General features: G+C 46.0%; 1 protein-coding gene and 1 long non-coding RNA gene across 3 annotated transcripts; both read right to left on the reverse strand.

Annotated features, from left to right (window-relative positions):
* Positions 1 to 25,215: 25,215 nt before the first annotated feature.
* Positions 25,216 to 189,854, reverse strand: PCYT2 (phosphate cytidylyltransferase 2, ethanolamine). The gene is made up of 12 exons (XM_086931174.1): positions 189,683 to 189,854; positions 102,677 to 102,765; positions 102,128 to 102,289; positions 87,449 to 87,515; positions 77,092 to 77,176; positions 76,961 to 76,999; positions 44,107 to 44,245; positions 39,286 to 39,446; positions 35,047 to 35,112; positions 32,831 to 32,896; positions 29,112 to 29,200; positions 25,216 to 28,733 (listed from the first exon to the last, which is right to left on the reverse strand). Exons 1-12 carry the CDS (start codon positions 189,772 to 189,774, stop codon positions 28,622 to 28,624), a joined length of 1,167 nt encoding a protein of 388 aa, XP_086787300.1. The 5' UTR covers positions 189,775 to 189,854; the 3' UTR covers positions 25,216 to 28,621.
* Positions 189,855 to 209,910: 20,056 nt separating this feature from the next.
* Positions 209,911 to 243,376, reverse strand: LOC147702508 (uncharacterized). Of its 2 annotated transcripts, XR_015297534.1 has the most exons (3): positions 243,174 to 243,376; positions 212,641 to 212,828; positions 209,911 to 209,981 (listed from the first exon to the last, which is right to left on the reverse strand). It is a non-coding gene; the product is annotated as an uncharacterized LOC147702508 (long non-coding RNA). The 2 variants fall into 2 exon arrangements; XR_015297533.1 differs by lacking the exon at positions 209,911 to 209,981 and having other exon boundaries at positions 210,012 to 212,828.
* Positions 243,377 to 288,358: the final 44,982 nt, after the last annotated feature.

Here is a 288,358-nt window from a genome sequence, read left to right on the forward strand (position 1 = left end):
GGGCCCAGGGTGGCTCCTCGATGGGCACTGCACATATCACTTTCGACGCGAAGCTATCCAATGCAACTTACCGGAGCGCAGAGGCACTGCTCAAGATTTTCTGGATCCAGTCTGACGCCTGGTGGATATACTACGGTGAGGAATCTGCGGTTAACAGTCTCTATCAGAAACATTGTTTTAGTTGCTTGTAAACCTCTATCACATCTCAGATAACAGCTCCCTGGTTCAGCCCACGATCGTCTTGGTAGAGCTAAATGTGCTAACCTTAAAGTTTGCAATGCAGCAATCACTCCTGATGTGAATTCACATGCCCACTATATACTAAGGGTATTTATTACAATCTACATTTATAGATTATATCACACTGGTGGATCTATGAACGTTCCTACTAAAAGGCCCTGCTGCATCATCCGTTTCCATTTCAAGCCATGAATAGCCATCTTTTTGCTAAATAAAAGGTCAACTACAACCAGTAGTGTGATTTTGCCCCTGTTAATGGGAATCAGTTTGCTGCCAAATGGGCAATAAAGGCAAGGCACACATTCTCAGGAATGTGCACATTGTTACTTCACCCTATCCAGCCATCTTACAAAGAATGCATTATTGGTACCAACAAGATGAGAATATCTTTTGTACCCTTTAAACACTTAACACTCTTCAGCTGGACATGGAAACACCTTTCCTAATTCTGAGAAAGATGTTAAAATACCTCCATCCTCCAGTTTAATTTGTATCTGCAACACATTTTTCGTGTATCAGGTCAAAAGGAACGACGCACCATGCTGGGCACCATGCAATGTTGCCCACACACCGAGGAGATTTCCTAACTCCCAAAAAGAAACTGCAACCTTCTTGGAGAATAAGAAAACTGGCAACGACTCACCTCTCCTACTGAGTGGTGCTCATGTGAGGAAGGGTGTAGAGTCAGACAAGCCTGTCAGAATCCCTCATCTGCAGGTAAAATTACAGAGCAGTGCACTGATAAACAAAACAGTACACAAACACCCATGTTATCAGTATTTCACAGTGCTGGACTTGACCCTCTATGCAGGGCGCACTGAAAACTTTTTACCTTCACCCCTCTTGTTTTCTGAAACTATTTTCTTTGGCTTTAGTGACTTTGTGCACTTTACCACTGCTAAGAAGTGCTTGTGCTCACGCCTAAAACCATGGTAAAATAGGCACATGTAATCTATAGTAAACTGGTACTACATGTACCCTGGGCCTGTAAATGTAAAGCTACTAATGGGCCTGCAGCACTTACTGTGCTACCCATTTATGTAGGCCTTTAAAAAATGCCTCAAGCCTGCCATTGCAGCCTGTGTGCAGTTTAAAACTGCCAATTCGATCTGGCAAAATAAACCTTTTGTCAGACCTAAACCTCCTGTTTTCTTTTTAATGCATGTAAGTCAGCCCTAGCGTAGACCCTAAACAGCCCATAGGGCAGGGTGCTCTGTATTGAAAACTTTGGACAAGTACTTCTACATGTCCTGGTAGTAAAAAACTTCTAAATTCGTTATTCACTACTGTGAGGCCTACCTCTCCCTTAGGATATCATTGGGTTACCTTATTACATTTAATATGTGCTAAGTTTTGATTGGAACCCGGAAGAAATGTCATGACTGGACTCAAATTAATTGTAATTTAAAATCCTCTGCAATGGTAAAGTCGAATTTTAGATTACAGTTTAGAAAATGACCCTTTTAGAAAGTTGTAATTTTCCTGCCCTGATGCTTAATGCCTGCCTTCTTCTTCAGAGTGCTGCCCTGATTCTGGAGGCCGGTCTTGCTGCTTGAAGACGAGAGGACCATCTCCTTGAACCCAGGACTACAAGACTGACTCCAAGGGTCAATTGGCTGACCTCCTGTTCTGAGCTACAGGAACACAACAAGCTCCAGAAACCTCCTTGCAACAGCCCAGCTGACCTGCTGCAACTGCACCTGCATGACCCCTGCTGCGGTTAGTTTCTGATCCCCAAGAGATGCCTCCCCATGTCTTGAACCCTTGGCTGTCATCTGGGACCCTACTACACACTTTGAACACTCGATTATGGGTAACATGTTAAACCAACTACTGCATGATTGGGACTTGGGGTTTGCCAATGAACTATGTGAGCCTTCTGTAGCTTTTCAGACAACCTTCTTTGGTCGAGGGTTGGGCACTGTAATTGACTATATCCTAGTGTCCAATAGGAACCGGGGCTGTCTGGAGGAGTTTAATACGGAAGACCTGGCAATAAGTGATCATTTCCTGATTAGCACCACTATTGCCGTTAAGAAGCCCGAGAGTCCTGCAACAAGCATACCTAGTATTCTACATGGTCACTCAGTATCACTGGCAAGAAAGAATGGATATGCCATAAAATGGGCAAAAATCGATTCCACAAAATTCGTGAAGGAGTTAGTCCAGAAAGAACTGGAACAATTCTCGACCTGCCTAGAATTTAACTCTAACCCCCAGCTAATTGTAGAGGCTTATGGAAGAATAACTACCACAATAAATGATAAGCTAACCAAAAAACTAAAAATAGGGGCAGCAAAGAGACTATACGGCTGGTTTAATTCCGCCTGTTCTAAAGCCCATAAAGACCTATTACAGGCATTAAAGTCAGTCCCTAAAGATACCAGTTTGATTAAAGACGCTAGGCGAGCCTACAAACAGACCTTACGCGAGAGACAAGATGAATTGAAAAATCAGGCCTGGGAAGCCCTACTAAAGGCAAGTGCCCTGAGGGATAATATTTCTTTTTGGAAAGAAATCAATGCCCCCTTTTTTCCAAGGACAGCAAGGCTGATTCGATGGAGATAGCCATAACGGAAGACGTCTGGGTTGATTATTTTACCTCCCTATACAAAAAAGATCAAACAAAAAAGATCAAACAAAAAAGATCAAACAATTATGTCCTCACAATATGACTTTACTAACAGCCAGGTGGAACAGGCAGTAATGCAAGAGACCTTCCCTTTAAATATAGCTTTTACCCCCTCAGAGCTCGAGCTAGCAATTTCACAGAGTGCTAATTTAAAGGCCCCTGGCCCAGATGGAGTTCCTATCGATATATTTAAAGAAAATGCAGATCTCTGGGCTCCTCTATTAGCTAATGTATTAAACGCGTATAGCAAGAGGGGTTTTCCTGATACATGGCACAAAGCCATAGTAATTCCAATATTTAAAAAAGGGGATAGACAGGACCCAAAATGCTACCGCCCTATTTCCTTGCTAGACACCCTGATGAAAGTTGCAGGCAGAGTATTGTTAACCAAACTGCAAACCTGGTCTAAGAGCAAAGGGATATTATCAAAATTTCAGTATGGTTTCAAAACTGGTCTAGGTACCGTAGAGCAGGGTTTAAACCTGGCCTTAATAACTAGTAAATACATTGGAAGGGAAAAAGGGAATTTGTTTTTAACATTCGTCGACCTAACCTCGGCTTTTGATTGTCTGGACCATAGCATGTTATGGAAAACCCTGGTCAAACTGGGGATAGATAAAAACATTCTACTCTTTATTCAAGAACTCTATAGAGACGCTGGCGCCTCAGTCAGATATGGAAAAAATGGTGAGCAAACCAGGAAATTCCCTATAGCAAAGGGGGTCCGACAGGGTTGCATCCTTGCACCATTCCTTTTTAATCTATATATTAATGAGATAGCAGACTTTTTAAAAGACTTTGAAGTGGACTATCCTAAAATAAACGGCATCTCAGTACCACTACTACTATATGCTGATGATGCAGTGATCATGGCTCGCACCCAGTTGGGCCTTCAGAAAGCGCTAACAGGATTCTCAACCTTCATGACCATGAGAGGATTAAAAATAAACGAGGGAAAAACATTCACAATGTCATGCACAACTAGGAAAATTATACCAGAGTGTAAAACCTTCGTTAATAATACTAAGATTGCTATGACCAAAACCTTTTCCTATCTAGGTATCATATTTAACAATAGGGGCACATGGTCAACAGCAATAACCTCTCGGAATATGGCCTTCTCTCGCACGATAGGTGCCCTCAAACAATTTGCGAAAAGACTGGGTAGGAAACCTGTAGACATACTACTTAAGATTTATGCTGCGAAATGTGTCTCCACGGCTGTTTACGGGGCGGGCATCTGGGGTCTGGCAGACTGTGCACAAATCCAAACAGTGGAAAATGCTTTCCTGAGATATCTATTATCAGTCCCCTGCTCCACGTCCACCACAATCTGCCACAACGAACTGAATAGAGTCCATATCACCGACCTGATAAAAATAGCGCCAGTGATGTTGTGGTTCAAGATCTGGACATGTGATGATACAAGTTTTAACAGGGAAGTAATCCAAGACTGTCTGAATCATCTCGCTTCTAGTAAGCAGCCATGGTTGGCCTATGTGAAAAAGTTTTTGTTTTCCATTGGCAAACCAGATCTCTACCTGAATCCCATATCATGCTCACAAATAGAAAAAAAAGCCCTAAAAGTGGCATGTCTTGATCTACTGGAGGAACGGAGATGGTACTTAGATGGGCATAAGTCTACAATAGTTGCCCATCGCAATATCCTAGATGGTACAGGCCTTCATGCTTACCTAGCCCCAATCTATTCTTGCTATCATAGAATGCTCCTGACTCGAATGAGGACGGAGTCATTCTATAGGTTAATATCATTTCCTGCCCCGAACGATTGGTCTGCTAACTTGGCAAAATGTCCATGTGACGACCAGTCTAAGCAGTCAAACATACACTGCATTTTCTTCTGCAAATTTTATCAATGGGGGAGAAAAAGATACCTGTTACCACTGTTAAAAACATGGGGATTGAGAACCTGTAAAACTGCACTGGTCAGATTGTACATGATGCAAGATGAAATCACCATAGTGACAGCAATAAAATTTTTGACCTTCATTGTAAAGTGCAGAGGGACCATGGGTAATGATTAGGACTGTATGGATAAAACAAAAAAATATTGTATTACTTTGTTCCTTATTACATCAAATAATACGCAATACAGGACACTGTATGAACTCCATGAGTCCTTAATGAATTTTAGAATTTTGTACGCATTTTAATGATTCTCACTTGTTTTGTATTCATGACATGTATCTTGTAAGAAGTTTTTTAACGAGGAAAGTTATTTAGTCTGCTAATGTTTTTATTTTTGTATCCTGTATGCTTTTATGGTTTTTTGTCAAACACCGAATAAAGCTAATTTTGAATTGAATTGAATTGGCTGCCATCAGTGGAGCGTATCCCGGAACTCCTGAAGTTTGGAAGTCTTGTGCACTGGACTTTGTGAAGGTAACATTTTCAGCAGGACTAACCTGGTCCCTGTATCTAGTCCACACTTCATTGCGAACGGCCTGATCTTTTGTCTTTGTCCCAGTCTAGCATGACCCCCCACAGTTAGTGCATTCTACTTCATGCCACTATTTTTACTTAAACCTTTAAAAATGCATATCTCAGAGTCGCTTTGGTCTCATTTATTAAATTTAATTTGACTATATTTCTAAATGAGTGTGGGATACTTCTAGTGTTGTTTTTTCACTTTTTTACTGTTTGCATGCTGCATAAATACTTAACTTGGTTCCTCTAAATTAAGCCCCTCTGCTTTTGTGCCAAGTTACTAGAAGGTTAAGCACATGTTAATTTAGTAACTTGTGTTGGTAACCCTCACAAGGTTTGTGGTTGTTGATTGAGAAGGGTTTTCACCCCAATCAAAAACCCAATTTCTCACACACAAACTAATGTTCCTTACGAGCTATTATCCTACAGATAAAGTAAGAATTATAGCCATGACTAAGTGAACAGAATAAATGAAAGGGTGAACCCTAATTGCACCCATATCATATTTCATCAGCCTTCCATACCCATACTGTTAAAATATAATCGACAGACGTGAACATCGCCGGCGCCATCTTGCCTAACAAGAGCCATCGTATGGACGTAAGCGGCACCCATTTTAGATACCGCGGTCATTTCACGCGTTGACGATCACCAGCGCATCACCCTGACCTCGCTGTCATCCCCCGCGCTCTGACAACCCCCAAGTACACATGCTAGAGTCATAAAGCATCCTCAGCGCTACCTAGCCCCAGAGCCACTTCCCGTGCCTAACGCCCATGCCCTTTCACCCCCCTCGCACGAACAGGCCCATCGATAACCTCCTCCCCTGCACCTGGCTGTTCGATCCGGTCCCAGGCAATAAACAGCCCATGCGGATACAGTTTATTACCCCCCTACAGTAGGAACTCGTTCCCCATCAAAGGGGTCGGAATTAATCAATGACACAACCCTCTTAGATCTAACCGATTCCGCATACTACAGACCCTTCCGGAATGCCCAGCTGCACGATAACAATCACCTGCTGAGACCGGGGTGGGAGACATTTGCTGGTGGGTATGTGTGGGAACAAGTTGGAAGCGGGGATTCCGAGAATGTAATAAACTACTGTCAGGAATGTGTTACCCTGCAATAAAAAGTCAAGGTTGTGTATAAAAGGCTATGCCACAGAGGTACAGTTCGAGCACCTCGAGAAGACATTTTGTTTGTCCGAATTGACGTGTTCTCCTCCAGAGAAATAAACCTGTTCATCGCTTTCCAGTTTCCCAGCGCCTGCCTCTTTATTTGATTAGCTAATAATCGAGTGGATTAGAGGTGATTAACGCAAAGCAGTGATTGATGATAACTAGAGAAAATCAGCTTTTCTACAATTGGCGTCCCAACGCGGGGCCCATCAGCGACACGTGGGTCTGGTAGAGAGGTCCTAACGATGGAGTGAACGACTGCAACGATAGGGAAAGTGCACCTGCCTGAAAGAGATCCTCGTCTGGCAGCCGATCATCCGAACTTCACCGGTTCCGAACGAACCTCTCTCGAGTGACCTATGGTCCTGACTGGGATCCTACAGGAGTGCCGCGGCAAAAACGGAGAACAGAGGACGATCGGGCACTGGAAGTGGAAGACTAAGAACTATCCAAACTGTCCGGGTACGGTCGAGTAGGACGTTTATACGTCTGATTGGTACGATGTTTATACGTCTGATTGGTAGGATGGTTTATCCGTCTGATTGATTGATTATATTGGAATTGTTTGATTTCAAAATACTAGTATTACGTTCTTTGGTTCTTAGGATATTTGGTTCTTTTTGAGATATTCCCTGCTTGCAAACAACGAAGAATAGGAACGTTCTCTCTCTTTGCAGACAGCGAAGGATAGGTAGTGCCGACCTTTGTCCACAATTGTTTGAGATCTTCATTTGTCCGATTATACGTCATGCCCATCTTCTCCCCACTGATTGGTAATTGGTTCTGCCCGGACCGCTTATTAGAGGTCAGTCATCCGGCTCCACCGGAAGGCAACCCTAATAAGGACATGTATGTAAAATATGGATTAGTCGCTGTAGCTTACAGTAAACTATGGCATAAAAGCACTAAAAAAGATCGAGAAAATCAGTGGCCACTGATGGGATCTTTTGACCGCGATAAAATAGAAACACTAGAGAAAGCTCTACACAAAAAGAAAACTACGCCAACTATGCTGGACAGTCTCCGCATGTGGCGAAAAGAAACGATTCAACAAAAGAAGAAAGATGAAGCAAGAATAGATAAGGAACTACGGAAATCAGCTCACCTAGCTGGTAAAAAGTAAGAAGAGGAGATTAAGGAAAGAGAAAACGCTAGGAAGGAGCGAGAATCAGAGATCTCAGGACAATGCCCTTTCAGAGCGCCCTCGGCTCTTTACCCCGAGTTACAATCGAAACAAAAGATAGACGACGATTTACTCTTAGATCCAATTATCTACATGCCACCTCCTTATGCCCCTACTCATCCTCTAATACAACACCAAGGTTCTCAGAACGTAACCGAAGGTAGCACCAGGGCCTCGGTACACACGGCCTCTGCGCCAACCGAGCCTCTCGTGCCGGATACCTCGTCAAACGGCACACCAGTAAGAACCGAAACAACAGAGAAAGGGCCGGTAAGAATCCCGCGGTTGAGTAAGAGTGAGCGAGCAGGTATTGAGAAAATCATTAAAACCCTAGTAGACAGGAAGGAAACTGAAGAATATATAACAGATATATGTAACTCCTACGTCGACAATCACAAGCGACACTTTGTCGTGCGTTTTTGTTATTACACCCTCACGGCTTATGAGGAAAAGTACAAGAAAATAGGGCCTGACCGACTCATGACTCTATACAGGAAGGTAGATACAGGAGACGAGAATGACTGATGTGGCAGAACTTTTCTCCTATACCCTAGAAGTCTTCCGCCACCTCATAGAACAAGGACGGGTAGTCAAAAACACGACATCGGAAATGAAGGAGCCTCCGATGGAGAGGCTAGACAATATGATGCCCATTAAAGAAGCTGCCCCCTAGAGGACAGGGAACTCATGATGACATAAATCACCAGGACGCCAAAGAAAGAGTGGTTTATAATTGGGTATATCAGCCTTGGGATAGACAGGACATCCTGACTTTCCGCAAATCCTTGCCGGACTTGCGAAAGAATCCCACTGCGTTTTACACAGAATTAGGTACCGCTCTAGGATCGACAATTATGACGACTTGTTCTTTGGGCTATGCCTACCAGCCAATGTATGGAAACAGATCAGGAAAATAGAACACTCTGACCTGTTCGGTCATACCTGGGAACAACTCGATGTACTAGACAAACAACGAAACCCTGGACAGAAACCTGTGAAAGCCATATTAGACCTCATAGATAGTACAAAAAGTAAAATCCCTGATTCCTGAGAAAAAGATAGATTGGTCCATAGTAACCGCTTGCTGTCAGAAACCCCAAGAAGATGTCTCAGAATAATTCTCCCGGTTCGAAACAGTGTTCTCCGATTATAGTGGACAAGACATGTCCAATGCGACCGGACATCACTTGTTCGTACAGAACTATGTTAAGGGTTTGTTACCGGAGGTATCTCAGAAGCTACAGACCAGCGAAAGCAGTTGGGCGGCCTCTAAACCAGCGGCCATCCTCCAGATGGCCCAGTACTATGAGCACCAGAAAAACGAAAACGATAGGGCCACCGAAAAGAAAAAAAAGGATTTAAAAGAACGAGTTATGATAGCGCAGTTACAAGGGGTGAACATAGGTAAAGAACAGTACAAGGGAGGATATCAGCAAAGTATCCCTCGAACACTACCACCCAGAAATAATATCTCCACACCCTACGCTGGACGTCGGGACTTAGGAGAGGATCAGTGCGCATTTTGTAGAGGGTACGGACACTGGAAATCCCAATGCCCGATCCTGTTCGGAATGAATAAGGAAAAAGGGGAGAGAGAATTGACAAAAGGACCGAGAGGAAGAGGACGTGGGAGAGGGTACGCAAACGACGCCAGTGAAGAAAGACTTGGTAGAGTAAATACATTTGACCATCCCCGACAGAATCAATACCAACAATCTGACTACGACAACACGTATGACTTTGCATAGGACTGCCTAGGGCAGAGGCCTTCAAACTTTTTGATGCCGAGACCCCCTTGTAAAACCTTTTTAGGCGTAAGGACCCCCTTCCGACAAAAGTTTCTAGAAGCTGGTACTCCTCGTCATCAACTTTTGACAACCATAAATGCGCCTGTTAAACCTCATCACATCCATCCATCTTTCATCCACCCACACTTTCACACATCCATCCATCCTTTCATCCTTCCATCCTTCCATCCATCCTTCAACCATCCACCCTTTCATCCTTCCATCCATACATCCATCCTTTACCCATCCACCCTTCCATCCATCCACCCATCATTCATCCACCCACCTTTTCACACATCCATCCATCATTCATCCATGCAACCTTTTATCCATCCATACATCCATCCACCCTTTCATCCGTCCACCCTTTCATCCTTCCATCCATCCACCCTTTCATCCATTCATCCACCCTTTCATCCATCCATCCTTCCATCCATACATCCATCCATCAACCATTCACCCTTTCATCCTTCCATCCATACATCCTTTACCCATCCACCCTTCCATCCATCCACCCATCATTCATCCACCCACCTTTTCACACATCCATCCATCCATGCAACCTTTTATCCATCCACCCTTTCATCCTCCCATCCATACATCTATCCTTCATCCATTCACCCTTTCATCCATCCACCCACCCTTTCATCCATCCATCCACCCATCATTCATCCCCCCCACCTTTTCACACATCCATCCATGCATCATTCATGCAACCTTTTATCCATCCATATATCCATCCACCCTTCATACGTCCACCTTTTCATCCTTCCTTCCACCTTTTCATCCATTCATCCACCCTTTCATCCATCCATCCTTCATCCGTCCAGCCTTTCATCCTTACATCCATACATCTATCCTTCATCCATCTATCCTTCACCCACCCACCCTTTCATCCATACATCCATACTTCATCCATCCACCCTTGCATCCTTCCATCCATACATCCATCCTTTACCCATCCACCCTTCCATCCATCCACCCACCATTCATCCACCCACCTTTTCACACATCCATCCATCATTCATCCATGCAACCTTTTATCCATCCATACATCCCATCCACCCTTTCATCCTTCCATCCATACATCTATCCTTCATCCATCCACCCTTCCATCCAACTATCCACCCACCCTTTCATCCATCCACCCATCATTCATCACCCCCACCTCTCATGGGGGGGGTCAGTATCTCTGCGTCTCCTTCCTTCTTTCCCGCTCATGGGAGGGCATCTCTGTGCCTCCCTGCTGGGGCGAGAGGGGGGGGTGTCACGGGACCCACAGCTCCAGGCGCACAACATCCATTATACTCAAAGGGCTACACTACAGCCTGCTCCCCCAGACCCAGACCCCACCCCCACCCCCACCCCCATCCACTTTCCCCCCTCCCCCAGCTCGTGTGTGTGAGCCCGGCTGAAACCGCTTCAGGGACACACACACAGCCACACCTGAGTACTTGACAGGTCTTTAAAAGACCTTCTACTTGTTAATGAGCCTTTGATGTTTTTCAAACCTCGGTGTGAATTAGGCCTCCGCCGTGAGCACCCTTGATCAGCTCAACGCGAGGAATTGCATGCCCCTGACAGAATCTGCGACCCCCTTCCAAGGACTCAACGACCCCCCCCTGGGGGTCACGCCCCACAGATTGAAGACCTCTGGCCTAGGGCAAGGAAGGGATCCAGTTGAGCTCTATGTTGACCAGCAAGGCCCTTATGTTACTGTAAAGATCCTGGGCATGAAGTCACCTTTTCTGATAGACACGGGAGCAACACGTAGTGCATTATCTAAGCGACTGATTCCAAGGGCACCCTTGTTTGGCTCACACGTCACATCAATAGGATTTGATGGTACGTCCTCCACTAACCCCTTGTCCAAACCGATCCCTTTTGATCTTGGAGATAATATCATTGACACCACATTTCTCCTCTCCTCCAATACCCCAGACGCCATTATGGGTCTCGATCTGCTGACGCATTTTCGAGCAACCATCAGATGCTCGCCCGACTGAGTCCGAGTCATCTTATATGACAACTACCACCATCTAAGACCTCACCCATCCCAACACATGTACCCCATTACCGAAACAGACGTGTCCCTACTGGACACTTTGCCATCCCACTTGTGGGCCAAGGCTGACTCAGACGTAGGACGAATGATGATAGACCCAGTGCATGTGACGATACAACAGGACGCAACCTTACCTTAAGTACCCCAGTACAAGATGTTATCAGAGGGCGAGAAAGCATTGATTGAAATAATAGTCACTAGTAGAAGCAGGAGTGGTAGAGGAGGTAGTGAGCAATGTCAGTAACAGTCCGATCTTACCGATCATCAAGAGACACGGAGAGGGAGATGGGAAAGCATACCACTTCATCACTGACCTACGAGAGATCAACAAGATAGTTGTGCCACAATACCCTGTAGTCTCTGACATCACCACCATCCTGACCCTAATCCCGTCCACTGCCACCACGTTCACCGTAATTGACCTCAAGAATGCCTTCTTCTCCATACCCATTCACCAAGACAGCCGCTATCTCTTCGGATTTACCCTAAGATCCCGCTCGTATAGATTTTGTCGAGCACCCCAGGGGTACACCGAGAGCCCGAGCATCTACAGCCAGGCACTCAAAAGACAGCTAGATGAAGTGCAGTTACCAGACGGGGTGGCGTTGATACAGTATGTAGACAATATCCTTTTAGCAGCAGACACCACCTCACTAGCAGTCACAGCCACCATCCAGCTCCTACACTTCCTTGCAGAGAATGGCCACAAAGTTTCCCGAAAGAAGTTACAGTTTTGCAAACCCCAAGTAACATATCTAGGACACCTCTTATCAAAGGAAGGGAGGAAGCTCACGCCTGACAGAATCCAGACTATTCTAGACACTCCCGTCCCTAAGACCCAGAAGCAAGTCAGCTCCTTGGTAGGCCTCACCTCATTCTGTCGACAGTGGTTGCCAAACTTTAGTCTCATAGTCAAACCCCTACTTTCCGTTCTAGCCAAAGACATTCCATTACCATTCCCTTGGACCCCCACATGCCAGACAGCGTTCAAAGAACTACGAGACGCCCTTTGTTCAGCACCCGTTCTAGGAACCCCAGACTATTCCAAGCCATTTTACCTCTATACGCACAAAAGAGAGGGATGTGCCTTATCTGTCCTAACACAATCGATTGGTCCTACGCAGCGCCCTTGTGCCTATTTCTCAGCCACCCTCGACCCAGTAGCCAGAGCGCTACCGGCGTGCTTACGCAGCAGCTGCAGCAGTTTCCATACGCCAGACTGAGGGAATAGTACTCTCCAACTCCCTTACAGTGTTAGTACCCCATGCAGTTGACACGCTTCTGAATCAGACCAAAACTCAGCACGACTGACAGGATACAATTTGACCTTGCTAGCGCCACACATTACTCTGAAGCGATGCACCACTCTAAATCCAGCTACGTTGTTACCTCTGCCCGAAAACGACCCCAGCGTGACTACCCTAAATGACTGTGTGACCCTCACTGACGAACAGACAAGGAGCAGGGTAGATCTCCGAGACACTGCTTTTCCAGAGCCTGACGGGGAACTATGGGTAGATGGCTCGTGCATCAAACTCCCGGATGGCACAACCACAGCTGCATACGCCGTCACCACTGCCCAAACCATTATAGAAACAGCCCGTATTGCCCAACGATCCGCGCCGGCGGCAGAACTGATTGCCCTCAGACGAGCATGCATCTTAGCAGCAGTGAAGACAGTAAACATATACACGGACAGCCAGTACCCTTTCGGGGTGGTTCACCATTTCGGGCTGCTGTGGAGGGAAAGAGGATTACTGACCTCGCACGGCACATCCATCCTACACGGAGATCTAGTTTCCACCTTGACTGAAGCAGTCCTCCTCCCCAAGCAGCTAGCAGTAATTAAATGCCAAGCACATAAGAAAGTGACAGACATTATTGGACAGGGAAATGCACTAGCTGACGTTACTGCCCGAGCCACAGCCGAAGACAGAACTACAACACGAATGTATGTGACTAGGTCACTGAAGGAAGGTAGATACCTGACTATGGTTACCCCCGAATGTTTGCCTGGTGTTTTGCTGGTTTTCCGACTTAGTTGACCTGGGGCCCTGCCAATCAGGACCCCAGGCCTACTGCTCTCTCTCTAAAATGGATTCCATGTACCTTAGGTACATTTCCAATTGGTACTGGGCCACCTTGTCAGATCCTGTAACTCAGGGCATCGGTGTACCCAGGGCCTACCAGGGGCTGAAGCATGTATTATGCCACCCCTGGCTGGCCATCTAAATCTGACACAACTGGCTGCACGACAGCTGGGGCAACGTGGCGTACTCGCCCGTTGCTGTAGGTATAGTATCCCTATATCTAAACTCAAAATGGACACCCGAGTTCCTATCAGTCACTCCTATGGCAGGCCTTAACAATCCTGAAGGCAGAGTGCGTGGAATCGTGTGAACTGGGCTCTGGCACGAGCCGAGCCCGGTTGCGGCTTGCGGAACCAAGACCCAATGGCTGTTCCATGATAACGCGTATCATATCGGTAACTTCGGTATAGCGTTATCAAGACATGTCGAGTAAGGTGTCATACGAATCGGGATGCTGCCCCCTCACCAATTCTGGCGACGAGGTTAGCATTCCACCCTTCTAGAGGGACACGACATGTACGTAACTGTGAACCCCGGTTAAAGTTAACTGAAGCCTCAGCTCCACAAAATGGATGCTGCCACCACAGACACGAGTCTGACCTCCTGCTGCTGGGAGTCCTTCCAGCGAGGAGAGCTTGGACAAAGGGTTTCCTGTCAGGGGCGGTGTTCGCACCGTCCCAGACAGGGTTTGTGTATTCTGGGTAGGTAGGGCTTTGCAGGAAGGTGACTGCGGAGTGGCACCCCGGTGCTCACTAAGCATCTGCCGGCTAGAACCAGTCCCAGGTGCGCGCAGCCCCTGACCTGGGGAAAGTCCAGCAGGGGAGAGGGGTGTAACTACCCCCCTTCCTGGGCCCACCCCTAGGGCAGGACCTAGTCATGTACCCACCCCTTTCTTTAGGATAAAGGCCAGAGCGGGACCCTTCCAAATTAGATCATCTTTGAATCAAGAATACTTTCTACGAAAGGACTTCGAGACTCTTCTCAAGATTTCTCCCTTGTGGCTAAGGAGTAGTCACCCTGCACCAGCGGGCACCATCTAAGAACTCTGCGGTTTGCTGCAAGTCCTTCCTCAGGAATCCGACGACCCAGCTCGACGAGAACCGACTCCCTGGCACCTCTGACCTCTACCCACATCGTCAGCTCAGCTGAGATCTGTGGGTGCGACGAGACCTCGAGGGACCGGCCATCATCAAAACCTGCACGCTTTCTTAAATCAGCACGACCACCGAAGGAATTCTCTGGTGAGTGCTCTGGGGTCCGAGAAGCCCCGACCCTGAGCAGCTCCAGCACCGAAGTGCAGTCTCCCAGCATCTCCACGATCTGCGTGGGGCCCTTCTGCCGCTGCTCAACACGTTGTCCGATCACTAGCCGCTGGCTTGTGACCCTTTGACGACGAACGACAACCAACGCTGCTGGTCTGGTTGCTCCAGACTAGCCTTCTGCTCCTTTTTACGAGAGGAGCACCGCGGACCCTCCTGGTCCACTCAAGACGCCATTTTAGGCCCACCACGTGGCCCTGAAATCTGCCAAGGCTTGTTGCCCCAATCCTGGGCCCAGCGACGCCGACAGCATCAACCTTCGTGGGACAGCTCGCACCTCCATCCTGGTCGCCGACAACGCCTCCTGGTCCGTGAGACTGCAGAGCCTAGCGTCGCCCACTCACCTAGTCGAGGTGACGGCCATCCGGTGCCTTCCTGGTACCCTCTGACTACTGGCTAGTAGTACGAACTTGGTCCCCTCTGCTTTCAGGCATCATCGATCACTGATCCAGGCTTGGATCTCTACGAACTATTCATCACTGGTCGCCGGCCAGCAACTCCTTCCTTCCGGCTCCTGGCTCGTCAGCGAAGACCCCCGACGCCTGTAAGACTTGTGCAGCCGCAGCCCTCGTGGCTAGGTAACTCCGACACTACGGTGTCCGCATAGCCTCCTTACTTAAGGGTCCCGAGTCCCTCGCTTCCGACTTGCCTTATCGGGTCCACCCGAGACCACTAGAACTTTCCGTGCCCTCGGGCACTTGTTTTAATTGTGCACTTGAAGTATTTTCCTAAGAGTTTTGTTCTGTGCTTAGTACCCTGTCCTCATAAAGAGTACAGGGCTGTTGTGATTCTAATAAATATACTGTTTATTTTCATAACACTTGTGTGGTGTCCTTTCACTTGGTGTTCAAGGGGTATGTGATGGTATAACAGCTGGCTTAACACGCCCTCTAGAGTTTAGCCCGAAGACTGCTCGTATCCACGCTACTAGGATAGCTGGTCTAAGGTTGACTTACAACATATCACCATAAGGGTCGTTTGGACCGATGCATAGTGGTCGCTAGAATAGCGAACGCTGCATATCGGCCAAACTTCTCACATTGGTGAGCAGCGGTTGGGATTTGAGCTTGCTGTTTTACCACGCGTTTCCTAAGAATATCTTGTGAAAGATCACATAAGTACTCCAGGTACATATAACTTAGCTTAGAATACTCTGAGTTCTACTGAATCAGCTGTTGTAGCTCCTCAAGGCTTAGCACACCTTGGCTACAACTCTTAGCAAGGGATCAGTCACAAGCTGAGAAATGAACAGACGCTAGGGACACTATAAGAGACATCCAAGTGACGAGTACACCACACAAACTGACTGAATGGGCTTGGGTGGGACTGAAAGACGATGAAGGCTGCTGGAGGACAAAAGACAGAGACAAATGGCTGCTACCTAACGCCTATCTGATCCCCATATTGACCATGGCACACCTACCTGCACACATAGGATCCGCTCCCATGACCGAACTGATTGCTAGGGTATGGCATAACGGCAAGATAGCAGACTCAACAAAACGCCTAGTACAACAATGCATGGTATGCCTACAACACAACCCAGGGAAAGGGACAGTAGTACCACAGGGAGGGTTTGGAGTCCCCGACCATCCCTTTGAAATCCTCCAAATGGATTACATTTAACTAGAAAGGTGCTATGGTCTGAAATACGTTCTAGTTATTGTGTGCGCCTTCAGCAAATGGGTGGAAGCGTACCCCACTCGTGACAATACCGCCACTGCAACTGCAAAGGTATTGCTGAAGGAATTCTTCCCCCGATACGGCCTTTGTAGAGTTTTCTGGAGCGACAATGGCCCCCATTTCATAGCCGAGGTCATCCAACACATACTGAAGGGGCTGGGAGTAAACCAAAAGTTCCATGCTATTTTCCATCCCCAGTCAGCGGGCCTGGTAGAAAGGCACAATGCCACGCTGAAATTGAAACTAGCCAAAATAGTCGCCACCACTGGGTTGAAATGGCCCGATGCCCTTCCACTGGCATTCCTATCCATGCGCTCCACCCCAACCAGACAACAATTGTCCCCGTACGAGGTTGTTTTCGGCAGGCCGATGAATAATTGGGCGGCCTGAAACCAACAACCGTTAACGATGTCCCGGACATACTCATGTCTGACTATTTGTATAAATTGATGAGCAAACTAACTGTTATCCACCAACAGGTGCAGCAAGCCATACCAGATGTATCCAGGGGCCCTGGACACGATATCAAACCTGGGGATTTTGTCCTGATTCGTAACTTCCAGAAGTCGAAGAGTTTGGAACCCCGGTGGACGGGCCCATGGCAAGTCTTAATCACCACCCGAACTGCACTTCGAGTGGAAGGAAAGAAAAACTGGCTTCACGCTCACCACTGCAAACGATTAGCACCGACACTGGCAACAAAAGAAGACGTGGACACCCAAGAAGAGCTCCTGACCAAAGATCGACCAGCCCTGAGTTTTTACCCTGAAACAGAGACACTCGAAGTAGCAGAATTTCCAGATCCCACAGATCCCAAAGAAGGGTAAAACTTACGACGAAAGGAGAGTGCTCCGACGAAGCAGGCCACTAACTAAGTCAAAAGTCTCAGAGCGGTAGCCAACACTACAAAGGCTACCAGGAGAAACGCTAGACGAAAGTATGTGGTCCTGTCAGTCACCGAGCCTCTTGAAGGTGATGGAAGCTCCCGGACAACCGAAGAACAGCCGCAACGACACCAAGACTGCCAAAATCCACAGCATAAAGACAATCATACTCCTAACAGCATCTCTTGCCAGTCTCTTGCTAATGGTCACAGTCTGGATCATTGAAGAGAGTGCTCCTGCTTACCCAACACTGATACCGACTGTGCAACCCACCACTGAAAAAGAACACTATCTGGTTTCACAGGCACCACAACTCCGAGAACGGCGCAAAGAGTTTTGGAACAATTCTTTTGTAAAGTTGTTGCACCAACACAATCTTGCCGCAAATGCCACCAACTGTTGGATCTGTGGGCTGCTACCACATGCCACTGAACATTCCATTCCTTTCATCCCTTCACCCTTCTCTGTTCATGGGTCCTGCCTCGCCTGGTTAATGCTCCTGAAAGAGAGCTACAAAGACAATGCCACATGGGACAATGAAACAATTCTATAACGAGTTCTGGCTGAACAAAACTGGAAGAACGACTGCTCCCTTTTGTCCTCTCACTTCAAACGCAACTTTCCCAATGAACATTCCTGCAAACGAACGAGTAGAAATGCAAATACTGAATAACCCAGCCAGACCAACGTTCTCCTTTCTAAAGAAAAGAACAGCTGCAACCACAACTGTAGCCCTATCTGTAGTGAGCGTCCCAGGTCTTGTCTGCATCGAAGGCCATGGAACTGAAATCGTGGGCCACAGCACTTGCCAGATAACCAGAACACTGAACACTGCCGACCCCCCATCATTTGTTGCATCACCCAACATGTACTTCATCTGTGGCTCCCAAAAGGCTGGGGGGGGGGGGCACATGCTACATCGCTTTTGTTCTGCTACCGACCTACACTGCACCTGTTGGACACCACAGAGAAAGGCGATCCGGAGAAACGGACCAAGCGGACTCTGCTGCATCCCAGTTTCTTGATGCAGCCAAAGGCCTTGTCCCGCTTTGGGGTCCGATGACTAACAGCCGGGCCATTCGACACCTAACTCAAGCAGTAGAGACAGCTCTGAACGTCACAGCCGGCATCCTCACCAACAACACCGCCGAGCTTCAAGCGGTCTGCCTGTTGGCTTTGCAGAATCGCCTTGTTTTAGATGTAGTACTGGCAGACCGTGGAGGAGCATGCCGCATCACCGGTGCCAGCTGTTGCACTTTTGTCCCTGATGGCTCGCCTTCTGTCTATAAGGCAATTGAACACCTTCACAGGCTGGCATCAGAGATCCATCAAGAACAAGAGACTTGGACACTTGGAAGCTGGTTTTGGGGCATATTAAAAGATTGGGGTTGGAAACTGTTGATAATCATCTTGGTGCCAGTTTTCATAATATGTGGCTGCTGTTTGGGGATACAATGCATACCGCCCTTGTGTTCTCAATGTCTGAACTCTTTGTGTTCAAAGACTGTAGATACTCGCATAGAACGAATTAATGCAATGTATGACACAGAGATACAGCATATCATGGGGATTGAAATAGATTAGCAATATGTCTTGGAATGTTCAAAGGGGCGACTGTTAAAATATAATGGACAGACGTGAACATCGCCGGCGCCATCATGCCTAACAAGAGCCATCGTATGCACGTAAGCGGTACCCATTTTAGATACCGTGGCCATTTCACGCGTTGCCGATCACCAGCGCGTCACCCTGACCTCGCTGTCATCCCCCGCGCTCTGACAACCCCCAAGCACACATGCTAGAGTCATAAGGCATCCTCAGTGCGACACAGCCCCGGAGCCACTTCCCGTGCCTAACGCCCATGCCCTTTCATCCCCCTCGCACGAACAGGCCCATCGATAACCTCCTCCCCTGCACCTGGCTGTTCGATCCGATCCCAGGCAATAACCAGCCCCTGCGGATACAGTTTGTTACCCCCGTACAGTAGGAACTCCTTCCCCATCAAAGGGGTCGGAATTAATCAATGACACAACCCTCTTAGATCTAACCGATTCTGCATACTTCAGACCCTGCCGGAATGCCCAGCTGCGCGATAACAATCACCTGCTGAGACCGGGGTCGAGGACATTTGCTGGTGGGAACAAGTTGGAAGCGGGGATTCCGAGGATGTAATAAACTACTGTCAGGAATGTGTTACCCTGCAATAAAAAGTCAAGTTGTGTATTAAAGGCTATGCCACAGAGATACAGTTAGAGCACCTCGAGAAGACATTTAGTTTGTCTGAATTGACGTGTTCTCCTCTGGAGAAATAAACCTGTTAATCGCTCTCCAGTTTTCCAGCGCCTGCCGCTTTATTCGATTAGCTAATAATCGAGTGGATTAGAGGCGATTAACGCCGAGCAGCGATTGTTGATAACTAGAGAAAATCTGCTTTTCTACAATATAATCTACTCTGATAGGGTTATAATTAGCCGATATACAGAGTAGTTTATTTTAGAATTTCTATACCAAGTTGTGTTCAGCTTAGCATATCTTAAGGAGGTTCGTCTGGCAGCTTTACTCTAGCAACCGGACCATCTTCTTTGCCCCACCACAATTACCAGTATCCGTCACTCTTCTTTTTTTTAGTGAAGTGGTGTCTGCTCAAGCTCGACCCCTGTTTTCTGTACACTAAGCTGTAAACAATGCTTTTGTTCGGATTTTAGGATGCATGCAGACCATGCAGCTGGTGTATTTATTAGTTACCTTGATAGGAACCATGCAGGACCGTTTACATTTGCGGAGCTCCTCTACAGATAGTGTAAAATCAAGAAGCTGCTTCCCTTCCCTCCCTCATTAATGCGAGCAACACAAAATGAATATACGACCTAACTCCGCATACAAACACCACGCATTTTTCTCAATGAAAATGCAATGACCCGAAGCAAATACAACGAATTTTGTATTAAAAGTACATTTACAATGCATTTTTAAACAATGAATGCCAGTACAACGAGAAAAAAAATGTGTTAATATGTTTAATTTTATAAATTAGTCTCTTACCTACTGGCACGGTATGCCAGTGAAACGGGTTTTTGGGTGGGTAAGTAATTTAAAAATTACGGTATTTAAATTAATCTTTTTTTTATTAATACTTTAGTATTAATTTAAGTGTATATCTCATTTTTTAAATGTTACTTATCCACTGGGACGGGATAGCATGAAAACAGGTGTTTTGGTTGGGTAAGTAGTTTAAAAATAATGTAATTTTAACTAATTCTCGAGTATTAATTTAAAACTGTACATTTCTTAATACACTACCCTAAAGCACTACCCTACACAAACACCACAATACTACCCCCAACCCTAATACACTACCCCCTGCACGACCCTGCCCCTACCACCAGTCCCATACCTACACTGAAACACTACCCTGCACGACCCCCCAACACCACACTTTACCTTAAAACACTACCCTACACTACACCCACAACACAACACAACCCTAAACCCTAATACACTACCCCCTGCACGACCCTGCCCCTACCCCCGTACCGTCCCTACACTGAAACACTACCCTACACTACACCAACACCACCGTAAACCCTAAACACTAGCCCCAGCTCGACCCTCCCCCGACCCCCGCTCTGCTCCCTACACTGAAACACAACCCTGCACGACCCCGACACTACCCTAAACCCTAAAAGACTACCCAACACTACCCCCAGCACCAGGGGCGGATTGGCAAGGCGGGCATTCGGGAATGGGCCGAAGGGCCGGTGCCTCAGTGCCCTCTGTGGGCCGTTTTTTTTCTCCCCTGTCCCAGTCCACAGAGAGTGGACTAGGAAAGGGGAGAAAAAAGCCGGCCCACAGAGTGCACGGAGACAGAGACTGAGAAAATGAAAGCAGCCTCGCTGTGCGGCCAGACACCGATTGTCAGCTGTGGGCTCTCCTTCACCCCTACCCTGCCAAGCAATCAAGCTGAGGCTGGGCTGGGAAGGGGTGATTGTTTGCAATAATCGGCCTCCCTGGGGGCCAGGTGTTTCTCAGGCCTTTGAGCCATTTGCACCTCGGCCCCCTGGCGCCCATGCAGCCCAGAAACGGTGTTAGTCTTAACACCTCGCCCACAGCCCTTCACATTCAGGGCATAGTGGGCGAGGAAGAATGGGTCTTGCTGTGGGGGCCTGGTGATGTTTGGAATTTTTTTGTTTTATTTATTTATTTATGCGATTTTATATGGCGCGGACTTTACCCGAAGATGTCAGAGCGCTTCACACTAGGAACAGCAATAATACATGAGGAGAAAATTATAAGTGGACAAATTACAAAAGCAAACGTTAAGTTACATGAATCAAAAGTGACAACAGTGAGCAACCAAAATACAAGAGGAGCAAATGATACATTACAGGAGGAAAAAGAGATATGTGTGCAGGTTACAAAAGCGTGCAAAATACAAGTAGAGGTATAATACTGCAATGAATGGCAGACACTCCAGCACAAGAACAAACGTTAAGTAGGCAATGGTGGCACTTGTGCAAGTATCTAAAGAAAACAAAAGTGAGAGGTAGCAAACAGTGTGTTACAAGAGAAAAGTGACTTGTGCAAGTTACAAAAGGGTACCACACACAGGTACAAGGATAATACTGCAATAAATGGTAAATACTCAAACTGCCAGAACACACTGGGAAGGCACTTCCCATGCACCAGCTTCACCTCAGCCTCCCCCTGGCTACCTGGCTACCTTGGATGACCCAGAAAGCTGTGTTTTGTGCTCCCTTGCCAGGACATTTTCCCAAGGCCGGGAGGGTTGATTAATTTACTAATTGCAGGGGCCTTACCTCTGTTCATGTGCTCCTGAGCTGAAGGTCTGGGGAGGGCTGAGTAGGTTAGTAATAGCAGGGGCTTTGCTGCTTTTCAGGTGCTCCTGTGCTGGAGGGCTGGAATAATTTTGTGACAAAAAGGGGCCTTGCTATTTTTTTTAATTGCTCAGCATGTAGGCCATTGTCACCTTGGCCCTGTGTCGTGTGCAAGAACAGTATCCTCCCACTTTCATTCCTTGTCTGTGCAAATTGTGTTTCATGAAAGGGCACGCCCCTTGAATGTGGGCCACGCCCCTTAAATATGTGCCACGCCTCTTGAATGTGGGCCACTTTTTTCGTCAGTGCCCGGGCCGAATTGTGATCCCAATCCGACCCTGCCCAGCACGATCCTCCCCTGACCCCCACTCTGCTCCCTACACTGACACACTACCCTGCACGCCCCCCCATAAACCCTTACAATGTAACCCCCACTCCAGGTCCAATCCCCCTTACCTCGCTCTCCTCGTGGTTCCTCTCTCCTTGTTCCTGCTTCGTCTGAGGGACGGTGCACGTCGTTGTGAGAAAACGGAAGCGCCTCAGTTTCCTCACAACGAGGTGGATCGTCATTACATCGCATGCGTTGTAAATCCGTATGCGATGTAATGACATGCGGAGTCATTGTATGCGGGTTAAGTGCATCATGCGGAGTGGGGGTATGCGGGGTGAAAGTATTTGGTGTAAAGGATTCGTTGTTAAGGATATTTACCACAAAAAATCGTGACAGTGAAGTATATTTTTTTTTCAAATTCAACAAAGCATGTTAGGTATGAGTACATCTGTCATCTATGCTTCAAATGTGTGCCATAAACTTCATTGCATTCTTGCACAGATTGACATGTTAACATGCAGAAAGGCATGCACTATATGTAACTTTACAAAAACATTCAATATAAGTTGTGCAATACTTGTCAACATTATGTTGGGCAATAGCTGGACACCTGCACCTCAGAATATAGCCTTCTTTAATTGTACCATTTGATAGCCCTGATGCTGGCCTGGCTACCTCTGGTTTTGGATGCTAAGAAGGCAGCAGCTGTAACAGAAAGTAAGCTGGGTCCCATTTACTTTCTGTAAGTCTATGCCCTTATCGTACACACTTTTAAGGAAATAGAATAATGTTGAGGATCCATGGGCAGGAAAAAGGGGCAACCGCGTAATATCACTGCGGGCCAGCCAGTACGAGATGACAAGTGATAACCCTGACATTTTGGCGAACCTACGTCCCTGGCTGACTGTGTTGCACACAGGTGGGTGACTGTCACCTAGTGATCTACAGGAACTATAAACTCAAACACAACAGAGCAGCTCAATTCCTTCCTATAGCTAAACCACGACACCAGCAGAATTGCTGCTTATTTAATCTATTTTCATTAGTGCCTTCCATCGCTGGCCAGGATTTGCATTTCTCCGGCGTTTTACACTTTCCAAAACAACGTTTGTATTCCAGGCAGAGACCGGGCACCAGTAGGCGGCGCTTAGGAGAGGTGCTTCAAAAACCACATTCACCAGTGGAGGTCTGGGAGCCACTGAAAGCTCGAGCCTGGCGCTGGCTCAACTCGTGTTCCTGTTGAAACATCGAGCCCATAAAGAGCCGAGCTTTCTGTGGCTTTTGCCTGCCACCATTTCGGCTTACAGACCGAGCTGCCGACTTCAGACCTGGGCAACCAGGTTAGAGGCTCCGTGATGGCTCAACATCCTGTAATTGTGGCAAAATCACTTATACCCGTGTCTATAAAAAAATGCATGCGAGATTGTGCAGTGTAAGTGGTACTCAGTGTGAGCGCTCCAACGCTATTTAAAAACTGCAACAGAAAATGTACAGAGGTAAAAAAAAAAGCGTTAACATAAAAACAAAAGACAAATAGATACCCATTTAGAGGCTAATTTGTACAAAGAGAAAGAAGTAAACCAGTATAAATTGTGTGATGTGGGGCAAATACTTGATAATATGCGAGTTAGACTATCAGTTATACAAAACCTATTGTGAATGATTTAATAGATTATAAAATTGCCCTATATTAATCGGAGCCACGTACATGACACTGACTTAAGGTTCATGTTTAAAAACGGCCACTTATAATAAGTATTTCTCAGTGCGATGATATAATGTGAAGTACTAATGTCAAAGCTTCCACATGTATAAGAAATTCACTTTTTTTTTAAATTTAGAAGAGTCTTTTTCATACTTAAACTGGTGTTGTATGTTTTACATAACAAACATTTGAACAGCTCAGCTCGAGCACGGCCTCTAAGAGCCGAGCCACACACATGGCTCGGCTCTCCTTGTTATTTGGTTGGCTCGCCCACCTCTAGTCACCGTCAAACCAGGTGGATTTCATTCCTTGGTGTCAGCAAACGTTGTCTTGCAACTCTCGGCTGTTAATCCAAGGTGCATCTTTCTTTCTTAACATTTTGAGCCCCTGGCCATTGAGTCCCGTCAGCCTTCTTGCCTATTGCATTAACGCGCAGGCACAACAGCCCTCCAGAATAGGCTAGTGCCTCTTCAAACTTTTTTACGTTTCTTTTCGTTTTTATCTCCCACTTAGGAGATCGATGTACGGCGATTGCCTGCGTCAGTCTGAACTCAAGCCGCAGCAGTGCACAGTACCGTTCGGTAATAAATATAGGTAGGGCTAGGCCTACTTCAACTCAGCATCTTTTATCTGCAAGTGTCAACAGGAGACGACGGCAGCAGTGACGGTTCAAGTGTAGGGCATGTTCCTGCAGCCAGACTGCCCTGAGAAAGTGCACGTGGGAACTGTGTGTAAGTCAAGCACAGCAGTGTTGGTGCGGATGATACCCCATCTGAGAAGCAGCAGACCCCAAAGAGATGACGACTGCAAGAAAGAGCAGACACACAGGTCGTTTGTTCAGCACAATTTATTAGGTTTAAGTATCGTTTAAAGGAACAGGAAGGTGCACTGGTGAAACATCGGCAGCATTGAAAACACCAACATCTTCTAATCTGGAGACAGCTACAGAGAGGCCCCATTCGCCTACGAGTAGGACGCCTGGATGAAGACTGGGATATTGACAGGGGCTTCGTTCTCGTATGAGGCACAGATGTGGCCTATGAAGTTACCTCTCTCTTGCTCCTCCTCGCAATCGCCTTCACACTAACCCCCTATCTGGCAGGGTCCAGGCTCAGCGCAGTGCTTTAAGTAAAACAAAAGCCCTTGCTATAAGTCTCATTAGATGTGGCTACTTGGATAGTGTTGCACCTTAAGGTAAAATCAAACCCATGTATTTACAATCAAACTTGTCTAAAATATTATAAATAGAAAACAGGTTAGTAAAAAAATTAGTTCTTCACATCGTTAGGCAAAGAAACCAATTCCCCAGGCTGGTCATGTTCTCAAACTTGTTCATAAACACATCACCCTGGTCAAGAATCAAGACGTCATTTCGAAAGCAACATGCATGTGTGTATGCATGTGTGTGTGTGTGTGTATATATATTTTTTTTTTCCCTTCTAGTCACCACAGTAGTGGCCCCTAGTTAACAGGCTGCTCACTACAAAGATGGCCTCTAATAAAGATGGTCAATATACAGTTCACCTCTTGTTAAAAAGGATGGTGTCAGTAGAGATCCCTTCTGGATAAGGCTCTCCACCCCCTCTAAAATGCTAACATTTACACCCACTCCCAGCTGAAAATCCCTCTGCATGTTACTGGTAGTCAGACTATGCCAAGGAAACTGGTGCACGGCTGAGCAGTGTGCCATGGCTTTCTTCTCAATAGCTGTGGAGATGCAAGTGAGAACATACACACTGCAAAGATTTACAACCACTTAAGGCTCTTTAGACCCAAATCCTTGCAGTTCCAGTCTGTGAACACAGTTTCCACTATTAGGGAGTTACTGTGTATGTACATTAGTGTAGAGCTGGAAACCTTGGCTTTGTTAGGCTAATCAGGAGATGCCCAGTTGGCGAGTCGTTTGTAGATGGTTAGCAGAGTCACAACTGACTGGTCTGAAGTTTCCTCTTGAAATACCTGCTTTATTTGCTGGGGGTTGTGGGTGAAGACCACCCCCATAACACCTAGAAAGGACTAGATGACTCCAGCAGTGGATTGGTTCGAGTTATGGAGCCGCTAGGATCTGCATCTTGTATGAATGCTGCTATTTAAAACAGTGGTACTAGCTACCTAGGGTATTTGCTATGAACTGCTCTGTATACAAGCCTGAGGAGCCCACAGGTCACTACCATGGCCAAGCAGTCCTGCCTGTCCACCTAAGCCACCGCAGTCCAAACTTGTCGCCCTACCTGAGAGCAGCCTGTGGCCGTCATCCTACAGCTGACCTGCCACAACTGTATCCTCCCAACAGCTTTAGTAACCTTCTACGCTGCAGTCACGATTGCACCTTCTTTTGTCAGTTGCAAGAGTGATGACATAAAAAAAGTAAGGAAAAGAAAACATTTCATGACTTATTAATACTAATGATAGTGAGTCACTCCAACTCAAAAATCAAATCACAAAACGAAAAGGCTATTAAAATGTGATGAGCTCTGACAGGTCGGGCCTGGATTAGTGGAATTACTGGCTTTGCTTATTGATTGGAAGGATTCCTCGGTTCCCCGGCGGCGGGAAGCATCTTATCTCGTCCACACCAGAACGACACCTCGATCATCTTCCCACGCTAGCCACTGTGCGAAGAAGTCACAGGTTGGCAGCTGCCATAATGTGTCTCGTCCTCACAGAGTGTAACCCTGCCTTCCTCTTTCTACATCCGTACCCAAAACATTTACCCTTCGGTATAATGTCTTACGCACACCTACTACTAGCGGTGTACATCGTTCTCAAAGCACAACCCTTCTCGCTGCACAGTGGCCACTGTATTCACAAGTAAACCTCCCTCCCTGAAGCACTTACATTGTGGTTCCGCCTTTCTCTGCAGTATGCCTTGCGTTCCCTCCTTTTGTAGTGTACATCATAGAGGCAGCATCTCCCTTTGTAGTGTGCATTAAAATGAGCGCTCTGCCCCTACTGCAGTGCGTGCTGCATTGAAAGCCTGACTACCTCCCTCTACCCTGTGGAGTCTACTTTTCCAGCCTGGAGACACTGGCCCTACAGCGTAGAAGCATATCCACACCGCTGCCTACTCTTTCTACAATGTCCATAGCGCTCACAGCAAGGGCCAGACTGATGGACAGTGGAGAGGAAAGTGTCCTATGGACTGCCACAATCTGGGTCCGTTTTTTTGCTGCGGCAGAGAACGGGTGCTCCTGGGTACCCTAACATGCCCTTAAGAATAAATTCACTGTTTGGCCTACTTTGTTAACAATGTGCTTATGAGGGGAGAACCTCTCTTCAAATATTTACATAGGATCGGGTTTGCTAACTTGGCTGACATTAAAAACATTTAGGAGCTGCCCCGTCAAAGCCTTTTCTACCCCCAGCCCCCTGAAAAGGATAACAGCCCTGCCCCTTCTCTTTGCATGTGCATCGCACTCCACCTGTGCTGTGTACACCCCTCTCAGTTGTCTCCCTCAACCCCTTCCTCTCCAGCTTACAGATGCACTGTATTCATCACAGTGCCACCCCTCTGCGCTGTACACGCTATTCACAGTCCAGCTCAGTTTCTCGGGAGGATACACCCATGCACACACATCATGGCGCATGAGCACCACCATGCAGGGACAAGAAAGCACGTGGAATCCACCCACCATGCATAGGCAAAGTCACACACAGGGGCTGCGGTACGTGTTTGAAGCTACTTTTGTTTCTAAGGTGGTGTAGGCTTCCCCTTGGCTACCCCACCCAAGGAATTTGAGATGTTAACACGTCATTGCCAGCGCTTCGAATTAAAGAACGTAATTCCTGGCACCATTAGGATTTATCGCTCAACCTGAGGAGGGCACACTATCGTGGAGGATACCAGACTAGCCCTCGTACCAATCAATTGGTCAATTCCAAATGCACTTTCCTTGTTGAGCTTTCAACAAGTATCCAATCAGAAAGAGGTTGAGGTTTATAAAAACTCAATTTGAGCTGAAGAGATGCTTTTCTGGGGTTAAAATTGCAAAGGGCGCACAGTGCCATCCTTCCTACCGTGGGCTGACAGTGCATTAAACATTTCTGAATGTAGGGAAGCCCATGGTGAGAAGATGGGCCTCCAAGTGCATGGGCCTCTAAGTGCAACAAACTGATATTATAGATAATGGGGACTAGGATTCTGCGGTCTGTGGTCCGCATTGCAAAGATTGGGTAAAGTGCTCTAGCCAGTTGGCTCCACTGCTGACCAGATGGACCCTGCCATACATGTACAACACTCAGTGCTCCTGCAGTAACTCTGTGCCTTGCTCATGTTCACGCTTCTGCATCGCTTCCAGCACCGCCAGCTCCTTGGCTTCTTTCTTTTGGTTCCGGGCTTCAAACTGCAACCTGCAAGAAAGCAATTGTAAACATTGAAGCAGATCCTGGTTATGCACAGGAGGCCGCCTACTCCACGAGAGAGCACTATGAACCTGGCCAGGTCTCTCCCACCACGCGGCCATATAAGTAATCCATGGCAAACACCCAATATCTGATTCCAGGTACTTCTCTGGTATGTACTCTCCAAGCATACAACTCAGTCTCATTCAGATTGCACGCCTCATTTTACAAATGTAGCAGTATGTGAGTCTGTCACTAATATTCCCACAGTACACATCTGAGGTAGCACCTTACCATACATGTACTGAAAGTGCACAACAGCCTATACAGCACTCCTGAAGATTTCCCTTCATCCCCCTCTTAACGAGCCCAGGTGTGGAAACGCACCTGTTTTTGATGATTCTTTGGACTATGTCATCTGTGGTCAAGCTGCTGCCGCTGTCAATGGTCTGGAAGATACCTCGTTTTTTTGGCTCCTGCAAGAGGAATACAAAATCTGTGAGGACTGAGGGAGCCACCCTATCTTCCATACAGCACATCTCTAATAGCAACCCCTGAGGCCCTGTTCATTGCCTTTAGCTTGCCAAAGCATGCCACCCTATTATATATTCAAATCAAGTTTCTTGTAAAGCGCGACTACTCGCCCGTTAGGTTTCAGGGCGCTGGGTGGGGGGGGGGGGGGGGGGAAGGGGGGAATAGGAGGGGGCACTGCTGTTCAGTCGAAGAGCCTGGTCGTGAGGTCCTTCCTGAATTGCTGCAGCTTTGGTGATTGCCTGAGGTGCAGAGGCAAGGAGTTCCAGGTCTTCGCAACCTGGTAGGAGAAGGATTTTCCTTCAGCTGTGGGCTTGCAGATCCGTGGGATGGTGGCCAGGGCAGATTGTGAGGAGCGGAGATGTCTGGTGGGAGTGTAGAAGGAGAGGTGGTGGTTGAGGTATGCTGGTCTGGCATTGAGGAGGGCTTTGTAGGCATGCGTGAGGAGTTTGAAGGCAATTCTTTTGTTGAGAGGAAGCCAGTGAAATTCCCTCAGGTGGTGGGGGAGGTGGCTGCAGCGTGGGATGTTCAGGGCAAGTATGGGGGGAGGCATTCTGGATGTTCTGTAGTTTCTTTAGGAGTTTCTGGGTGGTGCCAGCATAGAGTACGTTGCTGTAGTCGAGTCTGCTGCTGACTAGCACATGGATGACCGTTTACCTGGACTTGGTAGGAATCCACTTGAAGATCAGGCAAAGCGTGTGGAAGCAGGAGTACAAGACAGATTCATAGCGCCCAGGCATGCAGTATACCACTTAATTTTACTATTATTATGTCCTCCTTAAATTAGCTTTATTGTTATCACTCTCTCTCTCTCCTGTAACCCGTACCATCGTGTAAAGCACTGTGTCAACCGCTGGGCCTAGTCCACGCCCAGAAACTTGTTGATAAACCTTGCAGGCCCACCTCACACATCTCCATCTTTGTACACGTGAACCGAGGAGAACAATACCCTCAATGTAGCTCTTAAGGTTTAGTCTCTGCAGGAGAAAGCAAACTCGCAGGAATAGGCCTCACGAAGCAACCAACATAGGCAATACAGGGAAAGAGTCTTAACAAAAAAAATGCCACGTGCACGTAAATATGAGGTGTAATAACGTTTGCCCCATTTAACGAATCTGAAAAATAAAATGTCTAGAAAGTGCATTTGTCCATCTTAGGATTTGAATGCCAGGTTTTGTGAAGGCATTAGTAACAAAAGTTGCATTTCCTCATTATAGTTACTTATGCTCACAGACCCAGCAAAAACTGCTGGACAGAATTACACCACATTTGGCAGTAAAGGAGATTCTAACTTAGTATGCTGAGCACCGATTAGTAGTTTCTAAAGTGTCAAAAGGACCAACACGTGCTCGAAAGTGTTAACTTTAGCACGATCTGTAAGATTAGGTACACAGTTTCGAAAACTGGATTTTTCCAAACTCAATTTAAACCTGATCGACAAAGAGCTATAGGGATTCCTGAACTGGCAAAACCAGTTCAAAAATCACAAACAACTTGACAGGCTGAGCGGAATACAATATTTAACTGTGCTGCCATTACGTTGTTCTAACACTGGTAAAAACTAAACAAGGAATGAAAGTGATGGGCGTTTTTAACTCCTTAGTGGCCCTCCGTAGCTACCATTTGGATTGCCTGGGCACAGCTTTCTGGGTGTCATCTTTGGTCACTCCGATGCTCAGTTCCAAGGTGTTTATTGGCATAGCTGAAGTTCACGTCGTCTAGCATAGTGTGGCCTTGTGCCATTCACTATTCTGTGTACCTCGCCGCATGTGAATGCTAGGCATGACTTAGGTCACACCCAGATAACTGGGAGGATCCATGGTGTGACTTCTGACTGTGAATAGTGCCCACTCCCACCACACCCTCGTATCTGCTCAGTATGGTCTTCAGTTTTACCCTATTTCTTTTTTTTTTTACTTATTAAAGCCCGCTGATCCATTGAGAGTCCATAAAATAGCAAACAGAACAAAATGGTAGCTTCCAACAACCAGTTACAAAAACTACAGTACAGTTTTACACCAAATTTGAATACGTACACAGATGAAACTAGGTTATTTTAGAAAACCTTAAAGGTTTGAACTATTTTGAAAACGTGTACAGTTACAGCACTCAGATTCCCATCTTAGGATCAATACTAGAATGAGTCAGTGCAACTGTTATCCTCGGACCCAGTCAGACTTTTTAAGCGTTCAAGGCAGGCTAGCCTCTGCCTTTACGTGTCCGCGGAGTAACATTTCTGAATAGAGATCTAGGATTGACATTTCTGGATAACAAACAGGGCTCAATGGCTGTAGAATCCTGATGTAGTGAAGGCTATACAATGAATATTCTTATCAACGGAGAGCAACTGTAGCAAAAGAGAAACATGGTACACGCTGTAGAATGTGGAGGGCAGCTGAGATGTTCTCTCTTTGTAAAGGATCACATTACCAGTAAATGTCCAGAGTAGTGCCCTGGGGCGTTTTTACCTTAACTGTATAAAATTCTATTCTCAAGTTATTAGAGGGCTTTGCATAACACCCACACTGCTTTGCAGCAGCTTCAGAGCGTAAACACGGCGAGCACAAAGAGTACTCGTCATTCCATTTGAATTTTTCCTTGCTAGGTCCCTTGTAGGTCTGATTTCTCAAGTGGTCCGTCTGTTATGCATATTTTTTCTAAATTATCTTTTGTTCCTCTGTCACTCTGGAAAGGAAATCCATCTTAGCGCAAAAATTATAAAGATAACTATCCTCTGTAACTCAAAACGTGTAGAGGACCAACATTTAGAAAGTAGCTAGGGTGTCCGGAGTGCTCGGACTTTCTTTGTGGCTGAATATGAGAGTTCTCCTTAGTAAGGGCTTCGGGGAACATGGTCACCACAAGTGGGTAGCTGTGGCCAGGTAGGGATCCCACCCTTCATATTTCATCTTCAGAATGATCCCAGTTCTGCAACAGTACCTACCTGCACCAGCCAATACTGAAATGGGAGATGAAAACCCGTGTATTATTGACTCCATCACTAGCAAGAACTCCAAGCTTTTAACTGTCTCCAGCCCCGGAGGCATCCCACCCCTTGCAAGCTCCACGAACCGGGACCCCTCCCCTCCCAACCCCCCACCCCGGCATTCCTTGGAGTTATATACCTTTTTATTTATTTAACTGGTCATTTTTCACACTGTGGGGTGGGCGGGGCATTTCTCAGGGGCGCAGTCCTCCCTCTTCTTTACTGGCTTTGCTCTCCAAGCAGTGGAGGAAAACTAAATACACTTGCATGGTCTTGAATACTAACCAAAACAATCAGTATGAACTCAATAACGCGCATGAGAAAGCGAGGAGAAACTTTAAATGATCTGAAGAGAGTGCAGCAGTTGAAGAATGAGGGATTCCTGGAAGGGCTCAGCCTGCGAGGGAGAGAGGTGCCTAAAGCAGTGGACATCCCACATCTGGTGACTTGCATTGCTTGCTTTACCAAAAGAACAGAGTAATTGGCAAGGGTCTGGAATGGGAGGCATGGTGTGTTATTTCCACCCACCTTGCTAAATTACAACCCCTGCTTCGTGTATGGAAGAGTTTTCCTTCCTTATGGTATTTACCTGGTAGGGATCGGTGCTGTCCTGATCTGGAATCACTTCAGTCTTGCCATGACACACCAGGGTAACCTAGGGCAAAAGAAACGGTCAGACTGTACAACACTTCTACTTCCAAGCTGAGATGAAGCCTAATTTACTCGCCGTAGTGACTCTATAAGTCTAGTCTTGCTTCTGCTGCACCATTGAAAATGTTCACAGTATTGGACCGCACCACACTTGCACAGTACAGGTCTAGCTCTCTAAATGTGTAAAGCATGTCAACCATCAGCCCCACCACTAGATCTGTAAATGTGTAATACATGTCAGCAAATACATCCTTGCCCCCTACACTCTGTCCTCTACAAGTCTCCTTACTCAATATCCCCTAAAGGCAAAAACCTAGAGGGTTGGCTTGTGGTTCGTATGAATTAATGGTCACTACAGTGGGAACTTGGTCCTTACTCCTCCAACCTGTCTCTGTTATGCCATAGTAACTGAAATATCACTAAGTATTCTTTGGCAGGTGTGGAAAAGCATGGAACATCTGTACAAGAGTTTGCGTCAAATACATGTTTACAAAAAAAGTGTTAATTAACTGAACAAGAGGCCTCAAGGATGACATCCAAAATGGTAGGGTACTAAAACTCGGCAGACACCGTCTTGGCCGTAACAGCTTGTACATCAATCCCCCAAGGATGGGAAAACATTACAGAATGTCTCATGCAATGAAAGGCCCACTCCAGTGGGCTGTGGATCTCTTTGGAAGTGTCTGGATAATGGTGGGATGGAGAGTAATGAACACCTGAAGGATGGAAGGAGAGTTTGAAACTCCCACCTGATGACTGACAAAAAAAACAGAGACTTTGTAGTTTAGCTGCTAGAGCAAAAAATGCCTTCATTGTCCTAGTTGAATGTTAAATATCAAACAAGTGTGAAGGTGGTGCTCCACAATCACACACACCAAGCAGCACTTGGTCACTTAGGGCCAAATGTATGACTGTTTTTTGCGGTCGCAAACAAAAGCTCAGCCTGTTTGTGACCGCAAAAAAGGGTCCTGGCATGTACAAATGGTATTTTGCGAGTCACTGATGCGCAAACTAGCTTTTGCGACTTTCGCTGTTAGGAAGGGGGAGTACCTTACTAATAGATAACCTCATTAATGTACTATTGTTTTGCGACCGCATTAGCGGCCGCAAAACACTCGCAGTTTAGCACCTACTTCAAGTAGTGTTTGAGGCACTGTTATACATTAACTTTCGCGAGGGGCAAATTGCGAGTCGCAAAAGTGAATCTCGTACATCTGGCCCTCATCTCCTGATGAATGGGAGTGTCAAGATCCACATTTCTTGCAGAAGAAATCAGGGTCCTGGGAGAAACGGACACCGAAAGGGAACAAAAGCTGTCCCATCCCAACATATTAGTTCAATATCATAAGATTCAGAAATGTACATGAAGTGTGAAATGGGCAAAGATCCGTGTCCCGTCAATCAAAAATAAGGGACTGGAGTTCTGATAGCTGGCAGAAGTGCTAGTGGATGCAATGTAATCCAGAAGAAGGCAGGATTATGCCTGTGCCCATTCAAAGTATGGACCTGTGCTGAACACCTGATGTACTAGGTGGTAAAAATACTAATAATAATTTATGTTCATCAATACACCGAGAGTATCACAGTGTTTGTTATTTCTAAGCAACAGCAGTTGCCGGCATTGGTATTACTGAATTTAAGTTGACTCAGATTCGAGACTTTGGAAGAATTCAAAGCCAACTCAATCTTAAAGGAATACACACTCGAGATTGCAGGTCACATCAGATGTCAAGAAGTTCAGGAAGAAGCATGCAAGCCACTGAGCCATCTTACTGGTGGTGCTTTAGGAGGGGGGATGAGCTGTAGTACCGACATTCCACAATTGCATCTCCGTACTAGAGTAAACATTACTTTCGCTTTTATCATCATCACTCCCACCGTGAACACTACCACTGTACAACCATAACTGCCCCTTCATACACCTACACTTCCTAACATTGATTTTTAATTATGCACACCTGCACCTTCTAGCGAACAGTCCCGCCCCTTCACTTCCAACGCACCCACCGAGTAACCATTCCCACCACACCATCCATTTGCAAATCCTGTGCACTTGTTAGAGCCACCCTCCCTCTCGAGGTCATGGATGTAAAAGGGAGGACTGGGGCAGGGAGTGGAAAGTGACCTGGTTTAGTCTACCATTACAATTCTCACCTTGAAATGATCCAGCAGGTCTGCAGTCACTGAGTACGGCGCACCGATCACCACTTCTGAAACGTACTGTAAACGTAAGAAATAAATCATAATTTATAAAGCACTGCTAACTTCAGCACAAAATGAGACGCAAAACTAGCAAATAGGAACCAGGAGCCCAAAAAACAGGACGGGCCCAAGGAAGTGGAAATAAAGCCTCAATAACCAGAACTAACCACTTGGAGCTCAACACTCAAATATACATTTATGTAACACAGATCAGGGCAGCCCAATAACCGCTGGGAAGCAGGGTCTATATTCATACAATACTATGCTTCCAAAGGAACCTCAGTCATCAAATAAGTATTACTGACAATCAGTATATAAGAAAATAGGTATTTGCCTTCAGGAGTGGTTTTGCAGCTTGAACATTTTTCTGGATTCACATGCTGTGGATTAGTCTGCCATCTAGGGGCTACATCCGGAATTGTCTTTGTAGTTTGTAGTTCCATTTATGCATGCAGGTAGGTAAATATGTATACCTGGGCATAGTCAACCATTTGGTGTACTGCCCATCCCTGTGTTACGTTAAGTGGCCCTCACCGGAAGCTCTTTTGTTTGGTTGCCATCTTCAGAATCTTTGGCGACGCTGGTTTTTGCAGGAGCTTCCAGGTTTTCTATATTATCATTAGGCCTTCATGTTCTTCAGTCTCCTCATTGCACGTGAATCCACAAAATGTCCTCAAACTGCAAACTATTCCTACAGGACATTCATTTTGTAACCGCATTCTCTTCTTATGAGAGGCCTGGTTGAAATGAGTTTGTGAATGTAATCAGGTCTTTTAATAACTTCTGTGCCACCTGCCCTTTCTGCTTGCCTGGACATTCACACAATGGATTTTTGTGAAGGTGTGTACAGAAGCCATACAGATGACGTTTATGGCTATCAATCAGTATAGATGTGTAGAGCGCAGCTACTCACCTGTGAGGGTAACAAGGCACTGGGGTCTCGTGGGCTCATTCGAAAAGCCAGGTCTTGATTCCCTTTCTGAATTCTGTGAGAATGGGTGAAGTTCGAAGGTGAAAAGGGAACGTCCTTCTAGGCTTTGGCAGCACGGTAGAAGAAGGGACGACATCTAGGGTGGCTTCGGTGGATGCAGGGTGTGAGGGTGAGGGAGGCGGAGCGCAGGTGTCTAGCAGGTTGCTGGAATTTCAGGCGGTGATTGTTGTATGCTGGTGCCTGGTAGTGGAGGGCTTTCTGTAGGTGTGTGTCAGGATCTTGAAACTGCATCTTTTCTAGCTGACGAACCAGTGAGGGTTCCTGAGGTGGGGGTGATGTGGGTCCACTTTGGGAGGTCGAGGATGAGTCTGTCTACTGAGTTCTGTATTGTTTGGAGTCTCTTCAGGAGTTGTGAGGTGATTCCAGCATAGAGTGCATTTCTGTAGTCCAAGCAGCTGGTGACAAGGGCTTGAATAATGGTTTTCCTAGTGCAGACGGGGATCCATCCTTTCAGAGCATGCGGAGTGTGTAGGAGAAGGTGGAAGAGACAGCTTTGATCTGACATTTCATGGTGAGTTTTTAGTCCAGGGTGATGCAGAGGTTGCAGGTGTGGTCTTAAGGGAGGAAGTGGGTCTGAGTTCGGTGGGCCACCACATGTCATCCCACGTGGAAGTTTTATTCCCAAAAATCAGCACTTCGGTCTTGTTCGTGTTGAGCTTCAGGCAATTGGTCTTCATCCAGTCGATGATATTAGTTATGGCGATGTGGAAGTTAGTTCTGGTGTTGGGGGTGTCTTCCATGAGCGAGAGGTTGAGCTAGCTGTCGTCTGTGTTGGATATGCAGTTGAGGCCTGGGTTCTGACTATGTCGGCAAAGGGTGTCATGTAGGTCTTGAATAGGATCTGACTGAGGGATGAGTTTTGATGGACGCTACAGTTGATGTTCTTGGGGTCCAAGGTGAAGAGTGGTAGTAGGGTTTTCTGGGTGCATGCTATGAGGAATGATGTGATCCATTTGAGGGCGTCTCTCTGAATCTCGATGTGGTGGAGTCTCTTGATGAAAGTGTGGTGGGACACGGTGTTGAACGCTGCTGAGAGCTCAAGGAGGATCAGGTCTGCTGTTTCACCCTGGTCGAGGAGGGTTCTGATGTCATCGGTGGCAACAATCAGGGTGGTCTCGGTGCTGTGGTTGGTGCGGAAGCTGAACTGGGAGGCCTCCAGAAGATTGTTTCTCTACAGGTGTTCAGTGAGCTGGCGGTTGATTGCCTTCTTGAGTACCTTGGCGGGGAACAACAGCAGTGAGATAGGGTGGACGTTTTTGAGTTCACTGGGGCTGGCAGAGCGATTTTTGAACAGGAGCCTGACTTCTAAGTGTTTCTGTTCATTGGGGATGTGTTGAGGATGTAGGTGTGTGCCACACTGATTTCTTTGCTCCTGTGGTTAAAGAGGCAGTGAGGGCAGGGGTCTGAGTGTGCCCGCAAGTGGCTGTGGTTTCTTGGGTGGTGAGCTGTTCCCATGTGGTTAGCAGGTAGGTGGTGTCCAAAGGTGTGATGAGGCTGTAGAGCTCGGTAGGTTGGGGTTCTAAGTTTTTGTAGATGGTGGATATCTTGTTGTGGAAGTAGTTCACCAGTGTGTCACAGAGGTCCTGGAAAGGGAGATAGAGTTCTTGGTGGCGAACAGGCAGAAGAATTCTTTAATTATGCAGAGGAGTTCCTTGCTGTGGTAGGGGCTTGCTTTGATGCGGTCTGCAAAGGCGTGTCTTTTTGTGTCCTTGAGGTGTTGGTGGAATCTGTTGAGGGCTTACTTGAAGGTGGCTCGGTCTATGGGGTTTCTGCTGGTGCGCCATCTTTCCATTTGTTTGCAGTTGCGTTTAAGGGTTGTACGAGCTGGTCCGCTTGGTGCTCTGGCAGTCTTGGCTGGCTTAAAGGAGGAGACTCTGGCAGGGCAGCTGGTAATTCAAGTTGTGAAGTTCTGAACAGCTTGTCCCAGGTTGGTAGTCAAGTCAGGTTGGGTGGTGTTGAGGGCGTTGGTCCATTGGGTCTCAGTCACTTTGATCCAGCTGTGGTGGGTGGAGCAGAGGGGCTTGGTGGTGGTGCCCCCTATGGTGGTGCTATCTATACTAGTGTGTCCACCTTTTTTTATTTTTGCACGCGCTCAGTCCTAATGCTATGGCAGCTGTTTTTTAAGCATGTCTGGTATGTTTGGATTATCCACCTTGCAATGGTCCCTTTGCTAACGGGTGATCCTTTGTTTGCTGGTGCGGAGAAAATGACGAGTTTGTTTGCTTTCCTGATTTGCCTTGTTTTTTGTAAGTAATACAGGACTACCCTTCTTACATGCAACATGTGTAGAGCTTTTCTGCCCGCATTTCTGGATCTTGGAAAAAGGCTGGTAGTTATATCACTTGATTAACATAGAAATGTGAGATTTTTTTTTGCAGAAATTATGGATTTGTATGTAGGGTGCTTCTGTTAGTCCTTGCAGGTCACTAACTCTCTGTAAGGACATGACGGCTGTTTTGAGTGTTAGGCATCTGAGGCCTGCTTAATGCATCGGCTTGAACAGGGACTTCATGAGTTGCATTAGCACTCCAAGTTCCATATCGGTGTGGATACTGACTTTGGTGCAGCTGCCCTCTTGACCCCTTCTAGAAATCTCTTGATTACTAGAATATTGAAGAAAGTGCTTCCTATGACCCCTCCAGAGTAAGCTACTATGGCAGAGAGGTGAACCTTAACAGACGTGTATGCTAAACACTGATCTAACAGTAAGATGTTCATGACCACCATGGTGTCTTGTGACCAACTATCTTGGAGTTTTTGTCTGTCACACTAGTGTATGAGTCTGCTCCACTTTGCCATGAATCACCTCCCTCTCTTCATGCTTCTTTAAAGACCTCCATGGTGCTCTGGGGGACCGCTATGCGAATATAGTATGTATTCTAGTCTTCATAACCAGTTGCCTAATCAAAAACACAGAAACCAGAACCCCAGGTTTGGCACTTCAGGAGGAGACCCAGCAGCCCAACTGCAACAGTCAGAACAAGATACCGAAATCCAAGACTACAATCACTGATGAGATCCAAGAGTCGGAATCAGAGCCCAGTGTACAGTACTAGAAATTCACAACCTGAATACCCATCATGTGTATGTGAGCACTCCCTTTGCACACACAGAAAGCAATGCATGCCAGAACAGTCCAGTTTCTCACTAGGATGTTCCATCTAAGGTACGTAGACCACGTTCCCCCTGAGAACACTCACCCTGCACGCCAGAACGCTCAGAGTTCGTTCATGTACGTTCATGATGGGATAGTTCTTGCCTTTATAGCGATTGACTTCTTGGTCGAAATGGAGACCTACAATAATGTATGGATTCAGTGCCAAGCCATGAACCTTCTCCAGGAAGTCCACATGTCCAATGTCTGTGTCTGCGTTAAGGAATCCACTTGCATCTGCCTGTCCTTGGGAGCATACTTCGCACAGAGCACTATGCAAATATATGTATCAACACAAAGCATTGTGCAAAAAGAAGGCTCAGTCTCTGCCATGGCTCTCCGACTTATAGAGCCATTGTCCCCTGAATATCATTTACTTGGGAAATTTGCACACTCGACTGTTCATGGGTTTCCTTGAGCCCAGAAGGTCTTGCCCTACCTGACCCCATACCGTTTCAGTTTAAAAGGGGCTAGCTATACATTGCTAGCAATGGCTTGTAGTGTATATTACATTTCTCAAGTAATGGTAGTATGTCTGTTGGCACAGTGCAGAAAAAAGACATTCAAACACAAGAATAGCAGATAAAGTATTCTAAGTACAGTTATATCACGTATCCCCTACATATAAAGAATATTAAGCAGCATAATCCTCAAGTCTTTAAAATAGATCTTTGATCTGGATCAGGAAGCTATTTAAAACTTACCTGATATAAATTATAAGTTTGGACAAGAATTGGGAAAAATTAACAAAATGTTACTAAATAATCAGACTACACTTTGCGAATAAAATAACAAGTTACTTCCCTTTGGTAAAGGTCTTTCTGGCAGATGCTGTATCTAACTGCAGATTCCTCACCTTGTGAATACCCTCAGGTGCCAGAGGCGATACAGAGATTTTTCTCAGCATAGGGACCTTGCGCCACCTGGTTGCATCGTGCAGCTCTGCAAAGATTTCGTACTGCCCCAGAAGCAACACCAGTGCCACGTATATATGCCACCATGTGCCCTGACACAATTTTCTTTAACTATATAAACTCAAACCTCTCTTGGTGTCCAAGCGATTGAGCCTCTCCGCTTTCAAGGGGTGAGATAGAGAAAAGAATGAGGACGAGAAATAGATTGTTCTACATAAAATGGTGTCAATCTTCGGCAGGAATGCTGCCCTATCGCACAATACCATTTTGTCCAGACAACAGGTGTTGTATGGTAGATGAACGGATAGACTGTGTAGCTCGCTGACACGACAAGCTGATGTTATCACACTCTAAAGACTGTTCTGAGAGTGGTAATCACACTCAGGAAGACTCTATGGAGAGTCAGAAGGGGTACACATAAAAAAGTGAGAACCAAATTAAGGTCCCATTGTGGCTTTACAAAAGCTCTGGATAGAAGCGTTTGGACCAGACCTTTAAGAAAACAAACCCATGACAACATGTGATGTAAATAAGTGCAGCTGGTCTGGTAAACGCAAAAAATGCCGAAAGGGCTGACAAGTAACAACATTAACAAAGGCAAGTGCTTGCTGTGCTAAGGACAGCACAAAAAGCAAAACTTCTGACAACTTTGCCTGTATTGGGTCTATATGGTGGGAAGTATACTAGCCCACAAATGCATCCTAGCGTCTGGAATGAACAGTTTTTGTACAACCTCTGCCCACTAGAATTATTTCCACTACTTTGGGAGGGAGATAAAAATCCGTCAACTGTTTCCGCTCAATCTTCATATGTGTACTTTGTGCAGGCCCAGGTACGGTACATTCCCCTGCAGCTGCGACAGAAGATCGTCCTGAAATGGAGGACAGATGAAGATGCCCAGAATTTCTGGGTACTACATTCACCTGGCCCAATCCGGAATGACTGACGACCTGGGCCTTGATCTTTTTCAGAACAAGGGGTAGGACAGGTAGCGGCAGAAGGGGCATGCAAAAGTCCTCTACGTTCTCCACATTAAGCTGAATGTTTTTCTGGAAGAGAGCCTTCTTGGGAACTGCAGCACCCTGAAGTGCTGACACTGCACTTTCTCAGCTGTGGCAATAAGATCAAGCTGGGGTTCTCCCCTTTGATGGAAGAAGTGTTGCATCACCACCAGGCTGCCATTTGTGACCCACTAGGCATCGCTGGCTGAGTTTGTTCACCCAGTATGCAAGGATCCTGCTAGGTGGTTCATGACAAGAGATGCCCTGTCGTTTCAGCTACTTCCAGATGTAAGTCCCTGCCAGAGACTAGAGTCCTCTGAGCTCCACCTCACTGAGATGACCTCCCCAACTAAAACAGTGGTGTAGATCGGTCACCACCGTCAACTCTGACTAGGGAGAGGGGGTCTGCCGCTAGTTCAACTGAGGTCAAGGAGCCACCACTGCAGGGTTTTTTTACAGTCTCTCCCGAAACGTGGATCGAATCTGACATGTTCGTTTGATGCTAAAACATCAGGATCATAGTCTGAATGTCCTGGACTTTGTTCTTCCAGTGGAAGGATCTGAAAGTCAGTGGTGTCCAGCCCAGAGCAGATGACTTATTTTGCTGCGTCCTGACCATCTTGAATGAGTTGCACAAGATTGGCATGGAATTCATCAGGGTATGCTAGCAAAATCACACTGATCATATCCAATAACAAATGAGAGTATCATCCCGGGAAACAACTCACATTTACTAAGCAGAGAGCAAGACTTGCTGAGAAAAACATTCTACTCCTAAATACCTTCATGTGTTTTGGCTATCAGAAGGCGTAGTAGGGAATGTGTTAGGGGTCAGTCGACTCATGGATACCCAGACCACCAAGCTTTCAGGCATTGGGTAATGCATAAGAAAATGAAGGATCTCGAGGAGGAGGAGGTCTATGGCTTCTGACGACTTGTCTATTCAATGTGGGCAAGAGCAAGTTTTGGCCCATGTGCCCGTTAATGTGTCTGCAGCCTGTCTGATCACCAGAGCTAAAGAAGCCGATTCTTCAGTGGAAGACTCAGCGGGTAGGGGAAGTTCAACCCAGTGTCCAGGGAGGTGTCCAGTCCACTGTCATCCTACAGGTCCATAGACAGATTGTCCTGTTCATAATCATGGGATGCATAATCTCCAGTACCACCATGTTGACTGTCTTCTGATTCAAAAGGAATGTGCAGTTCCACGAGGACTTCACACCACCCTGGAAGCGATGAACCGGAGCTGCATGCAAGTGCCAACCCTGCGCAAGGACATCAGTTTCTTGTCTTTCCCATTTCTGCTCCCTTATAAATGGAGTGTTAACGATTGTTTGTATCAGTGTGCTGATACACAGAACAGGGAGGTAAATGGGCAGCAAAGAATCTGCAGCTAGATAGTGAATCCACCAGAAAGAGTTACCAAAATGACTATTTATAAGAGCAGAATCTTCACTTTAGAATAGATTCTAGAGTAGTCTGTTGGGTCGAGCCACACCAAAACGTCTTGGAGAACCAAGCGATCAAAATGTCCTTTATGCTGAACCTGGCTGTCATGGCAGTAGGGCTTCATGAACGTATGAACTGATGCCCACATTGCAGCCTGGCAGATGTCACCAACATTGGCAAAACCAAAGGGGATGATGGACTCAGGGTTGTACATTGCAAGCCCTCACCCCCAGTCAACTGATCTGGGTTTAATCCATCATCATTCTTTAGCTCACTCTGCTACCCCAGTTGAGACATGGCCATATGCAAATCAGTCTGACCCTGTGCCTCATGGGAACTGTCCAGGCCGAACTGCCAAGCCATCTCTTCCCTGGACCGGAAACAAGCATCCTGGGACCGGTTTCGGGTTCATATCCCTCATCAACCAGGCTATCTTCAATCCAGTAGCAAAGTGAGCAAGGGACCCACGTCTGGGCATACCCTGCCAACTTAGGGCGAACTTAGCAAAACCAAAGGGGATGATTGACAGATTGTTGTACATTGCAAGCACTCATGCCCAGTCAACTGATCTGGGTTTAATCCATCATCATTCTTTAGCTGACTCCGCCACCCTAGTTCAGACATGGCCATATGCTAATCAGTCTGACCCTGTGCCTCATGGGAACAGTCCAGCCCGAACTGCAAAGCCATGTCTTCTCTGCACCGGAAACAAGCATCATGGGACCGGTTTCGGGTTCATAACCCTCATCAGCCAGGCTATCTTGAATCCAGTAGCGAAGAGAGCAAGGGACCCACGTCTGGGCATACCCTGCCAACTTAGGGCGAAGTCACCAACAGTCACTCTGCATGCCAACGCACTGGTAGCAGCCTTAGCCCTGGTGGAATGATTGGATCTCCGGCCTTCCAAGTGCGTAGCAGATTTTAATGCAGGGCACTATCCACTTCTATAGAGTCTTCTCCTGCACAGCATTCTCTTTCTTTTCCGCTAGAAAACTTCCCACAAAAACGTGATTGTCCACCTAATGGTCCTTGATATAATCAATGTAGACAAAGCCCTTTTGGGGTCCAGGCAATGAAATCAGTCCTCTATCGAGGGGTGAAGGGGAGCAAAGAAACATGGTATAGTGATGGATTTCCTAACGTGGAAGGGATTAACAATTTTTGGCAAGAATATTGGCTGAATTCTCAGCACCATTATCTGGAAAAAAGTTGTTGGACGGTGGTTGCACTGAAAGTGCCTGAAGTTTGATCAGGTGATGAGATGACACAATCACACTGAGAGACAGTCTTGCACATAAAAAAGATTCTCCCTTGCAAGAATTTTCTTTATATAAAGTAGTTACACTCTTACCCCTCCACTACATTCCTCTACAGTAGGCCTTGCAAAGTACTGATCTATACCAGCCAGTGGGCTTTGCACACAGTCACAAGCCTTTCCTCTCTAATAAGCCTTATACACAGTCTACCAGCTTCTTTCCAGGAAGTACGACTTGCACAAAAGGATACGGAAAAGGTCAAATGCTCCAGCCACGTAGATGATGGTATCTGCTGGTCCTGGCTCCTTTCCTGAAGCAAACTGGATTATCTTCTGAGATGTCTGCAGAAACTGAGACACCCCTGTCCAAGGACTGCGCCCCGACACACCCTGCATAAATGAAAGACACCATGCATTACATTTAATTCACCCATTTGTGTCCATACTCAATAAAGTCAAAGTGTCCAGCATAGCAAGCAGCCATGTCTGTGAACTAGCGGCATACTATATGCTCAAAAGAGGATCTTAATAGTTGCCAACAATGCAATGCAACCCTCTGCTGATGCACTGCAGCACATTAGGACATTTGGCATAGACACCCACCCTCTTCCTCTTTCCACCATCAAGGTACAGGTGAACGCTACCATTGTAAGATGCTGACAGTGTTTGGCTGAGGTTAACTAACAACTGCTCCATCTCTAAGCACAGATGGAATACCTTCCATTTAATCTCAAAATTCACTTGACATTCTCACTGCAACTCAAACCTAGTTAGACATTTTTTCCAATCCATCTACTGCACTCGCAGTCCACTCTCTCCCGACCTGCAGATCTTTAGATTAGGTAGGCTTAGAAAAAGAATGTAGTGGGTTGCTATCGTGTTTTTTTTTTTAGAAGAGCTTGGTGTTCATCCTAATGACAGTTCCAGACATCTCTTCCCTAAAACACTGACACCTACACTTCTCCTCCGACTCCCAGTCTCTCACTATTGGGCTCCCCTATCTTTCACTGAATGCATATACAGACTTGGAGGGCTTCTTCCGTCATGCATGTCCCACAGCTTTGATCTCCTTAAGCTTTCTTACACTGAGGGATTTCAATCTGACCAGATGATCGCTCATATCTGCTCTACAGTAGGTTACTGGTTGACCTTAAAGTCATTGCTCTCATGCAATGAGTTAAAGAACCCACTCATTCTGTAAGCTATCTAGTCTTTGCTTCTCTTACATTCTGTTATGTCGGATCACTAGATTACCTACTATTAACCATCGCCCTATCCCTGCATTACTCTATGCTGACGACTCCGTCATTCTAGCCAGAACATTAGTTCAGCTGCAAAAACAACTGGACAAATATTGCCAGTTTATGCTCTCTTTGGGGCTAAAAGTGAACAAAAGCAAAACCTTTGTTACGTATACAGGACCAAAGGTAAAGAATCCTAAACCCCTTTATATTGAGCAAGCTAGATTAGAACGAGCTAGGGAATACCCTTACTTAGGTATTTTAATTGACGACCAATTATCTTGGAAAAGATAGACGGCAAGCAGGAAGCTGCTCTACCAGAGAGCGACCTCGACGCTTGTCTCTTTTTCTAGGAAATTGGGCAAACCTGCCCCATCTGAGTTGCTTAAAATTTATCATGCCAAATGCCACAGCATAGCAACTTATGGCGCAGGCGTCTGGGGCTATGTACCCACAGACGAATTGCAAAAAGTCCAAAACGGCTTCTTAAAATACCTACTGGCACTTCCACAGAGTGCTCCAATTTACGGCTGCCATATCGAGCTCGGCATTGACTATCTTTCAGATAACATCAAATGTCAGCCAATTCTCCTATGGCACCGTATCTGGGACAAACCACAATGCCACCTAACACGCTCCCTGATCTCTGACTGCTTAACTATGGTGTGCTGGAAGAAAATTCCATGGTTAACGTACGTCTTTAATTTCCTAGAGGACCTGAACCTTACACAATACTTCACCGAGCCTTCTTCGTTGGTTGATATAAGCAGAAGTGCTTTGAAAAACCAATGCCTTAACCACCTAAGGGAATTACGCCTTTCTCGTGAAGTAGTCAAGCAAACAAATGTGCAAGTACTGATGGTCCAAGTTTCCCCTGGTATCCAGCCTTGTCTTACCTTTTACCTATCCAACTACGAAAAATATTTACTAACTAGGTTTCGTTTTAATCTATTTTTTCGTCTTGTCACTTTCCCCACTGTGTCAAACTGGTCTCATTATCTAGCAAAATGTCCGTGTGACCAAGTCTCTCCCCAGTCGACTATTCATCTTACTTTGTTTTGTCGATACTATGACCAAGCGCGCAAGCGTTGGATTATCCCACTTTTGCGCCAAATGGGGTTGAGGACCTGTCGTCCAGCATTCTTGGCACTCCAGCTGTTAGATTCACAATATGTGGCAAAGAACGTAGCTCTTTTTCTAAAATCATGTTTAACGACTCGCAGTATAATGTGGATAATGTCTACTGAACCTATGTTCACCTGAATTAACTTGTATATAGATTTTATGTAAAGTCTTTTTATATATTATTTTGTAATGCAATAATGTGATTTTATGTAACTGTATTTAAATTGTATGATGTACTTTTTATGATTATCTAAACGTTAATCGAATAAAAGTTTTGAACTGAACTGAACACTAGATTAACTTCTGCTACAATGGACATATCACTAGCACAAAGCCTCAGATTTCCAACTCTAAGGACTGATACGAGTTGTGGTATAGATTTGACTTTGCCACCGCACAAGTCTACCTTGCACAATTTTCTCTCCCACCCTTAGACCCAGATGGAGCAACTAGCTTTTACTATTGATGACTGATGAACTAAGAACCATGGGGTAGATTTATACGTGCCTATTTCTAGATGATCTACATTATCCTCTAGGGTCAATTATTCTTCCTGCTGGTTTATTCTACAGTTCAAGTTGGAGCACTTATGCACTAATCAGTCAGGAAAGAAATGGTAGACAGACTGTTCCAATGAAGCTCACACCTTTTATAGGAGTCTCCCAAGCACCCACAAAACACACATTCATGCAACTAAAGCACATTTTTTATCTCTCAACTTGTATATTCAATAAATGCCTCGAGATCCTTTCTCAGTCATATGCTCATTCCTTTCTCCCTCCTGTTGTTCACGCAAGAAGTCTGGGACAAACTTGGTTCCTTTTTTAAAAAAGAAGGTCCCAGTGACATTTTTCAAGGGCAAATTGTTAAATGAGGAGGCAGTAGATTTGCAGGTTTTGAAGTGGGTTTATTCCAAGACACAGGCACCCACTGCAGGAGCCGTCCAGCTGCGGAGAATCCAACGCCAACACTGGCGTTGCTAGGGGATTAATTGATGCGTGAGACCAGAAGGATTCCGGTGTCATCCCTTATCAGCACACACTTATGTCGTGTCTCCTTAGTTGAAGAAAACTCTTTCAAACCATATTCATTGTGTTCATCATTTATTTCATGATTATCATTTTAGTTTCTATTGTTTCTTATCACATCTCTTCATGATTATCATCATTCATAAATCAGGCAATATCAAAAGCATATCCAATGCATTTCGGGCATTGAGGTGGCATGCCCTTCATCAGGGAATTGACACTAGGGAATAATGATATAAACTAACATTAGAATCAACGATTTTGCATGTTTTGTACATCGTTAACATGGTAAACAATATCGTATTAATGGTGCTCCCAGGATTACAATGTATTTATCACATGCGTGTCATGCAGTTTAGTGTAAATAATGATGTGGGGAAGTGGGTCAGGGATTGTGATCAAAGTAAAGCTCAAAAGGCTGAGTCTGGCGTTCACTTACATGCCTGTAGTGAAACGTTGATGGGATAATCTAAAAAGAGGTAAAAAAATCGTCAGCGGAATGCATTCGGTTTCGTGAGCGCCCGCAAGTAGCAGTACGCTGTGATTAGTTCCAAGGTGATCGTGGGGACTAACCTGGAGGTTATGTGACTCGCGTCTTGTCCGGTGCTCGTATCTTGATTACGCCGGTGAAGCAAAACCGCTTCCGGCGTTCTTTAAGATCAAAAAAAGTTCCCGCGGTCATGTGACCGGTCACATGGTAAAAGAACCGAAAAAAGACTTCCGTGTTGTGATCGTGCGCGATCTTGAGTTGCAAAAAGGTGAATGTGTTAAAAAGGGGTATATATATAACCTTTCATATTAAAGGGGTGAAAAAAGTCGAAAAGAAAAATGAAAATGCACAGTTTAAAATGAAATGAACTAAACGTGGGTGACAAAAACGTGTGATCCACAGGATCGAACTGCCTTTGGGGGGGATGTTGTGCTGTTTAATAATTGACGCTATCAGGATGATAACATCGGATGGCAAGTTGGATTGTTTAGTGTCAAGAGTGTTGGGAACATGCACATTAACAGTAAGATCGATTTACAGAGCAATTCATCATAGGTAACAAGAAAATTCTATTCTTTTGTTTAAACCTGTGGGTTTCTGGGTTGACAACTTATGGATCCAGTAATTCTCACGTCTTAACAATAATTTGTTATTGTTAACCCCTTCATATTTGGGAACAGTCTCTAGAACAATGAACTTGACTTGGGAAACATTATGTTGTAGTTCTGTGAAATGAGCCGAAAGGGCTGACTTCGAGTTCTTCAATCTGATGTTAGATTTATGTTCATTCAGGCGCACCTTGATGCGTCTCTCAGTTTTCCCAACATAAGTTTTTCCGCACGGGCATTTGATCCCGTATATTAAGTTGCTGGAGTCACAGGTGGCATTGACTCTAAGTTTTATTGGGTAACCCTTTGTTGGATGGTTGAAAATGTGTCCTCTGATAATGCTATTGCAATTGCCGCAATTTAAGCAGGGTCTTGTTCCAAGATATGTGATGGGATCATTGGACTTACTTTGTAGGATTTCACCTAGATTCTTGGCTCTGGTGTAGGCAAATAACGGAGGTTGGCTGAAGGCTCTATTGAAATCTGGTTCAAGGTTAAGGATAGTCCAATGTTTCATTATTATTTGTTTAAATTTTCTGCTGTTGGTTGAATATTTGGAAACCACTACTGTTTGGTTTTGTTCAGATTTCACAGTTGTTGTCATGAGTTTAGTTCTGTCCAAGTTCTCGATTCTCATTTTGGTTTCTTCCACTAGGTTCTTGGGATAACCTCTTTGTAAGAATTTGTTTGACATCTCTTCTAGTCTTAAGTTGAGAGTGGTCTGATCTGACACAATTCTTTTGACCCTTGCCATTTGTGAGTACGGTAAATTTCTGATCAGGTTTGGTTCGTGAAAGCTAGAGTGCAATAGCATGTTATTCCTGTCTGTAGGTTTAACGTAGAGGTTGGTGATGAATCCATTTTGTGTTATGGTGACTTTAACATCCAAAAAGTTAACTGCTGTGCTGGAGATCTCCCAAGTTAGTTGAATCCTTTGGTCAATGGAGTTGAATTTGTTTAGTTGTGATCTTAATTTCTCCTCGGAGTCTGTCCATATGATGAAGAAGTCATCAATGTATCTTGTTATCATTTTCAAATGATTTGTCCAGTTCGTATCATTTAGAATGTGCTGGGTCTCATACCAGTGCATGAAAGTATTAGCGTATACAGGCGCGGCTGAATTGCCCATTGCCATCCCGGTGAGCTGTTGGTACCATTTGTCATTTATTCTGAAGTAGCTGTGGTACAAGGTAAATTGCATAAGCTCCATCAAGAACAGTTGAAAGTCATGGTCTATATTTGTGTTGAGAATGGCTGATTCAATTGCTTCAATACCCATATTGTGTGGTATGTTTGTGTATAAACTGCTAACATCAGCAGTACATAGCAGTATTTTGTCGTTGGGGTTGAGTTGGATTTGTCGTAGTTTAAGCAAGAAATGCGACGTGTCCTTTATGTATGTTAGGGTAGATTGTACCCAAGGTTGGAGATACTTGTCAATGAGTTGTCCTATTGGTTGATGTATGCTGCCTCTGGTGGAGACAATTGGTCTCATAGGAGGGTTCCTGAGGTTTTTATGAATTTTGGGCACCATTCTTAATGTGGGACTCTTAGGGTTGCTAGTTGTGAGAAAGTTCTTGGTCTTTTCCGTGATAGTTCCCTGTTTGTGTGCCTGGTCAATGATGTTTTTTAACGTTTTGGCGTATTCCATAGTGGGGTTTGAATCGAACTTGTGGTATGTTAATCTGTCCATGACATGTTCAGTTACTTTGTCGTTATACATTGAAATGTTCATAATGACGATTGCTCCTCCCTTGTCGGCTTTGGTGAAGATTATTTGATCATTGGTCGCTATTCTTCTGATTGTATCCAAGTCTTTCTGTGTGATGTTTTTGTGTTTGGGTTTGGTGTTTTTGAGTTTATTCAGATCTTGTTTTACGAGGTTTTCGAACAGGTCCAAAGTCTTGTGACTTATGGGTGCTTGAAATGAACTTTGTGGACGTAGTCCCAATAGTTGGTCTTTGTCTTGTGCTGGACGTTCAGGTAAGGTGTTGTCAAAAAAATGCTTGAGTCTGAGCTTACGCATTAGCTTGAAAAAGCTTACTTCTTGCTCCAGAGGATCTGTCTGGGTGGTAGGTACAAATGACGTTCCTTTCTCCAGTAGTTTGAGCTCATATGTGCTCAGATGTTGGTCGCTGATGTTAATAACTAGATGTTCTGTAGTTAATTCTTCTTTGGTTTTTTCTCCATTATCTTGGTTATCGCTGAGGTGCTCCGGGTTGTCGGCGGGTCCCGTTCTTTCTCCTTTTCCTTTTCTTTTTCCTTTCCCTCTCCTGGGTCTCCTTTTTGAGCTTGGCCCTGGTCTAAAAAGGGCTACTATCATGCGTTTGGCTGGTGGTGGCTTCCACAGTTGGGGTTTGTTCTTGTGGTGTCCTTGTAGGTTGGCTTTTGCGAGGTCTTGCGGTGGATTCACTATCGGTCGAGGAAGTATCTGTATTAGAGTTGTAAGGGCGGTTTCTGCGTTTCTGTGCGTACACGTCGGCCCATGTATAGACCTCCCCCAGTTTGTAATCCAAGGTGTCCCGCTTGAACTTACGTATTTTACGTTCATTAATCTCCCTAGTGTGTCGGTCAATTTGAGTTTTGATGTCCTCAAGCGTAGTGTTCAACTCATCCTCAGTCATCATTTTTGATAGTTCCGTGGCTGTTTCTTGGATTTCAGCGGAGATTTCCTCCAAGATAGTGGATAGTTCTTGGATGATTAGAAGTATTAAATCTAATGAGCATTTGTCAAGTATCTCGTACCATCGTTCCTGGAATTTTTTAGAGTGTTTGCATAGAGATGGTTTCAGTGCAATTCTTAACCCACGGGGTATACGGTGGTTCCTGTGGTACTTGATGAGAGTACTCGCGTGTAGTTGTTGGTTTGTTTTCCTCTTGGATAGGTATAACAGTTGTTTTATATTTTGCTCTTTCGATCGACTTGTTGTTTCATGTGCTAGCTCCTCCCTGATTAGCGAGTAGATTTGATCCACATCCTTTTCCTCATATGCAAAGGTGGAGGCTCTGGCCTCTGTGCTCTTAGATATTTCCTCGTAATTTGACATAATTAGTTTCAGTTGCCAATGATTTTTAGGGGTGCGTGCTATCTATCCAGTGGGCGCTAGGAGGAACAAATTGATAAAGTGTAGGAAGATGCACAGCTTGGTTGATTGATTGAATTTATTCTCTGTTTTGTTGTGGTTAATTCAATTTGGTGGTGCTTAATGAGGAGGCGTCGAGAACCCACAACGTCTAAATAACTAATTGATGCGTGAGACCAGAAGGATTCCGGTGTCATCCCTTATCAGCACACACTTATGTCGTGTCTCCTTAGTTGAAGAAAACTCTTTCAAACCATATTCATTGTGTTCATCATTTATTTCATGATTATCATTTTAGTTTCTATTGTTTCTTATCACATCTCTTCATGATTATCATCATTCATAAATCAGGCAATATCAAAAGCATATCCAATGCATTTCGGGCATTGAGGTGGCATGCCCTTCATCAGGGAATTGACACTAGGGAATAATGATATAAACTAACATTAGAATCAACGATTTTGCATGTTTTGTACATCGTTAACATGGTAAACAATATCGTATTAATGGTGCTCCCAGGATTACAATGTATTTATCACATGCGTGTCATGCAGTTTAGTGTAAATAATGATGTGGGGAAGTGGGTCAGGGATTGTGATCAAAGTAAAGCTCAAAAGGCTGAGTCTGGCGTTCACTTACATGCCTGTAGTGAAACGTTGATGGGATAATCTAAAAGGAGGTAAAAAAATCGTCAGCGGAATGCATTCGGTTTCGTGAGCGCCCGCAAGTAGCAGTACGCTGTGATTAGTTCGAAGGTGATCGTGGGGACTAACCTGGAGGTTATGTGACTCGCGTCTTGTCCGGTGCTCGTATCTTGATTACGCCGGTGAAGCAAAACCGCTTCCGGCGTTCTTTAAGATCAAAAAAAGTTCCCGCGGTCATGTGACCGGTCACATGGTAAAAGAACCGAAAAAAGACTTCCGTGTTGTGATCGTGCGCGATCTTGAGTTGCAAAAAGGTGAATGTGTTAAAAAGGGGTATATATATATCACCTTTCATATTAAAGGGGTGAAAAAAGTCGAAAAGAAAAATGAAAATGCACAGTTTAAAATGAAATGAACTAAACGTGGGTGACAAACGTGTGATCCACAGGATCGAACTGCCTTTGGGGGGGATGTTGTGCTGTTTAATAATTGACGCTATCAGGATGATAACATCGGATGGCAAGTTGGATTGTTTAGTGTCAAGAGTGTTGGGAACATGCACATTAACAGTAAGATCGATTTACAGAGCAATTCATCATAGGTAACAAGAAAATTCTATTCTTTCGTTTAAACCTGTGGGTTTCTGGGTTGACAACTTATGGATCCAGTAATTCTCACGTCTTAACAATAATTTGTTATTGTTAACCCCTTCATATTTGGGAACAGTCTCTAGAACAATGAACTTGACTTGGGAAACATTATGTTGTAGTTCTGTGAAATGAGCCGAAAGGGCTGACTTCGAGTTCTTCAATCTGATGTTAGATTTATGTTCATTCAGGCGCACCTTGATGCGTCTCTGTTTTCCCAACATAAGTTTTTCCGCACGGGCATTTGATCCCGTATATTAAGTTGCTGGAGTCACAGGTGGCATTGACTCTAAGTTTTATTGGGTAACCTTTTTTTTGATGAACACAATGAATATGGTTTGAAAGAGTTTTCTTCAACTAAGGAGACACGACATAAGTGTGTGCTGATAAGGGATGACACCGGAATCCTTCTGGTCTCACGCATCAATTAGTTATTTAGACGTCGTGGGTTCTCGACGCCTCCTCATTAAGCACCACCAAATTGAATTAACCACAACAAAACAGAGAATAAATTCAATCAATCAACCAAGCTGTGCATCTTCCTACACTTTATCAATTTGTTCCTCCTAGCGCCCACTGGATAGATAGCACGCACCCCTAAAAATCATTGGCAATTGAAACTAATTATGTCAAATTACGAGGAAATATCTAAGAGCACAGAGGCCAGAGCCTCCACCTTTGCATATGAGGAAAAGGATGTGGATCAAATCTACTCGCTAATCAGGGAGGAGCTAGCACATGAAACAACAAGTCGATCGAAAGAGCAAAATATAAAACAACTGTTATACCTATCCAAGAGGAAAACAAACCAACAACTACACGCGAGTACTCTCATCAAGTACCACAGGAACCACCGTATACCCCGTGGGTTAAGAATTGCACTGAAACCATCTCTATGCAAACACTCTAAAAAATTCCAGGAACGATGGTACGAGATACTTGACAAATGCTCATTAGATTTAATACTTCTAATCATCCAAGAACTATCCACTATCTTGGAGGAAATCTCCGCTGAAATCCAAGAAACAGCCACGGAACTATCAAAAATGATGACTGAGGATGAGTTGAACACTACGCTTGAGGACATCAAAACTCAAATTGACCGACACACTAGGGAGATTAATGAACGTAAAATACGTAAGTTCAAGCGGGACACCTTGGATCACAAACTGGGGGAGGTCTATACATGGGCCGACGTGTACGCACAGAAACGCAGAAACCGCCCTTACAACTCTAATACAGATACTTCCTCGACCGATAGTGAATCCACCGCAAGACCTCGCAAATGCCAACCTACAAGGACACCACAAGAACAAACCCCAACTGTGGAAGCCACCACCAGCCAAACGCATGATAGTAGCCCTTTTTTAGACCAGGGCCAAGCTCAAAAAGGAGACCCAGGAGAGGGAAAGGAAAAAGAAAAGGAAAAGGAGAAAGAACGGGACCCGCCGACAACCCGGAGCACCTCAGCGATAACCAAGATAATGGAGAAAAAACCAAAGAAGAATTAACTACAGAACATCTAGTTATTAACATCAGCGACCAACATCTGAGCACATATGAGCTCAAACTACTGGAGAAAGGAACGTCATATGTACCTACCACCCAGACAGATCCTCTGGAGCAAGAAGTAAGCTTTTTCAAGCTAATGCGTAAGCTCAGACTCAGGCATTTTTTTGACAACACCTTACCTGAACGTCCAGCACAAGACAAAGACCAACTATTGGGACTACGTCCACAAAGTTCATTTCAAGCACCCATAAGTCACAAGACTTTGGACCTGTTCGAAAACCTCGTAAAACAAGATCTGAATAAACTCAAAAACACCAAACCCAAACACAAAAACATCACACAGAAAGACTTGGATACAATCAGAAGAATAGCGACCAATGATCAAATAATCTTCACCAAAGCCGACAAGGGAGGAGCAATCGTCATTATGAACATTTCAATGTATAACGACAAAGTAACTGAACATGTCATGGACAGATTAACATACCACGAATTCGATTCAAACCCCACTATGGAATACGCCAAAACGTTAAAAAACATCATTGACCAGGCACACAAACAGGGAACTATCACGGAAAAGACCAAGAACTTTCTCACAACTAGCAACCCTAAGAGTCCCACATTAAGAATGGTGCCCAAAATTCATAAAAACCTCAGGAACCCTCCTATGAGACCAATTGTCTCCACCAGAGGCAGCATACATCAACCAATAGGACAACTCATTGACAAGTATCTCCAACCTTCGGTACAATCTACCCTAACATATATAAAGGACACGTCGCATTTCTTGCTTAAACTACGACAAATCCAACTCAACCCCAACGACAAAATACTGCTATGTACTGCTGATGTTAGCAGTTTATACACAAACATACCACACAATATGGGTATTGAAGCAATTGAATCAGCCATTCTCAACACAAATATAGACCATGACTTTCAACTGTTCTTGATGGAGCTTATGCAATTTACCTTGTACCACAGCTACTTCAGAATAAATGACAAATGGTACCAACAGCTCACCGGGATGGCAATGGGCAATTCAGCCGCGCCTGTATACGCTAATACTTTCATGCACTGGTATGAGACCCAGCACATTCTAAATGATACGAACTGGACAAATCATTTGAAAATGATAACAAGATACATTGATGACTTCTTCATCATATGGACAGACTCCGAGGAGAAATTAAGATCACAACTAAACAAATTCAACTCCATTGACCAAAGGATTCAACTAACTTGGGAGATCTCCAGCACAGCAGTTAACTTTTTGGATGTTAAAGTCACCATAACACAAAATGGATTCATCACCGACCTCTACGTTAAACCTACAGACAGGAATAACATGCTATTGCACTCTAGCTTTCACGAACCAAACCTGATCAGAAATTTACCGTACTCACAAATGGCAAGGGTCAAAAGAATTGTGTCAGATCAGACCACTCTCAACTTAAGACTAGAAGAGATGTCAAACAAATTCTTACAAAGAGGTTATCCCAAGAACCTAGTGGAAGAAACCAAAATGAGAATCGAGAACTTGGACAGAACTAAACTCATGACACCAACTGTGAAATCTGAACAAAACCAAACAGTAGTGGTTTCCAAATATTCAACCAACAGCAGAAAATGTAAACAAATAATAATGAAACATTGGACTATCCTTAACCTTGAACCAGATTTTAATAGAGCCTTCAGCCAACCTCCGTTATTTGCCTACACCAGAGCCAAGAATCTAGGTGAAATCCTACAAAGTAAGTCCAATGATCCCATCACATATCTTGGAACAAGACCCTGCTTAAATTGCGGCAATTGCAATAGCATTATCAGAGGACACATTTTCAACCATCCAACAAAGGGTTACCCAATAAAACTTAGAGTCAATGCCACCTGTGACTCCAGCAACTTAATATACGGGATCAAATGCCCGTGCGGAAAAACTTATGTTGGGAAAACTGAGAGACGCATCAAGGTGCGCCTGAATGAACATAAATCTAACATCAGATTGAAGAACTCGAAGTCAGCCCTTTCGGCTCATTTCACAGAACTACAACATAATGTTTCCCAAGTCAAGTTCATTGTTCTAGAGACTGTTCCCAAATATGAAGGGGTTAACAATAACAAATTATTGTTAAGACGTGAGAATTACTGGATCCATAAGTTGTCAACCCAGAAACCCACAGGTTTAAACGAAAGAATAGAATTTTCTTGTTACCTATGATGAATTGCTCTGTAAATCGATCTTACTGTTAATGTGCATGTTCCCAACACTCTTGACACTAAACAATCCAACTTGCCATCCGATGTTATCATCCTGATAGCGTCAATTATTAAACAGCACAACATCCCCCCCAAAGGCAGTTCGATCCTGTGGATCACACGTTTGTCACCCACGTTTAGTTCATTTCATTTTAAACTGTGCATTTTCATTTTTCTTTTCGACTTTTTTCACCCCTTTAATATGAAAGGTGATATATATATACCCCTTTTTAACACATTCACCTTTTTGCAACTCAAGATCGCGCACGATCACAACACGGAAGTCTTTTTTCGGTTCTTTTACCATGTGACCGGTCACATGACCGCGGGAACTTTTTTTGATCTTAAAGAACGCCGGAAGCGGTTTTGCTTCACCGGCGTAATCAAGATACGAGCACCGGACAAGACGCGAGTCACATAACCTCCAGGTTAGTCCCCACGATCACCTTCGAACTAATCACAGCGTACTGCTACTTGCGGGCGCTCACGAAACCGAATGCATTCCGCTGACGATTTTTTTACCTCCTTTTAGATTATCCCATCAACGTTTCACTACAGGCATGTAAGTGAACGCCAGACTCAGCCTTTTGAGCTTTACTTTGATCACAATCCCTGACCCACTTCCCCACATCATTATTTACACTAAACTGCATGACACGCATGTGATAAATACATTGTAATCCTGGGAGCACCATTAATACGATATTGTTTACCATGTTAACGATGTACAAAACATGCAAAATCGTTGATTCTAATGTTAGTTTATATCATTATTCCCTAGTGTCAATTCCCTGATGAAGGGCATGCCACCTCAATGCCCGAAATGCATTGGATATGCTTTTGATATTGCCTGATTTATGAATGATGATAATCATGAAGAGATGTGATAAGAAACAATAGAAACTAAAATGATAATCATGAAATAAATGATGAACACAATGAATATGGTTTGAAAGAGTTTTCTTCAACTAAGGAGACACGACATAAGTGTGTGCTGATAAGGGATGACACCGGAATCCTTCTGGTCTCACGCATCAATTAGTTATTTAGACGTCGTGGGTTCTCGACGCCTCCTCATTAAGCACCACCAAATTGAATTAACCACAACAAAACAGAGAATAAATTCAATCAATCAACCAAGCTGTGCATCTTCCTACACTTTATCAAGTTGCTAGGGGATTCTCAACAACAGAGCAGCCGCACTCGAGAATGCACACCAAAGATGAGCAAGATGACAGTGAGCTGCGTGCTAGCACGCGGTTCACAGAACATTACAATCATTACACAAATGCTTCTTTCCTTCACAGGCGAGCTGTTCGCAAGGCAGGTCTCCAGGTTTAGGATGACATGCAGTAATCGGGAAAAGCACCATCCGGCACTAGTGATAATTCCATTGCAAGGCTGCTGTCACACACCATGCTTGACATGGGCACCCTTGTAGCAGCACCTTGCCGCCTGTGGTTCTTCTTTCCTTTTAAATAGAAACCCTGAACGTTGGTGGCACTTTCATTGTCCCAGGTTATAATCTGAGGGTGGGCCATGAACCTTCTCCTGAATGGGGCAGATAGTAACCAAATGTGTATTACAACCCAATATTATTGTAGATCATTGGGTTCATCCTACAGACTCCCATTCCATTCCATCATGGTGCATTGATGTCCTACGAATCGTTTCCACTTTCCACCTATTGAAGGAGTTCAGACTCTCAGTGCAGTGTATCCTTAATACTAAGGATATTTTTTTGTCAGCATGATGATCGTCCTTGCTGCTTCTGTCCCTGCATTTCTCAATTTTTGCCTCTATAAATATTTCAACAGAAGACCTATATAGAGGGTCAGATGCAGGTCCTCTTCTGGACCACTGGCAGCATAGCAGGTGTGTTCAGTTCCTGTCCAGCACTTCCGGCCTCTCTTTAAGTCGTCCATTATTTAACAATTTGTTTCTTGCCACGGTAAGGTTGTTTTTATTCCTTTTGAGGCCTTTCCTCTATGTAAGTGACTCTTCTTCCAGACACGTGTTTCTTCTATGCAGCCATCTATTGTGTTAAGTGCTACCACACAAAAGCCTCACACCTATCTTGGGCAGCAACACTTTTCACACATTCCAGTACGCTTTGGCAGCCATCACATGACTATTGTGAGACTCCACTATACACATTAGGACCCTGCAATGTGCATTGCCAATGGAGCTTAAGGAGTTTTCACTTCAGGCAAATGTGGTTGAACTGGACCAAGGAGTCCTCCTTTGAGCACAAATATGGGAAAAGAGACTTATGGAATAGAAAGAAGTTATGGGGCTGGATCGGTAGTTTAGGACCCAGACGTAAGTCGAACGAATCCAACAGCACTTTGAAGTGATTATTTTTTTTACGACTGTGAAGGGGACATTAGGTTGTGCTAATGAACCACTGCAGCAACATAATCTGATTTACATGTGAACTGTGTGGAAACACGGGGTCAGGAACTTTGGACCAGGAGGCAAGGGCTGCTTCAAAGGAGTTGCTATGAGATATTGGAAGGCTATCAATTTACTGACATCTTCCAGAAGATACAGAGTATGATTAACACTTTCCAAGAGCCCAGTAGTGAAATACTCAATAATGGAACTGAAAGAGATCAATCTGACCATTAACAAACAGAGGGTAAGAACTGAAGACAATGTGAAGCGAATCAGCGTCATACTATAGTTCACGATGAGCTGAATAAGGTGAGCTCTGATATCCACCACCTAGTAGCAAAGGTGCCAGGCCAAGAAAATATGTCTGCTGTTTGTGTTCCTGGGCAGAGGGGACATGGCCTGGGTGTTTAGGTTGGGCTGTGACTTTTGGAACGGGACCAAGACAGATTTGTAATTGGTTGATCCCTATCTGGATGGCACAGTGAGCAAAAAAAGCTGAAATTCAATGCAGGCCTGAGTAATTACCAGTGTCTGAGATCAGTTGAAATATCACGTATTTGTTTTTTTAAGTGGACGGAGAGAATATGTGATGGAGAAATAACACAATGGGTTGGCTCACCAAAAAATGGAGAAGCAAAATCTAGACAATTATCTTCTGGAATTCTTCTAGGTGACTGCAAGTCTCAGTCACCAAGGGTGTACTTACCAATATAGTCTACTGATCCACTAACCAAATAAGGAAAACAGACCTTAAGATGTCACTATTCGACTTCTCCAGTTACACCATAATAACAGGTGAGCCAGGAGGCATGCACAGCAAAGGCAAAGGTCTAGATGGAATAAGGCTACAATCTAATCTTTGATCTGCTGAAGGACACCAGTATCTGTTCCTACGTGGTTTGCCTCCAACGTTACATTTCTGGAATACCAAATGCAGCACTGATAGACAATGCCACAGGAGACTATGAGCTTACTCAAACAAAATTCGGCGTTTTGTTCCTGGTAGCTGCAATTCTGCAAAATCTGGAAGCCGCAGGACGAGTTCTGAAATGTAATGCTGCAGTCAAGAGGCTGGGGCTAGTTTTAATGGAGTTTCCCAGCCCTTGGCTACTGCTAGGGGATGCTGGCAGCCTTCCTGCAAGCATGAGTCCAATAAGACTATCACTTGCATGTCACTTTTAAGGGGCTCAGCAGGTAGTCCAATTTTCTGATTTCTTTTTCCTTTTCCTTTTTTTCGCTTTCCAATATGACTGTTTCTTTCTTTAACTTGTAGATTTCCAAATCCATCATGGGAATTGTCACAATGGGTGTTTAATCATCTCCTCTTCCTGTTTCTTTCATATATAAAAGGGGGCGTTTGGTTGGAGGGTGCATGGCAATACAGCCATGTTTATTTGCTCTCACCTCCTGCTGGCTCCTCTTTCTTCTGCTACAATAGGATGCTTTTGGGATTCGTGTCCTGTCCTTTGAAGTCTTGCCTTCTGGAGTTACTAATCCTGCAAGCATGCTTGTTATGCCTATGGCTTTTCCTGCTATGACAGCTTCCTTTGGGCACATGTTTATCACATTTTTCACTTGTGTGATTACATTGTGCTTTCAGGAAGTAGTCACCCTACTCCTAGGGCAGTCAAAGTTTCATTTCCGCAAATTAATTTGCATCTAGCTTCAACAGTGTCCTCCATGAGAAAAGGAAACAGGCAGTATACCTTTCACAAAGAGAGAAGAAACAATGGAAGGACATAAGGAAAATGTCAGAAACTGTGACGGAGATGGATGGGATGGCGGCAAATAACTGCCCTTCTAATATTGGTATGCAACTAGATGAAAGTAGTGAGAACGAGGTGATCAGAACAATGGCCAGCGGAAATGCTAGGTTGGGGAGTAGCGATACAGGTTTCACTCTTGACATATAATGCTAGGCAACTTTCTAGCACCACCTAGTGATGGCACTCATTCCACACTGTACATCAGGCAGCTTTGGTCTCGCTGACCCGCAGTCTATTTGCATCCAGCAACAATCTCCCATAGTGTTTGCTGCTGCTAGAGCAAATTACATATTGATCTGCTCTTTGGTGAAATCAAATGATGATGGCTGTTGAAAGGTGTATTGATGAGCTTATCTGAATTGTAAGATTGCCAAAAAATAAATATGCTTCGAAGATTTGGTTCTCCACACATCCCTTCTTCATGACGCAGAGCGATGTTACAGTCTCTTTCAACATTAGATAAATTAGCAGGGAGACGATTTTCTTTGCGTCTATGGGCCTGTTCAGGCCAAATAAAGCTTTTCTGTGATAACTTGTACCAAATGAGTGTCACACTTTAAACAAACAGCGCAGGTGTGGTGACAGACTTGTGGCAACCCAACTTCAACCTCCCAAAATTGCTATATCCGCAAACACCCTTAAAGTGTGATTAACCGAGAATTCTAACTTATGCACGAAATGTTGCGATTTCTTTTAATATTGCTCAGTGACAAATATAGGGATATTGAAGTAACATTTTTTACAATATTTCCAGTCATAATGGAGTACATTTACTGCGCACATAGATAATTCTCTAGTGTCACATATATCTTTGCCCATATACTTTAGCTTCCTTGGCTAGTGGTCTCATTGTACCGATCACTTCCCTGTTCCATACGCCTAACATCAGAAACTACTACATCTGCTGGGGTGACCTCTGCTGAAAAGGCACCTTTAATTGGGAATGTTCTACTTCTCATACAAACCGGAGTCAGAAAATAGGGTGTGACTGCATTTAATAGAGATTCAATTGTTGGAATAGCATCCAATGATAAAGTCAGTCAGAAAAATATGGTGCAGAATGTCTGTATGGATTAGTTACTTACCTGTAATCCTAGTTCTCATCCAGGGGTATACTCATCAAAGTCATAAGCTATGAATAATCCCCGCCTATGTGCGGGATCCCGGAGCATATAGAAAATACATATAAATATATATGTATAAATATGTGAAACATATAATTGCAGCCTAAAAAACATTTTCTAACTGGCAAAAGTGCCGCAAAATTACATAAATTAGTATACATACAGTAGTACTCTTCCAAACCCTAAGGAAGAAAGAGAGCAGAAAACATTTGTATACAACAATGCTTTATGGCCACAGGAAAACCTGTAATTGCAGGCATTTGCCAGTAGGCTGCAGTAGAGTATAAAGCAAACAGAGAAAACTGACACCTTGCCTTTAAGGCATTAGAGTAGGGGTACCGTGCCTTTAAGACCTGAAGGCAACCCCCTGCTCCCATGGTGCACCACAGGTGACAGTTGGGTCAGTTCTTTTTGGAGGTGAATAACACCTGAGGAGATCCATAATAAAACATCTCATAACTTTGTAATTCTGCTCGTCCGGGGAGGTGGGCGGGAGCTTATGACTTTGATAAGTATACCCCTGGATGAGAACTAGGATTACAGGTAAGTAACTAATCTTTCTCATCCAGGGGATACTCATCAATAGTCATAATCTATGAATAGATTAGCAAGCTCATACCCAAAGTCTCGCGGACGAGCAAGAAGTGTAAAAACTTCACAGAAAAGCTAAGACATATATTGACAATACATCTTAAGCAAACAAGTTCCTTAAAGAGGCCTGCCCTACCCTGGCATCGGCCTGAGTATCTGAGTCCAGGCAATAATGACGGTTAAATGTATGGACAGACCGCCAAGTTGCCGCTTTACAAATTTCAGAAATAGGAACATTACGAAGGAGAGCTGTAGTGGAAGCTTTCCCTCTGGTAGAATGTGCATGTGGTCTACCCTGCAAGGTTTTGTTAGCTAGTTGATAAGCAAAAGCTATACAGGAGACAATCCAGCGAGAAATTGACCGTTTGGAAGCTGACAGACCAGTATTATTACTGCCATAGTTAACAAAAAGCCGGTCAGACTTTCTCAGAGGCAGGGTTTTTGACAAGTAAAACTTCAGGACCCTCCGGAGATCAAGGGAGTGTAATGACCTCTCCGGGGGAGTGGAAGGATTAGGAAAAAAGGTAGGTAAGGTAATAGACTGGTTGATATGAAAGTCTGAAACCACCTTAGGCAGGAAACTTGGGTGTGTTCTTAAAACCAACCTATTGGCATGAAAAAATGTGTAAGGTTCCTTGCAACACAAGGCCTGGATTTCGCTGACCCTACGGGCAGAGGTAATCACCACTAAAAAAGCAGCTTTCCAGGTCAAGTGCTGCAAAGAGGCCTTATGGATAGGCTCGAAAGGTGCACTCATCAGCTTAGTCAGTACAATATTGAGCTCCCAGGGAGGAGAGGGAGACCTCACGGGTGGGAAGACTTTCTTCAGGCCTTCTAGGAAATCTTTATCTACGGGCATAAGGAAGAAAGATGTCTGACTGGGAGACTTCCTATATGCTGTGATGGCAGCTAAATGAACCTTGATGGAGGGGTATTTCAAGCCTGATTTCGCTAAATGCAGTAAATATGGAAGAATCACCTGCTCTTGGCCATGTACCGGGTCAAGAGAGTGCTCACAACACCATAAGAAGAACCTCTTCCACTTGAAAGCGTAGCACTTCCTAGTGGAGGGTCGCTTCGATTCCTTAAGAATATTCAGGCAGTCTGCTGGGAGGTCTAGATATCCATACTGGATGACCTCAGGAGCCATGCCGTCAAGCGAAGGGAAGGAAGGTTGGAGTACAGCACCTTCCCCTGGTCTTTGGTCAGCAAGTCTGGACGGCATGGTAGTCGCCGGTGAGGAACCTCCGACATCTGAAGAAGATCGGGGTACCACCACTGGCGTGGCCACTCTGGTGCTATCAGGATCATTCTGGTGTTGGTCCTGTAGAACTTCTGGATCACCGCCGGGATCAGAGGCAGGGGAGGAAAGGCGTAGAGTAACGTCTGAGACCAGTTGATCAAAAGGCCATTCCCCAGTGATCCCTGTTGGGGGAACCTGGAGGCGAAGACGGGGCATTTTGTGTTGGCCGCGTCTGCGAACAGGTCTACGTCCGGTACGCCCCAACACCGAAAAATCTCTTGAGCCACTTCCTTGTTGAGCACCCAATCGTGCGCTTCAACGAAGATTCTGCTGAGGCAGTCTGCTTGGACGTTTTGAATTCCTGGTAGATGAACTGCCACGATGGATAGGCCTCTTGCTAGGAGCCAATGCCAGATCGCTTGTGCTTCCAGAGACAAGACTCTTGACCTCGTGCCTCCCTGCTTGTTCAGATAGAACATAGTTGTTGTGTTGTCAGTCTGAACCTGGAGGTGGTTGGTGCGCAGAGCAGGATAAAGAGACTTGAGAGCAAGATGAACTGCTCGAAGCTCCAGGAAGTTGATATGGTAGCCTTGCTCTACCTCGGACCAAAGGCCTTGAACTTGGAGTTGGTCCATGTGAGCACCCCAGCCTTGAAGAGAGGCATCAGTGACAATTGACTGAGATGGAGGAGGACGATGGAATGGCACTCCTCGGAGAAGATTGGATCGTTTCAACCACCACCTGATCGAGTCCCTGGCCCCTTGAGGAAGCAAGACTCGGTCTTCCCACTGGTCCGATCTCTGAGACCACTGATCTTCCAGGGCTTGTTGTAGAGGTCTCATGTGAAGGCGAGCATTGGGCACAATGTAAATGCATGAAGCCATCGATCCCAGCAGAAAAGACACTTGTCTGGCTGTGGGGGCCCGATTGTCCAGAAGAAGGCGACCTTTCAGGAGCATAGATGACAACCTCTCTTCCGAAGGACACACACTTGCCTGAAGTGAGTCCAGAGAAGCACCCAGGTAGTGGATCCGCTGGGAAGGGTTGAGAACTGATTTCTTCAGATTGACATGAAGTCCCAACGACTCCATTAGTTTCTGAAGCAGCGACGGGGTGGAGCTCTTCAACAACCAATCGTCTAGATATGGATAGACGAAGATCTTTCTTTTGCGGAGAAAAGCAGCCACCACCGCCATGCATTTTGAGAATGTCCGAGGTGCAGATTTCAGGCCAAACGGCAGCACTCGATATTGGTAGTGACGACGTCCGATCTGAAACCTTAGAAACTTCCGGTGTTTGATTGACACTGGTATGTGGAAGTAGGCGTCCTGCAAGTCGATGGCGCACATCCAGTCTCCCTGATGAAGATGTGGGAAGATCTGGTGCAGGGCAAGCATACAGAACTTTTCTTTTCGTATGAACTTGTTTAGCCTTCGAAGGTCTAGAATGGGCCTGTATTCTTTGACAGATCCTCGTTTCTGAACCGGGAAATATCGGGAGTACACTCCTTAATTTCTTTGAGTTGCGGGAACCTCCTCTATAGCCCTTTTTTCTAGAAGGATGGAGACTTCTTCTCGTAGCAATTGAGTCTTGTAACGTGGAAGATGCTGCAATTGGGGGAATACCTGCGGAGGAGGAGACTTGAACCTCAGCAAGTAGCCATGCTGCACAATACTCAGCACCCATTTGTCTTTTGTAATGGATTCCCACTCTGTCAGATGTTGAAAAACACTCCCTCCCACCGGAGTGGTGAACAGACGTGGAGGAAGCAATGGCTCAGGGCTTAGGAGGTTGCTTTGAGGAAGACTGCTGCCTGTTATTGCCACCTCTTCCTCTTCCAGGACGACGCTGCTGGAACTGCGTCTTCTACTGAGACTGGGATTGCCACTGAGGGGTTTGAACCCTCTGTTGGAAGGCCTTCCTGTCTCCTTGACGAAAACGCTTCTTGAACTCCTTGCGTTTTTCCAATCCCACAGCTTTGACGGTGTCCATTTCTGCTTTCATTTTGGACATTTCGTCGTCTGTGTGTGGACCAAATAGAGATTTCCCATTGAAGGGCAAATTCAAAATCTTTTTCTGGGCGTCTGGTTTGAGTCCCGTCAGGCGGAGCCAGGCCAAACGGCGGGAACAAATACCGCTTGAGTAGCCATGAGCTGCAGGTCAGAGGCATCCACTGCGGAGCTAATAACTTGATTGGCTACCAAGCCTCCCTCCTGTAAAGTCTCCAGAAAATCTTGGCGATCTTCCTTGGGGAGCTTGTCAGTAAAGCAAGTCAGAGAATCCCAAAGGGACCTGTCGTACCTTCCAAGCAAGGCAGAGGCACTAGCCACCTTCATAAAGGAGGAGGAGGTGTTGCACACCTTCCTACCAAAAGAGTCCATAAGCTTGCTATCTTTTTCAGGTGGTACTGAGGAAGAAGTAGATCCTGCATGGGACTTCATGGCAGCCGCCACAATGATTAAGTCCGCAGGGGGATCCGATCTGAGGAACAAAGGATCCTCTGGAGGGGCCTTGTACTTCTTGGCTATTCGAGACGGAACAGATCCCACCACTGCTGGTGTGAGAAAAGTAGCCATAGCTGGTTCCAGGAGACCGGGAACCAGAGGTAGTAGAGGCCTGGGCGCTGTACGATGACGGAGGGTATCAAAAATCACAGAAGTGGGAGCCACTGGAGTGTTCAGCGTGATATTCAGCTTTTTTGCTCCCCTGACCAGTACATCGGAGAAAGTCGCGAGGTCATCAATCGGAGAGACTCGGGAAGGAGGCGTTGAGGAGTAGGTCGGAGAATAACCTCGGTAAGAGGACCTAGTTGAAGACTATCTTGTAGAGGATCTTGTACGCCGTCTCCTATGGGACCTGTCACGATGCCTGCTGTGACTGCCCCTGGACCTAGAACGGTGACTTGATGGAGACCTTGTCCTTGGCCGGATTGGAGATTTTGGTCTAACAGGAGTCCTTGACCGCACTGGGGAACGTGATCGGAATCTAGATCTAGGCCTGGGTGAAATCCTGGGATTCCGAGGAGATCTAGCTGGTCTGGCTGGAGTCTTTGCCTTCGAAGGGGAATAAGTACGGGAGTAATCCGAGCCCGGACTACTCTGTCCAGATACAGTCCCTTGAGGATGAGTCAAGCTACCCGCAGATCTGAGCGAAGATTCTGGGGAGACCTGTACAATATTCAAGCCAGGTGAAGATGATTTTCCTGAAGCCTTAGAACCAGGAGACTCCACTTCTGCTGTCACTTTATCCCTCGACGGCGAAATCCTCGACGTCGAAGAAGTCTGGGTGACCAGCGGCGTCGAGCAGTGCCTTGAAGCTCTCGACGGTGATCGACTACGTCGTGGAAAACTCGGCTGTGAACCTCGACGTCGATCCGGAGACCTCGACGTCGATCTTCCTCGACATCGATCAGGTGGAGGTGTATCATGACGTCGAGTCAACGACGATTCTTGACGTCGTCTCGACGCTGATCTTCCTCGACGTCGCGTTGACGCCGACCTTTCCTGGCGTCGCCTCGGCGTCGACCTCCTTGACGTCGAAGGATGGGATCTAGCAGACCCTCTCGACGGCGGCCCGCTAGCCAGCGGCGACCTAGATGCCGTCCTAGCTCTCGACGCCGATCCCTTCCGGGGTGGCGGAGAGTGTCTCGACGTCGACGGAAGCCTCGACGTCGACGGAGACTTAGATGCAGCAGCAGCCATGGACTTCGAGCCCGAAGCATGGTGCCTCGACGCCGACTTACTCGATTGCAGCGGAGTTCTTCGACGTCGTGAAGATGATCTGGGCCTTTTCGACGGCGACGTCGACGGAGTTCTTCGACCTTCATTCCTCTTTTTGGAGACAGGAGAGGTGGAATGACGCCGTTTTCGGCCGTGCTTGCTTGTAGGAGACGATCTAGGGGCTGTAGAAGCAACCACCTGGTGACTCTTGTCCATCTCCTGCATTGCATGAAGTCGAATCCTCTCCCTGTCGCGAAGAGTCCGACTTTTACATTTTTTACAATGATGGCACTGATCAGGAATGTGTGAAGATGGAAGGCACACAATACAAACAGAATGTGGGTCATTCAGAGCCATCTTCTTGTCACAGGAAGGACATTTCCGAAAAAGAGCAGGCATTCTGACAGGAAATTCTTGTGGGTTACCACAGAAAAATAAATCAGAAGCCTTAATTAATCAAAAAATGTTGAAATATTTGAGAAAACTCTCTCAAAAAACCAATTTCAGTTGAAAACTGAAGAGCTCAAGCTCCAGGATCCTCACAGAAGGAGCCGGAAAAAAGAACTGACCCAACTGTCACCTGTGGTGCACCATGGGAGCAGGGGGTTGCCTTCAGGTCTTAAAGGCACAGTACCCCTACTCTAATGCCTTAAAGGCAAGGTGTCAGTTTTCTCTGTTTGCTTTATACTCTACTGCAGCCTACTGGCAAATGCCTGCAATTACAGGTTTTCCTATGGCAATAAAGCATTGTTGTATACAAATGTTTTCTGCTCTCTTTCTTCCTTAGGGTTTGGAAGAGTACTACTGTATGTATACTAATTTATGTAATTTTGCGGCACTTTTGCCAGTTAGAAAATGTTTTTTAGGCTGCAATTATATGTTTCACATATTTATATGTATTTTCTATATGCTCCGGGATCCCGCACATAGGGGGGGATTATTCATAGATTAGGACTATTGATGAGTATCCCCTGGATGAGAACCGAGTATCACTCCATGAGTCCGACAAATGATGACAATAGAGTAAGAAAGGTTAGGAACAGTCAAATGATCATCCCCAAGAAACTGGGGCACACAAACCCTCCCATTTGCAGCTGTCCAGGGAGAGCTTCTCTCCAGGGACTTAAGTAAAATGTGTTCAGGCTTGATTGCATTATTCGATGGCCTTCCAACCAAATGAAGAGATTTTTGTATAAAGAGTAAATGAGCCCTGATCACACTGGGAAGGTGCTGGTTATGCTTGGTGTTCCAAGGATGGGAACATGACAAAGATCTGTGACGTAGCCTCTACAGTGGCCAAGAGACAGCCACTCTAGTTCAAGTTCAAATAACTTTATTCGATTGTAAACCTTACAATCATAAAAGCACAATTCATAAACATACAGTTAAAAACAATCCAACTATTTCATTTATACGACAACAATTTCCTTAAACAATAAAAAAGACAGAAGTAACAGGCAGAGTGAACATTTTAAAAATATAAATAGTTACAACACGATAAAAAATACCTAACGGAAATAGCAGCATAATTATCCCTCCATACTTTTCCTGAAGGTAATTGCTAGTTTAAAAAACTACAAACAAATAAAGTGCAATCGCATTTCAGAAGTTGCTGGTTTAATCTGTGCAAATTTCAGTTTTTGGAGGCAAGATTTTAGATATAGCCTCCGAGGTATTGTATAATAAGGGCAAATAAATAAAAAGTGTGCCAGATCTTGCGGAGACTTTCCGTCGCAGCCGCAAGCTGGCAACACCTGACCTCGATGGGCCCCATTTGGTATCGCCAGTAAGAGATGAAAAAGGTCAAAACGGAACCTTGTTAATAGATAACGTTCATAGCCAGTCATGGGCCATGATAGGTATGGTTCCATTTGTAGACAGGTTTTAAGTAGAACATGTTTCTTAACACTGTCCTTCTGCAACTCAACCTCCTCCCGGGTGGTATACCTGGTTGTCATAAATGTGTTTTTCACAAAAATGACATCTGATTTAGTAATAAGGTTTGGAGTTAAAAACAAATCAGGCAGTCATATTTCGGTAAGGCGATCATTTATATACTTCAGCCACGGGACCTTGAACCTACCATCCCATGTTAAAGCTTCTTGTAATATATCATGGGTGAGAGGTATGTTGTTGTTGAGCCAGCAATTCAACCAACACAATACGGGGTTAGCTGCTATTCTATCACTTAAGTAAGGTACACCTAGCTCCTCGTGTACTGAGAAATTTCCGGTTCCCCTTGGCAGCCTCAGTATTTTCTTCAGGAAATTATTTTCTACAACCTCCAAATCCCTCAACTTACTGTAGCCCCAGAGCTCACTTCCATAGCAAGCGACGGCAACACTCTTTGCCTGGTATAGTTTAAGTAAAGCAGCCACCGGGCTGTTGCCAATTTTTCTCGCGAAGCCAAGTATGGCTGCATTTACAGAGTTACCTCGCCCTTCTTCTTGAGAACAGCGGGGCCCCAAGATAATTGGTGATCAAGAAGGACCCCAAGGTATGAAAAGGTTTTGGTGTTTGGAATTTTTTCCCCATTTATGCAGAATAGATTAGATTTTCGTGATCCTAGGCCTATCTTCATAGCATAGGACTTAGAGTTATTAATACTTAGGCCTCGGGACTCCATAAAGTCAAAGAAGGAGTTTAAAAGTGTCTTGAGGCTGATTGCTGTCCTAGAAATAAGGACAGCGTCGTCCGCGTAGAGCAGAACAGGGACGCCTTTTCGGCCTACATAGGGGTAATCGGCTCCTGTTTTTAGCAGATGCTCCTCCAACTCGTTGATATACAAGTTGAAGAGGAATGGAGCCAAGATACACCCCGGTCGAACACCCCGATTGATTCTGATATCCCTCGCCACTTTCAGATCTTGAGTATATCGAACATTAGCTCTTGTATCGGAGTGCAGGTCAGCCAGAAAGTTAATTAGGTTCTTCTCTACACCCATCTTTAACAAGGTGTACCATAATTTGCCTCTGTCCACGCAATCAAATGCGGACGATAAGTCCATAAAGGTCATGTGGACAGTTCCCTGCCTGGCCAGGGTATATTTACCTAAGATCAAATATAGATTCAGACACTGGGTAACTGTCGAGTGACCAGGTCTGAAGCCATATTGTATTGGGGATATAACATTATTTTCATTTGCCCATGTGGTTAACCTGTTCAAGATTATACCACCTACCACTTTGGCTACAGAATTGATTAAGGCTATTGGCCTGTAGCATAACGGGCTGCTACGATCGCCCTTTTTAAACACGGGCACTATGTTCGATAACCCCCATGACCTTGGGCACCCCGAGATTGCAGCTGCGTTTACTACAGCAGTAAGGACAGGGGCCCATAATGAGGTACAAGATTTAAAAAGGTCCGGAGGCAAGCCATCCGGGCCTGGGGCCTTATTACTAGTTAACCCTTGGATACCCTTTTCTACTTCGTTAACTGAAAAGCACAAAGAATTCTCCATAGGAGTTGAAAAAACATTTTCTGCCTGTTGCTCATTGCTTTTAAAGATTGCACTAAAGTGAGTGACCCAGTCCTCCTCTGGGATATTAGTGCCAAGTGCTATGTTGCTGGGATTGTCAAACGGAGGTTTGTTAATAATTTGCCAGAATTTGCTGCTATTGCCCAGAACTGATGGGTCAAGTAGAGACTACCAGGTGCAAGCCTTAATTTCTTTTTTCCGTGTAGCTAGTGATTTCTTGTAAATCAGTCGCAAGTTTTTGATTTGACCTTGGTCTCTGGGTTTGATTTTTAACACCTTTCTCAAGTCTCTGCTTGCCTTAGAACCGGTATGGTCAAACCATTTGGGATTATTTCTAGTTTGACCCCTCACTGGAGCTGTTAACATAGAGCCTACTAATAATACCACTGCCTCAAAACCAGCTAAAGTTTTCTCTGGGGATGTAGATGGTGACACGCAGGCCGCAAGATCCTCGCCAACATGACTTATTTATTTCAGTGTACATGTTCTCTTGATTTACCATTGACCATTTCAATCGGCGTTTGCCATTAATACAACTTAACGTTCACCGGTCTTCACAGATCATTCGCTGTTCAAATAGTCCCCCACCCAGTCTAATGGTTAAGGGGTTGTGATCACTATAGATGGTCGTTTGAATGGTAAATCTCGAGACCCAGTTGACAAGGTCTGCAGATAGTAGTATGTGATCTATAAAAGACCCCTGGCCTAAACCTTTAAATGTGGGGGCATCAAAGACCTTGGACTCGGGAACCATGGACATGGCTACAGTTAGATTATTTTCATTCACCAGGTCGTTGAGATTAGCTCCACGCCTGGAATGAGCGAAATGAAAACCTTCCACACTATTACACCCCAGAGATCCCATAGGGGTAACTCCTGGGTTACCACATGGGTGTACATTAAAATCACCTACAATCAGTACCTTTCGTGACAGTGTACGTGCCCCCTTTCTCAGCATCTCATTCAAAGTCAAAATATTACATTCGCCTTTACTATTAATAGCATTATAAAAATTAATTAAAGTCAGGGCATGTTTGCCTCTCTTCAATTCGAGCACCTGAATGTTCCGATTTGCGTGGTAACAGTTACTTATTTTACAACAAAGTCCCAAATTAATGAAGGTAGCCAGGCCCCCCTTTGCTCTTCCACTAATTGAGGGAGCTGCAGGTGTTAAAAAGCTTTGATAACCCTCAATGAAGGCATTATAATCTTCCATCCATGTCTCTTGGAGGCATATAACTGCATATTTCTTAACAAATGCTAACCAAGCGGGATCACATATTTTATCAGCCAAACCTGCTATATTCCAGGACACTAAGCTCACCTTACAATCACCAGACTCTGTTCAAAGGACAGCTTCTCTAATTATAGGTTCTGGTAACTGATTGAGTTGTTCTACATATCTGTCTCCCGGAGTTTCTGTTCTAGAAGGGTTTAGTTCTGCGTGGATTGGAAGAAGATTAGGAGCCTCGGGCAGATCATGTAATATGCTATTGTCCTCGTATGATACAGAGCTATCCTTTAAGTAATCTGCATCTAGCTCTGTCTGGCTATTGTTATCTAGTTCAGCTGTCAGAGAGGGAACAGTTATTACTTGTGTATATGTAGCCCTAAGTTCCCCCTGTACATGTTTACTTTGCATAAGACCAGTAGGTATTGGTATAACTGGGACAGCATGAAGTCAGTCGACCCCCTCCAAGCCACTCTGGTCATAGAAGACATCAAACCTGTTTGAGATAGGTACATTGTAGTAGGTGTTTGGGTATGTTAATTGAGAATGGTCGCGGTGGTGATACGACCCGTGTGAAACCTCCCATCTCTCTTGATAGGTTACTGGGTGGTTAACTTGTCTAATCTCCCAGGGTATATCTCTCCTATACTGTCTTTGATCTTCTGCAGTATACGGACCACGATTCCTTGGGGTTACTCCATTATGATATGAATTGAAGTTATCTTGAGTTTTCTCCTGCTCTGGAATGGGATATGAGTACGCTTTATTTGAACTATAATCATTTGAGGGGTAAAAGTAACTTCGATCCATGGTACGGATCAAGCTACTAATCGGACTATCCTTCCAGCCAGTGATGTATCTTGCCACACGACTATCCTTAAAGTTGACAACGATGCAGTCGCCCTCAGTGGATTTAAATCTGTGACCCACCCAGTCGACCCTCCTAACATTTGTTATTTTACCACTAATGTGGGGAGGAATTGGTCTATGGGCGGTTAACCAATGACTCACTTTATTTTTCAAGTCCCCATAACTCTCTATCTTGCCCACTTCTAGTTGCGGTACACCAATCATTACTATGGTGTATAAGTGGGATTTCGGAGGGAGATTAATGTGAGGGACTTTTTTTGGTTGCGTCGGCTTAGGTGTTTGTGCTGGTCGTGTGTTTATGGCTGCACTTTGTATTGGTGTTGGCCTTTGAGACTCAGCCTGGTCATCGAGTGGGTCAGGGGGTAGACCTTCCGCAGCCCATTCACTCTCATCACTGCAAGTTATAGAACCGTCTGAGATAGTGGGGAGGGTCGAAACTACTGCTATGTTGGTATTTGCACAAATAGGCAAAATTGGGGTGTTATGAGCTGTAACACCCAAAGAGGGGATAGATGACGTGTTAGAGCTATCACTTTGAGTATTATTCTTAACACGTGTCTTTGTGATGTTAGATTGCTTTTGGTTACCTTTAGATGGTAGAGAGCTATCCTTCGGTGTGGGTGCGGTGAGAATCTTTAATATGCTCTTAGTATCCTTTTTTGGGGATTTTTCAAGCTTCACTAAGGTTTGCTCTATACTGATAATTCTATCGCTTAAAGGTTGCAAGAGAGATTTAACTAGATGTTCCAGTTCTGTCAGGTATATTTTATCTGGCGAACTTGCCCTTTCGGTCTGACTTGTCTGATCTATGTGAATTTTGGTGTACTCTGGCTGTGTTTCATTGGGCAGTGTTACGCCCTGGGTAGAAGACATGGTAATGGGATTAGATGTTCCGGTACGTGGTTTAGCCAGTCTAAAGTTTAACTATACATCCTTTGCTGAGGGCTTATGGATACCTAGTGGTCTGTATATTTTCCTCACTATAGATTTAGTTTTAGTTTTTTTCCCGTAACGCCGCTTTGTCTTTTTAGGGGATAGTGGTTTATCTGCTGATGTTACGTTTACAAGAGGCGAACTTTCAACAAATACGTCCCCTGGGGAATTTAGTGAAATAATTCCTGGTTGGGACAAGCACATATTACCCCCAGAATTGAAAGTAAAACAAGGGACTTCCTTCTATGCTATTTACTGGTATAGGTGAGGCTAAAGGTGCATTTTTCCTACTACTTTTTTGGCCACTGGGTAACCCTGTAAAGGATTGCATCAAAAGAGATTCCTCTAAATTAATAGAGGAATCCCCAGTGTTGTTATTAGCGGTAGTATGCATTGAAAGATTAGGAAAACACATATTTGGAGTCATTGAGAGACGCCTCTCCGTGTTTTGAATAGCATCTGCAACTACACCTATGGTCTTTTGTAACATTAAGTCAATGGCTGTAAGCGATGGTAAAGGTGTAGATGGAACACTCTTATTTCTGGTCGACGATCTTGTGGCCACAGGGGTCTTTCTTACTTTAGTCATCATATAGGAGATAACCGGGAGGCCAAATAAAATACTAGACTCTTGTAAAGAGCAACTTAACAGCTATAACAGGCCTCACATGCGATGAAGAAATCTGAAGAAACACTTTCACCTTGTGCTTTGTCCCAGGGTGCTGGCGATGAAAGGGGGGTGGCCCGTCCCGTCTCCTTCTGTCCCCTGAGGGCCACAGAGGGCCCGCCCTTTGCCCGGGCTTAGCCCCGGGCGCTCCCACGACGCGGGTAGTGACGTTATTTTTAAGCGCCTCCTGGCGCGTCCCTGGCGTGTCCTGCGCACTGCCCGCTGGGAAATGTAGTCTCCCACTCGGCGGCCGCTTGGTTGTACTCGCGGCGGCGGGGGGACTACAGGGCAGGGTCAGCAGCGGCGAGTCAGCGTTTCAGCAGCAGTCCTAGAGGGCGAGTAACAGGAGTCTTTATCAGCAAGCGTCCACTCCGACGCTCAGGTCAGCAAATGTCAGAGCACCCGCTCCCCCGGTGGTGACGTTATTTTTAAGCGCCTCCTGGCGCGTCCCTGGCATGTCCTGCACACTGCCCGCTGGGAAATGTAGTCCCCTTCTCGGCGGCCGCTTGGTTGTACTCGCGGCGGCGGGGGCGACTACAGGGCAGGGTCAGCAGCGGCGAGGCAGCGTTTCAGCAGCAGTCCTAGAGTGCGAGTAACAGGAGTCTTTATCAGCAAGCGTCCACTCCGACGCTCAGGTCAGCAAATGTCAGAGACAGCCACTCTAAATAAAGGATATTGACCTTTGTGCTGAATGACGTCACAACATTAATCTTCTACGTTTCAAAGACATACGTGGTAAGTGACTAGCGGTAGAGCAACTGAAGCTCAAGTACCCTTTCTTCTCAACACAGAGGGATGTGTACTTTGAGCACTTATTCGGAAAGCTGCTGCATGGCAATCTTGACTTGCAGCCCTTCCAAAGAGTAGCTACTAAACCTCGAGAAGAGGAGGTATCTGCTGTGTGAAAGGCTCTCCAGAGCACGCTGCAACTATCAGCAAGATTACAATCCCTGCAAATGGATAAACCTTATGGGGGTTCAAACGTACTTCTATGTAAAGTCTTTCGGCGTTTGCAGCGCAGGTACCAAAAAGGACCCTCGCCAGCAGAGGGACAAGTTATGAAGAGACTTTGGTCCCACTTTGCGGCGGCAGTAGCCATGACTTCTCCATCAGAGCTCAAAGAATCCGACACTAATGAAATGTACCGCTTCTGGCTGGCTAATGAGGGACAAGTAGACAGGAAGGGCATGAACATCTGAAAGCACAAGGAAACCTCTGCAGAGCGGGCACATCTTTCGAAAGAGCAGCTCATCCTACCTCCCTAATTAAGGAACGAGGTCAACGAAAGGTTACACAAGTCGGACAAAAAATAAGGAATGTACTTTTCTCAGAAAAAACGACTTCGAAAAACCGTACATGACATCAATAGGTTATCGGGAATATTGATGGCCCGTGAAAAGTAATTCAGGATGTGTTCTAAAAATCAGATGTAAGGTGTAAAATCAAACTCGAAGAAAGAGTAGTTGGTGCACGGTTTTTCGAAGTCCCTTCCTTCTATCGTTAGTGCTAAAATTGCAGAGGCCTGTGAATAAGGTGCTCCCAGTGCAACTACATTGGAAACAAATCAATTAAAGATACCAGTGATGAAAAATAGTTTTGGAGCGATTCCATGGTAAGGAAGAAATTTCATTTCAGTTTAAAACGTCCGTCTGTTGTGCTTTTTATGTTAAAACAGGACACAGATCCTGCAAAATGTCTGGAGACTTCAAACAGGTTTGTAATGGAGTAAACTAGGTGATGTGTCCATAAACGTGTGACATATGGGAACTATGCGAGGCTTGTGTTAATGTGGAGGGTCCTGCAAGATGGGGACCTTCAGCAACCACGCTACCATCTGTAGTCTTCAACTGCAAAAGAGTGCTCCGTTAATACCCCGACATGAAACGCCTGATTCACCGCTTCATTTCCAAGAAGTGACTGCAATACTTAACGAAGACATCTCCATTTATTCAAGTTGCAGCCAGTGCATTCATTGGTATAGCCAGCTTCGTGCATGATAGTTTGAAAAATTGTTAAAGAACAGGGACTACCATCTAACATGCATGCGGTACAAGGCATACATGAGCAAGCATCACCCACTGGAACACCCTACACTGAAAGATGTGAAGCACAGCAGGTTTCATGATCACATGCTCCACAAACCCACCCAAAACTAAGGCCCTCGCAGCCTAGGGTAAGATTCCCCACCCCATTCAGTCTCTGTGCAAAACTAATACAACTATTTACATTTCAGGTATGTTCCCCCAATCCATGCGAACACACCCTCCAACCCAAGCTAGGAAATACTTGCCATACGATCACCTCCCCAACCTTATTCCCTGGTATCACCAGCCTCCTGTTGCACATCAGTATGAGCCGAACAGGGAATACTGCAAGCCTCCATCCCATAACCATCCATACACAGTGATTCCATACTGCTGCATTAATGGGGAAAGTAAAAACTCACCTTGTTAAAGTTGTCTGTGTGCTGCTGGTAATCTTCGTACTGCAGGGGGAAAGGAAGATCATGTCACAAAACATCATTACATCTTCGTCACAACCAAAAGCAGACTGACTAGCTAAGGAGGCCACACTCACCATGTTACTGTGATGGGTTTTGGTCATAAGCAGCATCCTTCCTACTAAGTCTGTGGTGGAGACACCCTGTGTGCGTTGACACTCCCTGCAAGAGATGAGATAGATGAGGACAGGTCCTGGGTACCATAAAGGGATTCGAAGTACAAGAATAAAAGCCACATAACCTCGTTCACAGAAATAGGCCACAAGACTCAATGTGAATTAAACCAAGTGCAAGATCGCAGGAACCAGACAAGAACATCAAGAGTTACGAAGGAGTGATCTTTGAGCTTCTAAAACCTAAACGCGATACAAACAGCATTGGAGTGGTACCAATACTAGCTCAATAAAAGTCTTTGAGAATTCAATCACCTCTTATTGTTTTCCTGACTCAGATAAAAGATTCAGTAACAAGGAAAACATTTGTTTCAGTGAAAAAGCCAGAATTTGAAACCTCAAATAACTCCATCTCAACTACCTGTTACATGAAAGTAGCTGGCACAAGAAAAGGTCTTCCATCATGAACATGTTTCAGAATTACATAATTGCCACACTTGCAGCTCATGAGGTGGGGGTGGGCTAATGCCACAAGTACCTAGAATCAATCTGGGTCGACTTTCCAACTGGGGTGGGAGAATCAGGCAATGAAGCTAAACTACAGTTTGCTAACTGAATTCTGAATTCATGAACACTTCGTGCTCAGAAGTTCAATTCCTAGCAAATCTATTTCAATCACAATTTCATTACATCAGTCTTGTTAAGCAGTTGCCAACGGCATTATTCACAATTTTAGTGAAAATGTTGCAGAAATTCATGAGAACATCGAATTTTCCAAAATGGTACATCGGTTACTTAAGGTCTTCCCCTGGTGAAGGTCACAGAGATCACTGTAGTGACTGAAATAAGTTAGCAGATCTCTTTTATAACACAAGATCCACTGTACCAACAATACTGCTCTACAATAAATGTGTTGCTGATTTGCTGACAAATTAGATATTGGTCACTTACTTTCTTCACATCGGATGAAGACTTCGAGTGTACAACTCACCTTTCATTGCACAGTTCCATGAAATGTGGATGTTGGCCCTTTACACTGGAGGGTTTATATAATATATATTTTTCATACTGCATCCATTCCTATATTGCTCAACTAATAAAGTCTGTTGAAGCAATGTTGAAAAAATGGAAAAACAATAATTCACCTGTTCATAAAGAAAATATGTTTGCAGCTACAAAATATGAAATATGTAGACCTTACAAAAGAAGGCTGATTTAATCACATTTTGTAACAGCAAATTGTTTATATGTGATAACCTAATGGGTTTGTAGTGTTGGCGTATTTCCAGCAGAAGCTAGTAAGCAACTTGCTAGTAAGTAACTTGGCTGACTGTACCGTGGCTTGAAATATTGAATTATGGAGAAAAGAAAATATTTTCTGATTCTCTGCAGGCTCCAGTAACTCCTAAGACAAGCAGAATTGCCCGTAAACAGAAATTTACGAATTTGAAACAATAAAATATAAAATCAACCATGGAGCAAGGCAACAATTAAACAGTCTTGGAAAGAGCCCAAATACATTTTAAACTTTGGTCTAGAGAGTATATTTATGTTAATGTCTATAGGGGAGACAGCATTATTGCGCTGAGACTGTCACAGTGTTGCTGTGACAGGAGGGGCAGCTCTTAAGCCCACCTTCCCTACGCAAAGCTGCACAGGTGGGTTTTCAGTGCTCTTTATATGGTTAAGCTCAAGGCGTTACTTAAACGAATCCAGCAGTGTGAGGCTAGGAGGCCAGTAGAGCCCTTGTAAACTAAGTGGAAATCTAGCAGTGGAAAGGTTTGTGTGTCAGGCATAGGACATTAAAATCAATGCACTGTCTAGCTGGGAGCCACCATACAATAGTCATGAGTTGGAAGATGCAATCAGACTTATTGGAGAAGACAGTGATGCCTGCATCATAGTCTAGGGTTACTACGGATGGGTCAGCCCTTAGTCAAGGAACCCAGTATGTATACTTTTAGAGTGACGGAAAGTGATCATAGTCACAGAAAGTACAAGAGTGATTTATTGTGTTACTAGTAGAAAGGGCAGATTATCACCTGCAAGAACCTCAATAGTAGAATGCTGACTTAGTGGCAAAAGTTCTCACTGCAAGAGGAAGAGGTGAGCACTGTAACCAGCTGAATGGTCTTTAGGTTCTCCTCAAAAGAGAAATATGCTCATAAAATAATTTTTCAGGAACCAAGCTGTAAGCCTCAGAAACTTAGAATATGCAGAACATTATCTAAAATAGGAAATTTTCCTTTTACTAAAATTGAAGATCTAGTCCAAGTGGTAGGCTAAGACCTGTGACCTTGCAGGGACTGAAGGTCCTGCCTGAACCAAGTACTTATGGGAAATTCTCAACCTGGAAATGAGAAGAGTAGGAAAGAATAAGAAAATTAAATTGTTTCCCAATACAGTAAAAAAGTCTTTCAAGTAACCCCTCCCACATTTCAAATGAAAGTTCACCTCTGAACATCCCGCCAATGGATTTGGATCAAGGGTACCTCCTGGCGCAGCTCCCATTCCCGTGAAGTATGTGTGTGCTTAGTCTTTCTGTTGAACAATTCTAGACTGCTACTCGATGGGTCTCTACGTATTATACTCTTGTCCAACATCTACACCCATAGTGCCACTGTTCAACCATTTGTATTGATGAAGAATGTAGTAGTCATCTTCTCTGTAAAGGCATGTACCCACAACACCTCAACTGATGCATCGGAAGCAGAAGCGATACAAGCTTTAAGCTTCAGGACACTGACACTAACAATCTGTCCTACACCTAGGGTCAACTATATCTTGGGAGCGCATGGGTAGCTTTCTGTCAGGATTTCCAGTAATCCATTTCACATGCTATTTCTAGGGCTGAGGAGGGAAAATATTATCAGGGTCTTATGCACTACAACATCCTAGATTCTAGGGTCTGCGGCACCCCACTCTCCTGGATTCTTAAACTGTGCTTGGAAATAGGAATTAACCTGAATTGAAGATATGTTTCCTGATTCCCGTGCTGTGCTAGGTGGAACTGATTGCGATCTGACTAAAGAAATGCATTTAACCGGATATGAGGCCTAAGTCCATTAGAAATAATCAAACTGCGGTGGAAAGGGACAGCTGAAATGTGAGCAGGTGTACAGTTGTGAAAGGTTCCTGACCCAACGCGGAAGGATTGGCCTGATGCCATAAACAGAACAGCCCTTATTCACTGGGAGGAGAGATTACAGGACTGGTGTGAACAAGGCATCAGAGTCTGAGAGGTTCAGACTGAACAGTGCCCCTGACCAGCCATTCACTCAGTTGTCTCTGTATGCTTCCTGAATCAGCAGAAATCTCCCAACAGAGTTATGGCCTTCAGAAGATCCTAAGTACAGATTCTGAGTGAAGTTCAGCACCAACATACTGTTAAGAATTAACCCCTGCCACAAGCCTGGGTTATTTTCGGTGTGGGGCCTAGTCATTAGAAGGAATTAGGTATATTTGTTGCCCATCTTAGAGGCTGTCCCTTGTCCGTACAGCCAAGATTTAGGTCAAGGTGATGATATTAAAGATGGTGTGGACGAAAAAACAGGACACTGCACCCCTGTCCCGCAAACGCCAACATGATCCTACCATAGGCATGGCATACGGTGCTGAAAGACAGAGCAAAGGACAGTGATTGAGCTACCCGCATCGAATGAGGATCTGCAAAGCTGAATCGGTGAAATAACTGCAGTTCAAGGAGTGCCGGCTCCGTGGAGGTCCACTGGCAACTGTTTAGCTGCAGTGCACAAGATGGCGCCTTGCCCTCGAGTGACAGCTCCAGGAAAGAGGACAGCAGAAATTGAGGCAAGGGTGCGGTGAAGAAGCTCCCGGAAGCTGCTGATGTGCCCAGACATGACTCCTACCAGTGAGAAAAATGATAGAAACACACTTCAGTCTTGAATGGCACTGAGCGAAAACAACTAATAATTTGATTTGATTTTCCTGTCAGTAAAATGGAAAACAAGGGCAACGCCCGGGTATCACAGGGACTGAATACGAGCACTAAATAACTGCCAGTGAAGGGCAAGATAGTTAGGAGGTGAAGTGGTCTCTCTAAAAGGGGTAATTTCTGTTTTCAGCTACTAAACAGATACATTATTTTTTCTTCATAAAAGTCATGAGATATAGAACGTAGTGACAGAGGGAGCAGATTCCATTCACTTCCTGCTAAAACAATGAAGGACCGGCCTCCCCATCTAGCCGGTACAACCTTGGAACTCTAGCTAGTGAAGCAGCCATGCATCAAAGATTTCTAGTTGGATGATTTTGCTCTATCCTGTAGATAAGATACTTGTAAAAGGCTCGGAGAATGGCGACAAGGGCCTTAACATCCTTTTCTTGATAGGGAGCCAGTGCAAGTCCAAAGGTGTTATGAGATTTCCGGGACAAGACGGGCAGCTCCATTTTTAACCACTTGTAGTCTCCTGATCCATTCTTCTGCAAGGACAAGGTAGAGAATGTTCGCATAATCTAACGTGTAGGTTAATGCATGAACACCTGTCTTGCACGTTGCAAGTGAAAGAAGATCAATGAACTTTCTAAGGGTGCTTAACAAACACAAAACAGGTCCCAACTGTAGACCGGACCTGATAATAGTAGGAGAGTTTGAGTCAAACTGGGAGGAGAGATTACAGGACTGGTGTGAACAAGGCATCTGCTGCTGTTGTGGGAGCTGAAGGAAGGGGAAGGAGATTAGGCCAGCAGTTATCAAGACTGTGCTTTCTCACTTGATCAAAGAGAAGGATCTTCATTTTCTCTGCATTGCACTGCAGATGGCTTTTGTGCAACCAATGCAGGACATTGTTGAGACAGGCTCTGAAAGCTGCAGACCCGTCTGCAGATGAAAGGGTCCAAAGTGAGAAGTGGGTATTCTCAGCATATCAAAGTTTTAAAGCAATATTATTCTATCAATTTATCTAGGGGGACCACATAGATGTTAAGTAATGTAAGGCTAAATGAGGAGCTCTGTAGCACCCCAAAAGCCAGCTGTTCTTAATCACCTTGTTAACCTCAGGAGCAGCTGTCTCCGTACTATGGTGGGTACTGAAACTCTCCTGGGTCTGGTGTAGGACTTTGCTGGGTTCCAAGTAAGCAGACATCTGGATATTTACCAGCGTTTGAGGATGAAGGGTGCAACAACATTGGGCAAAAATGGGACAGGACTAAACGGTTGGCCGAAGGTTTCATTAGTAAAGGCAGGGGCGGCCCTAGGCTCATGGTGGCCCTGGGCAGGGAGGGTAGGTAGGGAGCCCCGGAAGAGGGAGTCCGGGCGGGGCAGAGCGCGGAGCCAGTGAAGAGGGGGGTCAGGGTGTTTGGAAATGGAACAGAGCCGGAGGCCGCCAAATCCTTGCCAGGGACCGCCACGCAAATATGTATCCATCCTCAGAGGATTATTATATTAAGGATATGTATTGGTGTGGTGGCCCCTGGGGTTTGGTGGCCCTGTGCAGGTGCACAGCTTGCACAAGCCTAAGGCCACCCCTGGTAAAGGAACCACTTTAAACCTTTTGCAACGAGTCGGGACCACTGCTAACTTCAGCGAGTTGCTAAGAAGCTGGTGATGGGTATGTCCCATGCCCTCTGAGGGCTTAGCAAGCAGGATGGGGGACAATGGTCACCAAGAGACCCTGAATTACACTGCAATAAGGCCTATAGAAATGGAGGCACACTTATTCAAAGAGCATGCACGTTATCGAGGGGTCAGATCGCCAATTGCTCAAGGTAAAATGTCTAGCATAACAGCAGGGTGCAGAAAGCCAGCTTGAATACTCAAAATCTTATTCTCAAAGAACGTAAAAAGGCTTTAACATAGTTCAGCTGAGGCTGGACTTCTAGGGCTACACGCTGTAGGGTTCAGATAGAATTTAGCGATGTTGAATATTTCACAAAGGATATTATCAGTTTCAGCAATGGGATGCGCCTAACAGGCAATCTGAGCTGTTTTAATGGCCTTGTGATACAGCATTAGGAGCCAGTTGTTAGACTCTTTATCATCCTCATACTTCAGCCGCCATTTGCATTCTAGTTGTTTACAGTCGTTAAGACCAGAGGTTCTGTCAAAAACCATGGTCCCAACGGGCATCTGTGCTTAGCTTTAACAATTGTATTAGTTGGAAGGGTGTCAACAGTCTCATGAGCCAGAGATTTACTAACTTGAGGTCAGAGTCCATGCACCAAAAGAATTGACTGCGATGCCGAATTGGATGAAATAATACAAGCAGCTTAACAAGGAGTACAGCCTTGCTGCTAACTAATATCACAGAGCTAATGAATTACAAACAAGCATTCAGAAATCACAGGCTAGAGATGGAGACAGACCAGAGAGCCAGATGTGGGCAGCATCTGTGTGCAATATTATCACACACTTTAATGAAGATGAATCACACTTCCTTAGCCAACGGATTAAGCAAAACACTACTTCAGAGAGATAGAAATGAAAGTAACAGATTTTCCAAAACTATGCAAAGAAGCAAAGATTCGAAACGCCCACGATGAAAACTGTAACCGTTCTAAAGCGTCAGTATATTTGACATCAAGCGACAACTAGAAAGAAATTTGCCCCAGCACATGTGCTTAAAATAAAGATCGAATAGTTCCATATGAGGATACCACATGCAAACCAGCATTGAAATTACTTGTATTTATTTGGTTATTGTAATAAAGCATGTTTGTATTGATTGTATTGAATAGAATGGTTGCTTTTCCTACAGCCCCCTCTAGTGTCTTCCAATAAAATGTCTACTCGAATGGTAGTAAGGCAATTACTTCATCCAGTAGGATGCCCCGCCCAACTTACAGTCCACCACCATGATGCAGTAACGTACACATCACTAGGGCTGCCACCTTTCCCATTGGGACATACCAACCATATCGGCACAATTTAGATTCCGCAAAGGTACGGACGGAACAGTGTAAAATAGAAGATTACGGGAAAACGTCTGAATTCATTTTTAGGCTTCGCCTGAGAAATCTGTTGTTTTTAATATAAACCTGGCTTCTACTTGGTTCCTGTTCGTGATTTTTACCTTTCCTCCATTTCTATTGAATATAGCATATTTTCCTGCATTTTACCAGTGCTTGTTCCTCGCCTACTTCTCTTATCAGTTGCTCGCTGCCGAAATACTGTGAACATCTGGTTTGGTGGAACAAGTTTTTTTTTATAATGTTTTGCCTTTTACTATTTCAGCATATTTATATTCCAATTTATCACCTAGAGTGATTAAGTGATTTGACTTCAGGATCCCCAGCTCTTGAGTCAGCAGTCTACTGTGCCACAAACTCTCCCCCCCCAGCGTTACCTGTCGGGAAACTCTTTCCTTCTTCCAGACAATGATTGATGAAAACAAGTCTTTAATCGTTACATAGGCCAAACCGATGCATTACCAATGCTTGTTAACATGGACGTTATGTCTTTGCTTACTTTAATTAACAATCCGGGACCATTAAGGTAGCTTCAGGATACATTACCATTTTTTTCTGTTTTCATTTACTGTTTAAAGCATGTAATTATACTCGGCTTTAGGTGGTTTTCCTAATTTATGTACCGACCAGGATATAAAAATACTGTGCATGCCAGTATAAATGGGCAGGTGGCAACGCTAGACATCACCCTTGTCCTTGCCACATGCCAAGAACAATCATCGGACTCAGATCAAGAGGAGCCCTTCTACGTCTTTCCTTCGGGAGCATTGATGCAAACTTTTAGTCCGCACTTGTGTGACACTCCTAGGTTTATAATGTGCCACCCTCTGACCTTTCCATGCCTCACGAGTGCACATTTGAGTGACTGAGCAATGGAACAAAAATGTTGATGCAATATGGAGATCTCCAAATCTATTTTGCACTCAATGTACCGTAGTTCAGTGCATATAAAGATAAACGCAATACTACAAATACCGCGTAGTTTGGAAAACAAGCACTGGTAAAGCCAATAATCTCACCTTAGGGACCTATTGGCTTTGCCGATGGTTTCTACTGGAGCATGGACGACTAAAGAGTGCAAAAAATTGAAACGCGCTTATTTTCTTTTCTAATTACCTATCCAATTTGGATTGGTAAATAAAAAATAAAGCAAAATAGTGCCCTCCCCCCCCCCGCCCAAAAAAGCTGTTGCGGACAAACAGAGGGCGAGTGTGGGGGAGAGGGGCAACGGGGGAACAACAACGAGTGAAGGGAAGTACAAAACACGGACTAGTGAGTAATGTGATGTGCGGACGAAAAAGCAGTGCACAGGCTGGAGAGAGGAATGTTGAGTGGGGGAGTAAAAGGACAAGAATGCAACGCAGGGATAAAGCACACAAGGGCAAGACTGAGGAGACAGGAATAACCACATGAGCAAGAGAGCAAAATAGACTGTGGTAGGGGGAAAATCGTTGTGCAAGATTGAGACAGCTGGAAACCACATGCAGTGTCATGGAGTGCTTAAGCAATATGAAACAAAAAGCAGTGCCTGGAAAGAAGGCAGTGCATGGACACAAGTAATGAGTCTCTGCTCCAGGAGAGGGACAAGATTACGGATAATGGGGCGACCCGGTGTCCCTCAGAACCTGGGTATTGGTAATATAGGAAACAATAGGTGCTGTTGGGTGATACAATGGCTGTGATCGCTGTATTCAATACAAGGGTAAACATATTTCACAATTCCTTATTCACAATACATGAAAACACGATTTTAGTTTAAGAACACACCAAGAAAAAAGTTTAAGAACACACCAAGAAAACTCATGTAGAGTTGATTTACTCTTATTATATGTTCAAAAAGTATTGAATATTAAATGGCTGTCACAGACAAATATTTTTCATTTATTGTGAATCAGGAATTGTGAAATATCTTTACCCTTGTATTGAATACAGTAATTACAGCAATTGTATCACCCAACAGAACCAATTGGTTCCTATATTACCAGGAGAGGGACAAACACAAAAAAGGACGTATGGGCCACACAAGCGAACAAATAAAAAGCAAGCAAATAAGTGACAGTAAAGCAATGAATGGGCTTTAACAAAACTGTGATCTGACAATAGGCCTTCTATAAACAGAAAGCCTGTGCTGTCTGGTAGGGGAGACCTAAAAATGGTCCTGTGGCCTAATCAATATATATTTGCATTCTGACAATTGCACCTTAGTTAGAACCACAAGTAATAGCAACGAGTAGTGGCAAACCCAATTGGTCTTGCCTACTGGCTTTGTCAATGTCAATGCTGTTCGCAGATGCTGTGCAGCATGGTCCAAAATAAAAATAAAGGCACTGATACATTGTCCAGTTTCAACTTAACCCCTTCCACGCTCATGACGAGCTAGGCTCGTCATGGCGTAGCCTCCTCGCACGCTGATGACGAGCCCAGCTCGTCACGTAAAGTGCGGTTTTAAAAAACTTAGCACAGGAGCGGAATTGCGCTAGCGCGCATGCGGTTAAGGGGTTGCTAATATAAATAGCAAGATAGAAACAATGTTAATGTTTTAAAGTGATGCACACAACTTTCAAAGCAACAGCTTCAACATTCATGAATCATGCAACAGAAAACTGTCAAAACGTTAATGTTTGCAGAGACTTTTTTGCTTAATTTTACTCATTATAAATTATACTAGGCAAATGTCAGAAAAGGTGGCTTAAAAAACTAACAACTTCATAGAAGATGTTTTGCTTCCATTACAATTCAAAGATTGCACCAGCCCCCTCTATGAAAGTCAGCTTTAAAGATATGAAGGGCATGCATGACTAAACTTCTGCTCTGGAAAGAAAAGTTAAAATTGTGTTAAATAGCAAAAGAGGTGCAACACTTTCAGGTCTGAGCTTACCTTGCCTTTCATATTCCTCTGCCATCTCAATTGTTCACCCATCCTTTGACAATTCTATTGCAGACATCAATCGCTTCACTCCAAATGAATTCTTGGAACCATCCCTGGCCTATATATTCACTCACCTCTTTCACCCCCAAAACTAGCAACCGTCTCCAGCCCCCTGCCTTTCAATCTTGTAAGGAGGCTAGGACTTGCCCTATCAAGCACCTAGTTTTGATCTGTACTGCAGCTGTAACAATCTATAAGGTAATCACGCCTTGGGAACAAGGACTCAGTCGGAGAAAAGGAAAACTAACAGTGGTATGTGACACGGACCATAAACCTACATTTCAGACTCAATTTTACATCTTTTGTATCCTTGGCCATACAAGTGCTCTCTCTTGCAGTCTAAACCAACCTCATCCACACTTAATGCAGGTCTGCCACTCTATATCCTGAAACCACTCCAGTTTATTACTCTTCCCCTGCAACTCACCATCTATGTCAGCCCAAAGTCTTCTCTTCCACACTTACCTATACCTTTTGGCATTCTTCACCTCCTCATAGGTGTCTTTTCCATCCACAGTCAGTGTGATATCATCTACATAAAAAAAGACAGGAGTTTGTCACTAGACCCTACAAGAGAAGATGCTATCCTACCCATGGAAAGTAACTCTGAGCCTCCCCCAAAGAAACATACACGAGCACAAAAATATTCATCTTGAGCCTGAAGTCGAAATGAAAGCACTCCATCAGAGGCTTGAAAAACCTTTACCACCCTTCATGGAAACATTCCGCCCCCACCATCGTCCACCCAATAGCACCATCCTCAAAGAATGTCAAGCCTCCGAAGCATGGCCTACCTGTCCTTGATGGTTCTTGCCTCCTACAGTTAACCACGGCGCACTTCTGTTCGCAGTACCTGCTGCCCACATTATAAAATCAAATTAAATGAAAAAATATTAATAAAGCTCATAGCTACTCTAAGGGATCCCAGCGCTATCTGTGGCAGCGGACAGAGGAGACATCTTTACTGAGCGGTGACTTGGAAAAGCCACGTTTTAAGGAGTTTTCGGAAAGGCAAATGGTTGGACTCCAGACGTATGTAGGGAGGGAGGGCATTCCAGAGCCTAGCAACGCTATAAGAGAAAGAGCGGCTGCCACTTCTTACTCTCTTTATTTTTGGAACAACAGCGAGCAAGAGGTTCGCTGAGCGGAGACTTCTGTTAGGGTGATAAGGGGTGACAATGGATTGATTATCGTCGGTCCTTTACCCCAGAAAGACTTGTGGGTGATGCAAAGAGCCTTAAATTTGATTCTATCCAATATCGGCAACCAATGAAGAGTCTCCAGCGCAGGCTTGGCAGATTGCTGATAACGGATCTTGAGGAGCAGGCTAGCTGCGCAATTTTGAATAACCTTTAGTTTAGCGGTAGTGGCTTGGGACGCTCCAGATAGAGCGCTTTCCCATAGTCCAGGCATGAGAGAATCAAAGCCAGGACCATTATCCTTCTAGCAATGAATGGGAGAAGAGGAAGAATTTTTCGAAGCATTCTCAAGATGCCATAGCATGTGGTAGAGAATTTCGCAGCTTGATGGTCAAAAGTCAGCAAGCAATCAAACCACATCCCCAAACTTTTGATCTGATTCTCTGGTGCTGGAGCAGGGCCTAGAGACACTTTGGCCACAGTAGCCCTGAATTAAAAATTGGAGTGTTGCCTAGGAGCATGAGCTCTGTCTTACCTCATTCAGTTTCAGAAACGAACTTCGCCTTTGAAGAACTGAAAGGACCGGTCTTCTAAGAAGGACTGCAGCCAGGTGATAACACCCCCAGTCACTCCAAGACTCCTGAGGGTCAAGATATTATAATTAACGGTGTCGAATGCGGTACTGAGCTCCAGGCGAACAAAAGCTGATGCGCCACCCTGGTCCAAACTCCTCCTGGACTCTTCAGCCACCACTAGAAGAGCTGTCTCAGTCCCATGTTAGGGTTGGAAACCCGTCTGTGAGGAGAGAAGCAAGTTGTTAAACTCCAAGAACCCAGATAGCACTGAATTAGCATGCCTTTCCAGGATTTTACTAATCGCTGGGAGGAGGGAGATTGGACGATAATTCCCCAAGCGCTCCGGGCCAAGATTGGGTTTTTTGAGTAGTGCTTTCACCATGGCACATTTCCGAAGGTGGGGGAACCTCTCCCGAGATATAGGAGTTAATCAATTTGCGAATCACTGGGAGAATTGTTCCTGTCGAAGTTCAGAACATGAGGAGAGGCGGGATCTCTAGGCGAGCCTGATTTTACACGAGCCAAGATCGATTCTAGAAATTTGAGGTTAAGCAAAGGGATATGTTCCAAAGTCACTTGGGTGCAAGAAGGAGAAATAACCGTGGGGGACAGGTCCTTATGAATGCCTGTAAGAGGGAAGGTGAGATGTTGTTGATTTTCTTGTAGAAGAATTCTCCCAGATCATTGCATCGGGCTATGGCGCCATCGGCGGTGGCTTGTGGGGAGGGAGGTTTGATAAGGGTTTTAGAAATGCAGAAGATTTCTCACAGAGAGTTGGACGCTAGGCTAATTTTTTACCCATAATAAGCCGCTTGGGCGGATTTCATTTCAGCTTGGTAGATTTTAATAAATTCTCTATATTTTTGTTTACTAGAGGCTGCATAGTCCCTTCTCCATTTTCTTTCAAATTTTTTACAGGCTTGTTTATGTACGCAGAGCTTAGGAGAATAACACGGAGAGATCTTAGACTTAACTTTTTTGCAAATGGATTTTTTAGGTAGAGCACATTACAAAAAATAAAGCACAAAGCTTGTGCCTAGGCTCATCTACTCAAACTACATGTTTCCAAAAGAGGCTGCAAAAGCTTGCGCACTGCTTGGCTCACCTGTACTTTTACAATAAAGATATCAGCAATGTGCTTTTATGAGGGGTCATGGTATAAATCATGAATTCAAGGTTAGACCAAAGCTGGACTATCGAGGGATAGCACGCACGATTCTGGTAGGTAATAGTCCGGCAGAACTACTCTCAGGGGTCTATCCAATTGTGTACAAGTACAGTGAGCCGACACCAGGTCAAGGAGCCCAGAGGGCCCAGGGACACTTGCATCATTTTCTAATCAGCTACTGGGTGGGTTGCAGACTTGTATCTAAATACCTTGCTCACTTGGGAAGCAACGAGAGAAAAAATATACAATTCTGTCTATTCTACAGCACAACAAAAATATTTACCATCAGTCCTTGTCTTTTTAGGTCTTGCGTGGCGTACTGCGCAGTCGAGCTCGCGAGATTTTATGTCTCAGAGTGAACTTCACTAGCGAGGGTTAAGCCCCGCCCCTCTTCTCCGTTGGCTGGCCTCCTAAACAGTGGTCAGCCATTGGAAAAGAGGTCCCAGGGACGTTCTTCTTTCTCTTTAAGCCTCGTCCTTTTTAGATTGGGTTCCTTGTTATTTGTATGGGTGGGGAGTAGAAAATGTGTTTAGAGTCCACAGCGTATCTATTCATACTTCCAATCTGGTCCCTCTATAAATACAGCCCTGACTTCAAGACCCATATATAATCAGTTGTGTTCGCATTTGACTTCTTTTTTCTTCAGATTGAACGTTGGAAGGCACCTTTTTAATGCTGAATAGGGTGGGGATTAGGCATACATTAGCTTAACCAAATTACAAAAAAGAGCTTTTAGTCTTACCATATTGACACGTCCTCATTTTGAAATTGAAACCTGGAGCCGTCTGTCTACTCTCAGCTTTGGGAATGACAAATCAAGGTTTGCCCCGTACCACAAATTGTAAATAAGTGCTAAGCAAAAACGTGTGAGTTACAAAATCTGACTGTGCAGTATGCTGTCCATCTAGCATGTTGAAAATTACATGTTGACATGCCTATTCTTCCCATGCTGCAAATTTTTAGATCTGGGTTTGTCAATTCTGGATTTACATAGGACTGATCTAGGTCAACACTTTAGGTCTGAGAGACTGTTGCAAATATGCACTTTTCCTTTTTATGCCGAAAACAGAACAGTTTCTGTTTACCAGCTTTGGACATTAGTGTTTACTGAAATTACAAAATACAGTGGCGTTTGTAAAACACGACCTATTCAATAAAGTATGCCAAACAGCTTGCCTCGCTGCTTTCCCGACTTGTACAGCACTTCTCGTTGTAAATTTCCATGAGGGCAGAGTTTTTCACAATAATGTTATTGTTCTGGTAGAATTTGCACAGGTTGCGATTCCCTCTGCCTGCTCTTGATAGGGCTTGGGTCTATATAGCTCTATACATTTACATGCATAGGATTTTCCAACTGGCTAGTTTTCATGTTGTCGATCTCGAAACGATGGAAGACTGAGTAACCTCTGGGATTGTAATCTCTGCCAGGTGCATTAAGGTGCTGATAGGTATTACCACCTAACAGTACCACCACAGATTACAGATCTAGTGCAAGTGAAAATGGCGATTTTTATGAGCTTTTTCGTGTTTTCTTGGCGTTGCAGCATTTAGACAGAAGTGGGCATTGGGCGATGTTGGTTTCTCTTACTCTTAATGACTCACCACCCTGTTCTGGGAAGTGCCGTGCGGTGTCACATTGTAATGCAATACTGTTTTGGGAAGAACACAGTGCCAAGATGTACAAGACTGTTTTAGAAACTGGAGGGGTGTGATGTCTAGTTGAGTTTTGCAAACACTGCAATGTTATGGTGTAGAGATCTGTGCTTCTGGCGCACTCTGCGCATGTAAAAAATGGCTCAGATGTTTGGAACACACCTATTTTTGTGTAGTGAGAGGTAGTAAGATGCCTAGATTTATTTCAAGGAGTGTCTTAAGTGGTATTAGGCACAGATCATGTTTGTGGGCATTGCACAATGGCCTTTTAGGACGGTCCTGCTTTTGAGAACAGTGCAGGGTTATGATGCAGAGCACGGTTTAAGAACTACTAAAAGGCCAAGGAAGCTTCACTGGGGCTACACTCAGCGTCCACTCCCAGGCCCAGTGTACTTTTGGATGCTTGGAAAGATAAGGGCTGGGCTCGGAATGCAATGGCCAAATATGCAACTGATCCCGAGCTCCTCACGACTGTCTAGGCTTACAAGAATCCACAGCAGTCAGCCTTGCTAGGTGCCAAGTGATGCTGCACCCTCAAAGTCTGTCTTGCTGGCAAATGCAATGTCCCATCCCTGTCCACCAACTGCATTTTAGGCTGCTACTTAACAGGAGCCTGGGGCAACCACCACGCTGTGCAATTCTTCTACAGTTTAATATCACCCCTGATGCCAGACATGGGTGCCAGGTCCCATAAGCAACTAGGCAGATATTTTATCGCTTTGCTTTTGAAAACTACATTTTACTGCTCAGCGCCGCATCCAGCAACCACTGCGCTGTGCGGCTCTTATGCCAGGCCTTCCACTTCTTATTGGGAGCTTTAGCCACAGGAGCTGTTGTGCCCATGACTTGAAGATGCTTCAGGAGCCAGGCCTCTCAGGCCCCATTCAACTGAATACGCCTGACTGCTCCAGGACGTTACCATAGGAGACTTCGCACTACCTATTCCCTACTCCAGTGGATGTGTTATTGCATATTTAGCAGCATCATTTAATATACTTGTTCTTGAACTATTGAAAACTAGCAGAAATTAGTAAAACTAAACAGAACCACTAACAGACTGGATGTTCTTTTTTCATGTATAGTCTGTCTTCCCTCTCTGGAGACTGCGACACTAGAGTTAAGTTGGTCGTTCAGGCTAACCTAAAACATTTATGCTCAGAGGCCTAAGTGGTACACCCTCATCTAGAACTGTTTTAGAAACAGATCTGTCGTTTCAAATACTTAAGCTCTTGCCTTAATAAGTAATGTCTGCATTAAAGTAGACAGAGTCAGAGAAAAAAAGTTAGGCAACAAAAATGGAGGAATCGTTAGCTCGAAAAATGGGTTTAGATGAAAAATCATTTTCACAAATACCTGCAAACCATGAAAAAATAGAATAAAAGCCATAGCCACTGCCTCGGACAAGGGTTTTTTATAGTTTGGAAGCCCTAGACCAGTGTTATCAGGCACGCAGAGTTACAGTTACACTTCAAAGATTGCGGGGCTGTGCATAATGTGTTAAATTATGTCCCAGTTACTTAAAGTACTCATAGTAAGTCCACATAATTTTGTTTTTATTGTCGAGATAGGATACCTTTAGCTCCAAGCATTACACCTTGTTGAACATCTTAATTTAGTTGGACAGACACACCATAGTCCTAGTCATCTTTTGCGGAGTTTTGCTATTTGGCAGACGGGGTGACCTCTGGTTCACCTCTTGATCCTTTACCCCCTAAAATCTGGAAATTCTGTCGTGAAGAGCTGTTCTCCCCAGTATTTTCCATCTGTTGCCAGTCTCTCACGTCAGCACGGGTGCCAGAATGCTGGAAACTGGCGGTGGTTTCCCCATTGCTTAAAAAGGAGAACCTAGACCCCACATGTCCAGCCAATTTTAGGCCCATCTCCCTCCTGCTATTTCCCATTAAAATTTTGGAAAAACTGGCCACAAAACACCTTTCCAACTTTCTGGAGGTAAATCATTGTTTGGATGTGGCTCAGTTTGGGTTTCGACCGGCACACGGGACAGAGTCGGCCTTGGTGACTGTCCTCGATGACCTTCGGACGCGTGCCGACCAGGGTCAAGCAGCCTTTCTAGTGCAACACGGTCAACCATGCAATCTTGATCAGGAGATTGAGAGAGGCTGGGGTGTCGGGCCTGGCCCTTGAATGGCTGATGTCATATCTCGATCAAAGGCACCAGGTAGTTGCTCTGCCACCCTTTCAATCGAACATCAAGAGGGTTGGGCAAGGAGTGCCCCAGGGCTCAGCCATTAGCCCTATCCTCTTCAATTTGTACCTGCGTCCCCTGATCAGGTTGATCAGGTCGTTCGGTATCACAGTCACCAACTACGCCGATGACACCCAACTTATCTTCTCGTTTGAAGGTAAGGGAGGGGTGTCACAGGAGGTTTTCCATCGGTGCAGGTGTACTACGGCAGAATGGTTGGGTAATAATTCCCTCCAATTTAACAGCTCAAAAACTGAGGTACTACACTGCTCCATGGACCGGATTCCCAGACCTCTACTACAGGGTTTCTGGCCCCCCGACTTCCAAGGCACTAGTTTGCCTGCTGACTCGGTTCGGAACCTGGGGGTTATGTTCAGCTCTGACCTACAGCTGGACATAATGGTAAATAAAACGGTGGCTACATGTATGGCGCTACTTGGCTCTCTGAGAAAGATCTTACCCTTGCTCCCGACACAGGCAAGACCAGAGGTAGTGCGGAGCATAATATTAAGTCGTCTCGACTATTGCAACGCATTACTGCTGGGGGCCCGACTACTGTATTAGGAAAACTCAAACGCATACAGAATTTCGCTGCCAAACTGGCACTGTTGCGACGGCGCTCGGATTCTTCTACCAAGGCACTCAGAGACCTCCATTGGCTCCCTATTTCTCAACGGGTGAACCTCAAGGCTCTATGTCTGGTCTTCAGAGCGTTACACAATCAAGGCCCGACCCCTTTGCAAGAACTTTTCTCATGGTACCTCCCATCAAGAACACTCCGGTCAGCTTCGGCTCACTTAGTGGTAGTACCTAAGTTCATAAGATCCCGGATGGGAGGACGATCCTTCAGGATCACCGCAGCACGGCTGTGGAATTCTTTGCCGCTAGGTTTAAGGGGCCTGGAAGATTTAGTCAGCTTTAAAAAAGCGTTAAAGACTTACTTGTTCCCCAGAGCAATTTAACAGAGTGGTAGCTGGTAAAATCATGTTCTGTGTCATCATAGTCTAAGCGCCAGGATGCCCGTTGGGTGACAGTGATCGCGCTATACAAGAACGCCTATACATACATACATACATACATTGCTTAATTTGTGCAGGTGGTTGGGCCGGGCACTCATTTTTGGGAATATGGACTTATTTTTCATCTACCTTTGACCAATCTAAGAGAAAGAAAGGCAAAAGAGGGAGAGTACGTTAGGAAAAGAAAGCAATGGAGAAAAGGAACGTCTAAGGTGAGATAAAAGATACAGGAGCTACTAGCTGGTGGAATCTGTAGTATTAAGCACCACTTTGAGAGCACTGGTGGTGGGCTCCCAAGAACGCTCTGGAGCCCGAGTCTTATCTATATATTTACTTACCAAAATACGCACTGGAACTGGTCTACTATTTGACCAGAAAACCGTCCAAGTTACTTTGTTTGATTAATCCTCATCACTCACTGTTCTGTCTGGCAGCTCAACTCTCCTCATTATCTGGGATTTCATTATATACCCCCGAAGTTACTGCCAATTGACATTTCAAATTTCCGCACAAGTGGAGCACTTTTATAGATTCATGTTGCAATAGCAATGTCAAAAGGTGAAATATACATTAAAAAATAGCTGCACTGGGGGAGGAGCCAAGATGGCGACGGGAACGGACGTGTAGCCCCTCGGCTCCTCGATCCTTTGTTCTTTGCGATGATATCCTGACCTTTATCCTGCCGCTGTGGGATAGCGAGAGGACGGCAAGCGAGCGCTGCATTTACCGGTGCTCCCCTGATGTCCCTGCCTGCCTGAGATCCCGCAATATTACCAATTGCTTTACGGCGCTCGTCCCTACCCCCGTAATCGAGACCCAGGCTGGGATGCAGATATGGCGGCTGCCGGAGCTGCGGGAGGGTACGGCTGCAGAGTGAACCCGAGGTCTTGATTGGCGCCGCTGTCTCCGAATATGTGCGACTGCCTGCCACTTTTGAATTGCGTGCCTGCCGACCGGGAGTTCTCACAAGTGCCGCTGCAACCGGGACCTGCAGGGGAGGTGAGTGGCACCACCCCTATGATGGGAGGCATTCGGACACTGTAGCTTCCCCATAAGCCTGCTACCGCTCCGAATTGATTTGCGTGAGGTCCCATCACGGATCGCCCACTGCCTACGGATCTGCCCAGGGACAGCGACCTGAGCCTCTGTGATTCTATGGTATTTGCGCCCCGGTGCCACTGTGATTCCCCTGACGGGGCTGGCAAGATGGCTGATCCAGCTGCGCTGACTACCTGCGTTGCCTTCGATAAGCACTAGACTGTGTTGCGGGACCCTGGGTACTGTACTAACTTTGGGACCGCGCCTGTGCTAATGGAGAAGATGGGACCCCCGGCTGCTCTAACTCCGGGCTCTATTCTCGGTGCACTCGACAACTTGCGGGCGGACGTGCATGAAGGCTTTCTACTGCTGTCCAAGAGTCTTGATGCCGCCATGACCGGGGTGGATTCCACATCATTGGCTTCCTTCTTTCACCGTGACGCTCTGCCTATCCTGAATCTAGATCGGGCTACATTGTTGCCTCACGACTGCTCTGCACTTCGGCTCTCTGACAGTGCCGGCGGACGCGTTCTGATGCCTGCTTTCATCACCAGCGCTACACTGTCTCCATGTCTGTCGGAACTTGTAACTTTTGCCTGGACTTTGCTGCCTTCTGGAACGGCGCCGCAGACGCGGCATTTGTTTAGCCTTAATGGCCACGCTCGGCTGGCCCTGCTTCTGCCTTTCATTATTCTACAGCTTTGGTTGGCACCACTTCGTGGTGTTCATGGATTCGGTCTAGACTGGAACCGTCCATTTTGTCTTGGAACAACGTCTCCCTGTCGACAGTGGCCATCTTGTTCCTTTGTTTTACTAGTGGGGGTTCCCCCACGGGGGTCCCGGCCGGGGGGACGGGTACGGACTGGCCAGGGTTAGCGGACTTAAATTGGTGGACTGTATATTCCTGGCTGGCGAGATTTCGGATTGAAGCGCTACTATACAATATATTAGTGATCCTCTAATGACTTTATGTGATGCTTTCATCTCCCTGCTTTTGCCGATGCACATGTGGGGTGGTGACGACTTGGTTTCGAATGGCGGGTTGGGACTCGGAATGGGGTACCTCCTAAGTGCGTATTGCTGTGATACCCGTGATCTCTCCCTATTTTCTCAGTATTGTATGCTATCTATTCTTTACTGTGTATGGGGTAGAAGTGGTCGTATGGCTGGGGTGTCCGGGGGACTTAGTACTTGGTGGGCTCCTCCCCTCTTTTCCTCTTTCTTGGGAGTTACCCTTCTGTGGGTTTCTTGGGGCGACAGGCACGTTTGTGGGGGGGGAGGGCCATAGCTTCTTCAACGTGCAGGGTGGGGGGGTTGGGGCTTGATTTCCTTTCTTCTTGTTTCTATGGCCTTTTCTTCTTTTTTTTCCTCTTATTCCTCTTTCTTTTTCTCTTCTTGTCTATCTGGGGTCAGACGGGAGGTTGGGTTTGGTTCTTTCCGGGACGATTTTTGTGCTTCGTGTCTATGTCTTATCACATGGTTGATTGATTTCCTAATTACGAGATCGATTATATTGCATAGTCACTGAATGATTACAATTCTTTTGCTCTTCCTTCCCCCTTTTCCAAAATTGTTTGAGGGCGCATTATCTATCACGAATTTTTTCCATATAATGACTGCTTTATATACGTCGTCACATCCTTCCATTGCTGCTATTGAATGATCCCTCTAATATCCTACTATACTGTTGATAAGCTGGATTATAACTCCTTAAGTGATATATTCTTTGGGTGGGCGCTAACTAGGGCGATGTGTGCTTCTGCGCTGGTGTATCATTATTGTAATGATGTATGCTAGTATTTCAATAACGATGTCTCCTTTTTGGATACCCCTGTATGTGGTTCGCCCACTCAGCCACCCGATCTGACTTTAGGACGATTCGTCAAAATGATAAAATGAAACCCTCTTTATCCTTTTCCTCCGCTCCCTTGCCTGTTTAGCGCGGCGTTGTTACCTTTATCATCTATTGCAGTGCAAGGTACCCTGTTAGGATGTATATTGTCATAGCGGCCGGCCCGCAGTGGTTGTAGGCAGACGCTGTGTACTATGTTTGCGATAAATAAAGGTTTTCAAAAAAAAAAAAAAAAAAAAATAGCTGCACTGAGGCATGTCAGTATTTTAAGCCTGGAACCTGCGAACCCTGCTCATTCATGTGGGGATCATTACAGAACCAAAGCCTTTAATGGTGGTCCAATATAGGAGCCACTCACCACCTACCAAAACGATGTGCTTCTTACAACCATTGTTATAGTCACGTCCCTTTCCGGTACATTACCAGAACAAAGTTGGCTTGCAGGACAGAGAGAGAGGGAGAGAGAGTGAGTGAGTTTGTGTGTGTAATGGTAGTACAGTATAAACCCACTGCTACAATTTTGAACACAATCTTCCCACAGAACTGTGATTGAAGGCGGCCATCACCAACTAGTGATCTAATATTTTCACTTGATATAATACATAGATTAAATAAAACTAAAAGGCACCTGTTCGAGCAAAACATTCATAACCAGGTGGATGGATGGATGAATGCTGGAAGGTCATTGTGACCTCCGATACATCCATTCTGTGGAGCTCGGTGCTCTTAAGGTGGGGACAGGACCATCGGATGCTTCCGAACCAGGTAATAAATGGGTCAGATAGAAAATGCAGATTTACTAATGAGGATTGCTGCAATGCTTTGTTCTATATTAAGATGGTGTGTGTTTATATACCATATGTTTATGTATCTAGTTTAAGTACGGTATACGATTTGCACGCATGAACTGTAACAATACTTCACAGTATTGAATGCACTGCTGTAGTAGATACACATAGGTATCCTTTCTGGGTTTGAAAGTATTTATATCATATCTAGAGTGGGGTGAGGTGCACACAAGCTTTCTCAATAGAGTGTCAAAAAAAATAGTCATTACGGGTACTGGGATAGGCTTAAATGACGCACTGCTTGACTGTCCCTCTTAAGGGGCTCAATAAGCACTGGGGTTACTTGCTTATGGCAAGGCAAGTGTCCACCATCTCTTTGAAAATGAAAGTGTCTCTGGGAAAACTGTTAAAAACCACATTCATTTAGAGTGCAATTTAAAAATGGTACCTTTCTACAGGTTTACATCCATAGATGGTATACTACTATCCCAAAAAATCTTCAACTAGTATATTCTTAAAACAATGCACGAAAAATGAACCTTGACTTAAAGTTGCATTTTTTCCTCCTTCATTTATTTTGAATGTCGCTCTCCTTTCCTTCGTCATGCCTCGGGACTACTCTAAACCGAATACTTGTCTTAATCTCTTTTTCTTTAAAACCATATCCCTGAAACCCAACCATATCTATTGATTCCATCAAACATTTATTTCTCACATAACCCTCTCTAATGATCACACCCAAGTCATTAATGTACCAACAAAGAAAATTGAGTAAATGCATGGAATGGATTCTTTGACAGCAAACAACTAATCAGAATAACCAATAGATTGACCACTAACTTTAGGCTTCCGCCGGGGTAGCATGCTACTCACCATAGAGCACTTCAATACCTCATCACGGCTAGTAAACCCTATGTAAATTCAACTTCACTGTAATTCAATACAATATGGCAGCGTCACTTAAACTGAACACGTTTCGCACGCTCTACTGGCTGTGAACAACGGATCCGTTTTCTCCACATATTATTTCTCAGCATATAAACAGTATGAGAAAAAACATATGTTCATGTTTGAAACACAATTGAAATGGTGTTCTCTGAACAAAGGACAATTGCAGCAGAGTTCCCTGCCCACGCCGTATGAACCAAGTTCAGCAAAAGTGACGCCGAAGTCCTATTCATTTTGACTTGTACAGAGAACACGTTAACATTTATTTCCTTATGATGCAGAATGCGTTTCTTGGGTTTGCGAATAATGCAAGAGCCCTTCTGCCTTACCATATAAGCCACAAGCGTGTTACTGGACCATTTGAGAGGACAGCACTTAGAGGTCTCTATCTCAGAAGCAAACACACTTTCTGAAAGTGAGCACTGTGACCTTAAGGACCTTCCCTAGAAGCGAAGCAATCACTCTTAGACTCAATTGTAAAACGTTCACGAAGTGAATGTTTCACCAAGAAATAAATAATCACCCGGAAACTAGCCTCAAACGCTGGCATAATCAAAATGTATTGAAGGATGGCTTGATTTGACCTATTTACTTGACCCAAGCGGCGAGTACATGTACTTGCCTGGGACAGTATCTCTTTCAGCTTCTTGGAATTCTGAGGCCTGGAAGCTTTAACAGCCAGATAAACAGTTGGCTCTGACCTCTTCGGTTAGTGTTTATTTTGTATGTGCCGTGAAGGTAGTAAATACTTCCTAGAAGGGGATCAGTTCTCCGAAGAAAGCCCATGTAAACTGTGATAGCAGCAGCTGATTCTAGTTTATTTGAAAATCGAACTTCTGATGCACAGACTTGAGAACACAAAGGTATAATGGGGGGAAATTAAACCTTCAAGCCCCAAATACAACAATTTTGCTGGCTAAAATATTGTGCAATTTTCCAGCACTGCAGTCACCAGGATCATCTGTGGAAGATGTTCAGACAAAACAATATCTAGGACATGTCAACATTACCAGTGGTAGGCTTACAGAAGTAAACCATTATCTTTCCCGTGGCAGCCACACTTGTAAAAGACCTCTAGGGCTGAGGATTGTTCAGGGGCACGACTGATTTGCTCCTGAAAAGTCGGAAGGCTGTTTCAGATTTAGTAACATCTCCTACCAGTGAATGAATTACAGTTAAAAGGCTGGAGGGGATGCGGTATAACCAGACACATGACACTTCTGAACCTTACCAGGCAACAGAGAAAAGGCAGATTCAGTGGCGCCCCAAGAACCTCATACATCTGACTGATTGCACCTTAGCGCTAATGCAACATATGATGAAAATGAAGAGAACATACACAAACAACCCAGGGCTGCTTGCAGAGAACCTTTCATTCTGAGGAGTCTCTTCATGATATTATCAGATAACTAATGTTTATTACTGTCCAATTCATCCAACTCTTTTATTAACCTCAAAAGGATGAAAGGCTGAGTGGACCTGTGACTATAGAGGCCAACGTTGACCTCTGCAGTGGATGCAAGAGACCTCTGAGCTACCAGCACTGGCTTAATTCAATAAATTTGACATAGTAAAATACTGTAACTAAAATACATATTTTAGCCCTTGTTTACTCCATCTGTGAGCCTAGTGCCCATGTGCTGTTTTTGCAAACCGTTTTAAGATGGAATTAATAAAGGTAACAACAAGCCACTGATGTAGGGATCAAAAGTTAGGAATTGAAGATTCACACCTTCATTAACCAATGATGCTAAACTTACATAGATCTATCTCTCTAAGGGGCAGTATTACAAGTGGGGCAGTAATCAGGAACTTATAATGAAGCCCTAAAGACCAAAACAAACAGGACTGCATGTGAAATTGTGTCGACTATAATTCAGGTTTAAGAAGCGCGGGTACTGAATACATTCCTAACTATCGTCAGATCACTAATAAAACCTCCATGCACATTTTCAATATCCTACATCAGACGGGTTTGCAGCAGCGGTATCGTTTCCCTCACACACTCAATTACTTCAAAAGTGTTGGAACAGATAAAACTTGGGAGTCATTTGGTTTCCTATTTTTTAGCCTCTGTTACAGCTCGCTTGCCTTCAGTTCTGGGCTAATATTGTTAAGAAAAAACATAACTTCTTTCTGAAGTACTTTATCACTCAAATATTTGAGTGAATCTAACATTGATACAATCAATTACGTAAGTACTTTGAAAAATAAGTGATCACTCCACCCACCTTCTCAGCATACATCCAAGGCTTCCTCACCCCTACACCTAAGTAAAGCCCTTAATAGTTTAAACAAGCCCTACATACTTCATCTTAACTTTTAACATAAGCAAAATTATTTTATATTAAAAAAACACATTCGCTTGGTTTTTGCTTATCATCTATCCAGGATGACTCGTACCACCGTTCACCCTGACATGGATCCCCACCCTCCAATAGAACACAAATCCTCATCATCCAACAAAGGTTGCTTTCTCCAGCTGTAAACTCTGTTTGGCACACATACCTACTATGGCTTAACTCTTAAGACCCTCAACTCAATCACGCCTCCCTCTCATCTTCCCCCACATTCCATCCAAGAATGGGACTCCACCCACACAAGTGTGGCTCATCATACATCATTGTATTGCTCCTTAGGCTTGCAACCACACTCCACCACGGATCATGGCTGCTTCACTGCCTACCAAGCATGGCTCCCGAACCCTCCATCTACGCATGGCTCCCCATCCAAGCATAGCGCAGCTGGTCTCACTCACTTCCATGTACACAGAAGTCACAGTTGTACTTGTCGAGTGTCTCCAACGTGGTGACGTAGGGGGCTCCAGCCACGATCTCATCCACCCACTTAATGGCTTTTACCATTTTGTATCGCTCATTCTGTGTGAAAACTGGAGGGCCTTTGTGTTTTGAAATCTCCTCTGCAATGAGATAGACACAAAAGAACACACTGTTACAATGCTTGAGAGTGCACAAGCAAGCGTTCAGAGGGCATGCTTAATGGGTAGTAAAGAGAGGAGGGAACAGAAAGGTTCAACTTTGTTCGCTGCACTCAAGAGGAGGAGAAGCATGTAGAACATCCTACACAGAGGTGGTGGGGGGATGTTTGTGCCAGAAAGAGTGTGCCCCTTGGATAGGGAGGGGTAGGTCTGGAAATTAGAGAGGGGGGTGTCGGAAAATTAGGAAGAAGGGGCTTGTTGCCTTACTCGGTGCTTGTGTCCCACCCTATCTTACCCATTACAGTTATGTATTCAGTTTCCTTAAATTTGGAGATTGATCAATCACTGCCCATGACAAGAACCTCTTACCATCTGTGTGAACTCCCGCAATGAGATAATCTCCCATGGCACGTGCCTGGCGTAGCTGATTGGAGTGCCCATAATGTACCATGTCGTAGCTAGAAAGAGAAAACACATAAATTCAGATACTCTTTCTCAGCGGACGGGTCAGTCAGAAGAAAAGAGGTAAACAAAAAGCATAAGCCCCAGGACAGTCAGAAGATAACTGGGGCTGGGTCCGGAAGCTGCCTTTCTGCAGCCGCTTGATACTGTAAAGGTGTCCCAGAGCCCATAATCGCTACGAACCGCATTTATGGCCTAAAATGCAAATCCACTTCTCTGCAAGCCGTCCTCCAGAACCTTGGAAACAAATCTATTTTTTTCCTCTGATCCTGGTTGGCACCTGCCCAGGTTTATTGCATTCTAGCAACTGAAAAGGAAAGTATACAACACACTTTCTGGCGAACGCTTTCAGCCAATTGTTTGACATCTTGTGCTAGAGGTGGGTGAAGGATCCTTGAGTGCTTCCAGCTGCAGTCCACCTACTTCCAGGGTATGGAATTTTGAAAGCCATACTCTAGAGCAGCGTCCGAGAACCCTCTGCTCTTGCAAATCACTTGAAGGGGTTCCGAAAATAGTTTTGCATGTTCATATCTCTCCTGGTGAATCTGGGGTTCTACTGCCCATTCTTATCAGAGAAGATAGTGCGCCAGCTGGACATTGCTACGTTTTCCCCTGCAGGTTTTCAGCAAGCCTAGTACCTTCGCAATTGTGCACATTCCCTGGGGTTTCCCTTTTCCCACAGCTGCTTTGGTAGCCCCTACCTAGTTCCAGACTATCACACGCGCCCATTAACCAATCACAGTCACATGGTCCAGTGAACAGATGCATGACCATAGGGTTAAATGACAACCTTCGACAGCCTGCATACCGGGAGTCCACAAATGCCAAGTGCCATAGAGAAGGAAAACACTCCACCATATAGAAACGTGTAACATTATACTACATGGACGCTTGCAGTCCCGGTATATAAGCCCGTCTCTAATTTCCTTATTAAGGTGAGTTGCGCAGTCTGTAGGAGCTTTGAACTTAAATGATATAGTTACTCAACTGTAATGTTATATCAATTGGCTTCCAAGGTCACAATGTCAGGTCGCAGAGCATAATTACAGCTGCAGTTTAAGCAAAAGAACCTCGAACTGGCTTTTCCTTCTTCAGATATGTGTTCCATAAAGAAACAAGCATTTACAATGCAACGGTCTCGCCTTTGCAAAAGTTAGAGCTATTGGCATTGTAAATGACAAAATTGTCATTTAAGTGTTGGTTTTGAAAACAGATCAATAAATGGCATTGTCATTTACAATGCCAATAGCTCAATCTCTCGCAAATGCCACACAAACACAGACACACATAGAGCCCCACACACACACACACACAGAGCCCCCCAACACACACACACAGAGCCCCCCACACACACACAGAGCCCCCCCCACACACACACAACCACACACACACACACAGCCACACACACACAGCCACACAGCCCCCCCCACACACACAGAGAGCCGTTGCATTGAAAATGCTTGTTGAAAAATAATTGGTTTGAGCCAGTCCTTCCATCTGTAGAGCGGGGCAGGTGCATGTTATGTGCGTGAACTGCTTTCTTCTGACACGTTCTGCTGGTGGAGATCTTTAAGGCAACCATATGCTATTCTGTGCATGCATTGGCCTTAAGAAAGCACTAATGACCCAACGATGGCTGGTTTTATAGGACAGTCTTGCAGAATCAATTAATTTTGAAGGCAGGCTGTTTAATGTTAACCTCACTTTCCCTTGTAGTTGCTGCTTTGACATTTTATTCAAGAAACTATGGGTTTGGGTCTTAGAGAGAATAAGTCACAATCACTTTTATAACATTCAATGCACATAACAAGTCTGCACCCTGCTAAACAGGTAGCTGGTCTGTGTCTCCCTACTCCGTTGGGGCATTTAGAGAAGCGAATGTAAGGTTGAGACACTCGCACAACGGATAATCTGTTAAGGTATGTCCACCCCATTTGAAAGGTACAGGAAACATACATGATATCTTTTTATCACAGCTTTAAAGAGTCAGAATTAAACACCGAAACATCTGTTCACCAAAGTGGCAAGGGTAGCGGTTGCAACATCAATTGAAGTTGACCCCTGGTAACACCACGGGTTAAAGAGTAAAAAAACGATTGCACGGTGTATGAAAATTTATATGGTTTTTCTGTGCGCAAAAAGCTACTGTGCTCTCTGGCAGTTTCCAAGAAAAACAGAAGAGCAGTGCAGGGCTAGCCTAGGTCAGGAACGCGACAGAACACAAAGAGCAAGGGCGTTTCAAGCATATGGACATTGCCTAGATATTACAGAGCGCGTGGGATCTGAAAGTATATATCGCCACAAAAAGCAATGCATGTGTGTTCCAGCATGCTACATTTAAAAAGCAAACTTTCCTTGCAAAGTTTATTTGAACATGTACAGGCAACACATCACTACACCCCAAGCATTGTCGCCACAACCCCGAGATGGCAATATAGGTGCATAAGGCACAGTTAATTATACATATATAAATAAAGTATGCTTATTTCTAAGTAGTCCGCTTGAAAAAGCAGTTTTTTTAAAACAAATAAGCGAACGGTGGAACCAAAATGGTTACTTTTTCACATTTCATGAATACATTGTTCACAAGTTAATGAACGCCACAGCGACCACATAACTATGGATTTACTGCATTTTCCGCATGCAACAAAGAATCAAGCTGAAACGGAGAAAAATATTGCAGAGAATGTACCTCTCATTTTTTTTCCCGGGCACACATTTAGAGATTATCGTGGTGCAAAAAATGGTTTACCATGCCGCATTATTCTGTAGCACGGCCGATGGTAAAGCTCAGCGTGAAACCACATACACAAGGAAATAGAATCAGCACAATGAACAAATGCACTGCGCCATCAGGTATGAGCACATATTTTACACTATAGTTGACGTTTCTATACAACATATATGAAGAAGGAGCAGCGTGCTAGCAGGTCCCAGCAAACACATCGGACCTACATATACCACCGTACACAGGCCGAAATTGCACACCTGCATCTGTGGCACAATGAACCTACTTCACAACCCAGCGCCGTCCCAACACCCAGCCATGCGCAACGCAGGCAGTGCCTCGAAACCCCCTCGTCAGCAGCAGGATTCTGCTGAGGGGAAGGAGAGGGGCTGAGAACTTGCTTTGACATATCCGAAGGGATCGTGTTTTCCGAAACAGGTCATTAGTGCCAGGGCTTGGTGCAGCTGGCAGACATGAGGGAGAGGCTAATGTGTAGGTTGCTGCACACCCAGATATTAGGAGTGTGTGCAGATGTAGCCCGGAGTGGTTACACCTGATCTGCGCGCGGGTCGCCGGCCATCTCTCAAAAAGGTCCACTGCTGCTTCAGAGCAGGAAACGCACCCACCAAGGAGACCCCGGACACTACCACAAATAAGAAATGGTAGGGACCGTCGCACTGATGAAGATTTGAAGGGACATTTAGGGCGAAAACAGGCATTTCTTTCCAAAAGATAAATACATCTCACAAAGCCGCAGCTTTCATGCTGAAAACACAACGTAAACAATCACTCGCCTAACAGGAAACAGCACTAAAGAAGCCCATTCAAAAAGAATCCAAAAAATACATTGAAATGTTTTTGAAAAAGCAGCGTACATCGATAACTATAACTCCCTTTTTTTTTTTTTTAAACACACTGAGTACACCCGACGGTTACACCAGAAAAAAAGTTACAGGTATTAGAAGATAAGGATTTCCTTTATCGCGACATAGCCAATGTAAACAACAGTCAAAAACACACCCCCCCAGTCTGAAAAGGACAGGGCTTGAAAAGAAAGAAATACGTCATGGCGACCTCTTCTCCAATGGCTGTCCACCGTTTAGGAGGCCAGCCAATGGAGAAGAGGGGTGGGGCTTAACCTCGCCAGATGTTCTCCTCTATCTCAATACATCTCGCCAGCGAGACTGCACAAGTGCAGCCATCTCAGGCTGAGATCTAAAAACAACCAGCAGAAAGAAGCTACTTTTGGCAAGAAGTGTATTTTTCACACGCTATAGGTCACTGCAGGTAAGATAGAATTTCTGCATATTTCTACACAGTCTGAGCCAATGCATTTTAACCTCACTTACGTTAAACTAATTTTAATATATTTTTGCAAAAGTTACTAAATCCTGTTCGGTTCTTATTTTCACAGTTATGGGAAGGGTGGTGGTGTGGCTTTGGCTGTGTATTATAGGGAATAAATACCCAATATTATGGATCTCAGAAATCACTTGCAATATCCTTATAATGTACAGCAGGAGGGACTACATCAAATGTACACAACCAATGGCTTTTTAGCACATATTGTTAGAACGTAAAAAAATTCATCTTTTCCACTTCCAGTACTATTTTCCATGAGCCCTTGGCAAGGGGCGGTCAGATCCTGCACTTTGCCCAGTGCTTAGTCATTAACTGGAGAAAGTACTGAACAAAGGTTACCCTTCCAACTCATCCGATGCCATCACCTGATCCCTGGCACTGAAAGAGCCAGCGTGACCCGCTCTCGGTCATGCATCTCAGACGTTCCATGAACAAACAGTTCTTTCCGTCATGTGACTGCAGGAAACAAACGGCAGATGCCAATATTCAGGAGGATTTAACACCAGTTTATTTACAGAAACTTCCAGTCCCCTGAACATTGCCAAAGGAAGAACAACTGCCAACTTCAGCTCCCTCACATAACGCTGCTTCATCATTCCCAGGCAAGGCTTTCCATTTATGCACCACTGCCAAGGGGCTTTAAAAGGAAACAAATACATCCATACCATAGTCCTGGTGCTGCAGTCCAAACCCAAAGCCAGTAGCAAAACAAATAACACTGGCAACACACAACCCACCCCAACACACCACACATACACACGTCCTTCCAGACACTCTTCTCTCCACATCTAAAGCTCACAGGAAAATCCCAATTGTGCCACCACACAACCAAATGTGAAAGCAGCACTCAATGCCACAATAGACCAAGATCACACTAAAGAACAATTACAATACTATCCTCACAAAGAGCCAACCGCATAAACCTAACAAATCCACCACACCCCAGATAAGGCAGCACAGACACAAGACGGCTGCCCCATATTAAGAGCAAACAGTCCAGTTTCGAACACTCTCCACAACAAGAGGCTAAAAACATATCCTCAACAATGCAACACATACCAAGATTTTGCTGTGTAGGCCAAGCACTGCCACTGTACATTAGAAGGTAAAGCCAACATCACAGCATAGATACCAGACTGTCACCATACACCTACACTCAACTGCATATCCTACCCCACACCCTGGGCAGACAGCAGAACAGGCCAGTATCTCCTCCCAAAACCAAGAGAATGTCATGCCCTGGATGGTGATATGATTCTGCGACAAGGGTTTCAAAAAGACAGGGAACATCTAGGCAGGCACAGCATTAGTCAGTTTAAGGCAGTCAATAACAATAGGTGGGTCCATCACACAGTTTAAGGCTAAAGAGTGAAAAAAAAACATCGACATCTGAAGGGACGGGGAAATTTCAGGAGGGTACGCATCCCCAGAGGTGGTTTGTTTATGATACAGGAGCAACCATGACAAGCAGAGCCACTACTCTAGTTCATTGTATCCACAGTTTGTAATCCATGGTCATCCTTCTCCTCAAACCATTGGAGTCAAACTGCCACTACTGCTTGGTCTTCTAGCTAAGATCCGCAGTATTTGGGGCGCTGCTGGTAGGCATTCCTGGACTAGATATTGCTCATTGTGCTGGAGTACATACAAGACTTCAAGCAGACCTTCAGGAGGCACATAAAACTGTCATTTCAGGTAGAACCTCTCCCCTCTATTACTAGCTGGGAGGGGAGGGCCCACATGCAGCTTTGATGTCCTGTAGGTCGCAGCACATGCTCCGGCGGTGCAAGTTTGGGGCCAGCAGTCTAAAACACAGGATCAAGGGGTCAATTATTTATTCAGTTTCTGCTTGAGATGGGTAGTGGGCCTAGCTCCAGTCTGGTGTGATATTTATTTTAATCCTGTGTGACCCACCTATATGGGACAAAGGCAGCTTCACTGTTGTTTCTTTGAAGCATTTACAGAAAATTGGTCTGATATGGTGCTAGATGTTGAATACAGCTGCCAAGAGTGGGATATGAAGAACTGCTACTTATCAGAAGTTCCTGCTACAATCAGGATGTGGATGGTGAGAACCGAAGGGACGTAGTACAAATTAGAATTTCATTCGAGGAGGGACACATACACTCCAGTGCAGAAACATGCTAATCCATAAGTGCTGTCACAGGCAGGGTAAATGTGGAAGTAGTTAACACATAGGTGCACTCATGGGTGGATGGAAAAAAGGTTGCGTTTGGGTTGACCAATATCTATGCGAAGAATGGAGGAGAGAGAGGTAGTAGGCCTCGATAAATGGGCTGGGTGCAGGAAAAGGATGTACTACATCTATTAATCATACTGCCACCACCAGACAGTCATCAATACTTAGTCACGGAGCTTACTTTCTTGGAAAGAGAGGAGGGCATAGAGTTTCTTAACCAGCAGATTCTAACAACTGGCACCATGGTAATCTCTGAGAATCAGAACATTAGTTTAAAAATGTTGAAAACAGAGGAACTTTGGGAAGTTGAGGGGTTCAGAGTTGAAGGATGGGGCTCTTTCCAAGGAAAATTTAAAGCATGCAAAATGGGACCTTCAAACAAGAGGAGAGCAACGTCAGCCCTAAACGTTAACTTTCTTCACCAATTGCCTGACAACACTGCTAGAGGAATCTTAGGTTTCAGGTCCGATTATGAATGGCTCAGTAGTAAAGTTAAAAAAAACAATCCTACCATCCTCAAAACAAAAGAATGCTCCGGCACAACACAGAAATACTGGAAGAATGATTTGGAGTAACAAAACAACAAAAAAAGTCTAAAATCGAGGTCTTTAAAAAATAAAATAAAAACTGATTTATCAACACAGTATGCTTATCTTGGGCTCAGAATGATCTCAGGTGGCAGTTACACATCCAACTTTTAGCATTTCTCTTGCAGTGCATTGCTAGTACTGTCCACCAGTAAAACTAATGCTGAAAGTCTTTTAGTACAAATCATAAAGCAGGTGTGACTTTCTCCTGGATTGTAAGCCACAAGTAAGCTAAGGCAACAAATAAATTGTTTAAAAGAAAATCGCGGGTGACATCATTATTCAATAGAAATTTGTCCTGTACAAAATGGTTAAATGATGTATTAAATAAAATAATCGAAAAGACTATTATAGAGTGAAATGAACACTTTCAAAGACACTGTGGTGTACATTTGTCCTAACCTAAGCTTTATGGCCACTTGGGGGCGTCTCAGAAAGGAGTGTGATTCTGCCCATTTGACCTCATCTGTGGGTACTTTGTAGGCACTCTTTGTGACAGATGAAAGAGCGTCCTACTGAATGAATGTAATCTTTATTGTCTAATTATTAAACATCATTACAATCAAGGAAAATATATATTACAGTGTACATAGTCATTCATAAAGGATAGGTTCAAAAAGTAATTATAATAGCAGAGCAAATGAAAAGTTTAATCAGATTCAAAACAGTTATATTACCAATATTGGGATGATTTAGGGCTAAGATGCCGTACTGGATCACTGATATCACATAAAAACATCATTAAAATAGCATTTTGTTCTGTTAATTAAATATCTTATTTTGGATATCTTAGAAGTCCATGTAATTATTACACAGAACTAGAGCAATGTTAGTCTATGACCAGATAAATACCTTCTGTGCAGACAGTTCCTTACGTCTCTCTACTACAGTTAATAACATTTAACAGACTTGATTTATAAAGTGCCTCCATGCTTCTTCTCCAACTGAACTACATTTATTAGTCATATATCATGTGATTAAAGTCAAAGCAGTTATACCGCAAAATTGTGAAGATTAAGGGATCTATAAAGTGCCTCCGTGCTTGCTTCTACAAACTGAAATACATTTCTTAGAATCACATTTCAATAGTCATCCAATAGGAAAGCATTATACTGAAAACATTGTGATGCATTCTGTGCCAACAGTTGATAGAATTTATCAAACCAGGTCTATAAGGTGATCCAGTGCTTGCTTCTCCAAGCTAAATTGCATTTGTTAGTCACATTTCATAGATCAGATAAGAATATAAACCCTGTTGTTCAGTTAAAAGTGGAGAAGTGTGGCTCAGGGGTTAGAGGCGGCAGACCCGGAAGCTGAGATCGGCCCTGGACCAGGGTTCAATTCCCCGCCTCGGCGGGTCTTGGGCTCAAAAAAAAAATTCCATGGACTCGATAATTCTCGCTCCGGTGCCTTCTCAACTCACGGGTTCACACTCTGCGACTCTGGGCAATAGCTTGCTTAATCTCCACAACGGACCCTCGCGGCGGGATGCCTGGCTTTCACCTTGTGGATACCCTGCCGGGGTTATCTCACAGGGGAATACCAGGACGGGTTCCCTAAGCAAGCGCCGGGAAACCCTTTGTGGGTAGCTGTGCGCTATATAAGCTCAAATACATTTACATTTACATTTCAATAAGTGCTTCCATGGAAAATGGATTGATAAAATTCAATAAAGTGCATCTAGATCAGTAAAGTGCCACTGTGCTTTCATCTCAATCAAATATTAGATTTTTTAAATTACATGTCATGAGTAAAATAATAAGGTAATGATCATTGTGGATCTACTGCCAGTTCAATAAAGTGTTTCTGTGCATGCGAGCCGTTACTACCTTCAGCATCAATTTGGTATAAGTTTTGAGACTAAACAATATTACCATACTTGGATTCTAAAACTCCATTAACATTAAAGATAAGTGTACGGATAGATAATCATGAACGCAGGTCATAACTACTTTCCATATCCATCTATAAGAAAGTTTAGAGTCCAAATTTAACATTTTATCTGCTATAAGGATAGACTTAATGAATTGATTTGTTAAGCGAATAGATTTCCCAGAAAGGCAAAATATAATAGCTTGGCGACAATGTTCTCACTCCATTTTCCTTAAAGATATATTTTAACAATGTTTTCCTCTCCTGTCGCAGTCGGGGGCAAATCCATACAATATGTAGTAGCGTTTCATTAAGAAGACAACATAATTTACAACTGTACGTTGACCAATTAGGTATCCATCTTGGAGTTCTGTCCCTTGTTGGTTTCGACCAAATCTTAGCATAAGAAACGTATCCCTTATAAATGGTTTTAAATAGGAGAGCAAGTAAGGTTGGGTCTATATTTTATTGAACTATTTAATGACCGACTAGGCATGCTTTTTTGAGCAATGGCCTCCTTATCCAAAAATAAGGATGATAATTTTGTCGATCGATTTAATATCTGCTTAAAAACAGTTTTATTTCTATCCAAATGGTCAAAAGGATGGGATTTAAAAGCATGTAGACTATCAGTTACGTAAGATCTCCAAACACTTGCATAATCATACTTTATTACTTCCTGCCAACACAGATTTGCGTCCTACTGTAATCCCAGATCCAATGTGTCGCACAATGTATACCTGCATCTTCGCTGGGTTTAGTGTTTTTGACAGTTGCCAAGTAGTCTAGTTGTTTAAAGAGAGGAGAGATATTGGATAATGAAGATCCATGTATCTTGGAGTTGATCGGACAGTACAAACGAAGAGATTGTCAGTGATGTATGTGGCACAAAAAGGTAGGCCCTATAGTGAGGGGTTTCTCTTGTGGATTGCAGAGAGCACAAACACCCCAACTAGGAATGATTAGAACTGGCTTTTCCAACAAGTAGCTTTGGAGCTACTGGTTGCTCTCCAGCTACCTGTAAGTAGCTCTCCTGTGTGCAGTCCAATCGATTAAATTAAAACCTTTTACTAGGCTAAATTGATATATGTGTACCAAAATTGAAACGTGTACTTCAGATGAAAATGTGAATATTTTCAGAACTCATTAGCTGATGTTTGGAGAAAAATGGTCGAGGTTCCAAAATATAACAGATATTGGAGTAAAAAAAAAAAAATCAAGCAGCGTTATTAATATTGTCTTCATGCTAAGGACATTGCAGCTATGGCTGCTATGTGTTACCCATGTTAGGGCATTCTACATTTCTAAAGGTTTTTTCGCATTTTTGCTGGTATCCATCACTGAGGCGTGTACTACTGGTAATCTAGCATAAAGTGGGCACTAATGTAATCTGGTCTGATGTGGTCACTATTACAACACTAATAAAATTAGTAGCTCTGGATGATTTTCATTGAAATACGTAGTTCTTATTAAAGAAAAAGCTGGAACCCCCTGGACTAGATACATAGATGGCCTGTTTTTCCCCCTTCTGAGTCAGTTTCCCTTTTTCCCTCCATTGATGTCCCAGTACTCTAAATGCAGTACAGCCTCTTAGGTGACTGAGGGAGGTGGTAGCAGAACTCAGGTTACCGCATTAAGCCGCCACACAGTTGTAACTTAAACACACAGGTTATAAAAAAGATGTGGTTGAAAGGTAACCACTTGACACAAGGTATTCCATCATTATGGAGAAGAAACAGAGATGGAGAACAACTGGCTGGCAGTAAGGAGAGTGGAAGGTGAACTAGTAATGGGATTATGCTGTAACCTGTGGCACTATGCCATAACCCATCACCCAACAACGCATGGGTTTAGACATTTGATTGTGGAGTAACCTGGCCACAGTTTATTAAGCATACATTCAAAGTCATTCTACTGTTCGCAGTTGGGAAATCATTGTCAAGAGATTACACTATCACATGCAATTTCAAATATGTATTTAAAATAATCAGTTTTTTGTTACAGCTAGGGTTTTGCCCTTCAGCTTCTTCACATCAGTTTCATATCCTTAATCTTTTCTCAACAATTGTAGAAAGCAGTCCCAATGGGAAACGGCTCTTGTATGGTAATGTGAAACCCCTTGCCTTCCACTTTGGTGGCCATTCTCGGATGCACCATAGCTGGTCACATATTATCTCAAAACTCTCACTCCTTGCCACATCGGTTTAAATTTACAGCTGCCTTGAGGTTACCAAGTGCTGCCTCCAACAATAGTTCCACTGAAATTATATACGTACAGTCTGCCGAATTTGCATATCTTGCTACGTCTGCTCCCAGTCTCACGTGATGATACTTGTTTTTTAGCTCACTGATGTCTCCCTTTGCCAACAGAACACACCAATCTGCTTCACTTTCCAGGTCCATTACCTCATCAAATAAACTGTAGAAAACAGAGCAATGATTCTGGTTTAGCCAATCACTGACCGAGCACTCCGCTGGAACGGATAAGTGGTGAATCATTCTGTACTGTCTCGGGACCTTCTTAGGAATTACAGCCACGAGTGATACTACAAAGGTTGGTAGTGTTGGCTCTGTATAATGTCCTTCTCTGCTACTCAGTAAGAGTTCTTTCTCTAAATAATGCTGGGTTTTCTTGGGCGGACTTTAGATTTCTGTTGTCTTTACCCTTCTCAAGGTCTGGGAAACTTTCTACAAATCCTGTGTTAACCATTTATCAGAGCGTGCAATTTTGTGCTGGTTTTGTCACTTCCACAAATCTGGGCACGGTCTGAAACTCTGTGAGCATATTCATTTAGTGGTTGTTGCAAGTCCTGGGGGCCTATCAGGTGTGTTACTTTTTACTTTGTTCTTTTTTGTCTGTGCTTCCTTTCCCCGTGGAGCAACCCGCATCTGAGTGGCCTTCTCCAAAGATGATACTTACATGCCTGATCTTACAGTACGGCCCACATAAGCACTCCCCTTTTGTGCACCTCCAGCATGTGGTGCTCCTGTGGCATTAAAGCTTTTATGGCCCTCGGATACTTTTTTCCCACTGAATCCTTTAAATGTATTGTGTTTGTTATTGTAATGTGGTTGCAAAAAGGACAGCTCTGTTCTGCTAGCCACTTTACTTGCTATCACCATCTTATACCTAGAGCTGAAACATCTTCATGGGCCCATTCTAGAGTGGTCCATGTCTGCATTTTGTAAATGAAAGCCCTGATCATATTGCAACCATGTGCCACCGAAATACATTCCTTGCATTATATTAAATTACATTCATATAGCCATAGTAGCACACCATAGGGACATTTCAACAAGTATATATGCAATTACTCTGAAAACATCCAACCAGTTTTCAAAATTTCCCTCTGGCACACCTCCCTTCTTTTCTCTTCCACTTGATCATGATTTAGCAGCTCAAAACCTTGCACCTGCTCCTCCAATAATGAATATGTATCCGAGTTCTTTTCACCATATCCTTTCTTTTAATTAAGGTGGAGTAAGGCTCACCCGAGCCCACTGGCTAAGCCATCATGGGGGCGGAGGGTTGGTGACAGGCGAAGTTCTAATGTAAGATATATTGGCGCACTCCCTTGCCATGCTGCTGTTGTGAGTGCCAACCCCTAGCTCCCTTGTCAAGATGCAGTGATTGTGAGAAGTTGGCCTGATATTCAGTGTTCACTATTCTAGTGATCACTATGTATCAGTCCAAACAACCCTTATGGTGATTGGTTGTAAGTCAACCTTATAGACCAGCTATCCTAGTAGCGTGGATAGGAGCAGTCTTCGGGCTAAACTCTAGAGGGCGTGTTAAGCCAGCTGTTATACCATCACATATACCCCTTGAACACCAAGTGAAAGGACACCACACAAGTGTTATGAAAATAAACAGTGTATTTATTTAAATCACAACAGCCCTGTACTCTTTATGAGGACAGGGTACTCAGCACACAACAAAACTCTTACGAGAATACTTTAAGTTGCACAATTTACACAAATGCCCGAGGGGCACGGAAAACCATATACTATGGAAGTGGAATGCGAAATTACTAGCAGGTAAGTACTGGACTAATAGGCTTTGGAATCGCTAGGACTACGTTACTGAACCTTCAGATTACTAGTAGGAGGCCTAGGGGACTCGGGTGCAGAGTGTGCACTCTCACGTAGGATGCGGGACAAAGTCTATGGGAGCTAGTAAAAGCAAAGTTAGTGTTCTCGGGCGAACCCGATAAGGTAGATCGAAAAGGACAGTGGATCTGGACCCTTGGATAGTGAGGCTATGCTGGGGCACCGAAATGCCGAAGTTACCTAGCCCAGGGGTTGCGGCTGCGCAGGTCTGAAAAGACGTCGGGAATCCTCGTTGACGAACCAGGAGCCTGAAGAAAGAGTTGCTGGCAGGCGACCAGTGAAGATTGTTCGAAGTGATCCAAGCCTGGATCGAAGATGGATGACAACTGAAAGCAGAGGGGACCAAGTTCGTGACCACTAGCCAGTGATCAGATGGCATCAGGAGGGCACCGGATGGTAGTCACCTCGACCAGGTGAGTGGGCGACGCTGGGCTCTGCAGTCTCACGGACCAGGATGCGTTGTCGGCGACCAGGATGGAGGTGCGAGCTGTCCCACGATGGTTGATGCCGTCGACGTCGCTGGACCCAGGATTGGGGCAACAAGTCTTGGCAAATTCAAGCCCACGCGGTGGACTCAAAATGGCGTCTGGAGTGGACCAGGAGGGTCCGGGGTGCTCCTCTTTTGGATGGGAGCAAGGGCCAGTCTGGAGCAACCAGACCAACAGCGGTGATGTCGTCGGGCGTCGTCGGGAAGGCCACAAGCCAGCGGGCTAGTAGCCAGACAACGCGGTGAGCAGCAAAACGCAGAAGGGCCCCACGCAGATCTCGTGGATGCTGGGAGGCTGGACTTCGGTGCTGGAGCTGCTCAGGGTCGGGGCTTCTCGGACCCCAAAGCACTCACCAGAGGATCCCTCGGCGGTCGTGCTGGATAGAAGTCGTGCAGTTCTGATGATGGCCGGTCCCTCGAGGTCTCGTCGCACCTACGGTTCTCAGCTTAGCTGTAGAGGTAGGTAGAGGTCAGAGGTGCCAGGGAAGCCGGGTCTCGTCGAGCTGGTCAGTCGGATTCCGGAGGAAGGACGTGCAGCAAACCGCAGAGTTCTTAGATGGTGCCTGCGGATGCAGGGTGACTACTCCTTAGTCACAAGGGAGAAATCTTGAGAAGAGTCGAGAGTTCCTTTCGTGGAAAGTAGTTTCTTGATTCAAAGATGATCTAATTTGGAAGGGTCCCCGCTCCTGCCTTTATCCTAAAGAAAGGGGTGGGTACGCGACTAGGTCCTGCCCTAGGGGTGGGACCAGGAAGGGGGGTGGTTACACCCCTCTCCCATGCCGGACTTTCCCCAGGCCAGGGGCTGGTGTGCCCCTGGAACTGGTTCTAGCCGGCAGATGCGTAGTGAGCACCGGGGTGCCACTTGCAGTCACCTTCCTGAAAAGCCCTGCCTACCCAGGATACACAAAACCCTGTCTGGGATGGTGCTAGCACCGCCCCTGACAGGAAACCCTTTGTCCAAGCTCCCCTCGCTGGAAGGACTCCCAGCTGCAGGGGGTCAGACTCGTGTCTGTGGTGGCAGCATCCATTTTGTGATGCTGAGGCTTGAGTTAACTTTAACCGGGGTTCACAGTTACATACATGTCGTGTCCCTCTAGAAGGGTGGAATGCTAACCCCGTCGCCAGAATTGGCGAGGGGTTAGTATTCCAATTCGTATGACACCTTACTCGACATGTTTTGATAAAGCGATACCAGAGATAGCATTTAACCGCGAGGATTATAATGCACTTAAGAGTATATGGTATGCGTTATCATGGAACAGCTATTAGGACTTGGTTCCACAAGCTGCAAACGGGCTCAGCTCATGCCAGAGCACCATTTCACACGATTCCACGCACTCTGCCTTCAGGATTGTCAAGGCCTGCCATAGGAGTGACTGATAGGAATCTGTGTGTCCATTTCTAGGGTTAGATATAGGTATACTATATCTAAAGCAAAGGGTGATTACACCACCTTGCCCCAGCTGTCGTGCAGCCAGTTGTGTCAGATTTAGATGGCCATCCAGGGGTGGCATAATACATGCTTCATCCCCTGGTAGGCCCTGGGTACACCTATGCCCTGAGTTACAGGGTCTGATAAGGTGGCCCAGTACCAATTGGAAATGTACCTAAGGTACATGGAATCCATTTTAGAGAGAGAGCAGTAGGCCTGGGGTCCTGATTGGCAGGGTCCCAGGCCAACTAAGTCGGAAAACCAGCAAAACACCAGGCAAAAAGTTGGGGGCAACCATAGTCAGGTATCCACCTTCCTACAGTGATGATTTGTGGTTCTGTGTACCATGCTGGAAGCTGCTGCAATGTGAATGCAGTGTTGTTCATGTTTGCTCTCCCTGCTTGTTTGTTGTGGCTGGCTAAGCTGCTGCCACCTGTGTACAGTATGTGCTGTGGTGCAACCATTAATGTGTTAGCCAGTGCTGTGCTTGCCTTTTCTAGTGTTGCTGTGGTTGGTTTGGAGAGGATGCGGAGAACCCCTGACTTTGTGCACTTAATAAACATCCAGTAGTACATTCTACTGTCGTACCCGACCATGCCTCCCCAAAAATTCAATATACTTCATCACAATTTTGCCTATTTGCTCACCATTTGGTAACTGCACAGAAAAGCAGAGATGTCGGGCCTTCTCTTAATGGCCCTTTGTTTTGCTTTGTCCTTGTTGTTTTTCTTTTGCTTATATTGCCTTCTGTTTTCAGCTTCTTGTTCTGGCTGTCCTCTACCTGCGATATGATGGCAGCTGGTTTCTTATTCTTAGAGCTGCTTCCATGGACCCTTCTGAGCCTCTTTGGGATTTTCCATGATGTACCCCATTCCAAAAAGCCTCTGCAGGAAGTACTATTTCCCCATGCTATTCCTGGCTTCCTTGTTTTACATGCTGATGTGCGAGAATTATTACACCTTAGTGTGGCAAAATAGCTGGCCCACAAATTGGTTTGATAAAACGAGAAAAAAAATCTTGCCAAGGCTCCCCTACTTCCTTTGCTGTTCAACTTAGCCCAAAGTAGTTTGGCCCTTAAGCCACCTAATAACAAAAAACAGTCTCTGCTCCTTTCTTTGTCGAAATGGAGCACCCTTTTGTACCTTCAGCACTCTTCCGGTGCCTGGGATGTCTACTCAGCATTCCCTACCAGCCACAGTGTGCCCCCCTTGCTGGTCGTCCTCTTCATTCAGTGTTGGGCTTCTCATTAGGACAGGCCTGTATGTAGAATCTCCTCAGTGACCCAACTGACCACTTTACCATTTATGCCTTGAGCTCTGCACATCCTTGCGCCTCCTGTGCTTGCTGCCGTCATCACTCGGCTCAATGCCTGGGCCAGAGGCAAAACTCAGCTGCCATTTGCTTCCCCAGCCCGGACACTGGTATTTGTGTTTGAATTTGCCCCTTCGTTTTGTTGTGGTGCAGGGTCCTCGGACCCGACGTTCGGCAAAGGCTTGCTTCATGGTGTTTTTATATCTGATGATGTCCATCCGTTGTCCACCAGACGATGGTTGGGTGGATAAGCAATACTTCTTTCCCTCTCCGGGGATGGACTTTCCAGCCCCAGCTTAAATTCTTTAGCTTCCAGTTTCACCTTAGACCCAGACTTGGATCTGCTGTGCAGTGTGTGTAGCAGTACTGTGTCTACGTGTATTCTCCTGTGCCTGTTCTGCTAGCGCTTCTTCAGGTGCTGCTTTGTCTCTCTTTCTTGTTCACAGTCAGCATTCCATTGTTCTCCAACAAATGTCTTCCAGCACGCAGTATACCTGAAAGTGTGGATTGTTGATGGTGCCTGCACCATGCCCTCTATATCTGCCTGCTTGGTTCATCTGACTGGACTGTGAAGGTCACCAAGTGGTCGTATCAATTAGTGATTGGTGGGCTCCAGGCTCACTATACTGCATTTAGAATTCAAAAAAGGAGGGACTTCACACCAAAACCCTCTAATGCTACTACTTGCTGCAAACTCACCCATGCCGGACCTCGACCTTGGAGGGGTAGAAGGAGACATGTGCCGCCATACTGCTTGCCCTTCCTGGTCTCTGGGTCTTCCTCAAGGTTATGACTTCAACTCCAAAACATGCATTTTATGCCCTGCCTTTGAACATGGATGCTTACCCAGTTTGTATTCAGCGTGTGTCTATGTATCCCTGTGGGTTTGTCTGTGGAAGAGTCGTACTAGAGAGGTCTCACCACCTGGGTCTCACTGAAAATGTGTGTCAATCGGCCTGTCTTCTAAAAAGGCAGACTCTTGAACTTCATTCCATTTATTTTCTCACTGGGGAGATTCGATTCATTCCTTCTCCGTTCATTTCAACGAGAATCCAAATTGGATCTCAGTGGTATCGCCGAAACCTCTATGGGTAGTAACATTCACTTGGCCCCTTGATTGGATTTACCTTTATCACAGAGTTGTACTCTTCTACTACACAAGATCGCCTATCTCCAACACTGTGGGATTATTTTACTTGAGATTTATATGAATAAACCTTTACGGCTGGATCATATTGCCTATTTTTAGGCTGCCTTACGCCTTTACCAGGCTGTATTCTCTTAGCCCTGATAAAGAACCTTGGCGATGTTTGGTAATAACACACAACTCAAACGGGTCGAAACATCGACGATACCAATAGCTCCATAACAGTGTCACGCATAATATACATCCAAGAAATGAGGATATATGCTTGTACATATACATGTGTTTTCGACGCACACCCAACTGAGTTATTTATGTCTTATTTGTTCTGATATTTAATGTCCTACGTATTTAATGTTCCTCATGTTTGACACTATTTGTCCAATATATTATTTTTGTTATTGTATGGGTTACATTACAGTCCTGTGTTGTTTCTAGACATAGTACTGTGTTGCTCCACTATATATGATTTACAAGCTACCGTGTTGAAATTAATTTTTGTCAGTTTGATTTTGTACAGAATTTGTTGTACCATTTAATTGGCAAATCCTAGTAGAATAGGAGGTTAATAAGGTTCTATACACAGAAATATAACTCTTCCCTATAGAACTAATTGTTGCCATAATCTACTTGATTCACCAGGAACCCCATTAGCTTTAATGGACTCTTGAATTTCAGTATTGTATTATATTGTAATTCCATTTATATAGCGCTTACTACCCCTGACGAGGCATCAAAGCGCTTTTTGGGAAAGTAGCACGATACTCCGGAACCCATGAAGGATTAGTAGTGAATTAGTATAGCGAAAATATAAAGGTATTTTGAGCGGTGGATATGTTAGTCAGTTATTTGGATTGAGAAGGATGGTAGAAGGATAAAGGTTTGCATTTATATAGCGCCCGCCACCCCCGATGGGGCGCCGCAGTGCCTCCTTGGCGAGCATCACGCCACCCCAGAACCTACAAAGGACCAGGGGTGAACCAGTATAGTGAAAATACAAAAGCAATCTGAGCGGTGGACATGCCAGCCAGTCACCGGAATCATGAAAGACAGTGGAAGGACAGAGAAGGGAAAAAGGACCACACCTACGCAGCACCCGCCACCCCCGATGGGATGCCAAAGCGTCCCCTTGGGAGGCAGCACGCTACACCGGAACCCACAAAGGACCAATGATGAACCAGCACAGTGAAACTTAAAATCAAGTTGAGTGGTGGATATGCCAGTCTGCCTCCCAGAGAGTGGAGAGACAGAAGGGAAGAATCTAGAATTTTCCCTCTTTTCTTGGTTTGTTTCGGATCCTACAGCAGCATGAGGAGGCCAGGGATGAGCAAAAGGGAGGTGTAGGGGATGAGCAAAAGAGAGGCGGAGGGGAAGAGTCAGAGGGAAGGCCCAGAAAGGCATGCTCTGGGGGATCAGAACAGTAAAAAAAAAAAAAGCACAAGATGACGCAAGGAGGGCCAGAGTAGGGAAAACTCCCGAAAAGGCGACCCCAGGGACCACAGTAGGCACGGGGCCTGGGAGGAACGACAGAGTAGAGCTAATGGGCACATCGACAGAGGCACAGGGCAAGAAATAGAGCAGTGCACCGGAAGAGCAGCAGAAAGAGGCCAGAGACGATTCAGGGAGTTGAGTCAGAGGACAAATTGAGAGCAGCACAGGGTGAAAAACAGGGCAGTGCACTATACATGCCAAACCAGAAGAAAAGTAACAAATAAGTAAAAGTAATAAATATATAGATCCAAATGTAATAAAGATACAGACCCACAAGTACATGGACGGCACCAGGGCCGGCTTTAGCGCTGGAGGCGCCGATGCAAGAATCATTTTTTAGCGCGCCCCCCCCCCCCCCCCCCCCCCCCCCCAACGCCATGACCACCTCCTCAGATTCTCTCACTACCACCGGGCAGAAGTGCCCCTCATCTCTTCCAAAGTTATTGCTAAACGCACAGGCCCCCCCTGAGTTTGGCGCCCCCTCCACAGGTCAGCGCCCAGTGCGGCCGAACCAGTCGCACTGCCCTAAAGCCGGCCCTGGACGGCACAAAGATGCATAAAGGAAGGCAGCATGCGTAGATCAAAGATGCACGGTCAAGGCTGTGCAATCAGAGATCTGGGATTATCACGAACGCGACCAGGGTGGCAAAAGTCTCTCCTAATATGGTACTACAAGCAGATTGTGGCTTAAGGCTGCCCTGTGACCACTTGGACATGAACAGTAGACTAGGGTAAACTATTCATCAGTGGTACCACTGCCTAGCATAATACTGCCTTTGGCAAAATCAAAGTATACAAAAAAAGGATCGCAAAGCATGCTTGAATCAATCTCATTTAAACAAATAGTAAGAGACAGGAGCTCTAATTAGATCACAGACAATCCAAAAATCCTTAAAGAAGCGAAGCTAGTACACAGCTATATTGACAGGGAATTTCAGACAGAAAATAGTGCTGGTACTTTTTACTGCAGGTTGTGCAGGATTATAAACCCAGAACACCCAGACCAATCAGAAGATATACTGCTGCTTAAGTGTCAAACCCTGTTCAGGCCAGCGGCTACTGAGCCACAATGGTGGTGGTTGAGGTAGTTTGTAGCTGGTGTCCTGGGGTCTGTCCTACTAATGCTCTAAAAACTGGGCCAAGTACAACCTTTGCCACACGTAAATCCCAGGGCAGTGCTTATCTTTTACATAAAAAGAAAGTTCTTTAATCATGCCCCAGAATTTCCCACTTAAGTGTAGGGACAGCTTTCACTCACAATGTCACCAGATGGAGCATCCGTCTCTTAAGGCTGATGCAAACTCTCAGGTGACAAAAGATACTTCATCTGGTACAGTCGACTGCATCCCACACGAACAATGTACAGAGCAACTGGAGTGACCCCAACCATGACACAGGTGACTCCTGCCTTCGCTTTATGGGCATAATAGTTTTCTCTGGCTGCTCTTCACGCTGGAACACTTGACTTCTCCTACACAGACTTTCATCCTGCAAGGCTAAGCAGCCCCCGTTTCTCTCTCGAAATGTTTCGGAGCTCTTCAGGCAGACCAGCGACTCCTTCAGCTGAAAGTGCAGACCTAAGGTAGGTTCCCTACCTCTGTGGGCTCGTTTGTTCCCACATTTACAAATTTCCCAGACATAGAGAGAGGGTTGTGGATCCACTGTCTGAGTTTTCAGAGTCTGTTTAGCTAATTCGTTTTCAAAGGTCATCCTGTGGCTGCACAGCATCTGTGCAAAGTGATGGCTCTTACAGTAGGTATATAGTACAAGAATTTGCAATGCAATAGGTCTCGCATTAGGAAAGTTTGAGCTATTGGTATTGTAAATGACACATTTTTTATTTATGTTTTGTTTTTGAAAATAGCGAAATTATTAGCTTTGTCATTTACAATGCCAATAGTTATAACTTTCGCAAATGTGACATCTATACCATTTGTAATGCAATATGTGTTGTATTTACGTGACTTACAGGAATTGATATTACAAATAACAATGGCTTTTAATTTATTTTAATAAATGATATTTAAATAAAAGTTATTGTAATTTATAATGGCAATAGCTTAAACTTTTGTAAATAACTTTTGTGAAGATTATGTTCAGTGTATTTTATTGTGACGAAAATCCAAGAACAGAAGTGAAATATTAACATCTTTTTGTTACATTTGTAATAAAGCTTGAAACATTGAGAGAACATATTTGAATCAGGTGTTGTTGAATGGTTGCACAGATTGATGCTGTGGTGGCGCTGAGTGATGTGATGGCGAATGAGTGATGCTGTGGCGTTCAGTGATGCTGTGGTAGTGCATAGTGATGTTGTGGTGCCCCTGAGCTATGCTGTGGTGGTGCCGAGTGATGCTGTATGCTATGCTATGTTCAGTTTTGCTATCCTATGTTTTGTTTTTATGCTATGCTATGTTTTGCTATCCTATGCTAATCCTATGCTGTGTTTTGTTATGCTATGCTATGTTTTCTTATGCTATGTGTTGTTGTGTTTTGTTAAGCTATGCTGTTTTGTTGTGTTTTGCTGTTTTGTTATGCTATGTGTTGTGTTTTGTTATGCTATGTTTTGTTATTTTATGCTATGTTTTGTAATGCTATGCTATGCTATGTTTTGTTTTGCTATTCTATGCTTTGTTTTGTTAATCTATGTTATGTTTAGTTTTGCTATGCTATGTGTTGTGTTTTGTTATGCTATGCTATGTTATGTTGTGTTTTGCTATGCTATGTTTTGTTATGCTATGCTATGCTAAGCTTTGTTTTGTTATGCTTTGCTATGTTGTGTTTTGTTATGCTATGCTATGTTTTGTTGTGTTTTGTTATGATATGCTATGTTTTGCTATGCTTTGCTAGGCTATGTTTTGTTATGCTATGCTATGTTTTGTTGTGTTTTGCTATGTTTTGTTATGCTGTGCTGTGTTTGGTTATGCTATGCTTTGTTTTGTTATGTTATGCTATGCTTTGTTTTGTTATGTTATGCTATGCTTTGTTTTGTTATGTTATGCTATGCTTTGTTTTGTTATGTTATGCTATGTTTTGGTATGTTATGCTATGTTTTATGTTATGCAATATTTTGTTCTGTTTTCTTATGCTATGCTATGTTTTGTTATACTATGTTATGTTTTGCTATGCTTTGTTATGTTATGTTTTGTTATGCTATGTTTTGTTATGCTATGATGTGTTTTGTTGAGTTTTGTTATGCTATGCTTTGTTGTGTTGTGTTTTGCTATGCTATGTTTTGTTATGCTGTTTTGTTTTGCTATCTTATGCTTTGTTTTGTTATGCTATGCTATGTTTTGCTATCCTATGCTTTTTTTGTTATGCTATGCTTTGCTGTGTTTTGTTATGCTATGTTTTGTTATGATATGCTGGTGAGCATGTGTGCGGGTGAGTGAGGGTGAGTGTGAGTGATTGTGGGTGGGGGAGGGAGGGGGGGGGAGGGAGGGGGAGGGAGAGTGTGTAATGGTGGGTGAGGGAGGGTGTGGGAGGGTTAGGGGGTGTGAGGGTGAGGGTGTGTGTGAGGATGAGGGAGGGTGTGTGAGGGTGAGGGAGGGTGTGTGAGGGTGAGGGAGGGTGTGTGAGGGTGAGAGAGGGTGTGTGAGGGTGAGGGAGGGTGTGTGAGGGTGAGGGAGGGTGTGTGAGGGTGAGGGAGGGTGAGGGAGGGTGTGTGAGGTGAGGTAGTGTGTGTGAGGGTGAGGGAGGATGTGTGAGGGTGAGGGAGGGTGTGTGAGGGGGAGGGTGGGTGAGGGAGGGTGTGTGAGGGTGAGGGGTGTGAGGGGGTCTGGGGTTGAGGGTGAGAGGGTGTAAAGGTGGGTGAGGGGGTGCGAGGGTGTGTGGGGGTGAGGGAGGGTGAGGGTGTGTGAGGGTGAGGGTGTGTGAGGGGGTGTGAGGGAGAGGGGGTGTGAGGGTGAGTGAGAGGGTTGTGAGGGTGAGAGGGTTGTGAGAGTGGTGAGGGGGTGTGAGGGTGAGGGGCTGTGAGGGGGTCGGAGGGTGAGGATGTGAGGGTGAGGGGGTGTGAGGGTGAGGGGGTGAGGGGGTGTGAGGGTGAGGGGGTGTGAGGGTGAGGGGGTGTGAGGGTGAGGGGGTGTGTGAGGGTGAGGGGTATGTGAAGGTGAGGGTGTGTGTGAGGGTGTGTGAGGGAGGGTGTGTGAGGGAGGGTGTGTGAGGGTGAGGGAGGGTGTGTGAGGGGGAGGGAGGGTGTGTGAGGGTGAAAGAGGGTGTGTGAGGGTGAAAGAGGGTGTGTGAGGGTGAAAGAGGGTGTGTGAGGGTGAAAGAGGGTGTGTGAGGGTGAAAGAGGGTGTGTGAGGGTGAAAGAGGGTGTGTGAGGATGAGGGAGGGTGTGTGAGGACGAGGGAGGGTGTGTGAGGACGAGGGTGGGTGTGTGAGGACGAGGGAGGGTGTGTGAGGACGAGGGAGGGTGTGTGAGGACGAGGGAGGGTGTGTGAGGACGAGGGAGGGTGTGTGAGGACGGGGGAGGGTGTGTGAGGACGGGGGAGGGTGTGTGAGGACGAGGGAGGGTGTGTGAGGACGAGGGAGGGTGGGTGAGGACGAGGGAGGGTGGGTGAGGACGAGGGAGGGTGGGTGAGAGAGTGTGAGAGAGGGTGGGTGAGGGAGAGTGTGTGAGGGTGAGGGAGGGTGTGTGAGGGTGAGGGCGGGTGAGGGAGGGTGTGTGAGGGTGAGGGCGGGTGAGGGAGGGTGTGTGAGGGTGAGGGCGGGTGAGGGAGGGTGTGTGAGGGTGAGGGGGGCTGAGGGGTGTGAGGGGGTCTGGGGTTGAGGGTGTGAGGGTGAGGGTGTAAGGGTGTGTGAGGGTGAGGGTGAGGGGGTGAGAGGGTGTGAGGGTGAGGGGGTGAGGGGGAGGGGGTGTGAGGGTGAGTTAGAGGGTTGTGAGGGTGAGAGGGTTGTGATGGTGTGTGAGGTGGTGTGAGGGTGAGGGTGTGAGGGTGAGAGGGTGAGGGTGAAGGGGTGAGTGTCAGGGGGTGAGTGTCAGGGGGTGAGTGTCAGGGGGTGAGTGTCAGGGGGTGAGTGTCAGGGGGTGAGTGTCAGGGGGTGTGGGGGTGTGTGGGTGAGGTTGTGAGGGTGTGAGGGTGAGGGGGTGTGAGGGTGAGGGGGTGTGAGGGTGAGGGGGTGTGAGGGTGAGTGAGGGCGAGGTTGTGTGAGGGTGAGGGGGTGTGAGGGTGAGTGAGGGCGAGGTTGTGTGAGGGTGAGGGTGTGTGAGGGTGAGGGTGACGGGGGTGAGGGTGACGGGGGTGAGGGTGACGGGGGTGAGGGTGACGGGGGTGAGGGTGATGGGGACGAGGGGGTGTGAGGGTGAGGGGGTGTGAGGGTGAGTGGGTGGGTGAGGGTGAGAGAGAGGGTGAGGGGGGGGGAGGGTGAGGGGGTGTGAGGGTGAGGGGGTGAGAGGAAGAGTGAGGGTGAGAGGGTGTGTGAGGGTGAGTGAGGGCGAGGGTGTGTGTGGGTGATGGGGATGAGGGTAGGGGGGGTGAGGGTTTGAGGGTGAGTGGGTGTGAGGGTTTGAGGGTGAGTGGGTGTGAGAGGGTGAGGGGGTGTTAGGGGTTGTGTGAGGGTGAGGGTGTGAGGGGGTGTGAGGGGGAGTGAGGCGGTGTGAGGGTGAGAGGGTTGGGAGGGGGAGGGGGTGTGAGGGTGAGGGGGTGTGAGGGTGAAAGATTGTGAGGGTGAGAGTGACAGGGGTATGAGGGTGACAGGGGTGTGAGGGTGACAGGAGTGTGAGGGTGACAGGGGTGTGAGGGTGACAGGGGTGTGAGGGTGACAGGGGTGTGAGGGTGACAGGGGTGTGAGGGTGACAGGGGTGTGAGAAGAGAGGGTGAGGGGGTGAGAGGGTGAGGGGGTGTGAGGGTGGGTGAGGGTGTGAAGGAGGGTGAGGGGGTGTGGGTGAGGGGGTGTGAGGGTGTGTAAGGGCTAGGGTGTGTGAGGGGGTGTGAGGGTTTGAGGGGGAGGGTGTGTGAAGGTGAGGGTGTGTGAGGGTGAGAAGGGGGTGAGGGAGTGTGTGAGGGTGAGTAAGGGTGTGTGAGGGTGTGGAGGTGTGAGGGTGAGGGGCTGACGGGGTTAGGGTGACGGGGTGAGGGTGACAGGTGTGAGGGGGGGTGAGGGTGACAGGTGTGAGGGGGGGTGAGAGTGAGGGGGTGTGAGAGTGAGCGATGTGAGGGTGAGGGGGTGTGAGGGTGAGGGGGTGTGTGAGGGAGGGTGTGTGAGGGAGGGTGAGGGTGTGAGGGTGAGGGGGTTTGAGGGTGAGGGGATGAGAGGGTAAGGGGTTTTGAGGGTGTGAGGGTGTGATGGTTTGAGGGTGAGTGGGTGTGAGAGGGTGAGGGGGTGTTAGGGGTTGTGTGAGGGTGAGGCTGTGAGGGGGTGTGAGGGGGAGTGAGGCGGTGTGAAGGTGAGAGGGTTGTGAGGGGGAGGGGGTGTGAGGGTTTGAGGGTGAGTGGGTGTGAGAGGGTGAGGGGGTGTTAGGGGTTGTGTGAGGGTGAGGGTGTGAGGGGGTGTGAGGGGGAGTGAGGCGGTGTGAGGGTGAGAGGGGTTGTGAGGGGGAGGGGGTGTGAGGGTGAGGGGGTGTGAGGGTGAGGGGGTGTGAGGGTGAGGGGGTGTGAGGGTGAAAGATTGTGAGGGTGAGAGTGACAGGGGTATGAGTGTGACAGGGGTGTGAGGGTGACAGGGGTGTGAGGGTGACAGGGGTGTGAGGGTGACAGGGGTGTGAGGGTGACAGGGGTGTGAGAAGAGAGGGTGAGGGGGTGAGAGGGTGAGGGGGTGTGAGGGTGGGTGAGGGTGTGAAGGAGGGTGAGGGGGGTGTGGGTGAGGGGGTGTGAGGGTGTGTAAGGGCTAGGGTGTGTGAGGGGGTGTGAGGGTTTGAGGGGGAGGGTGTGTGAAGGTGAGGGTGTGTGAGGGTGAGAAGGGGGTGAGGGGGTGTGTGAGGGTGAGTAAGGGTGTGTGAGGGTGTGGAGGTGTGAGGGTGAGGGGCTGACGGGGTTAGGGTGACGGGGTGAGGGTGACAGGTGTGAGGGGGGTGAGGGTGACAGGTGTGAAGGGGGTGAGAGTGAGGGGTTGTGAGAGTGAGCGATGTGAGGGTGAGGGGGTGTGAGGGTGAGGGGGTGTGTGAGGGGGTGTGTGAGGGAGGGTGAGGGTGTGAGGGTGAGAGGGTGAGGGGATGAGAGGGTGAGGGGTTTTGAGGGTGTGAGGGTGACATGTTTGAGGGTGAGGGTGTGGGGGTGTGAGGGTGTGTGAAGGTGAGAGGGTGTGAAGGTGAGAGGGTGTGTGAGGGGGTGTGAGGGTGAGGGTGTGGTGTGAGGGTGTGCGAGGGTGATGTTCAGTGAGATAACCCCACTATACATTTGATACTATATATATTATATATATATATATACTAGTATAATAAAGTAAGAACTTTCAGGCTTTGAGGTGGGTAAACTCAGGAACCACTGTGCCAATCTACACACCCGATACACCGTTGAAATGGTCAGAGTGTGTAGATGGTTATAGGCTATATAAATGTCAAAATAAAACGTTATTTACAATATTTATATTTTTTTTAAAAGTAGTCCCCCCCCCAAAGTAGCGCCGGCCGCGACGTGCGTGCTCACGTCACCACGGGGAGGAGAGGCGTCCGAGGAGCGGCGGGAGGAGCGGTGACGTGAGGCCAGCGGCGGTGGGAGCAGTGGAGAGGCGGACATGGCGCGGGGTAGGAGCGGCGGCGGACAGGTGGTGAGGTGCAGAGAGGCGAGGAGCGGTAAACTAAGAAGCGGCGGATCAAGTAAGCCTCTGGGGACAATGTCGGTGCAGGCGGGTGTCGGGCCGCGGTGAGGAGCAGAGAGGCGAGGAGCGAGGTCGGGGCAGGTGGGGGACGGGGCGGGAGGGGGAACAGGCTGCTGGGGGTCAGGGCAGGCGGGGGCATGGGCTGCTGGGCAATGTCGGTGCAGGTGGGGTAGGGGAAGCCTAAATGCTCCCGGACAAGGTCGGACGGGCTGCTAGTATATATATATAGCTTACATAATTAATCGCGGTTGCAGAGGCTATGTGGCTTATAGTAATAATAGAGTATGCCAGAGGAAGGAGGCATGAAAGGGTGCACTGTGTGGGTCCTCGAGCCTAGTGAGCCACGAGCCTTGTGAGCTTTGAGGGCAGACTTGACTTGAAAGGAGAAGATAGAAGATAGTCCAGGGCGACGACCAGGGAGGGTGTCAGTCGAGTGTCTGAACAGGGCAAGTGTGGCCAGGCATGGAGCAGAGCAGATCATTCACTGCAGCCTGCCCTGGGCACCGGAAGAGGCACGGGGGATCCTTTGCATGCGCCTGTACAAATCCAAAGTTACAGCACCCGAACCAGACACTTGTGGGAGATTTATCAAAGCGGCCGCCCATCCTGTGCCTTCCGCACAGCACGCGGCGTCTATTCTGTTTGTTGCATTAGGTTTCACGTTGCCCTGCGCTAAGATCTGCCTTAGTTGTATTTTAAATGGCCAAGTGTGCCCATGGTTATTGTTTAGCACATTTGCCTCCCTTATGTTTGGGTTTATTAAGATGAAAGCAACGAGTCTCGACTGCAGAGTTTTTTAGTTTTTTTACAGTGGCTTCTAGTATATTAGCACATCTTCCATTAACTGCAAAAATGTCAGTTTCATCGTAAGAAAATGCAGCCAATAATACCAGTCTTGCCTCTAATGAGAAGACAGAGAGCTTTCATTAATAGAAAACAAGTTAGTATGGAAGGCTTTACATACTAGTTTAATAAATTCATGAGCCGCTAGGTGTCGCTGCCCTCTGTAGTTGGTCTTTATTCTGAAAACGTTTAGGTCGTGAAAGTCAGTTTGCCAAAGTGAGTGAAACAATTGTATTTTGATTTATTTAGTTTCAACCTGTTTTCTTCCGAGACAAAATGGGCTCAGGGCAACACTAAACAAGATTGACTAATAAAAGCACAGTTGAAAATCGTCCGAGAGACTTGGGGCACTAGTGACCTAGCTCGGTTGTGAAAACAAGCGTATTCCTTTCAAGTCTGATGCGGGGCGGGGGAGCGGCAGCCTTTGAAGTCTGTACCGAGGCACAGACAAATGGTGGTGTGTGATTTGTGATGTGGCTGGCGATGATGTGCACGCGCCTGGCTCACATGAACTGTATGCGATCCGCAGTGGCCAGACTTTTTAGGTCTGCTTACTATAAATCTCACCTGTCATGCCTTCGGGATGTAATAGGCGAGACCTAAAAACAAAAGGGGGAGTGAAGAGGTAGAGAGAAAACAAGAGGTGGATTTGTTCTCCTCATAAAGTCTTTAAGTGAACAAAACGAATCCACCCTTAATGGAGTGAAAATGAAAGTATCCTCGCAGAATGGGAGTTGTGTGTCCCTCCTATTGTGTGGGGAAGCACACAGCTTTGTTAAAATAACTCACCCACCAAAAGAACCCTTGGTGGCATGCTTCATCATCTGGTTCTTCCCGCCCGCTGCGGGACGAGGCGTGCTACGACCAATGAAGCATTTAATAGCATAATCCCCCCGTTCTCCCCATTTTTAACAATACCAGCTAGAAGGAACATTAAAATGTATTCTTCCACATAGCCAGGTATTTTTTTATCTATCTCACTATTCACCAGTCTGACCCTTCCACTCTCACTTCTCCATCACACATAGTGTTCATTACTTAGTGCTCCTGCGTCTTTGTTGTTTGTAGCACGCCCAGTCCCGCAACGGGTGGGAAGAACCCGATGATGAAGCATGCCACCATGGGTCCTTTTGGTGGGTGAGAGTTATTTTAACAAAGCTGTGTGCTTCGCCACACAATAGGAGGGACATGAAAATCACATTCTGGAAGGATACTTTCATTATTACAGTAGGAAACAATGAGGCTAGCTCCAAGCAGGAGTAGCCGCAAAATGGGCGTAGTGAAGTGTGAGGCATAGTGAAGTGTGAGATCGCTGCACCTGGTGGCAATCAGCATTCCTGAAGCAGTAATTGGGGACGGACAAAATAGCAACCCCTTTTAAGAATCTTCCTCACTATTAACAGAAACTGAAGTCCCACTCCCCCACCATCTACTAAATGATAGACCTCAAGAAAAACTAATTAGCAACTTCTTGCTAACAAGGCTCATGGAATTGTTAAAAGTAGCTGTCTACATCCTCCCAGCTTCATTGTCTGGCTCTCCCCTTGACAACTACAGAACTGCATGCAATAAACTTCCACTCTGGGAAACGCTTTCAGCATCCTCCATATTGTGCCAGGCTAAAACCTTGGGCATCAAATTGGACCCAACTAGTCTCAGTGTTCAGACTCCTAGCACACACAGACTTCTATTACAACACGCGGTGCAAGCTCACCTCACATACACACAGGATGTCTGTGCAAGGTTCTAAGCTTCACTTAACACCATAACTTTACATAAGAGGAGCCAGTTGGGTCACCTCTCTCGGAGATAGAAAGAGGCCGGGTCACCCTACTGATTCATAAACCACAATGTGTTGCCACTATCACTAGTCGATACATCCAGGGAATGGACAGTAATCAAATATCCACTATGGTGACACACTTGGTGCTCCCTTTCATGTAAAGAATACGTTCTTGGCTTTGCATTACCAGAGACAGTACATGTTTTTCTGTGCAGGTGTCTCAAATGCAGGGTAAACTAGACTTCGTTCTCTCTTCCTCAAGCAATCTAGGTATAGGTGCTATAAGACAACTCGTGTCCCTCCTCGAACTGTGTCTTATGAAAGCAAGCATCCTAACAAGACGCCCTGCTCACTAGACCGCCATTGTCATCCACTCTTCCACATACACACTTTTTAGAAGCGTCTCACACACCCACCCAGATTCTGACGGCCCTTGACGCCATGCTTCTCAAAAAGAGCCTGTGCGCTGAAGCTTCTCTCTGTGCAAGAGGTGGCCCTGCTGCGCTGCTTGCCCTTCCAGTCTCAGGCCTGGCTCTTCACTGCCCGATCGTACCGCCACCGCCGTCGTCACCTAAATATATCTCAGCCACCAGCCAGCACTGCACTCGGAACTTTATTTTTTTAAAGTGCGAGAGGATGTGGTCCGTCGGCTAGACTTCCGACTTTGATGCTGGAAACCGGTTCGAGCCTCGGGGTCGCGTCCAAATCCTGTGATTCTGGGCAGATCACTTAATCGGTGCTCATGTAAAGCGATCCAACACCTTCGGGTCGAGTTCGCGCTATATAAATAGGGAAACATCATTTACTACGAAGGCATCCCCACGCATAACGTTTACCACGGTACACTTACCACGAAAACGTTTTTTCAACGTGGGTGCCTTCCACGACCGTCTTTACCACGAAAGAACGTTCAGCGTGGGTTGGGGGGAGACGTGGTATTCCGTACAGTCGTGCTGGGGGAAGGTTGGGAGGGGGGCTGGGGGGGTCTCCCCCCCAAAAAATAACAACAATTAAGGAGCGAGTTAGATAAAAAAAAACGCTCTGTGGTATTAATGAAGTAAAAAGAAAGAGCCTCCCCCAAAGACGTGCAGTGTACGTCAAAAAAGCAGTCCTTTTTTTATTTTGGAAGACGTGTTTTGACGCTTGTTTCCATGGTAGATGGAAGTAAGGGCTGCTGGAGAAAGACGAGCAGGTAAGACGTTTCTACCGTGGTACAATCCTTCGTTGTAAATTCCAGCGTGGTAAAGCCACTTGCGATGTAAAATTCGCGTGGTTATGCCATGCGTGGAACTTGTAATCGTTGAAAAATCATATATTCACATAAATATGCAACAACAAAGAAAAAAGGGGGGTTTGAAACTGGTCCCTATCGGACTCCCGTTTTTAAGCCCAGTTAGAGGTGGGTCATTTTTTTCCCCCAGACTGGGCAGAGCATGCACATCGATGTGCGCGTACTCACACTCACTTCTCAAAAGTGGAGAATCCAGCTACAAGCGAAGCCTTCCTCCCTCCCCTTCCAAAGGGGCTTGCATAGGAACTAGTCAGCAAGATCCTGCCTCAGCCCTAACAGCACCAGCAAGATTCAAGCCTGCTGAACTTGAAATCCACCTGAGCAACCATTTGCCTCAGCCCTAACAGCACCAGCAAGATTAAAGCCTGCTGAACTTGAAATCCACCTGAGCAAACATTTGGATGCCTTGTGTTCTGAATGTAGGTGAATTGGAGGGGAGAGAATTGTTTTCGTTATTTCGCTTGCTGACTCCAGGGCAACAGAACACGCTCTATGATTGGTTTGGCTAGCAAAGTAACAATCCGGTAGTAGGGTTGCTATCCGGCCAGAGTTTGTTTACCAAACAATGTTGTCTGTCTGTGATTTCAAGCCCCTATTTTAGGCCATTGTAGTGGCAAGTGCGTCTGCAAAATTAACGAGACGCCCCTTTCACTCGTTGTTTTAAGTTTTTGTTTGATATCATATTTAGTATAGTAAAACATTATCATATCTCTTCAACAGCCCGTGACGGATTTCTTGTCAAACTGTAATGTGTCAACTGCTGTCTGTAAGCGACATTTAATGTCTGCCCACATTACTTCTGAGATGTTTTTTTGGCAGGGCCTGCGTGGACTGCGAGGTGATGGAAGGAGGGGGGCACTGGAGAGAATAGGGTGGGCGCCGAGGCTCACTGTCTCCACTGCTGACTTCCTTGCGAATCACCGTTTTGTATTATGGGCAGGGTAAGCTGCGGCCAGGAAACGCATGTATGAATGTGAACAGAGAATTTATTGCAGGGGTGGATGCCGAGCAAACAATTTGTTGAGAGGCAGAGTTGATGGAGTCCATCGCCCATGCTATATAGACAGGGCCTACACATTAGGTAGTGTGTTAAAGATCAAACAGTCGTTTTTTGGCAGGGTGACTCAAGTATTCATCCTTCCCCGGTTGAGAAATTGAGTACAGTTACATTGGGTGGCATGGTGATCTGATGGCAAGCACTACATAACAAGCATTTACAATGCAATGGTTTTGCCTTTGTTAAAGTTAGAGCTATTGGCATTGCTCTTGACATTATTTTTATTTATGTTTTTTTTTAACATAAATAAATGGCATTGTCATTTACAATGCCACTAGCTTTATCTCGCAAATGACACACACAAACACCCACAGAGAGCCCCCCCAAACACACACAGAGCCCCCCCCCCACACACGCACCCACACAGAGCCCCCCACACGCACAGCCAAACATCGCATTATATTACACCATCTTTTCCCTTTTGATCCGAAATAAAACTAAAACAAGAAACTAAAACGACACGTGTGAATGCTCAGGAAAGCACTAAATCCTCAAACTGCTTTGACATTCTCCTGGCACGTGAACCCACCGAGCTCATACGTGGACGCCCACAGGAGAAACACACTTACACAAGAGCTTACCTGAGTGGAATTCAAACAAGTATTTCTTTCACCTGAGGTTTAAACAGAGGGTTGTAGCCAGTGTGCCCAATCAGCACTCATGACTCCATCTCGCCTTTTAGACATAATCTCAACCTGTTCTGAAGTTAACTTAACCAATTGTCGCTTGTTCCAGTAATCCTCAGATCCCAAAGGCTTACTGGCTTCAGTCACAGGAAACAAATTAACTGCACACAAAGCGCACGTGGAGAACATTTCAAAGTAAACACTGCACTATGCCAACATGACAAGCATAGATTCAAAGATAAATATAGCGCTCTACAATAATACCATGAGGGCATGCAAAGGATAAGGCCATGAACACAAACAGCGCTTTGGGGCCCAGCAGACCAGGTTGATCTGAGAGAACAGTTCCCAACTCTTTCAGGGCAGATCTCAGAAACCTGCGTCTTTCTCGGTGTGTAACCCCTGCATGGGACAAAGCTGCTTCCTTGCACTCCCTGATGTCGCTGACACGCTTGTTGTAGCCTTTGAGGTTTGCAAACAGATCTTCTGCTGCTTTGTGTATGTGAAACACTTCATCTCTGAAGAGGGAGAATTGGTTTCAGATCAATACAGAAAGGCTCTACCAACTCAAAACTAAAAAAACTTACATTTGAAAAGAAATTGCATTTACAACACCAATTGCTCTCATTTTCACCAATGTGAGACTAATTGCATTGCAAATGCTTGTTTTATACTGATGTGGTGACCCATTGACAACGTCAGTAGGTGTGTCTTATTTAAAATAACATCAAACACACAAAAGGTGATGGGAGGAATGGTTCCAATGACTCTTACTACTGGCAATTTCTTGGGTAGCATTTCATCCCATTGTTCTTTTGCCCATCATGCCACCTCAGTTTGGACCCAGCCAAAATCTAAAATTACTCTTCTTTATATTGTGAAGTTGCCTCTTATATGAAGGGGATTGTTAATATGGGGTATGACCCACTAGGGGTAAAATGTGATTAAAGGGTAAAAATAAAGGTATATCCATCTAGCACATGTGCATAATTGTAATTTATTGCATAGTATTTAGTAGTAGTAATGTGTATGTGTGTGTGTGCATGTGTGTGTGTAATAAATGCACTTATCCATTTTACAAGAAGAAGCACTGACTGGACAATCATTTTTTGAGTGTTATTGTTGCATACATGGGTGGAAACAGAGGAGCAGGTGGGAGAGGAAGCAGCACATGAGAGAGGTCGACATGAGGGATGGGGGAAGAAACACATGAGTGAGAAACAATAAGGAGCATGGGAGTGGCAGTATGCTTGGCAGGGGAAGAAGCACATGAGAGAAAGCTTGTACCACGAGAGACCCAGCATCACTGAGTGCAGTGGGGGCATTTGGCAAGATGGAGAAGTTCACAAGGGTGAGAAATGGAAAACACATGCATTCTCATAAAGCGCTTAAGCAGAAAGAAAACAGTAGCTCCCTAAAAATGAACAGTGGAAGTGCAGAGGCCAACCAATCAGAGAAATGGTAAAGAGGATACGCCCCAGAGGAGGGACAAACATAAGCTGGGACAGGAAAAACCATTGAATAAGTAAAAAGCAAATGAGAGCAACAATAAAGCCAGCCAATGGCGAGGCAGTAAGGCCATGTAAATTCCCAGTTAAGCCCACAATAAGTCATTTGGAGCCAGACATCTTATGCGGTCTGGTAGGCTTGACCTTGGTCTGGTGTCTGTGAATCCGCCACCGTGTCTAATCTTTACCAGGGTGCTCTGCCGCTGTGTGATCTTGGCGTCTGTTCGTGGTTTCTATGCGCGTGACACCGTGCCTGAGCTTCAGTTCGGTGCAGCTGACTCTGTGATCCTATCCTGTGGACAGTATGTGTGATCTTGGTATCTGTGCGTGGTCTTCGTCTGGCAGTGGGTGATCTAAAACTAGGCGTTTGTAAGTCACAGTGTCCTTGTGCTTTCTATGTAGCTGACGGTATTCGCCAGTTTTGCTCTAACACTGTGTGATCTTGGTGTTTGTACCTCTGTTTCTTGGAATCTGTACATCCGGGTCTCTGGTTTGAGCTCTCTGCAGCTTACAGTATTCATCAGTGAAGATGACGCACAGTGTGACCTCGGGCCTAGTGTATGAGCAGCTCACACGCTACGTTTGATCTTGGTCTGGCAGGGTGGGATCTTAAGTGTCTGTAACTCCCGCGGTGTATACTCATTTCTGTGCAGCTGTCACCACCTCTCCCAGCCTGGTACCACGGCGCTAAGACAGCCCACGGATCTGATCTGCTTGCAGAATCGAGGCGCTATGACAGCACACAGATCTGACCTGCTTGCGGTACCGACGAGCTATGACAGCCCACAGATCTGACCTGCTTGTGGTACCAAGGCGCTATGATGTGTTTGCGGTACCGAGGCGCTATGACTGCAGAGACCTCACCTGCTTGCGCAGCTCCCCCAGCGGGCTCTCGTAGGGCTCCCAGTCCCGCTGGGCGGGGGTGCTCCGGTTGGCCGAGATGTCCTGGATCTCCTCCTCCAGGCCCCTCACCCTCTCCACGTAGCCGCCCAGCCGCTCGTTCAGCCCCTGCATGGCCTCCTGGTGATTGTTGGCAGACAGCAGCGAGTCCATGCCCACCCGGAGCCCGGGCAGGGAGGCGTCCATGTTGGCCCGGAGGGAACTCAGGCCTGGTGCCTCTGAAAGGGGTTCGGTGCTGGGTGCAGGGAGCATATCACCTTGTGGAGATCCGTTCTTTCTGAAAGGTCGGGAGAGCTGGGTTGGAATCAATGTTAGGCCGGGGCCTCCCAAAGGTACCGAGCGCCGCACACACAGCCGCCATGTTTGCACGATGAGAGCGCGACTTCCGCGACCGGCGGCAGACAGGAGGTTTCCAGACACTGAGGACGGACTACAGAATGAGACAGCGGAGCCACGAATGCTAAATAGACGCCATCCTGGACTAGCCGAGTAGAGCGTCCATAATCAAAGGAAATATTCGTAAAACTGCAAACTAATTCAAAAATGTCATCATGACTTAACTAATATAAAGTCAGTGGTTGTGATCCAAATTAACAGTGAAAATATTTATTAATTAATACGTGATTTTACTACTTAATATTTTATATCAATTTGAATTACGTCAAATGAATTGAATTGATTATAGTACTCTAATTCTCTTTCTTGGAATAGGAGGCTGAAAATAAATCAATCGGTACTTGGGCCACGATCCAAACAAAAGAACAGGAACAGACGCAGGCTGCTTCCTGCTCTCCACTCCTCCTCCGGATGACGTGGCGGAGGCTCGGCCGGCTGGGCCAATCCCAGCGCGGCCCTGGCTGGTGACACACGGCTGCTTCCTTTGGGCCGGCTTCTCGCTGCGGGCAGCATCTCCGGTCTCCCTCACAACACGGGAGACCGGCAAGGCAGGCAATGGCTTCCCCAAGGAAGGGGGAAGCGAAACCACGTCCTCCCGGCCCCGCCCACAACCAGGCGGCGGGCCGGACATCTTCTTCCGGTGTTTCTAATGCCGGACCAGATTCGGGGGCGTTCCCGAGGACAGGCTTTCGGCTGACGTCGCCAAAAGCCAAAAATTCTCGGGAACGCCCCCGAATCTGGTCCGGGATTGACGGACAGAGAAGTCTTTCAATGGCTAGCCTCCATTTATGGAGCTAGCCAATGAAAGACGGGGGCGGATTCCCAGCCCCCATACCATACTCATTAGGTTTTTTCCTAGCACATGCGTACTTCGTACGCATTGGCTAGGCAAAACCTAAAAATGAAAACAGGTTTGGTAAAAAAACAAGCGTTGGCATAGCCAATAGGTCTAGCCTTTGGGACCTTAGAATTGTTTAGCTAGTGTTGTTGGCTTTGCCAATGTATTTAAGTTATGCTGTAGAACAGTGCAGCTGTTGTGCAGTATGTTGAGAAGTTATAATAAAAAAGTGCTATTCGAATTTTTGGTACCTTATATACAACCCATAAAACATAATGCACACTGAACGGCCCTTTTAAACATGATTTATTGGGAGGTGTGGAAACAAATGGAAAAAGATTCTAAATCTGGAATGTCAAAAACTGATCCTTTATGCTATGCTCCATTTCCAGATTGAAATCTCCGAACAGGAGGCAGTTACCATACTTGGTAACTACCTCACCCTTGAGCAATAATATTTACTAGGAGTGGTAAATATTCCACCCTACTCTGCACAACTTGTGATCGGCACCTTACAGGACAAAAAAACCTGCTTTAGCATATTTTTATATTTGTCTCGATAACATTTAACATAAATTATAAATTGAACCTCTTTAGATCCAATTTAGCACGTTGTAGAGAAAATAGGAACTGCCAACGTTTGTCTTAATCTTAATTTGTTTGTGCTGAAGGCATTTATTTATTCCTTAAATACTTGCGTGTACTCTGCTACGGCCACTGCACACTTTATGACTCATACGGTAATTATAAGCAGCACTTGCATCATACACCGGTTGCCTCAACAAAGGTCAATTAGGAGCTGCACTTTGAGTTCATATTCTATGTTTGAAAGAGGCACAGAAAAAACTAAAATGTCAGAACAATTGCATAGATCTGCGCGCATTAAACATAAAAGACAAAAGACTACATCATGTCACTGAAGTTTAAATAGAAGAAGAAGAATAAGTAGTGACGGACAGCGAGCCACAAAGAATGAGATGTGTAGCGACAGACAGAAAGACGGTAAGGCAGCAACAGAATGAAAACAGACAAGACTGGATGCAACATAAGGAGCCATGCAGTTACAGAGAACAAAAAATGTGGCAATAAAATGAGACATGCAGTAAAAGAACAAGACAGATCTCACTGAACAAAAAAGAAGAAGAGATACGTACAGACAGATAAGAAGACAACCACAGAAAAAGAGACCGACAGCAGGGGAAAACAAAACAAGTAGAGACAAACACCAAGATAGACCGAGAAAAAGACAGGTAGGGACAGAGAATAAGACAGTGAGGGACAGATAACTTTGTAAGCAACAACCAGCACAAACACAGTTAATGGCAGAAAATAAGGCTGTCAGCGACCAAAAACAAAACAGCCAGCAACAGAAAACAACACAAGCAGTAACAGAGAACCAAACCAGACAAAGACAAGACAATAAAGACAACGAAACCAGCAAGACCGACAGCAACAAACAACTTGGTAGGTAACAACACAGATCGAGACAGGCTGCCAAAGGGAACAAGTAAGGCAGCAACAAAGAACAAGGTTGGCAACAGAAGAGAGCTAAACAGGCAATGTTAGAGACAAAGCACAGAAAACAGAGCCAGCGAACGATGCAAGCAGGCAGTGACAGAAAACAAGACAAACTGGAGCTGATCAATAAGGTAAGCAGGCGGCACCCAAAAATGAGACAGGCAACAGGAAACAGACAAACAAGAAAAAAATTAATCTGAAGAAGTTGCAAGAAAGACTAAGAAAGGCAGTTAAAAGACTAAGACAAGCAAGTAGGAGACAGGCAGCAACTGAAAACAAGACATGCAGTAACAGAAAATGGCAAGGGCAGACAGCAAGAGAGAATAAAACAAGAAGCAAGAGAGAATAAGACAGGAACCGAGAGAGAAACAGATGCGCACAAAGAGGCAGCAAACAAAACAAGCATTGGCCGCGCGGCCATGAAAGCGACGTGGCCGCAAAAGTGAAAGTGATCACCCGGGAGTGCTGCGTGCGTGTGCGCGCAGTCTGCTCTTTTTCAAAGCACATACTCGTGCTTGTGGTGTGCTCCTGCTCGCTCCCGCAAGATGGATGCGGCCACAAGCACGAGTGTGTGCTTGGAAAAAGAGCAGAACGACGGCTAAAGCTCTCCTATGCAGCGCATGCGCGCTGCGTATGAGAGATCCTAAAAATTCGTTGAAGTGAAACAGTGCTGCCTTAGTAAACCAGGCACAGCTAGCTCAATTTGCAACAGACTTTATTCTGCTTCTTTTTCCAATCAGTGGCCAATAAAGAGCATTTTAAGTTAAAATGAAATCCATTCAAACTTCATTCAGACGCTAGGTTCAGCAAAGCGCCCCAGACCGTTTCCTGCGCTGCTGATTTGTAGCTCCTAAGGGTCAGTCAGTGATATCTTATTGATTAAGGCTAATTAATATACCTTTTTGCTATTTTATTATCCTTTGCTGAATTCGACTTTATGATTTTCTTAAGCCCACAATGCTAGCTCTCATGCTTTAGGCCATGCCCCTAACTGGGTTGGCCACTCCCTTTAAGAAGGTTGGCACACCCCTTTTAGAGAAACCCCAGTTTTTTTATCCCACTTAAAGCCATGACTCCTCTGCAGCTTGTTGCCCCAGCCTTGATGCTGGGAATTTGTCTCTGGGTTTGTCCCTTCAATTTGGTTAGAGCGCGGACCTTAGGCTGGGCCTTGTGTAAAGGACTGCTTCACCCTGAGGGCCCTGCTCATGGTAATCACTCCTTCCCCACATGCTGACATTTGGGAGCAGGCCAGCAATGCTTCTCTTGTACCTCTCGGCCCCAGCACAGATTGTCAAGCTGCCAGTTTCACCTTGGACCCAGAACCAGATCAACAGTTGATAGCACGTAACAGTGCTGTGCCTGCTTGCTTACTGCCTCCTCGGCCTGGTACGGCGGCACATCTTCAGATGGCAATTAATGCTCTTCTTGTTGAACATCAGCAATCTGCCATGTTATCCAACTAATTTCTTCCAGCACAAGGCAGGCCTAAAAAAGGGCTATGTTTACATATAGTGTCTGCACACTGTCCCAATATCTGCATTCTTTCTTACTCCGATTGGCCTGTTTGAAAGCCGCCACCAGTTTGCCTAAATAGGTTGGGGGCACTAATCTGATGATGCTATTCAAAAACTGTGCCTTCGCGCCCCTAGCTGTCCCCTTAGTGCTACATCTTGGCACAATCTTTCCCAAACTAGACATCAACCTTGGATGGAGTAAAGGGGACAGGGGACATTTTACTGCATCCTCTTTCTTGTCCTCTGGCGTTCAACCAGGTTTTGGCTCTTGCCCTCAAAGGCATGCTTCTTGCTGTGATCTTCATGTCACTGAGGTCGCGCGCCTCTGTAGAATGTCCATAGTACCAACATTCTAACGAGTTGACTGTGCGCTCGCGTCCTGTCAGTTGAGCGGCTGCTGGCTGAAGGATGAGGCGTGCTGATGCTATGTGCTATGAGAAATAGACCTGTGGAATCAACAGTCTGTTTCTGTGTCATGTTGTGATTACAACACTTCTCATGCCAAGTCTTCATATGACTTGATGCACTGTGGGTATGTACCAGGAAAGGTAGAGTGGTTTAAGACATGTTGTAAAGGCAGGAATGTACACTCTAGGGCAGCACAAGGAACTTAATAATTTGCAACCGCAGTGGAACAAGAGGAGTTAGTAGACATGAGTATGAGAATTGGTTCAAATATGGAATCAGGAGAAAAGGAGGTAATGGGCGTTTAAAAAGTCAGAATGACGGGGCAGAGGTTGTTCATAAAGAGGATACTGAAGATACTAATTGTTCCTTATAAGGGCGAAATATTCGGTACGACAAATACTTACTAATAATTTAAACTGTCTTCTAACAGAACACATTTTTGTGTAAAGGATACACAGCGATACTGAGCATGAAGGGGGGCAATGGGGTCCTGATATGCCCATTTTGTCAGTACAAGGTCTCTTGCCATGGCATCCAGTGACTCCTTCTGGAGGCACAGGCGCTCCACATACAATAATTAATTCATCTGAAGGAGCTAGCATTTGAGTCCTGATAAACTGGATGGGTGGATGGAATCCAGGGAGGAATGAATGCGAGAGTGGTTGTTGAGCCCTGTACGAATTAAGAGGTTGTGATGATCTAAGCAGGAGAAGTTGTCAATTGTCAGATAGACAAAGGCTTCATCATCAGAATAAGAATGGCTGATGGAAAGGGAGGGAGAGAGAGAGTGAGTGAGTGAGTGAGAGGTTAGGACGAGGTCTAGAGTAAGTGTCGGAGAAGTAGAGAGTCAGAGTAAGGGGACAAGAAAGAATTCTTGCAGATAAATCTTCAGGTTTAGCCTGAGGACAATAAAGACAATTTTGTGGGCAGTAGTGCACACTGAGAGCAAGGGAAAATAAATGCCCAATACAGAAGAAACATCTACTGAAAAATGAAAACGATGAGCTCTTTGAATGGCAAACAAACGTTGATTTCAGTTTGTTCCAGGAAGATGAAATGTCAAGTGGACTAGGTAGAATGGAGGGAAGGAGGCCTACTCTGCTTCTTAGTCAGGCAAGTCAATATGACGGTAAAGGTGGTTTATTCAGTGTAGAGGACAAAGAGTGTGATAGTATTTAGTTTCAATCTAGGTTTTGGCAGTGGCAATGATCTTCAAGGGATGTGGGGAGTTAAAGAGTCAAAGTGCTCAGCAAAAAAAGCGGTCTTGTTATAGGTGGACTGGCCATTCTAAATGAGGCTGTTTATGTTTACTAGTTGACAATTACTAACACGGATAGACAGAATTCCCTTTTGAGACCAAAGAGGAGATTGAGGGTGTGCTTTTGTTAAAGTGATAATTTTCTGGTGTTGCCTACTAGACACCCCATGCGCTGTCTGCTGCAGATGTACTGTCAGTTTGCAGTGGGCTTAGAGCCCACCCATTGCTTACCACTGGTTGAGTTCATCATATCTCATTTGTTTGCTTCTTTCATGCGTTTGTCCCTCCCTTGGAGTATGGATGCATTACTTGTGTTCTTCCACCACCCACTTTTCAGGCATTACTACTTCTTTTTTAGGTCTCGGCCTGCGTAGGCTGCGCTTGCGCAGTCTCGCCAGCGAGATGTTATGTTTCTTAGTGTGGGGCTTGAACCAGCCCCTCTTCTCCATTGGCTGGCTTCCTAAACTGAGGCCAGCCATTGGAGGAGAGGGGCGTCTGTCTATTTAAGCCCCGTCTTTGTGGGATTCGGGGGTGTGTTTTTTAGTTTCTTTCTCTCCTCTTCCAATTGGCTGGAATTTTACATTCCAGCCAATGGGAAGAGGAGAGAAAGAAAAACACGTCTCCGAACCCGAAAATGAAGGGAGCGTTTCTCCGAGGCATTTCTGCTGGATCTCGGAGAAACTTGGTGGTGTGGAGCGCTCCTTTCTTGCCTTCCGGCTTCACTCGTGGTGTGCGCATTGCTGCCTCTGTATTCTGCATTAACAGGGCTGTCCCTATGATAGGATCATCGCCTTATGTTCTTGCTTACGGGAGGGGGTGGTGCCAGGTTCCTTAACTGTTAACGCCCATTGTGTTAGTTATAAAAATTTACAAACGCCATGTCCTTGCGTCCCCTCGCCTGCCCTCCTTGTTCATGCGCTTTTCCAAATCTTGGGGTGTCCTGGTACCCCCTTTTGACTCACCTGTTTCCGAAGTCCCTTGCCTTCAGTTCGGCATTAACATGGCTGGCGAGCCTCATAGACAAAGAAGAGATGCGTAAGGCAGAGGACGGAGGGGCGCCCTCTAACGACCCTTCTCTGCGCTCCCTCTGCTTCTCTTCTTGAAAGAAATACTACAGCCCCCACAGCCATCGCTTTTTCTACCTAGTTTTCTCCCTTTGGTGGGCTTTTTTGCCTTCTTTGCTTGAATAGTCACTTTTTCGGCAGCTCTGCCGCGCCTGTCTCTGCCGATTGACGGACTGTATAATGGCTGCGCTGTAGAGTCTTTGCTAAACAGTGCAGCGCCAGTGGTGGGGGAGGGGGGACATTGTAAACCGCTTGCTGTTCTAAAACGGCTAATAATTTTTTCATGAATAGATAGGGGGACTGTTAGGGAATATCTTTCTGCTTTGAATGCTGTTAATCTGGTGTGTTTTGGTGGTTCCGTCGCCTATCAGTGCTCTGTCAACTACCGACGAGAGTGTGTGCGTGGCTTTGTTAGTGCAGCCTCGTTCCTGACAGAGAAGCCATTTTAGTGAATGGAGAGCTATGGTAAGAAACAGCTGCGGCTCGGCTATATCCTCAATACCACAGTATATACTATCATTGCAGTTGTACCCTCGATGAGAAGTGCGCTCTCATCGCCCGAGCGATCCTGTTCTCAAAAAATAACTATAAAATAGGGCTCTGGGGCTCTATTGAAGGGGACTTTCTTTCATGGAGAAGCTTTTCACAAAATGGAAGATTAATTGTTGGTGTCGGGGTGACACGTAGTTTGTGATGTGGATAGCCCTTCAGTTAAAGTACACCTCATACATACACAGAGCTAATTTCCCGCACGTTAAGCATTTCAAGGGGATTCCCACCCACAGCAAAGCCGGGGAGCAGGAAGAGAAGCCCCGGGGCGGGGAGCCCACAGCCTCCCCCCGCAGCCATCAGCATGCCCTCCACAAATGGCTCCTGTGTTCCGCCGGTATTAAAGACACAATATGAATAAGTGTGTGATGTACGGCCGCGGGCGCCTCGTGTCGCTGCCCTAGCTCGACTTACAGACCCGCAATCATCGCCCTCCACCACCTTTCTCTTCACTCATTCCCTCCAGCACCCTCCCTCCCTCACGCCACTCACCCCTCGCACTCTCCTTCGCTATTCCTTCCCCTTCCTGATAACTCACCTTATTCCTCCTTTTACCGTTCTTCACCCTTTCCGTGAGTATGTCCTTCCTTCATCCAGTCCTCCCATCACCCCTCCGCTATGCCTCTTTATTCCTCGCTTCAATTACTGGCTTCCCACCGCCCTGTCGTTCGACTTCCCTCTCCACGTTTTCTCTTTTCCTCACCCTCTTTTCCCCTCTCTGTTCTTTCCACCTCTCCCTGCCTACCCCCCCCCTCCCTCCCCCCCTCGCTCTTTCTCCCCCTGCCCCCCGCTCTCCCTCCCCCCTCCCTCCTCAGTCCTCTGGAGGCCCTTCGTGAAACGAAAGAGCAGCCTTTTATGTAACTGGATATGTGGAGCAAAGCACGAGATGCCCCCTTCACTTTGAACTGGAGGATGGTGGGTCAATTTCAAGGGGATTTAATGTTAGCCTTTGAATGCCCCCCCCCCCCCTCCAGGGAGGAGTGCGCTGCTCTCGGCCCCATGCCTTGACTTTATGCCTCCAATAAAACACTCAAAGAATCGACAATAATCCAGAAATAGAGCAGTTTATAGGGTAACAATATTGTATAGCCCACCCGCAATTTACTTACTTACAGATGACAGTATCATGTGGCTTATGGCATTTTCTGCGTTGTCCCCTCTAGTCCCCCCCCCCACATGTGTTTTGATGGGAGAACCGGAGCATGCTCTTCAACACAAAATACCAATTTTCAAGACGTATGTTGAACATTAAGAATGGAACACACAAATCTCCACATGTGTTGGAGTTATGATCCTTCTATTGTTAACAAGATATAGTCATTTGATTCTTATAGTGCCAAATATTGTCTTATGAATATAGTGGGCGCTGTATGCAATGTTTATGTTATCACTGATATTTTCTAGGGATGGTGAGTGTTAGAACTGACTATTTCTGGTTGGCTAAGGCTAACGCCAAAACTAGGCAGAAACCACCATTCTAGTCAGGGCAGGAGAGTCACACGCCAAGATAACCCCTGCTCACCCCCTTGGTAGCTTGGCACGAGCAGACAGGCTTATCCCGGAGGCAATGTGTAAAGCATTTGCGCCAGCACACACCAGCAACAACATCCTAGGCACACCACAAAAGGAACTCCTCACAAGGTTATATAAAAATAACTTCTGTATTGTAAAAACACATCAGATAGAAGTCACACATGTACATTGTGCAAACTGGCACGGGCAATATTCACAAGGGATTATTTACACAGGACAGGGCCACGTGGGCCACTGTCAGAATCAGCACTTAGTAGAAATAGCACTTCTAGAACTTAGAATAAGTATAGCACAAAATAACAGTTATAAATCACAACCAGTAACTACTGGTAACAGGTAAGTACCACCTACGCAACCCTAACCACCTTAGGAGAATGTCACGCAGGGAACCAGGACCTCACTAGGACCACCTGTACTAGAAAGAACAACCGCCTAAGTATCACAATACAATTAGGGGTATAAGCAAGAACACATTACACATGATGCATCACAAAATTCAGAGGTGTAGGGAAGGAAAACACATGATGATTAAACCTGCATTCAGCTGTGTAATAACAAGGCACATGATGCATCAAAAACACATTCAGAGGTGCAGGGAAGGAAAAACACATGATGCATAAACCAACACATTCAGAGGTGTAAAATCAAGGAAGACACATGATGCATTAAAACATTCAGAGGTGCCAGAACATAACTCAATAGCGCAAAAACACATGATGCCCAAAAACATTCAGCGGTGTAAGATCAAGGTGCGTAATCATATTAAATGCATTACATTTCCTAGCACCACATCACATTGCGCAAAACTCACATAAGGCAATTACCATCATAAACATAGCAGGTAACCACATTGCACAAACATCTTAGCAATTACTAGCAAAAACATAGAAATCACATTGCGCAGAAATCACATACCATCCCTCCAGGCCAACTGGCCATTCAATAAAGGGACTAAAGAGCCCTGTGTCCAGAATGTCAGGGCGCGCTGCCATGCAGCGCCAGTCAGGGGTGCGCCGCTGGCGCAAAACCTAAACGTTGCAGGTGCCCACTACTTGCTGGGCACCTAGGAACACTCACAAGGGCCTAAACGCTGCAGCTGGCACTAAGTGCTGCGCAGCTGTGACCGGCCTGGCACCTCTGTGCCATCTCTGTCCCTCTCAGGGACTCACTCTCCATCTTGCGCCTAAACGGTGCAGCTGCCCACTAATTGCTGGGCAGCTGGAGACTCAAAACTGCGCCAGGGCCCTCATTGGCCAGAGAAATAAAACCGCACCTTCGGTTGGAGCCCCACGGGCTCTGCACCTATATACTGCGCACATTAGAGCTCTCTAGGCTCTGCAAATAACGGTGGGGACCAGGGGAGCCACACAGGCTCTTTGAATCACAATGCCCCCGTGGTCGCTGTGCCTAGACCGGCACCGACCTGCGCCCCCAGGGAGCCTCTCGGGGCTCTAGACAACGTTGGGGCGACCCGCTGCCAACCGGGGCCGCCCTTAATGCACCACAGTTAAATATGCCCCATTACTTGGCCATCACGGGCCTTCTAGCCAAGAAAACACTTCTCCCTACGTTGGAGCGGCCCACTATCACACGTGGCCGCTCTGATACCGTGCCACGCACCGGCACTACTACAGTCCCTCTGCTCCCTCGTGGAACAAAACCAGAACTGCCCCCGCGTCCCCCGGCCCAGCGCTGACTCATCGAGCTTCTCGGGGAAGACGGGCCGTTCTCCGCACACGAACATGGCTTTCTCTCTTGGGCGGCCGGGCTCTCAGCATATCTCCGGTCGCGGCTCTCATGGCGGCCTCTGCAGACACCCGGGAGCCAGCCAATGGCAGTGCGGCTCCCGGGACGAGCCTCCGACGACGCTGACGCCTCAGCCAATCGCTGCGCGGCTCTGCAGATGACGCGGCGGGGCTGGGGCCAATCCCAACCCGGCGTCACTGAGGGGGCTCGTTGCTCTCCGCCAATGGGAGCGCAGATACTTCGAACTTTCTCCGCGATCCCCGGCCAAGGGCTCTGATGATTGTAGGCCCCGGGCAGCGGCAGAAAAAAGCGTAATAAGTCAAATAAAGCGCTCCCAAGCGCTAAAGGCAGTTCACAGCGCTCCCCAGCGCTGAAGGTCCAGAAAAAGCGCCCTCAAGCACTAGAAGTAAAACAAAGCGCTCCCAAGCGCTAGAAGGGGAAAATAAAGCGCTCCCAGCGCTGTAGGCAACCAAAGGTCACCAGTCCAGCAAAAGTACAAGTAAAGCGCCCCTCAGGCGCTAGTGCCCCAAAAGTCTTCCACAAAGTCCTTCAGGGATCCAGGACAAGTCCATCAGGCATCCAGGGGCTGGGCAGGGCTCAGGGAGGCAAGCCTTCCCCTGAGCCCAAGCAGCAGCACGCCCCTGGCAGGATTCAAGTCAGAAACAAGAACATTTTGGAAGAGGCACAGCCCATTTTTATACAGAGAAATCATTTGTCTAGGAGGGTGCAGGCAGTGTGAGAACCAGCTAGAACTGGTTATAGGGAATTCCTTTCACTGGCCAGGCTAGGGACATCAGACGCACCCCAGGGGGTGGAGCCAGCATTGTGTGGGGAAAACCCAGCCTCATTCAGGACCCTCAAACCAGACGGTCAATCCACAAGCAGGCCCAGGCTCATTCCTCCCCTCACATCAGCATGCTAAACACTCCATTCACCACCGGGGCAGACCCTCCCAGACTCTTGGAGCCAGGCTCAGCCAATCACACGCCAGACACAAATTACACAAATATGCCAACTTCTAAAAGTGGCACTTCTCCACTAGACACAATCATGCCGCAGATATCATTAAGCAGCATTCAATCTCACGAGTTCGCACATACCAAACTCGACCCTGCACTCCCCACACATCAGGAACTACCATGGGCATACATATTCCCCATTCATTCCTATGGGAGGGCAGGTCACTCATCACACACACAGAGAGCTCACACACTTTACACTGTACCACAGTGAAAAAGTGCGCAGAGGCCTAAAATCACCACCACCAGGTTCCAGAAACAGGCTAGGAAAAAGCAAAAAGTCTCGGGGTGAACCTGCCAAAAGGGCCGGGTCCAACAGTGAGTTAGGTTTCTAAATTTTACTCTTTATGCCTCATGTTGCTGTTGATAGAATCAGTGTGTACGAATTTTTTTGTGGGAAAGTGTCAATTGTACTTTTTGTTCTTTTTGGAGAGCATTTGTTGAGTGTAGGGTGCACGGTGTGTGTGTCTGTGGGGGTGTCTGTGGGGGTGTGTGTGGGGGTGTGTGTGGGGGGGTGTGGGGGTGTGTGTGGGGGGGTATGTGTGTGTGTGTGCCACTGTGTGTGTGCCACTGTGTGTGTGTGGGGGGGCTCTGTGTGTGTGTGTGTGTTGGGCTCTGTGTGTGTGGGGGGGCTCTGTGTGTGTGGGGCTTTGTGTCTGCTAATAATCTCTACTACTCTCTAATGCTCACCTATTGCCATTGTAAATGACAATACCATTTATTTATGTTTAAAAAAAAGAAAAAAGAAAAAAAAAGGCCATTTGCAATGCCAATAGCTCTAACTTTAACAAAGACGAGACCATTGCATTGTAAATGTTTGTTGTTTAAGCACTCCATGAGAGTTCATGTGCTTTTCAGTTGTCTTCCTCGTATACTTCCGTCCGACTCCTCTGCTCTTGTGTTGCTCTTTCTCTGCACACATGTTATCTCGGCACCGTAATGTGCTCGCCCTTGTGTGCTTTTCCCCTACTTTATTTTCTTGCATGTGTGCTTCTCTTCCAAGCTGTACATTGCGCTCTCTCCTACATTTGCTGCCCTGTTCCTGATACCTTTAGCCAATTGCTTCCCCCCCACACACCTGTTTTGTTTCTGCCTCATCCATATTGCAACCTCCCTGCCCTTTGTGAGTATAACAACTAGGTGTTGCTTCCAACAACTTCTTGCACTACTTTTTTTTGGTTTGTTTACGATCCGCGTCGAGAGCATGTGCACAGTTCTTCTTCATGCGATGACCCCATGCCGTCCTTGTTTCATGCAATGATACCTTACCGGCGTAGCTCTCTGTGAGATGACTGCATGTTTCTAGTTCCTCTACGGGTGATGAAAGCAGTGGGTGTCTCACTTTCTGCTTTCCCTCATGTTAGGGGGGTTTATATTCGAACGGTGCAGTCTTTGAGACTTATTGCTTGGTCTTTAGGGAGCTTCAGTCAGAGGTGGTCAGTGCTTTATTTTGGAGAAGAATACGTCCTAGCTCCAACATTGTTCGATGGGGACCCGGAGGGGGTCGGCCGAGCAAGGGGGAGAGGTCTCCTGGCGAGGGCCCTCTCCTTCAATCGTACGGACGAGCAACTTCCCCCCCACAGATAGACACCACACACAGATACGTTCGGTACACTTTTATATATATTCTTAGGTAAGGTAGCTTGACGATACAGCAGGACTAGGATGCGAGGATCCTGTCAGCTCTAGTCTCTTAAGGGAAGGGGGTAGCGGGACAGTCTCAGTACCGGTCCGGTACAGGGGTAGCAGGTGTGGGGCTCACAATCCTCGAGCTGGAGGGTTCACAAGTAGGGGCCGCGGCAGCGCCAGCAGGCCTTCACGATGGTTCACGAAGAGGACGAGCCGCGGCAGCGCCAGCAGGCCTTCAAGATGGTTCACGAAACGGATGAGCCGCGGCAGCGCCAGCAGGCCTTCAAGTTAGTTCACGAAGAGGATGGGCCGCGGCAGCGCCAGCAGGCCTTCAAGATGGTTCACGACGAGGATGAGCCGCGGCAGCGCCAGCAGGCCTTCAAGATGGTTCACGACGAGGATGAGCCGCGGCAGCGCCAGCAGGCCTTTAGGAGGGTTCACGAAGAGGAGCTGCGGCAGCGCCAGCAGGCCTCCAAGGATGAGTTTGTCTCGGTGTCTCTCGACTCCAGGATACAACTGCCTTCCTGCTCTGGAGCTGCCCCAGTTATAGGTCTGGTGCCCTTTGATGTCCGGACCCTCGCACTTGGAGGTCGGGAGGTCCGGGATGAGGGAGTCCAGACACCCAGCAGGGGGGTGGAGCCAGCGCCCAGGGAGGCTGGGGGCGATCGAAACTAGGCGGAGGGGAGCCATCGACACTCCTTCTCCCATTGACCCGCTAAGTGGTCTCTTCACCCCCTGGGTGGATGGTGGTGCCTCGATGTCGGGGCGAGGCTAGGCCTGGGGTCGACCCGAGGCCACGAGGCCTGGTCGCAGAGGGTCCAAGATGGCGGCTGGGCCGGGGACGGAGGTTCGGGAGGGGACCCGGGCCAGCCAAGAATGTTGCGATCATGAGCCAATGTTCCGCCGGGGAAGAGCTGGGGGTTGACCCGGCGGGCTGTAGGTGGTGTTCTTGTCCGGGGAACAGGGGAAGCAGGGGTCCACGACCTGCCATGCGGGGAGGGGTCGGGCATGCCACGAGGCCTGTCGAACAGGCGTCCCCCCCCAGCTGAAGGCAGGGAGAGTCACCCATCCTCTTGTGCAATCTCCTCGCCGAGGCGGAAGAAGCGGGACAGGCCGTCTGCGTTGGCGTGGTCTTGGCCTGGGCGATGCTCCACAGTGAAGTCCATCCCTTGCAGGGAGATGGACCAAGGTAACAGCTTCGGGTTCTCTCCCCGCATCTGCATCAGCCATTGCAGTGGTCGGTGGTCTGTTTGCACCCGGAAGTGGGTACCGAAGAGATAGGGCGTGAGCTTCTTGAGGGCCCACACCACGGCGAAGGCCTCTCGCTCGATGGTGCTCCAGCGCTGTTCTCGGGCCAACAGGCGTTGGCTGATGAAGGCCACTGGCTGGTCAACTCCCTCAGTGTTGAGTTGGGAGAGGACGGCCCCAATGCCGTGATCGGAAGCATCCGTCTGTACTATGAATTCTTGGCTGTAGTCGGGGGCTCGGAGCACAGGGGCGGTGCACATGGCGGATTTGAGTTTCTCAAAGGCAGCCTGACACTCAGGAGTCCAGTGTACTTTCGGGGGGTTCTTTTTGGACGTGAGTTCTGTGAGGGGCCCCACAATGCTGCCGTAGTCTTTTACGAAGCGCCGGTAGTATCCGGTGAGCGCCAGGAAGGCTCGGACCCCTGTTTGTGTCACCGGGGGCTCCCACGCCTGAATGGCGGCGATCTTGAGTTGGAGAGGGGCCACTTCCCACCTGGTGCCCCAGGTAGGTCACGGACCCTTGGCCGATTTGGCACTTGCTGGCCTTGATTGTTAGCCCCGCCCGCCGGAGGGCGTTCAGGACCTCCCGGAGGTGTTGGAGGTGTTCTGCTCATTGGCGGCTGTACACGGCAATATCGTCCAGATAGGCGGCGCTGAACTCCTCCAGTCCCGCCAAGACTTTGTTTACGAGCCTCTGAAAGGTGGCGGGTGCGTTTTTCATTCCGAAGGGCATCACCTTGAAGTGGTAGTGGCCATCCGGGGTGGAGAAGGCGGATCGCTCCTGGGCCCCGGGGGTGAGGCCGATCTGCCAATAGCCCGCTGTCAAATCAAAGATGCTCAGGTAGCGGGCGGCCCCCATGCAGTCGATCAGTTCATCTGCCCGTGGAATGGGGTGAGCGTCGGTCCGGGTGACTGCGTTCAGACCCCGATAGTCTACACAGAACCTGAGCTCGGGGGCCACGCCAGGGGCGGCGGCCTTGGGGACCAGCACGACTGGGCTGGCCCAGGGGCTGTCAGAGGGCTCGATCACTCCCAGAGCCAGCATCTTGGAGACCTCCGACTGAATGCAGGCGCATACTCGATCAGGTACCCTGTACGCCCGGTGCCGGATAGGGGGGCTATCTCCGGTGTCGACATCGTGGAGGCACCAGGGGGTGACCCCAGGGATGAGGGAGAATAGGTCGGCAAACTGGTGTAGCAAGTCTTGTCAGTCTTGGCGTTGCGCTGGGGACAGGGCATCGGAGAGGTGGACTCCTTCCACGGAGCCGTCTTTCTCGAGGGTCCTCAGGAGATCGTGGAGGGGCTCGGAGTCCTCTTCAGCCCCACTGTCGGTAGCCATCAGGAGGCTAAGTTCAGAGCGTACAAAATGGGGCTTAAGTCTGTTGGCGTGGAGGACACGTAGAGGGTTCCGGGGTGACTCCAGGTCTACCAGGTAGGTGACGGGGCCCTTGCGCTCCACCACTTTGAAGGGTCCCGTCCATTTGTCCTGGAGGGCGCAAGGTTCGACCGGGGACATAACCCAGACCTGTTGTCCCGACTCGAACTCGATGGATGAGGCATTTTGGTCATACCAGCGCTTCATGTCTTCTTGGCTGGCTTCGAGGTTGGCTTTGGCGAGTTCCCTGAACTGCCGGGTCTGGTTCCGGAGGGTCAAGAGGTACTTGTACACATCAGGGGGAGTCTTCTGAGGGGTCACTTCCCACCCTTCTTTGACCAGGCTGAGGGGGCCCCGGACGGGGTGCCCATACAGGAGCTCGAAGGGATGAAGCCCAGGGATTTCTGGGGGCCTCCCTGTAGGCAAACAGGAGGCATGGGAGCAGCACGTCCCATTGGCGGCGTAGGGGCTCCTCCAGGCCCAGGATCAGACCCTTGAGGGTGCGATTGAATCGTTCTACTAGTCCGTTTCCTTGCGGGTGATAGGGGGTCGTAAATTTGTAGGTGACCCCGCACTGTTGCCAGAGGGACTTCATGTACTTGGAGATAAAGTTCGTGCCCCGATCACTGACGACCTCTCAGGGAAAGCCCACCCGCGAGAAGATCCCCCATCAGGGCTCGGCCCACCACGGGCGCTGTCACGGTCCGGAGAGGGATGGCTTCGGGATAGCGAGTGGCATGGTCCACCAGAACAAGGATGAACCGGTGACCCTGCGCTGTCCGGGGCTCCAGGGGCCCCACAATGTCGATTCCCACCCGCTCAAAGGGGGTGGTGACGATAGGAAAGGGTTGCAGGGGGACTTTCAGTTTCCGGCCGCTCTTCCCGCTGGCCTGGCAGGTGGGGCAGGCCCGGCAGTGGTTCATTACATCGTTCCGCATTTTCGGCCAGTAGAAATGGGTCACCAGGCGGCTGTACGTCTTGTCCTGCCCCAGGTGCCCGGCAAGTGGCACATCGTGTGCCAGGTTCAAGAGGAAGTCTCTGAATCGGAGGGGGACCACCAGCACCCGGCTGGCTCCCAGTTCGGCAATCTTTTGCTCACTGTAGAGCAGCCCGTTGTCCCAGTAGATCCAGTGGGCCCCCGAGGCATCCCCTGCGCTCTGGGCTATGGCTTGTTGTCGGAGCCCCTCGAGGGAGGGACACATTCTTTGTTCTTGGCGGAACTGTTCCTGAGTGGGGCCACCCTCTTGGCGCCACTGGGTCAGCTCCGGGAGGTCTTGGAGTTGGTCGGGTTCTTCGTTGTTGAGCCCCGGAGGACCAGGCTCAGGTGTGGTTTCTTCTGCGACGATCGGCGGAGGAGGTTCGGGCCGCTCTGGTTCCTCCGTGAGGGGGATGGCGCGGGCGGCCATGGATCGGGTCGTTGCACAGACCCATTCAGGGAGGCCAAGCATCCCCAGGTGCTCTCTTTGCTCAACGGCTGCCCAGGGGGAGCGCTCGAGATCGTTCCCCAGGAGGCAGTCCACGGGGGCATCGTCTCGGACGGTCACTTTCAGCATGCCCGACACCCCCCCCCAGTCGAAGGGGACGCGGCCCATCTGGCACAGGCTTTCGGAGTTGTCCGCAGACCGCACGGGACAAAGTACATTAGGTAGGATTTGATCAGGGATCAACAGATGGCAGCGGGCGGCGGTCACACTGGCCCCTGTGTCACGGAGGGCTTCCGCCCGGCGTCCATTTATGGTGACCCACTGGCTGTATTTTTGCGTGTTGGCGGGGATGGGGGCCCGCAGGACCATGTCCCTTTCCCCTAGACAGACCAGGGGCATGGCGGAAGGTTCCCACTCGGGCTGGTATTGTTCGTGCTCTTCTTGTGCTTCGTCGCCCTGCTCCTCTCCTAGGGCGACGGCGGTGATCTGGCGGTTCACTGGACTCTGGTTTCTCGGGCAGTTTGGATCATTGGCGTAGTGGCCGGGTCACTGGCATTTGTGGCAGACGACGTTGGAGCGGATTCCTGGTCGCGTCGGAGGGTTTCCTCTTCCGGCCGGGGGCGGGGTGTTGCTAGTGGGGGGCACTGTGACGGAGTCCCGGCCCCGACCTCCTCCTTCCCCCGTGGCCGGTGGGGCCCTTGGGGGGCTCTGTTCTGTTCGCCTGGCCAACTCCGAGGGACCCGTGTGCTCTCCCATCGATCCGCTTCAATGGCGAGTTTCCGGGGTTCGGTCAGCTTGCTATCGAGGAGATGCTGCCTTAGTTCCACGAAACAATTATTGGAGAGGTGCTCCCACACAATAAGGTCGAATAACTGCTCGTAGGTGTGGACCTGGCTGCCCTTGATCCATCCCTCGAAGGCTCAGCTAAAAAAGTTCACGTACTCCACCCAGGTGGTACCGGGGATTCTCTTACAGTCTCGAAATTGCTGCCGGTACATTTCGGGCGTGAGCCCATAGCGAGTGAGAAGGGCGGCCTTCATGTGTTCGTAGGATGTCATCTCGTGGTCGGAGAGCTGTAGCAGGGCATCTCTTCCTTCATTGACAAATCTTCCCCATAACCCGGCTCCCCAGTCTTTTCGCGGGATTCGGTGGGAGATCATTGCTACCTCGTAGGCCTTAAACCATTGCTGGATATCGTCGTTCCTGTAGTATTCTCGGACGACGTCCTTGGGAATGTGAACCTTGGGGTCTGTAGGGGGAGCGGAGCTCTGGTTCTCGGGGACGCCAAGGTCTTTGTTTTGTCATCGAAGTTCTAGCTCTTTCAAATTGCGCTCATGTTCGTACGCTAGTCTCTTTTCTTCCAGCTCCCTCTGGCTCTTACTCTTCTCGTTCTTCCCGGAGCCGTAAGTGTTCGAGGGTTATCTTTTGTTCTGCCAGTTTCAGTTCTCCATCCAAGCGAAGTCGAGCCAGCTCTAACTCGTGGGGTCGGCTTTTCTCCCGTTCTCAGGCCTCTTCGGACGAGAGATTATTTTATCGAATGGCAAGAGGGGCTCTTTGCGCTTATAGTGTTATTATTAAATGGATAGTCAATCAGGCTTGGTATTGCTCAAAGGTTGAGATACAGTCCCTGCCACAACTGTAAAAATAGACAAATAAATCTGTCTATATAATGAACATTATACAATTCTCTTCCTGAGCAGTTACCAAAGCATTATCTTAGAATTAATCCACAAGAAACATCCAGATTATATCTAACCAAATCAGAAGAAATGAATCCAGTATATTTCAAAAACTTCTTCTTTATTTTTCTTCTTTCCAGTCACTCAGTACTTTTTCTTTCTTTTTTCTTTGCCAACACGTGTTTCGTCCCAACTATATACAGTTTATGGACTTCGTCAGGGCGAATGACCTCGGTCTATGGGAATCCTGGCGTACTCGACGCCGAGTACGCCAGGATTCCCATAGACCGAGGTTCCCTCACGTTTCATCCGATAATATACATTTCGACCTTGGAATTCTAAAACATGAGAGTAATGGGAACTTTGTGGATTCCATAAATAACGAAGGAAAATTCAAGGTTTGATCACCCGAGGTTTCGTCAATATCATAGATAAAAGATACTCATTCGCCCTGACGAAGTCCATAAACTGTATATAGTTAGGACGAAACACGTGTTGGCAAAGAAAAAAGAAAGAAAAAGTACTGAGTGACTGGAAAGAAGAAAAATAAAGAAGAAGTTTTTGAAATATACTGGATTCATTTCTTCTGATTTGTTTAGATATAATCTGGATGTTTCTTGTGGATTAATTCAAAGATAATGCTTTGGTAAATACTCTTCGGACGAGAGGCCCGCTCTTCGTTCTTCTACGGGGGTGGTAAGCGTTTCTGTGGCCTCAATGTTTCCACTTTGGGGTGGGGACGCCTCTGTCTCCACCCAAGACTCCAAGGCGTGCTTGAGGTCATCTTTCGTGCTCAGTCCCGTGGTAGCGATGCCCAAATCTAGGCAGAATTGCTTTAGTTCTTTTTGGCTGTATTCTTCCAGCCGTTCTATCTGAAATTTTGCGGTTGTTCCACTCTCCTTTGTCGACATTGCTGCTGTGTGTCGTGGGGTGAGTTACTCTCTGTACGATTATGCGTTGGCTCGGATCGCGCTGCTGGCCACCAATGTTAGACGGGGGCCCGGAGGGGGTCGGCCGAGCAAGGGGGAGAGGTCTCCTGGCGAGGGCCCTCTCCTTCAATCGTACGGACGAGCAACTTCCCCCCCACAGATAGACACCACACACAGATACGTTCGGTACACTTTTATATATATTCTTAGGCAAGGTAGCTGGACGATACAGCAGGACTAGGATGCGAGGATCCTGTCAGCTCTAGTCTCTTAAGGGAAGGGGGCAGCGGGACAGTCTCAGTACCGGTCCGGTACAGGGGTAGCAGGTGTGGAGCTCACAATCCTCGAGCTGGAGGGTTCACAAGTAGGGGCCGCGGCAGCGCCAGCAGGCCTTCACGATGGTTCACGAAGTGGATGAGCCGCGGCAGCGCCAGCAGGCCTTCAAGTTAGTTCACGAAGAGGATGGGCCGCGGCAGCGCCAGCAGGCCTTCAAGATGGTTGACGGCGAGGATGAGCCGCGGCAGCGCCAGCAGGCCTTCAAGATGGTTCACGACGAGGATGTGCCGCGGCATCGCCAGCAGGCCTTCAGGAGGGTTCACGAAGAGGAGCCGCGGCAGCGCCAGCAGGCCTCCAAGGATGAGTTTGTCTCGGTGTCTCTCGACTCCAGGATACAACTGCCTTCCTGCTCTGGAGCTGTCCCAGTTATAGGTCTGGCGCCCTTTGATGTCCGGACCCTCGCACTTGGAGGTCGGGAGGTCCGGGATGAGGGAGTCCAGACATCCAGTAGGGGGGTGGAGCCAGCGCCCAGGGAGGCTGGGGGCGATCGAAACTAGGCGGAGGGGAGCCATCGACACTCCTTCTCCCATTGACCCGCCAAGTGGTCTCTTCACCCCCTGGGTGGATGGTGGTGCCTCGATGTCGGGGCGAGGCTAGGCCTGGGGCTGGGGTCGACCCGAGGCCACGAGGCCTGGTCGCGGAGGGTCCAAGATGGCGGCTGGGCCGGGGACGGAGGTTCGGGAGGGGACCCGGGCCAGCCGAGAATGTTGCAATCATGAGCCAATGTTCCGCCGGGGAAGAGCTAGGGGTTGACCCGGCGGGCTGTAGGTGGTGTTCTCGTCCGGGGAACAGGGGTAGCAGGGGTCCGCGACCAGCCATGCGGGGAGGGGTCGGGCATGCCACGAGACCTGTCCAACAAACATGTTTCTGATAATCTTGCTGGCGCTGTTGCAGAATGTCGGGGTTGCCAAATGCCACTGCCGTCTAGTCTGTATGTTACATCATGCCTGTTTATCCACCAGTATACCTTACCTGCACCTACTTTGGACACGCCTGGGTTCCTTTTCATCCCTGCGTTCTCCCTTTGCCATTTTTGTCTGTCTTTCTCTCCCGCTTTCTTTCCACCGTTGGGTCAAAGACTAATGACTAACAAGGAGTTCCGTTGCCCAAATAAGAGTGCCGGTGGCCCCACCCGAACCCACCGGATCACATGAAGCCCTGGAGATGGGGTGGTTGTGTTGGCTGGAACAGTCTGTGTTGAGGCCTCTGGCGCGATTGTGTGGAGCCCCCACAACCCCGTTGTAGCATTTTGCAATAGCGGGGGCCTTCCCTCTAACAGATCACCTGGGTTTCTTATTTACTTTCATTTTCATGTCAAGGGCCGCCCAGCAGTTGCAAGTCTGGCCGTACACTAGATAACTTGTGCCCCCTCACCTCCTCTCCTGGGCCCAAGGGGCTTTAAACTAAGCATCTCTCCCGCTTTGTTGGGAATCTCTTGTGGCCAGGGGAGACGAAATCCCAGAGCTAAAATCTCCTTGCTCTACCACTCTACTGACCTCACTCTACCACCCTCACTCCACCACTCTACCACCCTCACTCCACCACTCTACCGCCCTACCGCCCTCACTCCACCACTCTACCGCCCTCACTCCACCACTCTACCGCCCTCACTCCACCACTCTACCGCCCTCACTCCACCACTCTACCGCCCTCACTCCACCACTCTACCGCCCTCACTCCACCACTCTACCGCCCTCACACCACCACTCCACCACTCTACCGCCCTCACACCACCACTCCACCACTCTACCGCCCTCACACCACCACTCTACCACTTTACCGACCTCACTCTACCACTCTAGCGCCCTCACTCTAGCGCCCCCTCACTCTAGCACCCCCTCACTCTAGCGCCCCCTCACTCTAGCGCCCCCTCACTCTAGCGCCCCCTCACTCTAGCGCCCTCACTCTACCACTCTTTCCTCCTCACGCCCTCACTGTACCACCCTCACTCTACCATCATGTCTAATTTACGCTCCTTTTTCTCACACTGCTGCATGCCTCACACTGCTGCACGCCTCACACTGCTGCATTACTCACACTGCTGCATGCTGCACACTGCTGCACGCCTCAAACTGCTGCACGCCTCACACTGCTGCACGCCTCACACTGCTGCACTACTCACACTGCTGCACTACTCACACTGCTGCACTACTCACACTGCTGCACTACTCACACTGCTGCACTACTCACACTGCTGCACTACTCACACTGCTGCACTACTCACACTGCTGCACTACTCACACTGCTGCACTACTCACACTGCTGCACTACTCACACTGCTGCACTACTCACACTGCTGCACTACTCACACTGCTGCATTACTCACACTGCTGCATGCTGCACACTGCTGCACGCCTCACTGCTGCATGCCTCACACACACACTGCCCTACACACATTAGCCCCCACAAACTGCCTCCTCGCACACAGCCCCACCCTCACAATCCCTTACCCACACAACCCTCTCACCCTCACACACCCTCACCATCTCACACCCTCACCATCACACACCCTCACCATTACACACCCTCACACACCCTCATTCTCACACACCCTCACCCTCACCCACACACCCTCACCAGCATAGCATAACAAAACACAGCATAGCATAGCATAGCAAAACACAACAAAACATAGCATAACACAACAAAACATAGCATAACAAAACAAAGCATAGCAAAACAAAACATAGCATAGTATAACAAAACATAGCATAGTATAACAAAACATAGCATAGCAGAACAAAACAAAACATAGCAGAACAATACATAACAAAACATAGCATAACATAACAAAACAAAGCTTAGCATAGCATAACAAAACAAAACATAGCATAACAAAGCATAGCAAAACATAGCATAATAAAACATAATAAAACATAGCATAGCATAACAAAGCATAGCATAGCATAACAAAACAACGAAACATAGCAAAACAAAACATAGCGTAGCATAAAGCACAGCATAATATAATACACAGCAAAGCATAACAAAACATAGCATAACATAACAAAACATAGCTTAACAAAACACAACAAAACATAGCATAGCAAAACTAAACATATAATAGCATAGCAAAACATAGCATACCAAACAAAACTTAGCATAGCAAAACAAAGCATAGCATAATAAAACACAACAAAACATACCATAGCATAACAAAACATAGCAAAGCATAGCATACCAAAACATAGCATAGCATAACAAAACATAACATAACATAGCATAACAAAACACAGCATAGCATAGCATAACAAATCAAAGCATAGGATAGCAAAACATAGCATAGCATTGCATAACAAAACAAAACATAGCATAACAAAACAAAACATAGGATAGCAAAACAAAACATAGCATACAGCATCACTCAGTACCACCACAGCATCACTCAGGGGCACCACCACATCACTATGCGCTACCACAGCATCACTGAACGCCACAGCATCACTCGTTCTCCCTCACACCACTCAGCGCCACCACAGCATCAATCTGTGCAACCATTCAACAACACCTGGTTCAAATATGTTCTCTCAATGTTTCAAGCTTTATTACAAATGTAACAAAAAGATGTTAATATTTCACTTCTTTTCTTGGATTTTCGTCACAATAAAATAAACTTAACATAATCTTCACAAAAGTTATTTACAAAAGTTTAAGCTATTGCCATTATAAATTACAATAATTTTATTTAACCCGTTAAGTGCTGCCGTCGCGAGCACTACCTACGTAGTGCTGCACACGTCCAACGGACGACACAGCCCTGTCCGTTTTGCGGAAGTGAAGCACTGCCGCGAAATCGCGGGCAAAGGGGTTAAGTATTAATTATTGAAAAAAATTAAAAGCCATTGTTATTTGTAATATCAATACATGTAAGTCACGTAAATACAACACATATTGCATTACAAATGCTATAGGTGTCACATTTGTGAAAGTTATAACTATTGGCACTGTAAATGACAAAGATATTAATTTCGCTATTTTCAAAAACAAAACAAATAAAAAAATTGTCATTTACAATACCAATAGCTCAAACTTTTCTAATGAGAGACCTACTGCATTGCAAATGCTTGTTAATGAAAGGCTCTTTCAATGTGCCTTCACTGTATTCAGGAAACTGCATTCATGACATGGGGAAAAGCCCCTTCAGGTCTCCATTGAAACCACTTTTCTTTCTTGAATGTTTCATTTCTCCATCGTTTCAAAATTCACAAAAATTATAAAACACACATGTGATAGCTTTAGGAGTGTTGTTGTAGCAGTTTCCCTCTCATTTGCATGAACCATCTAGATCCGGTTCTCAGGTTGTGTATTTACCTTTATGATTATTTCAGCTCCGTCAATGTTTCTTTTGTACTCCTGCCAGATTCCACTGCTTAAAACTTACATTATGGGTGTATGCAGTGGTGTAGGAAGGAGGGTGCGGTGGGTGCGGGCCGCCCCGGGTGGCATCACTGAGGGGGGGTGACAAAATGGCAAAAATATGTTTTAAACACATATTTTGCCATTTTGTCGAACCGGGGGTGACAAGTGTCATCATTGAGGGGAGACACAAATTGGCAAAAATGTGTGTTTTAAACACATTTTTGCCATTTTGTCAAGCCGGGGGGTGACAAGAAGTTTTCGGCACCGGGTACCACCTGACCTTGCTACGCCACTGGGTGTATGCCCAAGACACCAGCGAACTAGTGGCTGAAACCTTTCGGCACACTTGGTATGCTGAGATCCCACAGGTAATGGGTGGAACATTCATCATTGGTTGCACATGGCCTAGTGATTCAGAATGAAGCAATCGGTCCGATGTGAGGTGCCCAACAGTTGTCTTAGAGCACGGTTATATGGGTAGATCCTGCTGCAGGCTGCACATTCCAGTTTCACGGCGCAGCTGCATCCGTTAGTTACCCTTCAACCACAAGGATCCTCCTGCTTCCCAGCCCTACTCTTCTGCTTCTACCTCCCTTTACTATGGACCAGATCCTCCGTCTCCCTTCTCTCTCCACCTCTTACAGGGCTTGTTTTGTGTTCCAGCAATCCCAATACATACATGATTAAACGTATTTACGATTTTTCCCATTTTTCTTGGTCAGTTCTTCAGAAATTCACACACTCACATGGGGAGTTGTGTATTAATTAGGTCGATGCTACTTCACTTTGCAAGTAGTTAATAAAAACTAAATTGAAAAGATACAAAACTGAAACAACTGGACAAGCACCCACTCGCCTGTTAAAAGTGCTTTCACAAAGAATCTACTCAATTACTGTTGAGCGCTATTTTTGCCTGCTACAGCACTGTTTTTTTATTGCTGATTTCCAGGCCCAGACTGGCCATAGCGGGCAATCCCCCGGTGCGCCGCAAGGGTGGGGGCCGGTTTTGAGCCCCTGGGGGCCGACTTTGTTACAGGGCCGTTAATGCAGGATAGCAGCAAAATCGGCCCTGCAACAAAATCGGCCGAAAACAGGCCCTAGCAAAGCGCTCGGCGGCACCCCCAACTCCCCCCCAGTGAGTAGGGGGGGCCGGCCGAGCACTTCGCCAGGGCCGGTTTTTTTCCCAGTCCGGCCCTGCTGATTTCTATAGCGTGAACTCGACCCGAAGGTAGTGGGGCACTTTACATGAGCACTAGTTACCATTTGCACAGAATCACAGGATGCTGAGCCGACGCCGAGGCTCGAACCCAGTTCCCCCGCTTTAAAGTCAGTAGCTCTAGTCGTAAGGCTACATCCTCTCCACGTTTATACCGATTTCGCACACCCAGCTGTGGCTTTATTAGAATATTATTATTTACAAAAGTGATAAAGCTCTGTCAAATAACCTGGAGCGCACTGGCAAACTTTAATTCAAGCCTCATATTTTCAACTTGATTTAGGTTGAAAGGGCCACTCAAGGGCTGCAACCATACACAATGCAATGACAGTACTCTTTTCAGGAGGACAGGAAGTGGCCTTGTTCCTGTTCCCTCTTTATTATGCACCGCTGCAATAGGTCTCCAGTGGCCAGTGCCCTCACCCCTAGAAGCCAAAAATTAAAGATTCCCGCACAGTGGCAGGGTACCACTCAACCACCCGCCAACATTGAAACATCACTCCACGGGCCCTACTTGTAGCTTTGCTTCATCACGGACACGTGGGTGTGGGGGATTTCCTTCACCAGCCTCCAGTGCCGCGGCCTGCCCCTTGACAAATACGTGAAAGAAAACCCACACAGGCCCCACGAGGGCTGCGCTGCTTAAGGGCTTGGTTTCACTAATTTATTTATGTCAGAGTGGGGGTTGATTTAGACAGAAGTGAAACAAAACCCACACATGTCCAACTGTGAAAGTTCTGCCCTCACCAGCACAAAGAAAGAATCCTTATCTGCGCCCAGTGCCAGTGCAAATGCCTTGTGCATGTCTGATAGGTGAAGCAGCACACACTTTAAAAGCCCAATCTCACATTCGGCTTCACTGTCTTCAAATGTAGGGCTCAAACTCTGCCTTTTACTTCTCGAGATGTTGCAGAGAATCACCAAAATAAACGGCCTTGGGCTCCCGCTTGGTTTCCTTAACACATTTAAATTGAAACACTCATAATTTGAGCACGCCATACAATCGGGCCTTAATGTGACTAAGAAATAGGCATAATTTAGATAACCGAGCAACCTCCAGTTTGGTGGATATATGGGTGTGAGGTAAAGTGTGTGTGGGGGGGGGGGGGGGGGGAGGGGGGGGCGGGACGCTGCAGTCCTGACAGTACGAAATGGAAAGCGTTGCAGAATCCTGCTGATGTTTAGGACTTGTAATTGAGATGCCAACGACGAGGCAGTGACACAGTTAGCTAGTCTTTCAGGTGGTCGAACAGATCTCCAAAGTTCCTGGTTGAAGGCACCAGGGATCAGAGTGTCAAGGCCAAAGCAGAAGGGGGAGGCAGCGCTGTGATTGAGTAAAAGTAGATTTCTGTTTGTTTTGCAATTTAAAATAGTGGCGAATGGGTGTGAGGAAGGCTATAACCTTTAACTACAGGTGGCAGGAGAAATAGTGAAAAGAGAACATCTGGGGGTCATCAGAAACCTGTAAAAAAAAATAAGATGCAACTGCTAGGTGAACCTATGTAGTGTAAGATGGGGGAGGCCTGAGCCCTAGTAGGCTTTGGCTCACAAGCTGGACGCTGCATGCCTTTGTTGCAATAAGAAAAGAGCATTTTTTTTGCATAAAATATTAGATGGTACCATATTCATTAGGTGCCATCACCAAATATGTATGCACTGTACGGCACCTTACCGCATGTATTCCTGGTTCTACTGATTATTTTAACAACTGCACTGCACTTTATTACGTGTATTATTGATGCACTCTAATGGCTTCACCGGCTATTTTAACCACAGTTATGTACGTACTGTACAGCATTTTATTATGTGTAGTATTGGTTTTACCGGAGCATAACAGTATATTGGCTATTTTAAAATCTTGCAATGGTTTTTAGTAACTATGCAAAAATAAAAAATAAACTTGTAACTAGGGGGCTTAGGAGTTAAAAGTTAGGAGATGATAGAGTAGCTCTCACAAAAAATGGTGATTCATATTTTCAAATTCCCATTCTCTACACCAGGCAACCTGTAGCATTTCAGGCTTCCTTTTCTTGATGTCTATTTCGAACCATTTATACTCTCCATCCAGCCAGTCTTTTCCTTCCATCAATTTTCTCATCTGACTCTGAAGCCACTTTCTCTCCTTGTAGTTCTTTATAAACGTTCAATAGTTAAAGCCACTGCTTTAAATAAGAAAAAAAGAAGTCCTGGTACTCACTAATTACACAGGGTGGGCCTTGAGGGGCATTTAGGGGCGTGACTGTGAGCTAGGCATTAAACAATAGCAAGATTTTCTTGGCGTCTTTCAGAAGCTGGTGATCGCCTAACCATACAAACATCGTATAGCACAACAACAAGTTAAAGATGTAGCATTGCTGAGAGGGTGTAGTCTTGTGGATAGTTGCACACTGTCACCATGAGACCCACATTTTAATTCACACCCCCTCCGCTTCTGAAATTGAGTGTAAGAGGGAATGAGTGCCAGCTTGTCTCTTCCAGCTCTGCCTTTTAACAGAGTGGAACACCACATACATTCAAGAACACTCAAACCTGCACTCGAGGCAACATTCAATAAATTTTTTGTTATACATGTAGCTTTGGTCCCGTTTATGTTTGCTGTGCCTCGGCTCACCACCCCCTGACTCCATCAGGTCACAGAACAACACTCAGCTCCCAACACGTACATTAGGATGTTGAATGTGTTGTGAGACATTACGAGCGTTAGACTCTAAGCCCTATTTGCAGGGCCTGATTTATGTCAGTTTTATGTCAGTTTGATATAGCGCAAATAGGGCATCAGAGCACTTTACATGACAATCAAAGTTTTGCATTAAAGCATACTTCTTTTAATTACCAGTGGTTAAGTAAGTTGCCCAGAATCACAGGATGATGAGCCGAAGCCAGGATTCAAAACTGGTTACCCAGTTCCACTGTCAGGAGCTTTGGCTACATGCTCATTTTTGTTGCGATGCCAATTAGAGCGTAACACCGCACCAGGTAGGTCGCTCCCACACCACACAGCTCCGCCTGTGTGTCCCTGCTCCAGCTGCCGAGGAAGTTCGAGACCCTCCACCACCTGCAGGCTACCACCTGCGCCTCATTCCTGGTGGCCAGTGGTAGGCCATAGGATTGTTCATCTTCCGCTTTATTGTATTGCCTGTATTTCATTGTTGTGTCTGTGACTGCTGTTGTACTGTCTTCCCCCGCTGCCTGTTCGTAGTCCGTGCCCGTTTTCCTCCGTTTCCCTCGCTGTCCCCATGTTTCTCAGCCCGGTTTTTCCTTCTGTACCCCTTGCTGCCCCAGTGTCTCTGCCTGGTTTTTCCTTCTCTACCCCTCGCTGCCCCAGTGTATGCCTGGTTTTTAGGTCGCGCCTGCGATTGCAGGGGCGAAAGCCCCTGCTGTCGCAAAGCGATCTATTGTAATCATTTCAGTCATTTTCCCTTTCAAGGACTAGGCAGAGGAGACAACAGACTGTCACACGCACGCAGCCGGCCGGAATCGGATCAGGTCACGCGCTCCGATCCCGACCGGCTGTTCACAACACATGCACACGCAGGCAGGCACACGCAGGCACAGGCAGGCACACAGGCAGGCACACACGCAGGGACACACAACACACACAGACAGACGCACACACACACACATTTCCCCCCCCCCCCCCAAACTCACCGGTAGAAGCGTAAACCGGAACGTGCAATTATTTCTGCAGCTACAGGGGCGCCAGGATTGCCCAAGCTTACCTTCAGAATTATTCATGTGATGCGGAGCTGCTTTGTCTAATTTGAAACCATCATTTTGTAATTCTGGCTCCATGAATAACTAACGTCTCCCCGTTGCAGAAGTGAAACTTACTTCCCAATGCGGTGATGCGTCAAAGCTTCCCATTGGTCATTGAGCGTAGCTGTCCAATTGGCTGCTAACTTCTTGCTCCTAAAGCTTCCGCGTGATTGTATTGGAGCAATCCAGCATTTTTGCTTATGTCCTGGTGTCAGAAAATTACATAAGGACAAACTCGTCATGTTTCTCTGGGGAAATAGGTGTTGGAACCGGGATCCGACAGGTTCCCCCTACTTTCTTGCACTGTTTGTAAACCCAACCACCTATGCTCCTAATTAATCTATGGCAAAGTGCAGGCACGTGGAGGGGGCTTTTTTAGTTCTTGACGGACTACCTGCCAACACCCTTTGATTTCGGTATTCAAACACATGCGAAAACCCCTTTGGTGAGTATTAATCGTTCAGGAGAAAGGCTCATTCTATTCTATTAATAAATATATAGCTATATGGAGCGTTTAAGTAGAATGTTCTTTACGGCAAATATGTGTTCAGGCACTTAAGAACCAATCTAAGCTGGTACTGGGTTCTCTATCAAATCTTCGGAAATATGTCGACGAAAAATTCTTCGGAAGCAAAACTTTAAAATTCGGTGCGGGTAAATAACGCATGCGACGCCTCTCTGCATGCGGTAAATACTCACGAGACTTGCTCAATTTGCAATTAGGAAATATGAAGGACTCTGTCCGAGTATCCTCGCCACACAATGAGTTAGGCGAGGTTATTACAAGAACTAGTTTTTTTTTACAATTCCCAATGTGCACGTTTTTTTGAAAATCGTTCTTTCGAAGATCCCACGTCATTAGTAGTTTTGTACCTCACCCCTTTTTTCCCCCTTCACATTTCAGCTATTTTAGGAATGTATCGTTACACCAGCTTGCTGCCTGTCTCAGCCCCCCCCCCTCTCTAGGAACGCTGCCCTCTGGAGCCCAGTGACGCGCCTTTCCTTTCAGAATTGATTATTACTCATGTCATGAGCATTCTTTTCCTTTCATGGTACATACATCGTTTTGATTGGTTGATTGATCACAGTGTATGCAATTCTGGCACTCGTGATGTTCTCTCGTTTGTGCCTTTTACTTTTATTCTTATTCCTTATATCCGCCCTCCCCCCCCACCCACCCCCCTCCCCGAGAGGGGAGGAGGGGGCCGGAATGTCTCAAGTACCTGTCATCACTGCAATACATACTACGTTTGGCTAACCCTGTGACAGAAATGCTAATGGATCTGTTTATAAAAAACTAATAAAATATTTTGAGAAAAAAAAATAGAAGGCTCGGCCTCCTTGCCGAGATCTTTTGATTGTGGGTGCCAAAGCGAGGTCAAGATTACTTCAGCACAGAGATCGACTGGGTCTATAAGAAGACATGAGATCTATCTTGCATGAAACATACAGCCAGATTCATGAAAGGAAATCCGGCTACAAAAGGGCCAGATTCTGAGAATCCGGCCCTTTGCGAGCACAATTTTTTGCATTTGGGATTCATCATCCCAAATACAAAAATCGCAAAATGCGAAATCGCTATATTGCATTTAAGGAATCTCTATTTGAGATTCCTTAAATGCAATTCATGAACCATTTCAGAATTGCGAATTCGCAATTTTTGACCGCTATTTACCGCGAAGTCTGACTTCGCGGTAAATAGCGAAAACTTAGAAAAATGCACTTTAGTGCATTTTTCTAAGTTGTATGTTACACATACAACATCAGTCTACATTTTCATTTCAGGGGTGCTACAGGGTGTCCTTTGGACATCCCTGGCACCCCTTAAGGAAGATGCTCCATTATCTGCCATCTGACAAGCATTCCAACTTCAGGTCTGCCATGATTTTGTCTCGGCTAGACTACTAAAACCGCATCCTGTTATTTGCTTGGCAAACTGCAATGAATCCAGACCCAAGCCCTGCAGCTACTTGTAAGGTGCAAAAAGCATACTTTACTATCCCTGTTACTAAAACTGAAATATTAGAATACAAGCCAGGTTCCTACTATATTGGGGAGTGCCGACTGCTCAAATGTGCATTAGTGCAGGCCATTAAGGCCAAGGATGTAGGGCTAACCCGAACCATTAGGTTGGCTTATAACCGTGTTTGACTAAAACCAAAAGGGCGTGGAAAGCCCAAAGGTGGCATGACCTTGGGGAAGCAGCATTATATAAGGATTCTAATACATTTTGGTCCCTTGTTTCCTGGGCTGGCAATTCTGCTGCCCTGGAACCTAATAACTGTTGGTTTCGCCTCCAGATTGGTTTGACCATTTTAAGAACTTATATTATGACCTTTTTAGGTCGAGCTTCAGCGCGAATGCGCAGTCTGCAAGACCAGCTGTAATAAGAAACAAGCATTGGTATAGCCAATAGGTCTCGCTTTTGGGACCTTATAAGTATTTGGTTATGCAGCACATTATCCTTAGTGCAACAACCTCAACTGTTGCATGGCTAAAAACGTATAAGGTCCCAAAGTCGAGACCTATTGGCAATGCCAATGCTTGTTCCTTCTGTACCCATCGCTGCCCCTGTGTCCCTCAGCCCGGTTTTCCCTTCCGTTCTCCCCGCTGCCCCGTGCCTCTCTGCCCGTTTTTGCCTTCTGTTTCTCAGCTGCCCCTGTATTATTGTGCCCTTTTTGCCTTCCGTGCCACTCGTTTTTTCCCTGTATTTCTGTGCCCTCTTGCCTGCTGTGACACTAGTTTCCCTCATTTTTGTGCCCTTTGCCTCTGTTCCCTTCTTCGTCCCTCAGCGTACCCGCGTCCCCTGCGCCCCCGCGACTGCCCACTCGCTGCCCCTGCCTCCCGCCTCCCAGCTGCTCCTTCCTCCCACCTCCCCATACATGCTGGCCGTGCCGGCGGCACACCGAAGGCAAACCGTCTGCGCCCGTCCGCGCCTGGACAGTGCCCAGCGCCGGAACCCTTGGCCCCCGCACCCGCCACGACGACCGCCGCCACTACAACGCCAGCACTCTGCACGCTCTCAACTCCGGATGGACCCATACCTGCTTCAAGGCTGCCCCGAAACACGCACATGGTCCCTTCACCTGCCAGAACTACAGCTACACCAGCATCATAGCCGACGAACCACCCGCCAAGAAAGACCTCAACCACCTCCTATGCATACTACTGAACACCCGCTCCTCCCGCAAACACGCCGTATAGCTCTGGGACCTGCTCAACACAACATCCCCGAACGTCGCCTTCCTGACAGAGACCTGGTTGAACGACTCCTCCGCACCCAACATCGCCATAGCCATCTCAGACGGCTACAAGATCACCCGCAGAGACGGCACCAACGGAGTAGGAGGAGGAATCGCCATCGTCCACAAGAACAGCATCAGGGTCTTGACTGTATGTATGTATGTATGTGTGTTCTTATATAGCGCTCGACTTACCCTTGGGCATCTCGGCGCTTGCCTTGGGAACCCGTCCTGGCTTTTCCCTGTAAGATAACCCATACTGGGCATCCCCAAGGTGAAAGCCAGGCATCCCGCCGCGGGGGGCCGTTGTGGAGATTAAGCAAGCTAATGCCCAGAGTTGCAGAGAGTGAACCCATGATTAGAGTGGGCACCGAAGCGAGAATTATCGGGTCCATGGACAATTGGGCTCAAGACCCTGCTGCGTCGGGAATTGAACCCTGGTCCCGGGTCTGACCTCTGCTTCAGGGTATGCCTCCTAACCAGTGAGTCACACTTCTCCATAAGAAGTGCACCGACACCGCGCTCAGCACCGCAGAACACATGCACTTCCAGATCCACACAGACCCTAACTCCACCCTCAGAGGCACCCTCGTCTACTGACCCCCCGGACCCTGTCCCCAGTTCAGCGCCTCCATTGCCGACTTCATCAACACGCACTCCCTGACCTCCACCGACTCTACATCCTTCTCAGAGACCTGAACTTTCACCTTGAGAACAACAACGACAACTCCACAACCCTGATCGATAACCTCGCCAACCTCGGACTGAAGCAACTCATCACAACGCCCACTCACTCCGCTGGCCACACGCTCAACCCCGGCTTCTCCTCAAGCCTGCACATCTACGTCAGCCACACCACCGAATTCCTCTGGACCGACCACCGCTGCATCCACTTTGCCTTCCAAAAACCCACCACACACCACCGCACCCAACAGATACCCCGCCGCTGCTTAAGCAAAATCACCGAAGACCAACTACATGCAAACCTCGCTCTCAGCCCACCCACTGAACACTCCAACACCAACGATGCTGCCCACAGCCTCAGACGCTGGTTCGAGGACTGCGCCAACACCCTCGCCTCGCTGAAGAAACCCCTCCACAGAGACACCAGCAAGAGGGCCAGCTGGTTCACCCCAGAACTCCTTGCCTCCAAGCAAACCTGCCAGAAACTAGAGAAGGAATGGTACAGTGAACGAACTCCGGACAGCCACGCAGCACACAAGGACGCCATCCGCATCCACCTCCACCTCATCAGGGCGGCCAAGAGGACCTCCTTCAAAGACCGCCTCGACAACAGCGCACACAATAGCAAGGATCGCTTCAACATCATGAAGGAACTCTCCAACCCCAGTTCCAACAACAACGACATCCCGCAGTCGCAAGCCCTGTGCGACTCCCTCGCCACCTTCTTCCAGCGCAAGATAGCAGACATCCACAACAGCTTCAACACCCAGACAGCCCCAACAGACAAGTACACAACAGACCCGCCGCACACCATCAACCACGACCCCCTGCTAGCCTGGGACAGCGTGAGCGTCGATGACACCCTCAAGACCATGAGCACAATCCACTCCAGTTCTCCGTCAAACCCATTCCCGCACCACGTCTTCAACAAAGCAAGCAGCTCCATCGCACCCCACCTGCACAACGTCATCAATCTCTCCTTCGAGACCGCAACCTTCCCAGAGAGCTGGAAACACGCCGAGATCAACTCCCTCCTCAAAAAACCTATAGCAGACCCAAGAGACCTCAAGAACTTCCGGCCCATCTCTCTGCTCCCCTTCCCGGCCAAGGTCATCGAGAAAATCGTCAACAGACAGTTAACCCGATACCTCGAAGAAAACAGAATCCTGGAACCTTCCCAGTCAGGGTTTCGCAGCAACCACAGCACAGAGACTGCCCTCATCGCCGCCACCGACGACATCAGGACCCTGCTGGACAACGGTGAGACCGCAGCACTCATCCTCCTAGACCTCTCTGCCGCCTTCGCCACAGTCTTCCACCGCACTCTACGCGCACTCCTCCACGCCGCAGAGATCCGAGACAAGGTTCTGGAATGGACCACCCCCTCCTCTCCGGCAGAACCCAGAGCGTCCGCCTCCCCCCATTCCATTCCAAAGGCTCAGAGATAATCTGCGGCATACCCCAGGGATCCTCCCTCAGCCCGACACTGTTCAACATTTGAATTGGCCCGTTCGCACACGTCACCCGACAGCACGACCTCAACATAATCTCCTACGCCGACAACACTCAACTGATCCTCTCCCTCACTAAGGACCCCATCACCGCCAAAGCCAACCTCCACGAAGAAATGAAGGCAGTCGCCGACTGGATGAAGAACAGCCGCCTGAATCTGAACTCAGACAAGACGGAGGTCCTCATCCTCGGCTCCAACCTTTCAGCCTGGGATGACTCCTGGTGGCCGACGGCACTGGGGGCAGCCCTGACACCCACTGACCACGCACGCAACCTGGGAATCTTCGTTGACTCAACGCTCTCAATGACCAAGCAAGTCAACGCCATCTCCTCCTCCTGCTTCAACACCCCCTCCGCAAGATCTACAGATGGATCCAGACAGATACAAGAAAGACAGTTACCCAGGCCCTCGTCAGCAGCAGCCTCGACTACGGAAACACCCTCTACGCGGGAGCCCTGACCAAGCTCATCAAACGACTACAATGCATCCAAAACGCCTCGGCACGACTGATCCTAGACATGCCACAACACGGCCACATCACCCTCACTTGAGAAACCTGCACTGGCTCCCCGTCAATAAGAGGATATCCTTCTAGCTCCTCATCCACACACACAAAGCACTCCACAAGACAGGCCCAGCCTACCTCAACAGACGGCTCTCCTTCTACATCCCCAACCGCCAGCTACGCTCTGCCGACCTCTCTCGCCACTGTCCCGCGCATCCGAAGAACAACCACCGGCGGGAGATCCTTCTCCCACCTCGCCGCCAAGACACGGAACACCCTCCCACTGAGCCTACGACAGACCCAAGACCTGCTGACCTTCAGGAGGATACTCAAGTACTGGCTGTTCGATCAGTAGCGGCCCCTCCCCCTCCCCAGCGCCTTGAGACCCTCGCGGTATGTAGTGCGCTTTACAAATGATTGATTGATAGACTACCTGCCAGAGCCACAAAGACACATCCATCTGCAAGGGTCATTTTCATTAGCTTGTTCCTTGTACGTACCCATACACACTTCAGGGCCTGAGCCCTGCTGCTACTCGGAGGACCAGTACTCTTCTTGCCTAAGAAGAAGTTCCGGTACTCAGGGGAAGATAACTGAGAAGTGCTGGTACTCGGTACCTGTTTAAAGCATTTACAGCATGTCTCTGCCGAATCTACTTATAGTTTGTTTACGACTGAGAAATTAGACAACCTGTCAGGACAAAGCATCAACTTTTTGGTAGACCCTCATGCATGCCTAGCGGACTCTCAAAACCATCCTTCTAAAAGGGTGGCACCAGAGGCTGTAGACCACTGCACAGTCACAGACATCAGTCAACACTCAAGAGTTACATTGACCTGTGGATTGCATTGTCATGCACTAACCCTGATACCCAACAGCTTCTGAGCCCTAGAATAAGCCTTTCAGAGTGGCTGCACCTCTCTGAAAGGCTCTCCTCTAATCCTGGCTGATGCAGACTTAAATACTGACTGGCTTCAACTTAAATATACCCTGTAGTTGGACTATATAGACTGTGCACACTAAAACATAGTTCGAGCATTACAGGCTTGGGGCTGTGTAACGTTGCAAGAGCTCACCCAAAAAGCTGGACTCTTTTTCCTGTGAATTCTAACCCCCCCCCCCTTTAAATGATTGGTGTGATTACAATATACTGCCTGTCCCTGCTTCAAATCCGTAAACGCTCATACTGTTCTCTACTTTAGCAAATTCTAATTACATTTTACCACTATAAAGAAAGCAGAGCAGTGTCCATAATAAGGAGAGAATCGAGAGAAACTTGGTAAAAGAGAAAATCGCAATGGAGAAAAGGAATAAGAGCATGAATGATGGGGACTATAATAGAAACGGTGTAGTCATATAGCGCTTAAAAATAGGCCTGTAAACCTATTACGAGGTGCATGACTACTGTTTATGGATTTACGTTTTATTGCAAATAAATTATTATTAATTGCAAACTTCACAAGTTTGAATCGAAATACATATTGGGTACAACTTTAACTCCTTTTCGCAGGTGTGTATAATAGACCTCTTAAGGATATTAACTTGAACAATGGAAATGGCCGAATTTAAAGAATTCTGCTTCTCCTCAAAAGGCCCTGCAGTCGTAGCCTGTCCCTTTCTTTCCAAACACCAACCCCTGGCCCTGCTTGTTTGACACGACCGGACTTTCCTGTTGCATAACACCATGCGATGAACTGATTGTTCCATTGAGGCCTTATCTTTGTTCCCTGACGTCCAGCAGTCAAAGAACTGCTCATGCCAGAGACAAAGCAAACGTCTCTGACCAACTCTGGCAATGCGCCGTGCTCAAGTGGTAGTCAGGTTGTAGTGAAATAAAAAGGTAACAGTGTGGCATCATTTGGAACACAACTTGCCGCGAGTAAATTGTGAAAAGGTAATTTTAAAGATAAAAGCAAGGCAGGCAACACGTTTAGGCCGCTATGAGTTAAACATATAATGGGGCAAGACAGGGATATAGCCTAACCAACGTAAGTCCCTTAGGTGAAGGACCCCCCCTAACTCCTCAAGTTGGCCCCTTATTCAGTCAAAGGCCAAAGAATATCTCTAAGGAATAGGAGACTTGGGGCCCCTCATCATACCCTGCATGGGTCCCCGTCATTTTGTGTTACGCTACTGCCCCTGGCACTCCTGAGAGGAACTAGGGGCCAAAAATAAAAAAAATTGTGCCGTGGTACCTTGCGCAGCCTTCTTGTAAGGGAACATGATACTCCTGTGTTAGGTGCTGCACAAGACACACCATCATTGTACAGCAGGTCTGCACAAGCTTCATTAAGTGAAGCTTGTGTGTTGTCACAGTACTATATAGGTGAAGCTTGTGTGGCGGTACTGCAAAAAAATACAAATGAACAAAATAAATGGGGAAAAATTAGGAGGTGGGTGAGGTGGATTGTTATGGATTAAAAGAAAATGGATAAAGATTTTTTGTTAAAAACAGAAATGGGAAAAATGTGGAATGGGTGTCCACAGGGAGTTGGGTGTCCACAGGGGGGTAGCATGCAGGGCCTGGCCACAATCTGGTCTTGGCCCTCCGCTGTGGAATGACCGCCATTACAGGACTCGTTACTCAGTCTCTGTGTTCTAAAGTTGAATAAAACAAAAACAAAAATAAGGGCATTAGGAGACCGTGTAACCGGACCCCATAGAACTTGCTGGGGGTGGTGATAAAAAGATTTTAAAAAAGAAACTTACCTGCAGCCAGGCGCGTCGTGCGTTTCTGCTCCACTTCTCACAGGCTCCCAGATTCCACTGCGGCCAATCCTGACGCTGCTCAAGTAATGTCATGAGAGCAGCGTCAGGATTGGCCTGAGCGCCGAGGATATGCACTCCCAGGGATACTGCCGTCTCCAACATAGCAACACAGCTGGGTTGGAGACCGTTTCAGTGCACATGACGGTTTGGCCAGCCTGAGACGGCCGGCCAAACCATCATGCGCACTGATCACAATGCACACTACCACTCCTCCTGCGCCTGTCGTCCCCCATGGCCCCACCCCTAAATACTCGGCAAGAAAGGAAAAATACAACAATAATAAAATGTGTTTATTATTGTTTTATTTTTCCTTTCCTGCTGTTTTGAGCTGGCGGGGGGGCGACACACCTCTACCATAGCGGAGGGGCCACAGCAACAGAATACACTTAAAAGCTAGTCTTGTCTTGGGCTGAAGAGTCCTGAAGGGGCTCGAGCTGATCCATTGGCAGGTGGACTTTGGCCAGAGCCTTCAGTGGCTCGCCAACCACTATAACACAACAATTACTGCTCTAGGCGTCAGTGGCTCTAGTTCAAAAGGGAAATGTTTGGTTTTGAGGACTTTTGTGAAAAGCAGATAGTTATGGAGCTTTATATGAGGAGGTTCCAGGCAGTGCTCAGTGCTTGCAGTAAAACAAACAATACAAACTGGCATTGAAAAGTGTCTCTACCAGGCAATAATGTTCTGAAGTCTAGAAGCAAAAACACTGATCTTTTTCTGGACAACATGTGTAAGAACTCTTAACTTTAGCGCAACTCAGTGATGTGGTTTGCTTTTCATAAATGTTACTTCAAATTGCATGTCTCCACTCCTAATGAGTATTTTCTTTTACCAGTGGTTATGTTTTTGTAGTTTTGTTTTTAGTCGAACGTATGGATATCTATACCATACACTGCAAAAGAGCTGCTTATAGGTGCCCCAAGGTGAGTTCACGGTATTGATAGGTGTTCAGGCCAGACACAATTGAAAGATGTGGAGTTGAAGCTGAAAGCAGTGTGGGTTTCTCAGAGGGCTAAGCACTGTGTCAAATCAAATCAAATATTTCTTTATTCGGTACTTAAAAAGATACCATAAAAGTACATAAAAACAGTTAAAAATACATTAAAAAATAGTTCATCCAATACATTTCATTTCATTTAGTCTAAAGTCTCAATTTGCAGGGCATCATATTCAGCTCATCTCTTTCGAGTTCCTTAGCCTCACTGCCATCTTAATAAAACTCATAATACAAAAAAGGGTATATGCATCATTAGCCTTCTGTAAAAACATTAATGCTACCTTAGCATGTTTAAACCTGGCTTGTTTCAGTAATCCCACCAGGAACTTTCGCCTAGGTAATGAGTAAAAAGGGCACAGCAAAACAAAATGAAGTGTATCCTGCGGAGACCTATTGTCGCAGCCGCAGGTACCCTTCTGCTCGACCGTTAAGGTAAAACGGGGGTGGGGGGGTGGGGGGATCCGCCAACAAGTGGGGCAACAGGTTAAATCTAAAACGGGTCATATAAAATCTGTCCTGTGCATTATGGATCAGTGAGAGATAGGGTTCCCTTCCACTCTCTATTTTCAATAATCTATAAGCCACAACTGTAGATTTACACTCTTCAGTAGCCGCCCTCCTTGCAATTGTCCATTCCCCAAACATTTTCTTGACCGTCGTTTTATTCTGGGCAGTAAGGGCTTCAGGTTCCGTGAGGAGGTTCTTACAGCCAATGGCCTCTAGGGTGCACTTTCATAATTTAGCCAGAGGATAGAGCTCCATTTGTCTCGTTTCAAACAGTCTGTGATAATTTGTCTACGGAGGTCTGCCTCGGGGTTGTACCAGATTTTCACCCAGGCCAAAAGTGGTCCGATATTAATCTGGTCTTCAATGTAGGGTTCTCCCAGTTCCTCGTGTAAAATGTAGGCAGATATACTAGATGGTACTTTCAATATCCTTCTGAAGAATTTGTTTTCCTCTGCCTGGACCGGGTATATGTTAACAAAACCCCAAACTTCCGCCCCGTAAGCTGCCTTAGCACAGCATATCGATCTGCACAAATTCATCACTTGCTCGGGAGACCATCTCCCCAGCCTTCTCCCATACCCCATTATAGCACCAGATGAGGCCACCAATTTTGCACAGTGTTTATCCACTAAAGATCTAAACTTTAGAAGCCCATCAAATAGTACACCTAAATAGGGAAAGGACTACACCAGACTAATTTTATGGGTTCCTATCTTATAAGAACATTTCTTGTCTGGTCTGGCCCCCCCCGAGCAGAACATATGATTTGTCCAGATTTGCTGTCAAATCAAGTAGGGCCATAAAACTCACAAATCCATCGATGAGCCTCTGTTACCCCCGCGGTGTCCGGGCTAATAACACCGCGTCGCCCGCGTAAAGCAGGACGGGAACTGGTCGGGTGCCTACTTGCGGGGAGTCCACTCCAAGTTTGCATAAATCCCTATCTAAATTATTAATATAAAGTGAAAACAAAAAAGGAGCTAAAATGCAGCCCCGCCGCACTCCACTAGTACATGGAAATGGTGAGGCCTTGCTTCCGTCTTGGTAAAATCGGACGGACGCTGTTGTGTTCCAGTACAAAGCCCTTAGGATGTTCACTGAATCCTGGTCAACCCCTAAACCTTTCCTCAGGGCCCATAGCTTCTCTCTATTCACCTGATCGAATGCCGCAGAGAGGTCCATGAACCCCAGGTAGACTGCCTCCTTGCTGGCTATGGTGTACTTAGTGACCAACAAGTAGAGATTCAGGCATTGGTCCGTGGTCGACCTCCCCTCCCTAAACCCATATAGCGTGTCTGTTTTTACCTGGTGGGTATCTGCCCATTCAGTCAGGCGATTTAAAACCACCCTACCCAGGACCTTCGCCGTGACATCAATCAAAGATATCGGGCGATAGCAATTGGGGTCATCTCGATTTCCTTTTTTGAAAATTGGAACTATGGTTGCCGAGGACCAAGAACGCGGCAGACGACCTCCACTGCCGCGTTCAAGACCCTCGTGAGGATGGGTGCCCACAGCTCTATTTTACTGAGGTATAGGTCAGGAGGAATTCCATTCGGGCCAGGCGCCTTATTTTTAGTTAGCCCCAGGATTGCACCTTCCACTTCAGCCAGGGTAATCTCTGGCCGTCCAGCCAGGGTAATCTCTGGTCGTGCAGTCAGTTTTAACCTCTGCCCTTCATCATTGTTTATTTCTCCTGTGTGATTGTTTAAATTTCGGAAACGGGAGTGCCACTGCTCTGGCAAAATGGTGTGGGGCATGAGTCCTGGAGACATGGTTTATTTATAATTTTCCAGAACTCAGTCAGGTCTCTTCTTTCCGCCGCCTCCATTAGATCCGCCCAGGCTTGTATTTGAAGACTGGTTTTACAGGCTTTTAGTGCCTTCTTGTAGGTCAGCCTACATTGAGCTATGTAAATACTATCTCTAGGGGTTATTTTTAGGATAGATTTAAGATCTTTGTGTGCCTTTGAGCATTCTTTATCGAACCATCTAGGTTTGGGGGTCATTGATATCCTAGTCCTAGTGGTCCTTAAGAGTCCGTCAATGAGGTGCGCCATCTTTTCAAATGCAATTACTACGTCGACCCCCTCAATATTGGGGTCGAGGCATGTATTTAGTGCATCTGCCCCTGTAATTATTACATTTTTGTAAAAATTATCCCCATCTATTTTAGACCATCTAAGTCTTCTCCCTTGGTCTGATATCTTCTCTGTCGCTCCTACCCCACATGATGTGTTTTTAATAGTTGCGCCTTTTAGTTCTAGCACCAGGGGGTTATGATCGCTAAATATGCTACTTTCTATGTCCACCCTACTAACCCGGCCTTTGAGTATAGGTGACACCATAATGTAGTCAATGTACGACCGACATCCTCTGCCCTTAAAAGTAGGGTTGAGCTCCTCACCACTGCCCACTTCTATCAGGTCCATTGTATGGACCAAATTGTGGCCTTTCAGCACCTTATCTAACTCCACCCCTTCCATAGAATGCGAGAAGTGTGGCCCTTACTCCACTGTACACTGTGACCAATCCTTATTTAATGGCCTAAGGCTTGCGCAAAGGTGACAGTTAAAATCCCCTACCAGGACTACAGATGGAGCTGCTGCCGATTTTGCCATTGGCGCCATCGTCAGCTGGGCATTTATGCGGGAATACAGTTCTTTTATTGTGTTTCCTTTCCCATTTGCCCCCACCGCATTGTACCAATTAACCAGGATGATATTTAACCTTTTTGAGCGAAAGCCCACTGCCAGCATGTTCTGTGATGCCCAGTTGAGGTTGGACCAGACCCCTTGTATGAGAAGGTCTACATATATGATCAGCCCTCCCATAGCTCTCCCTGGGGCTGACCTATGTGCAGGAACTGAAAAACACTTAAACCCTTCCAGAGAGAAATGGTTACAATAAATCATCCAGGTCTCCTGCAAGCATATTACATGAAACCCGGCGATGTATTGCCTCCATTCCTGATCTTCGTATTTGACAGCAAGTCCTGCTACATTCCAGGATAGTATTTTCAGTCCATCCCGCCCAACTATTCTTCTTGTCCTGTCCCTAGGGGGATGAGTGAGTGTGTTTCCTTCAAGTATAGTAATTTCATTAGGGTCAGCTGCCTTATTTATATTTATTAATTGGGTGCCTAAATCAATGCTATCTGGTCCCGTTGACTCGATCTCCCCTACAGTACATAGTTGGGTACTCTCTGCCATATTTGCCCCCTTGCTTTCCCCTCTCTGCGCTAGCTCATTTTGAGATGTTTTAATCAAAAGGTATCTTAATCTGTCCGTGACTCTTGTCCCTAGCTTGAATATGTCTAGGGTTTGTGTCTATCCCTAGTCAATCTACTCCTTCTAGGGTGGACAGAGGATCGAATCTATTCTGGAGATCAATCCCGCCCCGATTCCTCATGCCTGCATAGTGCAGTCTGCGGTTATGCCCAACTAAATTCCACTCCATAGCTTTCAATCCGCCCATGGCACTCCCCCGATTATAAACCCCTTTTGCATAAAAGAAACTAAGAGGCATAGACCTGATGTTACTAACCTCTGTGGTTGGACCCCAACTTAATATCTGATCCACCACCTGCAGGTTTCTAAAGTTCACCACCACAAAATCCCCGATGTCCTCCTTAGGTCTGGTTCCCACCCAATTCACCCACCGAACCATTATTATTTCCCCCTGTTCCGTGCCCACCAGGGGCCTGCACTTGTTTAACCAGAACATGGTTTTATTTTTGAGTTCGCCATAAGTTTCCACCTGTTCTGGCCTCAGCACTGGAACTCTTGTAAGGATAATTACATAGGGTGCTGCGTCAGGAGGTAAATTGAGGGTTACTGGCGTGTTAGAATGCCCATTGGTGACGGTATTCTCTGGTGGGCTCTGGATTACGGGGGGGGGTCGTGGCTTGTCTGTGAACCATTGCTCGATGTATGCCCTTTGATGCTCCCTGGGGTGCATCTCTACTGGCAGCGGGCAAAGTCGGGGGAACCGATATCGGGCCTTCTGGTTGTGTGTTCAGGGAGGTCAGGGGTTGTTGAATGGTGTTGCCTTGGGCATTTCCGGGTATTTTCATAGGTGGTATTGTGGTACTGTGTCATATTGGTAGCCACGCTACCTGTTCATTCAATCCTTGCCCTCTCTATGCACAGAGCAATGGTCACATATATGCCAAATGTAATTACGATGCTATGGGAAAATGATCAAGGAGGTACACAGCTGTTGAAAATTTACAGCACCGAAGGTAAAGAAAATACATTCATGGATAGATAGTGAAGTGGAGGAATTGAAAAGAAGTACATAAAGGAGAGAGTGAAAGGACAGCAATGCCGAGTAAGGAGATGGTGTGTGAAAAAAGCAAATGGCTGGACTTTTAGCAAGAGAAGGTGGGAAGAAAAAGGACCTATCTGCCTAACGCAGAGGGAGAGATCGCAGAGGAGAGTGATGTCAAAGGGAGAATGTGAAATGTTGCTTATTTTTCTGATTCTGACTAAGACTCAGTGTGAACAAGCATTACCAAAGTCAATACGTCGAACATGTTTTAGGTATATGTGTTAACTGATGTGCAATCGGTTTGGGTGCACATACAGAACACAGAAAGAGGCACCCAAATACAAAGCAGACGGCACGCTACTGGAGATACTCAAGCCCCGGGATCTAAACCCTACGGCCTACTTTAACCCCTTAAGTGCTGCGTCGGTGTGTTGGCCGACGGCAGCACTACCTCCCCAGTGCTGCACACGACCATTGGACGTCCATTCAGCACTAGTTCCAATGGACAGCGCAGCACTGGGGAGGGATGTTTACTAGCATCTATGAGGTTAAGTGCTACTAGCTGCTGCTGGCATTTTCCTCTGTGGAGTCTAGGAAAAGAGGGTGGGGGTGAGGGGAGTCAGGTGAGGGTTAGAATACGTGATAGGATAATACAGCACGGAACTTCTGGAATCCAGGGACCAGTGACCTATACAGAGCTGGGGAACAGGAGAATGGGACAGACCATATAATTAAATCCTTAGATCTCAAGTGTCTCGAGAACCACAGCAACCGCCCTGAGATATGCGTGTAGGAGGGGAGGACGTAGTAGGGCTCCATTAGTGAACTTAGAACCATTGCTATTGTATTTGCTATACCAGATGTGTGGGCTGCAGTTAAACATGTATCTGTTCTCTACTACAGCGTAGTTTGCAGTGCTACTGCCCGTGTGCTACAACAATCTAGAGAAGTTACTGCCGTTGCTACCCCAAAAAGCTACTTTGTCCTGGGACTGCTGAAGCTTAAGTAAATATTTTCACTCAAACTGAAAAACAATTGACTTTGGCAGTGCTTGCTAAAACTGCTGCAGTCACTCCGGAAAGTGTAGGGCAAGCAAAAAGAGACAGAAATACTACCCTGCTGGAAAACAACTAAGGAACAGTGCAAGACCACCAATGGATGAAGGTGTACAATAAGAACTAGATCTCTGCATAGATGCCGCCCCTAACGATGTATGCTATAAGCCACTGCTTTTTCAGCAACCCTTTTAAAATTCCATTCTTCCTCTTTCCAATGGGGTGGTGCAGGTCTTGCAAATGCATGCAATCTCACAGTGAAACCAGCTTTGGCACAGCCAATAGGTCTTGCTTTGATGTTCCAAAGTATGTAAACACAGGAATTCATATTTCCTGTTAACATTTGTGCATGAAACTTATGTAATCACAAGAAAGCCATACCTAATGGCTTTACCAATGCTGGACAAAAAAAAGTGCAGAGTGCTTTAATATCAACATTCTATTTTACCAGGAATGCTAAAAATTCTTGCACTAGCCTGCATGCCTCCCCTGTATAAGAATGTACCTCTTAGAGATGTTGTCTTAATCAAGAGTTGTGTTTAGAACACACTTTTGCATGATACAAAGTTACTCTTCCTGTCAACTTAAGTAACTAAGGTTAACAAAGAGTTTAGTTTAATGAAACCTCCAGTGGTCTCAGCAAGGGCACAGTTAGGGGGGCACCATATGAGTGTTGTATAGTGATATTAGAAATCAGTAGGCTGCGCCTATCGCTATGGGGCTTCCTTGAATGGTCTAGGCTAAAGGGAAGACTAGATCTCTGCATAGATACCGCCTCTAACGATGTATCCAATAAGCCACTACTTTCTCAGCAACCCTTTTAAAATTCCATACTTCCGCTTACCATTTGGGTAGGGCAGGTCTTGCAAATGCATGCAATCTCACAGGGAAACCAGCATTGGCACAGCCAATAGGTCTTGCTTTGATGTTCCTAAGTATTTGAACAAAGGCATTCATATTTCCTGTTAACATTTGTGCATGCAGCTTGTGTAATCACAAGAAAGCCATACCTAATGGCTTTACCAATGCTGGACAAAAAAAGCGCAAAGAGTGCTTAAACATCAAAATGCTATTTTACTAGGAATGCTAAAAATTCTTGCACTAGCCTGCATGCCTCCCCTGTATAAGAATGTACTTCTTAGAGTTTTTGTCCTAATGAAGAGTTGTGTTTAGATCGCCCCGGTTTGGGACCGTACGCAAGAGGATATCAAGGTGTGGGCCAGGATGCCGCTTTCCATTCAGGGTAGATCTGCCATCTTTAAGATGGTCGCGCTCCCACGTCTTCTGTATCAATTGCAGAACCACCCGGCGTTGGTCCCGCACACTTGGTTTCGACGCCTGAACGCGGCCTTGAGCAGTTTCTTGTGGGAAGGCGGCGCGGCACGAGTTGCGCTGCGGACTTGCTTCCGCTCCACCTATACCGGGGGTCTTGCCACATCTGACTTACTGTCATATTATCAAGCATCACACCTTCTTGTACTCAACGACTGGTGTTACGCGGACAGGGGGGGATCCTGCATACGCGGTGGAGCGCTACCTTATTGGCTCCGCCTCCCTGCATACGCTGTTGTACTCGGCGCCCCTCCGGGGATCGCTGCCGTCCATCACGCGCGTGGTTTTCCAGATCTGGCGGCAGGCCCTGCGCAGGGTGGGTTGGTGGAATGTCCTGACCCTGGAGACTCCATTGTGGCAGAATGGTAGACTGCCTCAACTGGCAGCCCTGGTGGGCTTTCGGCAATGGGACACAATAGGTATTTCTACACTGGGAGACGTTATGTGTGGGGGGGCGCTCAAATCTTTTGCTATGCTGCGGGAGGAGTTTGACATGCCACATACCCAATTCTACAAGTACCTCCAGTTCCGGCATGCCCTTGCCTCATATACCCGAGACGTGGAAGATTTGCTGGAGTTCAGTCCCATTGAGGCCAAGGTCTTTATGGGGGAATTACCGGACAAAAAGATCTCCTGCATCTACCAAACTCTGGTGCACCATAGCGCTTCGGACCTTGCCCACCTTAGGACCCAATGGGAGCGGGGTGTTGGGGAGCTTGACGAGGAAGATTGGGTGGAAGCCCTGGAGGGGCCCAAGGGAGCGTCCGTCTCCACGCGCTTGCGACTGATACAGTTCAGGTACCTCCACCGTACATATTACACTAGACAGCGCTTGTAGAGGGCGGGTTTGATTGCATCCCCGACATGTCTTAGATGCGACTCTGAGGTGGGTACGCTGCTGCATACAGTGTGGGGCTGTGGGGCTCTTCAGAGGTTTTGGGACAGAGTGTTCCGGTGTTTGAGTGAGGTGCTGGCCTGGGAGTTGCAGAGGGACCCCAAACTGGCTCTCCTTCATGTTCTAGCTGGTGTTGGGGGCAATAGGTACAAGCGTCATTTACTACTTTTGGGTCTGACTTTGGCCAAGAGGGACATAGCGAGATCCTGGAAGGCACCTCGGGCTCCCAGCTTCACAGCTTGGCAGAATGGGATGGATTATTGTATGGGTCTGGAGCAACCTGTCTATGTCGCACGGGGTGCCCCCTCAAGCACTATAAAATTTGGAAGAGGTGGGCTGACTATCGGGGCCTGGACTTGGACCCACCCGTGGAGGAGGAGGCCCTACAGTATGTCTGATGGCCTTACAGCCTTTGTACTGGCAAACAATATGCAGCGCTTGGCACGACACGGACGGAGTAGGCAGCAGCAGGTATGAGAGGGGGGTGGGGAGTTGAGGGTGGGCGGGCAGGGGCGGAGGGGTTTCTTGTACAATTGGACATTTCCTTGTTTACATTCTTCTCCTGATTTATCGCCTATGAAAATGTTTGCATGCTGTGTTATTGATCATTTGCCCTAGTGATTGTCTCTGGTGCTCAGAGAATTACGTGCTATATTTCTGTCATGCAACTAATAAAATCTGTTTTTTTTAAAAAAAGAGTTGTGTTTAGAACACACTTTTGCATAATACAAAGTGACTCTTCCGGTCACCTTAAGTAAGTATGGTTAACAAAGAGTTTAGTGTAATTAAACCTCCAGTGGTCTCAGTAGGGGCACAGTTAGGGGGCCACCATAAGAGTGTTGTATAGTGATATTAGAAATCAGGAGGCTGCACCTATCGCTATGGGGCTTCCTTGATTGGTCTAGGCCAAAGGGAAGACTCCAGTGCTGCGGTTTGCCAATTCCCCAGGAGTGGGGTCTTGTGTGGGTATGCAGGGGTGGGGCTAGGGGTAACTCATAGTTAAGTGAAGTCCTTACCCCAGGCCAATGATACCAAGCTACCGGGGTCAGCAGAAATCCTGTGTATTAATATCCTGCTCTGTCTGCCTATTCATTAGTACAGAGGAAGGAGAACTCCAGTATGCCTGATTACTTTTTAAAAGAACGTATACAATTTTAAGAAGCCTTGAAAAAACTGGAGTGCGACAAATTATTTATTACATTGTTGCATTTGGGAGAGCCATCGAATGCGGGGAGACTTGTGGCAGAGGAAAGGTGCTGCAAAAACCTCAAATCACATCCTTTTTATGTTCTGGCCTCAAATTATGGATCTGCAAATTAAGGTATATGGATTATAACCATTAACGAGCTCTACATTTTAACAGGCAGGCTGGGCATTTTAGCTGAGCACACAACTGACGCAAGACCTGGTGGTGTTGGAGCGTCCAAGTGTTCCTTACCTGATATGCTTCTGCCTCAGGACCAAGGTCTCCTGCTTGCTTACGGTCTCGCTCATGGTGGCCCTTGTGCTGCTGGGGGTGAGGGGATTAGGGGCAGTGGTGAAGATCACTTTCCTATGGACTCTTCCCGAACTAAAATGGGACCAGAGAGAGACAGATTGGGAGATAGTGTGGGAGCCAAGCTGTTGTGGCATGGCCACAGCAGCTGGGCCCACAGAGGGATGGGCTGTCTTAGGTTCATAGTGTTACTTTTTGTTGCCACCTTGTTCACTATTACCTTTAAGATGGCCAACTATAGAAGAAAATGGGTAGCAGCTCTCACCAGCAGATGGGCATAAAATGTGCGATGCCTGGAAACCCCAATGCACTGTTTACAAGTGCTGTGTATCCCAGCATTGTTGAGCCTGCATTGTATGGTGCACCATCGTTTTGTACATAGTTGAAGTGTGTTGTATATACACACAAGATCCCTCAAAGTAATGAAGCTGATTTGTCAACACAGCCTCTTTGTCAGGAAAAAAACCTAGATCACAGGGACTGTCACGAACAGACTTTAATATCAAACGTCTACACCACTAAATACCTCAAGTCCTGTTAATACCCCCTAGTTCCCAAATACCAATGCCTGCTGTATACCCTACCTTCATCTATTCAAACAATATATTGTATAAAAGGTGTCAACTTTGATCTGTAGTTGCAAATAAAAATTAGCATGAGAGTGTTCGTCTTGCCCCCATGATCACACTAACTCTCAGGGTAAGGGAAGTGTGTCAACAGTTCTCAAGCCTGTTAATATCCATCCAAGTGTCATTCCCTTTAAAAAGGACATCCTGCAATGTGCCTGCAATCAGAAAGTTCAGGCTAATGCAAAACTCTGCAATGACTCTCTAGCATGCATGCTAACACCCATACAATGCAGCTAGCTAGCGGACCGATTATCACACTAGATTGCCACTACACATACATCGGCCAATTAGATAACATTCTCTGAAATGTACCCAGCTGCCTGCCAAATAACATCTTCACACCATTTGAGCACCGTGACACTCCACATAATATCTATTGTCTGTTACTGGTCATACTGCCAACAAGCAAAAGCACATATTTATCGTGCTGCCTTCAAAATAGATTTTTTTTATTCTTAGGATCTGGCATCCAAAAACAGAAAGCCACAAATATTTTCTTCCATTTATCCATAAGCTAGTTCTATGGGAAATGGTTAAGATGGTGCTAAACTATGAGCTTTGTAGACTGTCCCTATGCATTCTCTCGTGCGGTTCCTCAAGAATCCCTCTATAACGGTTCTCAGCATGTAATGGAGACACATTGAATGTGCTCTGGGTATTAATGTGCACCTTTAAAAATTTGATTTCAGGAAGACCATTTTCACACCATCGGTTATCAAATGCAGCTACTAGGTCTATGAAGAAAACTATTTCACTAACCCTATTTTTTCAATAGTTTAAAATGTATTTATGGTATTGTACACACATATGAACATTAGTATATCTCACACTGTCAGCATTTCTAAACACTGAGGCCAAGGAAATTTCTGTGTTATGGTTTGCAAATCAAATAAAGGCAATGTACACATTAAACAGAAAAAACACAATTCTTTCAATAAGGGCCTAGATAGGGTATGTAAAATGCATGTAAATTAGTGTAGCCTAGGGCATCCAATACTTATCTTAACCATCCAACTATTTTGGGAAGTCTAAACTTGATGGTGGAAAAGGGAGGGGCAGTCTAAACTTAATAGTGGAAAAGGGAGGGAAAGTGCTGGCACTGGTAAATAGCAATACATTCCTCAGAAATGCCCTCATCCTATCTGTGCTTTTGCCAGAGAAAAACAAGCACTGTTAATTATGTACTTATCTAAGACTTTTTAACAACATTATAAATCCATGTTTCTCACAGAAAGGTCATGCTCTATCTCACTGTAAGCTTGATACATTATACATGTTAGTGAGCCTTCCATATGCAGCCATACTGCTGCTGGCTCAGTCACCTGGATAAACAATTAAAATCGCAGCTGCGTGGAGGGAAAGTGCAATTTCTATGTAAGAACACATCAGCACAATGAAAACATGTATTCCTGTCCACCAACATGCGGGATGAGCCAAAATCCCACTCTGCAGTACTCCTGAAAGTTTTTGTTAGGTTGATTACCCAAGGCCAGCCTTAAAAATATGTAAACAAGGTCCTCCTGAGAATCCGGAGTTAGACGCCAGTAAATTGCACAACCAAGATATGATGTGCATAGCACTCGGCTCAAGAAGCTTGGCTGTTCTACGCTAGCTTTGTTGTTGAACATGCCTGCTGATGAGATCTAGTTTCTGCCAGAATGTTAAGCAATAACTGGTTCCCTGAAGCCCTGCCTTGGGCTGAGTGCCAGTGGGTGAGGCAACCGAGGCCACCTCAGCACGGTTCATCCTCTCTGTGCAAGTTGTAGATTGTAGAACAGTCAGACTCTCTGCAGGCGCTCTATAAGGGGAAGGATGCTATGTCCTTTTACTCCATGTGTTCCGGTCCCTTTTTCCTCTAAATGTGGCATTTATCGCCTTCACATTTTAGTTCTAAATATAATACTTTAAGTATCAGAATTCAAAGAACAGAGAGACTGATTATCTAGTTACGTATCAGGCGGTTCTACTTAAAATTCCTAAAACAAGACAGCCAGTGGGAAGGAGCCAAAGAGGGCTAGAAGGGCAAGGAGGAATAAAAGAGGCAGACTGAAATTCTGGCAGCAAGGGGAAGAAAGTAATGGAGAGGAGATTGCACTGTTGAAAAGAGAAAAACAGACAATAAAGAACTGACATGGAGCAGAATAAAAGTACTTAAGGCCAGTGACAGTGCGGTCTCAAACTAAAAGTGAGAAGCATACACAACGCATTTTGTCTGTATTCTGGCAGTTGTATGTAGTTTTTACTGGCTGATCCAGGCCACCGCCCACGAGATGTAATTTTCTGCAACGACGGTGTCCTGTCAAAGGTCACGTGGAGCCATTTCCTGTGCTATCATCATTATGCCCGTTATGATTTTTTTTTAAACCGAATCAATCGAACCTCTTTTTAGTATCAAACGTCGACAAGTATTTATGTGTTTACAGGTAGTTGGTTTTTTGTGGGGTGGGCGGCATTTCCTCTTAGAGGCGCAACTCGCCGTATCGCCAAGGCCACTTATAATAAAGAGTGAGAAGGACATTAGACTATGAGAAAGACTCTTTCTTTGGGTGCAATACTGTCAACCTACAAGCAGTATCTTCTACAAGGTAGACACCTTCGTTCATGGGGCAGTCCACCCGAAATCAAAAGGCACGTTATTCTCAGGACTGTGCCACTGGCCTGAAAGGTGTGCCCAGCCTAGGATCTGCCTCCACGGTGCTGGGTTTCCAGCCTAACTCCCCGCCCCCGTCCTCACTCACCAGCCATCGCACCAAACGCGAATGTCGCTCCCCTTGGCTTTGCCACTTGGGGGCTCTGCCCCAGGAGGGTCACCGTGTCCGTTCCTTATCATGCTTCGCTTCGACTACCACTGACAGCCAGGCATGCTCCGCCTCCGCCGCGACGTGCCTCTGACAGTAGACCGCGCCCCTCACTCCACGGAAGTGACGTTGCCACAAGCACTGAAGGCTCGTCAGGGGCGAGGAAGCTCCCGCAGATAGGAAAGGAAGTCACCGGGCCATCTTGGGTGGGGCGTTCCTGAGTTGCCCTCGATTTTATATTTTCATGAAACGCGGATCGTCCTTTCTTGTGCCCCTACCCTTAATTACATTTACCCCTTCATTGAACATTTGCCGATGATGTTGTTGACAGGAGTCGACCCGCCTACCCCAAACCGAATACAACGGGACTTTGGTTTTCTATGTTAAAACTGCGACAGACGAGGTCGTTCGAGTTCATCGGGAGGGGCGGTGCTATTTAGCGCGAGCTCGACCTAAAGGAAGTGGAGCGTTTTACATGAGCACCACCACTTACCTTACACAAGGATGCATTTATTTTTTCGATAGACAGAGAGGTTAAGTGATTTGCCCAGAATGTTGAGCCACGCCGAGGCTCGAACCTGGTTTCCCTGTTCCAAAGTAGGCAGCTTTGACCGTTAGTGCAGATGCAGGGAGACTGCACTATACTTCCCTTCAGTGTGTACCTATTTATTTTATTTTTGCAATTTTATATAGTGCAGACCTGGCCCCAAGGCGTCGGAGCGCTTTGCAGCAGTAGCATGATACTAGGGTACAGAAAGTTTCGGTAGCTGAAGTCAAAATTATAAGGGCATAGTTTCAAGATTTGTACCATTACTACTGTAGCAGGCACGCTGAGAAGTGCTGGTTCTGATCATTACTGTCCATTACTAATGTAGGAGCGCTGTTAAGAAGTGCTGACTGTCCATTACCATTACTATTGCAGGAGCCCCACTAATGTTGCCCATTATAACTCTAGGAGCCCAGCGTATACTGGTAATTACTGCTATAGAATCCCAGTTAGTGCTAATACTGTCCATTAATACTATGCAAAAACAACAAAGTTATGGATGGAATGCTTGAATTAATCTCACCTCACTTTGGACCTAGCCATATGCAATTGATTCTGATGATTCTAGACTGCCGTAGCTCGCGCCTAGAGGTGGTAGAGGCTCTGGCACTTGAAACTGCTTTTGCGACACTGCTATGCTGGTAATAACTTTTAGGAACACCCTCTGGGTTTTTTAAATTTCATTAGTAAAACTTTGCTCTTAATTGCCTACCTCATTACGGGCTCTGATCTTCAGGCAGCATTTTCTTCACGCCCATGGCCCCGGTCCGTCGCGGCAAGTGCCGATTGTACGGAGGGGGCCCAGGGCTCGCCCAGCACGCATGCACTCACTTCCGGTAAGAAGCCTGGTACGGGGGTGAGTGGGCTAGTTGTTGGAGCCCAGCGACTACAAAGAGGCGGCCAGAGTGGACGCGGGGTCTGATGATTCTTAATTTGCAGTAGCTCGCGCCTAGAGGTGGTCGAGGCTCTGGCACTTGAAACTGCTTTTGCTACACTGCTACACTGGTAATAACTTTTAGGAACACCCTCTGGCTTTTTAAAAATTTCATTAGTAAAACTTTGCTCTTAATTGCCTACCTCATTACTGGCTCTGATCTGCAGGCAGCATTTTCTTCACGCCTATGCCCTCCAGTCCGTCGCGGCAAGTGCCGATTGTACGGAAGGGGCCGAGGGCTCGCTCAGCACGCACACACTCACTTCTGGTAGGAAGCCTGGTACGGGGGTGAGCAGGCTAGTTGTTGGAGCCCAGCGACCATAAAACCCATGCTGATACGGACGCGCAGCGGGCGCACCGAAGGCGCGCCAAAGGCAAGCCCGTCTGCGGCCGTCTGGGCCGAGGGCCAAAATCTCTGTCCAAAATCATATTAATCAACCCAGGATAGTCTATAGTAATGATGAACTCATGGCTTTACGGACTACCCATAGCTGCGCCATTCTCAACCCTGTGCTGGAATCAAAACATTGTACGAGCTGCTTGCTGATCTTTAATTACACCAGGTGTGGATCAGCAGACAGGCAATGCTCGCAGGCTATAAATAAACCAAATGCACTAATGAAGGCAGCCTTGCTAAATGCTAGATCCCTGATAAAACACAACACAGAAGTAGCAAACTTGATCGATGCACATGATCTCGACATATTGTTCATAACTGTAACATGGGCAGATAATTCCTCTGACATTGACTTGGCACTAGCAGTCCCGGGAGGTTATTCCATCCATCGGGTGGATAGACAGGGGAAACGTGGGGGAGGGACAGCGATCATTAGCAAAGATGAATTTCAGGTGCGCTGCGTGGCCGGGGGGAGCACTCCAGACTGCGAGGCCCTTCCTTTTAAAATTCGTATCACTAAAATTACACTTTTGACGGCCTTCTGTTATACAGACCACCCAAGGCAAAGACCCCCATATTACAATTACTGGGCCCTGCATGGAATCCAGTATAATGGGGGCGGATTACACTATACTAGATTTCAATATACACCTGGAGAAAGCAGCAGATAAAAATACATTACTTATCACTGAAGCAATGACAAGTTGTGGCCTGTCCCAGTTATTCCAGCAAGAAACACACTCCGCTGGTCATACATTGGATGGGATTTTTTCCTCTAACTCTAACATCAATATAGGGAAAGTCATTTCGGTCCCCTGGTCGGGGATTGGTGTCACTACAACGCATGCTTTTACATCGCATGCCTTTACAACGCGGTTTTTACCACGCAGTCCATTACAACGCATAATGCTTTTAGGCGCTGGATAGTGAATTATTTAATTTACTATTCCAACTCCAGTCCCCGTGGATAGCAGGGAAGGTGTTGGATAGTAAATTAAATATATTCCCTATCCTAGAGCGCCCCCCAGCGCAATGCGTTGTAATGGTATGCGTTGTAATGGTTGCGATGTAATGGTAGTGCGTTGTAAAAAATGCGTTGTAAGTGATGTTCCCCCCTGGTCGGACCACAAAGTTGTCAAATTTACCCTAGCTATAGAACATACTAAAAACACCAGGGGCTTCCAAAGGGAGACATTTCACATACCAGGAATGGGACAAAATTGACATAGCTAAATGACACGAACAACTGAACACGACTGCTCCTAGATTAAATCATGATATTGATACAGCCACAGACCAATTAAACAATTGGATAAAAGCGGCAGTTCTTTCAGTCACTCCGATAAAAAAGAAAAACGTTAAGAGGAAAAACATTTCCGAGCCTTGGTTTTCAGATAAACTAAGAATATAAAAGCAAAAATGTAGACGGGCTGAAAGGACATGGAGGCGTAGTTATGATATCAGGGAGAAAGCAAACTACTGCAGGTCACTATCAATGTATAAAAAAACGATAGTAGAGGAAAGGTCGGTCTACTATGTAAATAAAATAGAGGAGGCGAAACACTCTAATAAAGTACTCTTTGCCACGGTTAAAAAATTAACAGAGCCAACACCCGAAAACATAGAAGGTACTTTAGATTTCTGTAATGAACTGGGGCAGTTCTTCATCAACAAGGTTAAACTTATCTATGAATCGATTAACCCCCTCAACAGTAATGACCGGCTGTCAGGAAATGCACATCTTAGCTCACAGAGGGACACAGAAGGGAGCATGGAAGTCTTTCAGTTTTCTGCCCCATCTATAGAGCAGATATGCAAACTCATACTGACAACTAAGTCTGGGGGCCCAAAAGACCCATGCCCACCTAGGGTGCTGCATTTGTTCCCAGAGCTACTTATCTCTCAACTCCAGATGCTTCTCGACAAAATAATGCAGGCAAACTGTTTGCCGAAAGCATGGAAAGCTGCCTTGGTGCGGCCTCTCTTAAAGAAACCCAACCTTGACTCATCGGTCCCTGCTAAATAAAGACCAATATCAAGAATCCCTTTCCTGGCTAAAATTCTAGAAAAGCACTTGAATACACAACAATCCGGGTTCATTAGGGCATCCAGGCACTTGATGCCTCACAATTTGGGTCCCGGGAGGAACTTGGGACAGAAACTGCTCTGATCATGGCGGTAGAAGAGGTCAGGATGGTGCTGGATGAGGGGGGTAAGGCTGCCTTGATATTGTTAGATCTGTCGGCAGCCTTCAACAACGTTAATAACAGCATAGTCCTTACCCGCCTAGAAGAAATAGGCTTACACCCATTTGCAGTATCATTAATGGCCTCCATTTTGGGAGAAAGATCTTTTACGGTTCAGCTAGGGGAACATTCATCAAAATCTTTTAGAACCCTATGGGAGGTACCTCAGGGCTCGTCATTAAGCCCTACCCTCTTTAACGTATATGTTGCCCCTTTAGCAAACATCATCAGAGACGGGGGATTTATCCCAATATCCTATGCTGACGACACCCAAATTGTAGGGTCTATCTCGAATAACACAGGTGAGACAGCAGAGAGGTTTAGGCTCTGCATGTGCCAGGTCAGTCATTGGATGCAGGCAAATTGCCTAAAATTAAATGGCGATAAGTCAGAGGTTCTGTTGCTGGGGGCTGAACATAACATCTGGTCACCAGACTGGTGGCCTGATAGTTTGGGATGCTGTCCATTGCCAGTGGATAGCGTTCAGAACCTGGGGTTTGTGTTTGACTCCAAACTAAACTTCAAGGCCCAGATCAACAAACTTTCTTCATCAATATGGTACACTCTTAAATTGATAAGAAAGCTATTGCCATTTGTCCCCTTAGGCACCAGGAAAACTCTAGTAACAATGCTTACACTCTCTAAATTGGACTACAGAAATGCTCTGTATTCAGGGCTTCAAAAACAGCTACTACTAAAGCTCCAACGCCTACAGAATGCGGCGGCCAGGCTTGTTCTGCATATACCTAGATTTGAGCCGGTAGCTCACAGACAGAAAACAGAAGCCAGTTTAAGTCAGCATGCCTAACTTAAAAGGCCTTGCATGGTTCAGGGCCCCAGTTTTTGAAGCAAAACTTAAGATAATATGATCCACAGAGAAACCTTAGGTCTAGTAGCGCCATGTTACTTAGAACCCCCAGATTTAATCAGCTTAAATGGGGGGGGAGAAGCTTTGTTTTGCATACAGCAAAAATCTGGAATCAGAAACCGATAGCAATAAAAAATAGCTCATCATTGCTATCTTTCCAAAAGTCTGTAAAGACCTGGTTCTTTTCGAAATAATTCTGTTCAACCAATCTACGATGTCTTGATACACCTCTCCTCTCACTCTGCGAGCAGTCTTCAGTCATCTTTAGCACCAAGACGCCCTTGGGCATTCGTGTGCTCTATAAATCTGATAATCAAATCAAAAATCAAATCAAAATCAGCCTTGACCCTGCTTCTCATGGGACCAGTCCAGACTAAACTGCAGGGCTAGGTCCTTCCTGAACCGGAATACAAGCAACTCAAAACCAATTTTGCCCTTATTAGGGCTCCTAAGCTAAGTATGGTTTCAGTGGCACATTGAGCTCGGGAGCCATGACTGGAGATTCCCAGCACACTTAGGGTGCGTCAAATACAAAAACAACAAGGTGATGGATAGAATGCGTAAATTAATCTCATCAACTAGCAATCTCTTGACGTATCCCAATCCATAGTTTTTTGCTCACCATGCTATCTCAGTTTGGACCTAGCCATATGCAAATCAGTATGGATCCGCAACTCTTGCCAGGCCAGGTTGTCCCTGTACTGGGACACAAACAACCCAGGACCAGTTTCTCCCTTATTAGGGCTGCTCAGCCAGGTATAGCTCTGTTCCTGTTGAGAAGTGCTGGTATAACTGAAAAGTGGCAGAGGCATTCATTACTAATATAGCAACTCTATGCAGTTATGATAGTCCTGTTGTGCCTAAATGGACAGTTATCTAAAAAAAACATTGAGATAGGAATATCTCAGGGGGGCTTGTCCTGCTTTTTACATAAACCTTAAGATAAAAGGAGCCTGTTTGTTTTATATGTACTGCCCTTAGGTGGGTAGAGAGAAAGCTCTAGGCTTTTTTATATAACCCTCACCCACCAGGGTTGCCCCTTGGTGGCATGGTTCATCGTGGTCCTGCTGCATAACGGGGCGTACTATGACCCGCGAGTTACTTGGGAACACTGAATGATCTGCTCTTAATGATGAGAAGGATAGAAGTAAGGAGGGGCTCTCTTTGTGTATATAGTGAAAGGTTAAAAAATACCTGTCTAATAGGTAACTACTTTAATCAGTCCTCTAGGCGGTATGATTAAACAAGCATTTGCAATGCAATAGGTCTCGCATTAGGAAAGTTTGAGCTATTGGTATTGTAAATGACACCTTTTTAGGTTTTGCCTGGTGAAAAGATGCGCTCTGCGCATCTTTTTCGCGCAGGCGAAAACCTCTTGAGATGTATACGGGAGACAGGAACGGCCTCCGTCTTTCATTGGCTAGCTCCATAAATGGAGGCTAGCCATTGGAAGACGGGCCTGTCCGTCAATGCCGGACCAGATTCGGGGGCGTTCCCGAGAATTTTTGGCTTTTGGCTACGTCACGCGACGTCAGCCAAAAGCCGGGAACGCCCCCGAATCTGTTCCGGCATTGCCGGCACCCGCCTTCCTGCTCCGGCCGTCTTCTGCGTCTCTCCTCCCCCTTTCCCGCCCCCTCCCGCTTGTTTCCTGATGCTGGCCTCGCAATGGCGCTGCGTCTCTCCTCCCCCTTTCCCGCCCCCTCCCGCTTGTTTCCTGATGCTGGCCTTGCAATGGCGGCACCGGCCGAAGATGGAGGCGTCCTTTCCCCTGCCGCAGAGCTCAGGGGCGCAGCCTGAGATCGCTCTGCTCTGGCAGGGACAGTGAGAAGCGGCCGCCTCCTGTTTACACCATGAAGAGGCCACTGCACAGCGGCTCACCTTCGGCGTCGGTTTCCCCTCCGAACTTAGTGGGGTGCATGCTAAGAACATGCATGGATGGGGGCATTGTATATTTTTTAGGTTTTATATAGCGCGGGCCATGTCGGGGTGGCAGAGCGCGGTACAGTTGACCTACATTGTTGTGCATCGCTGATGACACGACCTGACTGTGAATATGCAGAAAGGGTTAACATATTCAGGAATGTAAATAGCATTTGCGTTTCTTGGACGGAGATGCAGAGTTAGCTTGGAGTCCTTTCTCCATTCAACAGGAGGTCTTTCATCCTTCTGTTAAGGACGAAGGAGAAGGGGGTCCCCCAAAATGGGCAAATGGCATTCAAGAGAGGTGCGAGCCTGTTGTGAGAATGGTGCTCAGTGAGTTGAGAGCGGGGTGTCGGCCATATTAGGTTGGGGCGTCTCGCCACCTTCTCTTTCCCTCGTGGGCCACTGGGGTTGTATACAAGGATTTCCTTCCGGCCCGGCGTCCGAGTGCCACAGGTCTCAGAATACAGATTCCTGCTGGTTATGTTGCAGGGGCCTCCTATCTTGCGGGGATATGGTGGTGTTTTGGTGATTCACTGTGTGTTGTCTCGCCTCTGTCAAGTACTGTGCTGACTACTTGATTGCGGGCACTCTTGCTTTTACCGCAAACGCTCGTATGTGATTTATTCTCTGCAGGCTTTGGGAGTCTGGTCACCCCCGCTATGCGGGTGCAGCTTCATGTTCTAGACATTAAGTCACACAGTCCCTATTCGCTGCATGCCAACACGAGAGATTTCGGTGGACTTTTGCCTCCTTCTTGTGTTTTGGTGCTGGGAAACAACTCCACGAGAGTCTGCTAGGTTGAGCTTAAAGGGCATTGCCAGAACACCCTCTACCTAAATGTTAGACTGTGCGTTACCGTGTTGCTTAACCACCAGTGTTCTCGTTGTGTCTGATTTGGTATTTTTGTTTGTGGTTTGGGTTGTCCCTACGACTCATTTCGGTGGAATCTTGACAAGCCATTCATGATGCTTTCTGCAACCATCAATAATGCAACCTCCCACCAAACACTCTTAACATAAGCAGAACACGGGTGATGGCCTAGGTAATTCCAGATGTGTATCAGCGTTGATGTTGCGTCTGTGTTAAGTTTCAAGAGCTGTGGCATAATTAGCTTTGTGCCTGATGCGGAACTGCATCCACTGTAAATCCTGGCTACAGCAGATGTCTTGGGATGGGGTACTGTTGTGGGTGAAGTCTGAAGCATGTTGAGCCCTGATGGGATTTACCAAGTAAGTGTGAACTCTACAGTCAGTGTTATACTCTGTTCTTCGACTACTGGTGGTTCTGCCGATTCACGAAAACCCTGCATAGTGACCGTACTTTAGAGTAAGGGGACATCACAATGCCATCATCTTGCTGCTGAGCATCTGTGTTGCTGGTGATATAAATCGGTACTTGATACCTAGTTGCATCTAGGCTGAACAAGACTGCAGGCTGTCACTGAAATTAAGTTTGTCCAATTATTTTAAGCTCGAAGTACACTTCATTGCAACAATGAGTTAATTTCTAACGTCCCTGGCCTGCCAACATGTATCTTGTTGCCAAGCTGCACGTTGGCATTCCTTATGAATATCAGTCATGTAGGTGTACAAAGACAATTGTTTAAACCAGCTATTTTGAGGTTGTATACTTCTTGTTGGGAATGGCAACCTTCCTACTTCATGACTGAAGGCTGGTTGCAGGGTGCTGGTGTTTACATTGTCAATGAGAAAAAAAAGCTACTTGCCTATTCTAGTTTTCCAAGATTTGATCTTTCATAGATTCACATGCTTAAATCATCCCAGTCAATAAGCTGAAAGTTCCACTGTACATATAGCGAGCTGTGCAATGTTAAACAAAGTTTGGAGAGCTTCTATTAGTAGCCTATTCATATCATTACAAAAGTAACAATTTTCAACCTAACAGCAATACGCTCATAGAACACCACTGCACCACCCTGCCCCCTCTCCCCCAGGTCACCATACATCCTATTTGTACTGCATGTCATGCATAAAGGGAATCCACTCAGTCTTCAGACAACCTCTTTAGGCCCTGTGTTAAAAAGAGGCTCTGCACAAGGAATGCATTTATTGCATCTATGCTGGCTACAAGTCTAAGGACTTTTTCAGACTGGTCACACTTTTTTTCCCACCACAACCCTCAGACTATGGCGCCACAAATCTAAATCTATGGATATGCCATCTTCAGATGAGTTTTTGTGATGCATTTTCACTAACCTACAATAATAAGCCCATTACAGGGTTAAGTCTCTGGAAGGACGTTCTTCCCAAAGTCACGTCTGAAAAGATAACTTTTATGTCAAAGAAACCTCCTAAAAGGCTCATTAGGGAATCCAGAGAGAAAAGTCAGTCTCTTGACACAGTCCTCTTAACGAACAGATTTTTCTCAAAAAAGACTTCTGAGCCACCAACGCCCTAGGAAAAAATATCTATGGAATGAAAAAAAAACAAATTGACAGTGGCCATGCCAACGGGAATGATAATGACTGGACATTTAACGAAGTCGCTGACGGCAAAGACACTGCAGGCAAAGGTCTCTCCAAAAGCGACGTCCTCTAGTCTGCCACCACTGACAACAGGCTCATCAACATCTTTGACTAACTAAACTACACTTTGGTTAGACGCCACTCAGACTAAAGAAGCGCCAAAAATGACTAATTTCGGGAAATGACTAATTTCAGAAAAGGGCATTCCAACACCTTCAATGCCTAAACTTGTATCACTACGCAAAGTTTCCCCCTATCCTTTTCAATGCCTATTTGACCTTTTGGGGCAGCGTACAGTCCTCCACATCTCAATGTCGAACAGCAATACCTTGACAATATGTTAAAGCAGATGTCTTCCACTGTCGACAAAGACTGGATTAAGCTACAGCCAAGGCTTCTTAACCAGCAGTGTGCTAAACATAAAGTTGATAATTGATATAGTAAAGTCCACAACAAGGGCGCTTGAGTTTCAGATCATACGATGATGCAAGTGCCATTTAACATGGTAAAGGATGTCAGACTTGTTGTTGCATGTTACTATGTCCCTGTTTTCTGGAACCTGAAGGTGATCCGCTGCAACAGCCTTGTAAACGGTCTTCACTGCCCCACTCAAGACTTAACACTCGTCCTTCCATCATTCCATGCATACCTTTACTGCTCTGACAGCCCATCAGTGTCTCTCTCACTATGATGAGTCCTTTGCAGATGATGCTCAAGAGGAAGGTCACATTCAAAGTACGATGCCACAATCTACTGGCCCTGAATAGGAACAATATGTGGTGCCAGAAGTGGGCAATTCAACTCTCCTTCCAGCAGACTCTCCTGATCTATTATGCTTTTAAAATTTAGTAGAGGGAGTGTCAAAAAGATTCAGCCTTCAAGTTTCTTCAAAGGAAATTTTTTTTTTAATGACTCCGAGTTAATGTAGAAGGTAGTCGGAGCAATTCCAATCGTCAATCATATCTAGTCTGAGGGACTTGGGGTGATGAAAAATCCAACTACTTTAGCTGCTGTTGTTCCCAGGCTCTGTAAGACATGCAGAGAGCCTGAAGATAAGCTGGCTTGTTTAAGTGGTCCTTCGCAGACAGACTCTGGTCATGCAAGATGCTTAGACAGTCCAGAAATCAAGTAACATTAGGCTCTGCACCACCGGCTAGAAGGGGTAGGAGACTTGAGACCTCCGTGTGCCCCTGTTGCCTGCTTGTGCCTCCGTGTGCCCCTGTTGCCTGCTTGTGCCTCTGTGCGCCCCTGTTGCCTGCTTGTGCCTCCGTGTGCCCCCGTTGCCTGCTTGTGCCTCCGTGTGCCCCCGTTGCCTGCTTGTGCCTCCGTGTGCCCCCGTTGCCTGCTTGTGCCTCCGTGTGCCCCCGTTGCCTGCTTGTGCCTCCGTGTGCTCCTGTTGCCTGCTTGTGCCTCCATGTGCCACTGTTGCCTGCTTGTGCCTCCGTGTACCCCCGTTGCCTGCTTGTGCCTCCGTGTGCCCCCGTTGCCTGCTTGTGCCTCTTTGTGCTCCTGTTGCCTGCTTGTGCCTCCATGTGCCACTGTTGCCTGCTTGTGCCTCCGTGTGCCCCTGTTGCCTGCTTGTGCTGTGTGGGTGTGTGTGGAGGGCTCTGTGTGGCTGTGTGTGTGGGAAGCTTTGTGTGGCTGTGTGTGTAGGAAGCTTTGTGTGGCTGTGTGTGGGGGGGGCTTTGTGTGGCTGTGTGTGTGGGGGGCTCTGTGTGGCTGTGTGTGTGTGGGGGGCTCTGTGTGTGTGTGGGGGGGGGGGCTCTGTGTGTTTGTGTGTGTCATTTGCGAGAGATAAAGCTAGTGGCATTGTAAATGACAATGTCATTTATTTATGTTAAAAAAACATAAATAAAAATAATGTCAAGAGCAATGCCAATAGCTCTAACTTTAACAAAGGCAAAACCATTGCATTGTAAATGCTTGTTTATTTATGTGTTGGTTTTGAAAATAGTGAAATTAATAGCTTTGTCATTTACAATGCCAATAGTTATAACTTTCGCAAATGTGACACCTATAGCATTTGTAGTGCAATATGTGTTGTATTTAAGTGACTTACATATATTGATATTACAAATAACAATGGCTTTTAATTTTTCTAAATAATTAATACTTAAATACAAGTTATTTTAATTTATAAAGGCAATAGCTTAAACTTTTGTAAATAACTTTTGTGAAGATTATGTTCAGTGTATTTTATTGTGACGAAAATCCAAGAACAGAAGTGAAATATTAACACCTTTTTGTGACATTTGTAGTAAAGCTAGAAAGATTGAGAGAACATATTTGAACCAGTTGTTGTTGAATGGTTGAACAGATTGATGCTGTGGTGGCGCTGAGTGATGTTGTGGTGGCGAACGAGTGATGCTGTGGCGTTTAGTGATGCTGTGGTAGCACATAGTGATTTTGTGGTGCCCCTAAGTGATGCTGTGGTGGTGCTGTATGCTATGCTATGTTTTGTTTTGCTAACCTGTGTTTTGTTTTGTTATGCTATGCTATGTTTTGCTATCCTATGCTTTGATTTGGTATGCTATGCTATGCTGTGTTTTGTTATGCTATGTTTTGTTAGGCTATGCTATGTTTTGTTATGCTATGCTATGTTTTGCTATGTTTTGCTATGCTATGATTTGATATGCTATGCTATGCTTTGTTATGCTATGTTTTGTTGTGTTGTTTTATATTATGCTATGCTTTGTTTTGCTATGCTATGTTTTGTTATGCTATGCTATGCTATGTTTTGCTGTGTTTGGTATGCTATGCTATGATATGTTTTGTTTTGATTTGCTATTCTATTTTTTGTTGTGTTTTGCTATGCTACGATATGTTTTGTTTTGCTATGCTGTTTTGTGTTGTGTTTTGTTAAGCTATTCTATGTTTTGTTGTGTTTTGCTGTTTTGTTATGCTATGTGTTGTGTATTGTTATGCTATGTTTTGTTATGTTATGCTATGCTTTGTTATGCTATGCTATGTTTTGTTTTGCTATCCTTTGCTTTGTTTTGTTATGCTAGGCTATGTTTTGCTATCCTATGCTTTGATTTGTTATGCTATGCTGTGTTTTGTTCTGCTATGCTATTTTTTGTTATGCTATGCTATGTTTTGCTATGCTATTCTTTGTTATACTATGCTATGTTTTGCTATCCTATGCTTTGATTTGTTATGCTATGTTTTGTTATGATACGCTATGTTTTGCTATCCTATGCTTTGATTTGTTATGCTATGTTTTGTTATGCTATGTTATGTTTTGTTATGCTATGCTATGCTATGTTTTGCTATGCTATGCTTTGTTATTCTATGCTATGTTTTGTTATGCTATGCTATATTTTGTTATGCTATGCTAAGCTTTGTAGTGTTTTATTATGCTATGCTATGTTTTATTATCCTGTGCTATGCTTTTTTATGCTGTTCTGTTTTGTTGTGTTTTGTTATGCAATGCTGTGTTGTGTTTTGTTATGCTATGTTTTGTTATGCTATGCTATGCTATGCGCTTTGTTTTTTGTGTTTTGCTATGCTATGCTATGTTTTGTTGTGTTTTGCTATGCTATGTTTTGTTATGCAATGCTATATTTTGTTATGCTATGTTTTGTTGTTTTGTTATGCTATGCTATGTTTTGTTTTGTTATGCTATGCTATGTTCTGTTGTGTTTTGCTATGCTATGCTATGTTTTGTTATGCTATGCTATATTTTGTCATGCAATGTTTTGTTGTGATTTGTTATGCTATGTTTTGCTATGCTGTGCTATGTTTTGTTATGCTATGCTATGGATTATGTTTTGCTGAGTTTTGTTATGCTCTGCTTTGTTTATGCTATGCTATGTTTTGTTTTGCTATGTTTCGTTGTGTTTTCTTATGCTATGCTATGTTGTGTTTTGTTATGCTATGCTTTGTTTTGGTATGCTATGTTTTGTTGTGTTATGCTTTGCTTTATTTTGTTATGCTACGATATGTTTTTCTATGCTGTGCTATGTTTTGTTTTGCTATGCTATGTTTTGTTATGCTTTGCTGTGTATTATATTATGCTGTGCTTTATGCTACGCTATGTTTTGTTTTGCTATGTTTTGTTGTGTTTTGTTATGCTATGCTATGTTTTGTTATGCTATCCTATGTTTTGTTGTGTTATGCTATGCTTTGCTTTACTTTGTTTTGCTATGTTTTGTTATGTTATGCTATGTTTTTTATGCTATGCTATGTTTTGTTGTGTTTTGTTATGATATGCCATGCTATGCTTTGTTTTGTTATGCTAGGTTTTGTTTTGTTGTGCTATGTTTTGTTGTGTTTTGTTATGCTATGCTATGCTATGTTTTGTTATGCTATGCTTTGCTATGCTATGTTATGCTATGTTTTGTTGTGCTATGTTTTGTTGTGCTACGTTACGCTCTGTTTTGTTGCGATATGCTATGCTTTGTTATGCTATGCTATGTTTTGTTATACTATGTTTTGTTGTGTTTTGTTATGAAGTGCAATGCTATGCTTTGTTTTGTTATGCTATGCTATGTTATGTTTTGTTATGCTATGTTTTGTTGTGTTTTTTATGCTATGCTCTGTTTTGTTGTGTTTTGCTATGCTATGCTTTGTTATTCTATGCTATGTTTTGTTATGCTCTGTTTTGCTGTGTTTTGTTAAGCTATGCTTTGTTATGCTAGGGTTTTTTTTGTTATGCTATGTTATGCTATGCATTGTGTTGTTATGATATGCTATGCATTGTTTTGTTATGATATGCTATGTTATGCTATGCTATGTTTTGTTATGCTATGTTTTCTTGTGTTTTGTTATGCTATGCTATTTTGTTATGCTTTGCTTTGTTTTGTTATGCTATGCTATATTTTGTGATTCTATGCTATGTTTTGTTGTGTGTTGTTATGCTATGCTTTGTTTTGTTATGCTAGGCTATGTTTTGTTCTGTTTTGTTATTCTATGTTTTGTTGTGTTTTGTTATTCTATAGTATGTTTTGTTATGCTATGCTATGTTTTGTTTTGCTATGCTATGTTTTGCTATCCTGGTGTGTGGTTGTGTGTGTGTGGGGGGTTGTGTGTGTGTAGGTTTGTGTATGTGTGTGTGGGGTGGTTGTGTGTGTTTGTGGAGTTGTGTGTGTGGGGGGTTGTGGTTGTGCATGTGTGGGTAGTTGTGGTTGTGTGGGGTTGTGTGTGGGGGGTTGTGGTTGTGTGTGGAGGGTTGTGTGTGTGGGGTTGTGTGTGGGGTGGGTTGTGTGTGTGTGGGGGTGTTGTGTGTGTGGGGGGGTTGTGTGTGGGTGTGTGGAGTTCTGTGTGTGTGTGGGTTGTGTGTGTGGGGTTGTGTGTGTGTGTCGGGGGGGTTGTGTGTGTGGGGGGGCGGGGGGTTGTGAGTGTGGGGTAGCATAGAAAGCACAGCAAAAGTGGGCGTGGCAGAGTGTAAATTAGACCATCAGCAGTAACGTTTTGGTTACACTTGAAACCCCATCAGCGGCGACAATAATGCATTATTAACCCCTTAAGTGCGCGAACGTTCAGCGGACATCGCGTGCACTACCTCGCTAGTGCTGCGCACATCCGCTGAACGTTCCGATCCGCCTGTGCAATAGAACGTCTGCACTGGGGTGGAATTTGCATCGCGCTAAAGGGGTTAAACTGAGCCGAAAGTGTGGGAGAGAAGGGACGTGAGAAGCAGGGGCACAGAACAAAAATCTAGGGCAAGAAGAGGAGGAGGAACAGAGGAGCAGAGAAGTGACAGAATGAGACTAAGGGATAAAGAAGAAAATGCAATGACACGGCGAATGAAGGAGAGAGGGGAGCATGTAAACGGGTCTAAAGGGACGTTAGTAAGAAAGGCAGAGAACAACAAAAGTGAGTGGAAGGCAGAATGTTGAGAGGAGGAGAGAAAGAAAAGAAATATGAGGTGTTAGTGGGAGAATAAGGGAGGGGACAGCAAGGCAGAAAGAAAGAAAGAGGAATAACAAGAAGCATTGCGTTTTTGTTCAATAGAAAATCACACATAGAACCAGATATATATTCTAGCGCTGTGGTCGAGCCACGCGCTATACAACCCACATGGGGAGGGTTTGAGCAGGGTGGAAGGTAACTAGCACATGGCATATTGAAGACAACTTCTCTAAACACTTAGCATCGAGAAATACTAAAAGAAGAGACTGGGCGGCATCATATAGTGTGGTGAGTGCGTTTCAGAAGCTTGTTGGGGCATCGCACGTCATACATCTACTTTCTCAAAGCACCCCATCCCTTGTAAAAAAATATAATATCGGACGAAACAAGCAAGTGCCATGTGGTGCCAGTCTCTCTGCAGGATTCGGTGCCCATGGGCAGAGAGTTACTGTAGACAGAGTGTGCGTGAAAGAAACACCAGCGGCACAGCAAAGCGATGTTGCTTTTCCAATTTATTGCCATGGCGCTATTGCATGGATGTATTACAAACACAACGGACACAGCAAACAAGGGCAAATCGTCTGTCCGAGGGGGGTGAACTTAGAGACGGGTGCGGGCCACTGGTCTGCCAACTGCAGAGGATTTGCGGAACGCCACCATCAGAGGAAATGTGTGGGAAAAGTTTATTGCAGACTTCCAAGCAGCGGCAGTTAATTTCTTCAATGGTTAGTCATCTTTACAGAGGAATGAGCTTCTGCATATTTTAGTTGCATCTCATTAGAGCGCATTAGCATGGGGCACTTGAAGCCTGTCCAGGAGGAGTGCCAAGTTGGGGGGGAGGACGAGGTAATAAGCTCGCAGCACCAATGAGTCATACGCTACAGAGCCACAGCCTTGGTGAAAGATCGCTCATTTACTTGGGCAAGGATCTCTAGCTTTGAAAATCCTGAAAGTGGTTGTCCGACACCGAAAGCTACTCATTTCAGAGAAGGTTAAATGAGCGGCGGGCTGTGAAAGGATGATACAAGAAGACTCCGGTATTTTGGGAACGCTATGATCAACAAGCTCTCTGCATTGCGGGGGCGGGGTGGGGGAGCGGCATCCTTTGAAGTCTGATGCCGAGGCACAGACAAATGGTGGTGCGCGATGTGCACGCGGGGGGCGGGGGAGTGGCAGCCTTTGAAGTCTGATGCCGAGGCACAGACAATTGGTGGTGTGTTATGTGGCTGGCATGCACGTGCATAGATCACATGAACTGTATGAGATACGCAGCAGTTTTAGTAGACTTTTCTTTTCCGCTTACTATAATCTTCCCCGAGCAATGCGCAAGCGCATTGGCTCAGGTGAGACCTAAAAATGGGGAGAGAAAAATGGAAAGTGTTAATTATAATGCACCTTCATTTCTATGGGTCTACATGTTTCAAGCCAATCCCCATGCTTTTCTTCATTACCAGGGATCAGACTCCCTGGTTCTACTCCTAAAGTAGTTTTGATGCAAAGTGAGTGCACACACTCTGCATACTAATAAAAAGTTTTACATCTACTTGGTGTTACTTCTTGGTAACCTGCAATATATACTAAGAGAGTTAGCCTGCCAAAATGATAGGAGCAAAACAGAACCCTTCTGATTAGACAGAGCGTGCCTTATAAATATGCTTATATCTAATTCTTAAAAATCACCTCTAAGTGGAAGTTCATGTGAACTAAGATTCAGTGCTTGCTGAGGTGAGCACATCTAATTGAACATTGTGATTCCTGTAACGTAAAACACAGCAAACACAACTCCACACACAAACAACATAATCACTACATACATATATGAGGCAAGACTTTTGCATCATATATCCTCTGGTGGGAAGGCAAGCCTGTAGTCACACTCTATTTAACAGAAAACATACATTAAGGCCATCAGGTCGTGCTTGACAGAATGAGCTTACTCGGTGACAAAATATTGCCACGTCGCCACTCCACAACTGTGCCGTATTCAATGACTTCAAGACGTCCTGTGGGCCGAATCACCTAGAGTTATTGCACTTGGGCCTGCATCTTACCATCCTTGCCCCAAGGTGCTATTATTATACTGAGTGCCGGAGCTGGCGCGTGGGCTGTGTGTCTTCGCTTTACCTCTGTAGATTAGCAATCAACTAGACAGCTTGCTCATTTTCAAAATGGCAGCTGTAAGTGGAATCACTTCCTGATTCCCGTTATGGAGCCTTGGATGGCAGGCATGAGCGTGTTAGCGTGTCCGTGTCTGCTGTATATAATATCATGGCTGATGAGTACATTTCAGGTAATTATCTTTATTTATAGACATGGGTGAAATAGAAAGAAATGGGCCTATATCTGTGATTCATGTACCTCTCAGCTAAAAAAACTATATTTATCACTAGTCTCTCTAGTGCAGGGGTATCCAACCTTTTCTACAGGAAGAGCTACCCATGTTTAATGAAAATTATCCAGTGCTACTAATATTATAAATGTTGTAATAGTGACCAGGTTATACAAGATTACATAACTGGCCATCCTGTGCGCATTTACAAGAAGAATCACCTTAGTTCATCAGGCAGGGATATCGGCAGCAAAGCAGAAAAGGCTTTGCCAGTTTTAATGCCTTTACAAGGGTAGTACCTAAAAGCCATAGCTGCAATTCTCTTGGCAAAAAGGTAATGATGTTAGTAATAAGTTTAACAAACTCAACATGATTTTTCTCTCAAATATCAGCTTTAAATATATTTTGGAAATTCAGCCATTTTTTTGCCAGGCTTCAGTTTATGGGTTCTGGCAATACACACATTTTGTCTTGAATATACTCACATTTTAATTTTGTTATATGTGCATTCATTCAGCCAATCAAAAGCTTGTAATTTATAAGGCTTGACTGCCCAGAAAGCCACCAGTAGCTCACAAGCTACTCGTTGGAGAAGCCTGTGCTAGTGAAACCAGAGGGGAGTGGGGATACTGGCCGCAAGATCCCGTATTTTAATCACCACGTGGAGACGCTTAATGAGGTGCAGGGCTCACTATGGGGGCTAATACTGTAGGTTATGTCCGCTCTACTATTAATAAGGGGCATGCAGGATGTACTGAAGGGACACCTTGGAATATAGGCAAATGCACAATGGTATATCTTCTTATAGGTCCATTTTACACATTTTCCCGATTTCCCCCTTTCCCCTTCTGCTTTTGAACACAGGTTGTGTTCCTTTGCAGCTCCTCCCGCCGGGCGCCATTTTGGGTTTAATCTTCCAATAAACTCGGTGAGTGATGGTGCTTGGTGACATGGGGCTTTAATTATGGACTTGAATTGGGATTTGAACATGCAGCTTTAATTATGGATTTGAATATGCTGTTTGTCTAATGCATGTGTGACAGCGAGAGTTGCGAAAAACATACTTGGGCAACAGTAGTATGACTAAGGAAACTCATCTATTTTAATGTTTGGAACCACATTGTGGTAAAGGAGCATTTTGATTAACTAATTAGATGCCAATGGGGGCACATGAATACATTTAGTGTATGGAGACATGACTTGTATGGAGGGTATGATGATTCAAATCTTCAGTATATTAATAAGGTTATGATACTTGTTTGGATCATATTTCTAAAATGACTTTATATCTCTCCTCAGTATTTAGGTTCCGTGTTGGCGGAATTCCCTCCACATGGTCCAGATCGACTTGATCGTTTGTTACCTCTATAGTGCCTGACTAAGGTAAGGGGTTAGAGAATACTGGGACTGGTAGATGTCCCGAAGAAGACCGACGTGACCTGTTAAATGGTGGCACTATGAGGTCGAAACATGTTGACTATAGCAGTTTAAGGAGGGGTGTTGTAGGATCCTGGCTTCCTTCTTCAACACTTTTTAACAAATATAGTGTATACGAATAAATTGTTTAGATTTACTTTTACTAGAGTGTTTTCACTTGTTTTTAATATTGTTTACATTGCATCCTGTTTGTCCATGTGTCATGATATGATGTTATTTTATTTGTTTGGTCCGTAAGAACTAGTTGTTCTATGTTCATTTGCCCAAAGGGAATCTCACTTTGACTTCCTTCTTCAACACTCCATCCTTCACTCAATTTTTAATCCTGACCTTGGAACCTATGAATAAAGGCATGACAGGTATCCATGAGACAGTTTTAACTTCACTATCCTGACTGCACTTTGTTCTATCACTTTACCCAGTCTTGGGTTAACACTTCTTGTTGTGAACACTGTTTGTCACATCTAAGTTTGTTTTCGTCTCTGTGTTTTGTGTTCCTCCTCCCTATGCTCCTCCCTGTGCGTGGCTACGCCAGGACGTTTTGTAAGCAGACCCAATGATGAAGCATGTCACACACATATGTGTGTGAGTGAGGGCAGTTTTCCAATACACATACTTGTGCCACTGCTTTTTCTTACCTTCCTTGGGGTCGTTTTCTCTCCACCCCTTTATGTGTGAATATATAGGAAAGCCTACAGCTTTCTCTCTACCCTGCAGAGGGTCTGTACATATAAAACAGACAGCCTCCTTTTTCCTAAATGAATAGTATCAGCACAGTGTTGTGTTTCTGAAGTTATTGTTTTCCAGCACTCTGTATGCTCGATTTACTTGTGCTTCGTAGTATAAATACGATGTGTTTACTGTTTGGGCACTTACTTAACTATTATACTTCGTTTGACTACCGATATAATACATGCAGAGAAGATGGATATTCACAGACACTCCATTTAAAATAAATGGAACAAACCCTTTGCAAAAACAAATTTGTCTAATTAGATTCCACTTTCCTCATGTTTTGTAACAAGCATTTAGTACTGCTGCTAATTCTCGTGCATCAAGGGAATTATCTGCTTTGAGACTTACTGTACCTTTTGCAGAGACATCATCATCACCTTACTCATGCAGTGACCAAACAGAGGTAGAGCTTACCTTGACTGGTACCATTGAGAGTGATCTCCTCTCCCTTTAGTGACGCTGCCTGTAAAGGTCTTTCCCTACTCCTGTATAGACAAAAGAATCAGGTGATTGTATTTTGATTTCAGTAATTTTTTATTGAAAATTATATTTACATGGTGTGAGACATATACATGGTGAGTAACTTGAGTAGCAGACAGGAGGGGAAAGAGAGAAAGAGAAAAACGCCCAGGGGGCGGGGGGGTGACATCAAAGTAACAAAGGTTCATCATCTTGGCATTTAATAGTTCTGACTCCGTCTGCTCAGTTCTGGCCCCCCCCCCCCATCACCGTTCGATTGTCTCTCGCGCGGTTGTCGGTTCCCAGTGTGTTTTTGGCCGTTATGGTGTCTGCTCCCCTTAGGAATGTTACCCAGTTGAATCATGCCTTGACTGTGGCTTTTGCTGTGTCCTTCCAATTGTTCAGTACTGTCTTGACTGCTGCCGTTAGTAGTAGGTCTATCAGGTCCCTGTCCTCTTTGGTTTTGATTGAGGGGTCCATAAACCCTGTGGCCAGGCTTTTGAACTCAAGTCGAAATGAGGTGCCTGTTATGTCATTTATCAGTGTGCCTATCGTTTTCCAGAACTTCTTGACCTTGGTGCAGTCCAAGCTGAGGGGAGTCCGGTTCTGCAACCCTGGTAGGAGTTCAGTCAGGACACAAGTTCTGTCGCTGTCCACAGCAAACCGTCTATCCTGTGGTGAACATCCACCTGGCCCACGGAGGCCCCTCACTTTAATACCATTTGTATTGTGAAACAAGGCTTATAGAAAGCCTCCCCCTTTCTCATTGGAGAATACCGAGCTGGATCGTACCGGTCTGCGTCAAGGTCAAGACAGTGGCTGGCTAAGCCCCTGTATTTTGGATTTGGAGTTTGTACATTCCACAGATAATATCCAGTTCACTCTGGTCAGTGAGGTGCGAAAAACAAGTGAGGAGCAAAACATGTCCTCCCCACCTTGTGAAGCACTGAAAATGGCGATAGGCGAGAAAATGGAGTCAGTTATGCAAGCGCTGGCCTGCACATAAAGAAGCTTAAAGCAAAGCAAAATTAGAAAGCAAGGTGACATGAGGTCATGTCAAAGCCAAAAGCAAGCACTGCCGTGAAGCAAGATAAAGTCAGAGAGCAAGATTGACATGAAGCCATATAGTAAGAGCTCATATCGAAAGGTACTGTTCTACTTCATAATTTTTCTCACTAGTCAGGCATATATAAGATTGTTCTACATTAAGGCTAGAATAAAATAACATGCTAAAGTCAGTTTAAAATGGTGCTAGTTGACGGTCGTCATCAGGTACTCAACCACAAGAGTGGCCCATTCATAACATTCCATCCCATGACCATCGACTAACACCATCAGCACAAATCAAGAATAAAATAAAAACTAACACAGCAAGGATTTATAACAGTCCATCCCCTTACCAATGGCTACTATAACATATTGTTCTAAAATCAACTACCTGGGGACGGAACATTGATAAGAGATTAGGCACACACTGAATTTAGCAACATAAGGATACTAGACTACACATGGGTAATACTATACCACCTAGAACAGAGCGAAGTTTACCAAAATCTGGCAGCCTCCCAAACAACCAATCCCACCGCCCCTTTTCGACACCCTGCTTGACCTCTTTAGCTAACTTGTGTAAAGCATCGATGTGGGACTGAATTGATTTAGAACGATCTGAAAGGTTAAAGCAGCACATTCCCTCAAAATCAGAACATCCATGATAATTTTTCAAAAGCAAGTAATCAATAGCGGCTCTATTCTGCAAAATTGCTTTTTGTGCCCCTCACACGTCTAATAAGAATTCTGTTAAAGCAGTTGATGTATGATTAATATTTATAACCATAAGACACGCTAATTCACTAACAGCTCTAGAGTTCTAAATCGCTAGGCCTGAAATTCCTACTATTGAAGCAGCTAAACCAATATATTAAGATTTCGATAATAAATGCAATTCAGAGTTGCAATGCTCATTAAGCTGAACAGCTTCTCTCGCAGTCCGAGCATGAGATGATGGATCTAATGGGAACATCATCAAACTTAATCCAGTAAAAGGTCGACCTCTGATATTTGCTGGAATATATGTATAAGCCACATTTCCACAGGAGAACAACCACCCTACAGGCAACTTGACATGTCTGAATTGACTGGTAGCAGACACTATATTTTTACATACCATATTGTTTTGCACATTAGCACAAACATTGTCGTGTCTATATTGGCATAAAATCTTTTCTTGCCAAGACATAGCAAGTTAGGTCGAATTCAAGCACATTTGCCAATAATAGCCGGGTCGCAAGTTAAATTGTAACAAACGTCGCCTTCAGTAATGTTATACGTCAGGACCTGCGTCATACTTTTTCAGTCATTGTCAGTAGCTTCAGGACAGAATCTGCAAAATTCATAAAGCGATAGGTGGGATCTTACATCACGTTCCTCTACAGCCCCTTCTGCATTTGTGACATTAGCACGTTGCCGGTGGCAGGAATTCCAGCCCGGTGCTAGACATTCCAATCGCGTGCGTGGTCGTGATGAAATCCAGCCGTCATGCGCACAGGCCACCCGTGGCTCATGACGGCTGGGTTCCTTCACGAGCATCGAAGGGGCTAAAAGTCTGCAGCAATACGTTAACAGGGGCAGGCACAGTTACAAGGCATCTTGAAACAACATCTAGCGTGCTCCTCATATTGGACATACAGAAGTATGATCTGTTGAGCATCGTTTGCGCCAAATACGTCCAGATGTTAGTCTTCTGAGTCAGCATCGCTGTCAGTCTGCGCGATCGGCTGGCCACTTCGCGATAAGGGGCTTCTCGTTCTCCCCGACTCCATGAGTATGCGGAGTCCAGCGAGTGCACACAGAGAAAAAACACGCCATACAGTGATCTAAAAGAACGGAAACAAAACAGGTATTACTCATTCTCGCAAATAACATTTGTCAGCCGGACATGGTCCCATTTTTGTTGCCCTGGCTTCATAATCAGGATGGCATTGTCTTTTCCAGTTGCAAGGATTTCTGCCTGTTCGGGGGGTCTATTTGGAGACTCTACCCACACTTTGACTCCTGTGTTTTTATCAGTTGAGCCAAACCCTCCTTCCCCACGTACAGCGAGGAGGGCTAGGGCAGTCCCCTTCTTTACTACCCCTCCGTATACTGGCATAATCATCATTTGAGCAACTCTGTCTCCAGACTGTATAACTAAGTCAGCAACTCCACTATTAAGTAGGATGACTTTAATTTCTACTTGAAAGCCTGCATCAATTACAACGCCCACCACTTGGATGCCCTTTAGAGCCAATCCAGATCGAGGAGCAATTAAACCAAAGTGCTCTGGGGGTATCTGAATTCCCACTCCTGTCTCAATGAGTGTAATGTCTCTCGGATTTAATTTGTACAACTACAAAGCATGCAGGTCAAGCCCTGCAGCCTCCGGTGTCGCTCTGCACGGAGCCAAAGCTCCAGGAACTGTCTCCCAATAAAGGATAGTATTGGTAGCCACATGAGGTCGAATCAGCAAAGTTGGAGTTAACATTCACAATAAAGGTGTTTCTGCATTTACTAAAGGTCTGTTATTTAAAATCTGTAAAGCTTCATTCAAATGATCTCGCCAACATTTCAAGGTACCATCAGACAACTTTTTCAATTGATCTTTCAACATTTCTTTCATACACTCAATCAAACCCGCCGCCTGTGGGTAATACGGGATGTGAAAAATCTACTCAATATTGTGCTGTACATAATAATCCTGCACCAATCTACCTTTGAAATGAGGTCCGTTGTCACTTTGAATCTGTAATAAACTTCCATAATACAAAATTAGCAAGTCTAGGGTTTTTGGAGTATTTAACTGGGTAGGAAGTTTACATGGAAGAGCGATCAAATATCCAGAGAATGTGTCCATAGCGGTGCACACATATTGACAACCTTTACTCGCAGCCCAATATAATCGATTTGCCAAATCTGTGCTGGTAACTTTCCTCTACCTAGCTGACCTTTCAGTGTCTATGGGACTGATTTGTGTCGGGCATGCTGACAAACAGGACACTGCAAAATCACAGTTTTAATCAAGTCTAGGGGAAGGTGTATCCCTCTATTTTCTGCCAACCTGCTAGTAATCTGCTCTCCAAAGTGTCCGCACTTCTTATGTGCCAACTTCGCAATCCCAACCAATTCAGAACCCTGCATTTTCACTTCTGCCTCTGAAATCTTAGCTGTCTCATCTGTGAGGGAATTTAACCAGGGGTCAAGTGAGTCGATAGAACAATGAGCATCTACATGGTATACAGTAACTGTACTTTGTATCAACATGGTCCAGATCTCTTTCCACAATTCCTAGCCCCACACCTCTTTTGCATTTATCATCCAACTATGAGCATGCCATGTGGGAATCTAAGTTGCTAACCCATTGGCCATGGAAAACGAATCAGTATAAATATGATATTTTCCTGGCAGTTCTTGTTTCAAAGCTTGATACACAGTATAAAGGTCTGCAAATTGGTTACTCTTTCCTTCTCCAGTAGTAGTCAACAATTTCTGGGTCACAGGATTGTATGACACCGCCTTCCAGTGCCTCTTATCCCCTACATACCTGGCTGAACCATCAGTAAACCACGCATGCTTCTTGTCCTCCACGGACAATACACCAAATGGCTCACCCTACTTCTCAGGTACATCATGCAACATCTCTGTCTCTTCCATTGGCGCCTGCGCCACCTGCTCATGCAACACTGCGGTGCCTTTGGGACCTACTTGGGCCCTATCCTGTATATTCCACTTCCATTTGATTACACTGGCTTCCTGTGCATGTCCTATTCTATGAGTTTTAGGGGAACTCATCACCCAAAGCATTATCGGAATTCAAGTCTCAAAATCACATCGTGCCCTAGGGTCAATTGCTCAGTATCCACTCGAGCCCAATAGCATGCAAGTAACTGTTTTTCAAAAGGAGTGTAACACTCTCAAACATCTGGCAGTTTCTTTGTCCAAAACCCTAAAGATACTTTCGTTCTTCCCTACTTCTGCCACAAACTGCAATTAGCGTACAGTACTTGAACTGTCACGTTTAGATCAACATCTCCGTCTTGTACTGGCCATAAATCTAAATTATGCTGAATAGCCTCTTTTGCTAATTCAAATGCGGTTTGCTGCTGCTCTCCCCACTTAAATGCATTTTTCTTTTGCGTAATTTGTACAAAGGGGCCAAAATCTGACTCAAGTGGGGAATGTGTTGTCTCCAAAAACCAAACAAACCAATGAACCGTCACACTTTGAGAGGGTCCGTGTAATTTGTCAGGATTGAGCTCCCATCCCTTACTCTGCAAATGCTCCACAATCCTGTCTAACTGAGTTTGCACCTGTTCTTGAGTCTCTCTCTGTATAATCACATCATCAATGTAATGGCAAAGCTGTACTCCAGGAATAACTGATACTTCATCTAAATGCTCCGCCACCAACCGGTGACAGATTGTGTGACTACGCAAGTACCCTTGAGGTAAATTCTTAAATGTCATTTGTCTACCATTCCATGAGAAACTAAATTGCTCTTGACATTCAGGGGCTATTGGTATTGAAAAGAAAGCATTAGAAATATTAACAGTCGCATACCAAGTCCCTGGGTGTTTCTGTATTTTATCAATTAAGGTAACTGTATCTGGGAAAGCGGCAGTCAAAGGAGGTGTATGCTTGCTTGTTCAATTCACGATAATCAACCGTCATACGCCAAGAATTATCACTTTTGCGCACAGGCCTCATGGGATTTTCCAAGCAGTAGTGATTGGGGTCACCACCCCTGCCTCTATCAGGTCCTGAATAGTTGCACTAATCTCTTCTGGCCCACCTGGAATTCTATACTGTTTCAAATGAATTACCTTTGTAGCCTGAGGCAACTTCACTGGGGGAATTTTCAAATCGCCTACTCTCACAGCGCTAACTGAAATGTACTCTTTGATCCAAATTGATAGTACCCATCTTCCAAATACAAACACATTCACTTCAAAATATCAATTCCAATGATATATTCAGAAAGGGGCACAATCAATACAGTATATTCTCTTTTTGGTATTCTCCCAAGTTTCATGTGGACTTTTGTCTGCACTGCCGGTGTCTCTTTAACACCTAAACCTGTAATGGTAAAATACTGTCCATTAAACTTTTTGGGATTTCCATATATCAAAGTGGCCTCCGCTCCGGTATCTACTAAGGCTCGGGCCCTCTGAACATTACGATGTTTCCAGTAAATTTCTATATCAACATTAGGTCTATTATCTTTGCGAGCACATCTCTGCACCGGAGCTTGACCTATTTCCTAATCTTCCTTGTATCTGTTCTTTGCGCCCAGGTCAAATCCGAATACATTCCTTCATATCTTTTAGGAATGAATTCCTCCTCTCTCCTTTCCTCAATAAGCCAATCCATTTCCGAGTCTCTCTCAACCTTCCTGCTTGAGTGAGCAGGTTTTTCCCCCTCCTTCTCCTGCTCTTCGCTCTCGCCCTCATCTAACGGTCTTTGCGATTTATTTAGTTTATTCACTCTCCTGCTTCCTTCCTTTTTATCCAGACCTCTTTTTCAGTACATCTGCCGTATACGTTTGGTAGTTATTCCATCTATCTCTTCTTTTTCCACAACATCCTTTAACAGAGACATAAAAATATCTTCCCTAAACAGCCTGTTATTGTCTGTACAGGTCTCAGACCTGGAAGCTCTCTCTGTTTTCATCCATTCCCCCAATTCTCCTAACTCACGAACTGCCTCAACCACCTGCGCCAAAGTATTACCAGTCTGATTGATCAGCAAAGTCATCATCACCTGTTTGTATGCAGGAGCAGCAGTACGAATTATCCTGTTTCGCACAGATGCATTCAACAACCCATCCATTAACCTATGTGCGTGATCCAGAAAAATAGAAGTTTTCATCACTTCCTCCATAAGCCTCTGTATAGCATCTCTCAAAGTAAACCAAGGTTTATCATTCGCTGGCCAGTCTGACTCTGTTGGGCATTTATGACTACATCCAATCACAGCCAACTGCAACAAGTTAATTTGTTCATTGTCACTGTAATTCCTAAACTGCTCCTGTACTGTAGAATCTGAACTAAGTGTACAGAATTTCACTGCATCTCCATGGTCCAACATCACACCAGCAGCACCCAGATCAAACAACCAAACCATTCACATAAGTAGAGATTATCCAGGTTTCTGCCGAAATCTGTCTGAAATGTCATTAATCTCCTGCTGAGTAAAATCCTCCATACTGTCCACCGAAACCCCCTGTGGAAAATGTGGGCTACCCTGTATTTTTTTACGATAAATGGGTTGCGCTTGAATCACTTTGCCTCCCACTGACTCACCCTGCTTCTCAGCCTGGTTACGCTCCCCAACTTTATCACATTCTCCACTAGAGTCCGAAAAATCCAAGGAATCCCAAATATTTCCATCCCACATTTCAAGGGTCCCAGACAATTAGAAACTTTGCAATAGCTAGGTGCACTTTCTTCTTAATAAGCCTTCCTCTGCTATTCCTATACTTATATTTTGCAATACCAACTGCAGCTTTTTCAGCTACAGACTGATAGGTTTCAGCTTATCTAGCAATAATTTATTCTGACAAGTTAACATTGTAGAGGTATTCTTGGTTTCAACACACTGTTTTTCTAATTTCTCACACATACTTTGCAGCTGAATATACTTCTCATACATGATTCTATAAGCATTTAGGATAATCTAACCCCTTCTTCCTAATGTAGAGAGTTCTTCTCCTTTTTTCACAGGCACTTTTTGCAAACATGCAACCACTTGGGCTGGCTCATCGTCAGCCAAACACATACTTCAATTCTCACTCAATCCAGCAGAATTAGCCCACTTGTGGGCAAGCACCCTATATGTGGCAATTTCCCATCTGGGACTCTCAATTGGTATCTGGGAGTCCGCCTTTGATTTTATAGTAAAAAAATTCTTCCCCTTTAATCCAACCTTTTGAATCCTGTGAGAATGACGCCAAGATGTATTGAATCTGCTTTTCACAAAAATGACAGATCCTAACTGCAACACTCCCTTAGATCAAGGCAAACCCAGCACTTCCCAAAGGCGAGGTAATAAAACTAATCCAATCGTATGGAATATAACACATATACATTTATTAATACACTACTTCAAAAAGGAAGGCCGAATGTATTAGTCATGGCAGACTCCCAAGTAACAAATGGATAATTGAAATAAACGGTCAAAATAAAATGCAATATATATATAGCATTTTAGGAGCAAGGTTTCGCATGTAAAGAAACTTGCTCGAATTCAATCCTCTCGAAAAACATGCAATAATGTAACCAACATGTTTTGTGAATACTAATAAATGCATTACACAACATTTTTCATCTAGGCGAAGCTTTTGAATGTGCTTTACCAACCAGTAACCCGAGTGTCTAAAAATGGCTGCTGAAAACGTGCGATACTTCTGCACATGCGTCTACTGCACCTACATAGTATGACATCTTTTGCTTGGTGGGAATTCTTTGCAGCTGCGCAGTAGTACTTAACATGGCCACTTGACTCTCACATGCTTGCACATGCTGTGCTGAAACTAAATCTTGCTTATTCTACTAAAGTGCTAATGCTATAGTTAAAATATAATAATGGGAATAGATTAGGAATAAGTGGTATACAGTGCATTCATTTATTTCCGTATTCCAATATGTTTTCCTTTGACTTTACTATTAGTTCGTATTTGGGCCTGGAGGGTGTCTGAAATCTCCAACTTGGAAATGAAATTATGGCCACTTGCAAGAAATGACATTGAAAGCTTGCCAAATACAGTATGAAGCAGAAGACGCGCCTGGGAACTTCACCTCTTGACCCGAAAAGAGGAAGAGACTGACACAAATGTTATATACAATGTAGATGAAATTATATGAAATCCGGGTGGAATTAAACCATGGGAAATTGACATTAATCGGAGGGAACATAGAACAATAAAACCTAAGAAAATGACATTACATTAGTATGGTGTGATGACCTCTCACCATCCCATTGTCCAATCAGGAGTTAGGAATACACGAATATTGAAACATTGGGGGGTGGTACATACACTGAGATTAGTATAACTAAGGTAGGCTCTGTCAGTTAGATTGTCCGACTTGTCACAGACCTGTCACTGATCCAACACTGCAGCAGAAGAAGGCGGATGCCACGGAGGTCAGAGGGCTAATCGAGCACTCTGAGAGAAGAATCGAGAGAGGCGGAAGGAGAAGAATTGAGGGGGAGAGACAGAGAGACTGTGGAAGGAAAAGAATCGATCTACCCAGAAGGGCGAAAAGTCATGGAAATAGTACCAGAGAGGGCGTGACGCTGGCGTTGCACTTAGAAGAGGTCACCTGTCCTTTCCTGCACCTGTCCTGAACTTTGGCTCCTGACTATTTGGGAGCCCCCTTTTCCTGCCCTTGGCCAGGGGTTGATCCTCACACCATTCTAGGTAAATATAAATCTGTGTGGTATGTCCTTGTACTGTTTTTCCTTTTCCACCCTTCCCAGGTACCAACAGTATTAGATTTACTAAGTTTTCTTATGCCTATTTTTATTTGATCATAATTTCCTTGAAGTTGGTGTTTGACATGTATTGGTATTTGACTCACAAAATGTAAGCATAGATAAAGGTTTTAAAACTCTCCCGAGTCTGTGATTATTCAGATTTAAAGTACATGTCAATTCTACCAATTGATCAAAGGAAACTTAGTAATTGGTGAGTGAGGTTTGGTAAGTTATGGTATAAAGTAAATACATTATAAAGTTAAATAATCCTGATTGTCAGCTGTAATTATCAGCTTATGTATGAGTGTTTAAGGGCCCAGGTGAGTATGGTAGTTTTAAGTAACCCAAGCTGGTAAGTATTGCGCTGCATCATATATACGTAGCAATGAATGGAAAAGAATAGCAAAGAATAGAAAGCAATAGAAAAGGTTTGGTTAGGAACACCTCACTGACTGATTCAGCAACATCCTGCTAGTCCAAGCTGAGGGGAGTCCGGTTCTGCAGCCCTGGTAAGAGTTCAGTCAAGACACAAGTTCCGTCGCCGTCCAAAGCAATACATCTATTCTGTGGTGAGCTTCCACCTGGCCCGCGGAGGCCCCTTGCTTTAATACCATTTCTAACGTGAAACAAAGCTTCTAGAAGCCTCGCCCCTTTCTCATTGAAGAAAACTGAGCTGGCTCGTACCAGTCCCCGTCAAGGTCAAGACAGTGGTTGGCCAAACCCCTGTATTTTAGCTTTGAGGTGGAGTTTGTACATTCCACAGATAATATCCAGTTCCCTCTGGTCAGTAAGGTGCGAAAAACAAGTGAGTACCAAAACAGTCCTCCCCACCTTGTGAAGCACAGAAAATGGAGACAGTGGAGAAAATGGAGTCAGTTATGCAAGCGCTGTCATGCACATAAAGAAGCTTAAAGCAAAGCTAAATTAGAAAGCAAGGTGACATGAGGTCATTTCAAAGCCAATAGCAAGCACTGCCGTGAAGCAAGATAAGTCAGAGAGCAAGATTGACATGAAGCCATGTGAAAGTCAATAGTAAGAGCTCATATTGAAAGGTACCATACTACTTCATATTTGTTCTCACTAGACAGGCATATATAAGATCGTTCTACATTAAGGCTAGAATAAAATAACATGCTAAAGTCTGTTTAAGATGGTGATAGTTGACGGTCATTATCAGGTACTCAACCACAAGAGTGGCCCATTCATAACAGTGATGCAGCTGAGCAACCTCCCTTCTCCAGCAGAGAGGCTCCTTGAGTATGAATAACACAATGATGCATACTGCCTAAAGTGATATGAGGTATGAGGTATACGAGCCTCACTAGAAAGACTGGGATAGACAAGACAGACCTGAGAAGATGAGATGGGGTCAGACGAGACAGGCCGGATCAGAAAGGCTCAGATAACATAAGTTGGGGCAAAAAAAGGTGGGGTGGGGCAAAGAAAAAAGGCTGCTGGAAGAAGCCTACTGACAGTTTTGTTGGGAAGAATCCTCCAGACAGACTTGTCAGAAAAAAAGACAAGTTTGGACCGTGGTGCTAGAGAAATGTTTAAGGATGAGGTCCACTTCATTGTACTAAAGTCACTCCTGCTGTAAAATAACGAAGTGCTACTTAGCCTGCAAATGTTACAGATAAGCCAAGTTCATTTAGGTGGAGGACAGGGCAGTCTAGCAGAGCGGTTCAGTGGTAAATTGTGGAGCACATATTAAATGCGACAGGGTATTGTCACTTGTAGGGGGCACATTCTCCAACAAAATAGTGTAAATCATCAGATACCTCTGAAACACAAACTCACTTTATTTGGAAGGCACCCAGCCTTAATTGCTTTTTACAACTTACTGCTGTCTGTTTTAACCTAAAACTAGAGGAACCTTTGAGTCTTCCCAGATTGGCACTGTGCTTGAACCTACTATCCTAGAGGATCCGGTTCTATTCCAGCCTACTAACAAACCAATATTTTGTGACCTCCTAAAACGGTGCTCTTGAAGTGTAAAATCCTATCTTTAGATTATGTGCAACAGCTAATGTGTTTGCAGTCTCACCGGCAACCAAGCATTCAGCCACATAGTGTGGCATGCTTCATTATGGGGCTTCCTGGGGAAACAACTTTAGGTCTTCCAAGCACCTTCAACGTCAGATATCTATCCATCTTACGTCTTGATTTATCTACGGTCTGAATGTATTTTTACTGATGTCAACGAAAGATTAGCATGGGTAAATCATAAATACTTAACTTATTGTTATCCCCATCACATGATTAAAAACGATCGGAATCCAAAAATTGATTTTTTGTATTTCATTTGTCTACATGTTTCAGCACTCAGAGCTTCAAATGATCACTTGTGTGGACGTGTGATTTTACCATGTACTGTCACCTGAGGTATTCTTTGTCAGTAGAAATACTATACCATAAATGCAGCAATTCAATTGGAACATTATACCACAGTATTGTGTAAAATAACTGTTCTCAGAATTTGGGCCAACAACAAACTCACAGCATATTAACAACCCCACCCGCAATCATACTTAACTGTTTTAAGGAGATTGTTTTTTTAATCAAGTTCCTTCAGGTGCATTTCTGCTTGTGCCAAATTAATGATTGCCTGTCAAAATGGCCAAGGAAACCTTTGTGTTGTAAACAATGGCTTTGTCATCTACAGACAAAAAGTCTGACTCACATCGTATCAACTTGTCCCTAGTTGCTGACTGAACACAAGGATTTGTTGCGTAACCTTTTTAATCAGAATGGCATCAGAACCTTCCGTAATGCCTTATTCGTCTGTCTAAAAGGTGAATGTCCACAAGTGGTTGCACTTTTCACAAAAGTGATCATAAAAGCTTATAGACTGAAGTCAGATAAAGGTTTAGACGCTGCCTTGTGAAGCACGAATGAACAATAGCTCCACTCTGACCCTGTTCAATATCTTCAATGATTTATCGTGGCATTCTTTATTTATGTATATTTACTTTATTCTAAATATAGTGGAAGCGGCAGTACAGGACATGATTTGGAACCATAAGGTCCAAGGGAATATGAGGGGTCAGTATTGAAGAATATCCTGATCTGACGCTTCTTATTATTATCTTTTGCGCATTATTGCAAATTTTGCACCAAATGGAAAGAGGTCATGTCATTGTTAGATAAAATGTTAATTGTAGATATTACAGTTGAGGGGAGTTGAGTAAGTGTTGTAAGCTTGATATATTTTTTCTTTTAGTTTGAGTAAATGTTATCTTGTCACACCTACACATTAAGGGGTCGATTATTATCGCGGACGGACTTGCGTCCGTCCGCGATCACTGAGGAGGAGGGAACGTCCGCAGGGGCTGCGGAGTTCCCTCCAGTGCGATTAGGATGTGACCGCCACTATTGCTGCTGGGGCAAGATGGCCGCCGAGACGCCGTAGGGGAAGGTCGCACCCTACCCTGCTCCTGATGGTGGCTTGATGGAATGAAGAATGCTCACCTAGTTACTAATACTCACCAAAAGTATTGGGCGACGCAATACTCTACATTTAGCACTATATTCTGGAGTGCTCGTGGATGAGATGTTTACAGCGGACTGGCCCACAATATTCAAAGATCTCACGCATGTTAAGAAGCTAAATAAGGGAAGAATATTTTTGGAATCCTTCACAGCCTTAATTGCAAGGACATTTCAGGCGGGACGCTTTTATTACTCTAGAACGATGGCGCCCAAAATTTACCGCACGAACAAACAAAGCAACGATTTAGTCCCCTCCGAGGAGGAGGAAATGTCTGCAGATGGTCCTGGAGCCTCGGCTAGCAATCTGAGAGCCAAGTCAAGGACCAAAGCCCAGTTGAGGCGAGAGGCGGCGAAAGAAGCAAAGGAGGCCAAGGCACGAAAGTTAAAGGAAAGAGAGTTGACTAAAGCGGGTAAGACGGAAAGTGCCCGATCCGGTAAAGGTCTTAGTAAAGGAATTATTGACCTGAAGCTGGCTGAAACGCTGGGAAAAGAGCCAGCTCTACGACAGACCACAATAGTGGAATCTTTCCTACCTGCGGCGGGAGTAGTGGCGGGAGTATTGGCGGCTACACAGGCGGAGCAGCAGGCGCCTTCCGGCCCCACGCTGGCGGCTCTGTGTGGAGAGAGGCTGGGTCATGTGCGAGTGCAGAGTGCTGCGGCTGCCGCTGGGGCCACTGAGGATGCGGTGGGCGCCGAGATTGCAGGCAGCCTGGCGAAGCCTCCCACAGGGAGAGAGATTACAGAATGGGAGGGAGCGGACTTCCTTTCAGTGGCAGCAGCAGGGGGCGGGGCCACGGATTTAAAGGGCCAGGAGCCTGATGTAGATACTGCCTTAATAGAGGAAGGAAACAATGCTACAGATTTATCCTCAGTCCTACATCCAATTAGAGATTGTGACCCTGGCGCTGTGAACAATGTGGTGAGCAAGGTTGTGAATACCGCCCCCCTTGGAAATAATGGAGGAATGCAGGCTATGGAAATTCAGACACAAGCACAAGTACAGGAAGTACTGGAGTCATTGAAGGCAAACAGCCATACCCTAGAGGCCACAAGCACTGTCAATATAAAACATATGCAAAGTATCCCAGAGCCATTGTTGGCATCACCTGGTGAAGAGATTTTCTTCACTGGGAATGATGAAGCAGACGATGAAGAAGACGAGGATGAGCTTGATGGAAGTGAAACAAGCAGTTCGGATCCTTCTATTTTGGATTCAGAATTGGGCACCTCAGATTCTGTGGTAGGCTCCGGTTCAGAAACTGATATATCCAGGCCTGATAACGTCTCAACCATCTCGGACAGCGATACTGAATCATTGGAGCATGAGACAGTACAAAAAGTGGTAAGACCAAAAGTAAAAAAAGGTTTAAGAGAGGAGCTTAAGAAGTCAAAAAATAATGATTCTGTATATAAGGGTAAAGTGAAAAATGACAACCCAAGTCACAGGAATCAATCTAAAGCACCTCGTAGAAGACAAGTGAAACCGGTTGCAAAAAAATTAGTTTGGGATAGTACAGCAGAGTGCGGAATAACTCAGACTGGAGTATTTGTAAATACGGAAACGGGTGTTCAGGAGTTTACCTCTCAGGGAGCTGAGGGGGGCTCTGAAAGGGGCGCCTCAAATTTTGAAGTTCTATTTTCGACTTTAAAGCAAATCCAAACTGAGGCGCGCGCTGAGAGCCAGAGATCAAGCAGGAGGGCCAGACATGCAAATAAAAAGATACAATCCTCTCTACATAAGGTTAACAAAATATATGAGGACATGGTTGGGAGAGTATCTGAGCTAGAGGTTAGAACAAGTAAATTGGAAGATGATTTTGTTAAGATGAAAGACGCTGGTGATGACAAGGATAAGACAACTGCTGACATGCTTTGGAAGCTAGAGGACTTCGAAAACAGACAAAGGCGCAATAATGTCAGATTAATTGGAATTCAAGAGGGGAAAGAGGGGGGGGGATGTACGAGCTTTTGTTATTGATTTGTTGAAAGGTGCATTTCCTGATTTGGCCTCATGGGACTGGGAACATGAGATTCAAAGAGCGCATCGATTCCCGTTGGTACGTAAGGAATCGCAGGGCAAGCCCCGCGCAATACTGCTTTATGTTGGTAACTTTCTTTTGCGCGAAGCAATAATCAATAAGGCAAAACCACAGTCTAAACGTTCCTATAAGGAAACTGAGTTCTTTGCCCGTCCTGATTTATGCCACGCCACCGTGGAAAGAAGTTGGCGGATGAGGCAGCTCATTACCCCGTTTCAAAACATAGGCTATGAGGCTTTCCTTTTGTTTCCGGCACGTCTGAAAGTTGGACTAGAGGGTAATTTCAGAGTTTTTTATTCTGAAATTATAGCGCAAGAATACCTCACCTACTTGAGAGAGAACAGGGGCCGTCAAAAGTCTCCACGTAGTACTCTGGAGGTTCTAAACATACAAGCTGGCCCTGTCAAAAACATACCCCGTAAAAAGTAACAAACTATACAAGAAAACAAAAAAAAAAAAAAAGAAAGAAAAACAGGGTAGCAGGAGTAGTCAGATCTCTAACTATATCTTTATAAACTTTTAATTGAAGGTCGACTGTACAGTAGTGCTGCTAACTGCTTTATCTGTCCCTTTTTTTTTTTTTTTTTTTTGCCATATATTTATTCTCGAGATTTTTTGGTATGTTTAATCTTCTAATGTTGTCCAAATTGTTTGATATGCCTGTTTAAAGTGCAAAACCATTGCCTAATGGGTAACAGTTGTTGACAAAAATTTTGAGAGATAGCATATATGGTTAGCTTTGTTTCTATGCTAGGGAGCATTCTGAATGATGTATATAGTCAAGGAAAATCAGGGAGGGGGGGGGTGAGATAACCCGGTGGCAAACGTCGGCCAGACATAGGTCTTATGGACCTATTTGCCCGTAGGGGGGGAGGGATTCTGAGGGTGGGTCTTCTGGGGGGGGGGAGGGAGAACTTAGGGACAGGGCACAAAGGTATTGAAATCTGTAGGGGTCATGATGGGCACACAAAGGAAAAAGTGATTCAGTGGCAGAGTGTCAAGGAAGGTAGTATTGAAACCAATATCTACGCATTGTTTGTATTAGCTGTGTTGAAGATGAATTTTGTTAAAATAATGACAAGTGAACAGGCAGTCAATGGCTCCGGGAGAATCAGCAATGACACTTAGGTTTGTAACATGGAATGTGTGCGGCTTAAATGATGTCCAAAAGAGGTATAAGATAGGTGCTCGATTACGCCAGATGAATGTAGATTTTATTTTTTTGCAAGAGACGCATATAATGAGTACCCAGGAGTTTTGTTTGAATCAGCTGGGCTATCAGCTCATAGCCAGTTCTAAACAAGGTGCTAAAAATAGAGGGGTTGCCATTTTGTCAAGGAGTAAGAATTTGATAATAGGGAGAAAATGAGAGGACAAATGGGGAAGATGGGCCATGGTATAGATAGAGATAGATGGGGGTTGGACAACGATGGTGTCAGTTTACGGATCCACGCAGGACGACCCGGAGGTATTACAGTCTCTAGATTCTGAGTTAGCTGCTTGGCCCCCACAGGTTATTATAGGAGGAGATTTGAATATTAATGGGGCTGAAGGGTTAGGAACTGGACAAAATAGATGTTATAAAGGCCGTAAGAAAAGAGTCCATATGGCACTTGTTGATCTCCTGTGTAATAATAACCTGAATGATGTCTGGGGCACAATTAGATCACAACAGAAAGGATATACTTACTACTCCGCGCCACACCAAGTTTGTGTTAGGCTCGACTATTTTATGATTTCTAACAATTTAATGCCAAGGGTCAAGATTGATAGATTGCCAAGAATCTTAAGTGATCATAACCCTTTAATTTTGGAACTAAAGTTAGAAGGAGGAAAAAGACCTAATCGGGTATGGACTTTTGAAAGAAGACTTCTCTTAGAAGAGGATTATGTACTACATATGTCGAAATGGATCACTGAGTTTTTTTAATATAATAAAGGAACTGCATCGGTGGGAGTCATATGGGATGCTTTCAAGGCGGGTGTCCGTGGAGAAACATGTAGTTACAGCATTCCTAAACGTAAAATGGAAGGGGTACTGCAAAGGGAGTTAGAGAGAGCCGTCTCAGAGGCAGAAGAACAACTTAATAACTGTGTTATTAGAGGGGAGCCAGTTGAACAATATCTGATAGATCTAGTAAAAGTTAAAAGCGAGGCTGAAGGGGATCTGGCAAAAAAAGCGGCAGCACACTATACAATCCGAAGGGAGAAGTGTTACGAATATAATGAAAAAGTTGGGCATGTACTGGCTATGCGCACTAGGCAGATAGCGGCAGCAGGGACGGTCAGGCAAATTAGAGATGAAAACGGTAATATACAAACTGGCCCTGAAGAGATTAGGGAAGTATTCAGGAAATTTTACCAGACCCTCTATGATCATCAACACCCCTGTAGTAATGAAGAGATTAGCAATTACTTGGAGAATATACCAACTGAGAGGGTCTCGGATGAAGAAGCAGATAGATTAGAAACCCAGCTAGAGATGGAAGAGGTTAAGGAAGCCATGGGTAAACTTCCCTCAGGTAAGGCTGCTGGTCCCGACCAGATACCTCTAGAATTCTATAAAACTTTCTGGGGAGTGCTCTCTCAAGAGCTAACTAGAGTGATTCAATCTGCACAGCTCGGACAGTCTATACCAAAGTCGTGGGGGGGTGCAGACATTGTCCTGATTCTTAAAAAGGACAAGCCGGATGATGAGCCTGGGTCTTATCGTCCCATTACATTAATGAATAATGATACCAAAATATATTCAAAAATGTTGGCAATGAGATTTGCAGAAGTGATAAGCTCATTAGTTTGTTATACTCAACATGGCTTCATTCCTGGTAGAGGAACGACCCACCATACTAGGAAGGTAATAACATTATTGGATGCCACCGAAGTCACAGGAGACCCGATGGCAGTAATGCTGCTGGACGCTGAAAAAGCGTTTGATCGGGTCTCCTGGGACTATTTGTGGTATACTTTGGCTAGAGCTGGACTTAGGGGTGGATTTATAAAAGCACTACAAACTCTATATAAAGAACCGGCTGCGGCTTTAAGAGTTAATGGGGGCACTACAGGTCAATTCTTAATTAAAAGTGGTACACGGCAGGGGTGCCCATGTTCCCCATTACTGTTTGCCATGTATATGGATCCATTGATTTGCAAACTAGAGCTTTGCCCAGAGATAACTTCGCTGCCAACATTGCTGGGACCGTGTAAGATATTGGCTTATGCTGATGACGTGGCGGTGATAACACCAAACCCCACAGAGGCAACTGTCTATATAGAAGAGGAGGCCCGCAGATTTGGACGGATATCCGGGTATGCCCTAAATGCCTCCAAGACCCAGATTATCAAAAACTCAGCGACTACGTGTGATGATAATCGTGTGGTTCAGGCGGGGACCTATCTTGGAATAAAAATATCAGCTGATCTAAATAATTTGGTAGAAAATAATATCGCTCCAATAATAAGCAAAACAAAGAAGGACCTGGACCGGTACGAAAATCTACACTAATCATTAGTAGGCCGAGTCAATATCATTAAAATGATGATATTGCCAAAATTTTTGTACATATTTAGGGCCATCCCACTTTTATTTGAAAACAAGTGGTTTAAAATATGTGAACAAATGATCAATCGCTTTATTTGGGCTAAAGGAAAAACACGTAGGGCACTGAGATATATGTCTCTACCGCGGGAGCGTGGGGGCTGGTCTTTACCAGATTTAAAAGTGTATTATTGGGCAGCTGCATTCCAAAACATGTTGGGATTGGTAGGGCGGGCTGATATAGATGATTGGGACAATGTCGGTTCACTTGCAATTTATGGTTTGGTTTTAGGTAAAAATGCGGAAAATATTTTTTTGAGATTCACTGAGGAAAGTTATTATAAAAGAACACGGTTTAAGACCCTAATGGCTGCGCACAATGTCTGGAAGGGAATATCAAAAAAGATACACTAGGTTCAAAAACAACCCTTCACTCCCTAGTATGGTTTTTTCGGGAGCTGTATTCCAAGACTGGGAGAGGCGGGGGATAAGAAAGATTGGAGATATTCAGGGACCCCAAGGCATTTTACAATTTGTTGAGCTACAGGCTCGATATACCTTAGATACAAAACACTTTTTTAAATATCTTCAAATAAGGAGCTGTTTAATAAATAGGAAAGGAGGGCCTTTGGGGTTCGATAGAAATATATTGATGGATATTACAGAAGTAGGCTCGGATTGCACCATAAAGAGATTCTATTCTGAGATGACAATATTAAAGAAAGATGATATGGAGAAATGGATCAACAGGTGGTCTGTAGATTTGGATATAAATAGTGATATTTTCTCAGATTCATTAGAGATGGGAAGAAAATTGTTGTGCTTATCATCATTACAGGCTCAACACTATAAGACCCTATTCCATCTGTATTATACGCCTGGGAAAATTGCTCAATGGGGGGGTACCTCGGGAACCACCTGTTTCAGATGTGGTAGTCCGGGGGCGGACCTAATACATATTTTCTCACTTTGCCCACATTTAAATAGTATAAAACGGGATATTGAGCAATTCGTACAGAATGTATTCGCAATTACAATAGAATTAAATCCAGTTGTAATGTTACTAGGAGTCAACCCTGAGACACACGTGGATAATGAAAAGTTTCTATTTGTAGCATTGGCTATCCTCGACTATTAGTTGCTTCGGCATGGTTGGATCCTAACCCTCCTACATATCATCAATGGTTGGGGAAGATACTATCTATTCAAAAGTTAGAATCAGCTATTTATGCGAGGAGGGGGAGAAATGGCAAGAAACTTGGTCTGCAAATATGGGAGCCTCTTGTTCGATGGAAACAAGGTCCCGATTATTGATTACTGTTTTACTAGGGGGGGGGGAGGAAATCGAGAAGGTAGTGTATAGAAGTTTATGTACCTATTGTATATATGATTTGTTTTGGAAAAACTATGTATGATTTGATATTACACTTGTTTTTATGCTTTGTATAAATTCCCAATGTATATATGATTCTGCGCTGTGATGAATGTTATTGTGCCCTGTCCACATCTTAGGGGGGGGAAAAAAGGGGGGAAAAACCCTTCAATAAAAATATTTAAAAAAAAAAAAAAGGATGTGACCGCCACTCTGGCGGTCACATCCTCTATTTTTAACATTGCGGCGGGTGCGGCTTCAAGCTGCACCCGCAGCAATGTTAAAAATGCAGCCTTTGCATTTGTATGCAGAAAGAGGCAGGCACCGAGTGGTGCCTGCCGCTTTTTACATACAAATGCAGGGGGGTACCATAGGTACCCCCCATGTGCACCCCCCACCCCCCTTTCACCCAGGCCCTAGGTCCTAGGGGGCCCGCAACGGGCCCCCGCAGTGAAGTTACACATGCTTTTCCACGGCGGAAAACCCGCCGCGGAAAAGCATCTGAAACAGGCCATCCTAATATGGCAGACCGTGTCTGACAGACACCGTCACCATATTAGAGCTTTTCCACCGCGGTTGTAAGCCAGCCGCGGCGGAAAAGCTGCGGACGGAAATCAGGACCCACCAGCCATCCTAATGTGGCGGTGGGTCTTTGGTGGGTCCGCTGCGGTTTTTCCGCATCCTCCGGGCCGGCGGTGGCTTCCGCCGGCCCGGAGGATGCAGAAAAAACGCAATCGTAATAGGCCCCTATATTTGGTATTATGGAAAAGGCAGAGTAAGACAATAGGCAATAACGTGGTACAAGAGAATTTGGGGCAATACTGTTGTCCAGAAAAGTCCTCCCCTTCTTGTTTTTCTTATATGCTACCCATGCACTTTTCACATAATTTGCACTGCCACAATTGCTCTGCATATCCGGTTCTATGGACAGGTTATTGTCACATAAAATGTTAACTGCTGATCTCACATAATGAGGGGATTGAGTAAATATTTTTTTAGCTTGATGTCTTCTACTTCTATTTTTTTTTAGTTAATTATATCTTGTCACTTGTTAATTATATCTTGTCACTCCTTCACTTTATATCTGATGTTATGGAAGAGGCAGTGTAAGACAATAGGCAACAATGTGGGGAGTTGAGTAAATGTTTTTTTTGGTTTGCTGTATTTTCTTCTATTTTTTGAGAAATTTATCTTGTCACACCTGCACAATATGTCTGGTTTTATGGAAGAGGTATTGTAATACATGATGGGATGCAATATGAACAAGATCACACAGGATGATATTGCTCTCCTGAACAAAGTTATTGTTTTAATTCTTTGTTTATCCATTGTTTTGTGACATGTAAGTTTTTGTTTTAACTGAAATTAAACTTGGCTTGACAAACTCACAGCATTGTCAGAGGCCGTTTGCAACTAGGAAAAATCTCATGCTGTATACGGAGGACTGCAAGATTGCAGCCTATTAGCAGAACACCATCGCTCATATAAAGAAAAAATATACACTGGTCAAAGTTCACTGTGCCTATGTTTGTACCTACTGTTTCAGCAGACCATATCCTGGATTGTTGATTCGTGTTTATGTTTGCAGTTTACAGTGGTTAAATGGTAAGCAGATGTTTTGGCCCATGTGCTTCTTACATATTACTGGTGAAGCTGCTCAGTAAGGTAAGTAAACAATACATAAATCAAAATAAGCTTTATTCGATTTTTGTGAGAAAATCGTAAAAGCAAACAATTAATTAGAACACATTTACATTACATATTTTGAAAATGCATTGAGTAACGATGGTGACAGATTATTCGGTAGCACAAGATTTAGTTTCACCAATAAATACAGTTTCATTTAAGTTACCCCAATTCATTTTGAACGGAAATAGTTTTTCTGCATTTTACTGTGCTTTTGGAAAAAGAGGCAATTGACTTTGTAAAATATTCATTTTCTAAAAATTGCAAAGATAAAAACGCTGGTCTACATGTACCAATCCCCATAATCTCAAAATTGATAGAATTCATCTCCTTCTTTGTGTTATATCAAATTTACAAAATAAAACCATATGAATTGACGATTGCCGGGACTGTTTATCGCATGGGCAGCTACATAATGTAGTCAACCAATTGTTTATTTCTGAGAAACTTATCAGTCGATGAAAAATCCCAAATCTAAATCGGGTCAGTACAAATCTATCGTAACCACTTAAAGCGTATTTTATGTATAGAGTAAGTGGTCAGTGTTATGTTATGTTATGTTAAAAATGCTCTTTTATAGCGCACAGCTACTCCTAGGAGTGCCCCGGCGCTTTGACAAAGAGCCCTCAATGTTAAAAAAACATAACACTGCGAAAATAGAAAAAGAGAACAGTTACTGTATAAAAAGCCAGGTTTTTAGTCCTTTCCTAAAAGAGAGCAGATCCTCAACTTTCCTAAGCAAGACAGGCAGGTCATTCCAACTTTGAGAGGCTAGAAAACGAAAAGAGCGTCCTCCGATTCTAGCCCGGCAGATGGGGGGAATCAAGGCTTTGGATAAAGTCGCGGAACGTAACGTCCTACGAGGCACATAAAAAGCCAAGCGCTTCTGAAGATATTTGGGGCCAATCAGATGAAGGGCCTTGAAGGCAAAAGTAAGTCCCTTAAAGACAATCCTTTTAGCGACTGGGAGCCAATGCAGTTTTTTTAGCAAATCTGTGGCTCCGGCTCTGCGCTGGAGACCAAAGATGGCTCTGGCCGCAGAGTTTTGCACAATCTGCAGTCGCCTCAAAAGATATTTTGGCAGGCCAAGATAGAGAACTTTCGCGTAATCCAAACGCGAGCCTATCAAGGCCTGCAAGATGATCTTTCTATGCTTCAGCGACAACAGTGGAAGAAATTTCCGTAACATTTTCAGGAGGCCGAAGCATTTGCCGGTCAGCCCAATGATCTGGGGGCCAAAGGCAAGGCCATCATCAATCACAAAGCCCAGATTTTTAGCTTTGGAGGAGGCAGCATCCGGTGGAAACATATCTTAAGGCCACCAAGCCTTCCAGCCAGGTTCAGGTGGGCATCCGAAAAAAAGCAATTCCGATTTATCGAGATTGCATTTTAGGTTATGTCGCTGGAACCAGGTAAAAACGGCTCCCAAACAGTCTCTAATCCGCGGGCCGTCAAAGTCCTTACCCTTTTCAGATGTAAAGAGCAAATGGGTGTCATCAGCATAGGTTATGATCTGGGCACCAAAAGATTCCGCAACCGCCGCCAAAGGGGCCATATGGATGTTGAAAAGCGCAGGGCTTAGAATAGAGCCCTGCGGCACCCCCACCTCCAGTGGCGGCATTTCAGCGGAAAACGGAGGTGCCCAGACCACTTGCCGGCGGCTGGTCAGGAATGACTTAAACCAATTCAACACCGTCCCACGAAAACCGATCTCCAGGAGTCTTAAAAGGAGACCTTCATGGGGGACGGTGTCGAAAGCCGCCGACAAATCCAGCATAACCAAAATGGCCTTTCCTCCAGTATCCAAAACCTCCCTGATGGCATCGGTGACCTCGAGAAGGGCGGTCTCTGTGCTAAAATTCGTGCAAAAGCCCGATTGAGAGTCATGAAGTATGTTGTTACTCTCAATGAAGTTGGAAATGGAGTTATGCACGTGTGTCTCGGTCACCTTGGCCAGAGCAGGGAGGAGAGAGATAGGCCTGTAGTTAGCATGGATGAGAGGATCAAGGTTAGTCTTCTTGATCAGTGGAAGAATCAGTGCATGCTTCCACGCTTGAGGGACAACACCCGTGCTCAATGAGGCATTAAGTAAAGGATTGAGCACCGCATTTAAAGCCAGAGCTACTTTCCCCAAACATTTCGCCAGACAAGGGTCAAGCGGAGAGCCGGACTTAAGCCGAGACAGAAGGTCAAGGGAGACCATGGGAGACATTGCCGGAAATTCTGACAAAAGTGGGCCTTCCTCCATTATAGATGTTTCCAGGCTGGATGTAAAACCCGGCTCAGACATAGGGCATGGACGGCGAAAGGAATCATGAATAGCTTTGATTTTGTCCACTAAGAAATCCGCTAACTGGCTAATCCAAGCTTCAGTGTGCGCATGAGAGGGGGCACCAGTGGAGGGAGAAATAAACTCCTTGACTATCCTAAATATCTCTTTATTGGTGCTCTCTGCATCATCTATTCTACGCTCAAGGTAAACTTTTTTTCCTGCTAGGATGTGCCTGTGGCATAGCTTGATGGTATCTCTGTAGCTAGCCTTAAGATGAGGGTCATATAGGCGTCTCCAGGCCCTTTCGGCTTTCTTACATTCCTGCCGCATCGCACCCAATGATGGAGTGAACCACGGGGCTGAAGCCCACCTATCGGCAGACTTAGCCGGCTTCCCTGGGGCTAACTCCTCGAAAATAGCAGTCATCCACTTATGCACTGATTCAAGGTTTTCCTCCATAGTTCCAGAAGATAAACAGGGATGATGACAGAGCGCATCAGACACCATTTCGGCAGAGACCTGATGGAAAGCTCGAGTACTTCTTCTCTGGTCTTTCGGTGCTCTCGGGACATTCACTGAAATAAGGGGTATGATAAACTTTATTAAAAAATGATCAGACCACAAAATGGGTAGTGGCGTAGATACACTGATCGTTTTTGTGGAAAATACTTGATCGATGATGTGGCCCTTGATATGAGTTGGCCATGTGATATAAGGAATCAGCCCCAAAGACGAAGTAATGTCCCGCAGCTTAAGAGCATCTGGATCGATGTTATTATCCATGTGGATGTTCAGATCACCAGTGTCAGTTGGTGTGACTGTACCAAAGGTTTAGTTGCCTCAAGGGTGAATTTATTTGCCTCGAGATGAGTCATACAAGTTCTTTTAAAGTCTTTTCTGGTGACAGAATTTATGGAAACAATAATGTTATAGTACTCGGGGTGGCCGAGGTCATACATACATTTTTTAATGTATTTTAACCAAGGGATCTCGGTCGTCCAGTCCAACTTGAAGCTATCATTGAGGATATCGCAAGTAAATCTAGTTTTTGAGGAAGTCCAGATCCTATGCCACAAACAAACAGGTTGGGCTTTTATTATTTCTATGATATACGGTATCCCGAATTCAGCATGGCAGATGTGGGTAGAGGTACTGCCGGGAACCGTCAAAAGGAATTTGAAAAAAACATTCTCCACCTGCTGTATGGATTGAGTATCTCGGAAACCCCACACACCAGCAGCGTAAATAGCTGTACTGACGCATTTCGCCTGATAGCTTTGCAGGAGCTCCACTGGTGACCTTCTGCCCAGTTTCCTTGCAAAATTGGCTAGTGCTGCCATTGTTTTCATAAGGAGTACGCTCCTGTTTTTAACAGCCTGATATCATGTCCCCATATGGTCGAATAAAATACCTAAATAGGGAAATGTCTTGGTGGATTCCACCTTATTATTACCAATGAACATATCCCTGCATTTAGAGCTGCCTTTCCCGCACTTCATTATAAAAGATTTTGTCATATTAAGTCCCAGGCCCAGCTTATTCATGTACTCAGTATAATTAGTGAGTTCCTTTTGGAGTCCCAGTTGTGTAAAACCATCAGCACTGCATCGTCAGTGTACAGAAGGGCGGCTATGGGGCGGTTATTTATTTAAGGCAGGTCCTGGCACTTCTCCTCCATTGCATGTTCCAATCTGTTTGTATAAAGTGTGAATAAGGATGGTGCCAGGACGCAGCCCAGTCTAACCCCCCTCTCCAAGTCAAATGGTGCAGTGCATTCACCCTTGACTCCGTAGCGGACCGTTGCTGTCGCGCTACTGTAAAGTTGCTTCAGAAACTGAATCAGTAAACAATCAAAATTTATGTTGCTAGCATCATGTCATTTTGGTATTAGTGGAGCTGAACGATTAGTGATGATGATGGTCAAGTATTTTTCTTTACGTTTTTTTATGATGTTGAAAGGTTCACTGGTGCACTTCTTTCCTGATTGTGTGCTATGTCCAGGTGATTCCCCCCCCTGCAGGTGAAATTTCAATAACATTGTGGTCACTGCCAAAATGGCCAAATGTATAATTGCAATATTTATTTAAAAACATGTCTGTGCCTTGTTTGCTTAGTAAGGTACACACAGAGTGTTTCATCAAGCTGTTACCTAGGCGTGGGTGTCACTCGCAGAGTTTCAAGCCGCGGAATTCCGCAGGGTTACATAAAAACTCTACAGCAATCCACGGAGTTGCACGAGTGGGCGGAATTTGGCAGGTTGAGCTGGTTTTTAGCACCAGGAGCTTGTTCCGTGTTGTAAAATCAGTGCGAACTTCTTTCTGCAATTGATTTTTTAATCAAGGAGCAACTTTCTCTTTTTAAAAAAAGTTTTTTATTGACATCAGTCAATGCAGTCGTGGCAAACAAAACAAATACATACATAAGTCAAATTTGATAAGCAACTGAAGCTATGTAGATTAAACAATGACATAGGGCAGAGAGAAATAAGAAAAAAAAAAAAACCAAAGATGACTCATGGAAAAAACAGCAGCTCAACGACAAAGAACTTCTATATATATAATGTGCCCAGCGTGCCTATTTTAACCATTCCTCCACTGAGGCCCAAATCTTACAAACCTGCTTCCGCTTCCTTCTATTTATTTTATCTATTTATAAAGTTTTATATAGCGCAAACTTGATCCCGAAGGATATCAGAGCGCTTTACAATTCCCTTTAGTGTGAATACGGAAAACTCCAAATTACAGATAGTAAGCAACCTAGCTCTCCAATTAGTAAATACAGGTGGATCAGGAGATAACAATTGAGAAGTGATACACAAACGGATAACAGACATGGCTATAAACAGAAATGCAGTGACAGACCGAGAGTTTCTTGCCCTCGATGAACCTTCGGAACCCATTATAACCATCTCTGGAGACAAGGTGCAAGGGATAATCAATCAATCAATCAATCAAAGGCATTTATAGAGCGCACTACTTACCCGTAGGGTCTCAAGGCGCTGGGGGGAGGGGGGTGCCGCTACTGCTCTAACAGCCATGTCTTCAGCTTCTTCCTGAAGGAGAGGTGGTCTTGGGTCAGGCGCAGGTCGGTCGGGAGGGAGTTCCAGGTCTTGGCGGCCAGGTAGGAGAAGGACCTTCCTCCTGTAGTCGCTCTTCGGATGCGGGGGACGGCGGCGAGGGCGTGGTTGGCTGATCGGAGGTGGCGTTTGGGAGCGTAGAAGTTGATTCGGTTGTTGAGGTAGCTCGGGCCTTGGTCGTGTAGGGCTTTGTGTGCGTGGGTGAGGAGGCGGAAGGTGATTCTTTTGTTGACGGGGAGCCAATGTAGGTCTCTCAGATGTCCGGAGATGTGGTTGGTTCGTGGGATGTCGAGGATGAGTCTGGCTGAGGCGTTCTGGATCCGCTGGAGTCTCTTCTGGAGCTTGGCGGTGGTACCGGCGTAAAGGGCGTTGCCGTAGTCCAGTCGACTAGTGACGAGGGCCTGGGTGACGGTCTTCCTGGTCTCGGTGGGGATCCACCAGAAGATCTTCCGTAGCATGCGTAGGATGTTGAAGCACGCCGAGGAGACGTTGTTGACTTGTCTGGTCATGGAGAGGGAGGAGTCCAGGATGAAGCCCAGGTTTCGTGCGTGGTCTGTCGGTTTGGGTGCGGTGCCCAGGGCGGGAGGCCACCAGGAGTCGTCCCAGGCGGAGGGTGAGGAGCCCAGGATGAGGACCTCCGTCTTGTCCGAGTTCAGTTTCAGGCGGCTGGTCGTCATCCACTCGGCTACCTCTTTCATCCCTTCGTGCAGGTTGGCTCTGGCGGGGTCGTTGGTCAGGGAGAGGATCAGCTGGGTGTCGTCGGCGTAGGAGATTATGCTGAGGTTGTGTTGTCGTGCGATGGCCGCGAGGGGGCTCATGTAGACGTTGAAGAGGGTGGGGCTCAGCGAGGATCCTTGAGGGACGCCGCAGATGACTTCGGTGGCCTCTGACTTGTACGGTGGTAGGCGGATATTAAGTGTACAATTGATTCCAAATCAAGCATAAAGTTGCGAAGGCTCGGGCATAAATAAAACATATGGATAGAGTCAGCTGCATATAACCTACACCTGGCACTATCAGTGGCGGCTGGTGACATTTGAAAGTGGTGTGGCGTAAAAATATTGGTGGACCACACTGTGCGAGCGAGCGCAGTGAGTGAGCCCGAACCACCTAAGGAGGGTTCAGGGGGGTTCTCCCCCGCGAAAATTTTGAAAAATTTGTAGGCAAATGGTGGATTTTCAAGACTTTCGGAAGCCACTGTGCTTAACAGAAGCAGGCCACTGCCTCCCCTAAAACTATCATCAGTTCCAAGGCCTCATGAATAAACCATTCTAAATTGCAATAAACCACAATTAATGTTGTTAAAGTTGCATAAAGAGGTTGGCTCTGTCTACTTAGCCAGTGCCTACGTGAGATAAAGTGGCATTTAAGATAGCCCATCAGAGTAAAATGCCTACTTTTTCCACATAGAATTGAATATCATATTGGTTAGTGTTACACGCCCCTGAAGAATAGGTTAGAGTTGCTCGTGCATTTGTGTTGATTAGGTTACATTAGGTTTTAAGTAACTCATCCCCTAGACTAGATAGCTCAAGATATGAATTATTGATTGCTTTATAAATAAATGTTTATTTCCATTATTTAAAGTTGTGTTTTATATTTGCTGACGGGTACTTTGTTAAGTGCTATGAACTTTACTACTACATTGCTAAAGGAAAGGGCTGTGCCAGAATGTACATCCTACCTAATTACATTTTTGCATGCATGACTGTGTAGTAAAAAAAATAATTAGGCCAACAGCTCCCACATGTAAAGAGGCACACATTCCACCATACAAGATAACTTCCAAAGCTGAAGGAAAGTGATCATTGCCTCACTCCTTGTTGTCCTTTTAGCTGCCCCAAAGTGTGAATTACACTTCATGTAAGCACTGGATGGAGGAGGTATGCCACTGACAAGTGGAGGTATTGGAAGAGTTTTTCAAGACAAAAGGGAAGGGTGTGCCTGAAATAAAACTTCACTCAGAGAATGGGGTAACTATTAACCACCCTCTTGTATTGCACGGCCAAATCAAATTCCTTTTCTCTATTTTAATAATTAAAGGTACAAATGTTCGACGCAGTCAAATGTGGTGGAATCTTTCAAAAGAAGGCAGTAGAACAGAAGCAATGTAAAACGGATTTAGAACGTTTGCATCCTATGAATAAATTATGCTTTATATGTCACAACAATAACTTCTAACCTTTGCTCTGGAGTATCACATCAAACCTCACAAGCTGATTGACGCTAATAATATTATTTTACTGCAAGGTGAATTATGCCTCCGAAGCACACAAGGTTATCCACTACATCAGAGAATAAATACAAGTAACACACTAACAGACACTGCATCAGTAAAACATGCTGCTCCACAACAACAGTCAGTGCAACATATTTTGCAGTGAGGCGAACACGTTTTTAAGGAAGCTAACAGGGTCTTGTCACTAGTGCAATCAACTCCTGTCCTTCACATCTCTCAAGTCTCAACCACATCTCCCTGAAATCGAAGGAGGTTCTGTGGCTCCCACCTAAGGTACATGTCATCTTGAAGACAATCTGTATCACTTACAACCTCCCAGCAGAGAAAACCTTTGTGAGAAACTTTCCTCCTCCAGTCGCAAACACCACTCAAGGAGCCAGTAGCTTGACTGGTTTCTTTGTGGAAATAGGTGGCTCACTGCCACTCTCAGATTTGCACATAAAGGGAAATGGTGTGACCGCTGGAGTGCTGTTGAAACATACAACACAAAATAGAGGGAACTTTGACTACCAAACCCATCAGGTTTGCACATTTCCTTGCCTGATGCAACATCTGCCAAACATATTATTAATGGACTTACTTAGATTTTGGCGCACATGTTCACATTTGTGGCAGAGTACTCTGCCAAACTCTATATAATGTAATTTTCCTCCATCTCTGTTTTGGTTGCCATGCTGTCTTAATCATTTTTATAAGTATATAGGCTACAGCTAACGAGGTATTGACTGGCTACAAATGTCATTGTGTCTGTGCCTTCCAGTTCTTCCATTACCAGCATAGACCCAATTTAGTTTCCACATCTGTGGGACGGACGAAGCTAAGAGCTCACGAGTCACGACATCTCGCAACTTGAAACAAACAGGTCACAGGTGTGTCTTCTCAAGCTCTGTAGTATGCACCCAGCCAGTGGCTGGAACAACATCGGAATTGTACAAGTTAACTCTGAGCAAACTGAAGATAGGGCTACTCCGGGGCTAGATAGATAATGGGTTTTCAAAACACTACCCCCGCGTGTGCCCTGCTAGTAATGGTTTGAATACAGTGGGGTAGCCATCGATAGCCTGATGGCCCTGTGTTGAATGAATGTGCTGCGATGGGAGAGCCAGTTATTGTTCTACTATCAAAACCTCTGCAATCCCCATGACTCTGAATAGGGTAGAGGAACCACTAGTGCCCCACAAACACAGCAGTGGTCCGGCCTGACAAACACGATTCAGCGCGGGAAATATAATAATTTTACACATAACAAACCTTTACAGCAGAAATGCACTAAAACACACAGGAGGCTTCATCCCCTGGCCGCCAGCCCTCGGCAAGCTGGAGAATTTGAAAGGAAGGGAGAAAGGGTATACAAACATGCTCACTTCACCGACGTGCCGACCCTGTGTTTTATAAAAGGGTAGAAAAGTGGAGTCTTTTCGGGAAGTTGTACGTGACAGCAGTCATGGGCAGGCAGAGGGAAAGAGATTAAAAGGTGTGACTGTTAGTATTGTAGTAGCGGTAGCACTCCTGCAAGAGAGATGCACGGGGAGGCACTAGCAGTAATGGCAATGTGCATGCGAGGCCTTCTCTCAGTCTGGGAGAGGGAGAGGACCACCTAACCTCATGAAAGGGAAGAGGTGGCTGGCTGCAAAACGAAACCGGCTGCAGAGCGAGGGACTCTCGGCGACACCAGGAGAGTTTCCCCCCCCTCGCAACTGCGGCTTCAGGTGTGTTGCATCTGCTGGCCTCTGCTCTGAGCCAGCCAACTCCAGTCGCTTCAGTTCCCCTGCTCCCACATCCCGAAAGAAGCTCCGAAACTTTTCAGATACCCATGGGAGGAGGAGCAAGAGCTGGAGACAAGGCCAGGCCCCGGTGGAAATGCCAGAAGGAGCGAAAGGTGCGGACAGGCGGCATCCAGCGCACAGTCCTGCCAAGTATCACGCACCAGGCGTGATTCGAACGCATTTCAGTGTGGTGATCCGCATCACCGCACTGAAATGCATTGTCACGCATTTGCATAGTACCCGAGCGTCAGCGAAGCCCTGCCTAAAACGGCAATATATCATGAGTGTGGCAGCAAGCAGTGCGGCGCTGCTCCTTAGTCCTGCAGTGCCAGCTTGGTGTAGCTCACTTGCTGCTGCAATGTCTCCGAAATGTGCGCTGCACGGCTCTCAGTAGTGCGGCTGCGCAAAGGCTACAAAGGGTAATAACGTAACAGAGGGCCACAGTCAGATAAAGCCATACCTGGTGCCGCCCGCCGGTTGACGTCATGTCCTGGTCCCAAAGGCGGGGAATTTGTTTTTGAAGGAATTAGGCAGAGGCATTACTGCATATCATCATGGCGGGGGTCCTGGGCTCGCACCAGGCCGGCTGCCGCCTCCTTTGTCAGGTCCGTGTGGCTCAGCTTTCTCTATGTGAGGAGCTGAGATTGAGAAACTGCTATAAATTTGACCCGAGGCCGCCGCCGCCGCAAATATAATTGCTGAGAGAGGAACTGGCTGGGAAACTCAGGTCTCTGTGTTTTCAAAGATTCGTGGCTTACTCTCTGCTATATGACCTGATTGATCACCATTAAGGCCCCAGGTAACTCTTCCGTCTCGTGCTCCTTAAGACCACCGAATAGAGTCAGCTGCCTGGCAAGTGGTGTGGAATGTGCCTGCTGATGCGACGTCTGCTCTTTGCATTTCTGCAAATGAAAAGCAATTTTTTTTTCACTGGCACATAATTGTATGCTCGCTGCGCCTTGAATTTTACAGTTTTTATGTGCCTAATAAGAAATGGTTCCATTATGTGGAGAGCTGTGAAGTCTCTTTGGGATGGTTTTGGCGCCCAAGCAAGTATCAGCCAATCCTTTCTCGAGAAACCGTCTGCGTTTATGTTTTTCTCATACTGTGCTTACTGTTGCACACATAGTTTGAAGGAGTTTAACAATTTCTTAGTTAGCGTTCCTCTTAGAAAAAGAGGGTGGGCTGGCCGCTGATAAAGTATAACAAACAGGGCAGCAATATTGTTTGGTTCGTAAAACTTATGCAGAGTTTTCTTTCAATCTGCACATTTTCAGTCCTTGCAATATCAGTAACAGCGCAAACATATTACAAGGACTTAGCGCAGACAGGGAAAATGGTGAATTAGATGGTATTACCCTCTCTCCAGCCGTTTGTAAGACTATCACTGCATCGATCAGATGGACAATAAATTGTAAAGTGCAGTCGGTGCTTTTACTTCAAAAAAGGAATGGTACTTTAATGAACATAAAGCTAAATACTTCGCATAGAAACCACAAATATATGCACAATGTGAATTTGGTAAAATAGTATATCAAGCAGTAATCCCAATCACAGGGGTAATAGCAATTTGAAAACCTTCCTGTATGGGGCCTCGCATATAGGGGCAGTATTTTGCTATTTTGACTCGAATTAATACTGCCTGGGTAAAAGATGTACATTTGTATGACGAGTTTAACAAGAGTTTCTCGTTGCTCAAATGGGTGTTGTACTTTCTGATATTTAAATGTTTCTTTTGTCTTCATTGCTTGATTTTGCACGTAAGAAAGTGTCACTCATTGTCATTGAAATGTCGGTCATAATTACACTGAAATTATCAAAATGTCACACATAGCAATCTGAAACCTTGGCAGCTATGAGCGCAGCACACAACAATTGTCCGATGGGCCCGAGAATTTTGAACACAGGGAAACAATCACAATAATCGCATCATATTTAGACCTGAGCCCAGCGCCCCTTGGCTTAGCTATCAGCTGCACACTGTTTTCTTTGGCTGGGGGTCCGGCTTCGGGACAATTTAACGTGCAAACTGCAAATTAATGTCATGATGAAAACAGCTCTCTGCAGTAAACAAAACAGTGCACACCTAGGAACACAAAGCCTCTGCGTTCCAACGAAATACTGCACCACCAAGAACCAGAACAAAAAGTAGAGTTTGATGGTGAATCACGTCAGCACACATGCATTCAAAATGTTCCCCCATAAACGAAGTTAATAAGTGCCCGCCTGGGCCATACCTGGCGAACTGACCCGAGTTCACACAGTGAGTCCAGTCCTTCCTCCTGCCTCCTTGCGGCTCACCAATGCAGTCTGCCGGTCCGAGTTCGACCCTTAGTTTGGGTGTAAAATCAATGGCTGCCACAGTGCCATTTCAAAATGCAGACACGCGCGCGGGAAGCATCGAGCCTGTGCAGACTCAACTCCCCTTGGCTGACAGTCTGACACACCCTTTCCCACTGCTCACAGGTTGGGTCCCTCCCACCATGCCCTCTGACGAGTGGGAAAGGGGTGGTGACCAGTGACGAACTCTCCTCTCCACTCTCTGATGGACGTTGAGGTTTTGTTATCCCGGGCTTGCATTTTAAACGCCCGGGGCTAACTTAACCTCCACGCCATCAGGGGGTGGAGACTGGGCCTTCCAGCTATGTCTTTGACGAGCCGATGACGTCACAGCCTTTAGGGCTGTGAGGGTGTCGGCCCGGCAAACACATAGCAGGCATTTTTGGGCCTGGCCGCCAGGGAGCAAAGGAGCAAGCAATTAGTCACGTGAAGTGACAGTGGACCTGCGGCAGTAATGGTGGTGACTGCGGTAGATTGCTGCTGACTCAGGCAGTGCCCCGTCACCTCGTTTTCTTTTTTTGTGAATTATTCACATACTTATTTATTAAAATGAATGTTTACAAATCCCTTCCTAAATGTAGAATATTTACCGGGGCGGAGCCCCGATGCCCTAAAAGAGAAACCGCCACTGGGCACAATGATCCCCCTTCCTACCCCATTTCGCTATTTTTGCAGGCGTATAATAAAGATCAAAAACAGCCATGTAACTTTTGGTCCGTAAACTGCCAGAAACCAAAGCCTCGCTTGCTAACACCAAAGCAGGCCTCAGATCAATCCCAACTTTGCCAAGTTTAGCCTCCCACTTCAGATTTTGCACCTCTAAATCATCCGGGAAGCTTACCAGTAGATGTTGGTCCTATTCTGACTTTTTTTTAAATTCATTTACATATATCAAACTTATCTAGTATTGAAGGGGTTTCACTAAGACGTTTATGAATAAAACTTCTGATCTGCAAGTATTTTAAAAAATCCTACGTATTCAGCTTAAACTTCTCCTTAAGAAACGAGAAAGAAAGTATTTGCCCAGCACACACTAAATCCCCTATGGTCTGAATACCTAAGGCCTGCCATCTAAAAATAATATGATCCTGAAAATGGGAGGAAGGAGACGAGAAGCTTTAAGTGGAGTATAAATATTAACCTTGGGGATAACCTATTTCCGCCGTATTTTCTGCCAAATATGAAACATAGCAATGATGACCTTAAACCTGGTCTTCTTAAAGTAGATGGGCTCTAAAACTTGCGTCAATATACCCTTGGCAGCCGTGCCAAGACCAATCTCAAAGATAGCAGGTCTATTACATGGGTGGACCTGAGCACTTGAACCCATAAGTGGCACTCCCAAAGCCTGAACAAAAGCAGTCCAGTAATATATTAATAAATTAGGTACAGCCCAACCACCACGATCACGAGGGAGACACATCCCCATAGCAGCTCTACGAGAGCGGCGGTAACCCCAGAGGAATCTATAACAAATCCTATCTGCCTTCAACAAGCTTCTCTGAGAGAATTTTAAAGGAACTTTCCTAAAAAGATATAGGAACTTTGGAAGTACCAGCATTTTAAGAACACTGCACCGGCCATATAAAGAAAGGTGTAAATGATCCAATCGTTCCAGCTTAGTTTTCACAGCATCCACCACTGGAAGAATATTCAAATCCGGAATGGTTTCGACTGCAGCTGAGATCTTAACTCCTAAATAAGTTGCTACTGTAACCACAAGGGCATCGGAAGAAGACATATTGGATGATTGGACGATCTGAGTTTTTGCCACGTTTAGTTTATATCCTGAAACTGAGCCGAACTGTTCAGAAGATGCCTTAAGAGCCAAAAATGTGGAGGAGAATTCTGAGGTAATACCACAATATCATCCGCATAAGCCAAGGCATGATACTCTGTGCCTTCGATCCTTATGGGTGATATATCTGGATGACCTTCGATCTTACTAAGGAACGGATCGATATATAAAGCGAAGAGCAAGAGTGAACAAGGGCACCCTTGCCTTGTACCTCTACTGATGTTAAAATACCTTAACTCCTGACCAGAAACACGTAATGCTGCTACTGGGGAGATATATAAAGTCTGTATTGACTGGATAATTTGGCAATTAAAGCCCTTCCACCGTAGTACGGCCCACAAGAACCCCCAGGAGACCTTGTCGAACGCCTTCTCGGCGTCCAATAGGAACACCCAGAGAGTAGAGGCCTTGACCTGGGCCCAATCCAATTGGGCAATGACACGCCGGACATGTCCTTGCGGTGTCCCTGCCCGTGATAAACCCATGTTGACGCAGGGAGACCAATGGGACTATTACCTCTGCCAGTCTTGACGTTAAAATTTTGGAGTAGATTTTACTATCACTATTTATAAGGGAAAAAGGTCGAAAGGATGATGGATCAAGCTCAGGCTGTCCCTTTTTTTTTTTAAATGAAACTATTATAGTCTGGCGCCATGATTCAGGAACAATACCTTTCTGTGCTGACCTAAAAATCATCAACAAATCCTGTTGAATCTCCTTAAAGAAGGTCTTATAAAACTCCAAAGGCAAAGTGCCTGGACCGGAGGCCTTCCCGTTAGCTAGAGCTTTTATTGCTATCTCAACCTCCTCCAATGAAATAGGGGCCGATAGCCGTTCATTCTGTTCAGGGGAGATCTTAGAAGTATCCAACCCAGAAAGAAAGTCCTCAGTTTCAGACTCCAACCAGACACTCCCAGTATCTCAGTATGGGCGAAATTTGCGAATTCGCGATCCGCGAATTGGTGCGAAAGCGAACTCGCAATTCGCAAAATGTGCGAATCTGTGCGAATTTGCTGTTTTTGCCAGTTCTCGAGGGTTTTGTACAAGTTCGGGAACGCGAACTTACTCATGTGGTCGCAACTGTCACAACCATATTGTTTCTATGTGTCCAGCCTGTTTGCGACCATGTGGTTCATCGCGGCCACCCTCCGGTTCATCACTGCCACCCTCTGGTTCATCACTGCCACCCTCTGGTTCATCACTGCTATCCTCTGGTTCATCACCTTGTGGTTGCCAACTGCCACCCTCTGGTTCATCACTGCCACCCTCTGGTTCATTACTGCCACCCTCTGGTTCACCACTGCCACCCTCTGGATCATCACTGCCACCCTCTGGTTCATCACTGCCACCCATTGGTTTGCCACTGCCACCCTCTGGATCATCACTGCCACCCTCTGGTTCATCCCTGCCACCCTCTGGTTCATCCCTGCCACTCTCTGGTTCATCACTGCCACCCTCTGGTTCATCACTGCCACCCTCTGGTTCATCACTGCCAGCCTCTGGTTGATCACTGCCATCCTCTGGTTCATCCCTGCCACCCTCTGGTTCATCACTGCCACCCTCTGGATTGCCACTGCCACCCTCTGGATCATCACTGTCCCCCTCTGGTTTATCACAGCACCCTCTGGTTCAACACTGCCACCCTCTGCTTGATCACTGCCATCCTCTGGTTCATCCTTGCCACCCTCTGCTTCACCAGTGCCACCCTCTGGTTCATCACTGCCACTCTCTGGTTGATCACTGCCAGCCTCTGGTTCAAGGCTGTGGATTGGGGCAGGGAGGGCTGAATGAAACTATACACTGCCTGGGGCACACAAGGTGTCCCATGCAAAGTCCAGTTCAAACCGGAGCTCTGGCGCGAAACTGGACAAAGGGAAAGGGGTGTAACCACCTCCTTCCTGGGTCCCACCCATAGGAGGGACCTAGCAGGAGATCCAGCCCCTAGATTTGGAATAAAGGTAGGAGCTGTGTAGTGGAGTGGTGTGGCTCACTGTATAGAGGCGGCAGACCCGGGAGCAGAGGACGGCCCGGGACCAGGGTTCAATTCCCGACGCTGCAGGGTCGTGGATTAGGGTCAGCGGACTCGATAATTCTCACCTCGTTGCCTACTCTAACCAGGGATCACACTCGGCAACTCTGGGCATTAGCTTGCCTCATCTCCACAACGGCCCCCCACATACGCCTGGGATGCCTGGTTTCACCTTGGAGATACCCAGTAGGGACCATCTCACAGGGAAAGCCAGGACGGGTTCCCCAGCGGTCTATGGCGCAGAGATACTCCTACGGGAGTCGATTCTAGCGCGTTAGAAACCCGCAATTAATGCAAACCAGATCATCCTGACTGAAACTTTGAAATGAAACTCTGGACCCTTCGACATCCCACTCGACATGGAAGACTGAAGAATCTCATTTGTGGTCCAGGAGTGGCCACCCTGTGCAAGCAGGCACCATCAGCGCATCAAGACTTTCTTTGCCGTTGTTCCTGCCGGAGCTCAAACGACAGAGATCAACAAGACCCAGACTCCCAGACATCCAACAGCCCGATCCACACTCCTGGCAAAGCTGAGACCCGTGGAGGCGACGAGAGACGTGGGACCTGCCATCTTGAAGAGTCGACGAAGAGCTTCCTGTGCAGCTCCCAAGGCACCCTCGATGCTGTGCTTTGGGGTTTGAGAAGCCCCGCCCGAGCAGCCTGTGCTCCAAAGATCACCCCTCCACACTCACCGAGTGCTGCGTGGGGCCCTTTTGCACTTTTCCTGCTTGCCGCGTTGTCCGGTCGCTTGCCCATTGGCTAGTGGCCTCTGTGACAATGATCCATCAAAACTACACCGCTGGTCTGGTTTGTTCCAGACTGGCCCTAGCTCTCCTGAAAAGGAGCCATCGATCTGACCTTCCCGGTCCAATCCCGAAGACATCTTCGAGTCCTGCTTGGGTTGCATTTGGCAAGGGTTGGTGACGCCAATTCAAGAACCGACACCGCCGACAGCAAGAGCCTTTGTGGGACAGCTCGTGCCCACCAGCTGGTCATCTTCGATCCTTCCTGGTCCACGTGGCAGCGGAGACAAACTACTCAACAGCACCTGATTGCAACCCGACACTGCCTGGTTCCGTCCTGGTTCCATCCTGGTCACTGGCTAGTGACCTAGACTCTGTCCCCTCTGCTTTCAGGTACTCTACATCTTCGATCCACCCTTGGATCCAACCGGACTCTTCTTTCCTGGCCGCCCGCAGCATCTTTACCTCCAGGCTCCATAGAACTACACGCAGAAACCCGACGCACTTTGGCACCTATGCACCCGCTTCCTGTGGGTGAGGTAACGAGATTACACCGGTGCTCCTATAGAGGTTTACACCTCTAGTGTCCTAGTTTTTAGTGGCTAAGTTCTAGTCCAGTCGGAAGACTCCTAAACCTATAACTTTCTGATTTTTACGCACCATTGACTTGTATGGTAAACGCGGATGCCTATAGACATTACACCTGCATCCTGTGGGCCTCCTATGTCCTAACCTTTGTTAGTCCAGCGTCAGCCCAGCGATTCCCTAGGCCTGTTCATTGTTCGTGACGTGGTACTTATACCACTTTCTTCATATATGGTTTGAGTGGCCACCCGGCCTATCCATAATTGTGCATCTTATTGTATGTTATACTGTGTTCTTTGTTTAACGCTTGTGCTCCTGTGCTCATAAAGAGTCAAGGGGATTATTCTAGAAATAAATACATATATTTTATAATATATAACTTGTGTGGTGTCCTTTCATTTGGTATTTAAAGGATTGCATATGGTAAAACAGCTGGCTTCACATGCCCTCTTGAGTTTAGCCTAAGACTGCTTTTGTCCATGCTACCACTAGGATAGCTGGTCTATAAGGTTAACTTACAACCAATCACCATAAGGGTCGTTAGGACTGGTGCAAGGTGCTCACTAGAATAGTGAACATCATATACCAGGCCAACTTCTCACACACAGCACCCTCTGGTTCGCCACAGCCACCCTCTGGATCATCACTGCCACCCTCTGGTTCATCACTGCCACCCTCTGGTTCATCACTGCCACCCTCTGGATCGTCACTGCCACCCTCTGCTTCACCAGTGCCACCCTCTGGTTCATCACTGCCACCCTCTGGTTCATCACTGCCACCCTCTGGTTCAAGGCTTCCACCCTCTGGTTGATCACTGCCACCCTCTGGTTCATCCCTGCCACCCTCCGGTTCATCACTGCTACCCTCTGGTTCACCAGTGCCACCTTCTGGATCATCACTGTCCCCCTCTGGTTCATCACTGCCACCCTCTGGTTCATCACAGTACCCTCTTGTTCCCCCCTGCTGCCACCCTCTGGTTGAGCACTCACCACTGCCACCCTCTGGTTCATCCCTGTCACCCTCTGGTTTGCCACTGCCACCTTCTGGTTCAGCACTGCCACCCTCTGGTTCATCACAGCACCCTCTGGTTCACCACTGTAGATTATGGGGGGAAAGCACACCTGCCCAGCCTCAACTGAGATTAATTAATTTGGGGCTAGTTAATGTATCACTGAATTTGAGCTTCAAGTCTGGCACCTGCTTCCTTAGCTGTAAGTGCTTCCTGTTGCAGTTTAATTTTTTTTACAGGAGCATTGTGCCATACTTGTAACTATTCTCTAACCCTACTATATGCCCCTGAGCACACAATAATATTATAATCAGTATGTCCAGTTGTCCTTGTGCTTCCAATCAATCAGTAAACCACAAATAATATAGAAAATGTCTTTCGATTGTCCTTCAGAGTTTTATTCCAAATGTTCCAAGTTAGATCAGATTCCAATATATATTTCTTCAGTACATCAATTCAAATGGTGAAGGTAAGGTTGCCAACACGTGTTTCGTCGTGTGTACATTCCACACATAGACTTCCTCAGGGCTGTAACACAATATACAAAAGGCCCTATATTAGAATCATACATATTAATAGCTGTTGGGAAAGAAAGATATAGTCCCCATCACCTCCGAAAATTCTTTTGTGCAACTAATGTGTAGGCTCCAGACTGGAGAAAAATAGGAAAGAAGAAATCCACCAGCTAAGGATCACCAACATAAGGTGTGTACCCTATGAGCCAATAGCAGAAGAATGAGAGTGAGAGTGCAGTATAATATTCACCTTGAAGCAATATATTTGCAATCCTCTCTAAACTTCTGTTCTCCAATCCAGCAAAATTTCGACCAATGTCTGAACGGTATAAAAAACAGACATTACTAAAGTGTACTCAAAATATATGTTCAACTACTCCCTACGTTCCTAGCAGAAGCCTGCATGTTAAAGTAGCTCCAGTAGTTTAAAGAACAAAATCGCGCAAAAAAACTGAATCATCATTCAGACATTGGTCGAAATTTTGCTGTCCCCATCACCTCCGAAAAGAATTTTCGGAGGTGATGGGGACTATATCTTTCTTTCCCAACAGCTATTAATATGTATGATTCTAATATAGGGCCTTTTGTATATTGTGTTACAGCCCTGAGGAAGTCTATGTGTGGAATGTACACACGACGAAACACGTGTTGGCAACCTTACCTTCACCATTTGAATTGATGTACTGAAGAAATATATATTGGAATCTGATCTAACTTGGAACATTTGGAATAAAACTCTGAAGGACAATCGAAAGACATTTTCTATATTATTTGTGGTTTACTGATTGATTGGAAGCACAAGGACAACTGGACATACTGATTATAATATTATTGTGTGCTCAGGGGCATATAGTACTGCTCTATTTCTGTTTGTTACAGAAAGACAGGGGTGTTGGATACACGCCCTTCCTCTAGATGCACCAAATCTGACTAAGAATATAGGTTACACATTTCCCTGATATTAAGAGGAGCGCCCTGAGTTTGTTTGTATCCCATCTTTTAAGTTATATTCTCTAACCCTGCTGTGAGGGTCAGACCAGGGTCAGAGAATAGTTGCAAGTAGGCAACTGAACTCTGGAGGGGCCCCTCAGGAAGCACTACAGGGAATGGTTACAAATTAGCTTGAACTTTTGCACCTGCTAAGTGCTTCAGTTTTGCAAAATTCGTTTTTCTGCCAATTCGCGAGATTCGCGGGGCGCGAATTCGTGCGAAATCGAACTTGCAATCCGAGAATTCGTGCGAATTTGTGGATTTCTTTTTTTTGGCGTGTTTTTTTGCTTATTCGCGGACCGCTTGCAGTGCACCGACCCAGAGGTTGCCCATGCGGTCGTGTATGGGCGCGGCCATATCGTTTGCGTGACGTGTTTCCGTTTCCGGCCGCTAGTTGCATGCTCGCGTCGTATGCGGCGCGCGATTACGTATTCGCGGGCGTTTTCGCGTGCTCGCAAGGGAAATATCGCACGAACTTACCCACGCGGTCCTCAATGGGCGCGGCCATCTTGTTTTTCATTCATTGCTATGGTTCTGTGCATGCTTTCTAATCCTCCTTTCATCTGTGCAATCCTTTATTTCTTTGGACTTTTTTTAATCTTTTCTACTCTATATCTATCCCTTTTTTTTTCTAGATCTATATTTTGTGTTTTTTCAACTTTTCGTTACTTTTAAAGCTACTTTAAAAAAAAAATGTTTACTTTACTTTTTCCCTATTCTTTCCTTTTTTTTTTCTTCCTGCTGTACAGGACCATGGCAAAGGGAGCCAGGAAGGATAAGGGGAAGGGTCCCGCACCCCGTACCCGGCTCCCATGCGGGCGATTGCGGGGGGAGAACATCACAGTCCGGGAGATCTTTAGCGCGGAGGAGGTGGCCGCACTGGTTTTTTATGTCCAGCGCCGCCTCCCCAAGACCATCGTGGTAGGCGGCAGCATCGCTGGCGGGTACGGGCTCCGGCAGCATCGGAAGCGGTGGGAGAAGGTGTGCCAGGCCATGTATCAACACTCTCAGGTCTGGCGCACCTACAACCAGGCCACGCACCGGAGGTCCGACATCCTGGACCATGAACGCGACCTGCTCAACCAGCTAGGCGTCGAGATCCCCGGGCTTGGTGAGCAGTACTAGCTATTTAATCACTACTCTGTTTTCTCCTGCTCTATGTGTTATCATATTGCACATTTCTTTTGTTTCCGAAGAGCAATAATGCTGCCGATTACATTGTAGGTAAATTATGTTTCAAAATGTTCTGTGATTGCATTTCAGGTGCACTGCTCTCCTGCTCAGTGGCGGTGCTACTATGCTTATTTGTTTTTGATTTTTTGTGTTCATTTCATTGGCCTGAGTAATTTTGTAGGAGTGTACTTTACAGAACTGCGTAATGCTAGACACCAAGGGGCAGATTTACAATTACTGGCGCATCCTTGCAAATTAGCAGGGATGCGCCAGTAATTGTGCGCCACGCCTCCACCACCCATGGTGCGCCGCATTTACAATGCGGCGTACCATGGGGCCAAAATGACACAGAAGCGTCACGCATCTGTGCCCTAAAGTCAGCGCATTGCTGGAGTTGCGTCGCAACCACGACGCAGCTCCAGCAATGCTGTTGGGTGCCCTATCTCCCCAATGCTTCGTCAAGCCGTACATCTGCTTCAAGCAGCTGCAGGGTTTAGAGTGACGCAGCATTGGCCTAAAAGTGACTGAGTGAAATCTTGTAGATTTCACTCAGCCACTTTTAGGATGCGTTCCTGCGCAGGAACGCCCTCCCTTGCGCCGGAACACCCCTGATGGCGCAGGGCTTTACAACGTGATGCATCTCCCAGATGCGTCACGTTGTTAATATACCCCGCACCATGGCGCCTCTTTTGCGCTGCCGCTGCGTCACAAAAGTCACGCAACGACTGAGCAAAAGAGCCGCAAGGGACTTGTAAATCTGCCCCTAGAGACTCAAGTCCAGTACTTCCTTTGTACACCTGCCACTAATAAGAGTGGTGGTGGATTGATAGTTTGAGTATTTTAATGACTGGTTATGTCGTAGGAAACTTACTTTTTAGTGTTCTCACTGGTCTGCAATCACGATGGACTTTGTCTGTCACTTCGCGTGCTGCCGAGTGCTGCCTGCCAGTCCTAGTCGAACCTTTTTGTAGTTGGTTTAGTGAGTTACATAACTTTCCTAGTCGACGGTCCGCGAATCCAGCAATACTAATATCCTAGTAGACCACACCAGATAGGTCAATAAATGTAGTGCAATTGTTGTCTATTCGCTATTTCCCCGAAATAATTTGTTATTGTTCTTTTGAAATGTTTGATTTGGTTGACAACAATCATCCATGTTTGGGTCTTTCTTTCATGTTGTACATCAGCTCCCCCCAGGGGCAAGAGGACAGAGGACGAGGAGGTAGCGGCGCCGGCGGACGAGGACCAAGAAGGCCAGGATCGGTCCGGCGAGGGCTCCTCTGCTGGCCCCAGTAAGTTTTCATGTTAATATTAATAATCATACTTCCCTACCTTTTAGAGTACCTATTTATTACTAACGTTCCACATTCGATTTTTCCTGCATCGTCTTTGATCTTCTTGTAGATTGTTTCTGAATTCTTATCCTGCCTCTACTATGACTCCCTGTGGTACTACTAGATTATTATTATTAGTCTGTGTAGCTAACTAAGCTTGCACAGTTGGCAAAAGATGTTAAACGAAACTCCCATTCTATTCATCAATAGCTCTATGCACTGAGTGCAGTCCTCTGGGTTGTCCATAATGTCTTTTGAAGTCTTCTAAATGTTTATGCTTTGACAATTCCCAACAAGAAACTGTAAATGACCACCAAGAAAGAATAAGATACTAGTTTACTTTTTGATTAGATAGGATGACAATCCATACTACTATTGTTGCAGGGACAATTCTGCACAAACAGAACTATGGACACTAAATAGTGCATTGTTTATCAATTTATAATAGGCGCAGTTAGACTTTCTACATACCTCAGTCATAAAAGAATTTGAACCCCCCATCTCCTCACTGACTAGCTCCCTAATTCATCAATGATTGATCCCCAAAGATGATTATCCAACCCACGACATAAGACTACGGAGTCAGAGTCCAGAACTGTCAGAGCCACGGACTCATGCTTGCAAATTGCAAACCCTTTCGCTCACTCACTGATGACTAAAAACCACAGAGTCTATGTAAGTTTTAAAGCTTTTTTAAAAGTAAAAACATTTATTAAAATTAAGTTCATCATACAACATAAACGGTGGATTGAAAATGGAAAAAGTGCTTAGTGATTTCACACATTAATTGTGGGCGAGCAATCACCTGGTTGGAACTTCAAATCTTCTTTGTGGTGCTGAATCGTTGCTGACTCCGTCCTAGTAATGATGATCTGATGTTGCTCTTGTTCTCAGAAGGGAAGCTTCTGTTTGTTATGAGAAAAACGGTGCATGTTAAAAAGCAAGCATTCATCAGTTGTGCCAAAAACTGAAGCAAGACAAGTAACACCCTTCCCTAAAAAATAGTGCAATTTTTAGTTTTGAGTAGACAGTCACAAATTATTACATTTCTTTGTGTAGTCGTAGTGACATTTTTTCATTCCTAGACAAAATACTAGGGAGTGGTGTATTTGGCATCTAAGAATCTGAAATGTATTTTGTAGGCGGAACATCGGCAGAACCATCCACCGGTGTTGGGCCAGTGCGGAGGTGGGCACTCCTGGGGCGGAGGCGGTGCAACAGCCAGCAGAAGCTGCTGTGGGGGATGCCACGGTAGTGGCGGACAGAGGTAAGCTATTATATTCCTTACTTATTGAGATAGCAGACTGCAGAGTGTGCTCTCTGCACGGGTGTATATTGTACAGTACAAGTATACTATACTGTTAAGAAGACTTACAAATGTAGAACTAAGTTTTTATTAACCAGGTAGTAGCCTCCTCTAAATTTACTTCAACTCAGCTGTGAAAGTATTTTCGAGAATCCAAGCCAGATCAGAGATTAACTTAATGGATAGGATGAACGAAAAGGGAAAGAAGGGTGTAAGTAAGTGTGGAAGGACGAGCGAGTTAAAAAGTAATGATGACTGGCAAAGAATGATACGTGTTTATGAATGCTGCCCGAGGTGGCTGGGAATATGATGCATGGCCGGTTGAAGGATGAAGCAAGAATGGGTAGAAGGAGAAAGGAAAGAGGACTGCCTGGGTGGGTGAAACAGAAACTGTATGTGTGCGCAATATATCCTTTGGTTGAAATTCAAATGCAAGTCAAGCACGGGTGCATGGCTTGCGGTTTCCAAATTAAAATGAAAAAGTTGTTTTCCCGTGAGAAAAAGTAAAGTTTGTCCACTTGAGACATTAAGAAGAATGATTGACATTTACTTTGAATGGATGGATGCCTGGATCATGGTACTATCTGACTCATAGATAGCATATGTGTATGTAGAGAGAGTAGACGGCCACTGGATGAACTAAGTGTTACTTTGAAGAGCATGTAACACCGCACCCGCACGTCCTTTCCAGTGTAGGAAAGGCAAGAAAAAGAAGTTGTCATTTTTCCGAATAGTAGCAGTACTTTGTATTGCTAGCACAGCATATATCCGGCGATTACGGGGGCCACTCACTACCTCTGTTAATAATGTTAGTACAACTCTGTCATTCATGTGTGGCCTATCAGTGTTCACTCAATAAAAAAGAAATCACCTAAAGTCATCCCATATGTAATCAAATACATATCCTGTGAAGGGATAGATAATCATATTATTTATCTTCTTCATTTTCCTTTTCTAGTAGTCATTGGCACTGTAGGGTGAAAGTTAAATTAATTAAGCAGTAGCCCTTGTAACAGAGTATTCTCAGTGCCACCCGTAATAGAAAAGTAAGAGCTTCACCACCTGCATGTACTGGACTGGTACAGTAACGCAAGCCCGTGTCATCATGGCGTGCGTCTGTTTTTCTCGGGTGCACGTTGACTGCGCTGGCATTATGCCGGCTTCCAGAAGCTTACCTACCAATTTCGCTAAACAAGAGAGAAGAAGAAGAATAAAACTGGTGTACAGTCATAGTCGACTCTAATGTAGTGAGTCCATAGTGCTCATAGAATTGATTCCTGAAACTCCCACTAATGTTCGAGCAAGGCTAAAGAAGTGGGAGGTTAGATAGATACAGGCCACAAATGTTATGTACTGTGCTTGCAAGTTGCTAGTTCTACCGTGACACAACTTTCTGCTGAATTATTTTGTGTTAATCTTAAAGAGCATTGGTTACATACTATGTTTTTCTTTCTTCATGTAGATGCTCCTTCCAAACTGTCACGGAAGGAGCTGGCTAGACGGGCCCGGCAAAGGAAACTGGAGGCGACTGTCGCCGAATATCGGCGGCTGGTGGCCCAGGAGGAGGAGGAAACGCAGTCGCAGACCACCACAAAATCTACAGGGACAGCTGCATCCTGGGTCAGCCAGTCAGCGCAGGCCTCCAGCGGTACGGAGCCGTGGTACCGCAGCCACCCGCCACCACCAAGCAGCCAAAAAATCAGCTGCCCCCCACAGCAGGTGCAAGGCACGTGTGCACCGCCTAACACTCAGGGTGTCCTACCTTGAGCAGGAGCAGAAGAAGCTGAGAATCCTGCTCAAGAACCTCCGCAAGGAGCATGACCACCTGGCCCAGAAAGTGTGCCGCCGGCGGCATTAGAGAAGGAGAGACTTGCGGGATAGTTTATTTTTGTTATGGATATAAATAATTATTACTTTCAACTTAAACATAGCATACGTGTTTTTACTGCAGTTGAGGCTGGAGGGAGTGGGTTAACTGTAAGTTTGTTTTCCTGAAACTTAAGTGGCTTCTTGATTCAAATTGTGTAAGTAATTGCCCAAATGTTTACAAAAGTAAGTGCCTCTCACAGAGTCAGTGAATTCAATTGTCCTCGGACTTTACTAGTACTACCGCCAGTCTCTCGTCTCTCATACTACTACATTATTCTTCCTCCCCCAAACGCTTATCTTACCTGTAATTCATGTTTAAAAATAGGGCGAGGCACAGGGCTGGCTGCATGGCAAATGGTGATTAAGGATGGCAATCCTGGGCGGTTGAAATGGCATCATTGCGGTGGTACCAGTGGTGGTACACAGTGGCAGTTGCAGCATATGAAAAAAAAGAAATTCAAACCTTGATTGGCCTTAGCGGAGCATTAGAACGGTACAATAGATACTATAGCACGTGACAGTACACTAGAACAGTGCCAAAATGTAGCCTTACAAATGCCAAAGTATTGAAAGTATAACTACTGCTTGCGTGGAATTTGACATTGGCTACTAATACAAGAAATAGTACTGAAGGTGAAGGACACAGCTGCATAATCATTTGCCACGTGTAGGAGGAGGATGTTCTTCATGATCAATCCATTTCATGGCGCCCATGAAAATCTGCTTTGATTTGCCAATAGTCATGGGTCTGTGTCAAGCTGACTAAGATTATATCCTTCGATTCCTTCACCAGCCTTGAAATGTAATTCATTTTCAGTTGCTATGACCTTATCCTCCCCAGCAAGTGTGTGTAATTATTGCTGTCATTTACTCACACATCAATGAAAACCACACAACCCGGGGGAAGAGGGTTAGGGTTTGGAAATTGGATGGGAATGGGGTTTTTTGGGAAAGTTTTGTTTTGAGAGAGGAAAAAAAACACAGCATGGACAAACAACAAATGAAGATAAACAAATCTTTGGATACGAAGATATCCATACAGGGGCATAAAGGAAGTGCTTGCACTTCTGCAGGCATGAAGTTGATTGCTACATGGATGGTTAGGTTACTTTAACTAAGTAGAACTTTCTAATGAATGAAAGAATGCAACAGTACAGGGCTTCAGTAATTATGCGTTTTCACTTGCCTATCTCGGAGAAACACTTTGTTCATTAAATTAGTTTGAAAAATAGCAAAGTAAAAGTATACAATGGCTGGAGGGATGAATTTAGAAGCAGAGAGCAAAGAAATGCCAAGTCACACTCAAAGAAGTTCACAGCAATAACATTACTTAAAAGATAAGTAGAAATGAATGGATACTGTTACTGTATGTTGTTGTACTAGTCCTGTTGAATTTGGGAAGTTGCATGCATCAGGCCATTCCTCTTATTTGCGGTACTCCTCCGTTCCATCTGACGCTCCGTCGATCAATGTTGGTGACCAGAAGACACCCTGCCCACTGCCTGCCTGGCGGATGCTGAATTGCGGGTCGCTAATGTGAAGCCTGACTTCATCCTTTGTTCCATTGCACAGGGTGAAAGCTGCCCTGTAACTGTTGATGGAAAAACAGGAAGTGATATTAAAACACCACCAAGAAAAAAATATAAGGTACGTACGCTGTGTAGTGCAAAAAGTCACACTTTCAGTTTCATAATCGACAGTACAATAGTTTCGAAAGGGCGTACTCTGAGTCTCCTTTTGAAGGATAAATAAGTATGGGCGAATTTTGCGGATCTTTCCCCTCAAGCTAGGTGTAGTGTAAACTAAGATTTTAGAACAAAATTAGACCTTCCCAGCAGTGCTCCCAGACCCTTAAACACGGACGCTAAAATGTAGAATACCCCCAATCAGACCCCAAAAACGTGCGATACTGCTACCTGTCTGAGGCCCAGTGGAAAATGGTGACAAAATGTACTTTGAACGTAAATTTGGCCCAAATCGGAAATCCCTCCTTTCCCACTATAGATGTTCTTCAAACCACTTGCAACCAAAATGAGACATTTCTCGACAAGTGCTCCACCAAGAGTAGACCCCAGAACCCAGTTGGCAAAATCCCGAACACCCCCAAACATATGCAAACTGCTAACCCTAACTAGCCCTAAGTTAAAAATAGTGTCAAACGCTTTCTTCAACTAGGCCCTAACTCCCCTTTGCCACCATGGATTTGCTTCAAACCTCTTGCAATCAAAAGTATCCATACCCAGCGTTGCTCCAAGACCCCAAAACCCACCCCCAAACACCAGGAACGCCCCCAAACAGCACCCCAAAGAGAAACGGTGAGTAAAAACACAAAAACATTTTCACCTCCGATTTTCTCCAAAACACTTTTATCCGGTATTAGACATTTCCAGCAATGACCCCAGACCCGTCAACCAAGGCGGAAACAAGTAGAAGACCTCCAAACAGCCAAAAAGCAAAAATGGGGACTTAGAAATTTTTAGGCAAATTTCTAAAATCACTCCACGCGCGCTCTGCAGCTAGGCCCTAACTCCCCTTTGCCACCATGGATTTGCTTCAAACCTCTTGCAATCAAAAGTATCCATACCCGGCATTGCTCCCAGACCCCCAAACCCACCCCCAAACACCTGGAACCCCCCCAAATAGGCCCTCAAAAACACAAAAGTGAGCAAAAACTCTAAAAAGTTATAAAATTTTTCACCATGTATTTTATCCAAAACACTTTTATCCTGTATTAGACATTTCCAGCAATGGCCCCAGACCCATCAACCCAGGCGGAAACAAGTAGAAGACCCCCAAACAGCCAAAAAGCAAAATTACAAAAATGGGGACAGAAATTCTCAGGCAAATTTCCAAAATCACTCCACGCGCGCTCTGCAGCTAGGCCCTAACTCCCCTTTGCCACCATGGATTTTCTTCAAACCACTTGCAATCAAAACTACCCATACCCAGCTTTGCTCCAAGACCCCAAAACCCACCCACAAACACCAGGAAGCCCCCCGAACAGGCCCCCGAAAACGCTAAAGTGAGCGAAATGCCTGAAAATTGAAAAACTTTTTCACCTCCGATTTGGTCTTAAACACTTGATTCCGATATTAGACCTTCCGAGCTATGCCCTCAGACCCCTGCAGTCACCCGCCCAAAGGCAGAACACCCGCAAACAGGCAAAAAGCAAAAATACCTTCAATTCAGTCCAAATACGCTGTGCAGCTAGGTCATAACTCCACTTTTCCACCATGGATTTCCAGAAAAACAAATGCAATCAACATTAGCAGTGCTCCCAGACCCCAAAACCCACCCACAGAAACCTAGAAGCCCCCAAACAGCCCCCCAAAAACATGCAATACTGGTATATTCAGAAGATGGCAAATTGCGCTGTTCACAAAACATTGCTTTTTTCAGCACTTCCACTACTTTGATCCTCTTGAAACTCACCTGGACAGTCACTTGTTCCAGCGATTCACAAGAATCTCAGCAAGGCAGAACAAAATCGAACCACTGCGCTCTTTGAAGTTTTCACTTAGTTTTCACCCAAACACACGCGCCCGTAAAACACCCAAAAAGGCCAAAATTCTGCCAATTCTGGACCAAAGAACACCAAACCCCCCTAAAACATTGCCAACATCATTATGAACGAGCTAGTGTTAGAAATGGGATCCCTGGCCGCCCAGGGTTTGCGCCAAAGTCAGTCAGAGACCACCACTTCCACGTCAGGACAAGGGAGTTACGCGCCAAGATAACCCCTGCTCACCCCCTTGGTAACGTAGCACGAGCAGTAAGGCTAAACTCAGAGGCAATGTGAGTTAAGTGTTTGCGCATGCACCCCCAGCAACAACACCCAAGGCCCACCACAAAGGAAACTCCACACAAGGTTATGTATAAAAAAAAATAGTTTTGTATTACACCAAAACACATTAGATAAAAACACACACTTCACAATGTGCCAACAGGCACGGGCAGAATTTACAGGGGATATGTACAAGACAGGGCCACCTGTACCACTGTCACAAATCAGCACTTTTATAACTAGAAATACTGTTAGAATTAGCACTTAGAACATAGACTATAAATCACTTTAGCACACAACCAGTAACTACTGGTAACTGGTAAGTACCACCTACGCAACCCTAACCATCCTTAGGAGAATATTACGCAGGGAACCAGGACCCCACAGGGAACACCTGTAGTAGGAGAAAACAACCAACTAAATATGACCGTACATTTAGGGGTATAGGCCTGGGAACGAAAACACATGATGCATAAACATACATTCAGAGGTGTAAGGCGGTGTGTTTAAGGGTGGTGGCAGCTCCCTGTTACTCCCGCTCTGCTTGTGGCCATATTTCGAACAGCGGTGATTTTAAAACTGTGTGTTCATTCTTTTACTGTGCAAAGATCGTATATTTTAAAAACTGTATTTTACTCTGCCTAACCCCCTTTAATTGTGCAGGTACATCGCGGGTGAGCTTTGACTCACCCGTCTATCTTGTGTAAGCCTCTCCTGGCCCCTTTTACCGCAGCTGCTATCTCGGTTGTGGCGAGGGTGGGCGGCCATCTTGAGGGTAGTCCTTCTCCCCAGCAGAACTGGTGGCAGCGTTCTAGCTGGTGGAGAGAGGACGCGGCATAAATTCAGCCGAGGCCGACAGTCTTTGCGGTGTGTTTAAGGGTGGTGGCAGCTCCCTGTTACTCCCGCTCTGCTTGTGGCCATATTTCGAACAGCGGTGATTTTACAAACTGTGTGTTCATTCTTTTACTGTGCAAAGATCGTATATTTTAAAAACTGTATTTTACTCTGCCTAACCCCCTTTAATTGTGCAGGTACATCGCGGGTGAGCTTTGACTCACCCGTCTATCTTGTGTAAGCCTCTCCTTGCCCCTTTTACCGCAGCTGCTATCTCGGTTGTGGCGAGGGTGGGCGGCCATCTTAAGGGTAGTCCTTCTCCCCAGCAGAACTGGTGGCAGCGTTCTAGCGGGTGGAGAGAGGACGCGGCATAAATTCACCCGAGGCCGACAGTCTTTGCGGTGTGTTTAAGGGTGGTGGCAGCTCCCTGTTACTCCCGCTCTGCTTGTGGCCATATTTCGAACAGCGGTGATTTTAAAACTGTGTGTTCATTCTTTTACTGTGCAAAGATCGTATATTTTAAAAACTGTATTTTACTCTGCCTAACCCCCTTTAATTGTGCAGGTACATCGCGGGTGAGCTTTGACTCACCCGTCTATCTTGTGTAAGCCTCTCCTGGCCCCTTTTACCGCAGCTGCTATCTCGGTTGTGGCGAGGGTGGGCGGCCATCTTGAGGGTAGTCCTTCTCCCCAGCAGAACTGGTGGCAGCGTTCTAGCTGGTGGAGAGAGGACACGGTATAAAATTAGCATGCCTGCACCAGCGCGCAGCGGTCGCGCATGGCGGGCGCACCTTAGGCGCGCCGAAGGTAAGCCAAAGGTCAGCCCGTCTGCGCCCGTCCGCGTCTCGGAAGTGGCGGACGCAGGACGGGCTGGCTGTCATTCATCGACCTTGCCCAGATCTACCATTAAATATACCCGTGCGACTTTGATGGCGCTCCGCCCTATATTGGAAAAAAGTTCAAACTGCACTACTATTGACCCAGTAAGTCTTACCCCGTGCTCCGCCTGCGATTTTGCTTGCTGTACAAATGATACGATCCGTTCTGAATCCGTCTCTGAGCAGGGCTCTATTTCAGCTGCCCTAATTAACTCCCGCTCTATGAGCAAACATGCCTCTGATATTTACTCCCTGCTAGAAGATGGTACACTAGATTTGTTATTCATCACAGAAACGTGGCTGAATGACTCTTGTGCTCCTGATATTGAACTGGCAATCCCTAGAGGGTTCAAAATTCGACGGAAGGACAGGATGGTTGGTAGGGGCGGTGGGTTAGCGATTATTTTCAGAGATTGCTGGGCTCTTAAGGTGGAGGACTCAGATGATTTAGCAGAAGGTGAGATTATGAATTTTTCCCTATGTTTATCCCCTCATTTCACACTGGGTGGTTCCCTTATCTACCGGCCCCCTGTTCCCTCCGGTCCCTTTCTTAAAGCTCTTTTAGAGACTCTTGTCCCCCGCGCCCTTAGGTTCTCACGCTTTTTAATGCTCGGTGATTTTAATATTCATGCCGACGTTCAGGATCGACGAGAAAGTAAGTTGCTATATGACGCCTTCGATCTGGCCTCCCTTACTCAATGGGTGTCCTCCCCTACCCATTCAGGGGGCCACATCTTAGACGTTGTATGCTCTAACTTTCCACTGATGGTTGAGGCCCCCCAAATTGTTACTTGGACTGACCATCAGCTTATTAGATTCTCATGGGCTGCTTCGAGAGATCTTCCCAGGTCTGCAAAAACAATGGGCCCCCCAAAAATCAACGTGGGTAATTTTACGACCTATCTTGATTTGAATAGGCCCATCTTAGGGGCAGATTTGGATTCTGCGTTGCAGACTTATGATAGTTGGATGAAAGCGGCGGTGTCCTCCTCTTCGAAGAGGGCGGATTCAGGCAGAAATAGGATGACCCCCTCACAACCTTGGTACTCGCCTCATCTCCGCACTCTCAAATTAGTCTGCAAGAAACTGGAGCGAGTATGGAGGATAGCTTACTGCCCTCAGGCTAAAGCATTGTATCGCTCAGCTCAGCGAGAATACTATGTTAGCATTAAACATGCAAAAACAGAGTATTTCTCAAGAAGAATTGAGAGAGCTAACAACAATAGTCGCGAATTTTTTTCGATAGTTAAGAGCTTTCTCTCTCCCTGCGCTGAGCAGATATCTATGAGCCCTTCTACCGAATGGTGTGAAAATCTCTCCTCCTTCTTCCTAACAAAAATTGCTAATATCCAACACAGTTTGAGAATAATTGGAGGAGGAAATGAGAAGATAGCCAACGATGAAACTAAGATTCCTCCCATCGTCACCATGGAGAGATTTATCCCCCCTTCGATTGCAGATACCTTGGTAGCAATTAAATCACTAAAATCTGGTGCTCCTGGGGATATCTTCCCGGCCCGGGTGTTGGCCGAAGCCGCTGAAATAGTGGCTCCTGAGGTCTCTCAAATAATAGGACTTTCATTTAGTACTGCAATAGTCCCCAAAGAATGGAAACAGGCCAAGCTTTTGCCACTGCTAAAGAAAACAGGAGCGGACCCAGCGGTGCCGAGTAATTATAGACCTATTTCTCTTCTGCCAGCTATGGCAAAAATTGGTGAGAAACTTGCATTTTCCCAGCTCAATGCCTTTGTGGAATCCTCAGGGGCGTTACATCCAGCCCAGTCTGGCTTCCGTGCAGCCTACAGCACGGAGACAGCGCTTGTAGAGGTTACAGAGGCGATCAGGGAGTGCTTAGACAGTGGCGGCAGAGCGGTTCTGATTTTATTAGACCTCTCTGCCGCGTTCGACACTGTTCCGCACTCATTACTCCTGGCGTGTCTGGCGAACATCGGCATATTGGGCTCAGCATTGGATTGGGTGAAATCTTTCTTATCAGACAGGTCTCAGCAGGTCTGGATCCCACCCTACTCATCCTCGACCAAACCCCTCACTACAGGAGTACCCCAGGGCTCTATATTGAGCCCCCTCCTTTTTAATGTATATCTCACCCCTCTTATTGTGTTAGCTGAACAAATGGGAGCAAAAATAATAGCGTATGCAGATGACACGCAACTTTTGTTTACGTGGCCGGATGAGAATACGAATACTGAGGTCGTTCGTTCATGTCTTTCTGCTGTGTTTAACTGGTTGGCAGCAGCACAGCTGAAGTGCAATGAAGATAAAACTGAAATCTTGCTGTATGGTCAGTTTCCATCTAATTTCAGAGAAACTCTGTGGCCTTCTGATTTTCCCCAACCAAACTCCGTCAATATTCCTGCTAAGAACTTGGGAGTCTGGTTTGGAGAAGATCTGCGATTTGAAGCACACATAAAGAGACTTGCTGGTGTGTGCTTCGGTTCCTTAAAAGCCATGAGAAAGATCTTTCCTTATCTACCATCTTCAGCTAGAGAGTCAGTTGCGAGGGCCCTTATTCTATCTCGGCTCGATTATGCCAACTCTCTGCTGTGTGGCGCTCCGGCTTTTTTAATTGCAGGGCTTCTGATTATCCAGAATGCGACTGCTCGCTTGCTGTGCAATGTGCCGTGTAGAGAAAGTGTTCGGATTCACATGAAGGAACTACACTGGCTGCCAGTAGCACAGAGGATAACTTTTAAGATTCTTACCATAGCTTTTAAGGCAGTTCATGATCTTGGCCCTTCCTATCTGAGGAAAAGATTTAACCGTTATGTCCCTACTCGGGCATTACGCTCAGCTGACTGCAACTTTTTAAGAGTGCCCCGATTTCAGCGAGTACGTTTGGGAGGCCAGTCTCTCGCTGTCACCGCGGCGAGGACTTGGAATACTCTCCCCCACTCCCTGAGATTAATTGAAAATTTTGTACCATTTAAAAAGGCACTTAAAACATATCTCTTCAGAACTGCTTATTAGCTTATATTAAATACTGGAAATAAAAAACAAACATGAACTTCATCCTTCTTTCTTTTGGTCACCTGCTTGTTTTTCTCTTCACGCGCCAGGACACTCTGGTAGTATCTGAGCGCGCTATAAAACAGCTAAATAATAATAAATAATAATAATAATAAGAACAAGGCACATGATGCATAAAACACATTCAGAGGTGCGGCACAGGAGAACACAGGATGCATAAACAACACATTCAGAGGTGTAAGAACAAGACACATGTTGCATCAACACATTCAGAGGTGCAGCACAGGAGAATTCGCAGAAATTACCTTAGCACAGAACTTACATCAAAGTTCAGGTTGCGCCACTGCACCAAAACCTAAACGTAGGAGCTGGCCACTACTTGCTGGGCAGCTGAGGACAGGGACAGAACAGGGCCTAAACGCCGAGGGAAATGGATAGGGGGAGTCTGGAGGAGGAGTATAAAGGAGCATGATTGAGTTGTGAACTTGTGAACCTCAGGAATGCAGACTGAGGCACCTTCAAATCAATAAGGAATATAAGATGAAGACAGTGCTGCTGATGGACTTGTTGTGATTAGGTGATTATAGTTTTGTTGTGGTAAAAGTTGCAAAACAAAGAAAGACACACAGGAATAAAAGTGAATAAGGATGAAAAAAAGGAAGTCATTTTCAGGGCTCGGTGTCAGGGAAGTAGAGCTCGTCCTCCAACTCCATGATTTGAGACGGGAGTAGGTCAGGTAACAGAGAAGAAATTCCGTCACCTAAGTCGGTGTCCTCTTCTTCCTGCGTGCATTCACGTAATTTGTAATCTGGTGGTATCAAGTGCTGATTCATCTTGATCAGTGTTAACCTCTCCACATTTTTGTCCGAGAGCCGGCACCTTTTTGAAGTTACAATGGCACCAGCAGCATTGAAAACACGTTCAGAAGACACGCTTGCGAGTGGGCAAGACAAATAATTTAGAGCCAGGTTGGCGATCAGTGGCCATAGAGCCATTTTCCTGTACCAATACAGCAATGTGTTTGTATAAACAAAGATCTGTGTTAGCTCATCCAGATAGGCCTGCACCATCAACTCAAGGTTCTCCACGGTTGCTCCACTTTGCGTACCATCTGTGGCCTTCTCAGCACTGGAACGAACAAACCCTTGATGAGTTAGCCAATCCGCTTCCGACAATATTATGGCTGGGCCTGGTGCAGGTGAGGATGATGATAGGGTTGCTGCTGGTGTCGTTAACGGCTGTGAGGGAAAGTGACTCCCTTCGGCCAAAGATTCAGGAGTGGAACTTGACGCTGGATCACGTGCTGATTAAGTTGGACTTCTGACTGCTCCTTGAATTCTCTGCCGATCTTTTTTGAACCGTCTGGCTGACACAGCTATCCAATGTTTGTACTTTGAAACATCTGCCTCATCAAAAGGAATGAATGCTTTGCTGGCCACTGCCTTTTTGTACCGTGGATCCAGAATAGTGGCACAAATGTAATGTTGTTCTGGATGTATCTTTTGAAGCCTTTCATTGGCAATTAGGTGCCTTAATAAGTTCTCCGCCAACAGATATGCAGCTGGCTTTCCACCATAATCTCTCAACGTTGAAGACACCGCCTTCAGTTAGTGCTCTAGCATGCGCAACAATGGGATAGCTTTGCTCAAACAACAGTCCTCCGTGCTGACTTCACGCGTGAAGACCTCAAAAGGACGAAGCATATCTGTCAGGCTTTTAACTAGCTGCCATTCCTCCGACTCTAGCCTCAAGTCATTAATAGTAGAACCTACTGTAAAGATATAGTCATTGATTACCATGCACTGCTCAAACAGAGGCTCAAGCATGTAAAAGGTTGAGTTCAAACGTGTTGCCACCTCCTGGATGAGTCCTTTGACTGGCACTTTACGTTTATGTTGAATGGTCCTCAGCTCCTTCAGGGCCTTAAAAGAATGGCTGAAATGTGTGCAGATTCTTCGGCAGGTGGTCAGTAACTTCTTGACCTGGTTTTCATTTTTCAAGAAATCTTGAACAACCAGGTTTATACAGTGCGCCAAACACGGCACTCTGAAATAGTCACCGTCCTGCATGGCCCTAACTATATTACTGCCTTAATCCGTGGAAACATAACCAACTATGCGATTTCTTGGTTGCAGCCATTCAGAGACCTTACTTTTAAATTCATCCAAAATGTTTTTTGCAGTATGACTTTTCTTCATGGCAAACATGGCTAATGTTGCATGTTTCCGAGAAGCTTGAAAAACTGTGTCCAGGTCAGCAACTGCACTATACTTGTCTCTAACCCCTGCAAAAGACCCTGCAAAAGAGACCCAGTGTGCAGTGATGCCCATGTAATCAAGGGCTTGGCAACTGGTCCACATGTCTGTTGTCAAGTGTATAGTGTGAACAGCACTCTTCTGCAAAGCTGCCCCAACCACCTCCAGCACATCTTGATTTAGTGCTGGAACCGCAAATCTGGCAAAATAGGACCGGCTAGGAACCTTCCATTTAGGGCAGACTGTTGCCACTAATTCTAGAAACCCCACCTCTTCCACGAAAGAAAAAGGGAGAAGGTCCAGCGCTAGCATTTTAGCCAGCTTCGCGTTATACAGACGTACCGTTGGGTGGTTGCGTTCAAATGGCGCCTCCGACCAGAACATTCTGCTAATGGTGGGCTGGATCATTTTACGTGATGATGATGATGATGATGATCTCTTCAAACCAGTTAGGCCCATTGATGTAGTTTTTCGCATTGGTGTCTCTCCAACACTCTTAGTGTGCTTCATAGATGTTGCAGGGGTAGAGGGTGTGGGCGATACCACTGCAGTGCTGCTGCCAGGGGTACTGGGTGTACAAGATAAAATGTCCGTCGCTTCTTCACTTCACCCTGCACAATCAGATTCTCATCATCATCAGATTCAATATCAAGGGATACATTTGGATTTTTTTTGCTTTTGGCTTACTTGATCTTCCTCATGTGTGCTTCCCACTGGATAGGGTGGTGTAACTTGAGATGACCTCTCTGGCCTCCAGTACCATAGTTGGTACCAAGCTTACCCCGACTAACTGATGCTTTACAAATCGAACAAATGACCACGTTTTCCGCCTTTGTGCTAACAGTAAAGAAGACCCAAACTGCGGACTGGTGATGTCTGCTGGTGGTGGAGGTGCTACTGCTACTTTGACTTTCAATGCCAGATGAAGTGGAGGATAGGCATGGCTGAATTTGTTTCTGTTGTTCACTTACAGCACCACTACTTGAGGTCGAGCTGGATGGAGGTCCCAGCCGACCCTTCTGACTAAAAAAGATGGAAGCTGTAGGTCATGTTGGTGTTGTAGTTAACGCTGGTGGTACCAGTGCCATGCCGCCTATATCCCGCTCAGCAGCCATCCGGACTAGGGTTAAAATGTCTGTCTGCTGCATGCCTGCTGGGGCTGGAGTGACGACTGTGATGACTGGGTCATCGTCAGACTGTTCATGAGCAGCAGAACATACCACTTCTTGTTTGTCGTCATCACCCATAAGTGGAAGATTTGCGGGAGCCTTCCTTTTAGGCTTAGCTACCTTTGTCGGCTCATCATGGGGTGACTCACTCTCAGACCGCATTGGTGGGTTCCAATCAACATCAGCATCATCAGAAGGAAGGGGGCTTTAAGAAGAACTTCTAGTATCCCTCCTTGACCTTTTTCTTGCTGGGGATCTGGAAGACAATGGATAATCGGCATCAGGAGGAGTGGCTTCATCGAATACCTCCTCTTGAATAGCAATTTCTTGATGTGCCCCTACTTCTGGAGGAACAAGAGTTGTAGGCAGTTGTGCCGCTCTTGCACCTGTCCATGCGCCTCTCCTTGCGGCTGTACTTGCGCCTCTACTTGCGCCTCTCCTTGCGGCTGTACTTGCGCCTCTCCTTGCCCATGTACTTGCGCTTGTACTACTTGCACCTGTGGTTGTGGCTGTGTTGTTAAACACTCGTCAGCTGAGTTACACCCGGTGTTGATTGGATGGTACTTTCTTGTGATGAGCCAACATCACTGGTCGATGGTGACTGAGAAAGTAAAGTGGCTGCCTCAGCAGCACTCATGGTCTTGGATCTAGCTTGGCGTGGTGGCACTGAGCCCAAAGTAGCGGAGGTGCTGCTTCCAGCTTGGTCCCCGGCGCACCCCGCTGCTGCTGCAGGCATAGTTTTTTTTCCAAAAAAAGGTATGGGTGGGCACACCAGTCTCCTTGGTAGGTGGTGCCACTTGCTTCTTCTGCTCCTTCTTACTGGCAGTGGCACTGGCGACTTTTTTCGCTGAGGCGCTACGACCAACTTTCTTTGGGCCATCTTCTTGAGATGTCAGAACAGCAGGCCGCAGTTGCACGAGTTGCAGAGTTGTCTTGTCTGTGGCCATATGTGACGTCACGTGACGTTGTGCTGCACACACCGCTGCAGGACTTCTTCCTGGCACTGGTGGTTCTCTTGTGCACCTTAAAGCAATGGAAGCCAGAGGAACATCAGTTATACACCCCAAAAAGTCGAAAAACACTCAACAATCACCACAATCCCATGCCATCCATGCCCTCAATGATGTTTAATTCAAGACACCCCAGAGAAAGACTAGGCCCATGCACCACTGAGTAGCCCTGGGCATAATGGTTCAAAGCAAGGCAAAGTGGGTGCAGGCCTGAGCACACTGCCTGCCTTCAAAATGGCCCCTCGACCCCCACCACATAGCCAGGCCCTGCCTGTATCAGGCCTCAAGATGGCCCCCACCCACATGGCCAGACCTCACACCACCCCAAAAAGTCGAAAACATTCGAAAATCACCACAATCCCATGCTATCCATGCCCTCAATGATGTTTAAATTCAAGACATCCCAGAGAAAGACTAGGCCCATGCACCACTGAGTAGCCCTGGGCATAATGGTTGAAAGCAAGGCAAAGTGGGTGCAGGCCTGAGCACACTGCCTGCCTTCAAAATGGTCCCTTGACCCCCACCACATGGCCAGGCCCTGCCTGTACCAGACCTCAAGATGGCCCCCACCCACATGGCCAGGCCCCCAACACCACCCCAAAAAGTCGAAAACACTCAACAATCACCACAATCCCATGCCATCCATGCCCTCAATGATGTTTAAATTCAAGACACCCCAGAGAAAGACTAGGCCCATGCACCACTGAGTAGTCCTGGGCATAATGGTTGAAAGCAAGGCAAAGTGGGTGCAGGCCTGAGCACACTGCCTGCCTTCAAATGGCCCCTTGACCCCCACCACATGGCCAGGCCCTGCCTATACCAGGCCTCAAGATGGCCCCCACTCACATGGCCAGGCCCCAACACCACCGCAAAAAGTTGAAAAACACTCAAAAATCACCACAATCCCATGCCATCCATGCCCTTAATGATGTTTAAATTCAAGACACCCCAGAGAAAGACTAGGCCCATGTACCACTGAGTAGCCCTAGGCATAATGGTTGAAAGGAAGGCAAAGTGGGTGCAGGCCTGAGCACACTGCCTGCCTTCAAAATGGCCCCTTGACCCCCACCACATGGCCAGGCCCTGCCTGTACCAGGCCTCAAGATGGCCCCCACCCACATGGCCAAGCCCCAACACCACCCCAAAAAGTCAAAAAACACTCACAAATCACCACAATCCCATGCCATCCATGCCCTCAATGATGTTTGAATTCAAGACACCCCAGAGAAAGACTAGGCCCATGCACCACTGAGTAGCCCTAGGCATAATGGTTGAAAGCAAGGCAAAGTGGGTGCAGGCCTGAGCACACTGCCTGCCTTCAAAATGGCCCCTTGACCCCCACCACATGGCCAGGCCCTGCCTGTACCAGGCCTCAAGATGGCCCCCACCCACATGGCCAGGCCCCAACAACACCCCAAAAAGTAGAAAAACACACAAAAATCACAACAATCCAATGCCATCCATGCACTCAATGATGTTTACATTCAAGACACCCCACAGAAAGACTTGGTCCATGCACCACTGAGTACCCTTGGGCATAATGGTTGAAAGCAAGGCAAATTGGGTGCAGGCCTGGGCACACTGCCTGCCTTCAAAATGGCCCCTTGACCCCCACCACATAGCCAGGCCCTGCCTGTACCAGGCCTCAAGATGGCCCCCACCCACATGGCCAGGCCCCAACAACACCCCCAAAAAGTCGAAAAACACTCAAAAATCACCACAATACCATGCCATCCATGCCCTCAATGATGTTTAAATTTCAAGACACCACAGAGAAAGACCTGCCCATGCACCACTCAGTACCCCTGGGCCTATTGGCTAGTGAGGCTTTACAAGCACCCCAAAATTAAAACAAAAAACAACATATAACAGTGAGCTATATTCCATGACATAAATAAGAATTAAGTTTAAAAAAAATCACAGAAACAGTTGCATCATGCACCCATGACTAACCCTGGGCCTACTGGATACTGTGGCTAGCTACCCACCACAATATATATTTTCTTAAAGTTGTGAAAAAAGTTTTAGAACTGGAGTTGCCTCAACTGCAATGCCCCAAACAAACAACAGCAACTTACTTCTAAAATCTCAAGTCCAAAAGTGATCCAAACTCCAAAGTCCAAAAAGTCCTCAAATACAAATATCCACCATCAGCCAGAAAAAGTAATCCTTCCAGCTCAACAGCCAAATAAAAAGTGATCAGAACATGTACAAAGCACTGGGAGGAGCCTGCTGAACAGGAACAGGAAGTTGGAGACTCTGGGGCACTTCCTTCCTCCCACCCCACCCCCCCCCCCAAAAATGAACTCCTGCACCAAAGAGTGCAGCCAAATGTCAATCTCAGGAGTTATTCTGATCAAAATCATCATTTTCACAAGGTTTATGCTTCCTGCTGTGGATTTCTTGTGCAGATTTGCAATTTTTACAATTTCGGGAACGCGATCTGTTCAAATCTCCCGCCGGAAGTCAGCTGCGCGCCGTCGCAGGTGTTTATGACGTACTCACGTTGTCAAACTCTCGTCGTGCAAGATGGCAAGCCGCAATTATGTAATTGCGTTTGAAAAACTCTTGCGCGATCACGCAGCAAGATCGAAAATGGCACAGCACACGCAAAACCGGGAGAAAAACAACATGGCAGGCTCAGAGTCAACGTCGCGCGCGCGATATTGTATTTTTCAAGCGCGACCCAGCAAAATAATTCGCAGCTTGCGAATTTGCGGATTATTGGGTAAATTTGGGCGAATCGCGAAATCGTCAAAAATCCGCAAATTTGCCAGTGAAACGGATTTTACGCCCACGCTTACCAGTATCCTCTGTATAAAGCTCAGCATAGAACTTTTAAACACATCAGCCACTCCCTCCTGTGTATCCTGTACCACCCGATTTTCGTCCTGAATTTTGTTAATTCGACTCTGCAGACCTTTCTGTTGGAGCCTCTTGGCAAGTACCCTCCCAGAGTTTTCTCCAAACTCGAACATCATTGTACGGTATTGGAGATACTTAGTGGCAAGGTCCTGCCCAAAAGACTCCAAAAGTTTAGATTTTAATATAGCAACCTCCTGCTGGCATTCTTCTGTATGAAGACCATTCTTGATTTTAGATATTAACTCTAACTCCGTAAGCCTAAGCTCGTCAATACGACTCCTAACCAGCTCTTGTCCTGCCCTCCACCGGAAAAAAGAAAAACTCTTGGTCTCGCCGCAAACTGCAGCCTTTAATGCGTCCCAAACCACAGGCTCAGATGCCGTTCCTCTATTAACTTCAAGAAATTCACCTAACCATTTTTTCATATGAGCTTGATAGGCCTCTTCCATCAGAAGTTTCCTTTCAAAGGTTCACACCCGAGGAGCTCTGCGCAAACGAGACCAAGGACATTCCACTATCAACAGATTAAGATCCACTAGGATTCTGGGAGGAATAGAAATAGAAGCTATTTCTGCCAATTGCTCAGACAAAAAAAATAGTCTAATCTCACCATTTTATTGTGGGGGGCGGAGAAGTATGTAAACCCATCGTCCATTTTATTATGTCAATACCAAAGGTCGGTCACCGCATGTTCTTGTACTAAGGCCTGGAGGGCCTTCAAAACTCTGGGTTTCCTACCCATATACTTATCATCGCCCACTAGGTTAAAATAGGCAGATAAATTGATATTCATATCACCACAAACAAATAAGGGAAACGGCCAAGAAGCTAATACTACAATTAAATATTTAAACAATTCTGGGTCGTCCAAATTTGGGCCATAGACGGTGCATAGTGTTAAGGGTCTGTTATCAACTACAATTTCAGCAAAAATCCATCTACCCATTCTGTCCTCTCGGACCCTAGTAAAGACCCCAACTCCATGCTTCAATAAGATGCCAACACCCCTAATCATAGATGTATGTTTAGAGCAGGCAATTAAATCATATCCTGGCAACTTCAAACACTCACAGCTCCCCCAAGGTGATGGGTCTCCTGTATACATAATACATCTAATTTCATAATATGAACCATCTTGGAAAAAAGAGCACGTTTTTTAGCATCATTGAGACCACAAATGTTCCATGAACTTAGAGTAAGTTTACCCTGCCCCATCAGCACTTAAAAAAACATTTAAAACCCACTTTATCTTTTCCAGAAATTTTAACCCTTTCAACTGTTCGATAACATCATTACACCATTTTATAACCACAACTGCAGTGAATATCAAAAACCAAAACCAACGTGAACGTGACCCCAACCCCCCCTCCCCAAACACCCAACCCCTCTCCCCTAGCAACCTGCCACCCTCTCCCACCCCTCCTACACCCCCCTTAAGTGGCAACAGGACCTAGGTCCTTGCGATGGATGAGCCAATGGCCAGTTCTCGCCTGAATCTCATCAACCCCCTCAAAACTGAACCTAAGGGCTGAAGGCGATTGCTTTCCTAAGACGACAAGAAGAAATGAAGAAAAAACACAAGAAGATAAATAGGGGTAACTACCCCATGCAATCGCCTCGCCCCCCACTACTCCAGGTAACCCCCCAGAAAAAAAGTAATTAATGAAAGAAAAGGAGAACATGTAATGCCACAGAGGAAGCTAATAACTTCTTAACTAAATAGTAGCAAGAAATTCCTTTGCCTGGATTTCGGAGAGGAAGAATCTGGTCTGCCCCTGATGAATAATTTTGAGTTTTGAGGGAAAGAGTAAGAAAGCTTGAGCCCCCTTAGACTGAAATGGTGTGATCAGTTAGCGGAGCTGCCACCTCCGCTCAACTGTAGCCGGACAGAAGTCAGGCCGAACAAAGAACTCACAGTCTTTCCCTAACCTTTTTCTATCTGGTCTGGCTAAATCATAGAGCTTCTCCCTTGCAAGAAAATTATTTAGACAGATCAAAATTACTCTGGGTTTTACCCCTGAAACACCCAACTTCTGTCTCTGTTTAAAGGGAAATCGGTGCGCACGTTGCACTTCCAGCTCCCAGTCCCACTGTTTTACATCAGGGAATGCTTCAGTAAAAAGTTTGACAACAAATTTCTTAGCATCTCCTTCTTCCCGACCTTCGGGAATCCCTAAGATCCTGAGGTTGTTCCTTCTCGCCCTATTTTCTAGGTCAGTCAATTTCCATACTATGTCATCCTTCTGTGCACTGATAGTGTCTGTTGTGACCTTTTGTGTCGCTAGAGCGTCCTCCAAATTGAAAATCCGCTTCTCAGCCGCTACAATTCTAGCTGCAATGTCCGTACAGGTCTTAGCGACTCTAGGAATGGAGTTCTGGACTCTACGACAAGACCCCTGTGTGCGGACATTCTCCTGACGAAACTCCTCACAATGTGCCATAATAGTTTGATAAATGACCGCAAGAGTAATCTCTCCTGGTGGGAGCTCAGCCTGATTAGGTGGTGGAAGCCAGCTCTTTGCTGATGCAGATCCCGCTAGACCCTGTTGCCCTAAAAAGGGCTATCCTCAAAAGATAATCCGGATACCCGGGGGACTCTGTTAAACCACCCTAAGTTTTAAGGCAATTGGCTTTGCAAACTGTACAAGGTCCGCAGGGTGAGATCTCATCATTAAGAACTTGGTTCAAACGCCAGTCCCCAAAATCACTACCATCATCCGTCCACTCCCAGTCATCAATTGAAGAACCAGTGTGTTCTGATAGCGAAAAGACTTTATCGCCCCCTTCAGACTCTTTGAGGGATTCAGGGCCATCGGTAATGCCAGTAGTGCCGACGCAGTACTGCATCTTGTACACTGCTCTTTCTGTCACCATGAGCGCATCCATGTTCCTACACCATTGCCTCAAATTCAGCGAATCCACCGCCCCCCACCTCTGCGCTATATCCCTCTTGGTGACCATTATGCCCACAATGGCCCACAGCTGACCCTGGCGTGTTAGATCATTGGGGTCGCATACATTCAATAAACACTTACTTGGGTCGGGTGTGAGTGACACCTCTAGAGTTTGGGAGATGGTGCACAACACCTGCCTCCAGTAGTCAGTGATAATCGGGCATTCCCAGATTGTATGTAAGAAAGTGCCTTCTTCCCCACACCCTCTAAGACAGTAGGGGTGATCCGCCCTGTGTAGCCTATGGAGTGTTGTCCTTGTGTAATATATGCAGTGCAGTACCTTAAGCTGCACCAGTCTAAACCTAGCTGAAATGCCCGCTTCCTTCGGGGACGCCAGTGCAGCATTCCAGTCCGTCTCGTCCATGTCTCCTAGTTCGGCCACCCATTTCTCCCGCAGCTTGTCTAGGGGGTCCGGTAGGTTAATTAATAACTTACGATATGTGAGGGAGGTGGCGCTGGTTTGCATGTAGTCAGTAAGTAAGCGATCCTCCAGCGGGGAGGACTCAGGGACCTCTGCACCCTCCGGAATTGCTGTCAACAGTGCATGTCTAATTTGGACATAACGGTATGTTTCATTGGAGTCATATTGCTGTTGAAGGTGTGAGAAAGGGACCACCCCTCCCTCCGACCACCTGTCCCCCACCGTGGAGATGCCAATATTATCCCACTGCGTGAACCCTTTGCTGTGCCTCAGGTGACCCAGTGCCTTAGTATCCCACAGAGGGGTCAGTTTCGTTATGACGCCACCCCACTGAAGTTTTGCCTGCGCCTTATAACACAGTGTCACTTTCTCTTTAGTCGGTCCCATCAGCTTCGCCGCCAGTCCCTTGTGATAGAGCGTCGCCAGTAGGCTGTGCGTGCCCAGCTGTATTCTGTCCGCGAGATAGGCCGGGTCGTCCAGTGGAGCGGCAGCCGCTGTTTAATGACTTTAAGTTTCGCCACCCGGTAGTACATCTGTATATTCGGCAGGGCTATACCCCCCTCGTACCTACTCCAATTTAACTTCACATGCGCAATACGTGCTGGGCGGTCGCCCCATAATAAACCGGTCACCAGAGCCGTCACTTTTTGGAAATATCGCGGCGGCACCAGGTATGGTGTATTCTCAAGCGCATACAGAAAACGTGGCAGCGCCATCATTTTAAACAAAGCTGCCCTCCCTAGCAGCGTCAGACGTAAAGCCTTCCAGTGCTGCACGTCGCTCTGTAGGCGATCAAGTGCCGGTAGTAAATTTCGCTCATAGAAGTCCGCAGCATTTCGCGTGACGTGAATCCCTAGATATTTGAATGAGGTGTCCGCTATTCCTAGCGGGCAGTCACTTGGAAGTGTCGGGGAAGGACCGTGCAGCTCATAGATCACTGATTTCGTCCAGTTAATCGTGTAACCGGACGCCTTTCCATGTTCGTCATCACACAGTGCTAAAAGTTCCTGGATACCCTTTTCTGGGTTCATCAAATCAATCAGCATATCATCGGCATAGAGGGAGACTCTATCTTCCCAGCTTTCCCCCCAGCAGATCCCCTTCAAGAGTGGAGTAGTCCTAATTACGGTGGCTAGTGGCTCCAAAACCAACGCAAACAACGGAGGGGAGAGCGGGCATCCCTGTCTCGTCCCCCTAGCCAGCGGTATCGTGCGGGAGAAGTGACCGTTCGCCGAGACATGCGCCATCGGACTTGCGTACAAGAGCTGTGTCCAAGAAATGAATTTGGGAACGCAGCCCATGTGGGCAAGCACACCAAATAGATATTGTCATTCCACCATATCAAATGCCATCCTAGCATCCAAGGATAGGATTGCCGCCGGCTCTTTCAGCAGCGGTGCACGTGCCACTGCTCTGTGAACTCTGCAGAGGTTTAACGCTGTGCTCCTGTGTGGCATGAAGCCTGATTGATCTAGATGGATCAATTGTGATAGGTGCGGCATTAACCTGGTAGCCAGTAGTTTCGCCAGAATCTTGGCTTCCGCATTGAGGAGCGATATCGGTCGATAGGACGTGCACTCAGTCGGTGGCTTGCCCGGCTTCGGGATTGCCATAATGGTCGCTGTGCGCTGGTCTAGAGGTAAGACCGCCAGTTCAAGGCTTTCCACATACATGGCCAATAAAGGCGCACTCAGTGTCTCTGACATTGTCTTGTACCATTCAATAGGGATCCCATTGGGGCCCAAAGCCTTGCCAGAATGCAGTGCTCTGATGGCCAGTTGTATTTCTTCCGATGTCAATTCGGCTTCGAGCTCTTCCATCGCTTCCTGCGAAAGGGTCGGTGTCGGTACTCCTTGGAGGGCCCCCGTTGCCGCCCCCGCTGTCACCTCGACACTGGGGGTATAAACCTCTTGGAAGTAATCAGCTAGTGCGTCGACTATTTCCGACGGGCGCATATGTAGCGTTCCGTCGGTAGCGCTCAGCTGCAGTATACTCTTACCACCACCCTTCTTTTTGTCTAACCATGCCAGGAGTTTACCCGCCTTGTCCCCAACGTCGTATATTCTATGTGTGGTCACCGCTATGTTATCTACTGTCCGGCGCCTCAGGTGATCTTCATGTTGCTGTTGGCTTAATTGCAGTGTGTGGAGCGTGCCCACTGTCGGGTCTGCCATGTGTGCCACGTTTTCCTTGTGGAGAGCCAGTTCTTGATCTGTCTTTGAGTGCGCTTATGCCCCGCTATGGATGAAATGGCTTGCCCTCTTAGGACCGTTTTTTACGCTTCCCACAGGACAGAGGGGGACTCCACTGATGCCGTGTTTTCTGTAAAATAATACCGGGTCGTCTTCTTCAGATCTTTCCGTATGGACGGAACCTTAAGGTATCCCGGGTAAATCGGATATATTCTTTTTCGAGCCTTCTCCGGACAAGACAGAGTTAGTGTCATAGGTGAGTAATCCGAGATGCCCCTAGGTCTAATGTGTACTTCATTAATGGTGAGGAGGCTGTTGCCTAGGGTGAGGAAAAACTATTGTGTGTAGCGGAATAGTAGGTGTATTGTTGCTCAGCGGGGTGCATGCGTCGCCATATGTCTACTAGCCCTTGCGCCTCTAGAAAATCACTGAACCTCGAGGGTCCAGGTGTCTGCGACTGAACAGGGTACCTATCCTGCGTGTTATGAACAACTGCATTGAAATCCCCCCCATGATGAGGTCGCCCTCTGGCAGCTCTAAGAGGAACTTCACCAGCTCAGGAAAAGCAACTGTGTGGAGCGCCGGTGGAATGTAAACCGATACTATGTTCAGCGGTCTGCCCTCCCACTGCCCGTGCGCTGCCGCGAAGCGCCCTGATCGTCTGTTTTGGTGGTTGTAAGTATAAATGGGGATGATTTCCACAGCAGTATGCCTGTCCCACGTGACCCAGAAGTAAACTCTGAGTGGACTACCATCTGGCCCTCGTCTATCTAGTGCCTGACTTGCGGCGCCCGTCAGGTGTGTCTCCTGGAGGAGAACCAGTGCCGGGCCTAATCTCTTGATACCCTGCATAACCAGTCCCCGTTTAATCTTGTCTCCTATACCCCTTACATTCCAGGACAGTATCTGCAGATGTGCCGCTGGAGTTGCTCGGGTACTTCCATCTAAGGTTTCAGCCCGTGAATCGTGCGTCATAGCTAATCTGGTTTTGAGTACTAGAGTGTGCTCCAGACTGCAACCTACATGGCCCATCCCTCAGCCACCTCACCAGTTTGTTGCTGTCATTGTAGCTCACCCTTACACATTGAGTCAACCATTCAAGAAACGGTACCCCTACTTGTGGGGTGAAAAAACAAAAACCTCCCCCTGAACGCCCACCCCTCCCGGCCTCCCTGCTACACGGACATTGAACCGCCCGCCCCCCAACTTAGCAGAGTGCTTAACCCATCCCACACACAAAATACTTGCTCGTCGGGTGAAGGACCCCCCCGGGGTCAGCGGCCCCTCTTACCCTCCTCGGAGTCCCTTGAGCCCAGTGTCCAATGGCAGTCCGCTTAGCAGATAGCATGTCCAACGATCAGCCAGTACATACCGGGTGGTTATTGTTCTGTTCCAGCGTCTTCGCCGAGATCTTCCCTCACCGGTGAGTGCTCCACCTCTTCACGCCCTGACGCTTGGGATCCGGAATGTTCTCCATCGTGCTGATCCCTATGTTTTCTGTTCGAGCGGCGAGGCTGATTGCCCGGTCTCCACCCTTCCAACCAGTACTGTGCCATGTCAGGCGTGTCGAAAAACCAGGTTCTGTTGTCCGCCACCACCCGCAACCTGGCTGGGAATAGCATGGTTTGTGCCCCTGCCCGCTTTGTTGCCTCCTGCAGTGTCTTATTTCTTACTTGAGTGCTTCCTTGGTCCCCTGGGTGCAGGTGTATACAAGGCGATGAAGAGAGCCCCTCTCAATCCTGCGTGCCGACTTTATCACATCTGTCCACTCTGCCTTGTAGCCCGCAGTCTATTCATGCCGCTCTTTCTTTTCAGTAGTACTCAGGCAGTCAGTACAGTACCTTTCGCGGAGCTCTGCGTTATGATTGCGCTTCTATCTGGCCCAGTGGGCGGACCCTTCTGCAGTAGCCTTAAACTTATGGGCAGACCTCCTCATCCAGTCTGTGCACCTGACCTTGAGTATATGTCAGCGCCCCACACTGGTGTTCCTCCCCGCTCCAACACTGCTGGGGGTACCTGAGATTGCCTCGTGCCTCGGGCGAGCCTTACTGCTTTTATTTGTTCCCTGCTGTTGTCTGCCGTGACCCACCGCCGCCTTAACACGTCCACGATGCCCAGGTGCTTAGGGGTATGCGGGTCTCGGCTGAGTTACACTCCGCTGCTGCTCGTCACATACGCTCCATGAGGAGCTGGCCCCAACTCGTGACCCGATCCCCACTCGCTGTCTGTATTGGGGGTATTTCTTATTGTATCAGCTATGAGTCGCGGTCACTGCGCTTGTTCTGTGCCCCCGATGTCGTCAGGAGTCAATAGGAGCCGTGTTTCCCCCGCCGACTTTTTTTCTATAAATGGCGGCGATGTCGCTGGCGGCGGCTCCCCTGCTCACAGTCACTTCAGCCCGCAGTCCGGCTGCCACACACTTAGAGCGCGCCGCGTCCGCTCCGCAACACTCGACTTCACCTTTCTCTGCGTTTTCAGAGCCACACTCCCCGCGCTCAGTTGTCGCTGTCCTCCCGGTCACAACGTCCTGCACTCGTTGCTTCTGGGGAGCTTCCGGTAGACCTCTCCCGGGCCACGGGCACTTCCGCTCAGCTGTCCCCGATACTGCAGCTCCTGGCTCTCCGTCGCTCTCCAGGTCACAGTGGACTCTTCTCATAATGACGACACCCGGTCACGGATTTTCTTCGGTGTTCCTGCCGCCGGCTCTGCCCGGTCCTGGGCTCCGGGACCTACCCGTAGAGAACTGTACAGGTACGGATTAATGCTCGGATTATTGGAGAAGCCGCTCTACTCCCTCTAAGCTGCCGCCATGATCGGCTGCTAGCCACGCCCCAGCAATGACATTTTTAAACAATGCCGGCAAAGTCAAATTTTTCTTACCGTCATTTGCTGCTCGACTAGTACCAAACATAGCTCCTCGAGAGGCTTCTCCTGCTCGTGCTGGCTTTATCGATTGGGAGCTCTTGTCACCCTTGGTCACGTCTCCTGAGCTGTTTGCCCGAGCAGCCGAAGCAGCTGATCGAGCCTTTGCAGCCACTGTTTTCGACGTAATCATGGGAGCCATATCGCCGCCAGGAGACCTCCTGAGAAATTGACGAGACGAGAGATCGGCACAGCACGGGAGTGTCGGTAAGTAAAACGCCGGCACACGCCAGACCCTGAATGCGCTTTCAAATACAGTGTTCGAGGGGAACAGTGAGAGTCTTAGCATTTAGAGCAAGGGACATTCAGCCCGTAGTACTCCAGAGCCAGGGGAGGGCTCCAACAGCTAACGCGAACTCCCAGGGGTGAATCATCCAGGCGAGACACACCAGCTCAGTCGACCGTGCTCACGGCCGCCATCTTGCCCTCAAGGAGCAACTTTCTCAGTGCAACAGTCGTGACCTGCCCGACCACCCGCTTTGAGAAATTGGCATTCAAGTGACCAAAAATTCTGCTAGGAGATGCAAATTATTGCTCATGCTTGCCAACTTAAGTCTCAATATATAAAAAAAAGAGGAGCTAAATGGCATATTTTTTGTGCAAGGGGAAAACATTTTTCCCCATTCAGAAAATTCTTTTCCTGCACTCCCAACAAATGGGTGGCATGGTGAACGATGGGTTGGAATGCGACCTGAGCAATTGCCTCTAGTTAGAAATATTGTAAGCATTCCTCCCATGACCTTTTATGTGTTTGATGTATCATCCTGAGTAGCACAAATTTTGCCTAGAAGTGGGTCTTTTGCAACTGGAACCAGGCTTTACCCAACTGAAGAGCCCCAATTAGGCCAACATCATTCCAGGGTTTAAACTGTTTAGAGAAGAGCAAGGGAACGCCCATAAACATACTTGTGATAATTCCCAAACTTCAAAGGCAACCCATGCTTTTGAACTATGTCTTCCCATCTATTGAGTAGGATTTACCAGTGTGCCGAAGACATTCACACTAGTAAAGGCATTTACTGCTGCCAGGAGTCCCTTTGTAGGTTCCTAGCAGGTGTAGGAAAGGGTACATTTGGTTGTAAATGTATGTTTATAGCTGAATTTGCCTTTGGGAAATGTGCCCCAATGATTTTTGGACTTGCATCAATTTTAAATGAGAATAGAATGTATTTAAAAGGGAGAGATAAAACAGAGGTTTGTTTGCAATCTTCTAAAATATTTACTCGGGGCTTGGCCAAGTTGGTGTACGCTTGAGATGTCAGCAGTAAAGGATGGGGCATCCTTCTTGCCCCTACCAGTTGCACAGCTGAGAGTACCATCATGGCAATCATATTGTTAGTCCATTTAATGAATTATAATCGCTATACTCGTTTTAAACCAATTTTTTAACATCCTTTCAAGTTGTACTTGTTTTTCAGGCCACACACGGAATTGTTTGCCATTTCCCAAGTTTCTTATGTTCCAACTGTGCCCGTCCGGACCTCTTGAAAGAACATGACCAATGCAATAATTCATCCAAGACAGTGTTTTATTAAATAAAACCCAATGCATTTCGGGCAATCAAGTGCCCTTCGTTAGGGGTCACTGTAAAAAACAAAAACAATAATGACCATTACCATTTGTGTAAAACACAACGAATATATCATGCTTTAAACTGACATTCACAAATTCATTGTTCAAAATGCGTTTTACAAAATACTAAATTTGCAATCCAGCCCTCTCTTATTACCCCACTCTACCTCCCTCAGACAGTACTGATAAGCACCCACCGTCACCTTAATCGGTCCCTTTCTTAACTAATACATTCTCCACTCTATACCCCGTGCTTATTCAAAACCTGCACAATAATCAGCTTCCCCATGTTACCCAACTTCCCTTCGGCTACTATCCTCAACACTCCCCACATCAACCTGCACCCTCCTCCTTATCCTACTTTTCCTCCCCACATCAACCTGACCAGGTACTCTCCCCCTCAAACTTAATCCTAGCACTGTGTCTCTCATTATCATGTCAGTTTCCTGCATTCGAAAACTGCTGTTCTTAACTCGATCTATTTCATAATTACCCTGACTTTTCCTGTTATCAGTGCTCAGATCATAACTGCATAATAAACAATCCTCCCCCCATAACACAGTCTTTCACCCCTCATTCATCCCTCCATGCGGGACCTGGACCTCCACGGCGCGGAGCTGACTGCAAGACTTCCAGCAACTTTCGGGGCCGCTCCAGCAAAGTCTTCAGCGCCATGGCCCGGGAGTCGTGCCCCAGGCAGTAGAGGCACACTGCGTGTCGGTCTGTCACCGACATCATGCAGTGGCAGTCCCCACAGTTCTTAAAGCCGGGCATCCCTACGACACCAGGAGTCGATCGACTCAAAAAAATGAGACAAAAGGCCTTGAAAAACTCATTCAAAAAGTGACTAGGGGTACTAGCTCTTCCCGGATCTGCACTTGCTGGAGCAGAAAAAGAGAACAGAACTGATGTCAGTGCGCGTGGGTGTGTCTAAGTAGCTCCAGCGACCCATCCCGGCATCAACGACGCATGCGGAGACGCACGACGATGCCTACCGACGCGCAGGGGTACTGCTGATGAAAATTTTCCTGATCCAGTCTGACGCCTGGGGGTAATTCTAAGGTAAAAAAATCCATCACTACGTGTTTCTTTAAGATGATCACATCAACACAACCGCTAACAGAAGCAAGGAAAACTTCACCTTTCAACAAAGATTTCACCAAACCTACTTTCGCCCCCAGCAACATCACCACCTCACAAGACCTTTGCAACAAACTCTCAAAATTCTTGTGTAACAAAATCACTTCCATTTACAGCAACTTCAACCCTCACCAGGACCCTGTCGCAATTTAACTTCTCACACAGCCGATGAATGAACCTGGCCTTGTAGGCTGCCATCACCACAGTAAAAATTACTGCTACCATGAAGACCGTCCATCGGGGTCTCCATCTGACCCTTGCCCTCACCCTGCCTTCACCAAAAGACTCATTCTGATCAACGAAGCACAAAGGCCCATCCTCAAAGACTCCATTGAGTCAGTCACATTCCCGGACCCTGGAACCATGCTCCTATTCAAGACATCATCCCTGACCCAGCCATGCTTTCCAATTACAGACCCATCTTCCACTTACCGTATCAGGCAAAGGACTTAGAGGAAGTATTTATTGGACACCTCACAGACTACCTCAGCAACCACCAGCTCGTTGACACACTGCAGGCAGGGTTCAAGCTCAATCACAGTACATAAACAGCACTCATCGCCACCACAAACAACATCCGAATGAATCTTGACAGAGGGACATGGCAGTCCTTATTCTCCAGGACCTCTCTGTAGTGTATGACACTGCTCACATCCCATCCTCATCATGTGCCTGCACAAGATTGGCATTTAAGGACCAGCTCGCCACTGGATCTACTACTTCTTAACGGATAGAACACAAGCTGTCAACAAGGCACCTTAGTCCTTAGAAGCCAGCAAACTCATCTGTAGAGTGCCACAAGGCTCATCGCTCAGCCTTCTTCAATGCATACATTATCCCTCATGCCAATGCACACATTGATGTATCCTCTCTTACACATTGAACACATGTTCTCCCTCTTGACAAGACCGCAGCGAAAGAAAGAAGTTTACAACCTGCATGACCGAAATTGTTAACTGGATGTAAACCAACTGTCTCAAGTTGAACACAGAAGTAGTGATCTTTGGCAAAAAAACATCTCACCATGGGAATCCAACTGGTGGCCGGCCGAACTTGGACCCCAACCAACACCCATTTCATGCCCATTCATGATTCTAGTGGGTGGTTCTGTTGGGAGAGCCCACTTGACCATTCTACATGCCTGGAAGATTGACAGCTATGATTCTGAGATTCCTGGCCAGTAACCATTTCCAGCCTTCAGAGCTAGGTGCATTGCTCTCAACTCCAGAGGACCACATGCCATGTATCTGAAGGTGGTCTATATGAGAACCCCAACTGGAGAAAACGTATTCATAAATTAATACAGTCTGGGTTGGGATCTCTTGATTAAAATTAATTTCCTTCAGAAGATTCTCCAAGAGACGCCATCAGCTCAGCAATTACTTTGAGGTGTTAGGGGCACTTTCTCCCCTCATCTTCCCGAGAGTTGGTCCCAATGATCCTCCAGACACTGTTGTATCAGCCTCATATACAGACGTGCATCTGGGACCAGAAAGATACATAATGCCATTAATCCTAGAAGAGAGGTTATCTACCTCACCGTTGGATGGGCTGTTCTGTCTGTCTTCTGAGAGCAACATTTCTGAAGTATTGATAATTGTCTCTCTTCCGAAGGAAGTACTTTTGTGTGCACTTTGTCCATATTTACGCCCCCCTGATAAACCTACGTAAAAAAATTGTTCCTCCAGAGATTTTCATTTTTGATTTGTGTTTTTGGATTATTAGAGAAGTAATTTAGCTTAGGTGGACATTGCTGATGCGGGTGGAATCTTTCTGGACGACATTTTGAAAAAATGGCAGATGTTTTGCAACGATGATGTAATTTTTCAGGAACCATGAGACCTATATAGTTCATTTTGGTGTCAAAACATAGTCAGAAAATAACTCCTCAGAGCAACCCTTCTGCTATTTTCCAAAATGTCGGCTGTAATACAGGAAGAATAGACCTATATAGAAATGAAACAAATAATAATTGTTTTTAATCCTTTTATGTATACACCAAACAATGTTTATGATCTGAATATGAAAATAAAATAATGTTTATCACCCCTGTTTTAGACATATTTTCATAGTTCACTTTGTTTTGACAACCGCTGGTGGTACATTTGAGAGCATATCGACAGTGGCATCTTTTTATAGCACAGGTTTTGCAAGTACATGTACGTTCTGTGGTTAGAGGCTTTAGAAATTTTGTAGGTTTTAGCACCCCCAAAATATCTTTCCAAACAAATTCACATGGATCTTTTTCTGCATAGGCATGATCCAAAATATTTACACATCTTCTGATCAAGTAGACCCCTCTTTTAATGTCTCAAAGCACAGAAGAGGAAGTCGATGGAAGGTCACTTAGCATAACTGATCTCTTGAACTCACTGTACCAGAGATATTCATGTGTGACAGTCAGAACTTGCTTTCCACACATGCACAATGTATTTTTCTACATCTTTAAAGTCACATTCTTCTTCTGTCTCAGCAAATCCTTTTAGCAACTTCACAGGTTCAGTAGTTAAAGCTCCAAACTTTGTTCCAATTTTGCTCATACCCGTAAGAATAAGTGCCTTGATAAGAACACTGGGCATCTCTGGGTCAAGTTTCTTGTACAGAATATAAAGTGGGATTAAGTATCTTTTTTTGCCTGTTGCATAACATATCCATAACTCTGACAATCCTTGACTTATGAACATTGCAACAAATCTAAGTAGCACAATAATAATTTCTGTGTTATTTGACAGTAGACACAATTGGAACCATTTCGAACAGCCTACTCAACATGTGGCACAACACGGAGGTCAGCTTCCTCCAATTTGCTGTTAAGTTCTTGAACAATATGGTCTGTACCTTTTGAATATATATCTGCAGACACCAACTCCTCACTGACAATCATTTCACTTGCAATAATTAGGAAATCAGTATTCACTGAAACATCAGCAATGTTTTGGTGAGTGAACATCTCCAAGTTCATCTTGTTCGATGTTGATTACCAGAACTGATCAAGTTGCACAGGTATAGATGTGGAATTTTTGATGCCGTCAATTGTTCCACTTGTAGACATTCATCTGACTCTCTCACATTTTTTGACAAATAGCTCAAGATAACTGTAAACGACCATGTGCCGTTCTTGCAAGGTGCACACCGACTTTGATATCTGTAGAACAGTTTGAACGACCTTTCCGAAATTTTGCATGGATGAAAACTTTACCATTCGCAATTGTGACATAAAATCCAAAACAGCAGCCTTTTTCAATGAGGACACCTTTTCGAATTGAAATGTATTCAGGTGAAAGTTTTTTTTATGAGCTCTTGTACGAGTTTGTGCTTTACTGGCTTGGTTGCAGCATCACCATCAAATAATGCGTTGTTGGAACAAGTGTATGCAACAGAAGGAGTGGTTTCTTGCCTGTAACTCCAGTTCTGTAGTAGGGGTATCTGTTATAGTCATAATCTTGTGAATAGTCCCGCCCATCTGCGTGGACCCCGGAGCAATCGAAATAGTCTCTTAAGTTGTCCTCTTCTGCAGTCCTGCATAGACACTTAAGAGAAAATAAAAGACAAATAATGTAGCCTAACATTAACAAGGCTACACTGGCCAGCACCTCATCCTGAAGTGAAAAAGGATGGCCAAATAATATTGAAATGTACACATTTTGTTAAGTTTCACACATAGAGAAACTTCCCCTTCACAAAACGCCTTTGTCATGATAGAGAGGAAGGGTGGGACAGACAAGCCCCATAGGCTGCCATTATGTGTCTTGAGAAGGGATACTGTGCCTTTAAGGAACCCTCCAGAGACCCTCTGTATCCCATGATGCACAGCCAAAGGCAAGTTACTTTCAGTTCTTTGTGAAGGTGTATAAAGCCAGGCCTGTAGCATTCAGTATCTCATTGTTTCATCCACAGGGGAGGAGGGAGAGTCGCTTATGACTATAACAGAGATACCCCTACTACAGAACTGGAGTTACAGGTAAGAAACTACTCCTTCTGCCCATAACAGCAGAAGTAGACCTTGCGTGTGTGGGCTTGGAGGACTACCGGCACCAGGAGCCATTGGGGGCAGCCAGGGACAGCCTCAGCCCTCCCTTTCCGCCCGCACCAACAGAAGTAAACCTCGCACCTCCCGCTTCGCGGGAGACGCAGCGCCGAGTGTTTGGGGCATGTGGGGGCTTGGAGAACTACCGGCACCAGGAGCCATTGGGGGCATCCAGTGACAGCCTCAGCCCTCCCTTTCCACCCGCACCAGCAGAAGCATACCTCGCGCCTCCCGCTTCGCGGGAGACGCAGCGCTGAGTGTTTGCGGCGTGTGGGGGCTTGGAGGACTACCGGCACCAGGAGCCATTGGGGGCAGCCAGTGACAGCCTCAGCCCTCCCCTTCCGCCCGTAGTGTGATAAAAGCAGTACGTCATCTCCATCCCGCGGGATGCGCGCGGACTTGCAAAGGGCAAAGGGCGGGCCGTCTGTGGCCGTCAGGGGCCGGAAGAGGCCGGGACGGGCTACCCCTCTTCAGCTTGAATTGCACCATGGGTAAGCGGAAACTTCATTCCTCACAAGACCAGGGGGGGGGGTCAAAGCCAAAGTCCCCAGGAAATCAGCATCTATTTTTTCTTATTTAACTTCGGCGGTGGATATTTTGACTACAGAAATTGCTATTGCAGAGAGGGAACTCAGGCTGGATTCGACCAATGTACAAGTAGCGGGTACTTCCCTCCCGGACACTACTCTGAAAAACCCGGTCCACCTGGAGCCCCTTG

The sequence above is a fragment of the Lissotriton vulgaris genome, chromosome 7, assembly GCF_964263255.1.
Source record: "Lissotriton vulgaris chromosome 7, aLisVul1.2, whole genome shotgun sequence".
NCBI lineage: Eukaryota > Metazoa > Chordata > Amphibia > Caudata > Salamandridae > Lissotriton > Lissotriton vulgaris.

What these genes read in the sequence shown, in the direction of transcription:
- PCYT2 (XM_086931174.1), bottom strand. Translation starts at nt 189,774, where the DNA reads ATGATAAGGAACGGACACGGTGACCCTCCTGGGGCAGAGCCCCCAAGT. An exon ending in ACAGCACCGATCCCTACCAG is followed by an intron (nt 29,201 to 32,830) that starts GTAAATACCATA and finishes TTCCTCTTGCAG; the next exon opens with GAGCCAAAAAAACGAGGTAT. An exon ending in CAAAGAATCATCAAAAACAG is followed by an intron (nt 28,734 to 29,111) that starts GTGCGTTTCCAC and finishes GCTTTCTTGCAG; the next exon opens with GTTGCAGTTTGAAGCCCGGA.